Consider the following 288,358-nt stretch of genomic DNA (forward strand, 5'->3'; position numbering starts at 1 on the left):
GACATAATCTCAATTACTTATTGCTTTTTTGTACTGAAATAAAGTGCTTTTCAAATCTGGTGGGTATTTTATTTTCTCATGATTATAAAATCAGCATCATTATAAGAGCTGATGTTTATAGATTCTGCTCATAACTGTCTTGTAATGCTTTCTCCCATTTATCAGGACATCATCATCACAGACCTGATGAAGAAACTGGACATTCTGGGGGATAACGCCGTAAGTGTATGTTCATTTCATACATAACTGTGTGTCTAAAGACGCTTAGAGAGAACACCCAACTGTTTGTTGTACAAATGGATCTTGTGTTTTAAATGACTCTTTATATCTGATTCATTCCCATAAGAATCTGAGCAATGAGGAGCAAGTGGCAATCATCCATGCCAGGACAGTATTGACGTTAGCAGAAAAGGTATTTTCTGTGCACTTAATCCATTCATATTTATTTCCTTTTCTTTCTTTTTTAATGTCATGACTTTCCTTTCAGTGGCTAGAACACATTGAGGTGACAAAATCAGCACTACAGCAGAAAATGCAAGACATCGAGAGTGAAAAGGTAAATTATCATAAATGACCAAAAATAATATTTATCTGCTAAGGTTATAGCAAGCTGGGATTTTTTTTTTTTTTTTTTTTTTTTTTAGATGAGCTGAAGTGAAATAAAGGTCTCTTGTTTTGCTTATTACTTCCATATATGGATCTAGGGTCAGTTCATATATTTGTGTTTTGATTTTCATTGTAGTTATTGATGCAAAGCAAAAATAATGCTTGGGGGCTGAAAAGTATATAATAGAATATCTAAATATAATAAATAAATAATAAGAATATGATGTTCTTTATAGAAACACACAAATCAATATAAAAATATATTTTAAAAAATAACGGTAAAGTAAAATAAATTATATATATTAAATGTATATTATATGAAATATATTTTTATATTAATATAAAAACTCTTAACAGGCTGACTTTGTCAACATTTCTAAGTGTTATATATATATATATATATATATATATATATATATATATATATATATATATATATATTTAAACACCACTATGGTTATTCCTTATTATATATTATATCGCTATATATATATATATATATATATATATATATATATATATATATATATATATATATATACGTATATATATATATATATATACGTATATATATATATATATATATATATATATATATATATATATATATATATATATACGTATATATATATATATATATACGTATATATATATATATATATATACGTATATATATAGTCATTTTTTACAATAATTCTGAAGCTGTAATAAGAAGTTTTTGAAATATTATGGATACTGATACGGCTGGTCTCAATTTTAAACATGTGATGTAGTGATATTATTTCCCCTTGTGTCTCTTCCTGTACAGAAACTCTTCAGCAAACAGAAAGGATATTTAGATGAAGAACTGGACTTCAGGAAACAGTCCATGGATCAGGCTAATAAGGTGAGCAGGATTACAGTTTATTCTGATTTTAGAAAATTATATTTAGGAAATGACATCATGTGTTAAAAATAGACAACAGTATTGTTTGTAATTAGAGGTACATTAATTCAGGTGTCCATTTTGTCTCTTTGTGCCCTCTGCTGGTCCTGTTTGTTCATCACTGGTCCAACCCCCCATCCACACACACCCCCTCCCCCCCCCCTCTCTCTCTTTCTATCGCTCCTCTTCTCTCCTCCTCTCCTCATGTGCCTGTCTTCTGTTGTCTCCATGTCTCTTTCTCTTTCTGTGCTCCTTCCATCTCTCTTTCTCTCCCTATCTTCATGTCTCTCTCTATATCTGTCCTCTCTCAGCGGATCCTGGAGCTGGAGGCCATGCTGTTCGATGCGCTTCAGCAGGAAGAGGCAGGTGCTAAAGTGTCTGAGCTGCTGACAGAGGAGGAACGTGATTCGCTGAGAAGAGCTGTTGATCAGTGGAAGAGACAGGTGCTCAGTGAATTACGGGAAAAGGATTCTCAGATACTCCGGGAGAGGATGGAGCTACTACAACACGCTCAACAGGTGATCACAGCAGGACATGCTGCATTTGAGGAGACCTGGGTCTTTCATTTTGCTCTCTGTAATAGCACATTCAGCAGGATTTCATTGTCCTCTGCTGAATGAGCTGTTTAAACCTGGGTTTTTTTTGAAGGACATCATTACCCATCAGCCACTGGAGGACAGAATTCACCTTGCCATGGGTGCATGCTTGCTTTTCATTGCTGAATGTGGTGCTGTTTCTGTCTCTGCAGTGTTTGGTAAATAGCTGACACTGTCATTTTCCTTTTTTTATGCTAAATTATATTTATATGAAGGGGGGCACGGTGGCTTAGTGGTTAGCACGTTCGCCTCACATCTCCAGGGTTGGGGGTTCGATTCCCGCCTCCGCCTTGTGTGTGGAGTTTGCATGTTCTCCCCGTGCCTCGGGGGTTTCCTCCGGGTACTCCGGTTTCCTCCCCCGGTCCAAAGACATGCATGGTAGGTTGATTGGCATCTCTGGAAAATTGTCCGTAGTGTGTGAGTGTGTGAGTGAATGAGAGTGTGTGTGTGCCCTGCGATGGGTTGGCACTCCGTCCAGGGTGTATCCTGCCTTGATGCCCCATGATGCCTGAGATAGGCACAGGCTCCCCGTGACCCGAGGTAGTTCGGATAAGTGGTAGAAAATGAATGAATGAATGAATGAATATTTATATGATTCCTTACCATTTATTTCTTACTAACAATTTATTTGTTTCTTACTCTTACTTCTTGCCAACAAAAAAAATCATAATCATTTAGTAAAACCCAACATGTTTCTGCATTATTGTTATGATCCCAGAAGGTGTTTAGGGGTATGGATGGGATGCAACAACATGAAATGATAAGGTTGGATTTTCTTTGGTGTGTATGTGGCAATCAACAACCAGGACAACAAAATAGAGGGCAAAACCTGTGTGTAATAATATACAAGTGGTTGTGCCAAGTGAAAGAACATCTAATATTTACAATACTTACAAAAACCAGGTAACAAAAGACACAAAGGGGGAAAGGGACACGAGCTGTGCCAAAACAAAGAAATAAGCAAAACAAAACCACTCTACCTTGAAATTAACCCTCTAACCTAAACTACAAAGGAAAAGTAATGAGACAGATCTTCAGCGTCGAACAACGCTCTAACTAACCTACACTACCTACCCAAACAAAACGTACAGAGGGTGGCACACGCTCCTAACCTAATGTGTCTAATACAGGAATGATTACCTACGTGTTGCACAATGTATGTCACGTATGTCAATTATTCACATGACCATTTTCTTTCTTGCGTCTTTCTGAAATTTAGCAATGGTGCCACACTCTACACAATCATTTCATCTTATACAGCATTGAAAATCAGACTCCTGTAGATTCAAGCTAGAATATCCGTCTATTTCCATTTTCTTTTTTTCTTATACATTTCACTTATAAATATGGAAAGGTTTTTTGTTTGGTTGTTTTTTAACATATTTTCAAATCCTTTATTTCAGTTTTGTTTCATTGTCATGCCATTTTTCCCCTACATTCTGAACTATACTAGATTTAGACTATCTAGATTTAGTACATTTGGATCCCCGTCCAGACAGATTTTAATGCAGAATGTTAATAACTCTTGTGAAACATTTTTGTGTGTGTTTTAATCCAAACATAGAGAGTAAAAGAGCTGGAAGAGTGGATTGAAGGACAGAAACGACAGATTAAGGAACTGGAAGAAAAGGTTTGATATACTTAGTGTGTGTGTGTGTGTGTGTGTGTGTGTGTGTGTGTGTGTGTGTCAGTAATTTAGACTGGTCTTGACTATAGTCTATGTGATTATTTCTTTCCTGAATGACTTTCCCAATCTCTTTCTCTTGTCTGTTCTGTTATTTCATTTTTTCCATTTCCATGTTCAGTTTTTATTTTTATTTTTGTTCTTTTCTTTAGCCTTCATTCTTTGGTCATAATTCTTCCAACAGATCCGAAATGGTAAGTACCCAGTACAACTAACACATAGACCACAAAGAAAACATACAGAAACTTTGTTGTTAGTAATTCACATGATTAATCATCTGATTAGTAATTCCTACCATCTCATTTTGCAAGATTGATCACTAACAGTCTGTGCCTTAACTCCGCCTAATACTTTGTCATTCATCTGACATTAAACAGCTCTGAAAAACTGTCTGAGAAAAAAGACCTTTCTTTTTTATTTTTTGAGGTTAACAGTATATTTATATTTACATTTATGCATTTGGCAAACAACCAAGGGAATTGCTCCAGAGCCCAAAAGTGGCAACTCAGTGGACTTTGGTTTTGAACTCACAACCTTCAAATCAGTAGGCCAACACCTTAACCATTAAGCTACTACATCTCATCTTAAATGTATCCCATCCCATATACAACCGTCTTAAATGTGTTTCAGGGTGAACTTTCCTTTTTTTTCATTCAAAATAAAATTCAGCATCATGATATCATGTTATGTTTGTTATGTAGTTCACAGGATTCCAGTTTGCTTTCTGCCTTCTGTAATAGAGGGCAACTGACAGACCCCGGAGCAGCTGGTGTGATCTGGAAGGCCAGTGATCATCTAAGACTTAAGACTAAGCTGATCTCACAGCTTCGACACAAGCGTCTCATTTGGGACCTACAACTAGAGGAATATGGTGCTCTCTTTCTCTCTGTCTCTTTGTCTTTCTCTAATGGAGTTTTTAATTCTGCTGTTCTTTGGACTCTGCTCTGTGTGACTTCTTGTGCGTGGAATTCAAGGAGTCTTAAACTGAAGCGTGCTCTCCTTTCCCTGCTAAGCAGGTGGTGCTGGAAGCTGCTTCCCTTTGGAAGCCTGTTGGAATGGAGGTGTTTTATTCAAATCCGTCTCCCTCACTGTTTACACTCACTCTACTTTGGTTCCTTCTGGCACACATACCAGTGCCTGCTGGTGGAGCTCCACATCCCTGATTCTCTCCCTTGCTCACACACACGTACAAAGACACACACGAACACACACATGCATACACACCCTTCGTAATGGAACTGAAAGCCAAAACCCTTGGGTTATATTTTATTTTATTTTTTTTTTATGTAAAGGAACTGTGTTTCAAATAAACTTATCAAAAGAGAACTGCAAAAAGGATGTGCATTATTTAATCTTTACACTTATACACAAGTCATTTCATTTGTATTAATAGATTAATAGTTTATCTGTGTTGAAAGGTGGCTTTGCTTTGCTGTAGATGGAAGTGAATTGCTTTGTGATGTTGAAACAGCTCCAGAAAAATTCAGCATCCAAAGGAAATAAAGAAAAAAGCTAAACAAGGATGGTGCAAAAGTGCAAAGGTGATTTTGGTGCACAGCATTAACACAGGAGGGATAAATGAAAATCTCTGCTTTAGGAAAACTGGGCATACGGTGAGAATGTACCCTGGACATCTTGTGCAGGGCATCATTCGTACACAATCACACACTCGTTCACATTTCGGGCTGTTTAGTCATACCAATCCACCTCTTTGAATGTTTTTGTAATGTGGGAGGAAACCAAAGAACCTGGGGAACCCAAAAGCATGAAATTCACACAGACAGCAGCTGGCGCTCAGAATCGAACCAGGGAGCTGTGCGTATTTGATCATTTCAGCATTTAAATGCCTAACAACACTTTACATTAACACTGCAATATTCTTTTAAACCTATATTTCTCTGCAATGGTAAACAGTTGAGTCACCAACATTGTCTGATTCATGATTCCCAAACAGTTTAGTTCTGTGCTTTTCTTTTCGGAAATAGTTTCTAAAAGCATATCACAATGCTTCTGTAATATGTGCAGAAATGGAATTGTCAGTTTTTCTAATAACACAATTATCAGCAATTGTTTTTTAAAGCTTTCTTTGTCTTCCCAACATACAAATATACCATGATGAAATTTTAAAACATTGTCCAGATTATGTAATGCAATCATGAAATTAACTGGAAATACATTTAAGAGATGGTTATTAGAATGAGGTCTATAAGGCTGACACCGCATAGGGTTTGGTTTGCTTGTACAGTAGGTGCAGTTTGATCCTAAACTTTTTTCTTTTTCTTGTTGCAGTAATAATGGTGGTCACCAGGGGGCATCACGTCGCTTTATAACACATTCTTTGGATTTAAAATTTACAGACGTTTTACTGTCTCCTGACCACCAGGGGGCAAAATCATCCTCCTTAAATCAGCGTATTACAATATATTTTTGTTATAGATCATAAATTTAAATATCTACGCTTGAAAATGCTGAAAACTGGTTTTGTTGTTAGTACATATTGTAAAAATGAATTTAGAAACTAAGACTTATGATAAAGTCAAATGAGTTAAATTGGGTATTTTTCAATTATTTTTCTTTTATATATATATATATATAATTCATTAATTATATTTGATACATTATTATTATTAATTAATATATCATTCCATTCATTTTATTAATTTCATTTTTTTTATTAGCATTTTATAAGACCACACAACGTTTTATGTCATATAAATAAGATGACGGCACAAGAGACCGAGGGGGTAGATTTAGTCTGGTGAAATGTAGGGCTTTGTGTCTGGCCTTCAGGCCCTCAAAACTGTGTCAGTGGCTTCAAACTGTGAGTGAGTTCAGTCAGGCGGACTGACTGCCACTGAAATAAAAGATTAAAACGGACAGAAAATCCACCAATATTAAATTCATGCCTTAACTCTGTAATGGGGAATGAAATAAAAACATACCCTGGGATATTACTGGACTTTTACAAAGTGCAAAGTACAGAGAAATCTGATATTAATATTAACTAATATTGAAGATTAGTATGTTCTTATTATGAGTTTGAATTTTGGATGTTTTAATCTACAGTAAGTAAAAGGATTTGCAGTGTTCATATGGCATGTTTATTATGGCGTACGGCACCTCTACTCGAGTACATATACAGTACTATATTAGCAATAATTCACTTGAATAAATGTACAAGTAGCAATCAAGAGAATCACTCATGTAGGAGTAAGAGTTATCTGGTTGAAACAACTTAATGAACCTTTTATTTTGTATGCGTACAACGTACACAAAAAAAAAAAACCCTAAGTGAGCTATTCTAAAGTGAGCACTTCCTTTATCAGCATTATATACAGTAAGGTAACATTAGCCAACTTAGCCAAATGTTGTTGGTTATCTAAAGTGTGCCTACTAAGTGATGGTGCTCCAGGGGACACATGGATAAAACTGTAAACTTGCTGATATAGAATCATCGCTTTGCCAAATGGCTACTCACTGTATGTCAAGAGAGATTAAAGTAACTATTTGGGCTGGCTGTGTGTGTGTGTGTGTGTGTGTGTGTGTGTGTGTGTGTGTGTGTGTGCATGTGTATGTCTGCACGCATGTGTGTCTTCATTCCTCAGGGGTTGTGCTGATTTCAGAAGAGCAGCATCTTCACCTATACTACAGAGAGACCCAGCTTTTGGGTAACCATCTTTGGGACGGCCTTCCGGATTTTTTGAGTAAAATAGCTTTATTTAATTCCACTAGCCACTATTTTGGAATTTAATCTTGCATTTTTACAAATAGTGATGGCTGAGAGGAAAATATCTGATGAGGATAATGAGCAGCAGTCTCTGCTCTGCGGGCTGGGCTCTAGCAGTCCCAAACCACGGGTCATGTTAGGTGGCATGTTCTGTAGTGTTGAAGGTGCTTTTGAAAATAAAACTCTCAATTTCGAGTCGTTCAACCCGAGCTCTACCAGAAGACACAATGGGAACAGTCGTTACTCACGCACCCTCTGTGAGCGCAGCACCCAAACACCATCGTCCGCATCTAAGGTAACAGAGTCCCCTGGTTTACAGGAGCAAACCACACATACACCAGAGGACCAGCAGCAGTGTGAGAAGGTAAGACCAAGATTTATTAGGAGAAAAAAGATGTAATATTATATACTATGTATATCAGTTGCTGCAACCTTATATGCAGCACATAAAATGATCCTTTTTTATTATCAATACTCTCTCATTCTCTCTCTCTCTCTCTCTCTCTCTCGCTCTCTCTCTCTTACATATGGTAAAGCTTTAAAGAAAATTAAATTCATGCCTGGGGGGCACGGTGGCTTAGTGGTTAGCACGTTCGCCTCACACCTCCAGGGTTGGGGGTTCGATTCCCTCCTCCGCCTTGTGTGTGTGGAGTTTGCATGTTCTCCCTGTGCCTCGGGGGTTTCCTCCGGGTACTCCAGTTTCCTCCCCCGGTCCAAAGGCATGCATGGTAGGTTGATTGGAATCTCTGGAAAATTGTCCGTAATGTGTGATTGCGTGAGTGAATGAGAGTGTGTGTGTGCCCTGCGATGGGTTGGCACTCCGTCCAGGGTGTATCCTGCCTTGATGCCCGATGACGCCTGAGATAGGCACAGGCTCCCCGTGACCCGAGGTAGTTCGGATAAGCGGTAGAAAATGAATGAAAATGAATGAAATTCATGCCTCCAGCTTTTGTTGAGTTTTGCATGTTTGCTTTGGCAGTTTCTTCCAAATACATGGTTTCCTTCCTAATCCAAAGATAACTTGTAGAGATTTGTGTCTCTAAATTGTCCGTAGTGTGGTCCGAGTCTGTGTGAAATTGTGCCATGCATTGGATTGGAGCGACCAACTTTTGCCCCAAGTCCCTTGGGATAGACTTAAGGCTTCTGTGTCCCTGTGTATGATAAGCAGTATAGAAAATAAATGAAAGGATAGAGAAGAAGAAGAAGAAGAAGAAGAAGAAGAAGAAGAAGAAGAAGAAGAAGAAAAGAAAAGAAAAGAAAAGACAAGAAAAGACTCTAAGGTTTCTAGGCACCTTTAACTGGTCTCCCGGAGGTCCGGTATCAGGGTGCGGTACTCAGTAAGCAGATGGTGTTCGGCTGGAGAAGGATGTTTAAAGGGAGGAGGGGTATAGGAAATGTGTGTGTGTGTGTGTGTGTGTGTGTGTGTGTGTGTGTGTGTGTGTGTGTGTGTGTGTGTGTGTTAGAAGAGGGAGGACTCTGGTCGCATTGTTTAGCTCACATCCCACATTACACCGCGCTGCACCCGGTACTGAAAGTGACAGCACCCTTCCCCTGCTTTACTGCCCTGTGACCACACACACAAACTCATCTCATCTCCAGGACCTCTTCGGCTATGTCTTTCCAAGGCAAGAAGAACGTTTCCCGTGCTACGGTAAGCAGCAGCGGTGCGGCGGCGAGGAGAGATTTACCGGAAAAGGCGATGGCGAACGGAGACGCGTTTTATTATCCGCGTGCAGCGATGGCGCCGGTTACAGTCTAGCATCTAACAGCTTGTCTAGACAACCTTAACCCTAATCTGACCAGTGGTGTGTTTTCGCCTGATATAAAACCTTAATGATATTTTAAATGCTATTTACTGGATGAGTCTGTGCGCCACGCCGATTTCACTCCTATTCATGAAATCTAACCAGTTCATTGTGTCACAGCTCCGCTTTAAACATGCATTTCAGCTTTATTGTTGTTCTTATTAGTAGTAGTAGTATTTAAAATCAACATAAACATCTGGGATGTGTTGTTCATGACGCGCAAACGTCCTATTTTCTATCTCCAAAATGTAAAGAATCCAGTGTGTGGCCTAGAAGACTGGCTTTCCAGGTTTTCCAGATAAACGATTCATTTATTAATGTCGGAAAAAGAAACGATTTTTTTTCTTTTAACACACACGTATATATATAGCATATATAGCCAGGTATTAACTCATCATAGAAAGGCCTTAGTTCATTTCATTAGTCAATGGTGTGTGAATATCTTTCTGGTCTGTTGTCACTTGTGCGCTTGGAGCGTGAAGGCCTGCGTACATCATGGACACAGCTGCAGGAGGGTGATGGAGATGTGCTCATGGTTGTGTTACAATTGTGTTACACTGCTTTACCAGCATGAAATGTTTTCTGAAGCACCCATTATCCTTTCTAAAGAATAATTAAGATATTTGTGCAAAACACAGGCAGTCAAATGCATTTACTAATGGCATGAGTTGAAATCCAAGCACTGAAGCATGCTGGAAATAAATCTTCTTCAGTTCAGCAGCTGTCTTCATGGTTAATTTGTCTAATGCGTTCATTTGGAGAAAGGAGTGTAGAGAGAAAAGTCGGGTGTGTGCCGATGGATGGCACCGTGTGCAGCAAAGATTCCTAGTGGATTAGGAATGGGATGGAGAGAGAGCTTTGTTAGATTTTGTTCTTATGTGGTAAGATAAACCTGATCATCAGAGAGTCAGTCAGGAACTGTGGATAAGCTTTGCTTGTTGATGTGTTTCTCAATGTGCAGAGTGACAAGATCATCATCAAAGGAGGGAAAATTGTGAATGATGACCAGTCCTTCTATGCTGACATTTTTATCGAGGATGGAACCATTAAGTATGTCTTTCTGATAGACTTTACATGCAAAAATGAATGTCATGTGTGTTTAAGTGCACCAAAACCTGTTTGAAAAGTTATGTTGTATGTTTAAATATAAAATTGCTTGATGTAGTGCTTCTACACAATGTGCCATTAAACAACAGGTTCGGTGCATTTAACCCCAATTTAGCCAGATTACAATAGTGTTATTAAAATATTAGAACCTTATTGCTGTCAAGTTTAAAACTTTTTTTTTCTGTTAAAAGCATAATATCCAGCAGTCTTAAATTGAGTCTATATATAGATATGTATATATACATATATACATATATACATTTATATATACATTTGTCCTTTGTGAAACTGGAAATGAAAATCTAACAACAAAACACACGCAGGGCCATGTTAATTGTTAAAAAAAAATATTTGCTCTTTGTTTCATTTTCAATACATTAGAAATTAGAAACAGTTCACTTTTCTTATAATTCTTGTTTACCCACCTCACGTACTGATGTAACCAGTTTAATATGTCATTCAGCTAATTTAAGGGAATTTAACCCATTACTGGTAACATCATTAATGAAATCTGCTCATTTTTCACTGTTTTTGTAAAATTTTAATCTTAATTATGCACTTAATCCAGCTCTGACAAAAAAAACCTTGATTTGTAGTGCTGCTGTATTAACTCATAGTTAAAGTTTTTGATTGAATGTATTTCAGGGCCATGTCTGTTAACTCACTCTGGATGAGGTTGTCGTTCATTTGCTGTAATTGTAAATGTCAATCTTCCTTCCTGTGTCATTCAGGCAGATTGGGGAGAACCTCATTGTGCCCAGTGGGGTGAAGACTGTGGATGCCTATGGGCACATTGTCATTCCAGGGGGCATTGATGTGAACACCAGCTTTCTGGCACCTCACTTGGGAATGATGCCTGCTGATGACTTTTACCATGGCACATGCGCTGCCCTGGCAGGAGGCACCACCATGATCAGTAAGTTAAAACTGGATGAATAACATAGTTAAGTGAATAGAAAAATATATGCTGGTTTCCCAATAAATATCAGGATTATAAGAGAGAAAAAAAAGAGACAGGAGATAATAGGATGCAAAGTAGTCATGTCTGAAGAAATGGATGATGAAACTGCAGTGTAAAAGGAAAAGAAGGGAATCATGGGGAGATTAAAAGGGTAATAACGATAAGATTTGACAGCACTTGTTAAATAGGTTAAAGTTATTTACCAGTAAGAAAAGAGAGGATTTGACTGGTCACTGGAACAGAACTGAGTGTGTGTATGAATGTGAAAGCTTGCCCTTTCTAATTAAAATCATGAGATTCGGGACCACAGTGCTGTCACAAAGTGTAATCTTTTTCTACTCCTCACCTGCCACAATCACTCAATTCACCCTCCATTTGTAGTATGCTTTAGGGAACTATCCTATCCTCTGGAAGGACAGAGACACTAAAATATCTCTTGGTCTATATAGTCTACAAACTAATTAAATTGTAAATGCTGTTATATTATTATAATAATAATAATAATAATAATAATAATAATAATAATAATAATAATAATAATACATACTGTACATGCATTCATACATACATAATGATGCACACAATACTTAGTATATCCCCTTAGCATAGCAGTTAATATCAGTGCACACCTGTCAGATATGTTTCATGTGTTTCTCTCTGTAGTTGACCATGTTGTTCCTGAGCCTGGCATCAGTTTACTGACTGCTTATGACCAGTGGAGGGATACAGCAGATAAGCGATCATGCTGTGACTACTCACTGCACATGGACATCACCCGCTGGCACGAGGGAATGTTCGAGGAGCTTGAAACTTTGGTCAAAGACAAAGGTATTTTTTGTCATATTCGGTATCATTATATATGCATGTTTTGTATGAGATTATGAGATTATATAATGTGAAATAATTCATGGGTTAATTTGCAAATTTCCATAGTGATTTTTGTGATTTTCATTTTTAGTGATTCTAATTTGTAGGTTTGTTTTCACATCTTGTCTAATAGGAATTGTGTTTTAGGTGTGAACTCCTTCCTGGTTTTTATGGCGTATAAGGACAGGTATCAAAGCTCAGATTCACAGGTATGTTTGAGAGTCTACACTAATGTGTCTTGAGTCACTCTCCCACATATTATGTACACAATGATTGTTAAAGTGAGTGTCATGTAAATATTAAAACTAAGATCTGCCTTTATTGTAGATATATGAGATATTCTCCATTTTGAGAGATTTGGGGGCAATCGCTCAAGTTCATGCTGAAAACGGGGACATTATTGAAGAGGTAATTGAAAACATAATTGCTGGAATCTGAAATAAAGCCTCCTTACATACTCTGTATTTGATAAAAGGGATGTATTTGGTGATTTTTCTGGTCTCAGGAGCAGAAGAGGTTGTTGGATCTGGGGATCACCGGCCCTGAGGGACATGTGCTGAGCCATCCAGAGGAAGTATGAGCATTTAATGAGTACTTGGTTACAACTCATATCCTAGCAGTGTATATATTATTCATGTCATTTCCTCACTGCACACCAATATACACTTGTAAAATCCACTCAACATGAATAGCAGTAAAGACAGAGTTTAAAGGTTTGGAGACCATATATAGGGGGGCACGGTGGCTTAGTGGTTAGCACGTTCGCCTCACACCTCCAGGGTTGGGGGTTCGATTCCCTCCTCCGCCTTGTGTGTGTGGAGTTTGCATGTTCTCCCCGTGCCTCGGGGGTTTCCTCCGGGTACTCCGGTTTCCTCCCCCGGTCCAAAGACATGCATGGTAGGTTGATTGGCATCTCTGGAAAATTGTCCGTAGTTTGCTTGATTTTGCATTAATTTTTAAAATCTTAAACTTGTAAATTGTTATTTTATTCATATTTATAAACACCATCCTTTTTAAAACTTTTATATCGCCTACAAGGTGAATAAAGTTGAACTAACATAAACATAACCTCTGTAATAAATTTCTGTCATTTTCAGTAGACAATCTGAACTCTGCCAGATGTAACATGTTGAGAAATAATCATCAGTGAAGAAACTACTCATTGTGAGTGTTTTCTGTTCACTAGGTGGAGACGGAGGCTGTGTATAGGGCCATCACCATCGCTAAACAGGCCAACTGCCCCCTCTACATCACCAAGGTGATGAGTAAAGCTGCCGCTGATATCATTGCCAAGGCCAGGAAAAAGGGTAAAAATATTAATAATAATAATTAGACATATAGGAAAGTGTGAATCCTGATGAAGAGTCATGCAGTAACACTGATTAAATCACCTGCTCTCCAATACTAGGCATGGTTGTTTATGGAGAGCCAATTTCAGCTAGTCTTGGAACAGATGGGTCACACTACTGGAGCAAAAACTGGGCCAAAGCTGCTGCCTTTGTCATGTCACCACCTCTCAATCCAGATGTGGGAACCCCAGACTACCTCAATTCCATGCTGTCCTGGTAAGTCACTCAACAGGGCTACTGAGTGACAACAGAAATACGGTCATGTGTGAGTATGAATCCTGTCTGGAAGTCCAAGAGGGCAAAAATTAGCTGTGTTTTCTGGGTAGTATGGATTGCATTACTTTCTCCACTGTCAGTGAGAGCAGTACTACCCAATCATAGGTACTGTATCAGTGGGTTCATGCTTACAGAACAATGTAAATAGCACATTTCTTTGAGTGTTGAACTGCCCTGTGATTGTGATTGTGTGCTTGTTGAACACTGCATTCCATATTAAGTCACTCCTTTGCATTTGTAATAACTTTCAATCTTCTGGAATGGATTTCTACTAGATTTTGGAGATTTGTGTTCATAAGAACATTAATGAGATCAGGCATTGAGGATGCATGTGAACGCCTGGCATGCAATCAGTGTTCATCATAAGAGGTTTCAGCAGGGTTGAGGTCAGGGCTCTGTGCAGGACAATTGAGGCCTTCCATTCCAACCTTGGCAAACCAGTAAAGGAAAATATTAATTTCTACAGCACACAAAGACCTTTTATATAATCGTGTGCTTCCAAATTTGTGGCAATGGGTTTTGGGAAGAACCACCTATGGGTGTTAAGGTAAGGTGTCCACAAACCTGATTGAGTGTGTTAGGCTTCATTGTCCCTATTTGATAGGTATAGTGTGAGCTTGCTATTCATTTATGACATTTGGCAGACACCTGATTCCAGAGGGATTACAATTTATCTCATTGTATACAACTGAGCAATTGAGGGTTGAGGGTCTTGATCAGGGGCCCAGCAGTAGCAGCTTGGTGGACTTGGGATTTGAACTCACAACATTTCGATTGGTATACCAATCCTTAACCACTAGGCTAGCACACCCCATACTAGTGGCTAGGAATTAGCAATGACCAGTTTGGTAGAAAGATTCCAAAATCTTTAATAATGAGTAAACTGCATCAGCAGTGTTTTAAACATGTCTCAAATGTAATGACAATTGCTGTATTTTACTGAAATTGAATTATGTATTTAATAATTTAAAAAATCTGTTGCAGTGGAGACCTTCAGGTGGCAGCCAGCGCCCACTGCACATTCTCTACAGCTCAGAAAGCTGTAGGGAAAGACAACTTTACCCTCATTCCTGAAGGAACCAACGGAATAGAGGAACGCATGAGTATCATCTGGGACAAGGCTGTTGTATGTCACCTTCTATCTTTTCCTTTCTTTCTTTTTCTGCTTTTCGCTAACCCCCATATGTGTGTGAATGACATTTAACAATGTAATTTTATGGCAGGAATTAATTATAACTGTTGTTATTATGACATAGTTTGTCATTTTTTATCATCTGAGGTATTGTGCTGCTTATGTACAGTACTGTATGTATTGTGCTGTTTCGCAAAAGAAGTCTTTGTGTTTTTAATATACAAGTAAATATAGCGTTAATAATATGTTTTCACAAAGTAGATGTTTTCTGATCTTCAGGCAACAGGTAAAATGGATGAGAATGAGTTTGTTGCAGTGACGAGCACAAATGCGGCCAAAATTTTCAACGTTTACCCTCGCAAGGGCAGAATCGCTGTGGGCTCTGATGCTGATCTTGTCATCTGGAACACCAAAGAGACTAAAACCTTCTCAGCTAAAACTCACAATCTGGTAAATCATCTGGTTTACTTACAAATGGAGATATTCTGAATTGATAATCACACTTCCAAATCCAGTTACCTCAGTGTACATAAAATCACTAAGCCTGTAGTTTTATTATTTCCATTATTTCCCATTATCCTATATCTTTATCCAATAATATTCTTTTTTTTTTTTTTTTTTGCAGAATATAGAGATGAATATCTTTGAGGGCATGGAATGCAAGGGCTTTCCTGTGGTTGTCATCAGCCAAGGCAATATCGTTCTGGAGGACGGCAAGTTGGATGTGCTGGAGGGTTCAGGTCGATTTGTCCCCAGGAAAGCCTTTCCAGACTACGTGTACAAGAGGATCAAAGCACGGAGCAGGGTACAAGACCCTGAGACAGAGTTCATAGTCTTAAATGAGTAGAGATTCTTTACATTGTGTAAGAGTAGTATTGGCACCGGGGGAGTAAAACCAAACAGTGCCCTCTCATGAACACTATATACAGGAAAAAAATGCGTAGAAAAAAACATGACTAAATTTAAATGATTTCTAAATATTTTACGTGTGCTGTAATTATTTTAACTGTGTTGCAGATGGCAGAGGCTCGTGGTGTTCCTCGAGGTAATTATGATGGTCCAGTCCATGATGTAATCAGCATGACCAAGTCTGTACCTCCAACTCCAACCGGCCGAGGGTCATCCTGTTCAGGGAAGAGTGTGCTGGGACCAGCTAGAAACCTGCACCAGTCAGGATTCAGCCTGTCTGGTAATCACTGCTCAATATTGTTTGTCTTCTGTGATTACTCTGTAGTGGTATTTTTATATAGTTGTGTGATTTTGCACATAAGAACACACAAAGATCTTAACAATACAAAAGGGATTTTTGGGCCGAGCTTAGCAAAGTTAACCTTGAAAAGTGAAATATGGGATGTGGTGTCTCAGTGGAGGGTTTTGGAGGATTGTGAGTTCAAATCCCAGGAACACAAAACTTCCTCTGCTTAATCCACAAGTGCTCAGGTGTGTAAATGTAAATGGCTTTGAATAAGGGCATCTAGAATGCTAGAGAAGTGATTTTTAAGGTTTTTGAAACTTGACTTGCCTCATGACATACCAGTTGACTTTTTTTCCAAAATGTATAAAATGTATACATTTGTTTGTGTCATGAATTCCATTAGAGATTTTATACCAAAATATTTCTTAATTGGTACAAATGGAGGGGGGCACGGTGGCTTAGTGGTTAGCACGTTCGCCTCACACCTCCAGGGTTGGGGGTTCGATTCCCGCCTCCGCCTTGTGTGTGTGGAGTTTGCATGTTCTCCCCGTGCCTCAGGGGTTTCCTCCGGGTACTCCGGTTTCCTCCCCCGGTCCAAAGACATGCATGGTAGGTTGATTGGCATCTCTGGAAAATTGTCTGTAGTTTATGATTGCGTGAGTGAATGAGAGTGTGTGTGCCCTGCGATGGGTTGGCACTCGGTCCGGGGTGTATCCTGCCTTGATGCCCGATGACGCCTGAGATGACGCCTCCCCGTGACCCGAGGTAGTTCGGATAAGCGGTACAAATGGGCTAACATGACTGAGCTCATGCTATCTTAAAAGGACACAGAAGTCATTTTAGATATATACTGTTAAAGCGGATTCTGTTGGACTTTTGTTGAACCAATCAAGTGCAACAGCAAAATACACAGCATGGTATAAAGATGTGAGGCTGGGGCTGATTTCTTTCCACCCCAGTTTGTAGATTCAATCAGCCTTCCAAAGACTGTCATGTCACTGGGATCACTGTGAGAACTGAGCAATTAAAGATATTCAACTGGAGGTCTTAAACAAACAACCTCTGGTGCTTTAACTAACTTTGTCTGTCTATTAAAGGAACTCAGATGGATGACCACATCCCCAGGCGTACGGCACAGCGGATTGTAGCGCCACCTGGAGGCAAATCCAACATCACATCCCTCTCATGAGGTGCATCCACTGAAGGAAAACATGCAAATATCAACAATTGGCTTCCACTTTATTATATCAACAATAATACCATGCAAGCGACATTTTATTCACAACCTTTCCACAATTTCTCTTCTTCCCAACTGAAAAAGCCCTTTGTGTAGCATGAACCATTTTCCAAAACGTGCAGAGTCCATAACCTATCTATCTATTCTGCTTTTACATACAAGTAGCATTCATAACGTGATGGAGATAAATAGTCAGTGATTGTAACGAATTAAACTGAATGGATGACATCCTGCGTTGCCTTTGAACCAGTGCTTTTCCTGTCTGATGTGTTCTGGTTGGAGACTGGATTTTTTTCACAAGGAGCTCTGTGTCCGTGTCTGTTCTTTAAACAAGCTACCTATAGATTGTCTTAGCTTTGTAATAAAAATAGAGTTGGTGTAGTTAGGTGTGTATGTTAGTAGAGTAATAAAGAGCCAATAATGGTGTGGTTGAGTGTTAAATATCCAAGGAAAGGAACATGTAAGAAACAACAGACTGTAATTTGTTACAGGTGGAAAGTCATTGCCTTCCGTCCATTGGCATCAGTTTGGTCATTTTAGTGTTTCTAATGTGAAACATTTGGTGCTCTTTAACATGCTACTGTGAAGAACAGGACACTTTCTAGCCCTTACTGTCTAGACTCCTTTAATGTAAAGCTCTCATTTTTTATTTTTCAATTACAAGGGCCTTAATTACAGATGGCCATTTTTTATATCGGAAATAGAAAACAGACCTTACTAGCCAGAAACGTTTGTCTTTTTTTTAACATGGTAAAATTGAAAGGTTATCATGCTCTGATGAAAGGAAGCCAGTTAATAAATTATTCTTTTTCTACCTTTTTTCTGTGTTCAGTCTGTAAATATGTTTTATGTGCATGTCAACATGTTTAACATTCAATAAACAGGTTTTTAGGGGGAAAGGTTTTCACTTCCTTTTTTTTAACAGGTAATATATACAAATGCTGGAGTGCTTTGAGGTTAAATCAAATATAAAGTATGCCATGCAGCTTTCAATTATGTGGCTGATGGTTTCATCTAAAACAACAGCTAAATAAGCAAGACAGAATTGAATCCAAGCACAGATGTGTTAAAGGAGATGGCAGTGATGGAAGGATTAAAAGTGAATTTTCATTAATTGACCGGAAACGTGTGTGTGTGTGTGTGTGTGTGTGTGAGACAGAGAGAGAGAGAGGAAGAGAAAGTACTCTTGAAATATAATACAATTGTCTTCAGAAAATTGACCTAAAAAAACAAACAGCAAGAACACAACAAGGTATCACACTTCAAACTTGAAAATTAACAATACACACAATACAAGAGATATTTTGTATGAGAAGCCGTGATTAAAAATCTAAGCCTAGATTTGGAACATGGTCAACATTTGTGAATTTACCCTCATTCATATGCACAAAATCCATATTTAATCTTCATTGAAAACATTCCTTCAAATGCAAAAAATCTGTGGCGTCAATAACAGTAGCACACATGAACACCTCTGAGCCCTAGTGTTCAAATAAAACTAAAAGACTCGCATGATGACAATAACCATATATTAATACACTTAACGTCTATTTTGCTCATATGCAGTTTTTTTTTCTAATGATTCAAGGATACTTCATAGACTTTAAAGTTTTTTTTATTTAGTTACAGACTTAATTGTGTACATGCTTACAGTGTTACACGGCTCTGTTTGGGGACAGCTCTACTTTTTATTACAAATTGCTTAACTCTGTGTTGCTTAACTGGGGTGTTTGGGTTTTTTTTTTTTAGAATTAATATTAATTTTTATTTTTACATTTTCTTGTTCAGCAACTAATAATATAAATGACACCTCTTCCCACTAATAAACACTATATAACGTTGCAAAAACAACACTTTTTTATTTTTAAATTCTATAACTGTAGTGCAAATCCAAATCCAACCACCTGTTGCACTGCTAATGTTTATTTTTACCATGTGGATTCATTAGCATGCACTGATAACAGAAACTTTTTAAATCATCAGGATGATCAGTAACACACTCGTATGTGGGAAAACGAAACAAAACTGAGCAAAACAAACGTTATGCAAAACTTTCGTGGAATTCTCCTTTTAGCACAACTATCTTGCAGTTAAACAAAAAAGACCAGATTTGAATAAATAGCATTTAATTTCAGTGAAAAGGGAGAAAACATTTAGTTAAATCCAACTATATGCTATAGATAGATAGATAGATAGATAGATAGATAGATAGATAGATAGATAGATAGATAGATAGATAGATAGATAGATAGATAGATAGATAGATAGCTCTTAATACATTATTACATTACATTAGCTACCACTTTTTGTCCCCAGGAAAAAAATGCATGTGACTTGGCATGCACACTGGAGCTTTGCACAATTTATAATTAACACAGAAAGTTTTGTCACTTGCTTTATCACTATTTAATAGCTGACATGGGCAGCTCTGCTATGATTAATACGAACAAGTAAAAACGCATATGTGTGCTAAAGTTTCTTGGAAAGGGTGAGACAGATTACAGAAGGGTTTGTGCTGATGAGAAGAGACAGGTGCATATGTGAGGATATACTCGTCTTAAGAGTCCGTTCAGCTCAGCGTAAACACGGGCCATTTCATCACTGTATGTTCATGCTAAGGTCAAGCCAGGAGCATTCGTTTTAATATACAGGCATTAGTCAGAATTAGGGCTTGTAAAATGTGTGCACAAATAATACTATAAGAAAGATGTATGTACATTTCTTGTCATTTTTAGATATTTGTCATAACGTACTGTAACAATAGAACTAGCTATTTTGCCACATCACATATACACATTTCAGTCTGTTTTTTTTTTTCATTGTGCAAAATGAAAATTAATCAAGCAAATATGTCCTTTCTTCATGCCCAAACATAATAGTGCTTTGCTGTAGTATTTATATATCCAGTATTTACCTGTTTTGTGCATAGCTGACATCACAAATGCAAGAGGCCTTCATCGTTAATACTTTTGTAGAACATAATAGCTTTCAGTTACCTTTGTTAAATGTTTCAGATTAGCATCCACAACAACTGTATGTATTATATTGAGAATAAGGTGAGCAGGTTCGATCTAAAAAAAGAGATATATTTGTGCAGACACTTCAATCATTTTCATTACAATTTTCGTTCTATTCATATATTTGTATATACATGGTGCAATTAGTATTTCTAAATAACACCTAAACGTATAGCTCTCTATTGTATTGCATCTCTAAAATTTTCTGTTTTCATGGTTTCAGCATATTCTAAACTGCATATCTAATGATTTCATTTTAGGTAAGGATATATCTAATTTGTTAATGAAGTATGAACATAATGTACTTACAAATGACTGGTAACAAAATACTTGTAATGACATTATTGATTTTAGCGTAATAAACCTAGTTCATTAGAATATTGCTCACTCTTAGTAAAGGATTAAAACCAGCTGTTTAGATCATGATTTCTTTCTTTTTTTTATGATAAAGGCCATAATTTAAGATTAATATTGAAGGATTATTAAGCCTTAAATATATATTCTAAAGTAATGTAGAAATACAGTTTTACCTTGCTGTGAATACATACATGAACTATTCTGTATACACGGACACTTTCTCAGGTAGGATCCGCAGTGGATGCCTTTTGCACGTATTAGAGAAAAACGGATATAGCTTCTCAGTGAATTTGGCTTTAAACTTGTAGATTAGTGTGTTATCTGTAGCATCTGAAAACATGACCCTCCCCACATCCCAATCCAGCTGAACTCGCACTCTTTGTGGTTTCTTCTTAACTGGGATCGGCTGGCTGGTAGAGTTCGGTGCCCGATAGTGACCTCCGTGCAGGCACATGGTCCACATGCCGTGTTCAGGACTGGGTGGGAACCACTCCTTCTTTTGCACACTGCCGTACACCACCCCGAGTGCCCACTCGGTGCTGTCGCCTACCTCTACGTCCCAGCTGTGGCGACCTGTACCCAAGGCCTCGGACCCGATCACGCAGTCGTAGTAGCAGAACCGCTCTGGGTTATCGGGTATCTGCTGCTCTTCATCTGTGTAGCGCAGGACAGTGAGGTCATCAGATAAAGAGAGGCACGCATCTGCTGTGTTGGGGTCAAGGGTCACTGGAGCTGGCGGTGAAAAGGTGTGAAGTTATTATGCACATAATACCTTTTAAAGAGGATTTTCTTTAAAAAACACATTTTGTCCCTGCCACATTTCATGAATAGATTTTTTTTTTGTTTAATTGTTGCCTGAACAAGTTGCATGTGTTTTTCTTTTCCTTTTTATTTTTTTCTCATAAAAAATCAGGGTGCTATACAAATATTGGATGTACAAACCAGTATAGTATAAATATATATATACTATATAAATATATATATATACTATTGTATATACATATATACAAAAACATACATCAGAATATTTTGTTTGCTGTAATCTACTAACAAACTAGAGGAGACATGATATATCAGCAAATTGTCCAACACTGATGAAAATGTCTATGTTTCTGTTAATGTTGTACAAACATAAACTATTATAATAATGAGACAGTGGAATTATAATTGATTTATATACATGACTGTATGTTCTATCAAGCTACTGCAAGTTTTTTCATTATAATTCAACAATATGGCAATTTTATTTGTATATTCTGACCATTACAGATCACGCTATCATATCCTTATCCAAGTTAAAAGCATTAACCAAGGTTTTATGTTCGTACTTTGGAACCTTTGGTACTGTTTTGCTCAAATTAAACCAGGACATTATTGGGGTTTTAAAAGCATTCCAAAAATTAAAAAGAAAAATCTTTCTATGTATTGTCTTATTCCATCCATCCATCCATCCATCTTCTACCGCTTATCCGGGGCCGGGTCGCGGGGGCAGCAGTCTGAGCAGGGACACCCAGACTTCCCTCTCCCCAGACACTTCCTCCAGCACCTCCAGGGGAATACCGAGGCGTTCCCAGGCCAGCCGAGAGACATAGTCCCTCCAGCGTGTCCTAGGTCTTCCCCGGGACCTCCTCCCGGTTGGACATGCCCGGAACACCTCCCCAGGGAGGCGTCCAGGAGGCATCCGGAACAGATGCCCGAGCCACCTCAGCTGACTCCTCTCGATGTGGAGGAGCAGCGGCTCTACTCTGAGCTCCTCCCGAGTGACCGAGCTCCTCACCCTATCCCTATGGGAGCGCCCAGCCACCCTGCGGGAGCGCTTGTCTTATTAAAATAAATATATTGTTTATCTCAATCCCAAACAATACAGATAACATTTTTGATTATATTTTGCAATTTTTGGATAAAATTTAACAATGAATGTGTCATTAATTTTTGTGATAAAGTTTTGTTAAAAAAAAAATATATATATATATATATATATATATATATATATATATATATATATATATATATTATCATTATAGTATGTTATGATTTATCAATTTCAGGTGAAGAACAACAAAAGCACTAAATAGTTGTTTGTCAAGTTCTGACCTTCTGTGTACGTGAATAGAAGACTGAGACTGTTTGTGTAAAATATTAGAGGGTCTGAATGAGCCGGAGACAAGATGGCGATTCTAAAGGCTCAAAATCAGCTTCGGCAGACCTTGGTAAGTGTTCTCCATATCCGGAGATGTTCAGGTGTTAAAATGTAGCCAGTGACTAATGGAGATTATCTTTTCTTTTTGTTTCTGTGTTTGATTCATGTTTATAAAATATCAATATAACAAGTGATCGAGTCCCTTCCTCTCTCATGCTACATGAGGAGCGTTGGGTCCTATTGCACAGCAGCAAAAATAAACCATGAAACTTCTTACTCTTGCCCGTGCCTACCAGTATCCTATTTTATCAAAAACTTCTGCAACACCACACAAGACTAAACACACAGTATACTATTATTATTTGTGTTTAATTTGTGTATTGTTTGGCAGTATTTGTTTAAAGTATTTTTAATTGTAATTGTATGTGTATGTTTAACTCTCAGTAATAACTCAAATCCAATATTCACATGCATTCAGGAATAAAACCAGAAGCTAAAAAAAAATGCTTAATTTTTTTTTCCTATCTGATACTTACTGTATGTGACAACAGTTTGCATTTTCTCCCAGACTCTGAATTTGAGGCTGCTCAGGTGTTTGGACACATCAATCAGAGCTCCACTCATCTCTTTAAGGTCCTGTGCTGTGCATTCCACTCTGTAACTGAACACAAATCCTTTATTAAATCCTGTCTCTTATGTAATATCTGTAAAAGGGAAAATTAAAATATCATGGGAAATCTTGTTTGCTTACCAATCGGATGCTTTCTTATAATTCTGCAATACAACAAAATATCTTAAATGAATTCCTGGTCTACTTTTTGTTATCTTTGCAGAAATAACAGAAACTTTAGCATTTGGAAGAAGGTTGTTTATCTAAGTCTTGTATGGAGTAGTGAAGATTTACATCACATCTCATCATCTTTACCTTTAGAAATTCAAAGTCTTTAAAATCAATGGCCTCCTCGGTGGTGTGAATGGTTTCAGTCAGAGACGTAATCTCCTCTGTTAGCCTGTCTATCTTCTCCTTCATTCTGCGACTCTTCTGCTCCTCTTCCTCCTTCAAAGCTGTGAGCATGGATGCCTCCTCATCCTGGAGGAACTGTTGCAGCTTCTCAAAATCTTCCTTTATCAGTCGCACTGTATGCTGGGTCTGCCTCTGCTCAGAAGGATGACTTAGATTATTGCTATGATCGTCTATTAGTATAATTAACATGTTTACCAATAATTACATAAAACATGTTTTTATCTGTTGTAATTGAGATTTGTTCAGTTTAATGTAAATTAAACTTTGGACCTGAACATTGATTTTGCTTCATTAACAAAATCTTATGTATACAAATGTCTACTGCATATATTGTATGTTCTAGTATTATTCTACTATGTGAAAATAGATAGATACACTACACAGCCAGACGTATGTGCACACCTGACCAATCACACACATTGTTGTTGTTTTTCCAGAATCAGAATCAGGTTTATTGCCAGGTACTGTAGGGTTTACATGTACAGGAATTTCGATTTCCAACATCTCATTCCAGGTTTAGTTTGCTCTTTGCTGTTAAAATAAACTCCAAAGTTCTTCACTCCAACCCTGGTAAATAATGTATTTGAAGAGCTGAATTTGTGCACAGGTGCATTACAATGCTGGACCAGTTTTTGGCCTCTTTGATCCAATTATGGGAAACATTAATGCTATACAGTAGTATAGAAAGGCATTTTATTGAATTGTGTGCTTCCTATTCTTTTGGCAACAGTTAGGAAGAACCACATATGGGAATGTTGGTCAGGTGTCCACATATTGGCCAGACAAAAAGATGGACTTTTTACTAATGTATTTTATTACATTACATTAGCTACCTCTTCTTAGCCTCCATGGGACTGGGCAAACACAATTTATACTTAACACAGAAACTCTTGTCATTTTCTTTATCGCTATTTAATAGCTTTAGTAGTATTTAATAGTAAGACAGTGCACTACAAGACTTACTACAAAATAATAAGACTGAACTACTCATATTTAGTGTGTCTGTGGGATGTGAGGTAATGGGTTTAGTGTGAAGGAACATTCATGTCTGTGATAAACTTTCATGTGTGCAATTTTGTGCAAAACAATTGGGTTTTGAATGATGAGATTCTGGCTGGTGATATTCTTATTTCACAATATTCAGTCAATGAAAATAGTTACAAATAATGAAATGTTTTCTCACACTACACTGCAAAGCATACATGATATCTTAGTACCTGTAGTTATATTTAACTCAAATTTAAGATCATTGTTTTTCAAGCCTGAAATCATCTTATTCTATTGTCAGATTTTTTTTTTTTTTGCTTCTATCTAATAATAGTAAATACTTGAAATCTGCTGCTAAATTGAGATCCACATGCATGAATTAATCACTCATATTCAAGATCTCTTTATACTAGCTATGATATCATTTTTTGCAAAAAATAATTACATCTTAACAAGTAGAAATACCTTGAATATAGTGAAATATAATGAAGTATAGAAATTATTGTGAAATTTCTTAATATAACCAAACAAAATATAAGCCAATTGAGCCTATTTCTAGTCATTTTTATTCATCTCTTTTCAAGCTTAAAATAGAATTGTTCTACTTTGCAGGTAATTCATCTAAGTTTTATCATTTATTTATCGAAAGAAGGAAAATTATTTGCCAATACAATGTGATATTTAAAGCTTACCATGTCTGAAAATAGGATAAACAATCTTGGTTTATTTTAATATTTATTCTAGCAGATACTAGAAAGGTTTGACTATATTCAAAATATTTGTTCTTGCAAAGCTGACTTTTTATGCAGAGGATTTTTGTAACCCATGAACAGCTATTTGTTTACTCTAAACAGGCCTGATTATAATTGTGCAATACAGTTATGTTTTTTAAATACGCAGTTGGATTATTTGGCCTTATTATTTGGATTAGATTCAGATTGCAGAACAGGACTGGAGTTTGTACTGAATATCTTTTTTGGCTTTTAAGAAACAAAACCTTAATGCAGCTTAAAAAATAAAAGAGTAATAATAGAGTTGTTTTTCTCGTGAAGAGCCACTAATGAAAACAATATCATTAACCTTTAAATCAGAGGTCTAAACCTGTAACCCTGTACAGTAATGCTATGTAGGAATGAAAGGCAGTGTGTCTCATAGACAGGTTAATAAACTTACCCTTATGTGGTCTGCTGTCTCTTGGCAGATTTGTTTGGCTGTGTTTAGGCTTTCCAGCTTCTCTTGTAAAGGCCTCAATGCAAACCTCAGTTCTCTCTTTAAAGACAGTTTAGAAAAATAACTTATTTATTAGCATTAATATTTGTTTGAGAATCTTTTCAACAGACACACAGGAATTTTTCTCTCTGTCTGTCTCTCACCTTGCACTCCTGTGCGGCCTCCTCTGTACCATTACATTCATGCCCTTTGTGGTCTTCTATCTGGCACTGATCACAGATCAGCTCCTCATCCTCCATGCAGAACAGAGTCAGTCTGTCACCATGTCTAGCACATGTATTATCACTTTCACCCTCTGCATTGTCTTCCCCAATCAAGCCCAGCCCCAGCTCGGATTGGGTTTTGTCCCGTCGAGGTTGACCTTGAAATATGGTGTCAAATAAGCCCTTGAGGACATTGTCAAACAGCTCTCGTCCATAACACTCTGTACATATTTCCTGCTCATGTCCGAGTTCGAGCTGGCACATCTGTAAACAAGACTGACATAAGCTGTGTCCACAGGGTAGAAGAAGAGACCCCTCGACCTGACAACCTGGGCAAATAGGGTCACCTGGAGGTAAAGAAGACTGATTAGATGCCATACCGATGTGCTGGGTTTGCTGTTACGGTTCTTCACTGCTCACAGTTGTTGACTTCTACAAGTTCTACTTTGTTTACTCTTTCTTGCTCTGGGTTTAACGTTCTCTCTTTACTTGTGGAAGTCCCCTTGTGGCTGGTCGATAGGCTATTTATAGAGTTGTTATTTTGGAAAGTGTCTTCTGTGTGTGTTTGTGTGTCTGTTTGTGTGTTAGTGTGTGTGTGTTTGTGTAGTAGGTCAGGTCAAACAGAGGAAAGTTTATTTAGGTACAATATGCAGAGTAGTGATGTGGAAAGGGACATATCTCTCTGTGTGTTTTAGTGTGTGCCCATTTTAAATGTAAAGTGCAATTAGTCCGCATCCTGACGTGGTCCATTTAAACTAATTCAATTTTTTTTCATTTTATTTTATTTGTTTGTTTGTTTTCTTTGGATCAGGTGTTGATTTCCAGTATTATAGTCATCATACATGTACAGGGGTGTACAGTATAAAGAAATGTAATTCACAGGTTAGAGTAAAATAAGTACATTTATGAATAGCATACACAAAGTAATAGAAATAGTTTTAACATTTTAAACAGTTAATGCAGTACAAGAAACAGTCAATCATTGTAAACAAAAATAATGATAACACTAAAAAATAAAAACACATGCAGACATGAAACAATTTATGGGATTTTTTTGTTTTTTGTTTTGTTTGGTGTATTTTGGTTGTGGTTTGGTTGGATTTTACATACATAATATTCTTCTTTTTCTGACTTTGATGATTGAAGAAACTAATAACAATTTTAATGGTCCAATGAAAAGAGGTGAAATAAAATATTTTTAAAAAAATTGTCCAACATTATTATTATAAAATATACAACAACAACAACAACAATTATTATTATTATTATTATTATTATTATTATCATTATTATTATTATTATTATTATTATTATTATTATTATTATTACAGTGCAGGCCTACTCTCCTGATGTGCATAGTTTATGCTAGTTTTGTAACTATTGAAATATTTTTCATAGCAAACACAGTCCATGAAAAAAATAAAAATATATACATTTGGTGTAAAACATTTCATATATTGAATCTTGAGGAAAAAACAGGGAATACACAGAAGTGAATATGAATAACACCAGGGTCTTATTTTAAAATATATTTCCATGACTAAAAGTTTAAAGAAATAGTTAAACACTGCTTTTCTACTTCTTTACTATTTCTAAACTTTCTTTAACTTGTTTGTTGGGTCTAAATCCAGTCAGAAATTTAACGTGTCTGAGACTTTTCATGTGAAATGAAAGCTCAGGCAGAACCGTGATTATAAACGGTTATGGCCGCCGCCTTAGCATTGCTAATGCATTAAAACTAGCATTAAACTGAGTAAAAATATGACTTTGATCCTTTAATAATTGATAAAGCCTTGGAGTCTGTAGAGACAGTGCGGGATGCTGCATCGTAATGGGAAATCTTTTTGGCAAAAAGAAACGAAGTCGAGTCACAGAACACGACAGAGCTGTTTTGGTGAGCAACGCTAGCTAACATGCTAACATGCTAGTCTCATAACACTGAGCTCATCACAGGTTTTATATATATATATACATATCGTTTTATTTGCAAAATCATATTGTAGAATTGTTATAGTACCGAGGGGAATCTTTACATAACTACTGACTGGCTTTAATTTAGCTAATAATTTGCATTGGCTTTGTGGGTATCTGATGTAGCTAGTAAACTGGGAGTGGTTTGAATAAAAGGAAAATAACTAAGTAAAAATAAATAATAATGTTACTGGTTAGTCATTTAGTTGTGGTGGTGTATATTTATAAACATAAGTATATTTACAAGCGAGGTTATCATCTTGGGTGTTGTTTCTAAGAGCTTTAATTTAGTTTTCTTTCTTTTACATTCTTTAAGTAGCTAGTCAGGGAAAGCTAGCTCCTTAAGTTTCGTTTTGATTAGCTTTGTTAGTAAATAACCTATTATTATTAGTGTTATTATTATTATATTATTATTGTTTTATTATTTGTATTAATATTTAATAATGATAGACGTATTAATGTTACTAGTATTGTTTTTATTAATATATTTTTATTCATTCATTTTATTACATATTACACAGTATGACTAATAACCTCTCAGGTCAGTAGCTCTGATTGTTATTCCCTCTTCAAGACAGATCACAGGTTAATATACATTTTTTTAAATACATTATTTTACATGTCATATCAGGCAATTTCAAGCTAACAATAAACTGTGGACAGGGATGGGCTACAGTGATCCGATGCTTATTTACAGAGTGCATTTATATGCTAGGATTATGGCATATATGGCAGATGACTGAAAGCACACGTTAGGATTATCTCAAGTCAAGTCAAAAAGCTTTTATTGTCATTTCAACCATATATAGCTGTTGCAGTACACAGTGAAATGAGACGACAATTCTTCAGGACAATGGTGCTACATAGAACAAAGACAGAGCTAAGGACTTAGTAAGTAAGTCCTAGCCACATAAAGTGCAACCTGGTGCAAACAGTGCAAGACAAGACAAACAGGACAGTGCAGGACAAAAGACAGTGCAAACAAAAAATTACAAGACAACTTAACCCTCAATTGCTCAGGTGTATAAACAGAAATTTAAAAAAATGTAAGTCACTCTGGATAAGAGTGTCTGATAAATGCTGTAAATGTAAATAATTTAAAGAATTGTGCAAAACAGCAAATGACTGAAATGTTAGACAGTATGTGCAAAAAGCAAAAAAGTGTGCAAAAACAGCATGTAAACAGGTTGATGGATGTATATTGGAAGTGTGTGTATTTGGTGTTGGTCTGTGCAGTCCATACAGGTGATGTGCGTGTGTTTGTTGTGCTCAGAACAGTTTAGTTTCAGTTGTTAAGGAGTCTGATGGCTTGTGGGAAGAAATTGTTACACAGTCTGGTCGTGAGGGCCCGAATGCTTCTAACAATCTAACCACTGTGTGTTAATGTCTATAATTATGTACGTTTAAAATATTTTTTCATGTTCACTGCAGCAACTGAAGCAGCAGAGAGATAAACTGAAGCAGTATCAGAAAAAGATCACACTGCAGCTAGAGAAGGAGAGACAGCTAGCCAAGCAGCTGTTGAAAGATGGCAAGAAGCAGTGAGTATATACATGTTTTTTGTCATTTTAATGCTTTGGCAATATTACTGCACAACAGAAAAGCGTTTGTCTTATCAACTAGGGATTACAAGTTCAAATCCCTGTGATGCCACTGCTATCCATAACCTGGCAGCCCAGTATAGTAAAATTCACCCCTGTTAATCACAGCAACATAAACCAATAAATAATCACAATCACAAACATACATAAACCATAAATGTGTGAGCTCATGCATGTGGAAATGAGTGGATAGTGCTCTGATTTTGCATGAGCAGCAGTTTGGAAACTTCGTTACAGTTGGATTCACATACCTCATAGTAAGCACCTGATAGTCTTCACTATCCCAGATTCGTAGATGTTACATTATGGGAAATAGATTCCTGGTGGGTGGGAATTGGCCACGACTACATTAGGGAAATAATCAGGGGAAAAAATATTAAGTGCTTCAACGGTCATGCCACTATTGATTTTTAAATTGAATTGTGAGCGTTCTACTTTCAGCAGTCTTGTTTGTCATGTTTCACATCATTCTTAGATGTACTGTGCTGATCTACAGAAATCCAGCCGAACAAGTGTCATCGTATGGCTAATGTATTTAAGATGGAAATAAATATGACTTTTGAATGATGGTCATCAGTGGTATGTGATTAGTCCCTTCAGTGATGGATATACCGTGGCTCTGCCTCCATTGTAGGTGTGCTTAGGTACGAATGCCAATCATTTTAAAGAAAGAAAATATTTTGCGTTTTTCAGGAAGGCTGTCCTGTTGCTTAAGAAGAAACGCTTCCAGGAACAACTTCTGGACAAGACTGAGAACCAGATAAGCAACCTTGAGCGTATGGTAAATCAGTTTAATCACTATGATGGTGGATGAAAGGATCTATAAAAATATTTCCATTGCAGCTGAACGTGATCTTGATCACCAGCACCTATTTTGTCTTTGGCAAATGTATTACTTAGAAATAAGGAACATAGTTTATAGCCAAAGCATATGTTGAATATCAAATCAAGTTTGTCCTTTTAGAGGTATTCTAGCCTCTAGTGATTCCTCATTAGCTTTTAAAATAGGATTTACTCCATCATCAAGAGATCACAAGTACAAATCCTGACGAAGGACCAGCCATCTGTGGCTGGGAGCAAGCCTAGAGAGCAAAATTGGCCCTACTCTCTGGGTGGGAGGGATGACATATTTAACATTAGGCGATTTTTGGCTGTGTGTGTTCCTGTGTCTGCTTCCCTGTGACGCAGCATGAGTAGCAGTTCGAAACGATGCAGTTGGCTGGCTTCATCTGTCACAGAGGAAGCACTTTTTAGCCTTCACTCTCTCTCATCAGTAGGTGTCATATGTTTGTGAAGAGCTGGCTGGTGGGTGGGCAGATAAATTGGGGGGAAAATGTGAGACAAAAGACAAACTCAAGAGTTCTTCAGTGCCGAAGCAAAGATTCTATATATTTTCCTGTGTACACAACCCTAAATATTGCCTCTTTCTAAATGAGTGTTTGAGGAAGAAGATACCTCAACTTAATCTATTAACCAACCTATTCTACTGTATTTATTTTAGTTGTAACATTAAATCATACTATGCTTCTACTATATAAGCTGTAGTGGCTTGTGTGAAAGCAACAAAAATGTAGATTATAAAGTTACAAAGCCGTGTTACGCATCCCTGTTAAATGGTGATGTCTTTATTTTACAGACAAACATGTCCATGCTGCCATTAATTTATGTATAATTATGTATAATTGATCTGAGTCTATATAACAGTATATATAATTTATATATCATTATACAGAAAATTATAGGATCCATTGTCCTCCTTTCCTCAGGTTCAAGACATTGAGTTTGCACAGATAGAGATGAAGGTGATCGAAGGACTGAAGGTTGGCAATGACTGCCTAAAGAAAATGCATGAGGTATGTCTTGGTTCATTTGTTCTTATTTTGTTGTGCTAGTGGGGTTCAGTCTTCTTTTATTGCTTTGGGATTTATTACTCTTATTGTATTTATCTACAATGCAGCCCATGTTTCATTTGAGGGATTGTTTGTTGGCTGACTTGAACAGAATTACCTTTAAGAATGCACTTAAATTGGCCAGTGATAAGTTGTATTCTCTGTTTTCTTCATCTTTGTCTTGTTAATGCAGATGATGTCTATAGAAGAAGTGGAGAGGATCATGGATGAGACCCAGGAATCCATTGAGTACCAAAGGGTGAGTGTCTAAATTCTGCAGTCAGGTTACTCAGATTGTAAATGAAGTGAGATGTCTGACCAGACTTGTTCACCAAATGTTGCTGTGGACTCAAGCTGGTCAGTTATCTCTGCTGTGATTTTGTGGGGCTTGGTTATACATAACATCTAAATCTCAGTAAATATATGTGAGTCACATAGTTAGTGTAAGTGTTCATGTTTGTGTGTAACTGCTGGATTTGTTTCTGCGTGCAGCAAATCGATGACATTCTGGCAGGGTCTCTGACTCAAGAAGATGAGGATGCTGTATTAGCAGAGCTTGAGGCTATCACTCAGGTGTGTGTTTGTGTCTGTTCAACAAATTGATATGTTTTCTTATTGTCATCTGCATTGTCTGACTTTATCTTCACTGTGTGTCAACGTGCAGGGAGATGTTGAGCTTCCTGAGGTGCCTGATGAGCAGTTACCAGAGATTCCAGATCAAGAGCCAGGTATGAATTCTCATTCTATAATTTACACATACATAATGTAAGGGAAAATACACAAAAGGATATTGTGCAACGTGTCCCAGTTATTAGTTTCAAGTTGCATGTGATACAGAATATCGTGTGTGTGTGTGTGTGTGTGTGTGTGTGTGTGTATAAAGTTCTTGTTATCATATCGTTATAAACAGATGTTCCCTCGGCAGCTTGTCATGTCCTCTGATCAGTTGCAAAAACATATAGAGTCAGCTCAAAGCCATGATGTGGCATATAATCGACTAACTCCAATACCATCGCAGTCAATACTTTTTTTCACCTCGTAATGTTAAGAGCATTTTTGCCTCTCATTATTTGTCATTATTTGTTAGACACACGCTGTGAAAAACAACCAAAATTGGTGTCAGTCTTCAAACTAGTTTGTAAATTTGTAGGAATGTAAATAAGGACTGTTTCTTTTGTCAGTGCTTTAAAACCCACAGGTGTATCAACCCGGGCTGGTGTGTATATAAGAGACTTACTCTTAAAAAATAGACTTGGATGTCTACTCAAGACTCGAAGATCTTTTTAAAAGCAGAAAGTAAAAATGTGTTATTAAAGTTCTCGGAGAAACAAGAGTAGGAGTTATCCGTAGCAGGAAACCTTAAGCATGAAGTAAAATATTTCCAGTGATAAGCAAACTAAGCGGCTCATTTCCCAACTATGTGCTGATGTACAATAGAGTTTTCAAGTAACTGATCCATTTTTACATTCCATTTATGGCATATGGCAGATGTCCTTATCCAGCGTGACTTACATTTCATCTTTTTTTTTATACAACTGAGCAATTGAAGGTTAAGTGCCTTGTTCTGGGGCCTGCGTGGGACTTGAAGGATCTGGGATTCAAACTCTTAACCTTCCAATTGTCCAACACCTTAACTACTGGGCTACCACATCTTCACTCTAAATTCTATGTTCAGGATTCATGCTGTTTAACTGATTGTCACCAGGATGAATAACTAAAAAGCCCCTTTAAGAAAAAGAAAATACCACATTAAGAGGAAATTTGAGTGGAAACTGATCAGTTAGGACAAGAAACTGATTTTCCAGGAAATGGTAGAGGAGATTAGATTAATACTTGATATTTAGCCATTCTATGCACTAGTGAAAAGAGTCCGAAGAGACACTGTGCACTATAAAAATGGCAAGAAGCCACAGAAGAGTAAAAGAGTCAGTGCTCTGGACTGCACAAAAGTTTCTATACATTTCTCAGCTGTGTTTAAAAGCTTTCTTGAGATCTTAAATGCATTTATTTTAAAGCATTTTCTTTTAAAGAATTTTGTACTTGAAGTGACTCTCAAGGAACAAGCCACACGTTTATGCTAAACTGTTACAAATATTCTAACATTAATCCTTTTGAATTGTTTCAGAGCGGGAGAAAGAAAGGGTGAAGAAGAAGCCAGAGAGAGAGCTGTTGGCTTTGTAGAGCCTCATCAATGCACTTTTATATTGTTCCTGTAACTCCCAGGTGTAGAAGAAAAGAGACTTGTCAGGACCCCCCCCGCCATACCACAGTGTCCAATGGAAAAGCGTTCGATTCTCTTTTGTGTATTTGTCCGATATGAAAGGTTTTTTTTTTCCCTACTATTACTTACCATTACTTTCTTAACTTAATACATCACTGTTAACCTTAAACTCTTCGGCTGATACTTTTTAATCTTAACTTTGCGGTCTATTATAATCTAACCCTATATGGAAACCTTCTTGGTAGGTATAAGGCACTTTGTTCCCTTTCAGATCAATAGGGAAGCATTTCATGTATTTAATTATGTTTCTGACTTGTAATAAATTACATATGAGACATTATCTTGTCAGGTTTCTAGGCTGATAAATGTTCTGTAAAAGCTCCTTCACTTTATTACCTTTGTAAACAGGTCCTTAGAATACTCTCCTGCTTTAGGAGCATTGTGTCTTGGATTAGGTGGTTGTATTCCTGTTCAGAGTAATCTCCCCATTTTAATGTTCTTAACATCACCAACGAATGCTGACATACTTCAATTTTTTTTTCTTTTTTTTTCTTTCTGATTTACTTGAGCCTTTTTCCCGGGCGCAAAATGTATTTTTTAAGAAACTGCAATCATATCAAAGTGAGTCCTTCCCCAGCGTACACAAGCGAATAAATAGACTTTTTTTTTCTCTGTGATGTATCTCTATTTTGTTGGACTGTATTCAGCTGCTTTGCTCTCAGTGCTGCCCAGCATAGTCTTAAAGGTCTGATTCTACAATTTAATTTTAATATTTTGCAACAATAAAATTATTTTTAATCATTTTGTATTGTTCTGTGGGTTTCATTGTAGACATATGTTATGGACCACTAGAGGGCAGAGCAGTCATTGATACTTTGGAGACTTTTTACATCATGAGTAGCTGTTTGAGGGTGTTAGTATATCTTTCTTTCTTCATGTCCAGCATGTGCTTGTTAGTGAATATTTCTGGAAATATATAGGTTTTGGCTGATGTAGAGGCAGAGAGCAAACTGTGAGTGAGGTTGGTCCTGAATGCTTCCTCCTTGGTTTAGCTCATTGCTTCACTGTTCACAGCAGACAAATAAAGTTTAGGCAAATAAACATGAACATGTATGTGTGCTTTAAAGAAGAAAATTTTCTAATTATTACTATGATTATAACATTAGGATTTACTCGTATACACTACTTTTATAAATTATATATATATATATATATATAAGTATACTCGGTCAGTCTCCCTTGTGAGAAATAGGATTCAAACAGAATTAAAATGTTTGAGAATGTTTAGTAAATCTCTCCATGGGTTCATGGGAAATTCATGTTGCAGAGGAATCAATGCATAGGCATTTAATGGACCTCATATATAACACCTTTCACACGTTCTACATAATTGTTAACAGGGTGTAAGCCTGCACGTGATGCTGAACCTGCACCACTGGCTGTTTATATGGCTAATCACAAGGTATTAGTGTCATCCATAGCAGTTCAGATTCAACACTGCCTCTGACTTAATCCGATTTCACTACTGTGTAATGATGCTGAACAACCTTTAATCCTGGCTACTGAGCCCTCATCATTATGCAGCTAGGTTATTTACACTGCGCCTTTGTGTTAACAGACTCCAGATAGGACAGCCACAGTGATGTAGAATCAATTCATTCATACGGTAGCCTGAAGTTTCCTTGACCTTTAAAATATGTGCCCTCCTTTTAAATTTGGAAACATTGGGAACATTCTTAAAGGCCAGCATGTGTAAGTAAGATAGAGAGGTAGAGAAGGAGAAAGAAGTTACGTCTGTGAGTGCAATACCCACAATTAAACCCCGCAACGTGTTCTGCGTGGGTTTCATCCGTCATGATGTGAAGAAGTACGGAGGGATCCCTCGCCTACATCACACACACACTCCACCACCTCCGCCAGGAATCCGCAGTGCTGTGAGTGTTGCGTGTACAGCATCGCTTTTCGCCCACACACACACACACACACACACACACACACACACACACGCACACTCACACACACACACACAAACTAAGGATTAGAGTTAGGCTTTATTATGCCACACAGACATCATCCCTGCATCTAAATCCACATAGTACTTCACTAAACATGCTACACTATTAAAACAATAGCCCACATCTATTCTCGGCTCTTTTTATATAATACTGTAGAATGCTGTTTCAGTGCCCACGTGTCTAAAATGGGTGGGATGGATTATATATGCAGTATATACTATTGTACAATAGCTTAGCTTTGTCATTATACCAAAATAAGTCACATTATTTGGCACGTCTGTATATAAATGCTCATCTAGTGGTTAAGGTGTTGGACTACTGACCGGAAGGTCATGAGTTCGAATCCCAAGTCCACCAAGATACCACTGCTGGGCTCCTGTGCAGGGCCCTTAACCCTCAGTTGTATAAATTAAAATAAAATTGTAAGTCTAAACTCTGGATAATGATGTCTGCTAAATGACAGAAATGGAAATGTAAAATCTATTAACTATGTTAAAAACATGTAAGTAAACTGTCTCTTTGCAAAGTTTGTACAGTCATGAATGGAAAGATGCATCCATCCAGTGACGAGGTATGTTTTGAGTGATAATATATATAGGATTATTATTATTATTATTATTATTTATGTTTTTTGTATTATTATTATTATTGTTATTATTATTATATTATATTATTATATATTATTATTATATATATTATAGATGATAAAGTTTATATTAAATTATTTGTATAATATGAACTTTGTATAAAGGGAAAAACAGAAAAAAGGAAAATGAGAAGATTTGGCCTTTGTATGTATGTATGTATGAATCTATTTAGATAGTTAATAATTAAATATTTCCGCTCGTGCCTAAGAGCAATTCCGCATGAATGGTTTGCTTCCCGCTGGTGGGCGGAGCTTTGGGCGGGGCCTCTGACGGAGAGAGAGAGCATCCCTTAGTGACGAAGTGATCTGTCTCGCACCGGCTCTCCTCCGCGCGTGGGCACGAAGAGAGAGAGAGAGAGAGAGAGAGAGAGAGAGAGAGAGAGAGAGAGAGAGAGAGAGAGAATTCCGTATAAATAAGGACTGCCGGTGCTCTCTCTGGCTCAGTGTCTCTGTCAGACTGCAGTGCTTCTCTTCTCTTCTCCTCTTTTCTCTTCTCTTCTCACTGCTGAAGTTTTCACCGTCACGCCGTCGTTTGTCTCAGAGTGGGAACTAAATTCCTGTCCATGGTTGTGACTGGAACCTCCAAAATGTCCCGAGCCGACGAGGTGCACCGCATAACGGAGAATGTCTACAAGGTGAGTGTGTGTGTGTGTGTGTGTGTGTGTGTGTGTGTGTGTGTGTGCCTGAGAGTGAGAGAGAGAGAGTAAGTGTAAGAGAGAGAGAGAGAGAGAGAGAGAGTACCATTGAGCTCTGCCCGGAGCTCTGACACCCCCCCCCCCCCCCCCCCCATGTTGAGCGTTGTGTTTTGTGTAAACAGTACCTGTGACTTTTGGTGTAAGTCTTTATCTCTTTATCTCTAAGTCTTCTTTTGTCAACTCACTTGTTCCCTGACACTTGGTGACTTGATATAACGCAGCATACCTCTATTCCATAAACTGTATAGAGCGGTACTGTGCTGTTAATACGACTAATCGAATCCTCTTCGACTAATCTTACACACCACATGCCGGTGTTTCTGTAGGGATCCGGACGTCTTGGAGCTTCGCTGTTTCAGTGTAGTATTAGAAGTGCACTGTTGGACATAGGAAATGCTGGCTGTTTTATAGAAACACACTGGCCAAGCACCTTTAAAATCCTGCTTCTCACCTAATGAGGCATGTTAGTGGGATCCTGTGGACATCTGGGTAGGGACTTAAGTGTCAGGGCTATTAAATCCTGTACATGAGGCTTATTTCATCTGAGAGGGTTGGACATGTGGAGATTCAATAAGGTTCACGTTCCTGGTGGTCAGATGGAATGAAGCGTTAATGAGTTTGTTCTGGACTCAATTTTGTAACAATAACAATAAACAGAAGAGCTGTACTCTTCTGCTCAAGATGCACTTGGCTGATATGCCAGAATAGGTTAAAGGTGCAGTTTGTAATTTTTAAAATTGTTTCTATGTCTATATAATTTTAATGACAGGTTTACATAAGTGAGATGTGCATCACTGCAGTGCAGTAGTTTTTGCTAGCTTGTTGTTTTTCAGGCTTCTTCAAGCTGTTAGTGTTGAAATGATCTCCGCCCTCATGTGAGACATGGCTGATCGGCACTGCTTCTCCTCCTTAACACAGCTCACACAGAATACAGAATACAGCGGAATACAGCGGTGTTTAACAGATTTTGTGGGGCTAGGGTGGTAGGAAAGGGAAAAGCAGTCAATGTATTTGTCTTGGATTTGCAATTTGCTTCATAATCAGCAGGGGGCTCTAAAATCATATACAGCCTCTTTAAGATACTTAGAAAAATAAGTTGCATTAGCACATTTTATGTCAGCTGTGCTTTTAATCTTCAGAGAAAAAAGTCACATTAGTTTAGATTTTGTGCCTAGAAGTGGAAGTTAAAGTGCTTGTGGAAAACAGAGGAGAGAAATAAATGATGGAAAGCTTTTATTTCCCTTTGAACACAATGACAACTTTTTTGCAGACTCAAAAGATATAGTTAGGCTCTATTGAAACTGGGATGTCTATTTCTGCTACTACTGCCAAGAAAGACTGGTGTAATCAATCAGGGTGAAGCAACCATAACTAACCAGGAAGGATCTCAGTGCACCTAAAGCTATTTTCCCTGTCAGATTTGATTAAGGGTCTTTTACAAATAGAATATCATCGTAGATCTTAAACACGGTGCTCCCTGTGGTCACTGCTGACTGACACCTACAGTGCGCTACTGTAACGACTGATCAGCGGCAGTGGGGGAACGATTCAACTGTGCAGGATGTAACTCAGTATTGTTATTTCGGCAGCCTGTGGCGAACTCTAGAGATTATTGGAAGGAAGGAGTGCCAGCTGAGCTAATGAGTCAGTGCTAAAGGAACGACTGTGTGTCGTGTGGACTGGAGGTGTTTAGGGGATTGTTTTATTTGTGTTTATTGCCTGTCACTCTCAGCTTTGCAGCTCTGTAGCAAGGATACAGTGTAGATCTTTTTAGAAGTGAAGGGCTGCTGCCTTGACCCTTGGTACAGTGCCAGATTTGGACGAGACAGACTCTGGTAGTGCCAGTTGGAGCAATGAGATAATTGATGCCACATGACCTGAGGATGGAGACAGAATGCTTCATTTGCTCCCTTGAGGTTGCCAGTCTGAATAAACTGGCACAAAGGGAGTGAATTTGATGTGGATTTTTTTTTTGTATTTGTGTATTACAGCACCATTTGTGTACAATCTGTTGCTGAACCAAATACAGACTGAACAATATCATGCGGTCATTGTGTCTTGTGTGGTACATTTTGTGATCCCGGGTAGGAGAATTATATTAAGATTTGTGCAACGTATGTGTGTTTGTGTGTATGCGAGAGTGAGAGGTTTGGCCTGGCAGATGCTTAGTAATCTCACAGTTCCCCCTGAGCGTTAAGCCTCCTGTCTGTGCTCACGAGTGACTCAGCCTGCATCTGCCAGCGTGAGTTGGTGGAGTCTTGTGGTGCATGTGTGTATGGATCTTATCTAATGTCCCACATCATGTAGGCAGTACCTTGATCTCTCATGGACATGAGTGGGGGTGTATAATCGTATATGTATTTTCTCATTTGTGTCATAATGTCCAACACTCTGTTAAATTAGCAGAGGCACTGTTCTTGACATGATTGATGAAGGGCAGTACAAATGCTAAGCACCACGTTCAAGGACGTTAGGCATGAATTAGCGCATTAGTGCGTGTAACGTAAGCAATGACAAAATAGTAGGACACGTCAACTGGCTGAAAAAATACTACAATAAATATGCCGCTGATGTACCGTGACGTAAACTTTGGAGGTCTGTACATGTTCTAGTTCCAAAGTAAACATTATCTGCCTCTGACACCAGTTCAGTATTTTTCTTTCGTTCTGTTCAGGATGTTAAGGATGACTTGTATCGGTAGAGCTGGTTTGGGGACTGTTTTAACATTAAGTGTGAAAGATTCTGAAGAATTTCTGTGTTTCTGTCAGAGTTGTGCATAGGCTTGATCATTCTGAGTTTAGGTGATAAACAGAACATTACAGTCAATTTAGGTTTTGCGGTTAATCAAATTTTCATAGAATTTCTAGGAAAATCATTGAGTTTAGACAAAACTCAGGTCTGATGAGGAGGAGGATACTGTGGGTGACAATATACCTAACTTTCCACAGATTTATGGAATCACACGTGGCCTGACCGTAATTTGTGTTCCCTAGCACACTTTAGATATGATCTCATCAAGATTGAGCTGTGGTAGTGATCTGGCATAAGCTAGATGAGCTGATCGTTGTTGTTCCACAGGTGTATATACGGGCCAACAGAATGTGGTACGCTTTGGATGTTATTTACTTTGCTATCTGGGAACATGACAGATAAAGTCACACATAAATAAGTATCACGAGGCATTTGATGTTTTAGTATTCTTATGCTTGCTCATTGGTTTGATAGGAACATCGAGTACAGGGTCACAGAAAGTGGCCTTTAAAACCTTCCTTAGAGAAGAGAGCTAAATCAGGCACCATGCTAGCCCACTTTACTGCAAAGCCTGCTACTAACAGATGGTAGCGTTGTGATTTTGGCACTGGTAATGTGTGTTGTTTATTTGTTCTGGCTGTTGCAGGATTTAGTCATATATACTCATAGTAGACTATATGCCCTATCTGTCCCAGTATATGTGTGTATACTCTAGTTGTTCTCCAATGCCAAACTTTCCACTCAAACACGTTCAGTCAGTCAGTCAGTCATTTATTGCAAAATAAAAAGTTTATATAGTGGTTATCTTATTGATCAAAAACTCTGAAACTCCTCTAGCGTCTACAGCACGTCCTGTTGGTATAAAATCTCACCACGCCTAGAGATACTCTCTAACCAGACACGCCACATTTTCCTCATCTTTTACATGCTTGAAATCATTCACATCATTCGCTATTTGCATATAAACTTACTAAATATGTCCATTTCGTTTCACAGTGTATGTGGTCTGAAACATATTTATACACTATAGATATCGCAGTCTTTCATATCTAAGTAGCTAATGCCTAGTTAGCAGCTAGGGCAATAGTATCATTTGTGTTTTTTAATCAGTTTAAAAGCTTTTGCAGCTTGAGACCACTTCATAAACATAGAAAATTTAACAGACCCTAATTGTAGAGATTTTAAAAAATATATATTTTATAAAAATAATGAATAATCATTGCAATATCAGGTGTTATTTAAATGTTTACAATATTTTCTCTTTTTTGTCATCATAGAACAGTTTATTCCTGAACTTTTAACTCAAAGAATAGACTTAAAGTATTTTATTTAATAATATATAATTTAATTAACTTATATAATAACAATAATTTGCAATGATGGGTTGTGTTTTTGGTGCGTAAATGTAAAAGTGTGGATGTTTCATGTGTCACTTTTTTTTTCCCCAATGAGTAGTCACATTATTCATGGATTATATAAATGAATGTAAAACATTATTATTAGAAGTTTGGTACAAAAGTGGAATTTGTGCAAATGATGCAGCTGTCAGTAGTCTATGCTTTATATTACGATTTTTATTGAGACCAGCTATATTTGTGAAAATTTGCAATTCTGTGTAATGTCTGAATGTGTGTTTGTATATCATTGTCATTGTATACTTTGTGTGGAATTAAAAAACGAACTGGCTGTGAGTTCTTCTCATATCCCTGTATCTTTAATAAAAAAAATTGTAGTGACCGAGGTTTAAGTTTAAGGGGAAAAAACAAGTAAATTATGTGACGTCCTTTAAAAAACCTGCTTTATGCACTAAATGTCCTGTCCATGTTTTGGGGGTGAGGCTTTGTAGGAGACACGTGTAAAGAAAAACTGTGTTTGTTCTATTTAAGATTCATCTTAGCTAGCTACCACTAAAATCCCAGCGTTCACGCTTTACAGTAGCTCGTTTTGCATCCGCTTAATGCTAATCTGTCTCTAGGATCAGATTTAGAACAGTGTAACCTTTGTCTTAAGTCAAAGCTTTTCAGTTGTCTTTGTGGTGACATTTTGGCTCAAATGTTTCTAGTCTGGGAACTAATGTGCTCCTTTGGCAGCCATATTGGAACTAATTTGGTGCAAAGAGGGAATGGTGATGAGATTAATCTCTCTACTGCTGTGCTGTTTAAAATTGCAGATTGGCAGGACAAGCTGCCAGGGCAATCAAGGTCAGAGAGGAGGGATGTGAGAGATGAGACTGGCAGTGGATGAGAGAAAGTTATTGTGGCTAGTGTCAGATGGAGGGTTGAACTAAGGGAATTAGAGGGATGGAGGGGAAAATATCCATTTTCTCTCTGCGTCCTTTTCCAGATTCCAGCAGGAGAGCAGTGCATGATATTTTTACTGATGGTGAGAGTAGGAAGATGTTAGGTTTGATGGATTTGCATGCAGTGTGCAGGAGGCTATGCAAAGGCATTTAGTCTTTGATCTTGCAGCAGGATAACAGCACACACGACTCAATTTGTCCCATATCGCATAAGCGCACACACACAAGCACTTGTGTGTCAAAAAAGCTTGTCAAAAGCTTTACTGCTTCATTGTTATCATGCAAATTAAACATGTGCATGCGTGTGTGTGTGCCTCCTCACTCAGATTGATTCACACAAAATGCTGTTGCTTTTCTCTGAATGGATCACTGTGTTCCTCCGGATGGGGTTCCTATGCTGCCTCACATTCTGATAAGGAACAGTCGTTCCTAATGGCTCCATCCGAACACCCCTCCGGCTGGGCCGAGTTGGTTCAGCCTGAACGTGCCGAGAATGCGAATAAACCGCAGCAGAGAAAGAAAGGACTGCGGGGGAATTCCGACACGACCAAATATGGGCATGGAAGTCTTCTTCTTCACCTCAGTGAGGTGGGAGTCATGCTGGCGCAGTTGTGCGGAGGCGGCACACGCTCTCACAGCAGATACAAACTGGACATGGAAATGTAAATGGACATCTTTTGTGCCTTATGGAACAAAAATGTACCAATATATTACCTAAAGTAGTACATTAGCTAAAGAATCATTCATCTGAAAAATAATAACACATGAAAGTACGGTGACCCATACTCAGAATTTGTTCTCTGCGTTTAACCCATCCAAAGTGCACACACACAGCAGTGAACACACACACACACACCGTGAACACACACCCGGAGCAGTGGGCAGCCATTTATGCCGCGGCGCCCAGGGAGCAGTTGGGGGGTTCGGTGCCTTGCTCAAGGGCACCTCAGTCGTGACCGGCCCAAGACTCGAACCCACAACCTTAGGGTTAGGAGTCAGACTCTCTAACCATTAGGCCACAACTTCCCCCCTACACATAGGTTAATGTACACATATGTTAATGTAAACAAATAATAATACAATATTATATTACATCAACTTTTTCAATATTCAAGCCAGCAGTCAGACCTAATCTACATTCTATGACTAAACGTAAGGATGCACCAAACCATCACAATCATATCCAGCCCTGATTCTCAGCTTCCTTGCAGTGACCAGATTCGACAACTTCTAGTACATTCCGTAGGCATAAAAGATCCGTGTTGTGTCAGTCAACATCACACATATGATGTGAGACATATAAATAGATATTTTTAAAAAAAAAATCAAAATTAGACTTTACCCTCTCTGTTTGCTAACTCTGGTGTGATGGGCAGAGCAAGATTGTGGGTTGGAATTGACAGGTGGCCAAATTGGGGAGAAAAACAGAGTGAAAAAAAAAGATGTGATTCCAGTGCAGTTGAGGGCTAACGATCCTTTTACAAGGGCTTAAAAGCTAGATCGATAGTTGGACATTTGACCTTTAAAGCACCATTGAGTTAATTGTAATTTAATGTATTGAAATATTTGATAAAGGTTTATGGTGGAAGCTTATTTCATTTTACTTATTGCGTTATGGAATTGGCTTATGAATAGTTTTCCCGAATGACTGTCATTCAATGTTATCAGACACTCGCATACAAAAGGCAAGAGTAGCCGTGATCCGATCTGATCTTTGAGAGCGTGTTCCTTTTTGTATGAATTTCAGATCATTTTTCTTCACGTCAGTCATGCAAGAAGGTAACACACGACGTGCTGCTTGACTCCAGTTCTCCCTGGAGTACGATTTGTCATCAGCCGTGCATCTGTCAAGCCAAATCCTGGATTTTTTGCACTTTAGCTCTTCACGCTTCTGTGTGCTTTGCAGATTATTTTTTGGCTTTCTCCGTCTTTTAGGTGCGCACGCTTCATCAGTCGGCTGCCAGCAGCCAGTGTTGTCAGGCTGATTATCACAGCTGGGAAAAAAGGCTCAGTTGAGCTTCTTTTCTGGAATGGCCTATAGATTACTTTACCAATGAGAAGCAGAGATGAGGTGGGTTTGTCTGAGTGGAATTTCTCATGGGTTTCCTCTCACATCTAGCTACATTCATTTTCTCTCTCGGCAGAATGTGCAGTTCTTTAAAACCTTCTTGGAACATGAATATACCTGTGTAAAGGTGTGTGTGTGTGTGTGTGTGTGTGTGTGTGAGGTTACATCATCGGTTATATAAAAACAAAAAGATTTTTTTTTTGTTAAATTATATTTCACAAAATAACTTTTTTATTGCAGCTTTAAAAAAGAATTTTATATTGATTACAGAAATGGGTTGCAAACAGGATATTTCGATATTTAAATTTAAATTTTCTTTACTTTGAAAGGATTTTGGAATATTAAGATGTTGAGATGAGTAAAACTGGGGAAAAAAAACACAGGATAAAAGTCAATGGTAATGAACTATACGTGTTTGTATATTTTATGAACATATTGCTGAATTTGCACAGTCTAAACACCACACACTTTCGTAGGAGGCGCTCTTTCATCCGTTTTTTTTTTTTTTTTTTTGGTTGTGTGTTTTGTTTTGTTTTCTCAGAATTGCAATAGCAGGTGGGATTGAACCATTTTAGTTCACCAACAGCTTCGCTTCACTTCACATAACATCTGAAGTGGAGCATTTGATGTTCACACACTCATGCTCTCATTAACAGTTGGTGCTACACTTGTGGCAAGTAAAGCATTGTTATACCCTGCTGCTTTATTGGAATTGTTTCCGTCTCCTTTGCTTTGGTCCAGAATTCCTCTGATTTAAAGTGCCTTGTAGTGTCTTTTTATGATGAGCATATTTGTCCGCTATTTGTGGCTATTTGATCCTGCCAAGCCACAGAAAAGACTGTGAAATGAGGACAAGACCACTTGTAAGGGGAAAAGCTCAGACTTTATTCTGTGAGCGGCAGATGTTCAAGAGCTAGATTATTCTGATTATTCAGTCATTTCTAATGGTATGCGGAGGGGTTTTCTTTAGAAGGAACAAACAGACTCGAAAGGGCAGCTGTGAACGTGGGATCGGGTGAGTCAGCGTAGGAACGTGGTTCACCACACATCTTGGTGCCTCTTCTCTCCATCCTTAGCAGCCCCTCTGTGTGTGAGTGCCCACCTCTGAATGTGAGTGTGTATGTGAATCATCAGGGACTTCTGTGGCCTCAATCAGAGACTGCAGGGATCTTGGGTACAAACTGTATTCTGTGCATGAGACACATTTGGATTAAGGTACTGGGAATAACTGATGATATTAATTGAAGCAAATGCATTTTTAATGATGAGGTGAAATCTGAAAAGTACTTTGTGCTATAAGGGCTTAGGTGGTAAACAAACTCATATCCCTTTCATAACCTTAACATGACTTGAGATCATTTGAATAAAGTCGAGTATTTAGTATACTTAAAAATCCGTGCATAATTCTAAAACTTCTATCACTTGACAGCTCTCAAGGATGCTTGGACATGCCTAGCGTAACAAGTATATTTAAATCGTATACTTTTAAATTTTTTTCCAGTAAACTCTTAAATTAGCTTAACTCATTCACTCACTCATCTTCTACCACTTATCCGAACTACCTCGGGTCACGGGGAGCCTGTGCCTATCTCAGGCGTCATCCGGCATCGAGGCAGGATACACCCTGGACGGAGTGCCAACCCATCGCAGGGCACGCACACACTCTCATTCACTCGCACACTACGGACAATTTTCCAGAGATGCCAATCAACCTACCATGCATGTCTTTGGACTGGGGGAGGAAACCGGAGTACCCGGAGGAAACCCCCGAGGCACGGGGAGAACATGCAAACTCCACACACACAAGGCGGAGGCGGGAATCGAACCCCCAACCCTGGAGGTGTGAGGTGAACGTGCTAACCACTAAGCCACCGTGCTCCCCTAGCTTAACTAAAACTAAAAATATATTTGTAAGTGGCAAATTGTTATTCACAATGGCAGCAGGGAAAGCAGCAAAGAGAAATTTTGAAAAATTGAAGTGGAAACACTTGAAGGTAAAAGATGAAGAGGAAAAATAACAATGCATCATCAGTCTAGTTGATTCTGTTTGGGTAAAGAGCTTTCACAGTGTTTCTATAATGAACAGTCACCACATTATAACAGAATGCTTGGATTTGTTATTTTGTCCAGGGATCCCATTGTATTCTCTGTTTTAGTGATTGATTGTGAGAGTGACTTTTCCTCTCTGTTGACGGTTCTGTATGTGTGGTGAAGGAATGTGTGTTTAAATGAAGAACCCTGTTTATCTGTTTCAGTCCATCATGGAGCAGTTTAACCCCTGCTTGAGGAACTTCGTAGCCATGGGGAAGACGTACGAGAAGGCTCTTTCCAGTGAGTACACAGACGCCAAATTTATAATATCCAGTTACGTGTTTTCTCTCTCAGGAATATATCCAGCTTACTTGCTTCCCCAGTTGCAAGTGTATAAGCTGAAACCATAAAGGGAAAGGTGAGCATATAAAGTACACACTCTTTGTTTGCTGAATTCTTGATAAGCTTCAAGCCTAGCAGGTGAGGCTGTAATCATGGAGCATCATCACAAGAAATGATTTTTCTAGAGCTTTATTTTTGGACATAAGAACACTGTTTACATGTTTTGAATGTACTGTATGTTTACATATGTGTTATTGTGTGTGGGGACCTTTGGCTTCCTCTGTGGTACTGATATTGTCATGAAATGTTCCACGTCAAAATCCATCTGCACCCCCTGGCATCCCTCTCACCCATGCATGGCTTCATTAACCATAGTGTTAGTTTGTCTGATGGACTCGTGTTTTTGTTTTGGGTTTGTATGAATGGCCGTCAGTTTGCGCGTGGATGAGACACCGTCATTGCAAAGCAGGCATTGCCACGTTGCGTGCTGGGAAACAGGGAAGGCAAAGTGGAACATGGAGCAGGCAGAAGTAGGCCAGGCTGAGATGTGAGAGTTAGCATGGTCTCATAGAAGGGAAGGAAAAACGGAACAGTGCACTTGAGTATCCAGGACAAGCATAGCTGAAATCTGCAAAAAGTACAAGGACAAGCAGGTTTTTTCCCACCCCTTCCTTAATCAGGTCATGTCAGGTGCATTTCTTGTTAGTGATACAAGGGATATCATATAAATCGTAGCATAATCACATCTGTCATAATTGCTAAATAATTATTACATGTTTTAAAAGCATTTAATAGTATAAAATTTTCCCCGTGACCCGAGGTAGTTCGGATAAGCGGTAGAAAATGAGTGAGAGTGAGTGAGAGTATAAAAGTTTAACTAATGGAAAGACAATTTGATTGTTCAGCATGTATAGTATTTACTTCAGACCCCATGGACTCCCAGTAGTTCTAATAAAGATTTAAATGAAAAGTTCTGCATTATGTACCATTTTATTTAAAATCTAGTTTGTGGAAATGCACTACACTTCACCCGGCAGCTGCAGAAGATAACTGTGTGTGTGCGCGCGCGCGTGTGTGTGTGTACCCATGCAGCCTGATGAGTTAAAAATAGTCCAAAAGCCCAGAGTGGGAATTGCTTTCCATCATGCCAGCCCTGCCTGGGCCAGTGCCACTGTGGGTTGAAGGATCTCTTCACTGGAATAGTAAATATAGCAAATCTCCCAGACTGAGAACAGAAATCCTGTACCAATACACCAGCACAGATGGGCTTTCTTAAAGTATTTTTAAAAGACTAAAAAAAAAGGTTGTTATGTGGCTCAGCTTCTCCATGGGTTCAAATGGGATTATCAGAAACTTAAGGGTTTTCAGTATTTTCCTGCTTTTTACACCTGATCCATCTCATCTGCTAATTTTCTGAGTTTTCTTTTAATCAGATTGACATGTAAAGTAGAGGGTTTTCAAGGTGGTAGATGAGCCGCTTTGAAGACCAGAGCTGAGTGAAGTATTGTTGCTGGTTGCTTTGATTTGAGCAGCTGCCATTAACCCTTTGTGCTTCTGCATCTGGCATTCTGATTGAGGGAAATGGTAGAAGTGGCATACAGTATACCATTGGACATAGTGTGGCTAAAATAATATCGGGGACTGAAGAAGTCCTGGCTGTCGCTTTAACCTTTTTTTAAGCCAATTCATTTGCTTTTGGCGAACATCTCTCTACTGTAAGCTCTGTTCATAATCCACTTTTTTGTTTTCAGAGCCCTCTACCTAGCACGCCCTATACCAAAAAGGTTCTCCACTTGGAGTAATGGAGCAAAAAAAAAGGCCCCTTCCACCTTGTTTTCAGCCACTAATCTTCCCTGAACCAGGACACACTTGTCATGGCCTTGCATCAGCGGTGGATGATGAGTCTTTGCAGTCATACCTGGCTGAAGCAGGAGCCTGCGTACGCTACATCCGATTCTTCTACTCGCCATTTTATATTGCACTGCAGCTTATGCTGCACTGCAGAATATTTCATTAGTGTCAAAAAGACACTTTGAAGACTGAGTATTTTTTTCATGATTTCCTGAACCAATTAGGTCCGAGTATATCTTCTAAGACGTTTGCATTTGCTAACCTCCAGAATCTTTTGGGCTCACCTAAAATATTCACCTTCTTATGAGTTCAGACAGTATGTCTGTTAAGCCACTGCACTTTTCTGGCTGTGTTTTACAGGTGAGACTTAAATTTATGTGGCAGGACAAATAAAGCTGGTGCACAGATTGGCGTTTCATATTCCTGCATTTTTTGTGTTTTGCAGCACAATCCCAAGCCGCTCCTCTCCATCATGGAATATAGATCCTTACGTTTTCCCCACACCTGTCCTAATAGGTTAAGGAAGCCATTACGGGTGTAGGGATGCCCGAGGGTCATAGAGATATAGAACATTCCCGTTTCTGATGTCCCAAATGCTTCCATGTTTTCAGGTGTGACATTTGCAGCAAAAGGCTACTTCGACGCCCTGGTTCGGATGGGTGAACTGGCCAGCGAGAGTCACGGCTCTAAGGACCTTGGTGAGTTATAGACCATAGCTCAAGTGCCCCATGCAACGCCCAGGACTTTGCAAAAGACTCTAGCAACGTTTATTCTGGGGAATGTGTGAAAATGTCTGGTTTATAACTCATAGTGCGGCCAGCCTAAAGCTCAAACACAGCCACAGTAAACCTTACATATATGTGCTTTTTCAGCACTTACATCCTTTTCACTCTGTCTGCTGTTCTTTTTTATCCAGAAGGCATCTATGTAAGCTATTACCTATAGACTCCTACCATTCTTGCATAAAGTTTACATGAGATTAGTGAGAACATCCTTATCTTTCTTGACTGATATCTCAACATTGGTCAATTTTGTATTGTTTTGAAATTAGGTGTATTTGATATGAGTGCAATATTTTCATGTCCATAGCCCTATACTTCACACAGGCAAGCCAAAGGCCTATGCAAGAATAGGATTAGTCCTGTCTGCACTTAATACCAGTAATATTGTAAATAATGTGCGTTTATTGAAGAAAGAGGCCTTTGCTGCCTGTCAAGCAATTTGCAAAGGCATTAACAAAAATAAAATCCTTCTTCTGCACTACCCCAGGCATAGTGCTGGGGCAATGGTGCAACTCACAGCTTTATAATATAATATATTGTATTAAACTATATATTTTGTAGGTGTATGAACGCTAAAATAAACATATTGGCATCCTTTAACGTTTGACTCTAATACATTGGTCCATAATGTAATTTGTAATATTGGCATTTGTCTCATTTTTATGTCTCCAGTATAATTTACCGAGACGAAACATGGAGAATGGAGACGTACTGGATCCTATAAGCTTTGAGTTTTATAAATGAACTGAGATAAAACTTGCATTAGGTTGGCTCAAGATCCAATAGCTTGTGGTCACTGAGTAAATTGGCTTTAGGTGGCTTTCAGGACAGTATCTGTTGATATCAGGGCAAAGACTCACATGGTGTGAGGGAGTTGTGTGGAAGCTCAGCAGTACCATCTCTTCTCACCCTGCTTCTTAAAGCAAATCTAATTCTGATACCAACCTTCACTGAAAAAAAAAGGGGGAGTTGGAGCTCCTTTCCGTCTGTATTATTCAGTGCACAGGCTTTTATCAGACCTCTTACAGGTCATAGCAGCTCCACTTTCATTTTCTTTCTGCTTGCCTTTCTATTAAAGCTCATTTTAAATTGTAATTGGAAATTCATCATTACTTTCAGTGATGACACTTGCTGATATGTATTTTTTGAATAATGGAGTGAGGCAGGTGTTTTTCCCCCCTTTAAAATCTCCAGAGAAAATTGTTTTTCCTTAGTATATAGATTCAGAAAAGACTCACCCATGTTTTGTTCAATAGAATTGATTCAGTGTAGATTCACGTATGTTTTTCAGTAGTATAGATTCAGTATATATTCAGTATATATTCCTACTGTAGGCACGCAAACGTTTGCTAAAGTTTGTTGTTCAGTAGCATAGCTTCAGTACAGGTCTGCAATAATGTTTTGTTCAGTAAAATAGTTTCAACATACAACAGGGTTGTTTTTTTTTCAGTGGTATATGTTCAGTATAGCCTACCAACATTGTATTTTTCAGTAGTACAGGTATACAAAAATGTTAAAAAATAACTAACATAATATATGCATTTCCTGTAGTATGTGTTCAGTATTAGTTCCAATTTGTGTGTTTTTTTTAAATGATTAGTAAAGTAAAAAAAAAAGTCAAATGTATGGATTGTATTGTATTCTACACTAACCATACTTATATAGTTACTGGTGTTACTAGCATAGTAAAAGGAAAAGTATGCATTTTTGTGAATTTGTGTAGTTCCCTATTCTCCTATAAGTAGAATATGTATAATTTGTGAAATGGATTTGCTGTTAATGTTAATGCTGTTTTAGTTCCTTCACATCTGTAGTAGTAATAGAGCAGATTTGTGTGATGCTATAAAAACATTTCTCTTTTAAAAATGCTGACATGCATGGATAATCTAAGTGATACTGATGCAGCAAAACAGAATAGACTGCAGTTTATAATAATAAACTGTGTGTGTGTGTGTGTGTGTGTGTGTGTGTGTGTGTGTGTGTGTGTATGCGTGTGTGTGTGGGTGTATCACCTTCCATCTTTTAAAGGCAGCTGCTCTTTTTTGCACTTTCTAAGAATATGTCTCTACTGGCCACACCCTTCTCTCTTTGTTTCTTGCAGATCAGTTGTCTTGTTTGCTGTTTTGCTCTAGGGTCAATATCTTTATATACTAACTGCAATAACGTCTTTTTTGGAAAAAAATCTATTCTTCTTTCCTGATCCAGTAAGATGAAGAAACTGAAGAACTCTAAGTTAAAAGACAATCCCAGAGTATGATCAGCAATGAACGCATTTAAGCTTTTTAATAAGATAAGATAAGATAAGATAAGATAAGATAAGATAAGATAAGATAAGATAAGATAAGGGGGGCACGATGGCTTAGTGGTTAGCACGTTCGCCTCACACCTCCAGGGTTGGGGTTCGATTCCCGCCTCCACCTTGTGTGTGTGGAGTTTGCATGTTCTCCCCGTGCCTCGGGGGTTTCCTCCGGGTACTCCGGTTTCCTCCCCCAGTCCAAAGACATGCATGGTAGGTTGATTGGCATCTCTGGAAAAATTGTCCCTAGTGTGTGCGTGAGTGAATGAGAGTGTGTGTGTGTGCCCTGCGATGGGTTGGCACTCCGTCCAGGGTGTATCCTGCCTTGATGCCCGAAGACGCCTGAGATAGGCACAGGCTCCCCGTGACCCGAGGTAGTTCGGATAAGCGGTAGAAGATGAATGAATGAAGATAAGATAAGATAAGATAAGATATACCTTTATAAGATAAGAATATATGAAGAATTCCACCTTGATCCTGAAGGTGTAAATTTAGAATTTTAAGTAAAATGTCTGACTTGGCATGCAAAAGCCTGAAAAGTGTTTTCCACCTGCTAAATTTAAGATATTTTCCATTTTGTCCATTGGTTTTTTCTAGTATTTCTGCATCCATAGTGTGTGCGTATGTGCATATGTGTGTGTGTGTATGTGCGTGTACGCAAGTGTACAGTATTAGTTTCTATGTGTGTAATCTTGCATAACCAGATTTTTAGACACCTGGCAGAATGTAGGGAATCTAAAGCATATATTAGCCAAGGACCACCTGACTGACAGGTAAAGCAATTAATCAGTTTGTTTTGTTCAGTGTCATCTTTAGAGGCATGAAAGTTGTAAAGTTGATGCTCCTACAAAAATTTACCCCTGCACAATCCCAGATAGTTCATTTAGGAAAGTCATGCAAATTACTGTCTTTACCCTGAACTTCACTTCATTTGGAAAATCCAGCATTTGGCCTCATAAGCGCTCTCTGTCACAGTTGTAAACATGACGGCTTCCTTCTTCCATGAGGGAAGTCGAGCCTCACCACGGCTTTGTTTCCAGGCAGACCGATTAAAAACGTGACACACACGTCTCCCAAGAATTCCTGTAGAATCCGACCAATCAAATGATGACTTTAAAACTGTTAGTTTTATGTGACACATGCATCAGGCATTCAGCCAACAGTGTGTGGGCGTGACGTCTGAGGCTGGGACTACTGAGTGTGTGACTCTGCATTAATCAGTAAATTAATTACAGTTATGGAGAACAAATGACAATGAGCGCTAGGTGTCACATTACTGATGAATCTTGTCAACTTCTAAGCCATACGCTATAAATCTCAGTCATCATTTTCTCCATCTTCACATTGTGGGATGTGTCATGCCACTCCCTACAAACACACCTTCTTTTTTTAGCTTTGCTGCTATATAAAGCCAGATATGGTATAAGATGGAGGCGTTGATTAATTCTTTATAACAGTGCTTTTATAGCACCATCTGCAAGGCAAATCGCAGGTTCATATATTCAATTCAATTCAAGTTTATTTGTATAGCACTTTTTACAATTGACATTGTCTCAAAGCAGCTTTACAAAACATAAACATAGAACAAAAGGTTAATATAAAGAATAATATAAAGATTAATAGAATACAAAATTCATGATTAATACTAGATATATTTAGTTCACAATGTGTATGTATTTATCCCCTATGAGCAAGTCTGAGGTGACTCAGGCAGCAGTGGCAAGGAAAAACTCCCTTAGATGGTAAATGAGCTCATCCTCATATATATTATTGTTTCTATAGTACCAGGTTATAGAGGCCAAATTCATAATAAACAAATTGAGAATGTGTAATTGTGATATGCTGAAAATGCTTGTTTAGCTATTTTTGGAAGGAGTCTCCAGTAACAGTCAGTGTTACTCAGTACAAAGGTCTCAGTACAGGTTTCTCTGTTACATGACAAGTTGTCAAGTGTTTTTTGTTTTGTTTTGTTTTTTTCTTTTTATATTTTTATTAATATAACAAGAGGATAAGAGAGAAGCTGCTTTGTGACAATGTCTACTGTTTAAAGAGCTGCATTAATAAAATATCCTCATGTGAGTCAGATAGGGAACTGATTACTATGGAGCGATGGTGAGACTGCAGTGAGAGGTATGGCAGATCGAGGAGTACTTGAGAGCGATGTGAAAAAAGGACCAAAATACACAATGGTGTAGATTTCGCTAGCAAGACGACATGAAAATGCGGTGCCCTCACCATGCTTGGTGGCTCTGACAAGTCGTCAAGTTCCTGCACAATGCTGACAAATCCATTACTCTTGTTAATGTGTGCTGCATCAGCTGTATGGATCAAGAGGTTGCTGTGAATGACTGTGGATTCTTCAGGATAACAATGCATCATTAATCTTTGAAAAAAAAAACACCATTATATGTGTCAAGAGTCCCTTACATAAGTAGTATATAAGAAGAGAAACCTTGACTGCTAAATCTGCCAGTCTCTCATTAGTTAGTAATCTTCCTGTCCCTTGTGTAACCTCGCTGTGTGAAAGGAGAAGCGTGCAGCTCCAGCAAGAGCGTAGTGCAAGAACGTAGCCTTCCTGAGGAGAAAACTGCTCTAAAAATAGAGCATGCACACATACACGACAAAGTACACTCTGTTCTGCCGCAGAGAAAGGCAAAATGGGGAAAGAGAGTGAAAGAGCGAGCAATATCTGTGTCCTAAAATGGCTTTGGTGATGTCAGTGATGCCAGAACCAGCCTGCACTGTCTGCCTCCTGCACGCCACACGAGTGTGTGGGATACTAAGCAGCTTCCGGTTTCCTCCTGCCCAAATATGGGCAACATCCTGGGTAGTGACTGTGCTTTATAGAGTCTGAGCTCTGAATGCAGCACAACCACAGCCTCCTCTGAATTACAGAAAATATGGTGATTTTTCTGTGCAAACATTTCAACTCCAAGCTGATATTAATCCCACCTCAGAATAGACTAATAGCGTAATAGTGTGAGTAGTGTAACACAGTATATTATATTATAAAGATGTGTGTTGCCTTATTGCCCCAGCACTATGCCTGGGGTAGTTCAGAAGAAGGATTTTATAATGACTTTGCAACATAATGTGCTTCTGCTGTCAACTCGAGAGACTCCAGCTAATAAATGGCTGCAAAATAAAGGTCTAATTAAAAACCCTTAATCAGCAGTTTATATACAATAACAAGATTAAACTGCAGTCCATAGACAGTCTAAATTTAAACCTTCAGCAACACAAACCTTTTTTTAACAGTCGCATTAACATGTCCTAGTAGTTATTACCTTTGTCTTTGTCATCGTCTCTTTTAGCCATTAATAGCTGAGACGTCCACCAGCTTGGAGAATGTCCATTAAACGCTCCATCCTAAAATCTCTACTAATTAAATAGCTTCCAGGCAAGAAGAATTTTTTTTATGTGAGTAATCTGAATTTCATTCCACTTATTTTCCTCTGGCTAAGTTTCACGCATCGCAGCTGGCCATGTTTTGAAGCACCAGCTTCCTCATCACATGAAAGCAGCTTATTCTAACGGACAGTTGGTTTGAGTCATACAGAGAGTTTGAAACAATTCAAGTTTCCAGATCAGAAAGAAACTATACACACAAGCACACTTGTGAAGAATTTATTTATTATCCTGCGCTCAGTTTTTTTGTCCGCATGTCATTTTTCTGCACGTTCTTTCTGGATTTGTCTGGGTCTCACACCCTTACATTAACTCTACTGTAGATGTGAATAAGTGTGTAAATTTGTGTGAATGATGCCATGGCATCGCATCCAGAGTTTACCCCGCCTTACTCTCCCAGGAGTGTTCCCAGGATAGGATCTTGGTCTGTTGCCACAATGACAAAGCACTTAGTGAATATAGATTAATGAATAATTTGTATCTTATGTAAGGAACTTATCCTTGTTGCCCTTATATTTTGTACATTTTGACTAAAGCTTTAAATGTACACTCCATACAGTAAGTCTTCAAGGTCAAAGATTTATACCTATAACTGAATAACACTATACACTACCCTCAGTAAGCGAAAAGGAAAGCTCATGGCCCTTCTTTTTTTAATAATAATGAATGTTTGTAATTTAATTTTTTTTGGTTAGAGTTTTTTTTCTTTGGAAAGTATTTCAATAAATGTAAAAGTTAAATGTTAATTCTTTAAAGCAGCTGTTCATGCAATAGAACTTTAACAAAGACTTTTACTACTATTGTACTCCATTTACATCCACCATCATATATAGAGTCCCATGTGTAACTTGGAACCAGGGCAGAATAGCTAATCTAAGTGCACACATTGTACAGCTTGTACTTTGCTTTTATATGAAGCCATTTTGCACACGCCACCTTTAATTAAATAGGTATCTCTGTGATAAAGTGAAGATTTAAAAAAAAAAAAATACTATAAACCACTAAACAGAAAAATGACACTTATCTCTAAAGAAACAATACATGGAAGAACAATCTCCATAATATCCTACTATTGCACATATATAAATGAAGTCATTCAGAAATGCTGGTTTCCAGCCTGCAAAAATTAATTGGCTGAAATTAAGTTTTAAAGCTTGGCTATATTCAAGGAGCAGGCAAGTTTGTGTTAGGGGAATTTTCCAGATAATAATATGATGTTATAATCTCAGCTTTCTGAATAGAGGTACTGTACTGCTGAAGATCTTTTCACCTCAAAAGGAATGAAGTGGATGTGCAAAACAGTATTCACACAAGGCTGCCACTTTTATTAGCTTACATACATGTATGGACAGATGCTCTGTAGTTTTCTCCTCACTCTGAGGAACAGGGAAGCTTAGAGCCATGATGTAGTGTTTTTTTTTTGTTTTGTTTTTTTTTTTTATTTAATTTAATTTAATTTTTTTACACTTCTGTAGTTTGTCTACCCCCCTCAGGATTTAGACCTAAAAGGATGATAATGCATCCTATCAGTGTTATCTGTCAAAATAAGATATATAACTTTAAAAAAAAAGGATAACTTTAACATAGTGGCAATTTGATTTTTTTTTAATATTAGATTATTGTTTTATTAGTTTCTAGCAACATTTGGCTAAGAGGCTTTTCAGAAATCCAGACTCAGGACCTGTAATAAGGAAGCTGAGTGTCAGTATGAGAAACAAAACTTTTCCTCAGATAGTTAAAAGTAGATTTGTAAGTATCTAAGGTAGATAAGGTCTATCAAATCCGAAAGGTCTAGAAGGCCTAAGGGACTACTTATCTTTTTAGACTGTTAAAAAAATGATGCATTCCAGAAATGTCAATGTAAAAGTCAAAGCCCAAAAATAAGTATATGCCTAACTATTCACCAGTTTTCATTGTCATACCTTCTTACCAGTTATCATGAGTGCTACCCGATCTCTGTTGTGGCTTTAATAGCTGCTTGCTCATGATAAACCCCTTTTCTGTCCGCTTATATTAGTTCTCAAATATGATTGGCTGCAATGAAATCCCAGCATCATACTGTATGTATCCAATCATTATAATATATAATACGTTACAATTATCTATATAACAGATTATTTAAAGGGACTGTGATAAACACTCCACATAATCTAAGAGAAATAATAAACAGATTTTTAAAAATGTGCTCAATAATCTCGTACAAAATGTTCTGTAAGAAGACATATCTGTGTCATTAGTAGAAAGAGTCTCCAGTGTCAGCACTTTGTAACAGTGAGTATGTTTTCTGCCACTGGGGGAAAGATGATAAGCTGCATTTCTTTTTCTTTTAAACATCAAGAAAGAGAAAAAAAGAGAGTCCGGTAAGGTTTGCTGTAACACGAGTGATAACAGGAACTAAATTGTCTCACAGAAGGCATTAGAGAATAAAATGTAATTATAAACTTATAACCACAGTAAACATAATATATTGTCACAGTATAAGAGGAATATACCAATTCAAATAGTTTCAAAACAGCTCATTCTTCACGGGTTAAATTGCGATCATATGTAACCTTAATATGCATTAATATGCAAGGTTACACATTACAAGCATCACAAATTTGAAGAAAATAAACATAAGAATATACTGAATTGCTCCATGTGATGCCATTGATTGCTTGCAACCATCTCCCTTTATGAAAGATAAAGAATGAAAAGAAAAGAATATTAAACCTGAACAATTGTATTGTTTTGTACATGCTTTAAGAAATCAGGCAGAAATACTTGTTTTGTTAAAACGAGATGCCAGCATTCAGCAAGCAAATCCACACCTGTCCCACTATGCAGCTTTAAAAAAGAATATGAATGAGATTATAGCCCAAGCTTTGTAATAATAATAGGAAGCCTTTGAGAGGGTTAAGAGGCTTGCTCAGTTACCCAACAGTGGCAGTACTGGGGGTTGAACCACAACCATCCGATCAACAACCCAGTCCTTTAACCACTTGAGCAACTACTGCCCCATAAGGTGCTTATGCTTGTCACTAGCATCTGTGTGCTGCATCATTCTTATTCTGTCGACTTTTATTACCTCCACCAAGGTCAGGGGTGTCGAGGAAGGATGCAAAGTAGTGAATTTTAGTGGGATAATACAGGGAAAAAAGAAGGGGGAATCAAGATGGAGCCAAAATATCAGCAAGTGGATAGAATGATAAGAGGAAAACTAAGAGTGAGGTAGAAAATCTAGAAGAAAGGGCAGGAAATAGATTATAGACATTATACAGCAGTGAAACACTAAATACCTGTGTGAGAGATTGTGGAGAATTAAAGCAGACACATTATTCATCAGATGGAAACCTCACTCTCTCTCTCTCTCTCTCTCTCTCTCTCCATCAGTAATAAGTGATAGTCAGTAATAAGGCTCTCAATCTTTTTCTTCCAACTCATCGCAGAAAGTCATAGGTCAGTTTGACTCCCTCTAATTCCGCCTCCACTATCTTCCTTCTCTCATATTAATGATGCAGTACTAAAGGTTAGATTACATGACCTGCTAATCAACACTAGTTATTTTATGAGATAACATTTTATTTAACCAGAGCTTTTGAGTAATAGTGTGTCTGTAGCTATCATCAGGCAGCATCTTGAATGTTTCAGGGTGGAGTTTTTTCTGTTCTTCTATTTTAAGGAGCTTGCATGTTTAAATCTTAGTCACTGAGTTTTATTTCTTGTCTGTCCTGAAAGCCCCAATATCACACTGGTATTTGTTAACATAGGTACACTTTGACATAGCTTAGAAAAAGAAAGCAAGCATTAGCCTTCATTCTCAGGTTAGTGGCTGTTGTGTAATGGAGATAAAAAAAATTTTTTAAATTCATAAGAGTTACTTGCAAATCTTACAATTTTGACACTGCTCCATATTTTCACAGTTTATCTCAGTCCAAATGAGAAACTTTTTAACCATGACTCTCTTATACTGTAGAACCCTGACGTAATGATTTCTAAAACTTAGTCGTTTTTTTTTTTACAGTTTTCTGGATATTTATCCACATTTACAAGTGAATAAAAATAAACGTTTTTTTTAATCATCTAGAACTACAGTTCTCAAAGTGGGGTCTGCAAAGCATAGACAAGTGTTCAAGGATTTTTATGTTTGTTATCTTAGTAGAAAATACTGCTATTCCTACTGTTATTATATTTTTGAATAGGTTTCATGAAGTAAATCTGTTTTGACATGCTCCAAGAAATGTTTTCACAGTTAAAGTGGTCTCTGGCTGAAAAAAGATCTCTCAGCACTCCTGACCTGGAACATTCTCGTTCAGTCATTCTTCTGTTTCACTTTTCTTTTACTGGGTCTTTTTCTTTCTTTATCCTTACAAACTCTCTAAAAGGAACAGACAGTCTGAATAGCAGAATTCTCTTGCAGGCCCCAAAAAAGCCCAATCCACATTCTTTCACTGCAGAATGAAGGACCTGCAGCCATCGATCGCTGGCTGAACGCCCGACCGCTGCTATTGGCTTTAATTGCTCAGATTTTTAATTGCCCAAACCCTTTAAGCTAGAACAACAATATGCTGAAGGCCCAATAAGCCTTGGCTGTGTGATCAGTGCTGCTTATCAGTAAGCGGATTAGAGCACAAGTGGATGGAGTGAAGGAGGAGCAGGTGGAGTGGAATTAGATCACAGTGTTGCTGACCAAAAACAGGATATTGGAATGTGCTACATTAGAGATGAAGGCAGCAAGGGCAAGGTCACTGAATAAAGGTACACAATGGTTCATACCTTCTGTCCATCTGTTTTTAAAGATGTGTGTGTCTGCATGTGTGCGTGTGTGTGTGCAAGAAATGGAAGCCTCATCACACACTACGCACTCTATGAATGGTGTCACTCATAAGTATAGTAAGTCACAAGCACACACATGATAATAAAGTCTTGAGCTTTTCTTATTCCTGCTTCACCCAAGCCACTCCGGTGCATTAGCCTTAATCCAACAGGATTAATTTGAGTCTCAGAGGTCCATGAGGTGATCAATACACTTCGGGGAATTGCAATAGGTGACTGAGTAAAGAACCTGTTGCATGCACAGTTTTTTAGGCACCATCTAATTGTACAAAGGACACGTTTGTGTTTGAAGAATGGTTTACATAACAACATTACTGTATTGCCTGTATAATAATCATTCAATAACCATCATCAAATAATCATTTCTAGACAAGTGAAGCACAGATTTAGGGTTCATTTATGTGCCTGTGAGGCAGATGACTAGAAAACCTTTGGGTTTCTCATATCCAGCAATGAACACTAAGCTATACCTCATCTGTGACCACACACACACACACACACACACACACACACACACACACACACACACACACACATACATGTGCACACATGCACTGCCAAAGATTTATTCTGAGCTTTAGAGCTGATTAGATGTGTAGTACAATGAAGCTCGGATCAGGATTTGACCTGGCGTAAATAATAAGACGATCCACAGGGCCATGCTTTATGAAACCCATTATGTAGTGTAGCTTGCATCTATGAACTCAACATACAGAAAGATTTAGACCTTAGTCCAAGCCTATGATTGATTTATGTGTTAGGAGACCCGAGTAAATAGAAAGAGGCAGACAGACAGAAAGCTGTGCAAGTGTGCAACCTCAAGCATATCAGCCTACTCTCATTTTACATTAGTCAGTAGCACGGCTGTCTCATTGATCTGTATGGTGGAGTGAGTTTGGAAATGGACCAAACAGGTGGCAGTAGGTAGAGGTGCATTAATCTATATTGCTATGTGACATATCTACTGCATTAGCACTAAGACAGCACACACACAGACACAAATACACAACAAACACTGTGACTCAATCTAGAACTGGAGGTAGAGAGATATGAAGTCCATGTTCATGCTGTACATTGGTGTGAATGGGAGTGTACTGTATGTGTGTGAGAGAGAGAGAGAGAGAGAGAGAGTATGTTTGTTCATGTAAACCATCAGTGCCCATATATGTGAGCACCTTTCCCTGTAAAGAAATCGGTGTGTCTACTATTGGTCGTTTTCTTAAAAAAAAACAGTGTTGGACTGGCCAAAACCAGGTTAATACAGACTCACTTCAGGGAAGATGACTCAACACTGCTTAATGCCATTTCTCTAGCATGATGATGTGATCTGTATCCTACTGTATACGTACTCACTATTGATATTTAGTGTAGTTAGTGATGGCTGTAACAGTGCTCTGGACAACTGCACCTTAAAATTTTTGTACATGTTATTGCCCAAGATTTAGGCATACACCCTTAAAAAACGGTTCTCATTGTTCCATTTGTGGATTTAGGTTTTCAGAATAGGTTCCAAGCAGAGCTTTATACAATTAATACAATTTGAATTGATTGTTTATAAGATTGTATATGTGTGGTGACCTGGGAAATCCCTTTACATGGAGACATTTTGTTTTTTTGTGGTGTGCACATACATATCTATATATTTCTGAAAACTACAGGCCTGAACTGAAGTATGTTGCCTTTTTCTATGTTTCTCAACCACATGTTAAGTCGTAGCATTTTAAAATCTGAAACATTCCATTCTGACTGTCTCACAGGAGCATCGCGGGCATTTTAACTTCCAGTATAAACCATATTCTAAACTAAATTGATTGTTTAATTCTGTCACATAGCTGTCCAACAGCTTGATCTGTAGGCAGACCTCATTTGTTAAACTAACTTTTTACACAATATGATCTCTGCTGGAAGACAGCATCAACAAGATTACATTAAATTTAGTCATTAAATATAAACAGTTCCATGTTGCATTGGTGAACTATATTTATTGTTTCATAAAGCTAAATATATTTATCTAAAAATGTTCTAGATAAAGAAGTCATAATTGGCATCTGATGGATTTTCCCTGACCACCTGGCATATATAAGTTATTTGTCACGTATTTACGGCAATAATCTGATATGAAGTTTGATTATATATTAATAAATCGTATGTACACTCGGCTAACCAAAGGCTAACCTTGTGACTTTTCATACATTTTTGCAAGTTTTTCTTGCATGTCCAATGGATAAAAAAAATAAATAAATAAAATAAAATAAAATTTTAGGAGGGTACAATATCTATGGTAGATCCCACTCTGGTCCATATTAATGCAGATTTGGCTGTGTTTATGAGGGAAACAGCTAGAGGAGACTCATGTCTGTATTCAGTGTGTATGTTGTATTCTCCCTGGGAAATGTTTTATCTTCTTCATAGTGTCCCCAGGTGTAGTGCTATACTGTACTTTTTTTCTCAAACCAGCTCTTTTGTTCTTTTTTTTTTTTTACAATGCTCTGCGTAATCAGAAGAAGCTGCGTGTAGGTACCATGCATACCTCACACACCGAGACCACACATCTCCTGGCTGCATGAATTACTGTTGTATAACTGTGTTGCTTTGTGACTAATGATCACATTATGCAAACAATGCGCTGGTGATATTAATGTGCTGCACCTGCTTTGTTTTTTTTATTTGTTCCAGCTACTGCAATAAACATTTGTTGCTATGATTATTATATATGTTCTGATACCATAGTCTGGTATGTGCTTAATGAAAGACCTGTACGCTGCTGCTTGTCTTGTATTTTACATCTATAATTTCCAGCTTCATCAGTCAGTCTCTCTCTACCTCCTTTTCTCCTCTTTCTTTTTTATCTTTTAATATTTGTGTCACACAGCTTATATTGTTTATGTGGATCCGCATGAGTTTACTGCATGTAAATAGTGGAGCATGTGTACATGTACATCAGGGTGTTAACGTATTCTCTCTCTCTCTCTCTCTCTCTCTCTCTCTCTCTCTCTCTCTCTCTCTCTCTCTCTCTCTCTCTCTCTCTCTCTCTCTCTCTCTCTCTCTCTCTCTCTCTCTCTCTCTCTCTCTCTCTCTCTCTCTCTCTCTCTCTCTCTCTCTCTCTCTCTCTCTCTCTCTCTCTCTCTCTCTCTCTCTCTCTCTCTCTCTCTCTCCGTGTGTATGTGTGTGCGTGTGTGTGTGTGTGTTTAGGGGATGTACTCTTTCAGATGGCTGAAGTCCACAGACAGATTCAGATGCAGCTGGAAGACATGGTGTGTATCAAACTGGAAATTAACTAAATGGAGTGAGGTCTATCAAGCTATGCTTCTTCTTCTTCTTCTTCTTCTTCTTCTTCTTTTTCTCTGTCTTCTTCTTTTTCTCTGTTTTCTCTGTTTTATTACTGAATATTTTGTACTTTCTATCTATTTTTCTTTGCATTTAATGTTATGAAATGTCATTATAACCAGTTCCAGTTATCTCTTGCAGTAGCTACAAATAATCATCACATCACCAGCCTGTTTGTCTGATTTTTATAAGGCAAATAAATGTTACAGAGAAAACAGAAACCCTTCTATTCTGAGAAGGTGGAATAGTTACTGACACATTGAACCCCTTCCAAAAATGCAGAATAAACACCTCTGCACTGAAAACATTGTATATTAAGTTAATATTATTAATAGAATCATGAATCTTGCAACCAGAACTACATCTTCTGACCAGTCAGATTTGTGAATCCAAGGGCACTGTGGTGTAAACGCCATTAAATACCCCAAGCAGTTTTTATTTCTGTCCTTTTATTTTGACCTTATCTGGAACTTTCATCTCTTTCAGTAGTGCTGAAAGAAAAGGGTGTGACAACTCAAGATGTCACATGAACAATGGTGCCTGTCTGTAGTATTATCCACCATCAGGCTAAAAGATATTAGGGGCTTCTCTGATCAGTGTCACACATTGACACCAGTTAGACAAACACCACAGTGCTTAACTAAAATGATAACATTATGTGGGTGGGTGAGTGAGTGACTGGGTGAGTGACTGGATGATTGAGTGAGTGGGTGAGTGATTTAGCGAGTGACTGGTTGAGTGGGTGACTAGATGATTGAGTGAGTGGGTGAGTGCGTGAGTGAGTGACTGGGTGAGTGAGTGACTGGGTGAGTGAGTGACTGGGTGAGTGGGTGGGTGAGTGAGTGAGCGAGTGAATGAGTGACTGGGTGAGTGAGTGATTGGGTGAGTGGGTGGGTGAGTGAGTGACTGGGTGAGCGAGCGAGTGAGTGAGTGACTGGGTGAGCGAGTGAGTGAGTGACTGGATGAGTGAGTGAGTGAGTGAGTGAGTGAGCGAGTGAGTAAGCGAGTGAATGAGTGACTGGGTGAGTGAGTGACTGGGTGAGTGGGTGGGTGAGTGAGTGAGTGAGTGAGTGAGTGACTGGGTGAGTGGGTGGGTGAGTGAGTGACTGGGTGAGCGAGTGAGCGATTGAGTGAGCGAGTGAGTGAGCGAGTGAGTGAGTGAGTGAGTGAGTGAGTGAGCGAGTGAGTGAGTGAGTGAGTGACTGGGTGAGTGGGTGGGTGGGTGAGTGAGTGACTGGGTGAGCGAGTGAGCGAGTGAGTGAGTGAACGAGTGAGTGAGTGAGCGAGTGAGTGAGTGAGCGAGTGAGTGAGTGACTGGGTGAGTGGGTGGGTGAGTGAGTGACTGGGTGAGCGAGTGAGTGAGCGAGTGAGTGAGTGAGTGAGTGAGTGAGTGAGTGACTGGGTGAGTGGGTGGGTGAGTGAGTGACTGGGTGAGCGAGTGAGTGAGTGAGTGAGCGAGTGAGTGAGTGAGTGAGTGAGTGAGCGAGTGAGCAAGTGAGCGAGTGAGTGAGTGACTGGGTGAGCGAGTGAGTGAGTGAGTGATAATGTCATTACATCACTTACGTATGCTTTTGTCTCTTAGCTGAAATCCTTCCACAATGAGCTCCTCACAGAACTGGAGAAGAAGGTCGAGCTGGATGCACGCTACCTAAACGTATGTTACAATCCCAGACAAATTGTTAAATTTGTTGGAACTAATTCCAAAGTTGCAAAAAACTCCACAACATTATTTGACTTTTTACCAGAAAAACAGATACACTTTACCACACTTTAGTTATTTACATAGCTTTCAGACAGAAAATGTATTTTTACACCTTCCCCCACTTCTTTATAATCATTATATCCCAGTGTGTTGAAGTATGTAGATTTATGTGGTTTTGTCCAGTATGATTTTTTTGTACTTACTTTTAAAGTCATCATGAATTAGCTGATATCTGGTGTGTGTTTTTAAAAAGGTAACACAAACTTGATTTCACCATGTTGTAACAGCCCTCCTGTGTATATCTCCTCATTCTATTTTATTTTATTGCAGTTTATTTTCCATGGCACAGTATTAGTTTTCCATGGTATTCTCCTGGATATAAGATCTCCTAACTTACTTATTTAATCAAATATTCACAGTCCAAATTTAAAGTCCAATTTACACCATACAGAAGTTAAGATATTATTAAACCATGCATAAACATCTTTCTAAAGCTATTGCTTTATCTTATTATCCTCAGCAGTTTAGGCAGAATTATACATCTAATGGAAAAAGGTAATCATGTGAAGTCTGCAGAGATTTACATTTCTGGCTCTTTCCCATAAAACCCTTATGTAGTGTGGGATAATCTGTTATGTGGAGTATTGCCGAGTCTAAATTAATGTAAATCAGTGGTGGGGCATCTTTTCTAAGGTCTTAATGATTTTAATGACCTTATACTTTAATGAACATTCTGAGCTTGGTTCTTGTTCCCATGTGACCCGAGATTACTGGCCTACATATACATATGTTGTGTAATAATCTAAATATAGTGAGAAGTACCAGAAGAGTACTTCTCAAAAAATACAAATGCTGTCTAAACCAATGACATTTTGGTTGTAAGATAGAGGACAATTGTGAAGATAGACTTAAAGCTCTTCAAATAAAAACTTCAGAGAAAATCCCATGCTTTTTGCTCTAAAATGATAGTAAAAGTTTAGAATCAGAGAATTTTACTGGCCAAGTCAGACTTTTCTATTCTTTTTGAAAGAATTTCACATCGACATTTCTTCTTTAACAAAGACTAGATATAAATAAAGCAGAATTAGCCTTGTACATGAATGAATTGGTTAAAAATTGGGCAAAAAGTGTGAAAAAGTGAGCAAGGTGAGCGGATATTGACACGTTGCTGTTTCTTTTTATTGTGGATACACAAAAGGCTTGTTAGGACCTTAAAATAGAGTGTTTTAATACTTTTTGTCGGTTGTGGTTTTGTCCCTCAGGCCGCTTTAAAGAAATACCAGATGGAGCACCGGAGCAAAGGAGAAAGTCTGGAGAAGTGCCAGGCAGAGCTGAAGAAATTGCGTCGGAAAAGCCAGCAAGGCAGCAAGAACGCATCCAAGTATAGAGATAATGAGATGCAGGTAAAGATGCCATGCCCACTCAAAATAGTCAATCCAGCTTTAAAGGGCTTTTCCAAAAACGCTGAATGGGAGAATTTTTTAAGTTTGGCCTCTATGGGCTTCTCAGCTGGATTTGCTCTTACAGCATGGATGCGGTTTTCCTCATATGGCCAGTTTATACCATATGTCAGTATTTAATTTAATGAATTTCTCATTAATTCTCAGGCGCTGCTTACACAAAACGTGTTAGGGTTGAAAGACACCTCACCTACTGTCGAAAATTGAAAGTTTAAAAGTTTATAAAGTTTTATCTCTTTGATTATCACCATCATCCACATCAATCGCTGTCTCATCACCTAGGTAAAAGTCATTCTTGGCATTTAGACAAGCCTCACCATCATCTCTTCACACGACTGATACAGACCTCTCCGAAAGTATTGACAGCAACTGCAAGGCCAATTCTGCTGTTTTTGTGATACACTGGAGACATTTAGTTTTGAGATTGAAAGATAACTGGGAGACAGATAAGCGATAGATTCGAATTTAAGCCTTCCTTTCTGATACAGTTAGTCATGTTAACCAAACTAGAACCGGGCACCAAGAACCGTTAAGACAAAATAATTTTAAGAAAAACCTGTTTTTATTTCTTTTTTCTCAATGTTATACTAGACGTCTACTGTACAACACGAGTGCGCACACACACACACACACACACACACACACACACACACACACACACACACACACGCATGCACGCACAGGCACACGAACTTACAATTTAATTAAAATTAAAAATATATTAATGTATTTATTTAAAGCATTAGCACACAAACAAGAATGCTGTTATACTAAATATCAGTGCACTTGAATGCCTGTTGTCCACCCAAATTAGTGGACTATAGCTAACTCACTCACTCACTCACTCATTTTCTACCACTTATCCGAACTACCTCGGGTCACGGGGAGCCTGTGCCTATCTCAGGCGTCATCGGGCATCAAGGCAGGATACACCCTGGATGGCGTGCCAACCCATCGCAGGGCACACACACACACTCTCATTCACTCACGCAATCACACACTACGGACAATTTTCCAGAGATGCAAATCAACCTACCATGCATGTCTTTGGACCGGGGGAGGAAACCGGAGTACCCGGAGGAAACCCCCCGAGACACGGGGAAAACATGCAAACTCCACACACACAAGGTGGAGGCAGGAATCAAACCCCGACCCTGGAGGTGTGAGGCGAACGTGCTAACCACTAAGCCACCGTGCCCCCCACTATAGCTAACTGTTGTATAAATACTGTATATATTCCAGCCCACTCTCAAAGTGTTTTGTTAAAGAGACCCACTCTGCCTATGTAGGTTTGTGGCTTTGTCTCAGAGTTGTTGGACACAAACGCCTCTCACCAGACCAGATTGTGTTGAGATGTAGCTTACACTTACCTGGGGTCTGTTCTGCCCTTACAGTGGGTGGGCTACTAATGATACAGTGGAGGCGCAACACTTTTTTTCATGTCGAAGTGTGACATGTGAATGGTGTGGGCTGTTTGGGCTTGTTGAAACACTCCACAGGTGTCATGTTATAAAAGAATGCAGGTTAAAGGAGGAGGTGTTTTGATGTGGTTTGCCAAGTAGCCCTCAGGTTTATATGTACTGCGATTTCAGGGGAATCAAATCTGCCGATTTTTGCATCCTCAGTAGAAACTGAATTAAAGAGAGACATAATGTGTGTATAAACTGTACACATTTATGTAGACAGAGGCACAGATGGTTTTAGCATTGTTGGTTTTCGAGCTCAGCTCCTCCTAAAGGCAGAAAAAATACTGTGCCACTCTGTTGTGCCACATGGTTTGTCCCCGCACGTTAGGGGGCCTTCGTAACACGTTTGTAATTTGCGAGAACAGATGCTGCCTATAGCAAGAATCAAACCCGGATCTCCACCGTAACCTCGATCGCATGCAATAGCAGATCAGACTACAACTATTCCCATTAACATGATTGCACATCTTGTATAGTATAAGCACAGACGTGATTACTAGTTTGGATCGCTGCTGAGGGCTTAACAGCTGGCAAAAGTTTCTGATATCAGGAGTTTGTGTCGTGTGTATAAAGTAATTACTAAGTGATCTTTGGACTTGACTCCAACAGCAGTATCTGCTATCTGCAATGTGGAGCCTTAGCAAATCAATATCTGAAGCTGCCAGGTCTTTGCAACAGTTCCTGGGTCTTCAGAAAACTCAGCTATTTTTAGCTGATTAGCAGTTGAGGTCTATCCTCTGGGAGAACCCTTGAGAGATTGTGTGTTTGTGTGTGTGTATGTGTGTGTGTTATGGACAGACCTTTACTCTGGTCACCCTGATTCATGTTTCCTTTCAGTTTGTTGTGTGTCACTTGCAGATGATTGACAGTGCTTACATCTGCACTGAATAATTTGTGTGTGAGTGTGTGTGTATGTGTGTGTGTGTGTATGTGTGTGTGTGTTCCGGTCACTGCTCAGTGTGAAATCAGCGTATAAATTTTACATGCCAATGCTGCTAGTTCCCGCTGTGCGTCATGCGGCAGATGAGATCAGCTGGCCACATGTAAGGCACCCCCCCCCCCCCACACACACACACACACACACACACACACACACTAGGTAGTTGCATGATCTGAAACTCAAATCTGAATCTAATGCTATTTTTTATTTTTTTTTTTGTCAAATTAATCTCAGAAAATGATTGCAGATTTATTCTAGGGTTCTAGGAAGCAGTTTTTTTTGTTTTTTGTTTTAAGGATAAATGTAGGTGCATTATAGCATTACAAGGTCCTCACAAGCATAACAAGACAAAGCATAATGTTTGCGGTTTGCTTGCAGCAGTGGATCTGATGATGAGGTCACATGGTGAAGGATAAGAGGGACTCGAATGGTTCTCATTGTGAAAAGAAATAATGACACAACAATGCTTACGGCTCTCTGTGTGTGCGGGGGTGAGCATATATCTCTTTTATAATGACTGAATGACACTGCTATGAGACCCAGAGTCTCTCTTCCCAGCTCAGTTATCTGTAAGAAATGAGCTTGAGGCACATTAATCAAAATGTTTTTTAGTAGAAGCGCATGTATATTACCATCACACTATAACACAACAGACCTAGATTCAGAGCCCAAGGATTAGATTTTGCAGAGGATTTAAATCCTTTATAGTTGCTGTGTACTTGCTTTAAACAATAAATAAAAAATCACATCTGCACACTAAAATTGATCATGCTTGTCAGAGGTCTAGGATCATCATCCACATAACTGTGTATATTAAAATCTAACTATGAGTGAAGAGCTTAAAAATCTACATCAGCATTCATTAGTGTGTAAAATATTTGTTGAGTTGCACTTTATCATCCAATATACTTTCTGAAAGTGTGTCTCTCAGAATGATCTGTGATGCTTCTTATTTCAAGGTACAGTAGAAACAGAGCCTTTTTTTAAATAATCTTTCATTTTTTTACTCGTTTATAAGAATACATTATTCAAGACTGTCATATTAAAATATTATATCTTAATATAAAAAAAAAATTAATATCTTTCAAAAGTGTGGAAATTGTGGTTGTAGTGAGTTAGATGTAGTTAAACTGGATAAAAACCTTAAAACCAATCCCACTTGCTTAAGACCAGTTTTAATAACTGCCTGTAAATGAAGCCGACTCTTTCTGTGCAAGAATGACTAAAGTCTTGATGTTAAGCTTTTAATGGTGGCTTTTAACATGCTCTATGTTACAGTCAGTTGGGGGACAGAATGTTGACCCAGTATAACCCTGATTATTGCTTTTTTTTTAACCTTTTTTCACCTTCTTGACTCTTCCCATTTTTGGTCTTCTTGCCCTGGTTATGCCTCATCGCTATGATTGTTGTACTGTACTAGTTAGATTCTTGCTCTTATTTTGATTGGATCCTCTGCAGTAATGGAGATGTGTATGTATGTATATATATATATATATATATATATATATATATATATATATATATATATATATATATATATATATATATATACAGAGAGAGAGAGACAGAGAGAGAGAGAGAGAGAGAGAGAGACAGAGAGAGAGAGAGTCACTGGTGTGTGGATATCAGCCAGTCTGACTCGAGTTCTACTGTCTAGACTTACATGCTCATACAGCTGCACTGACAAGGTGTAATATAATTAAATTCATGTACTTTAACATACCAACTTGAAACAAGAAATGTAATTCCTTATGTCTCCACAATGTTTTGAGCTATCGTCCTAACCAAATGTTAGATTGAGCAGTGGAATGAGCATCACTTACAGTACAGTACTACATTGGAGGTTAATGATTTGCAGTGTACACGGGAACATCAGTATTTGGTTATTATTTGCTAGTCATAACTTATAGCTGTTTGCACTAAATAACTGCCCTTATTGCTTTTGTTGACTTCTCTGACTGTGCCTACTTATTACTGACTTATTTTAAAAATGGGCTTGGTTTATTTTAAACATGTACAAAACATCAGGATGAAATAGTATACTGTTTGGCATATGCATGCTCTATTGTGTAAATACGTACCATGACTCCTTCCCCTTTGTGTCACAGTCATGCGTGGAAATCCTATGACCTCAATATCTCATCCCAGAGCTCCTTAACATCACCGACAAGCCACAGTTGTATTAGAGTTTACCCCAGTCTTTTTTGCTGTTTCACCACTACTACCAAAATTGCCTCCTTCCTGTTTGTTTTTTTATTTTTTGTATATTTGTCACACTTAAATAAATCAGATCATCAAAAAAATGTAAGATTTCACAAAGATAACCAGAGTAAATACAAAATGCAATTTCTAAGTGATTATTTCAAGGATTAAGGGAAAAAAGCTGTCTAAACCTCCATGGGTATGAAAATATAATTGCCCCTAAACCAAATAACTGGTTGTGCCAACTGCAAACAAGCATTTGCAATAACTTGCAATGAGTCTTCCACATCAATGTGGAGGTATTTTGGCCCACTGTTCTTTGCAGAATTGTTTTAATTCAGCCTCATCGGAGGGTTTTTGAGCATGAACAGTAAGCCACAGCAGCTTAATCTGATTTAAATCCAGACTTTGACTAGGCCACTCCAAAACGTTCATTTTTCTTTTTGAGCCATTCAGATGTGGTCTTGCTGGTGTGTTTCAGATCATTGTCCTGCTGCATAACCCAAGTGTGAATGAGCTTGAGGTCATGAACGTGGACATTCTTCTTCAGGATTTTCTGGTAGAGTGCACAATTCATGGTTTTATCAATTATAGCAAATCGTCCAGGTTCTGAAACTGCAAAGCAGCCCCAGACCGTCACACTACCACCACCATGTTTGACTGTTAGTATGATGTTCATTTTATAAAATGCTTTTTTACACCAGATGTAACAGACACAAACCTTCCAAAAAAGTTTCACTTTTGCTCCATCAGTCCACAGAATATTTGCTCAAAAGTCTTGGGGATATTTTACCAAATATCAGACAAGCTTTTGTGTTGTTTTTTGGTCACCAGTGGCATTTGCTGTGGAACTCTCCCATGAATGCCATGAGGCATGTGAGGCCTACAGTTCTTTAAATGTTGTTCTGGGTTCTTTTATGAGCTCCTATGTGAGTTGTCATTGTGCTCTTGGACTAATTTACCACTGTTCCAATTTTTCTCTATTTGTGAATAATGGCTCTCACTTTGATTCACTGGAGTCCCAAAGCCTTAGAAATAGTCAATTTCTTTGTTTCTCATCTGTTCTTGAATCTCTATAGATTGTGCATGATGTGTTGTTTTTCGAGCTCTTTGGGCAATTACATTTGCACCTAGGGCCAGGTAGGTTTGGACAGCTTTCTCTTAAAAATCATGGAATGGAATTTGCATTTATTTGAGTTATCTTTGTGTAATATTGAAATTTCATGAGTCATGTAAGTATAAATGATTGGATTTAATATTTCTTAGCACTTAGCGAGTGTAATAGTAATGATAATGACCTTGGAATATTTTTAGTGAGCTCAGCTATGTTCATTAACACTTTGCAGGGGGGAATCACAAAATATTCCCCCACACATGTACCTTTACTCAGTGTAACCCTTATTCTGGATCAAGTTAGGTGTCTGTGTGTGTGTGTGTGTGTGTGTGTGTGTGTGTGTGTGTGTGTGTGTGTGTGTGTGTGTGTGTGTGTGTGTGTGTGTTGATGTGTTGTTGGAAAACATTGACGTCTGTACCGCTGTGTCCTTGTTGAAGGGCATAGGGGCATTGGCCAACAGAGTAGCAGGGAGCTTGGCATTACATCAGACAGCCATTTTTTTGTTTACTTAAAACACAAGACAACGTGACACTACACTGTAGCTTAATAGTGAGTTTGCGTAATCGTGCATACTTAGTTATAACAATTAACAGTCAAATACTTAGTAGTAACATTCATATAATAACAGGCCAAGGCCATATAATTCATAACTCATCTGATAAATCAGCCAAGCTCATTGAATGCATCCATTGCCAGCTTTGCAGTTCATTTAGCTTCAGAAATCTGTATGCTGCACGTTCACATTGCCTTGTATCATCATGCTTATATGAATGTTGTTCAAAGTCTGAGCTTTCTCTCAGCCTGTCTTGAGAGAAGGCTTCAGGGCAGGCTTGGCTGTCTTGTTTCGGCCTCACACCCCTTCCCTGTCATTCAGTATGTGGAGGCCATCAGTAGCAGGCAGAGTGAGCTGGACAGCCACATCGCCGAGGGCTACAAAAACGCCCTGACTGAGGAGAGGAGGAGGTACTGCTTCCTGGTGGATCGCCAGTGTGCCTTAGCCAAGAGCACCAACACCTACCACACCAAGGTGAGGTTTGTTCAGTCATTCCATCTGCTTTCATCCATCATGCTTCTGCTGTATGACTCTGAGAGGAGGCGACCCAGCAATCATTGAGCCTTAAAATTTAGGTTGCTTGAAAATATACGGCAGGGTCCACTACCAAGACTGATAGGGAAAACTTTTTTATTCTTTACAATTGTAGAGAATTTCTATACATGTTGCTTAGTAAACAGGGTAGTTACTAAATAATTGAAGTATAGTTGATGATAATGAATCAATTAATGATCAAATAAACCAGTTCTTGGTAGTAGACACTACTGGACATGTTAAAAGCACGTTAATATACATACTTCACAATATTCCTCACCAGGTTGAAAGCTTAATAATGAACATGTGGTGGTCTGAGAAAACTTATTGGACGGTGCTGTGGCTGAATTCTGCAATACAGCATTCCCTGGCCACCACACATATAATTTACTGTAAATGTCCTCTATTGTATCCATGTCGTACTGTATATCTGACTCTTTAATTCAATCTGCACAATACTGTTTTGCTTACTAACATAATCATACTTTCTATATTCACTGATTAGCTGTTTCAGCCCTTGAAATTTCCTCTCTTTACAATTTTATAAAGTAACATGCTGCTAATTATGTGAAAATGTCTGCTTTACAATGATCGGCATACGTGAAGATTTCTTTGCAGATAAAATGTTGACAGATGGCTACATTATCACAATGAAACTAGTTTTCTTGAGTTTTTCAGTAGATCCTTGTTTCCATTTGTGGATTTGCGTATCTTGAGCATGAGATTTAATTAAACACTCGGTAGAGCAGATGAGTAGACATCGGCCAGTGCCAATGTGCTGTGAGCAATATGCATTGTGTAATGCAGACCGTATGGGAAATAGAGGTGAGTGTGCACTGATGTGTTGTGTGTATGTGTGCATGTGCGTGTGAGAGCCGGGAGACACCAGTGTTGTATGGGTGAATGAGCTTCTATCCTCTGTTCTGTATGTGTATGATGGTGTGGGAGGGAAGTTGTCTGGTAGAGGAAAAGAGAGGAGACAGAGAGGGAGTGTAAACCCTATTTGAGAGAGTTGAAAAAGTGCACATGAATGTGTAGGAATACACACTGAGAGACTGAGTTGTGTGATGGAGGTTGTACTTGTGTTTGACTGAGATGAGGTTGAACATAATGGTGGTTTAGGAGGATAAGAAGTTGAGGCAGATCCTAACCTCTTTATTCAATTCATAGATAGAGAGTAATTAAAAAAGGGTAAAAGAGAGAGAATATTTATGTCTATGAGTCTATTGATGAAAAATGGATTAAATACCTTTGAAATAAAGTTCAGGAAAGTCTCAGGAACAAAGTAATGATAAAGGAACAGACCTTCTTCCCACAGAGACACCATCATCTCTGGATCTCCACAACGTCGCCCACGGCTAACACACTGAGACTACTGTGTGGTTAATCACCGTCTGCCACCAAGGCCGACGAAGCAAATAAAGGGTACATCACGAAGGTTTTCTCCTTCTGAGACATGACAGAGAAGTGTGTTTGAGACACAGCTCTTTTTTTTCGCAATGCAGATAAACCTTTAAAGTGACATTTCTTATTAGGAAAGAGCAGATTCATATCTAGAGAATGATATGTAAATTAGTAAACTGTCTAAATAATTCCTAAATAAACTTGTTTAAACTCTTATCTACATCTACATACAAACATTTGGCACAATCTCAATTAAGGGGGACTTTTTAAAAGGTCATATACATAACAGACATAAACACTAGATGTTATGTGAATATTGGATACACAGTAAAGTTGAATAGAGCCATGTCTTATGTGATTGACTTTACTGTCCACAAAAAAAGGTTTAATCAGCGACATTATGGACATCTTGATAAGCAAATATATTTAACATATGAAAAATAACATATTAAACATTATGAAATTATGCAGTATACTTTCTTGATGTGTGCTTAAGCGGAACAGATAAATACTTAAGCAGCTTGTTTTCTTTAAAGGAGAGGTATCACATTAACCAAACCACTGGCATTATTTTATTCCTTAATCAACTCAAAATAGTAACGAATGAATTAAATGAACGATATAACAGTCCACATCCCTATGTGATCTTGATTTAATATCTTGTGGTTACATTAATACAATTAACTGTCAGTCACTATATTTAAAAAAGCAAAATAATAGGATGTGTTGGATCCAGTGCAATTTTTTAAGCTGCTGTTTAATGAGGGTGGAAGCCATATTGTTAAATTAAACCAAATGGACAGTGATTAATGTGCTAATTACAACCAGAACCGTTCATATCACAATCTGGCAGCCCTGGAGCCATAAGCTACATGATAATGATATGAATAATCCGAATAAGGAGGAAAGAAAATTGACCTGTCTAACCCATCTCTAAATGGACATAATTTTCCCAGTGTAAATATTTCAGCGCTCCGGTGTAACTCAGACCATCTCTTACAGGTAGACTCAGGTTCAGAACTACAGTGTAATTCCGGATCCGAATTACAGCTTTCACATTACCAATTCTTCATTCAAACTGCTCTGATTTGTTTTAAACTAAGAGTGTGAAAGCCCCCTAAGTCACTCTGGATAAGGATATGGGCTAAATGTCTTATACGCAAATGTAAACGTTATCATCACCAAGTCGTACTTATTCCTGCTTGTCCTTGCACATATGTCCTCAAAACACACACAAGTGGCCATTAGTGCCCTAGTGAGGTTAGTCACGATGCCCTCTGCAGGTGCCCGTGTGGGTGCAAGGCTAGCAGCGTGGGTGATAATTGCCTCAGCAGGGGGAACTTTCGAATGTGACTCAGAGAAGGAGTATGTAGGTGGTCTCCCTCTGTTTCTCTGTCTGTCTGTCTGTCTGTTTTTCTCTCTGTCTGTCTGTCTAGCTGTCAATATTTCTTTCACCTTCTTTCTCTGTAGGTCTCAATACTTTATTTTATTTTTTTTGCTCCCTGTCTCGTTTTATTTCCTCAAGGAACTGAAGAACTAAATATACTGTAAATGAATCAATAGATGTATTGAGATATAGATCAGCAGTGTAAATAAGACCATACAAGGGAAAGGATCGGTGTATATTCTATGTATTCTATATCTATATATCTTTATATTTATTTCTGTATTTAGATCCATTTAACTCATTTCTGTTTATTTAGAATAAACTGTTCATATTCTGTTTCATCACTAATGTGTAGTACAGACCAAGAGGGTGAGACTGGTTTGTAGGTCAGAAAAGCTTTAGTAGCAGAGGACAGAAAATAGTAAAGAAAAAATAAAAAAAATCATAAAAAAATTTTAAGGAGACGGCATATGATGCCACTGCTCTTACAGTAGATACTGTACCATTTCACTGGACAGATGTTATTATTCCAATCTTTGCTCTGTACACAACGACAACGTTAATTAAATGATCTTGCTCTATGAGCAACCTGTAAAACATCCAGTTTTGCTCCCTTTCTGCAGTGTAGGCAAGTTTGTGCTCCTGAGATCTGAGTTTCTTGTCTCAATGCCCAGCTGGGACCTAGAGCCAAGAATAGTGTGGGGTAATGCGGTGATATCTGGCCCAGTGAGTGTGTGTGTGTGTGCTGAGAAGGTGGAGTGGGAACAGACAAAGCAGGTCTTAAGGTGTAAGATTGATGTTTCGTTGCTTTAATGTAGCACAGCAGAGAGCAAAGCCTCCGTGTTTTAGAGGCATATAATAGAGACAGATGTCTGTGCTTTTGTAATTGAGAGTGGTGAAGAGGGATCACTCTATCACTCTCTCTATCAGAGACTCTAATCAATGGTGGAGTTAAGCGCACTTGCACTTTACTGTGTGGATGTGTGTGTGTGTGGTTGTGTGAAGACTTTGTAGAAAGTTTTCCTTGCTGAAACTGCACTTTCTTTGAAATTGGGTGTATATTATGTGACTATACCCAGCCATCTGTATGTATGTTTCCATAATTCCTTTAGACTCATGTCACCCACTAGTTCATAGCACTGTTAAAACTGTTGAAAATATTTATATGTGTGTGTGCTCAGGGTAAAGACCTGCTGATGCAGAAGATCCCGATGTGGCAGCATGCATGTTCTGACCCTCATAAACTCCCAGACCGAGCTGCTCTCCTTGCACAGCAGATGAGCTCGGGGGGAACACTTGGTACCGGACAACAGCATGCCTCTAAATCTAAACTGGTGATCTCAGATCCCATACCAGGAGCCAAAACTTTACCTGTTTCACCTGAACTGGCTGCTCTCATGGGCAACCAACAGGTGAGTGAAGGATGTGGCTCCAATTGGATATAGAAATCTAAACTCCAATACACATGTTTTTTTTAGAGCCTTTAAGGTTTTTTTTATGCATTTTGTCTAATTTAATAACACATATCAGGTTAACCAAATTTCCCATTGGGATTAATAAAGTACTTTCTCTTGCTCTTTGACCAATGGTCCTCAGTTTGACATTGTGGACCATTTCTTCTATCATTATATTGTTGCATACAATTTTCGAAAGTACATTTAATATCCTTCTGCCAGGTGCAATGGTCACTTTATGGTTTTGTATACTAAAAGGTTTCCACGCATCTTAGTTTTTGATTTTTGGAGAGACAGTTGCCAATTATGTTTACTAAATTATTGTATATTGTGTAATCGGCAAGTCATTGTGTCTTACTTTCAGGAATATAATCATAAGAATTATTTATTCAAATGAAGATAAATTCTCAAATATTGAGAACTCTGTCAGTTTGATGATATAGTCTGTGTCTGTTTTCTCATATAATCATCAAATTCATTCAGTCATTTGTTTATTTGTTCATTTGTTCATTCATCTGCAGTAAGTGCTTTAACCTGGTCAAGGTTGTGTTGGATTCAGAGCCTATGCCTGAAATACCGGGTGTAAGGCTGGAATGTATTTTGGACGAGATACACCCACACACGCATTTACACTTTACACCCAGAGGCAATTTACAGTATCCAATGAACCTGACAACATGTTTTGGGGAGGTGGGAGAAGACCAGGGGACCCAGAGGAAATGTTATCTGCTGCTCCTGCACAAAACTTTAGAGGCCTTTATGTGTAGCTTAAGTGGTTTAGACGTAACTTAATTAAATAGGGAAATCGTACCTTTTACCTATTTTAACTTGAAGCAGCCATGGGGATCCATTCTGTCTCTTTCCTTCTTTTTTCTCAATAATAGTGATATTAAAAGACTAACCCTGGAGCTTCATTTATAATGAGTTATTATAAAAGAGAAAATGTACTTCCTATTTACTGTAATATGCACTATGCTTGCATCTGACAATTGACTTCAGCCTACAGCAGTTTCCCTGCATAAATTAGGAACACAATTTGTTTTGTAATTATTTTATCTGTACTGTATGTCTTTTATACAAGATACTGTATGCCTATGTTGGAGAAACTGTAAAAAGTGGTTTATAGCTACTAATCAGTTGTACATGAGAAGTCTATACAGATGTTTGGGTTATGTCATAGTATGGCATTTTAACAGAAAGAACAAAACACAGGACTGTTTGAATAGTCTAACATTTCTGGAGAAATGTACTATTTCAGAGAATGCTGAATGTTTATTTGCTAATGACAGCGGACCTGAACCCAAGCGGAAGCTTTTGAATAAGAATAATGCTGATGGTAATTAAGGGCTCAATAATGAACTGCAATATTTCTGCTGCCTCTCCCAGAGGATGATGGGAATGGAAAGTGTTCCAATGTTAAATGGAACGGCTGGGGCACATGGAGGAGAGGATTACCAGCACTGGATGGATAGCCAAGCTGCACAGGCCAAATCAGCCTCAACACAGGTCCACCGGAACAGCAGTGAAATCTATTCCAATACACTGCCTGTCCGCAAAGTGGCACCCACCAAGAGCAAGAGCACTCTGGGTAAGCATATGTAGCATTTTAATGAATCAAACAGTGATTTCTCTGGGAAATTGATAATCTTTGTTATGCACACGCTAAAGGGGTGGCCTTTAGCTAACTTCAGCTACAGGGAATACCTTTAACTAGATGGGATATGTAAAGAAAAATGTCGTTTCCAGATAATTGTAGGAGACTTGCTCCAGCATTTCTACCTTTTTCCTCCCTCTCTCTACATTAGAAGACAGTTTCTCTTGCACTCTGGCAATATTAGACCAAACATGCTTAATGAAAACAGGCCAGAGCTGGAGGGAATAGAAAGGACAGGCTTTAAAAAGCCAGGAAAATGGGTGAAGGACACAGCTGGTGTCTGATGGTATTTTCAGGTGCTTTTAAAGCAAAGTTCTGGAGGAAAACAGATGAAATTGATATTAAAGGTTTGTTAACAGATGTATATTAATATTGTAAGCCCTGTTTGTTCCTACAGCTGTATTAAATATAGAATGACATATATTATTCTATGACATAGCTAAATAGCATAGTGGACATTTGCATCATTATACGTCATGTTTTTGACGGTTTCTGGACATCTAACTCTTTTACCTTTGAACACAGCAGAGACACAGACACTGCCTAGGTCGAGCTCAGTGGCGGCTGGCCTTGAGAGGAATGGGCGGACCCGTGTCCAGGCAATCTTTTCACACTCAGCCGGAGACAACAACACACTGCTCAGCTTCACTGAAGGCGACATTATCACACTGCTGGTGCCTGAGGCCCGGGACGGGTGGCACTATGGAGAGAGTGAGAAGACGAGGATGTGCGTAGCACATATATAAAATCATTTAGACACATCACTGTGAACAAAAAACTGTGTACTCAAACAAAAACATGTTTACTGTTACTGTTTACTGATTACTCGAACAGAATCAATGTTTACTCTGTTTACTTGGCTAAAGCTGTGATTTAGAAAGTTTTATTCAGCTAATTCACATTACAGTCATTAAATCAAAAACTAAAATGATGAACCTCTATATACACGAATGGTGCTTGATGTAGAATTTGTATTTGTGTACACCAGGCGAGGATGGTTCCCCTTCTCCTACACCAGAGTGATCCCTGAAACAGACGGCAGCCGACTCGGTGTCAGGTAAAACAAAATAGTTTAGACCTGCCTAACCTAGACTTTTTTTTAAGTTTATTGATTTGACGTGTTTTTAAGCAAAGCAGATCTATGTGGGGGAACATGACAAATTCTTTAGAATCAAATTAAATGGGTATAAAGTAAAAGTGCAGTTAACTTTGCATTTACTTAGTATCACTGATTTTACATTTTAGAGGTTGATGTGTGCATGTTTTATTGATAGTTGACTAATATAAAATTTGTGTGTGTGTGTGTGTGTGTGTGTGTGTGTGTGTGTGTGTGTGTGTGCATGTAGTTTTCAGCATGGTAGGAGTAGCAGCACAGGAAATCTTCTAGAGAGGGACCCGGTCATTATGCCGTCTCCTGATTACGGCTCTACCTCTCGGCAAATGGCACAAAATGCCTCACTGGGCAGACATCATAGAACATACAGTGTGGCCACACCAGGATTCTCACAGGTACACACACACACACACACACATATATATGTTTTGTCAATCCATTAGTCAATTATTAAATGACTTTGTCACAAACAGTTTGTAGCCAGAACCCTTTTAATTTCAGTGTACATACAGGTTGTTTACATGTGTACACTCAATGTTTGTAGCATATGAGAAATGAAACAAAAAAGAAATGAAGTGAGATGCAGCTGGTCTGCACATGCTTAACAGCCCAGTGGGGAAGAGCTCCATCAGAGCCACCAGCATAAAGGACGTTTCAGAACATTACTCCCTGCTGTGTGTGTGTGTGTGTGTGTGTGTGTGTGTGTGTGTGTGTGAGGATGAGAGGGTGAGGTGCTGCTAGATGATTTGACTAATGGAGTATAGGCTTTCAGTGTGCAAGCAACTACTGTACATTATTACATTCAGTAAATAATTGACGAATATTTTAATGAACATGGACCAGTGCTTGACTTAACAGAGTAAAGATAAACTGCAGCAATACAAGTAAATACCAGTAATTCTTGACTATTTTGGCTTAAACATTACATTCATCAAAGCCTTACCGTTTGGCTTTAGTATATGGAACATTTTATTATATGGATTGAACTAAATGAGTTAAATAAGTTTGCAAATAATTCGAAACTTTTTAGCACAAGTTATATACAGGTGTGTGCGGTCCAAATATAATGGATTAGAGAAAATGTTTTTGTTTTTTTTGTTTTTTTATTGAAAATGATTCTTCCATATGTTTGACATGTAGTGTTTGTGTAACAAACTGACCGAGGTGTGATGCTTAAATGTATTACACCCTGTAGCTTACCACAGACTGTCCCCTGTGCCCTGTAAACTAAGCTTCAGCTAAATTCATCTGCCCTGAGTTCACTTGTAATGCACAGTACCTCACTTTGTAGTGCTAATTTAACGCGCTGCTACTGCCACCTAGTGGCAATTTAACAAAGGTTCAGGATTTGAAATTCAGACTTGCCTGCTATTACACATTAATCACAGAGTGTTTTTATTCCCACAGCCAGGGCTTGACAGCTACGAGGCTCGTTTCCCAACAAGGTAAGACTTTCAAATATTACTCTTTTTAAGAGTTTAATCACAAATCTCTTAGAGTTATTGTTGTATTGATCAGTCAGTAAATAATATCATGCATCAGGGAGGTTTTAAATTCTGTTTAAGTCTTTTCTAATTTTCATTTTCCCATTTTTTATTATGTATTGAATTTTTTAGTTTGATTTTACTAAATTATCACATAAATAAAGAAATTATTCCAAACCATTATGGATTTGGCAAGAAACAGCTTCTGTCTGCTTGACCTGCAGCCGGAGTGGGCATCTGTAATAGAAGGTTGTGGAGCTCTTGGCTAAAACTTGATCAGGTGGGCCGGGTGACCAATCAGTGCACCCAAACCCATGACGGACAGATGGAGGTGAACCCTCCTGTTGTTTGAATGGGTTTGAAAATCCTTAGAAGTACCCCGTATAGTTATTTACCATAGTGGTTTCCAAAAAGAAACTCCCATAGATGACAAGCATCATATTATTAGGTTTATTTATTTATGACAATGGTGACACACAACTTTGTTGGAACACTACTGCACCAGTAAAGATCACAGTTGTGCAAAACTTTTATTTTGCCTGCTGAAAAAAAAATGCACAACATATCACAGCAGAGTTGTTTACCAGCATTACCAGTATTATGCATACTGGATACATGCAAGCAGCCAGCAAGACCTGCTTTAGCTGTAGTGTTGTGCTAGTCAACCTGCACTAGACCAGCTAATGCTGTATTCATGACGAACTGAACTGAACTAACCCTGGGTGTGTCTGACATCTGAACAGGAAAAATCTGTTTTGGTAGCACAGTTCATAATTTCTAATACCTCAACTTGTGACTTTTCACCGCACTCTCTTTTAACAAGACTCATGTCTGTCATTACATGTTACAGAGAAGGTGTTACAGCGCTGATGCTAAAGGCTCATTCTATAAACATTTTAATTAAAAGTCTCTTCTTAGGCTTTTTATTACTTTTTTCATTTGTCTATCTGGAGCTTTAAATATACAAGTCCCCATGTTTAACTTCAGTGAAGAGCTGAAGGTGCTAATCAAATGTGAAACCTTTTATATTCACATAAAAAGTGCAGGTTTTTTTTTCCTATTTTAGTGACAGTTAAGTGTTAAACTGTTTGTGAATGTCATACTGAGAAGCTGGGGGTTTAGAGTTATCATGAATGCAGCATATGTCTAAGGATTTTTTTTTCAGCAGAGTAGAAATTACTTTGTTCATCTATGGGGAATTTTCCCTGTCCTTTGTGGTAACATACAGGATTTAAATTCATGTCCCATTCTATGGATTCTATATTTCTTTGCTTTATCATTTGTTTCGTTATCCCATTCCATTTTGTGTTTGTTTTTGACCCTTGCTTTTGCTTATTCCATGTTGGTCTTTGTACTTTAATCCTTATGTATCTTTTAGCTTTTGAGTTCTGTGAAGGGACAAGAATTAAGCAAAAGCCAGGAAAAGAGGCTAAACGTATCGTAACCTCCATGTCCTGCCAGATATCACAAGGAGCTGTATAATCATTCTGTTTGGGTTTATTGGTGTTTTTATAGCACAGTTACAGCAGCATACACAGGTTAATTCAACATTTATGGATACCTGTCAGTGCTTTATCTGGTTATTTCATTGGAAATGCTAAAACATGCCTCATGAACTTTTAAACAATGTAGCTGTATTGCAAAAATACCACCTCAGACAGGATCATATTGCGCTACCATTAGCTTAAGAAGAAAAACATTAAACAATGCTAATGATGAGTAAAAGCCACTGGCCACCAATTAGCATTATGCAAATGATGCCACGCTAAATGCTGGCTAGCTGCTTTTATTCACAGCCTGCAGCATTAGCATTCTTAGTTTAACTATGCCTTAATTATATCCCCATTTAACACAGACGGCTTTATGTGGCATAATTAGTCATAGCTTAGTCGTAGTCGTAGTTGTAGTCGTGTCGGTCACTAAGCTCCTTGTGCTAATCCTGCAGTGTTGCATTGCTGTTGCTGTTGCTGCTGTTTGTTTTTGTGTGAGTGTGTGAGTGTGTGTGTGTGTGAGAGAGATGTGGGCATGTGTGTGTATCTGTGTGTGTCTCAACCCAACCTGGCAGCCTCTCCCTCTTTTTGTTCCACAGTTCGGAGGTCAAATTGATTTCGACAGTGTGAAAGGACAGACATACAGACACCATCCGTCCTTCTCCCCTCACTCCCTCACTCGTCCATCCACCTTTTCACCCACCAAAGAAGAGGAGAAACACCTATCTTCCCTTTCCCTCCTATTACCCTACTTATTAGTTTCAATAAATGTCCACGGAACAGAAATGCAGAATTCTCTGGCTTGATTGTTCTCACAACTCTTCAGTTTTGAGGACTTCTGGTCTATTCTTAATGAGCTCAATGAAATGGACTCAGAAAAACAGTGTGTATGTAACTCTTGCTTTTCTTTCATGCATAATTCAAGTGCACATTTTTTTGGGTTATAGAAATGGGTCCAAAATCTATAAATGGAGGGCAGATGAGGCTGCAGTAATGAATGACTGATTGATGATATACATTTTTACATATTAAGTGAAAGAAGAGCTCTTTTATCTTTGTCAGACAAATGGGCTTGTCTACTTTAGGTCCAAAGTCTGTTCTTTTTTATAGCACTTAACATCTAGGATGTTCTAGAAGAAGACAGCTCATTTTTTATTTGTTCTCCCATCAGTTCACTAAACCCCTGAAGAATAAATGACAGAAATTTGTAGCACATTGTGCCTTTATGGCTATGTCTGTATCCATATGGCTGTTTTTGAAACAACAAGTAGAATCTCCAAGAGTCTGAACCTGACAGCATCTAAATTTATCAGTCCCCAAAATCCCATTACAGACACATCACAGAAATAAAAGTACAGATCTTTCTGTGTAGCTGTCCAGCTTCACACATCTAACCAACACTAAACATCTCCATCACTATCCAAGCTGCACTCCAAAGGCCTGAATGGAAGCATGGAGGTTTTTATTAAATTACATGAAAACCTTGATTTTCCAAGTCAGAGCTGTAATTTCCTGGGAGGCTGTGTCTCGTACTTATTTAAATTAAATGTGTAGACACGAGAAGATGGTAGGGTGGTGGCACAGTGGTAGTGCTGATCTCTCATTTCTTCAATGTCCCTGGGTTGATCCTGAGCTATGTCTTTCATGTCTGTGAGAGTTATCTGGTTTCCTCAAACATCCCAGATCATGCTAACAGGTTTTTAATAGGTGCTAACATGCTGCAGTGGACTGGTGAGGGCTAGCATGGGATAAACCTGAATGTGGTTCCTAAAGATAAATAAATAAGATCATCTGCTAATGGTGCTTACTGGTGCTCACAGTCTGTTATATTTTATTTTTTCATTAATACAAACATGTATTTGTCCATCAGTGCTGAAAATAATCTGTGTTAAATACAAATAACAGCAATTGCTAAGTCAAATGATAGCTAGAACTTGATGATCTTCTGTTTCCTTAATACTGGAACATGAATTCAGTTAAATTTAGCCTTCTAGTAGGTGCTCATCATTCTAAAAACCGGATGAAAAAAGATTTTAGGTATGTTTTGTTCTTCGTTGTACCAAGTAGCCAAGTGATAAGCCTAATGCACTGTTCTGATCATTAGCACGTGTGCGTCTTTAAAGTCCCGCCCTTGTCCCCGTTGATAACAGTCACTTGCAGTTGTTTCTGAGATCCCACACTCACCCTGACTACACTTACTGGTTCAAGGTTTAATTTAATGCTTGAAAACATCTAATGATTGTACCTAGCCCCCGGTGGATAATGATGTAGAAGTGTTTCACATTAGAAAAGTGACTGTATCTGAAAAATTCCACCCGAGACTTTTTTTTTTCGGTGGCTGCATCTGTTTCTCTCCTCCCTGTTGTCCTCTCACCTCTCCATTTGTCTTTCTTTGTGTGTAACAAATCTAAGCTCTTTCTTTCCTTTTTTGCCAACCCTGTCCATCTGTGTTTTGGTAAATTTAGACACAAAAGCAGTAAGGGGTCAACGTCTGGAAGCTGCCAGTGCTTCTTCTTTCTGCATTAGAATAAAGCCGAGGCATGACTGCCACGTTCTCCTCAGTCCTGGTGCCCAAATGGAAACACTCGATCTACTCAGTCTGTATTTGTGCTTTGGAATGCTAACACTTGGATGTAAAAAAAATTATTAATTTATAAAATAAATATCTAAATAAATCCTCAATATTATATAGAGGGAATATACTGTATAAATACATGCATGCATTTTGGGGAACACCAAAACCAGTGTAATGTTGCAGCATAACCTCAAATGTATGGTGACTTTCTACTTCAAAAACCTGAATAAAACTCTGTAATGAGATGAGAGCATGGAGTCATTCCTCAAGCTGTCTTTGATAAACTCACATCTGAACTCATGTCTTCGTTATTTGTTTTGTTTGTTTTGTTTTTGTTTTTTTGCTATAGAAATTAACACGTGTAATAAAGTTTAGCAAAGATTTCTCTAGAAGTAACGAGTATACGAGTTCACAACTTAACTATACTGTAAGACTGGCAGTTTGGGAAAACCTGAGTGATTATAACCATAATTTAATGGATTTAGGCCAATTTTTTAACAAATTTACTTAAAGAATCATAAATACACTTAAATATACTTCACCAAAGCAACATCTGATTTTTTTTAATAATCATCTTTTATCTTCTGGCAAATATCATGTTAGTTAAAGATCCAGTTGAACAAACTCAGTGGTGATTTTGAGTCTGTGATTTTCTCACACATTGAATGTCACACTTTAAATGCAATTTATTTTAATAAATTGCAATTTAAGTTTAAATGTAAGTATTCTCCTTTTTCTCTTTTAGTGATAATCCGACAATGTTGTATGTTTACTCCTAGTTGAGATACATGCAACATATTGTAGTTCAGAAGCATATTTGTAGTACAGGCTTGTAGTTTTTAGAAATCTATAAAATAGACATCTTACCATCAGACAGGTTTTCCCAGGCAGCCAAACATATCAGATTCATTTTTTGGCATGATCACTACAGATTAAGTTAAGTGTAACACTGTGATTTTGTAATTACTGTATACAGTACATGGCACACGTTCTAAAAAAAAAAAATGTTAACAAATTCTATATTCAATAATATGAGAAAAGCAGCGCTTCCAGTTTCCTCAGCTGGTTTTCTTACCTACACATTTGAAGTGTTGTGAATGTGTCTGGAGGGTTTTAGAGAATGAGAGAGAGTCTGTGGTGAGTGAAGTATGTTTTGAGCTTTAATATTCTGTTTTTACTTCACCGTCATATGTCCGTCTCCCTTACACATGAGACTCTCTTTGATGTATCTTGTGTCTTGTTTTTTTTGTTTGTTTGTTCATCTCTTTGCTAGTTTACCCCTTAAGCCCTAGTTTCCATTGTTTTTGCTCATTAACACACTTATTAATCCTTATATTACATATTAATTATAACTATTGATAAGATTATTGACATTTTACCCTAGGAGCTGTTGGCAGGTCCAGTTTTTTATTCTTTGTTCACTGTAATTATTGAATAATTCATACTAGTTTCTAAATAACATCCTTTAAGATGAATAACTAAGAGTTTCTGAAAATTTGCTTTTCTATCACAAAGGCAGCAAGAGAAGAAGAACTTTAATAATCATGCAGATACATTATATGTGATGCACATTCCATATATGGCAAAATGTAAACTTTATGTGGATATGAACTGTGTGAGTCTGCTGAAAGTGAACGCATTTTGCTAATTCAGACAAGCTTACAACATGAGGTTTCTGTTTATTCTTTCAGCATGGGCCCTGAATTTGCCCGATTTTGAATGAGCAATAATGACGTAAGTGACATATTGCCTTTTGCATTCAGCCATACTGTAAAAAGCTAAGATTTGATTTTCTTCATGGACCATTACTCATGGCGTTAATTGGCTTTATTTTACGCTCAACTCACCTAAAGATTTTATTAATTTGTTGGAATTTCTTGATGTCTCTTGGTTCATTTTAGGAATGAACTTGTGCAACTTGAATAATCTATCATTAATCTATCAATAATCTATCAAAAGTTTGATTTAGTTTAAGAAATTGTTGCACAATTGTATTCCTTGTAATGCTGATAATTTTCATTGCAAGTGCTTGCAAGCTAGGAATTTCACTGCCAAAATATTATACATATCAGTTTTCATTTTAATAAGTGAAATAGCAGTTTTAGCAATTTTAATCATTTTATGGAAAACCTATTTTGTAATACCTTTGCATGTCAAACAACACAGTTTTGGCAACTGTGGATCCGCTTTTAGCATGGAAACACACAGCAGGCTTTTTGATCATCTCCACATGTTATATTCCTCTATAGAGTGAATAGTCAGTGTTGTGGTTTGTGTTTGTATACATCCAGATCCTTTCAGTACCTTCAGGTCCTGACAGTGCCACAACAGCTCCATCCACGTGCGGAGATGTAAGCTGGTCACGCCTGAGGACCTCAAATCTACAGCCCTTCTTTATAAACATTACAGCTCTAATAAAGACACCTCCAAGTAAAGCTGCTACAGCTTTATCCAGACGGTGCCATATTTACAACACTGAAACATGGCACAGACATAGTTTCTACTTTTACCTGCAAACAGAATTAATTGTACATTATTTTTATTATTATTTTTATTATTATTATTATTAGTAGTAGTAGTAGTGGCAGTAGAACTAGTAGTAATTGTAGCATTAGTAATGGTAATAATAATAAGAAGAATAATAAGCACTGGGATTGCATGGCAGCATGACAGCAAAATCGTTCAAGGAATGAAAAACCCTTCTGTAATTTCATTAAGCATATTTTACCATCAAACATCTAATAGGACACACATTTTTTCCAATGCTCTACTCAAGTCTCTTTTTTGTATCATAACACTTATTCTTTACAATAGTAGTTGCAATAATAATTTAATGCAAGCACATATTCAAGACAGCCATTAAATAATAACTCGGTGCTCTTTAGACCTTAGCTTTAACTAATCTATCAGAATGCAATAAATTCAATTATATTATCTATCTATCTATCTATCTATCTATCTATCTATCTATCTATCTATCTATCTATCTATCTATCTATCTATCTATCTATCTATCTATCTAACTATACTGTATCTAATCAAGGTTATGGCAGGTTGAGCTCAGACACACAAGAGGCAGAGTTAGTAAAAAAAAAGAAGCCTTTTTTAATGTTAAGTTTCTTTGGGAAAAAGAAAGTGGGGGGTGAAGTGGAGGTCAGCAGTACTGTCTTCGGAGACATCTCTGTGAAGGTGACCTCCATAACCACAGGGCAGGACCCAGGGTGCTCTGCAGGACATTTGGATTTGGGGAGTTTCATCTTCACTGTCTACTGAGTACTCTGAAGGAAGCATGTGTCCGTGATAGTCTCTGGAGAAAGTGCCCACCTGTATGTATGTGCTGGAGGGTGAGCAATTTCTCCTATTTCATTGGCTGCCACTCATGTGTGCTTCTGCCGTACCTCCCTTACAGCCATATTAGGTGTTATATGTACAGTATATATGTATATGTACACCTAACATAGAAAAAAAAATACACACACACACACACTGTTTAAAATCCAGCTTTGCTTAATATTACAAATATTGTTAAGATGAATATGTACAGATGACCATCATCATTTATAATTGAAACTGTATAAGCAATATGTTTAGCACATACTGTATTCATTGCACAATTTCAAATTGTACCGTTTGAGTGTACTGCCACTCAAACGTTTTTGAACACTAGAAGTTTCATGTTTTATAAATGATTAGTCATTAGACACAGGCCAAACAAAATGGAAAATAAGAGACCAATAATTCCATGTGGAACTTAACTAGTCACTGATATAAAGGAGTCCTTTATTAAAAGCTGACATGCTTGAAGGGTAAATATATTAAGACACTGCCAGCATTAATTGTAAAATATGGTGTAACTGGAAATATGTGGTGTGCTGCAAGTGCCTATTTACATTGATTTGGCCTAATCCGATTATGTCAAGGTTGTTTCAAATACCTTTATAACATTCTGTAATTCTCTCATATCTTTTCTTTTATCAAATTTCATCAAAATAAAAATATGTACTAAAACGTCAGACTGGCAGTGCATGTGTGCATCTTTGTAAGTTAGAAACAGGGCAAATGGGAACTAATAGAGCTGAACTAAAAGACACTGAATTGCTTTGTTATCATTGTTTTTGTCATGTTTCTTTACTGGTCTTTCTTTTTGAATGTATTTCTGTATTTGTCTTTATGTAACTTTTTTTTTTCCAAAAAGATCAATTAGAATGTATTCTACAAGTTCTTGAACTTTGTAAATTTCTATATGTCAGACAAGCACATTATTTCAAGACCATAATGTAATGAAATTATATAAATAAATACATTATAAATAAATATTTCCAGAATTTTTTCTACTCCCTGGCAACCCGGGTGTGTGCTTTGCAAAATATAAATAACAACATTGTCACTTTGTGTGACCATGTGTGGGTACCTTGTAAAGTAGGTCACTTGTGTCCTCATTCCCACTTTTGTCTTGCTTGTCTACGTGAGCAAATGGGTTCAAATATGCTAAAATATAGTGGCCTTATTTTTGGTTTTATTTCCAATTTTCTTATTGTTGAGCAAAGTGCTCGAAGGATTTTGAGATTTCAGGGTAAGTTCTGTTTACTCTATATGTTCTATATGGTCCTGATGGAAGTGGATGGATTTGGTGATCATATTTGGGACCTCAGAATTTTTAATGGGCAGTTATCAAACTATTTCCCGATTTTGCTATTTTCTATATAAATGCTGGTAGTGATGTGTTAAGTGTGACTGGCAGGCTATGAGAATGCTGCTGTCAAAGGCCAGACAACACTGAGCGGTCTAATAAGAAAAAGGGCAACTCCTTTGCTGCATTGTGGCAGCAAAAACATTAGTGGACAGAAATCTCAGCCACTGAGTCCCTTTGCTGGTTTTCATAGCTAAGATGGCAAGTTTGGCTGGTAGAGATGGTACAAATTACTGGTACAGAGCACCAGACAGGTCTTTGGGAAAGCACTAAATAACTGCCTCATTCCCTCACAAGACAGTTTGATGCTTGTCTGCCATGCACAGGACAGGTATTGCTTCTGGCTCTACCTTCCAGGTATTTGTTTGATTTTTTTTATTCGTTTGTTTTCTTCTTCAGTTGTTGTGTCTGCGGTTTTAAAATGAACTTTAGTTTTCTTTTGTTTTATTGCACAGTGTTTTGCCTGGTGGTTTACGTAAGACTGGATTGTTGTGTCTAGTACAGTAGCTGAGGTTGGTGCATGTTGAGTTCTAATAGCTAGACACCAAAGAGAGATAAAGATGTCAAACAGTTAATTTATTCTTTTTTTGTTTGTGTACAGTCACTAATCATGTGACATCCATGAGGGACAGATATTTATGGGAACCTTCACATAACATTTATCTCTAACCAATATATATCTTTATGGATTCATACTCCATAGAATCATTTAACCACTTCTTTGCTCACTACACTCAAATACAAGATTTCCTTCACCATAAATCACCAGAATCTCACACAGATCAGGGTATTCTATTGACTCAGACCCTTTTGCTGGATTTCTTATGAAGACAGTCACACAATACAATCAAGAACATTTTCCATTAGCCCATGATTATCAAGTCATGTTAGTGTCCAGCAATTCCAGCCAACATCCCCATTTTTACCAATAGAATGCATCTCTTTGGCAGAAAACATATTATGATAAACTCTTTACAGTCCAGCAACATTATAATACAGTTTAGGATTTTAAATCTGTTTCAAAGAATACAAAAATAGTACAGATTGCTGTCTAGTTCAATCTAGGCTACCCTATTTAGAACAGTGATGCTGTAAGAGGCAAACATTAAACGTGAGAGGATGTGATTTTTCTTTTCTTCCCAAATTCAGGGGATCCAAAATACAGATATCTCAGAGTGTTTTAAATTCCTATTTATCTTGTCAAACATTTTCTTACTAAGAAATGACTTTTTCCCCCCAACAGTGTTCACAAGACTATTCAACTTATATTGGACAGTTATTCTCCAACGTAAGAAACGTAAGGTAAATTTTGTTCAGTAGTTTTTGTCTATTCTAATAAATAATTATAATAATACATTGTCCATAAACTGTGCACTAAATGCCATTAGTATATGTCTTTCTTCCTTCTATTTCGTTATAAATTTCTCAAAAGTGACAAGACAGGCATCATGTATTAAATAAAAAAGTTATAAACACCTTAAACATAACACATCCCAGCTCTGGTCCTCATAAGGTAGCAGACATGTACAGTATCATTTATACATGCTAACTAGAAAATGCATACATAGACTAAAGGACTAAAGGGTCCAGTACCAAGAACTTTGTTAAGTTCTCAAGCATTTGAAATTATCATGTGTTTTTCCCATTTTGGGTTTCTTTAGCAGTTCTTATTCAAGGGCCAAAATGAAACCAGTAAAACATGAGTTCAAAAATTTATGCATGATACTGACAATAATATACATTAAATTTATAAGTAAATACTGAAACAAGTAGTTCTTAGAACTGTTTTCATCAACCAGGCAATGGTTGCCTCTCCAAAAATCTAAGACAATAAAAAAAGATATGAATTTCATTCGAGATATCATTTGTAATAACATGACAGAGCTGGTCTAAGTCTCATGATGTTTTATGACCCTGTATAATCTGCTACTTACAAGTAGATGGCTGACTCAAGGCAGCTATGTGTTTCCTCTCTCCCAAACATTTTTAAAACAGCTTTCAAAAGTCCACAACTTTTCGTTATGTGACACAGGCACAACCCTGTTGCTCTGATGCCCAATAAAAAAAAAATAGAAGGTGAAAAGTAGATGAGTTTTGCCTTCTCACAAATAAAATAACAAGACCTTAATCAGCCATTGACAAATAGTAGTCTCACTTAATTTCTCTTCCTATAGCAACATAACTCATCGTTAGCAATATGTTCATTAGTTCATCATTACTTCACAGTCAAAGTCAATGTCCTTGAAAAAGGTTTCTTGATTTAGTTTACAATTAGCTTCTGGAAAAATGTTCATGTTATCCTTCATTTCAAGATCATACCAATCATTCATGAAAATATGTGGAATCCTTTATAAATTCCATGTCTTCACAGTTCATATTCTTTAGTTATTTCGAAATTGTCACTAGTTTAAAATATGATTTTAACAAATATGGTATTACTTGGAAATTTTGCTATTTATAATATTCTTCTTAAAAAGCATGTGGCCACAGATATGTTCATTTCTGTTTGGTTCAATAAAGACCGTTGTATAACTAGTTGAAAACAATATTAGGCACTGTCCTTGATGGCATCCCAAACATATTTGAAAGAGTATAATTTTCATTCCAAATGACCAGTACATGTGAAGAAAAGAGTTTCATGCAGAACACTCCACATAGATGGCAGTGGTGTGCAGTGCTCATTCTTTATCGCCATCCTCACTGCTTCCTGTTTGGCACACAGAGGACAGAGGATGATACATTTATGATGCAATTTTACTTGATAAGCATCTAAAATTAAACTTTTTCAGGAAACAAAACCTTTGCAAACTCAGCTTGAAAGCTATCTATTATAGAACTATAATATTTGTACAGGGTCTATATAGTGAAGCTATATGATAGGTGGAAATCTACATATTAATAAATCGATGATATGTATTTATAAGCATTTTACCTCCTGCCGAATCCACATCTGAGTCAGAAACATGGGTGATGGAGAATCGTGAAATTGGGGATGGAGAAACTGTGAAGCGTGAGAATTGCACAACAGGCTTGTTAATTGTAGCACTGGGTGGAAGGCTTGTTTTAGCCTTGATGTCCGAGGGTGATTCCATTGATGACGTTGGTAGTGGCAGCAAAGAGAAATCATCATCCCACTCAAACCCTGTACCTGCTCACAAAAAGATATAAGGAAAATACATATATTAAAAGGAATATAAATGATATCTCTTTATTAAAATCAGTATGTTTAAACGTGATTTCTTACTCTCTTCTGAAACATTTCCATCTGAAGAGTCATCAGTTGAATTGGCCTTTTCCTGTTGGTTTGACACTGTGCACCTTGCACCCTGTGAGCTTGTCTCACCTCCCAGGGGATAGGCATGTTCTGATAGTTCTCCAGTTGGACTTTCCTAGAGAAGTTGAATTTTTCTTATTACTTTTTTGTCCTTATCAGTGAGGACAAAATCTGAAATAAAAAAATGACCCTTCCAGCAAAGCATTACCAAAACATTACTAAATGTATTGGGAAATCAAGCAATGGATTGAAGCAGAGTTACATTTTGACCAATATGTCATTGTATGCATTTATGTTAATAGAGAATTGTGAAAAAAGCTTCCACAACACTGTAGTAGAAAAGGTATATATGCAATAAACTGTTTCCCAAAACATTTTTATATAGGCTAGTGTGTACAATTTAAGTATTCATAGCAAAACTACAGTAAAAGCTCAAATGTTGCTTACTTGGTCAAACAAGTAGACAGTAACATCATCAAAGAAGGACACCACCTTCTTTTTGGACTCATCACCAAGGTTATCCATACAAAGACTGGGCATCTTGAGGAGGCTTCTGAGTTTGTGTGCATCACTGCAGTCACTTACAATAATGGGCACAGGTAGTATTTCATCCTCACTTTCCTCACTCTGTTCCTGGATACTGTAGGTGCGCAGCTCCTCATCTGATTCATCACTGTCCTCTGAATCTCTGTCCTCATCATCAGCTTCTCCTCTCTCCACTGGGGACACTCGACCCTCAAGTAATGGGCGAGGAGGAGGAGGAGAATAAGGACGAGTGGAGCTCTTGTGTAACTGAACTCCAGTTTTTGCATTACTATCTTGAGTGTCAGGATTTTCTGTTATATTATCTGCTGAAACATTCTTGGCTGAGTCAGATATGAGCATTTCCACACTGTTGTCATTGTTGTCCTGAATTGATTGTTCTTCTAAACTTGTGCTGGATGTTGTTACTTCAGTAATTTGCTCTTTCTGGTTAATTTCATTTTCACCGATAAAGCTGTCAGGACCGATCTCAACATTACTGTCCTCAACTAAACTGTTATCTGCTGATGGGTCAAAGGAAAGTGTGGTGTCTGTCACCTCACTTTTGTGATTTTCTTGTTTGACATCAGAAACAGTCAAGTATGTAAAATTCAATAATTGATTCTCAGACAGCACTTCTTGAGGGTCATCTGAAGTCAGGTCAAAGTTTTCATCCTGGACAGTATTATTTACAGGGCGTTCACATATATCAGGAGAAACAGAAGAAATAATAGTTAGTTCAATGGAACTGGAGGAAATCTTTTCATCTTCATCTGTGAGTAGAGTTGCTTGGGTCCCTTCCTGAATATCATTGTAGAAATTGTCACCGTTTTCTTTTGTCTCCAGATCATTTGGTTTTTCATTGTCTTGTTCTACCACTGGTGTTGGTAGCGTTTTTTGGTCTATTGCTTGCATTTCTTCCTCTTCCTTCCTCTCATGATCATAAGTACCTTTCTCTCTATCTTCATCACTCTCTTTCTCTTTCCCTGCATCAGTATCAGAAAAGTAAGCTGAATCTCTGTATGGGGTTTTCTCACTTAGTACAGTCAGCTTTTCTGTGCTCTGAGATATTTTCATGGTGACTCCTTCCTCCACATCCTCCACAACCTCTTGCTGGATGATAGCTCCACCTCCCTCTGTTGCTTCCATGATTTGGATTGAGTCAGCAACTGAAAGCCCCAATGGCTGTATAAAGGTTTTGGTATCTTGTGGTTCATGGGGTTCCTTGGGGACAAATTCAGGAGACTCGTTGTTCTCTGTGTCATAGCCACTATCCACAGCTCTAGAGGAATTTGATGGATGGAGAGAAGTTGGACTCAGAGTCTCACTGGAGCCTGTAGTGGATGGTAGATCTATGGAGTCCATGGAGTCAGGTGTACCTACTTGTTTCTGCAATGACTTGAATGAAGGTGAGGCATAGTCTGCTGTCTCAGCATAATCTCCAGGGAAGTCACCAAAAATCCCAGAGGTGACATCTGTAATGTCATCGTCACTACAATTGTCAATTTCCACCAGGCTGGTGCAGGAATTTCCATGTTCTACACCACTGTCTGCCGTCTTGCTTCTGTCTGATTCAGACTCTTTGGAAGAGATCTCAAGAAGGGGTTTGTCCACTTCTTGAGTTATGGTTAAAATCTCTGTTTTCATGTCAATTTGTCTAGTATCTTGTTGTCCAGTACTGTCTTGATTGTAAATCTCCTCTCTGACACCAGTGTCAACATATTCTGGGTGTTCTGTCTGTTTTATGTTGTTTTTTGCTGCCTCTGATTTTGAAATTAATTGTCCAGTAGGTAAAGTAGCTTGGCCGACTTGTGGGTTTCTGCTAGGTATGCCTGTGTTTTTGTCTGAAATATTGTCATTCATGAAACAATTTCTAACTAATGACCCTGTAAGAGGATCTACAAAATGGGAATTGCTTAAAGCCTGACAACAAGGTACAGGGTACACCTCTGCTTCTCGAGGTTCATTACAGAGATGAATATAGGAGCTGCAGTCTGCTGAGGATAGTGATGCTTGTCTGCCATGCACTGGGCAGGTATTGCTTTTGGCTCTGCCTTCCAAGTATTTAATTGTTTTGGTAGAGCGGTATGGGAGACTGTGGTTCTCTGGCCATGCATCCTCAATATCAGTCATTGGCATAGTGTAATGAAAGTCTGCATATACATCTTGCTTTGACGAACGTCTTTGAGACAAGCTCAAATGGCTTTTTGTTGAGTGGTTGGTAGACCAGCCCATTGCCTGCCTTTCAGTGAATAGATCCTCCTCCTCTTCAGAGTCACTCTCATCTTGCCCCACAAACACAGCTCCCCCCGATTCCATGTCAATACACACTGAGTGGTTCCCTGGCATGATCTTTCTCAAAGAACCCATCATGTCATAGTATCCTCCAGTTACATTCTTCCCAAGTACTGACCCATGGCTTCTCTCTAGATAAGGTTCAGCATAGCCCTGTGGGGAGCTGCTGATCGAGTGTGAGATCCCCAAGGGTTCCTCAATCTCACCCAATGCTTGTCTCAGGCTTCGGGACCCCCAACTCTCCCTCATGGGTTCTGATAGGCCTCCAATCAGGTAGCGATCCATACCCAGTGATGGTGAGTTTTCATAGTAATAGCCTCCATCCCTGTCCTTGTATGATACATAATGTCCTGACTCCCATGGCCTAAGTGGGCTGGAATCAGATACCTGACCTAGAAGTGGCTCCATAGTTAGAGACATGGTTGGACTGCAGTCTGAATCATAGGCACTGCTTTTATGGATTTCAGCTGACCAGTATGTTTCAATTGGCTTGCCTTTAGAAGGACAATTCATACAATCCCCTGAGTCTCCACTACCAGTGAGAAAGCTACCATTGCTGCCCCCAAATTCAGGGCTGTATGCACACATTGTGTATTCCATGTCAATATTGCATTCTACTGGCTCTTCAATACGAATGTAATACTCACTATTCACTGATGGACTATGTGCACTGAGAACTGGAACAACACCTGGAGTGTGTAATTGCTTGGGGTCATAGTATTGGGGAGAGAACCCTAAAGTAAGGCGATTAATCCCACATTCACCTTCCATACCTCCAGGAGGGTAATAGACATCCTGACAATGGTGATTCCCTTGATCTAATGTTGCACTGGTGGATGAGGAGGGATAGGGCTGTTTAGCTCTTGCTTGCTCCCATTTGTACTCAAAGTTCAGACCATGACTGGTTTCAGTAACTGTGAGAATGTCATCTCCTGACTCTGATTGGTAGCCATCACCAGCTGAAAATTGCTCCAGTAAAGGGAATGAAGATGAGGTGGTCAAAGACGGTGGCAACTCCAAGGTCAGGGGACCAGCCCCGTGCAGAGTCATGTTGGGTCTCATTGAATTCCAGCGCCTCTCAAAATCTTCTTCTGCCTCACTGGCACTTTTGGCACACAGGTAACTGAGCAGTAGGTGAACTTCCTCAGCATTAGGCCTTAGGTCTGATTGAAGCCAACAGAACTGCATCACTTCGTACCTAAGGTTACATAAACACCATGCTACTTAAGACAAGACAAGAAACTACAGAGTGTGCATATATAACAAATTAAGTGTTGTGAACTATATGTGTGATAAACTTATTTGTATTCTTATTACATCTTTTTGGGGAATATTCAAAAATATTAAACTTTCTAAAATATTATATTTGTAACACTCACCAACGGTCAGAAAGAGGAAAGTGAATCATTGGCTTTGGTAGTTTAAGTTGTTGATCCTTCACAGCAAAGTTGAGGACCTGCCGGTCAGAGTAGTGTCTATAAGGCTGGTTCCCCAACTCAAACAACTCCCACATAGTTACCCCAAGAGACCTGTGATGCAGAAACACACATTAAATGACTACTGAAAAAAAGGCCATACACATCTGTGCCCAGTGTTCTAAGAGAACATAATTAGTGCAGTCAAACAGGGAGACATTTGCCTATTGCAAGTACCTGGGAGCTTGTGTATAGGGTAATTATTGCTCTCCTCTCAGCACATTAAGCTGTACTGCAATGAGCAGCTCAGATGAGCCTGGTAGATTTAGGTATAATACAAACATATCACATTGGCCCTCTAAGGCTTATACATGTCTTGCCATGGGTCTCAACACCCCACCTCCTTTTCCAATATTTAAATAATGTTCAAATGCAGTGCTCATATTTACTATAAAGAAAAAAAATATATGTTCTTATTTTTAATGCTTATTTTTGTGCATGTGATCAATATAAAATAATATAAAATAAATTAAAACACATACAAAAAAGATGCCACAATGTAGAATGAGACTCATGAGTTAAGTCTTACCAAATGTTGCTTTGTTTTGTTTGGTCTGCCATCAGTATGTTGCCATGAACTTCATCCACCAGTTCTGGGGCAATCCAGCGTAACGGTACCCAGGACTGATCTGATGTCACAAAGTAATCATCCTGTGGTATAGAGATATATCCAAATACAAAAAGATAATTTAGAATTAACTGATGATATGTTATAAACAGATCCAATGGGGTGGACGGTCTTCAGATGTAAAGATTGTGGAAGAAACAAAAACAGTGCTGTGTTATGCCTGGTCAGAGCCAAGGTGGTTTGAAGCAGGCTATTAATTTCCTGTTCTATCTTGAAAAATCTAGAAAAATATAACTAAATTAATACATTCGAAAATATTGTGGGCAGATGCATATAAGGGGGGACTAAAATAAAACTCTACTCCATACACAACTCTGTTGAATCCGAGACTGAGCAATTGTCAGAGCCAGAATTGGTAACAATACTGTACTTTCTTTAATACGTTTCCAGGGGCACAGAGGTAGGGATTGTGTAATAGACCAAAACCTCCGGTTTAGGGAATAATTACTTATGGTAAAAATCTAGACATATATACAGATATTTTGGACCACAACAGTTAGACCTACAGATAGTGGTATTATGTTACACCCATAGTGTGGAGGAACATAGTAGAGGTGAGCTCATTGATTAAGAAAGAATCAATACATTCATTTTAACATCTGTAATACCTATCAAGTGCTTGCTAAAATTTTAACCACACTTTTAATATTGGACATTTTAAGGTTCCTCGAAATGTTTATAATGAAATCTCACGATAGTTAAGGAAGCAAATCAGTGATACACGTGCCTTATACTTGCTGTGTGACAGGCCATAATCTCCAATCTTGACAGTAACATCTGACGTGAGAAGGCAGTTTCTCAAAGCCAGATCACTGTTAAAAAAAATCCAGATATAAAATTATGATACCAGTAATTATAATATTAACTGTCAAAGTAATATAGATTTTAACAGAATAAAATAACCATGTCTTCATGAAGATAAATGGTGACCCCCAGCAACAAAATCACTGATGCTGGAGTAGCAGAGGCACACTCAGGCAGCATCAGGATATTGTTACAGGATGTAACCAGGTAAGTGTCACATTGAAATCGGGGAAATAGAAGCATAGCCATAATCCCTCCCCTCAGTCTTCTTCTACACTTTACTCTAAAATCGCTGTAAACTGTTTGGTGAAAAAATTTAACAGACATTCTGACCTTTGTTGTTGTTTTTACATATGTGAACATATATTTGTGTTTACACTATTTAAACCTTTGTCTGAGTTTAAAATTTAAACCAAAATTTAACTGAGCCACTCAGTAGTATAAATCAGGTTTAGACTCACCTGTGTCTGTAGTCATGTTTGTGGAGATGCAGAAGGCCAGAAGCAATCTGACAAGCCATTCTTTGAAGGAGCAATGGATCAGGAGTCACAGAATCTGCCGCTCTGCAGCTGCGCAAATAACCTTTCACATCACCCTGTTACCATGGAGAGTAGACACAGAGAAAATGATATGAACAAAGAGATATAAATTATAGGAAAGTGAAAAGCATAATCAGGCATTTATATGCATATAAAAAATTACAGACATAATATGTAATGATGTCAGTCCGTTGTGTTTCATTCAGCCACTAGAGGGCAATAACCATTAACCATTCAATAACCATTTTATCCTGGTCAGTGTCACAGCTTTCTAATATGTTTGTTTCTTGTTTGTTTAATTCTTTTCAATTTTTCATTAATCATGCATATATCTTCTCACTTATTGTTCTACTAGACTTCTAATATGTATATTGGAAAGCTATGTCTAAAGTAAGTAACCTTTTTTAAAGCATTGCATCTTACGGTTGATAAATTAGCTGTCTGTCTATAGTTCAGAATATCATGTACATGAGACTGCTGGATCTCAAGTACCCACCAAAGGACAGAACTCCATGATCAGCAGGTAGGGTGTGACCTCAGTGCATTGAGCCAAACACTGCACTAGAGCAGGATGCTGCAGAGATCTGAGACATGAGAGAACATAAGTACTAGTGTAAAAACACTATTTGAAAAGTAATGACATTGTAATATTTACAAACCTGATCTCAAACAAAAAATTTTGAGACACATTTTTAAACAGAAAGAGGTATAGGGCAATAGTGCAGTGAGGAACCTTTGCTTATTGTCTACCTGTAAGGTTGTGCTTGCTCCAGGAAATGCATTTGGTCCTGAATACTGGCACTTGTCTTGAGCTCCTTCACCACCACCTGAGTACTGCTGAGGCCAGAGGTTACCTCCCCCAACAACACCTGTGGACGTACGGTACACACACGCAACATAGACCCACACACAAAGATGCCCACACACAAGAAACAGACAATACATATAACAACAGATACAAACAGAGAAGACAAACACATGCATACATACATAAAGCACGCACACATACACACAAACATTTGAATGAACAAGAGGGGAAAGAAACAAAAACTTTTTTTTTTTTTTTAAATAAATGATGCTTTTGCAAATTACCTTAATATGGACAGAAAAGAAGGATTTGTGAAAGCACAAACGTACATATACACAAGACGTAGGACATGAACATTCATGCAGACAAGACAAGGACACACACACATGAACATACCCAGTCAATGGAACAAATTGAGGGAGTGTATATGTATATGCATTTGTGTGTATAGAAAGACAGAAACAGAGAAAGAAAGAGCATGAGAATGAAATCATTAGGCACACGGTATATGCAAGACTATTATTCCAATTTTGCACATTACATAAGTTCTTCATAACACATTAATAAGCATTGCATGCTGGAGAGATTATAATATTCTCCAAAATGTGACTTTCTCTTTATATAAAAGAGAGAAGAAGAAAAGAATAAAGAATTATTTGTATCTTATATTTTCAGTATGGTTTTATATACAGTTTAGCACATTCATTCCACATTCATAGCACATTCCAGGTTTCAGAAAAATTTCAAAAACCACACAAAAGGATGTAAACCAAGTCTAAAAGGTTTTATTTGTTTCTTTTCTCAGCCTTTGAGTGGGAAACAAGGTCACTGTGATGCACAGACATTTTTGATTTGATCTTTCCAATTTATCTTACAACAGAAATTGTTCTATACATTGTATGATATAAAATTATCTACGCTTCTATTTGTTTGCCCTAGCCTATGTTTGTTGAAATTGATCAGATTTAAATCTGATTATTCGCTTTAACACAGATCACAAAGCTAAACCAGACCAAAAAATAGCCTTCCAAATATTTGTCTTTCCACCAAGAAACTTGCTCCAAAACTTGCTCACATAGGATTGCCCTGGCAACCCTGTTCTAAATGCAAAGTTGATTACCACTTTCAAAAGATCAAAATTATCAATGCTAGAACATAGGTCAATGTTATCAATGCTTTGTAAATATAAATAGTTTATTGGAGTGGTGCTTCATAACCTCCTGGTGGTCCAGTGGAGGATCACCGTGCAGGGAGCTAACCCAGCTACTGAAGAGCTAACTCTCAGTGCCTATTCCAGGCCTGGATAAAATAGGAGGATTGCGTAGGGAATCCTGTTCCAAAATCAAATATGCGGACCAGATGAGCTGCTATGGTGACCAGGAGCAGCCAAAAGAACATTAGAGTGGTGTTTCATAATAGTGTTTAAATGTAAATGTGAAATCTAACAATCCTATACGAAGCAGATGAAGAAAAAGCAGCCAGAAGCAGAGATGACAGATGGGCACCAAAAAATCTCTTCAATACTTCATGAATGTTTGCTTATGAATACAAAATAACTTCACAAATAACATTAAAATAGAACAGCATTTTCAATCAGATGACCCAAAACAATAACTGAGGCTTCTTCTTTCTTCTTTCTTTCATATAAAGACAGTATACTTCATTGCAGTGCTTATGAATGTCTTATAAAGGTCCAGTATAGCTACTCTTCATATAAAATGCCACCATAGATTTTCAGTCACAAACATAGCTTAAACAATTCTTTAAGAGGCCCTTAAAAAGTCTATAAAAGTGAACATTAAAGGTAGTAAATCTGTATTTGTCCCTGCTTGGTCATACCAGTCAGAAACCTCATCAGTGTGCAGCCATAAACCATAACCTACAGCGGTCTCTTAAGCTTAGTTCATTTATATCGATTTCTTCCTTTAAATATTCAATTCAGTCACTAACTCACAATCACTGTACTTGTTTTTAGTTTTTTGCTTGTTTTTACATGTAATTGTTTATAGCTGTGTTTGTGTATTGTATTTGGTTTTTTTTTGTTGCCTCTTTGTCAGGTCGTCATTGTAAATGAGAACTGGTTCTCAATTGACTCATCTGGTTAAATAAAGAAGGGATAATGCAGAAGGGCACTAAACATTTGATTTATGCTAACATGTGCCTACAGCACAGCAGGCAGACAATTAAACTAATAATCAGTAAATAAGGCTTACCTTGCCAAACCATCCATGCCCAATCTCTTTAATGTAGAGCAAACTGTGGTGAGATGCATCTGCTGACTTCTGGAGTTGGACTGGAGATCCGACAACAAACAGAAAAACAGCCATGAATATGCAATTGAATATTAGCAAATATTTAACTGGGACCTTTAGCAGTAAAATGTGAGGAAGTGAGAAACATAAGTAGGTTTCTAGGTAGGAAATTACCAAGTTTCTGTCTCTAGCGATGTTCACAATCCTGGGTGTCTAAAAGAAACCCCTTTCCTTAAAGCACCATCATCCTCCGAAAGTCTGACCCAAACAAGCAATTCTTTGGATTTCTAATACTTCTGAGCTATAAATTACAGAGCTGAAGAGAGTACAGATGTAAGAAATGCCCCCTGTTAAGTCGAGCTGATTAAATGCCATGGCTCCAAAATGCTGATACTCTTTTCAACTAGAAGCAAAAGTCCCAAAAACTTGCAAAATGCAAACAAAATTTTCAGATCAATCATAAAACAAACTGCTTTTTTACTATAACGATTACAGTCATTCACCTTCAATCACTACTCTAATTTAAAAAAATAAAGATAGGAACTGCAGCATTTTGTAGAAAATGCACTCAGCTTCGTGGAACTGCGACTGACCACTTCCTGCTCTGCCGACTCAATGCACATCTTTATCCTGCCCAATCACCAGCACTATCTAATTCAGCGGCTCTAACCCTAGTAACATAACAACACCTCTGTCTCTCCCTCACTTTTACTAGACAGATGGATCTTTGTGAAAGTGTGACGTGTTGTCTTTGTGACATCCATATTTTACGCCCATGTCATGTTCCAGTGAGCAGTCATCAGTCATTCTTTTTCTCTGTGGAGAATTGGGGTCTTTGTCCAGCCTCTGCCACCGCTTGGTACCCTCGAGAGCAGGGGAGACACTCAGAGTATTGTTTTCAATCTTTTTAGGCTGAGATGGCTTCAGCATTCTTGATGAGGGCGGGGCAATGTTGCCCTTGTGCCCTCTGGCATGTCTGGATAAGGGCATGAAGAAGTGGCTCTACTGCAGAAGAGTGACTTGTATAACTTCTATAACATAAAAAAATGATGATAAAAGCTTTAATCATCACAGGTGAGCCTAAAACATGGTTAGGAAATGATGGCAACACTTTCATTTGGGTACAATTATGTAAATGTTTAGCATTGTTGCAGAGATTTGTGTTTTTCTGCTACTGTAAATTGGACTACAACCGCTGACGTTTTCTGAACGTTTTTTGAATGTTTTATTGTGTGTTTTGATGTGTTGAGTCTCAGTGACTTAGTCAACTTTCCACATTTATAACCACATGAATGTGGTAGCTTCCACATGCTGAATGTTTGACTCTATAATCCAAGCAAAATGGATTAAGGCCAAAATCCTGATTTGTCATTTTATATGGTTTTGCTTATGAAAATTACAAAAGTAATCATATAACACCTTTTAAGACCTTGGTAAAAGAAGCATTTAAGATTAATGCATGATCATGAAATGGTTGTGAAGTGATTTTGGTATGCAGACCTGGCAACCCTGGACCACAGTGATGACAATTTATGAATATTCTTTAGATTAGGTATATAAATAATTTACAACATTAAATATTTATAAAAACATGTTCAGTAACTAATCTGGGAGTTAATTCCAGTTTTCAATGGTTTTAATAACATTATTCTGTTGTAATTATGGTGGAAAATATATTATCTTCTATCTCTTTCAACGTGTATTTTTAACAATGCAGTCAGAATAACACGGTATGTTGATTTTGAGAAGTTCACACCCATATGTTGTGTAACATCACATGGGTCTATTAAAAAATGATAAGCCTTACACAACAGCATGTGTTATTAATATTAATGTATTGGTGGGAAGATCTTTCTGCTTGGAGTGAGCCTGTGAGTGTGTGTAACCACAAATGAGTGTGACTCTTCATGTATATATGGATGACAATGAAATGCTTTAACCTGCACTAGACTGTTGTGAATAACACACACACACACACACACACACACACACACACACACTGATGCTGTGTGTGTTATCTAGGAGTTCATCTGAAAATGTGCTTGTGTTACGTGAAGGCTGCAGTATCTGTGTTTCACACAATATGGGAGTGTCATTTTGGTACTGTAGTTTCTACACATACACGTGTGTGTGCATCATGTTCCCTAAAGTATACAGCTGTGTTAGGGCGTGTTCTTAATCGAATGCATTTCCAGAAGCTAGGGTGTGAAACACACCCACACACAGACACACTTCTGTGTTCTGTTTTTCAGTAATCTAACTCACTCACTCTCTCACTCATTTTCTACCGCTTATCCGAACTACCTCGGGTCACGGGGAGCCTGTGTATCTCAGGCGTCATTGGGCATCAAGGCAGGATACACCCTGGATGGAGTGCCAACCCATCGCAGGGCACACACACACTCTCATTCACTCACGCAATCACACACTAGGGACAACTACCATGCATGTCTTTGGACCGGGGGAGGAAACCGGAGTACCCGGAGGAAACCCCCGAGGCACGGAGAGAACATGCAAACTCCACACACACAAGGCAGTGCTCATAAAAAACAACAAATTCCATATGTTCTAGATATTAATAAAAAAAAAAGGTCTTGGGAGCTCACAGGAAATAATGTGCCTAAGATGCAACCATTCAAATACACTTTATACACATTGCATAATTCCATCCATGTGTTCTTATGTGAATATTATAATATTATTATATTATTATGATATCGCAGTAAGAGGGAAACTGGAACAAGCACATGCTTGGTCAACATTTAATTTAAAAGTCTGTTTCCATCAACAACTTCTGTTCATCAGTACATCAGGCCTTTTTGTTATGTTCACAGTAATCTTATGTCTCACAAAAAAATGTAGACAGAAGACCCACATATATACTCTCACTTTTTTTCTAATAGTAGTCAATCAGATTTGATGTTAAAAATGACCCATAATTGAACCATTTTATATTTATAAAAAACGTTCGCTGTGACATAAATCTATGAAACAACATTTGATGCCTGTGATGAACCGTTACACCAAAAGAACGAGAACAGAAATGACAAGTTAAAATCTTCTGAACAATTTAAGTTTAGATACACTATAGCCATCATGGCCTATGATGTTTTTGCCTACAGGATGTTTTACACTCTTATGCTATCTCTCTGATACGGATCACACCATTGAGAGGGAGAAAAAAAAATAGATAGATATTTTCTATGGAACTGATTTTACAAATGCTCTTTTGAATGCCGAAGATTCCAAGGAGAATTTATGTAGGCCTGCAGGGGCGGTATTATGTAATAGGCAGATGTTTTATTTGAAAGAATGTGTGTGAATGAGTGTGTGTATGTGTGTGTGTGAGAGAGCGAGAGAGAGAGAGAGAGAGAGAGAGAGAGAGTAGTAAAGTTACAAGGGATTCCAGAATAAACAAGCTTGAGAGTGAGAGCCATAAACATAAGCTCTCTCACACTTTTCTGCTCTGGAAACCAAATGCTTTACTGAAGATATTTATGCCAAAAATATGAACACTGAGGCTGAGGAAACAGTGACTGAGCCTTCGATGAAGACATTGTATTTAGGGATAAAAAACGAGGGCAGTAACTATGTCATCTGGATGAACCAGACTTGAGTTTATTGTACCGTATATGATTGTGTATGTATGATTTTCTTTTGGCTTAAACATCTCTGATCACTGAGCAAGAGATATAATCCACTTAATGTACAAACTATCTGTACAAAGATCTTATACTTCTTCAAACTCTCTCCATCACAGAACAGACATTTTACACATATACAGTATCTAACCTATTTTACCTATTATGAAATGATTTTAAACAAAGTTGAATATATACATAACTGCACAAAATCCCTTCACTAGGAAATAAAACATGACTATGTAATCATCCATAAATATCCCAGAACAGAAACATTCATTTCAAATCACCGTGTCTGGTTGACTTTTCATCTAGCATTTTTTAATCTATCCCACTAGCTCATTATTTCTGTTTTACTTCCAAAATACCCAAAAATGTTTCTCTATCAACATCATGCCTCATGTGATTTCAATCAGTGCATTATTTTTTACTTGCTTTGTAGAGCTTCAAATCATAAAACAAGGTACATTTTTAAAGATTTTTTAGTATTAGATTTTGTCAAGGTAAAGTATTCATTAGACAGAAAACTGAGCCTGTGGTTGTTGTTACTACAGAAAGAAAATAGCAGCGCTAAAGCAGACTAGAGATGGGCATTTAGCCATTTAAAATGTCTATTCATTTGTAAACATTGGAATGATAGTGATAATGTGTAATAATGTATTGTTGGAATTATTCATTCATTCATCTTCTACCGCTTATCCGAACTACCTCGGGTCACGGGGAGCCCGTGCCTATCTCAGGCGTCATCGGGCATCAAGGCAGGATACACCCTGGATGGAGTGCCAACCCATCGCAGGGCACACACACATTCACTCATGCAATCACACACTACAGACAATTTTTCCAGAGATGCCAATCAACCTACCATGCATGTCTTTGGACCGGGGGAGGAAACCGGAGTAACCGGAGGAAACCCCCGAGGCACGGGGAGAACATGCAAATTCCACACACACAAGGTGGAGGAGGGAATCGAACCCCGACCCTGGAGGTGGAGGTGTGACCCCACCGTGCCCCCCTGTTGGAATTATAGCATTTGAAATAATTTTATCATATCAACAATCTCTGCTTATTTAACAGATACTTTTTCATCGCTATATGTTGGAGTACAATCAGTAAAATTCACATTGCATGCGAGTGTGTGTGTGTGTGTGTGTGTGTGTGTGTGTGTGTGTGTGTGTGTGCGCATGCGTGCGTGTGTGCGTGAGTGTGTGTGGGTGGGCATGAAACATTTATATGATTATGTACAGTTTATATAAAATGAAACTTTAAAGATTATTCTTTATATTTTTAAGTTAACCTTAAAATAATGATTCTTCTCAGAACAAACTGATTGATTGTTCTAGTACTTGTTTTGCATTTGAATACACATTACCCAAGTCAAATCCCAACAAAAGAAAACATAAAAACAATGCTGGCTCAAGGCTATTTAATCAAAATTTTCTTTATTTTGTTCTTTCTTTATTATAATCAGTGATCACAAAAGATGGCATTAGAAGCAGAATATCGGTGACTCACCTGAGCGGCTGGGTTGTTGGGCGACAGGCAGAGAGACTTCACTTAGAGGTAAGACGTAGACATCAGGACTGCCGGCAGAGGCTGGTGATGCCAGCGTTGACATGTCGGCCTGGTATTCATCTCCCTCTGCATTCTCAAACGCCTACACCAGCAGCATACACAGAGGGCAGAGAACTGAGGTCAAACACAAGGAGCAGGGTGAGGCAGTACAGTATGATGGATTTGTGAGGCTGGATGGCATATAATAAAAATGTACTGAATAAAAACAAATTGTATATCAAAGGTTTCCTCTGCAATACGCAGTATTGTAATATTTTGTCTAGCTTACTCAGTGCAGGATAATTCTGACCCAAATAAAAAAAAGGATATTTTCAATTTAGCATTGGCTTATTTCCAATTAACCTGAGTAGCATACAGTGTAATCTGTAACTTGAACGTAGACACTTTTTATTGTTGTTGTTGCTGTTATGTTAGCATGTTATATAATAGGAAAATAAAAACAATGAATTCTGATGTTAATTCTACATGTACAACTTTAATTGAAGTTTTTTAAGGATAAGAGCAAAGGAGACAATAGACTTAGCAAAGAGTTTAATATACTTTATATGATTTATTATGTATTTGAGAGTTTAAGTGTATTTGGAGTGGTCCTGTTGATGAGCGTTCCCCACTGGATGGAGAATTAATTCACCTGATCTTCAAAATATCTGTATAACATAACAAGGATTTTCCATTTCCAAAAATCTTATTACACAAACTAATGAAAAATAATGTAAAATGAATTGAATATTCATTAGAATATCACTCCACATTCCAACTACTAATATAATCATTATATATGTAGAATGTAAAACCTAAATAAATTAATCATCCTTAAATCGTCTGAAAAAGAAATGCTCATTTACAACACACACACACACACACACACACACACACACACACACACACACACACACACACACACCCCATTGTCCAGTTAGTCTGACAGTTGATTCATACTTTTAACCAAAACTTATGTATCTCAGTCTCTATTAAAAAATATTTAATTTCAACAGCCTTGTCTCAAATACAAAAGGACTAAATCTGCCTAGAGTTATATAATAAGGACCAGCACTGAAAAAAAAATACAGTTTACTAAAAATCATCTGCTTTCTCCAGCTGCTCTTAAAGAGCCATCATCCATAGGACTGAAAAGACTGTTGTGTTTTCGGATAAAAGAAATGGAAAACAGTGACCTAGAGAGGCTTATATACTTTACTATACACACACAGAGACATGCAGTCCTCTTTGGGACACCATGGTTCTCATATTCACACGACCCTTCAGTGTTCCATGTAATTCCCAGCTTTTCCTGTTTCCCCTAGAGGGAATTAGCAAAATTTCTTTCTCTTTCTTTCGTTCGTTCGTTCTTTCTTTCTTTCTTTCTTACATTGAATGAAGTGAAATTAGTTACATTTGAATACAATGAAGTGAAATGAATGCATGTCACCAGACAACATGATTCATATCAAATGCTCATTTAATCAAATTTCCTTTAATTTGAAATGAATGAAAAGCTACTTGGAGTCTCCTAAGTCCCATGGTGAGCAACACAGGAAATCTCTGACACAAGAAATCTTTCTGCTACTGAGAGTCAGACATTGTGAGGCATAATGAAAAAGCTCGAGGGATTCTTAGGCTAATTATGTGCATATGGGTCAAAACTGAGACATGTCTTTTTAATGCCTGGGAGCTGTTCTCTTTACTTAAACCTATTATTATACACAGATATTATTCATCTCTTACTTCTCTGGCTTATTACAGTATTTGGGGGGGGGGGGGGGGGTGAATCTAACATTAAGATTGGGCTAGATTTCTGATTGGCTGACTTCCTGTAAAATCTTTCCCACATTTATACCTGTAGCCGTGTCACAATAACTAAATTCTATGTTAATGCTAAAGGTTTCAAAGCAGTTACAAACCCTTATACTTCAGTCATTGTTTTGTCCACAAAATGTCTTTGTCTGCTATGTAGCTTAGCAACCAAATCTTTGTGTTAACATACTACGTACCATAGCAGATAAATTGTTTAGATAGATAGATAGATAGATAGATAGATAGATAGATAGATAGATAGATAGATAGATAGATAGATAGATAGATAGATAGATAGATTTAAAATCAGATGAAGAATTGTAAATCATAAGCCAGATCTGACTGATGTTTATGTATTATAATCTGTTGTTTCAATGATATAGTCAATTAAATAGTAAACATAATGAATGCATGTGCAAAGTGTGTATTTTAGATGAAATCAACCATGAAGTCTTGCAATGAACAAAGACAATTTTACATTCAAAAGTAAGCTTAAATTTATGGTACTGTATTCAGAAGTGTTTGTTATGTTGGCTTTGTAGAAGCCAACATTCTGTTTTTCTAAGCTTAAATAGGAAAACTCCTCCTAGGGCTTTCGAGCCACATGCACCAAATTCGGATATGTTGTAGACCGTGGTCTGAAGTTTGTTGCTATTACTTTTCTAAGCGAGCCGAGTTCCGGTACTTCCGGTACCGGGTCTCAAAATGGCCTTTTTTCCCCTAGAGTCCCATTCTAAACTTTTGAGGTTTATAACTCTGCAAACTATCTACACCAAACTCGGCCAGCTCCTTTAGGGTGATACTCTAAACAAAGTTTTAAATCGGTGTACCGACTGGCCTATCGGTTGTCCCGCAGCCCCGCCCCCAAAATATGCAAAATCAAAAAACCTTTTACAACATTGACATTGTGACATATCAAAACACTCAGAACAACAGTGACATATCAAAACACTCAGAACAATGAGGGGAACTCCATCACAGGTATTCTGATGATGTCACTTGATGTCACCTGATGTCACGTGAAAATAAAAAATTAGCACAACATGGACATGTGACATATCAAAACACTCAGCACAATGTGGGGAACTTCCTCAAGAGTATTCTGATGACATCACATGCTCGTCTCCACTTGCCTCCAAATGTTTTGGCGCCCTAGTTTTCTGTCCACTTGCCTCCAAACGTCACACTGATCCTTATGTCCACTCACCTCCAAAAAACACCGGCCTTTGTGAATACTTGCTTTGTCAAAGCCAATATCAAGTTTGTCATGACGAACTTTACAAATCTAGTTATGCATTAAGTCTTGATTAGTTAGTTATCTGCGTTGTGGCTGTGATCAGTGGCAATAACTGTTATCTCAAAATTCAAATGTTTTCAACAAAATACAAATCTTATAAGCCAATATCATGGTGTAATATATTTGCATATATGCAGCACATGTTTGTTTTTCTGTGTAAAGTCAGTTTATTATAAAGATTCCCAGCTGCTGTGATTTTCAAATGCTCTCTCAGACAGGAAGTACAGCAAAGCTGAGACAAAAAAAAAAAACTGAAATTCCACAAGAACATCTGGTTGCCAGAAAATTAGGTATAGTTCTGCTTGGTTGATTGTAATCACATATCTGTCAGCAGCCATTTTATCTAATCTATCAAATAATATTTATACATAAGTTATTAATGCCTTTTTAAAACCTGTCTTGACCAAATCATGACCATATAAATGATGGTTAATTCCACAGAAACGCTCTAAATTCAAGGCTTAAATTTAATTGCTAGTCAGATTATATAGCTAAATGCATGTGAAATATTATTATTATTATTATTATTATTATTATTATTATTATTATTATTATTATTATTATTATTAAGTCTAATAAAATGTCTGCTTGTAGAATCTGAATCAGTGAACTGAATTTTTAAGTTCTATTATTAAGTAGGCTTTTCATCTCACTGTTATTAGAATAATTTAATTCAGGACTAAAAGCAGTACATATTCTTAAAATTAGTACAAAACCGTACATAATCTTAAGACTTTCTGGTTTGATCTTTTGCTAAATATGGATTTTGTTCAGGCCTGTATTTTTCTCCCACATTTACATTTACAATGGCAAAATATCTGATACAGGAATACTTCATAAAATGTTTAATCCACACAGGTATTTAACTTGCTATGCTGGTAATCACAGTGATAAAATGCTGTGATCATGAGAATGAACAATAAAAGCGTACTTGCCCAATATATTTTCTAACATATCACGCATAATGAATTTCGTGCTGTGCTTACTGTATTTTTTAAACTAAACAGGGATTAAATTATTTCCTCCCTAGGCATGAAGAAAGCAATGTAGCATTCATGTGTCTCTTGCATAATTCATTGGGAACGGAACGACATATGGTGCAAAAATAGAGAAAAAAGAGCCACGTCCATGAATACACAATGTTAAATTCTAATATCTTATTGCCATGGTTAAAAACATCTCAGTACAGATATAGTAATAATAAATTACCACCAAACTATCACCTGTTTAGAGAGCAGCATCTGTATTCTTTACAAAACGTTAGTGAATAACATAAATCTTACAATAAGAAATAATTAAAATTAAAAGCCTACCTTGTCCCATTAGTCAAAGCCCCCATATTGGACCTGAGTTCCTTATGCAGTGCCAATAATATTGTAATAACCCATTAGGGTACATGTACTTTTTTCTTAAGCCTCACTTAATAACCTCTGAATTAAATGCTCTAGTTGAAGCTCTCTCAGTGTCACATGTATGGCACTGGAAAATCATGCATTTCAGATCACGTAGCAGAGAGACATACATAGCTGTACCTCTAAAGGACCAGTAACCATGTGAATGATATTGTGCAGCTGACTTATAGGGAATACAAAGTAAGGAGGGATAGAAGAGCAGGAAATGTGGGAGGGAAAAATAAAATGAGAGGCAGACAGACAGATTAAGAGGCAGATAAATGGTTGAAGGCATGGACGGATGAATGGATGAATGGATGAAAGGAGGGGCAAAGTCCAGAGAGAAAAGAGACAGCAGCAGCTGAGAACTCTAGCCAAAATGAGAGGGGGAGGAATAAAGTTTTACATTCTGAGCTCATGACATCATTCTCTTTTTCTCCAGCCTTCCTTTCTCACTCTTTTTTCACATCTGTAGAACAGACGCTTTCCACGCACACACATACACACATGTAAACTTTTGACTTTGGAGTGTGTCTTATTGAAGAGGAAAGAGGCACTTCAACAAAAAGGAGTCTCGTCTGTATTTCTCTCCCACCCTCTCCTTACTGCTTTATCCCCACGGTTACACTTCCACTTTCTGTCACACCCAGTATGTGGGTGGTGAAAGCTCTATGTGTAAGCCAGGAGTCACACACAGCACACTGTTCTATGCATCACATTATGTACATGTCCTTTAGACCCTGTGACAGACTGTGGGTTTGTAAAGTGTAAAGTTTTCACCTCTCCATGGTTCATCAATGGAAATAACCACTTTACAAATGATTTATAAAGCATTTAGCAAAGACATATCAGTTACAGTATATCAAGAAGAAGCTCCAGTTTGTCCATAATGCAGCAGTCTGAGTTCTTATTCGAACCAGAATCTTTCACCATATATTATTGCTTTCTTCACCATATCAACCTCTATCTTATCTTAAATTGTGTGTTCCTATAAATGCTGTTTTTTTTTCTTTCTTAAATTTGTCTTAAAGACCTTATGAGTGTGAGCATACATATGTGTGTATGCACGTGCGAGTCTGTATTCATTCTCCAGTCAGTCAGATTTGACCACTGTGCATAATCACGTTTTCATTAATCAGCCTGCCATGACCAAGGAACAACTGCAGAGGTTTCCCTGGGCCCACTTACAGTATATAGGTGGAATTTGATGACTTGAAAATCTAAATATTAGGCATGAGGGAAGAGCTGTATTTTTTTTTTTTTTAGCTGTGTTAACTGCATTTCCCCTAAAAGTATTTACTGATGACAAGCTGCTGTTTCTCTCTGCCCTAGTTTCAGCTCTTGTTCAGCATGTTCTTGTACTCTTGTAGAATCCACATTTTGATAAATTCACATGCCAGGAGTTCATCTATATTTTCTGATTTATTACCTTACAACAATACTCACCTTAAAGCCAATCTCTCCTTTCTTGCAGCACAGGCAAGCCAGCATGAGGAAGATGAAGGTAAAGAGGCCAGAGAAAGACACAGCCACGACAGCCAGAGAGGACGACCAGGAGAGCTCACTCAAAGGAACACCATCTGCGGGAGATTGACAGTAATACGCATAAACACCCAGGCAATTATTTCTTAAAGCGGAAATAATAGCTGCCACAACATGCTGCTGCTCATATTGCTCACAGAGGCAAGCCAATATACAAAAAAGTCTGAACCCATTGATCCTAAATAGCATATAGACATAAAGCGTGTGCAGATTAGTAGATCATTGGAACTGCATTAAATCAAACCTGCGACACTGATAGATAGATTAGAAATTTGGGATTTTTTCTTTTTATCAGTGAAAAGCAAAATAAGTTCATGTGTCTTTTAGATAACAACAAACTATGACAATTGAGCAATATTTGTCTAAGATTTAATTATTTTATTCCATCAGCTGACATAGGGAGGCATAGTATTGCCCATGATATTGATCAAATGCTAAGTATAATTCATTCATGGAAACTGATTTTAAAGAGTCCTATGTTTTTGTTTGATATATGCAGTGACAGTAATTGTCTCACAAGCTAAAAGTCTTTTAGCTATTCTATTCTCACTATTATCTTCTCTAGAGTGCCTGAGGCTGCAACTAGGGTGCCTTGAAATGTACTTCAATCCACTGATTATATATTGTTCAAAAGAGTTCATTGTTTGTACCCCTGGTTGTAGTTGGAATAGGAACTAATATACATATAGTAATATAAATAATGAAAGAATATTTAATATCATGTAAATCTAATTTTTAGGCATGATTTCCTCACTTTTTACACATACACATGACACATTTCATACACACGACAACACCAGTTCACATCTTGTTCAGTACAAAGTAATAAACAGAATACATTATTTAAAAAAAATGTTTAAAACCAGCTCCATGTACACATCACAAACAATATGCTCCAGAAAACCACATGCACACGTACACACTCTTTAAACATTTTGGCAACTAATAATTGGCAAGTCTCTAGCCAATTATCCCTCCTGCTGCACCTCCACCCCATCACTTTTCTAGAAAAATCAGCAGAGAACGTCTTACAACCCTAATGATTGCCAAGGAAACTACAGAAAAGAAATCAAAGGATACCATCTTTCCCTGAGATACACATAACACACAAACGCTCAGATGCACAAGCTAGCAAGTATGCAAAAATCAATATGAATGCTGCTCCCTTTTTCAACACTGTTGCTAAATTTTAGCAGCTAAAATCATGACATGAAATGACATAAATTCACATGTACTGTAAACTATCAAACAATAAAAACAATGAAAAAAACTGCAAAATCGATGGCTCTTCCATTTAAACCCACTTTAAGTAGAAAAAAATTAACAAGTGATGAACAAGTGCAGATGTGCTGTATTATTAAATGGCAATCGCTGCAGGAAGAGCATTCTGCTGAAAGCTATAAATATGGGATGAAACAGCAGTAAGTGCTTCTCAACAAACCTGAACTCTGTGGTTTTAACAGCAGTTGCTGTGGAAACAGATGGGATGGACAGAAGCTACATAAGACCTGGAGTAAGCTGCAAATCTCCCCTTATTTTTCCTCTGTACTTTCTTCGTCATCCCTCCCTACCCTCTCTCATTCATCCATGCTTTTACTTATCCATCCAGCTGATGCCTGTCTGATTAGTGACAGCTGTTCCATGTGCAGAATCCATCCATCTAAATTTTAATGTCATCAGTGCAGAAGCATGGGATAAGTAGATTCTCAAAAAATTCTAAGTGATCATGACCTTGAAATTTTATGGCCGTGTGTGTGTGTGTGTGTGTGTGTGTGTGTGTGTGTGATCTATTCTGAATTCTGCCAGAAGGCTCAGGCTACTAAAAAATGCACTGCTACTGCAATCTTTTTATAAGCCTGCTCTCACATCTGCTGGTATATTTGCATAATGGCGTTGCAAATATTTCCAGAGAATTAATTTTGTTTTGGATTTTAAATATAACAAAAACACAGCACAATAGCATTAGCATGTGCTTGAAAAATCAACAATTAATTAAAAAAAAAATCAATACATCAAAATCAATATCAATATATATTAATATACAGTAACAGTCCTATCTAGTATTGACTAAGTAGCTTAGATTGATAAGTAGTTTTGATTTTTCTATTAGTAATAAAGGTTAAATAAAAAATCTTCTAATGACATTGCCTCAGAAACTCTCGTTCTGGCTACATGAACTCGGCACTTTCCGTGTCTCGAACATGTTTCCGAAGATACCCGAACTAATAAAGACTGTGTTGATTGTTTAGTTCTCTTTATTTTTGATTACCTGGGGAAAGCGGCTTATGTTTAAGGCGACTAATTTAATCACGTGGTTCAAAAGACACAATTGTTATTGGTCACTCCAAGTATAATGGCTTCCTTTAAGTGGTTCGATTCCAACAGTGAAGCAGAAAATAACAAAACATAAAAATTAAAATAAATTAAGAACTGATTTAAAATACTGTCATGGACGACTGTTGAAAACAATGGCCATCAAACGTATAAGTACTACAACTGTCTTTGCCGTTAATTGGTCATGTAGCCGAATCAGTTTCATATAGTAATGTTATTTATTTTATTATATATTTATAATTTATAGGTTTATTTAAATCAAAGCTCTAAACAATACTAGTGGGTGCAGTCATGTGTGTGAATTAATGACTTTTAGGATGCTGAGCAGGGTTTGTTATTTAGGGTTTGTTACGGGGTTTGTTTGGGTTTTTTTTTGTTTTTTGTTTTTTTAAAGGAAAATGCTGATGAAACTACTTTCTCCAAAAAAAAAGTAGTTTGATTAAAGCCCAGGCTCAGTTTGACAATGTTCAGTCATCATTTGTCTTAATATGCTTCCTATTTATTGACGACATTCAAATAGGTAGAGGAAATGTGGGCGTAGTTAAAATAAAGAGCACAAAATGTAGTCTTTTAGCTCTTCTTCCTACTAGGATTAACAAAATTATTTTAATTATGTGCTGGTTACAGGTATATCAGTCCTATTACATTTAGCCAGTTTAGTTTCTTGCAATCAGTGTAGTTTCAAGCTGTTTTTCGTCCTCAATTTGCCTTTAGTGATAACTGCATTTGCCTCCATTAGTGTGTGTTTGTGTACAAGTATTTGTCTAAGAACCTGTTGACCCATACAAAGATATATTAAATTGAGCTTTTTACAGTTAGCTTTCAAGATGATACTATTTAAACTAGTAAATACAGTATACAGACACAAAGGTCAGCCTAAAATGCATCAGTGATGCTGACTGTTCTGTGGTTTACTAAAATTGATACTGTACTTAAACCACTATAAAGGTCTGATATTTAATCAAACCTCACACAAATAGATGTGTCAACACACAATAATTCATAACTTCTGAAATGTCATGCAAAATTACAGCTTTTATTATGAACAAGGTATAAAATAACTGCAACAAGGAACAACACAGGCAGTCACTGGATAAATATGTGATTTCAGATGAGTCAAAATGCATTGGGTTGAATCTGGGCAGACAATCCAGACAGGAGATGCATAAAACCATCATGTAAATGGAGGCAGAGTAATTTAATTCCAACGCAAATGTAAAAAGGCACAAGAGACATAATGTGGAAAGCAGAAAGACGCATGCATATAGTGCAGAGACAGAGAGAGAGCTCTGGACCTGGGCCAGTGGCAGACGGTATGAGTCTCCACACAAACGACAGAGGGATTGCTCTTTCTCTCCGTCACTGTCCCCACCAGCCCAACCCCAATTATCCTCATTTTAGCTGGGACCAGAGGAAAATTACATCCTAATCTGCATGAACTGTTGCATTTTCCTTCACTGTTTACCATATTATATAAAATGGTCATTATTTTCAGTTTTCACACTGATGCTTCACTTGTGTCACATGATTTATATAACCAGCTTCAATGTGCAGATTAATAATAAAGCCAGGTTTAGGGTGCTGAATATCTCTGGGTGCTCGTTCCAGACATGCACACAATTTAAATGCACTAATTAGATTCATTGTCTTTAAAGAATGAGCTCAACAAAACAGCGCTAATGTGAGTAGAATAATATGATGTAGTGTTTGTCATCATTAAAGCAGGTACCGGAAGCAATGTTAGAGAGAAATACCTGTTGACTGTATGTACCTACCCTACTGAGTATTGAAAGCCAACCTTTGAGTTTTAAAATGTCCTTTCCAAACACACACTGTGTCAAACTAAGAAAAAAAACCCTCGATCAGCTCAGCATGTACTGTTAATGTCTACATTTAGAATCAACCACATGCTGCCTCGTTGCCATAGTGAGACAAGGAAAGTGATTTTCTTAGCCAAGAGGAAGGATGCTCTGCAGACACATTGAAGGGCAAAGCATTTACACACATGCACACAGAAGTCCCCCAGGAATACATTGTACACTTTAAAGGGAAAAAAGAGTTATTTAAGGGTTAATGTGGAAGTCCTCACAAGGTTCTATATAGAGGTTTTATGGGCTCTCCAGAGAATAATAGGTCAAAACTAGCACTGCTGTAGGAGTCTACATATAGTAGCACCTTTAAGGGTTTCCCCAGTAGCCAATACATCAACAGTCTGTTGTAGGGTTGGGGCAACTAATGTACCGTAAGGGATCTAAATGTAAGCGTATTGTAGCTTCAATAACTGTATGGACATAATATCAGAAGGAATGTACATGTTTTTACAAACAACAGATATTTCATAAGATATTAGTGCAGGAATACCAGAAAAGGAAACGCCAGGACTGAGAGAGTTGTTATATGAAAATAATCAGCAATGGCATTGTGTTATTCAGGCTGTGGATTAGAAATGGATTAGTTTAGTGTAACAGCCAAATTTATATGTTTTATTCCTTTTAAAACCGCAGCGATTTGCTAACAATTTTTAATTGATTGATGAATGACACCTTGCAAATTTACTATTGTGGGAGGAAATTTAATCCTTTATAGTTAACTAGTTATTTGTACACATGGATCTTTTATATTGTAGATAGAGTTAATGTAAGAAATACAACTAAGCAAAACAAAAAAACAACAATCTTAGTGTGTGCCTGAAAATCCAGAAAGCCTACAAACAGAAGACTTTTCATGAAGTCCATTTATCAATACCTTATCAGTACATTGGAGCATCTGCCAACATATTAGAATGAATGCATTAATATAAACCCATCATACTGTTGAAAGTTGAAAATTAAAGGATATAGCCTGACTTTTGAGGATTCTGCTCTGTGTTATAAAATGAAATAAATTAGTGCAAAATTCTGGGCAAAGACCAGAAGGAGAGTCAGTGGGCCATGAAGTACAGTATAATCCTACAGTATAATAAACACATGTACACATACATATATGCATAGACCGCAGATTTGAACAGGATGTAAACAGTGAGTCAGCACAGACAGTCTTTCTCCTTTTTGTCACATATTGGAGCAGCATAGAGCAGTGGCTGTATGAAGCAGTGCTCCTTTTGTGGTCCCTGACACAGGGATTGTGTAACTCCTCCACAAACTTTAGACATCATCCTCAGAGACTAGACTGTGCTTTCTGTCTAGCTGAAAATCATTTCACCAGCTTAATGGCTGTCCTGCACTGTCTTTGTGATTTTTAATGTACACCTGAGCTTCACTGCTTAATTATGCTCTGTTTATTAGAAGTTAATGAGAAACATAATCACACAACAGGTACAGATTCTACATTAATAGTAAAAAAAAACTTTTTTTTGCCTCTAAGCAATATTTTTATATGTTGTATATAGTATAACAATGTAGGTTTCAGCATTTTTGCAATTCTGATTTCAGACTTAGATTTGCAGGCTTTGCAGGATTTTTCTTGCTTCTTCACTGCAAAAGAGGTCATGAAACACCTTAAGTACCAATGGCACATACAGTAGCTGGAAGTAAATCTGTTGTAAATGAGATACTTTATTAAAACAAACACAATAATATTAATCTTGATGTTGAAACTGTTGTCAGAGATGCAGTTAATGATAATTTCACCCTATGACCTTCTGGCCAATCAAATCTGAGAATTCAACAACACTGTGGTGAAAAAGTATTACTTTTGAATGAAGATATTTGTAAGGGATTTTGTTATTTGCTCTAAGAAACAGTTCATTCCTTAAACAGTTTTCAAATCTCACTTGACCTCTACAGCATTTCTTTCATCCAGTCTGCAATTGTTTGCATACTCTTTCAGAACCATCATCGAGGAGCAGATTGCTAAAAAATAAGTATTGAACTGCAAGCAAAAATGTAGAAATGTATAGTTGTTATGGAGTTGATTGTATGGTCATGAATAGGACCTAGGTCAATACATGTACAACAATATCATCAAATGAATGCCTGGAAACAAATAGAAATAGCCCCAATCCCCAACCACCCAAACAAATCCGAGTAGGTAGCATGACGAAGATAAATTGCCCATAGTAGTGTTTGAATGTCCTATCTCAGGTGTGTTTCTAACTCATGCTCAGTATTTCTAGCATCAGCTCTGGATCCACTGAAACCCTGACCAGGATAAAACACTTAATGAAAGTAAGAGTGAATGTTTTTGTATTTCTACTACTATAACCATTTCCTTTCCACAATTTTTAACTGGTAATCATTTGTTCTGGTGCAACATAATCATCATTGTCTTTGTAATGGAAAGATAAACAGTATTTAGGCCTGTAATTACCATGCACTGCTAGTTTTGATTCTCACACAAACACATTCAGGTGATTACTAACAAAGTGTTCTTGGCAGAAAAATAGTGCCCGTGTAATCCTTATAGTTATAGAGGAGTTATAGGGAATTCTTGAGTGGAACTGGACATTTGGACCAAGCTGTTTGTGTGTACAATGAGATTTATGAAGAGTTTTGTTTAATGGACTTTACTGCCTGTAGATCTAGTCCTAAAAACTCTCCTCTTCTCAGACCTAAGAGATAACAGCTCAGAATGAATAACACAAGAGATGAGCAGTCTACTCTGGCATTGCTGTAGGTGAATGAGTCAACAGGAACCGCAGAGGAACTATGTTGGTTTAGCTTAGCTGTATTTGTAAAAGGTCACACAAACACACTCTTAAATAAATGTCAGACTCCTCTTGGTACCTCAATGCTACATGAGCATGAATCACAGTGAAGGCAATGTTTTGGATGTTACAATCCTGGCTGTTTGTTGCTCTATCCTCTAGCTGGAGGTCCAAAGAACTGAGCTGGAACTTCTGTAGCATTGAAAACACTGCCTCATGTTTTCAGTAGCTGTTTCCAGTTCTAAAGTGCTCAGGACATCGAGAATTGATGTGATATTCAGGCTTTTATTCAGATCTCTAGTATGGATTAATTTATTATGGATTTTAATCATATTTATTTAAAATGATTTCAGATGCAAAATCCTCTGTTGTAAACTACTTTTATCTCATAATGTGGAGGATGGATGATTTTTGTGAAGAAAGAAAGAAAGAAAGAAAGAAAGAAAGAAAGAAAGAAAGAAAGAAAGAAAGAAAGAAAAAGAAAAACCCTTATAACCAGATTAACTAGGTTTACATTATCCATTTTATTTTACTGAGAAAATATTGTGTGTTTAAATTAATTAACTAACGAAAGGTACTTACATAGTATAACAGCTATGTCTGTCAAATATTTGTTGTTTCTTTCAATAAACACACACAAAAACCTGTAAACACACCTTCTTGACATTTCCGTGATACACCATATGTATCATGACATTTTTTTCGAGCAATTTCTCAGCAATACAGTGAAGCTGCATTAAAATTTTCATTTATAATTAAGAAAATAAAACATTAACACTGAAAATAACAAAATAAAAATCTATTAGAACATTTTTCCAACTTTTCTACTTTACATCACATCAGCTGCTTCCAGTCAGTTTTCTAATGATTAATAAAGTAAATTTAATTAAAAAAGAAAATTAGAAAAGCATATTGACAGAATGTTTTAGTATTAAACTGTCATATCTTCCAGCCCCCCACCACCACCACCACCACCACCACACACATTCACGCACACACAAACTCTACTGGATCATCTCACACAGATGGAGTGCATTTTAATCAATAAAGTCTACATTACATCCAGTCTTAATACTCAATGCTAGACACAGGAATACCTCCTCTGCGTCATCCCCCTATCTGCTTGCTGCTATTATGACTTACTCCCATCTTCAGACACAGAGCATCTCTCATGGAAAGTCATGGAAATGGAAAGTGTAAATCAATAGAGAAAGAGCAGGTCTGTCTCCAACATATCCTATATAATATGTCTTTCTCAAAATATCTATTTATATGACTTTAATTTTTTTGACTAAGTCTGTTCCTGTCTTCCAGTGTGCATCTCATACTAGGATCTTCCTTATTTTTAGATAAAGATAATGTACATATTATGAACTAAAGGTGGAAAAGAATAAGGACAAGGATGTCATGAGTATGTAACGCTACAAATAATATACCATGTATGTTAATTGTATTTATACTGCATATATAATTCTTTAATTCTATCCATTCACTTTTTTATAACTGCATAATATCTTTATTTCTGGTTTTAATATATACAAAAGGTTTGTATTAATGGGTTAGTTCTAATACATCATTGTTTAGATCATTTACATAGGCTTGTCTGACAGGTATGTCACCAAAATCTGTGCCAATATAAGGGCGAATAATGATTCTATTAAACCCAGATGCTTAACAAAGGAAAACAAAAATGAAAAATCAATTTTTTTCCGTTAGGAGACCTTTATGCAATGTTTGTTAAAGAAGTCTTGAGTGTCATTGCTTTGGAACAGTCAGTAAGTTTCCTGAGAGGGGAAAGTTTTCAGTAGAGATGTGTTTGTACTTTCTTGTATATCAGTCACATAACATGCCACATTTTCTTGTTGTAACGCTCAAGAGAAAAGACAACTAGGAAGTGAAAGAGTACTATAATGTAAGCAATGTCTTCTCACATTGAGTGTTAGTAAACGGTTAAACAGTGTGTTGTGCTATTCACTAATAATTCAAAACTGATCATTGTGGACAAATCACTGTTATGAAGCAGAATTTTCATCACCCCAGCATGGATTATATAATGGCTTCCTTACTTTGAAGCACTATATTTTAATATTTCGAACGTCCATATTTATAGTAAATTATACAAATTTATTTTGATTCTTATTTTTTTTAAGATAATATACATATGAAATCACTACAGATAATAAACAGATGTAATGCTAGTCAGCTGTATGTGCTGGCGTCGATACGTGTACGGACCTTTAAAAAGGGAGATGGATCAACATCCCTACAGTTATACAATACTGCAGCTGCTTATGGCATAAATATTGAGTTTATTTAAATATTCATGTGATCTGTTGGAGGTTGGTAAAAATGGTGCTTCTTATCGGTACACATACAGCACACATACAGGAGAGCAAATGATCCGTCAGCAAATAGCGTTTTAAAAGCAGGAAAGTGCTGCCTCTAGATTAAATCTTAATAATCTTTCACTTTTTATTGTGTGCCTGTTGTTCACATTTTCACATAACAAGGTTTCTTGCTAGAAATTTTACACATGCAAGATATTTTTGCATCAAACAAGCAGCTGACACTTCAGATTTTAAAATAAATGCTGCTAGACTCATGGTCATGAACGTCTGTCTTTAAGAGCTCGGCCTAAAGGCCCTGCTGTTCCAGCCTGAGTCACAGTCGCCCCTGTTTCCATGGTTATTGATGAGAGCAAGGTGATTATGAATGTGGAGTCGAGTGCTTCAGTACGAACACACAGAGACACGGATACCAAGCAGTTACCATGGAAACATGCAGGATTTTATAAATATGATGTTATTTATAGGAAACGCCTCATGCTTTCGGAAGGGTCAGGGCTGTTCAAGCAATTGTGGGTCCATTAGTAGTGCCTAAAAGGCTTGGAAAGGTTTCTGTACAATTTTTAGATCAACAACAAAGGTGCGGCAGAATGTTTGCAGGACAGAGATGAAACTGCAGTAAGCTGGAACTGCACAGTGCACAGATTTTGTGCATTTTTGTGTGCCTGTGTGTTGCCTGGTTCAATTGGTGGGACTAAATTGTTCTTTCTAATTACATCTGATCGATGCATCTCATTTTTTTAATATAGTTCTTTAAATTTACTGCTTGATTGCATTTGATTATTAAACTTGGCTAGGATTGATTTTTATAAATCATGCAATTTTTACAGAATTACAATTTAAATACTTGGGTTATTATCTCTGTCATATGTTTTTATCCCTTATTATCAAAAACAGTAGCACTGCTAGCAGCTTTAATCCAGGTTTTCCATTTAACATAGACTAGTCAGTGTTTAGGATGAAAGGAGAAAAATGCTCAGTTTTTTTATCTGTCAAAGAGTACAGGGCCAGAATATGTTTCCTTGTCATGACTGTTGGGCAGTTTATCCATGGGTGCAGGTGTGGCGGATCCCCAAAATGTATATCAGCTCTACAATGAATGTTAATCGTTCATATAAAGACAACATTCACAACTATGTACATCTTAAATTCTAGTGAAATACTTTTTACCTCTTTGAGTGCCCAGCGATTATCAAAGAAATGTTTCTACTTGACAGATATAAGCCGATGTTCACTGTATCACGTGATGATAGAAGACTATTGGGGGAATTGTGTATTATTGGCTCAGTGCTCGCTGCAACCCTGACCAAGACTTGTGAATGACGATTGAATGAATGAGTGATGGGGTTTTTTGGAGCATGCATATACTGTAGGAAGCTAAAATATCTGCACAATAAAGATTCATAATATTGCAAATTTCAAGGAAAAATGAAATGTTTTTTTAGGTGCTGCAGGAAAGTGAAGTTCCAGGGAAAGGATTATGCAACCTGACACTTGTGTTTTTATTCTGTTTTAGTCTGTAGCACTGTTTCTGTTTCTAGCTCTCCATGCCCCTGGCTCTACTGCATATACAAATGTTCACTGTGTTCTTATCCATATATTATTTAAAACCTGTGCCACATCCTGATTTATATTGTATTATATTAAGTTGATGCTGATTCAGTGAGGTGGTGTTACATGAGATATGTATGCATCAGCAAAAACCTTTACAAGGTAGGACTGTTTCTATGGATGCAGTTCAACCAGCTGTGCTGTGCGATCACAATGACACTATTTCAGTTTCACACCTTTTAATAACACACACAACAGTATCAAATATAATATCATGGTTCCTGTAAAAAAGTCTATTCACACTATCTCTCCTTTTCTGCTCAACCCACCAGCCCCCCACTACCAGGCACAGACTCACCTTGCCAGTTCTTATTTAACCTGCGTTCACCTGCCAAGCACTTGCAGTTAGTCTGACAGGTTCATTTGGCTTGTCTGCTCAGTGTGGATTGCTGGGCTTCAAGGCAAAGCTGTTTTGTGTGGTCAGTGATTCATTCACTTGCTTTACATTGGCAAGGCCAAACCAAAGCATCATCAAGATTCACTTTTTCTACACTAATGTTTAATTAAGTAAATGACTGACCCCTTCAGCAGGCAGGAATCAGCCATTTAAAACCCTGATTATTCTTTTTGTTCTGTAGCCACTGAATTTCACCTTACATTAAGTAGACTTTGATTAATTACCCTTTCTCTGTTTTGTCTAAACGAGGGAGACAAAGAGCCGAGCCCATAAATGAAGTCTGTATATTCATTTTATTCAGACGGTTTTAGTTGGCCATGCTTTAAGGCTATTCATTTAATGCCTGTGATGCTTTTAATTAACAATAAAGATGTATTGTTTCACAGATTCGAGTAGAGTGGCACAGTGATGCAGTGTTTAGTATTGCTGACTCAATGCTTCAAGGACCCTGGTGTGATGCCGAGTGGGGTTTTTGTCGCAGGATTTTTGGTTTTGTATGACCTGCTCAAAACATTGGCTTATTAGAAAGATGAAACATTGATCTCTGGTACAAAATCTGCTTGTAATAAGGTTACGGAATTCATCCTAGAATTTGATGATTGCTTACCTCATTTAGTAAAATATACAGCTAGGACAATAGTGTACTGACTGCCCTATTATTTTTGTATATATAAAATCTCAAGTGAAGTCAAGTGGGATTTGTTTTTGTCATTCTTCTGTATAATTTGTCTGAACAAATGTCGTTTCTCTTCAGGACCATGGTGCAACACGTAACTGTACATAAGACTACATAAAGTGCAGATACATAGCTGTGTGAGATGGGTGCAGGACACAGAATGAAAAATACACAGAACAGTGATCACCCAGGAAAGCTATGTCTGGTGAGGCAGCAAAGGTTCTATATTGTGTTTGTTAAAAGAAAATGCTTTTATAACATCTATATAATATGATCTCTGCAGCCTGCATCACTATAAATAAAGTCAAATCATATTAACCGAGTCTTATTTTATTTACACTGGCAGACTATTCAGTTACACACTAAATGTAAAGTACTTCCTAAGACATATAAAGCTCTAAATAATTCCGAGAGCAACAACTCCCACATATCTGACTGATCTGTAGAAACGGAATATCCCATCCTGATTACGTCACCAATCTGAGGCAGACCTACTGTTTGTCCCGAGACTCATTCCCGGCTAAGTGTTTTGGTTTTTTTTTGCATTCCCGGTAAACACTGCAGTAGTCTTCCATTACTAATGCTCTACAGCTCTGAGGGTTTCTTAAATTAGGTTGAAGGTGGATTTGTTAAACCTGATCTTTTTACAGTTATTGAGTCTTGGGTCAGATCTCATGATTTGTCATTATCATAGATTTGTAGGTAAAAGTTATTTTATTTACTTCGTTTAAGCATTTTGTCAGGAAGACTTAAATCCTAGGTTTTACACCATTATACTAATATTGGATTTTTCTTGCACACCAAGGCTCTATGTTTATAAAATGGCAGCAGCACAGGAGCCGTGAAGTAAAATGGCAAGTCCTTATTGGACATGAAATTCTACAAAGACACCTCTGTGGCTTGCAGTGTAGCCAGATGGCACACAATAAGTATGCATTTGAACAGATTTAGTGTTATGGGCATCTATTATAGCTCAAGCCAAACTCCCCTTGTATTTTCAATCTGTTCTCTCAGCATCTTTAAAGTGTGTGTGTGTGTGTGTGTGTGTGTGTGTGTGTGTGTGTGCATGTGTGTATGTGAAGGGTGTGTGTGTGTGTGTGTACAAGGGGATGGGACTTGTTTTTTGGATTTCTGTTACATTTATTTATTAGTATTGATTAGCAGAGGAGACGTCTCCCTAACTCAATAAGAATAAATAAAAAATAAAAATAAAAAAATAAAAAAGATATATTAAGCATGTACACACAGCAAGTTTCAAAATAATCAGGTATTTGTCATGAGATCTGAACTATTTTTGCATTAGATACACTTAGGTTCAGTGCAAGAGCTATGACTCAGGGGTTTTGTGGAGCTGAAATGGATAACATACTGACTGGGAGAAAAGAGTCAAATATCGTCAGACAAACTTTATCATTAGCACAGATATGCTTCAGAATAGTGCATGAGCCATAGTAGAAGGATGTAATGGTAAGCTAAAGCACGCACTGAAATCTTGATTTTCCTATATGAAATGACAAAAAGCCAAAAAGTGAGAATTGTTGCTTACTGTTTGTAACATTGAACACTGAACATTGCCATTTAGCTAAAATGAGTTACTATAGTGAGAGATGGTCCTTGCACTTCCGTATTAGAAACACAATATGGGAAAGAAGAGCTATTTTAACGATTCAATACATGAATTTTAAAATAGACATTATTTTAAGCAGAGGGCTTTGTATGCGTTGGATATAGCATGCAGTAATAGCACCAAACCGATTTTTTTTCTGGCTCTGATTGCAAAATAGAAACTACATCAATAATGGTTCCTCACATAACTGTAGCTCAATGAAACCTACTTTATGGTGATGAGCACTGATCATTTCCTAAACACACACACAAACACACACAGGCCACATAGGCAAATAGAGATTCCCTTTGAAAAGAACTGTTTCTCATGTTTCATTGTTTCTTCACTTTATTTACATAGATCCCCATGATTAAGATTTCATCATCAAAAGCATGAGTTTTTTGAATATTCATTACAGATTTGATGGGTGGAAGATATAAATACTGAAATATTCATGCTTAAATATGAGTAGGACACATAAGGAGATGTAACTGGCATGTTTTATTTCTCCAGCCGCTCTCTTCTTGTCTTATGAAATGATTATCCTTTACTATCCTCTGTACACTCCCACACACACTGTCACTTTCACTCTGTGCTCACACAAAATAGCTTCACAACAAGCATGTAGGCCTGCAAAGTAGCTTGATACATTTCAATCCTTAATAGCAATAACTTTAAAGACATGATATCAGCATGGAAACAAGCTGCATTAACTTTAATTGAACTATATATTTTAATTTAACTTGAAATTTTAACTCTTCATAACGTAGTAAAGCAGGACGCATTAGCATGGATGTGTATTATGGCTCAGTGAGCTTCTTAAACAAGCAACATAGAAAATTAAGCATTAAGAGATGCTGGTTGCAGTTAGTCATTTTAAAATGGTTAAATATAATTAGACAAATATTACAAAGAAAAGCTACTATTCAAGTCTAATCTAGTATGCTGGTTTCTTTACTCTGTAATCCCACACATGAATATCCTCTGGCCTTTTTTGCCTTTTCTCCAACCCTCCAGGCCCAATTTATTAGTACTGCTCTATTGCTGTCTTCTTTTTCTATGCCCTGATCCACCCTTATCTTAGGTCTCAGAAAAGTGTCCTTGTCGAACATGACACTGTATACTGTACACAATTAGAAACCTTCTCTTACCCAGTAAAACCGATCCCACATCCAGTGATTTCTTTCAAACTAAATCCATAAGCAGTCAGTCAGTTTGAGTAACGCAGAAGTTGAAACCATTACATTCCAGAAGTACGCCAAATATGTGCTGTGTTAATAGCATGGTCAGTCTAACGGGTTGGCAAAAACAGAGTCAAACATACTGATTTATGCTCACGCAGATCCACTGGGTAAGCTCCTCCTACACGAGGGGAGGCCAGATGCTATCTGAACAATTGGCCAGAAAGAAATGTGAGCTTAGAAAGCTGAAACAGGAGCTTGCTAAGCATGCCAGTAAGTACCCATTAGTCCCTTCTCTTGAGCAGTGATGTAATGAGTATTATCATCAATCACGCACAATCAAACTGAGTTAACAATATGCCACAAGACACTCTCTCTGACACAAATCCCTGTGATTTCTACATAAAACAGATTCAATTAAAGAGGTAATAAGTGAACAATTCTCATTTGTAAATGAACCACTGAAATGGTTCGTTATGTAGTGATCTTTAAAAATGAAACTTGGGCTGTTTGTCTCTGAGAATCAGTTGCAACGATATACTGGTTTCAAAATTCCTTCTGCTGCTCAAAAAGAGGCATACCTTGGATGAATTGATCATGAGTCTAGACTAATCTGTCTATAACTGGCAGAATGCAGCCTGGCCTATGTTGGTTTGTCCTTGAACAGGTTACAGCAGGTATCTTGCAACATGTCATAACTGATCCCTTTTATTCATACCCTTGTATGTAGTGACTGTGGAAAATATCAGTCCCCTACTATTGACTCTAAATAAATAAATGCAATTTAAAAAAAAAACAAGAAGAAAATGGGAAGAGAAGGGAGTCACGAAGGCCTTTTTATTCGACAGATTCCTTAGCTAGTAAGCTTACTAACAATAAGTCCTAACCTGAGCAACAATGAAGAGGAAGTGAGGTTGTTCATCCACAGGTACAAAAAGAAAAAGTGATCATAAAGAATAATAAATAAAAGAGAAGTTGAACAAAAGATAATCTTTTGTGCCTTTTGGATGACAACCAAATGGGTTTTTTGGTTTGTTTATTTGTTTTTTTAAGGCTACACTCTGTGATTGAGAAACTTCAGTGACTATGACCTGTATCTCTCCTCCATCAATCCTCAGACTAATCATATTCATGTCATGCTCCAGATTGAAAGTCCAGTGTGATTTGCCATCATCTCTGACACATCATGATTAAAACAGCAGGAAGGGGAAGAAAGGTTCTGCCTTTTACCTTCATACATTCGTTTCTTGGTATTGTGTCTGCAGGGGTCCAAAACTAAATTACTTGCCATCACTTTCACTTAGTATTCCCCTCATAAACCCAGCAAGACACTTGTGTTACTGTGTTGAACCATAAAATAGCAAAGAATAAGCGATTGTGGTCTGTAATGGTCTGACATACAGAGAGTTTCTGGAGATTATGCTTTGCCCCAAAAATCGAGCTGCGCTGCTTTCACTATTCAAGAAGATTTTGGAGGCCTGTGTAAGCATTTGATTAGTCTGGATTTCTCTGAAATTCTCTGAAACATCCTGATAGAGACAACTTTAATGGTCTGATTTGACAGATTAATTATAGTCCTCAGCTAAAAGGTTTTTCCCTTGATAGTCAAAAAGAACAGGATTATTCATGTTTTATCTGGAAATTGAATGTGGGAGGAGAGGTTAAAAGTAGGTTTGTAACTGTGTAGGTAACATCAGATAACATTAAATGTCCATACATTCCTATCTACCCATTCATTTGATTACTTCCAATCACGTTGGATCTAACTTCTTATGTGTCCAGCTGTAACTACCTAAAGTTTTCACACACCTTCTTCTGGATGCATACTATAGCAGCCTCAGTTTCTCTCCCCAGCTGGCATGGCTGTACTGAAAACCTTTTGGCCGTGTAAACTAATACTGTCTTAAATATGTTCCTTTCCTACCTGTGCTGTCATGCCTAGCAAGTTCATCACTTCATAATTCATAATGGCTACAAAATGCACAAAAAAGACTGTGCTAAACACTATTACACTAATCATTATTTTGTTGTTCAGAATGTCACCTTCTCTCATAGCCTTTTTCTTTAAGGCAGCATGAAAAATATTCAAGGAAAAAAATTCTAAAAAAAATCAATCAAAAATCAATCTCCAAAACATCTCTGAATTGTTAAGGTATGGACTTCTGAAGACAAGACCTCTGATGGTGTACTGTGGTATCTCAGTCTGAGACATTAGCAGCAGATCCAAGTCATATACAGTAAGATGTGACATCCAACAGATTGAGATTTGGGGAATTTGAAGGCCAATTCAAAAACATGCATTTTGTCATGTTACTCAACCTGTTACTGAACAATTTTTGCAATGTGACAGGCCACATTTCCTTGTGAAAGAGGCAACTGTCAATTCTGTTGCCATGAAAGGGTGTACTTGGTCGGCAGCAAAGTCTAGGTAGGTGGTATGTCTTCGAGTATTAACCAAATAAATGCCAGAACCCAAGGTTTCCCAGCAGACCATTGCCCAGAGCACCACATTGCATCCAGAAGAAGTAATTTGCTGTGTGTTCTGAACCTTACAGTTATAGCCAGAATTTACTTTTTTGGTAATTTGATCTGACAATTTGTCCCTTGTTAGAGTCTCTCCTGTCCTTGCACTTGCTCATTTTTGCAATTGTAACAAGATTTATTAAGTCTTATTAACTTCACCTGTCAATGGTTTTAATGTTACGGCTGATTAGTTTATGTCAGTATAATTACTTATTTTATTTACTGGCACATTACCTAATCGTTCAATTGGCCCATAAAATAACCAATTAACGCTAATGAAGCATTAATATTGGCAGTATTACCAATTATTTACGTGTCAATCAGTTATTCCTGTATTGTCAGGCTATGAGTGTTTACATACAGTACAGTATGTGACCAAAGACAGCTCTGAATCTTTGACTGTTCTTGATAAAGAGGTATTCTCCCCCTCTTTTTCATTCTCAAATGACCAACTGTACAGGTGGAAAAATTGCAGAGCATTTCGAATATAGTCTATCTTAATATGGTGGACTATCTTAATATGACTAATATAATCAGCAGCGTTGCAAATCCCGTAGTAATAAACCAGTCGGGTTTTTTTTTTCTTGTTTAAGCTCCGCATTCCCTGCAGCTAAAGCGCATTTTGATTTGAGTACAGATGTAGTGATGCAACATTAAAAGGCTGTTATCCGTAAGAGCAAGTCACAACATGTTGTGTATGTTGAATGTCGACAGAGATAAATAAGACTAACCTGAATCAAAATGCGAACCTAGAGCAAAGCCGGGGTTGAAATACGACGCGGACATGATCAGGAGTACAAGAGTAGCGGACATCCTCTCGATCCCGAAAATGCAGCTGGGTTTTGCATTAAAACGGATGTGTCCCAGATAAATTAGAGCAGCGTTGCAGGAATTAGTGCTGTTTTCTTTGGTGCTGAAATGTTCTCTTTACATCCCCACATGTTAGAAGCGTACAAACGACCAGATGTGCTTGGACGATTTCCGCCACCTCGGAGCGGCTCATCAGTGCGTGGTGTGAATGCTCATCACGGCAGGCCGCTGATTTTTCTTCCCATTGCTCCACATTAGCCTAGATGTGAATATTTTTGCTGCACCAAACGAAGAGCAAAGCCGATGAACCATTTCCTTCCTACAACATACGCAGGGAATCACTCCAATTCAAATATCTAAAAATGACAGCAACCACTATCCGAGTAGCTGCATAGAGAAAGGAACAAAATGTAAGCAGACCACATCCAGGTCAGAAAGTGTGTGTGTGTGTATGTATATATACACCACGTAGTTAATCTAATCTATTCACGATTTAGTTTGTGGTGTTTGGATGGAGCTGATGGAACGAACTAATTAAGCTGTAAAATGGAGCTATCCAGTGCTGAAACAGACCTCCATCCTGCTCTGCCGCTGCTTTGCGCTGGAATGAAGCTGATGGGGGAGGGGACGATGCACCACAAACCCTGCTGGAAGAAGCTTTCAGCCACAGAAATTATGCTAACATTTCACACACACACACACACACACACACACACACACACACACACACACACACACACACACACACACACAAGTCATAAAGCATACGTGCAGGGCAGAATGTTTTCTTTCACACCGGTTCAGTCTGATGCTTTACAGACAGGACCTGTTTAAATGACATTCATCTAATGATTCTGAGCCACCTCTTTAAGGCTTTGGGTATTTTTTTAAGTAGTAGTGGTATAACGCACTTTGAATTCGTCAGGATTCACATAACTATATAGTCTGCAGTACCACAGAGACCTAAACACTTGATCTCAACTGATTTTATATGATTTTGTATCCACTTAGTAATGAATACTTGCCCAGTACTGCAACAAGTAGTGTTGCCAAAACAGCTACAGGTCTACTTTAAGGATAAGCTCAGTTTACTGTTTGCTTGGAGTTTGCATGTTTTTCTTCAGGTTCTCTGGGTTTCAATCTCCTGTCAAAAACATGTCAGTAGGCGTGAGACTGGTGTGAATGAGTGTGTGAATCGTGCCCTGCAATGGACTGGTATCCCACCTGGGATGAATTCTGCATCATCTTGCACCTAATATTTCCAGGATAGGTTTGCTTTCCATATAAAGATAAAGTGGTTGCTGAAGATGAATGAATGAAGGAAAACTTTTCCTAAAAAGTTTCTAATGGGAACTAGATCTCAAACACTCTGTAGTAGTTCAACATAGAACTTCTAAAGGTTCCCTAAAGGCATATGTGGTAAGTGGAGCAATGTTGCTGGGCATTTAAATATGTCAGTATTATTGCTGGATTAAGAATCATTGACCAAGCTGATGCTTAAAAGACAAAATGGGCTACTAACATCCATCAATCCATTCATCCATCAATCAGACTGTGGGAGAAAACCAGAAAACCATGAGGAAGCCCACACAAACATGAAAAGAACATGCAAAACTTTGTACAAACAGGAACTCAGGCACTCAGGATCAAACACAAGTTGCAATGCTTCCCACTGTACCTCCATATTGAGCTACAGTATAGTCTCTAGTTCTACATAATAAGAATGTACAGCTTACTAAGTCATGCTAGTGTTCAAATATTATTTGTGAGTATAATCTGTAAATTTGTAATCCAGCAATTTGCCTCACTCTTTTAAGTCACATCTGGCTTTTATACTAAAATGTGAATGGCTGGAAAAAACTCCCAAAAAATGGGAATTTGAAACTAAAACTGTTGTAATAACCGATGCAAACCATTACACAGAATAGCTTAATTGCATTTTAACTAGTTTGCAGCAACAAACAACATGTTTGGCATAATGTTACATTTATTGTAACACTGCTGGTTTCATCTCGTATTATGAAGAAATATTCACACACATCCCACAAGAACATGATCTGTTATCCCTCCTGAGCTCTATTGATCTCTGGGGATCATCAGCAGAGGTTTTATTAGCCCAGCACTTGGCCCCCTGTGTGACATTATTTCAGAGATAGAGCTAAAATGTCAAGTATTCTGTTTCTCTGATTCACCATGTCATGCGTTTAGGGTTGCCGTGGAAACACTTTAAGAGGCTTGAATGTGTACGTGGTACTCCGAGCTCAGCTGTCGTTCTATCTCTCGTTTTCCCTGTGTTACAGCTATCACTCTTTTTGCCTCACACACATACACACAGAATTCTCATGCTATTTGCATTTAAATAGCTGCAGGTGGCACGCTGAGATGGACTGAAATGACTAGTGACCTTCATTTATCCCAAATGCCAAATGTCAGTTCAATTTAGAGTTTCAGCTTTATGAAAATAATAAAATTGTAATCTAATGTCAGCACTGCTTATGTCTTTGCTGAAAAAAATTGTTTATGAACAAATAACAAATCCCTTTTTAAATGCTTTTTTGTACCAGTCACTCGTGTCTAAATCATTTCCACAGCATGTGAAATGTATCTACATAAACAGTGATGTAATAAACCAACTACACTTTACCAGCCCTTAGACTTGTTAACAGAAAAACACCTACTAATATTAGACTATCGTGTTTATGGAGCTATCCCAACCAGAATTCTTTTTTTTTTTTTTCAGGGCCATTTTTTATGTGACTGGGATTAAATGTAATTGTATCTGGTGAAGTGAGTTTTCATTAACAGCTGTAACTGACCCATTTCTATTATAAAATATGGGTTGCTTGGAGGTTATAATTCTTCCATGGTTAGACATTTGCATTATATAAATTTCAATAAGTTATGAAGGCACTAAATTTCCAGGTAGGTGAACAGTAGTTCAGGCATCAATCCCAGCATTTTAATCTGCACTTGTTTCTTCTATGAAGCTTGGATATGTAAGGGTAATTATTGTGCACACCAAAGATTGTCCTGCTCTGTTAAAGGCAGTTTGGAAATTTGCTTCAATGGCCTTAATACATACATACACACAAACAAGCACACAGATAGATGGATGGATGGCTGGATGGCTGGGTGGATGGACGGCTGGTCGGCTGGATGGATGAACAGATGGATGGAAGAATAAATAAATGGATGCATAGATGGATGGCTACATAGGCAGAGTGATGGATAGATAAGAGATGAATGGATAGATTTATAGAGATTGATAGATAGATATTGATAGATGGACAAAAAACAAATGGATGGATAGATTGAGTTAATTTAAACAGATGGAAACATAGATGGAAAGACAGACATGCAGGCAGAAGATAGATAGATAGATAGATAGATGGATAGATGGATAGATAGATAGATAGATAGATAGATAGATAGATAGATAGATAGATAGATAGATAGATAGATAGATAGATAGATAGATGGGTGGACGGACGGACGGACGGACAGATGGACGGATAGCTAAACAGGCAGAGTGATGGATAAATAGCAAATGGATGGATAGGTATTGATAGATGGACAAGTAAAAAAAAGTAAACAGAGCCCAATTTCCCCTGAGTTTACATGTGGTGCTAAAAATATCAATAGTGCACTGCACAACCAATCTAATGTTTTCAGCCAGGCCAAGTGAAGCATCCACCAGGGAGCAGTTAACAGGGAATTGTGCTGACACCAAATAATTAGACAGGATCAAACAATTAAGCACTTTAAATCTCTAGAGTAATCTCCAGGCAACCCTAACCGCAAGCCACACTGTCCGTTGCGGAGCTGTGTGCTGCAGCTTCCTTAAGGTATACACGGCTCTAAAGGTTCTTAAACCCAACAGCTTCATATTGTTTGTTAGAGCCAATATTTTGATATAATTGTAAAACTAAAAAACATTTTTTTAATTTCCACAAAGAAGTCTATCTGGCAATAAATCTATCAAAAAAAAAACAAAAAACAGGTGTTTTTCAGGTATGAGTGGAAGGACGTGTGTATTATGTTTGCAATACTGAACATTAGTGACAATTTATTGCATTTTATTGCATAGTAATTTATTGTGTGATCAAATGTCTATGATTGTTACATTTCAGAGAAATATCCATGTCTGACAAGAGTTAAAAACATACATGGCATTCTGTTCTTGAGTGTGCGTGTGTGTGCGTGTGCGTGTGTGTGTGTGTGCAAAATAATTAATTTTAATATCCAGAGACTCTTAGTAGTGGATTTATTTATGCATGTATGTATGTATTTAAATATTTACTTGCATATTTATTAACCTATAAAAAGACTTTTCATCTGAAGTAATTCTTCCAATACTTTACTATATTTCTATAAATACTATACTATACTTCCAATACTATAGATGCATAAACTAGTTCATGTGTAAACCTCTTCCCAGTGAACTCTGCCATACCTGTATTAAGAGCACAGTGTACACAGACAATAAGTAGAGTGGATGACTTTTACTATTTACAAGCTATTTATTCATTTGACTTGTTTATTCTTTTTAACTTAGATTGTTAGGTAATGCTAAACATAAAGCCAAACCCTTTGTGGTGTAATTCAAATTGCAGTAATGGCTGAATAGAGCCAAATGTGTACAGACTTCATTACGAAATTCAGTTGATTAGCCATGACTTAAAAATATACTGTACAGCTTTGTCTCTGTTGGGTGGAAATGTCTTTGGCATTCATCATTCCTCGTGGCAAGAAGTTCAGAACCACCAGCCTTCCACAACTAAAGGATTTTACAATTTGTGTTCAATCCCGGGGGGCACGGTGGCTTAGTGGTTAGCACGTTCGCCTCACACCTCCAGGGTTGGGGGTTCGATTCCCACCTCCACCTTGTGTGTGTGGAGTTTGCATGTTCTCCCCGTGCCTCGGGGGTTTCCTCCGGGTACTCCGGTTTCCTCCCCCGGTCCAAAGACATGCATGGTAGGTTGATTGGCATCTCTGGAAAATTGTCCGTAATGTGTGATTGCGTGAGTGAATGAGAGTGTGTGTGTGTGTGCCCTGCGATGGGTTGGCACTCTGTCCAGGGTGTATCTTGCCTTGATGCCCGATGACGCCTGAGATAGGCACAGGGTCCCCGTGACCCGAGGTAGTTCGGATAAGCGGTAGAAAATGAGTGAGTGAGTGTTCAATCCCTACAACAGCTTTTTAAATGTTATTCAGCCAGATCCTTTTATGTTTTTATTTTATCTATTTTTATCCTTTTTTTATTATTGTGAAGCTACAAAGGCAGAGCAGAGCTCATGCTGAGAATGATAAGTGGCCGGTATTAAAGAGGCTTTGCAGAGAGAGACAGAGGGGAAGGAGAGAGAGAGACAGGGATAGGGAGAGACTTAAGCCTTCATTCTCCAGATATTATAACTACAGGAAGCTGTTATTGAAGAAATCTGTCTGAAATTGTATATAATAACAATACTGTACAGAGAACAATGGTTCATAATATTCACACTAGGGATTAAATACAACTGGTAAATATTGGTTTCTTTTTAAACTTTTTTTTTATGTGATGCATATGAGTCAGTGTGCATTGTTAAAAGCGCTGTGTTAAATTGAACTGTTAAATTATCATAAATTATCTGCAACTCCATTAAAAGGCTACGTAAATTAGCCTGCAATTGAGGGAAGTATGCACTTACATGAAACTGCCACAAGAGGGCAGAAACGTGCAAAATACTTAACATTTACAGCGTTCTGAGAATTATTTAATCTCGAGTAAACATGAAACATTTTATTTAACTTATACAGTATGAACCAAGTCGCTGCTGTGTAATCATAGAAAAGTATCAACCAATCTGCTGCATTCATAAAAATGTCATTGTATAATAGGTGTGACCTGTTTAACTGGGCAATTACGCAATCCTTTCATCCTTAACCACAGAATGAGCAAGTGGCAAATATGACAACCTTGAATTATTTTAAATCAATTGAGTGAAACAGAAGTCACGACAAGCCTTTAATTTAATAATGAATTTTATTTTAAATCTTTTTTTTTTTTCAAGAAAAGCAGAAGTCTCTTTGAATTGAAGCAATTAAACCTTGAAAATACATTCAAGACATTTTTATGTCTTTTTTTTCTGTCTTATTTGAAGTAACAATAATATTCCTAATTGTCCTGCCATCTTCATTGTCTTAAAAAGGTTACATTCAACAAATGGCATGGAATTATTAAAAATGTCCACAAATATATGAATGTATAAACTTTATATAAGATTATTTAGTTAGTAACACACACACACACACGAGTCACACATTGTAAACACACGTCACACACACACACACACGCAAACCTGTCACACACACGTCTCACACACACAAACACATCACACATACACGTGTCACAAACACGTGTCTCTCTCTCTCACACACACACACACACACACACACACACACACACCCTCTGTCTTTACCTCTACTCTTATGTTTAGGTGAGGTAGGCCAAATCCAGAAGCACTTAAATGTCACAGGATTATTATCTACAGCCTACTACACCTCAGATCTTGTAAGTGCTCAGACTCCATAGAGTCTAATTCAGTTCATTGCAGTTAGGGTCATGTTCGCATGTAGAGCTTTATCAGTCCTGCCTTGTGCAACTTCTGCCACAGTTTCAACTCCATTCGCAGATCATGGTTGGCGAAGAAACGCACCCGCTGAGGCGTTTTGTCGTAATAATGGTCTGAATATTTCCTGAAGTCTGGTGTCATAAATCCGTAGGCATTTACCTTTGTGCATTACAAACAACAATTAATTCATTTTGAAGCTAATAAAACTCATTCAAAAAGTTTAATGTAGTGGTAATCAAAAGAGAATCATCATTAAAAAAATCTTTAAGAATGTCTCTAAAATAAAATGATGCTGAAAATAGAGCACTTTTAAGTAACTTTGAAAGAATGAAATCTACCTCATCGCAATTATGAAGCGCGGCCAGCAGCATGACGGCTCCTGTAGACGGCCTGTAAATGTTTTTAAGTCTGCCATTGAGTCTGCTTGAATGCAGAAACCTACAGCATGACAAAGAGAAATGTCATTGTAGCCTTAAGACTCTAGAGACTAGATATTTACATTTCTACACTGTTTATACAGACAGTAATGAGGTGAACAAACAAGAATACTCAAATAATAAATAAATATTAGAAAAGTAAGTAGGATTCTAACTAATAACAATGGTACATGATCTACTGATGTTTGAGGACAGAAAATCTGAATTAACAAACTGATTTTATGTCTATTGTTGAAATGACTGAACACTTCCATGCTTCAGTTTTGGTTTCTGGCAAATCTTTGTCCGTTGAAAAGTAAATTCCAACTACGAAAAACCTCAGGTGAGTGTGTTCATGCTTCATAAGGCATTAAAGGTAACTTAACACCAACACAGCTGAACCATTGATTCTGATCTCATTTTTGTTCTTTTTATTTTCAGCAAATAAATCACTGGTGCTTGACAGGTTACAGTAGGATGGTAACCTGATTTTTGTACAAGTAATATCAAATATTTGATGCATTGGTGAAGGCTTTTCACCAATGAACTAATTTTATGAATGTTCAACAACATTAAAGTGTCAAACTGATTGTGATCACAATTGAATAAACATTTCTTTCTTATCTATCTATCTATATGTTACAAAAACTCTTATTCATAACAACATGGGTGTTAAACATGAGCACTGTGTTTAACACCTAACCTCACCTGTTCCTGAGGTAACGGATGAAGTCAGGGTGGTACATTTTAATCTTCTCTACAGTTACATCAGATCCAAAATAATTGGGAGGCCTAAGAGGACCAAAAAACAAGGTATTTACCAGCTTGTGTCTCTAATATTAAGATAAGCATATTAAATTAGTAAGAATCTGCAGTATTTACGTAGAACTCCGGTCTTTCCCTTTTGGGATTGGTATTTGCAGGGATGCAGCTCTCATTAGAATATAGTCCCGGTCATGATCAGGCAGGAAAATGTACCTCGTCTCCTGGAAACGTGAAGTAAGAGAAAGATGGGGGGAAAAGTTAAAAAAATTGTGACAGTTTTTAAAAAAAGAGAGAGAAAACGGAAAACAAAATTTCTCTATCTTGTAAATTAGGTTCTCTCACTTTCATTCATTCATTCATCTTCTACCGCTTATCCGAACTACCTTGGGTCACGGGGAGCCTGTGCCTATCTCAGGCGTCATTGGGCATCAAGGCAGGATACACCCTGGACGGAGTGCCAACCCATCGTAGGGCACACACACACTCTCATTTCTCTCACTTTCATTTTTCAAATTAATTTTATTTTATTTCTATTTTATTATAAAATGGACTTGCAAGCTACTGTAGCACACAATAGCTGACAGTAGTTATATTCCCTAACAGTAATTTACAGAAGAAATCGTTAATGTTTCATATTCCATCTATTTAATTTTCCTTTTCAGCATATAAACATTCACCAGTTTAATATTAGCCAAGCTGCAATCTAGCTACCTACGTAATAACCCATAGCTTACTTAGCTTTTTATTTTAATATTCTTTTAGACATTTTTTTGTGAATGCTGTGTAGCCAGAGTTGAACTGTTCCTTACCATGGACTGTGGAGCACGTTTATAGCCAATATGTGCATAACTTCTCAGAGAGTTGCGTAAGGTGTTTGTGGAGAAGGTATAGAAAGAGGTACGTGAGCCGACATCCTCTTCGAAGCCTTTAATAACTGCACCATTTGTCCTGAAGGAAAGAGAGGGGTTCATTTTATTCATTCATTATAATATTGCATGTTGTTTTTGTACTTAAACTTATTAACCTTTTGCACCTTTGCTTTCATGCTAAAACATTTTGCACAGTGTAACGTCTTCTTCTACTTTCTTCTTTTCAGGTTAGGGGTCGCCACTTCGAATAATTAGTTTTCACCTAGCTATATCCTCTGCATCCTCTACTGTCGCACCAATTAACATTAATTAACACATCAATTAATTACCACAACATTAAATCTCCTCTTTGACATTCCTCTTGACCACTCACCTGGCTGCTCCATCTCCAACATCCTTTTACCAATATAACCAGCTTCCTCCTCTTTACATTTCCAAACCATCTCAAACTAACCTCTCTGTTCTTGTCCTCAAAACAGCCAAACTGAGCTGTCTGACTGATGTGCTCATTCCTAATCCTGTCCACTTCTAAAGAGAACCTCAACATCTTCATCTCTGCTATCTCCATATTTGTCACATGTCTTTTCCTCACTGCTACAGTCTCTAACCCATACAGCAGAGCTGGTACAATATAATGTATTGTAATGTAAGATAAATTTATTAATGTAAGATATTTTATTGATCCAAAATTCAAGATATGCTGTTAAATGAAATGTCTGTTGCCATCTAAGATAGATAAAGATGTCTTAAGATGTCCTAATTTACAAGGTTATGTGTCTGAAAAATCCATATATAGTTAAATGCATGAATGTGCATGTTTATTGTCATGTGCATAAAGAGTGCTTTAACTGTCTATACATAATAAAATTCGTGTTACAGCTAGGTGGACCTGGGAATCGAACTCACAACCTTCCCATCATTAGTCGAACATCTCTACCACTCCACTACATTTAAGTCATTTGGCAGACACCCTTATACAGAGTGACTTACAGTTATCTCATTTATACTATATGCATATTTAGCTGAGCAACTGAGGGTTAAGGGCCTTACTCAGGGACCCAGCATTGTCAGTTTGGTGGACCTGGGATTTGAGCTAACAACCTTCTGATTGGTGATTCTGTTTGGATTGGTCCAACACCTTAAACACTAGGCTACCACATCCCCCACTGCTTTGGTTACATTATATGCATATAAAAGTGTCATCGTTTTGAATATCGCACATGCAGGGTCAGCCTTAAGTTGGAGTCTTTACATTTGGAGATATTTACATTTACGGCATTTGTCAGACGCCCTTATGCAGAGTGACATACAAAAGTGCTTTTAAGACTCTATCGATGATATCAGTACAACCATCAGTGTAGCTAAATTAATGGATGATAAAAGGCAATGCATGTTAGAGTGGGTGAATATTTTATATATTGTTATATGGTTTGACTTATTTTCCTTAAAAAGACAGCCTAAATATAATCTCACCTGAACACATAGTCGTTCTGGTCAATCTCATGGCCTTTCTTTGACCCATTCAAGATTCCTGCATTTCCGACAACAGCACAGCGGATACATTGAGATTTGTTCTCTCTCTTCTCCCGGTCATCAAACATCAGGCGGTTCGCAGATGTATTTAAAATGGCCAAAGATTCATTCAAAACTGGAAATATAAAAATTTGCAGTAATAAAGACAGTTGTACAAAGTGCATGTCATTTGAGGCCCCTGCATAAAATTAAATAGATTAGCTCATCAGTTGAAACAAAATCAGAGCAAAACAGTACTTCTGATCAGCATTGCAATATCTCTACACAACGATCTGATCTCCCCTTCACAGCTCGCAACCTTGTGGTAACCATGGACAATAAACTGTCCTTTTCCTCGTCATTTTGTCCCCACAGGCTGCGAGGTCTACCTATGGATGTATTTGATCCTCTGCAAATGACCCAAAATGTAGCGGCACAACTTGTTTTCAGCCTGTCTAAGTTCTTACATACCACCCGCTGCTGCGATCCCTCCACTCACTTTCAGTAGCTGCATGCATCAGATTCAAAACACTGATGCTTGCCTACAAAGCCAAAAACCGAACCAGCTCTCTCTCTTACCTCAAAGCCCTCATCACTCATCACACTGCACCTCACACCCTCAGAGATACCAGCACTGCTACAGGTCCCACCATCTCTCAGAGGAAGAAATAGGTATACAACAAGACTCTTATCATTTCTGTAACTGAAGTGGTGCAATGAACTTCCCCTACATGTATGAACAGCTGAGTCACTGTCTATCTTTAAATGACGGGTGAATACCTAGCTCTTCCTGAAAACGCTTGAACTAGCACTTTTTCTCTGTTTGTTTGTGTATATTACAAAAAACAATTCCTGAACAGAGTTTTAGGTTGATGGTATCATAAGTCTGTAACCTAGTCAACCAGTGTATTCATTGATAGAGACTTAAAAGCACTTTTGTACGTAAATGTAAATAGGTTAATCCTATTTGCAGTTTATGTGAATAAGCAGATGTGGCACGCTTCAGCTACTGGGTCCAGTCTGGTCCATTAACCTAATGTCATTCTGTCACTGCTCTTTCTCTGACATACATAACAAATCCTAGCAGTACCAAAAGAACTCACCATCAGCACTGACACTACCCCATCCATGGGCACCGTGGTAGTGGGATAACCGCTCATATTCTGGCTTAGTGTAATGCTTCGCCCACTGCAAGACTGGCACACTAGGCAAGAATATCTTAGCAAAGTCAGTCCTGAACACCTTTTTCTGAATGCTGCTGGGACAGTTCTGATATGCAAAATGAAATAAACAGTCAGTTACTTCGGCAGGCTACATGTTTAAGCACATTTAAAGATGAAGTGCCACTAAAATGACATTAAAATTTGACCATGGCATGATTTCTAAAAGAAGGAGGAAGCCTCTTCTTTTTGGCCATTTGAAATGTACCAAACAAGCTAAAAAATTTTCAGTGAAAATATTCCTTAGACTTTAATTACAGGAAAGTGTAATTTTTATGCATATAAAAACATTTATATGCACTTACAAGTGATTTTCAATTTCTTTACAATCTTATTTAACACCCAGTAACTACCTACACTGTGAAAATGATAAAAAAAATCTTCTTGCTTGGCCATGCAGGTTTAATTTTAATTTATTTCATATGTATGCTCCAAGGTTGAATTTTGGAACATGGCTGTGGGGATTACTGTGGGGATTAGTGAGATCAGGCACTGGTGTGCATGGTGAGGAGACCAGACCAGTGAGGCATTCAGTGCAGGACACCAGAGTTCCTCCACATCATTCTTCCTTGACCTTACTTTGTGCACAGGAGCATTATCATGCTAGAACCGGTTTAAGCCTCTTAGTTCCAATGAAGTCAGCACATAATTCATGACACTCTATACAGTTGTGTGTTATTCATTTTGTGGAAGTGGTTTCAGGAAGCACCACAAATGTATGTGATGGTCAATGCCCTCAGAACAATATCATGTTCCTTACTTCATTAGTGATGAAAAACAATATTCAGCTCTATGTGTGATTAAGACTGAAGCTGTTTTGGACATATATACATATATATGCAATTTTTGCATGTTTATATACAAACAACACCACATGCCTGCTATCATGTGGGATTATTTGGTATATAATAAAAGTGTTTTTTGAAAGTCTGCACCGAATATCAACACCAACACACAAAGTCTACAAATAATGGAAGCTGAAATACTTACAGTTTGTGGCAGATCATCATTGATGGCATATTCATCACCAAAGAAGCCTAGTTCTGAGAGTTGGTCCGATTTAACAGGCTTCAATGGAGAATTTCCAGATTGTTCCACCATTTTGTCTTCATTTGAATAAACACGCACTATTGTGTCATTGTTTGTAAATTGGTCTTTTATTTGTATTATTTTCTTTCCCTTATTGAAGAGAGCAGGTTTGAAAGACCACATATCATTCCAACAATGGTAGTTTTCCCAGTATATCTTGATGACCTGTAATCTTTAAATTTAAAACAAACAACAACAAAAAACGTTAGCTATAACTATGAACAAACATTGTTGTCAGCAATGAACACTACAAACACTACGTTGTATCTTTAACAAAAAACTACTTCTAACCCTAGAACTACAAAACACCAAATGACATCAAACCATAATCAGATCCTTTTAAACCCTTGGTTCCCAAATATTTTCTCACGGCCCATGCAAAGCAGAACAAATGCTCGAAAGGAACATTTATTTAATTCTTATTAATATGTAATTAAATTTTTAATATTCATATAATATTTAATATTCATATAATATTTAATATTAGAATTTTAATAATATCTAGAACTGTAAACAGTCCTTCCACTAGACGTGCCATGTTCTAAGTGAGAAAAAGTAAAGAAACGGGGTTAGGGCTAGGCTTAGGTTTGATACTACTTCAAACAACTATCGTGCTTGACTGAGCTTGTACAGTATGTTTTGGATCATAGGCAGATCATTTCTTTCTCCACACATTGGCCTTTTCATCACTTTTATAGAAGCTAATTTTGTTACCAGAACTTTTATGGATCCTCTCTGGAATTCACACAAAAATACAATCAGTTCTTTTGAATCTTACTGTTGAAGAGTGATTTGATCTCTATATTTTTGCGATCGCTTTCAAAAAATGCGTTGGTTGTGATACATTCAACTCTGCCCTATGGAAGCTTTTGGTAATATCACTGGCTGTGTTCTTGATGTTTTTCGTCACATGTTTCTGTTATCAGTTGTATGTCATCAATGTTTCTTTTTCAGGACATTTTACATCAGCTGCTATCATTTTCCTTGGCCGACCTGTTCTGTGTTTGTCTGATTGTTAAGATAGCAGTGGTTTCTTTTTCAGGACATTTTACATTGTTGTATTGGCTATGCCCAATGATTGTGCAATGGCTTTGATTTTATTTTCTCTTTTCTCAGCTTCAAAATTGCTTGCATTTCTCCAGTAGGCAGCTCTCTTATCTATCTTATAAACACCTGCAGTTTTTACAGGTGAAACCAAACATCAAAAGGTATTTATTGTTTAAACAATAAACTTGACTGGTGTTTCTTGTTGCCTAGGTATGCCCTGTTATTCTCGTTTCATTATTTTGGATCACATGAAAAATGGGTGAGTTCGAAAGGTGTCCAAGGTCATGAGTCCAACACATGTAGACTATGTGTTATGTGTCAAGAGCTGCAGTTAAAGTTCACAAATATAGCCAGCAACAGTTTCTGTGAGCTGAAATGCCTTGTTGGCTTGAGAGATCAGACGAAAAAGGTCTGATTGTTTTGAGCTGCCAGCAAAGATATATTAACACCACTCTTTACAACTGTAGTGAGCAGAACGCACAGAACCGTCGCAACATACACAAAAAAAACAATAAGGGTGGGTTTCAACAGTATAAGACCTCCATTGAGTTCTACTCCTGTCAGCAAAAAACAGGAATTTTTGGTATTATAAGAAAATATAAATAGAACTTGATGTGGTCTTCTGCTGTTGTAGCTCATCCATCTCAAGATTTGATGTGCATTCTGGGATACTTTTCTGCTCACCAGAGTTGTAAAGACTGATTATTGAGTTTGAACTATAGACTATGCTGAATCCATTCTGACTTTTCCACTAAGAGAATTGTTGCTTAATTTGTTCTTCTATTTTGTGAAAAATGTGACTATGTAAATGTGAGTATGTAAATCTCAGATAAGCAGTTTCTGAAATAACCAGCCTATCTGGCACCAACATCCATGCCATTCTTAAAGTCACAGAGATCATAACTTCCCCTCTTCTGATATGTGATCTGTATCTGTGTTCTGGCTTCACATGATTGAATGCTCGGATTACTGCTGTACAGGTGTTCCTCTTAAAGTGGAGCTTGTGGTGAATTTTAACATATCAGAAAATCAAAGCTAAAATTCCAATTTATTGGTTTCATATTCTTGCAATCTCAAACCTGTAAATCTTATATAGCGTACAGCAAAAACTAAAGAATTGACCTTGCCTTTCCAATACTTTGAGGATCCTATTTCATACATAACACAGATTAAATCAGCACTGTGAAGCCTCGCCATACCTTCTCTGATCAATATTCAAGTCCAGTAGGTAGATCCCAACCATGAAGCACAAAATCAAGATGATCAGCACCAACTGCTGAGATTTCTTCCGCAAAAATATCATTTTGTAAATGATGTAACGACTGTCATGGGCACAAAAATAGCCTCACACTTTAGGGTTTTGTGAAGTGAAGCAGGAAGGTGTAGTGCGGTCTTCATTAATCCCAAAGGCACCTCTCTGCAATACAGAAGGTGAAATTCTATATGCATGTTAACGCCCAGTTGCTTCTTTTTTATTCTCTGAATTAAATTGGGGAACATGAAGAGAACACCTTTATTCAACACCACGCATACTTTTAAAAATGTATCTGTGGCAGTTTAACAAATAACAAAAGAATGCGAAACACGCTTCACAAGATGCCCAAGCTGATCCAAGAGATATGATAAAATGTTGTCTAGGATAAACAATAACTACCTTCATAACTAGTAAAAAAAATACGCTTACGTATAAAAACAATCACAATATTTATAAAATAGGTGTACAAAACAAACTGTCTCTCTTTTGGCAGAACTATCAGGTAGTGCAGGAGTGCACAGAAGCAACTTCACAGAATAAGACAACTTTAAAGACACAAATGTTCCTTTCATTATTAAAACTCACTAGACTAACAGAAACTCTGTAGCGTCACCAAATAAAAAAAAAAAAAGAAAGAGCATTTTCTTTACACAAAGAAAAATTCATTGGATAGAGAGAAGCTTGTTGGTCCTAAAGCCCCTAGCCGCAGGTCATCCCAAAAAACATACAGGGACAATGTTATTTAATAAATATTAACAATGGTATAGTCAATATATATATATTCTTTATTTTAATTCTAACAAAAAGCTACCATATAACAATAGCATTGGTGTGTCAGAGCACAAACTGAACTCACAAACCCTGTTCTCTAGAAAGGTGTAAGTCAGTTTATGTTCTGTTTTGCTGCTGAAAATGTATACAAAATATGCACCAAGATTGTCATTTGTGCATTCTCATGCTACTAGCCTCCAACTACTCATAAAAAAGATGCAGCATTGCAATTTGCATAGATTAATAAAGTTAATTAAATCAAGCTCTCCTCTCATTTAACTGCCTGCTATCACGTTATGGATTAATGATCATTCATTCTGATATTTTGTCATTTTTTCCATTTATTACATTGCCACAATTTTTTCATACAAAAGAAATATATATTTTTTTAAATAAGTATAAATAAGGAATATTACAAAAAAATAAAAAACAACTGGCTGTTTACAGTACACCGATAAATCATCTACAATATGTACAAGTGCCACAAATTCTACATGTCGAGTGAAAAGGAAAAAGGTCACTTTCTTTTCAGTTGGATTAAATTAAGAGATAGATAATAGAGATATATAACCTGGTAAGATTCACCTGTCAGTTCACCAATTACAGTCTAAATAAAGAAATCTTTGTAGTTGATACACTAGTCACTATAATGAACAGTTTAAAGCTAATTATGAAATAAATACATTTTTTCAGCAACACAAGGGTTGGACTAACAGAAAAATAAAAAATAAAATAATTAATCTTACCTCAAGTTTTGTGCCAGATGCAGCCTGGTAGACAGTTAAGTAGCGTGTTCTAAAAACGAATCCGAATTGTACTGCGAGCACCACACACATGCATGCACTCACCCATACACACTGTACAAGAGGGACGACGGCCACTGTGTGGAAACTGAGCAACAGTTAATCCTGGTAATCCTGCCTCCATTACAAGTAAAAGGCAGGGAAAAGTGAATGGGGGAAGGGCTTACAGAGGAAGAAAAATCTCTGGTGATGAACAAGGAAAGGTGTTTTGATTGTTTTTTTTTTTTTTACTTTTTTATAATTTAGACAGACATTTAACAAAGATGGTGTCGCATAGAACCGAAACAAAACATTAAATCCATTTGATGCATCATTTCAGATTCTAAGAAGAGAAGAATGGTGACATTCCTTTATTTTTCAGGAAATAAAGGGTATTTTAATAAGCAGTGTGCTCTTGCAATTTCCACAAAATTTATACATTAGGCAGCTATCATATATATATATATATATATATATATATATATATATATATATATATATATATATATATATATATATATAATTTTATTTTTTATTTTTAAAAAGAGACACATACAACAAACAGGGGAGAAAGTGCTAGTTCAAGTATTTCATGAAGTAGGTCTTCAACCGTCATTTGAAAACAGCCAGTGACTCAGCTGTCCTCACCCCTAGAGGAAGTTCATTCCACCACCTCGGTGCCAGAACAGAAACGAGTCTTGCTGTATTCCTACCCCTTACCTGGAGAGATGGTGGGACCAGTTGAGCAGTGCTAGTAACTCTGAGGGAGAGAGGTGCAGTGCGAGAAGTGATGAGGGCTTTGAGGTAAGAGGGAGCTGGTCCATTTTTGACTTTGTAGGCAATCATCAGTGTTTTGTATCTGATGCATGCAGCTTCCGGAAGTAATGGGTTCAATAGTGAGTTCAATTTCACCCAGGCCTGATTACTGCCACACTTGTTTGCAATCAAGAAATCACTTAAATAAGACCTGAATGATGAAGTGAGGTAGACCAAATGATCCTCAAAAGCTACACATCATGCTGAGATCCAAAGAAATTCAGGAACAAATGAAAAAGAAAGTAATTGAGATTGATCAGTCTGGAAAAGGTTATAAAGCCATTTCTAAAGCTTTGGGACTCCAGCGAACAACAGTGAGAGCCATTATCCACAAATGGCCAAAACATGGAACAGTGGTGAACCTTCCCAGGAGTGGCAGGCTGACTAAAATTACCCCAAGAGCGCATCGACGACTCATCCAAGATGTCACAAAAGACCCCACAACAACATCCAAAGAACTGCAGGCCTCACTTGCTTCAGTCAGTGTAAGGTCAGTGTTCATGACTCCACCATAAAAAAGAGGCTGAGCAAAAATCGCCTGCATGGCAGAGTTCCAAGACGAAAACTGCTGCTGAGCAAAAAGTACATAAAGGTTCTTCTCAGATTTGCTGGAAAACCTCTTGATGATCCCCCAACACTTGGGAAAATACTCTGTGGACTGACGAGACAAAAGTTGAACATTTTGGAAGGTGTTTGTCCCATTACATCTGGCATAAAAGTAACACTAAATTTCAGAAAAAGGACATCATACCAACAGTAAAATACAGTGGTGGTAGTGTGATGGTCTGGGGCTGTTTTGCTGCTTCAGGACCTGGAAGACTTGCTGTGATAAATGGACAGAACCATGAATTGTGCTGTCTGCCAAAAAATCCTGAAGGGCAATGTGCGGCTATCTGTCCGTGACCTCAAGCTGAAACGAACTTGTGTTCTGCAGCTGGACAATGATCCAAAACACACCAGCAAGTCCACCTCTGAATGGCTGAAGAAAAACAAAATGAAGACTTTATAGTGGTCTAGTCAAAGTCCTGACCTGAATCCTACTGAGATGCTGTCATGACCTTAAAAAGGCGGTTTATGCTCAAAAGCCCTCCAATGTGGCCGAATTACAACTGCAAAGAAGAGTGGACCAAAATTTCTCCACATCGCTGTAATCATTGCAAGTTATCGCAAACACTTGATTGCAGTTCTTGCTGCTAAGGGTGGCCCAACCAGTTATTAGCTTTAGGGGCAAGCACCTTTTCACACAGGGCCATGTAGGTTTGGATTTTGTTTTTCCTTAGTAATAAAAACCTTCATTTATAAACTGCATGTTTTGTTTACTTGTTATCTTTGACTAATATTTACATTTGTTTGATCTGAAACAGGGGGGCACGGTGGCTTAGTGGTTAGCACGTTTGCCTCACACCTCCAGGGTCGGGGTTCGAATCCCGCCTCCACCTTGTGTGTGTGGAGTTTGCATGTTCTCCCCGTGCCTCGGGGGTTTCCTCCGGGTACTCCGGTTTCCTCCCCCGGTCCAAAGACATGCATGGTAGGTTGATTGGCATCTCTGGAAAATTGTCCCTAGTGTGTGATTGGTGAGTGAATGAGTGTGTGTGTGTGTGTGTGTGTGTGTGTGTGTGTGTGCCCTGCGATGGGTTGGCACTCCGTCCAGGGTGTATCCTGCCTTGATGCCCAATGACGCCTGAGATAGGCACAGGCTCCCCGTGACCCGAGGTAGTTCGGATAAGCGGTAGAAAATTAATGAATGAATGAATGAATGATCTGAAACATTTAAAGCGTAACCAACATGCAAAAAAAAAAAAAAAACAGGAAGTGGGCAAACACTTTCACCCCTTCATACAATACATTCCTTCATTCATTCATTCATTTTCTACCGCTTATCCGAACTACCTCGGATCACGGGGAGCCTATCTCAGGCGTCATCGGGCATCAAGGCAGGATACACCCTGGACGGAGTGCCAACTCATCGCAGGGCACACACACTCATTCACTCACGCAATCACACACTAGGGACAATTTTCCAGAGATGACAATCAACCTACCATGCATGTCTTTGGACCGGGGGAGGAAACCAGAGTACCCAGAGGAAACCCCCGAGGCACGGGGAGAACATGCAAACTCCACACACACAAGGTGGAGGCGGGAATCGAACCCCGACCCTGGAGGTGTGAGGCAAACGTGCTAACCACTAAGCCACCGTGCCCCCTCATACAATTTTTTTTTTAACACATAATAATCGTTTTATTTCAAAAAACAAATGTGTTGGATCAGTTTCACACTTTCAACAGCACTGTGTGAGTGACACCCAGTGTTCAACTAAAATAAAGTAGGCTAAATTATAAAATGAAAAACAGTTCCAAGGCAGTTCAAATCACCCATTCTTTGCTTAAAAACAAAGTTTATAATAGAATTTTTTGTGTATACAAGAGGCACAGCACCAGGTTTAATAATAGTAATGAGAGTCTGTAATAATAGTCCATAATTTGAGTAGCATAGTCTATGCTATGATCTGTACATTGTTGTTTAGATGCTGTTCCAGGGGCCAAACACTGTTTATACTGGGTTAACTATCTAGAAATGTATACAATATGAACCTACACAGCAAACCGAGGTCCTAAGGCTGAGAGTTGATCTTTATGAAAGTCTAATCAGCAGCATGCTTGTGCATTCAGACTTAGAATCTTTATGCGCTTGAGGAAGCTACTTCTGAATAATTAATGGAACTTGTACATGAAATAAATGATAGAAAAGTTTTCATTTCTTTATTTAAAAGAAAAAAACAAATTCCAACAGGGTCAATTAGAATTTCAACAGGGTCACGTTCAACGCAAGATATTTACTTGGCTGCCTACTAAGTGACCCACATTTTAAAGTTTTTTGCTTTGTTTTAATGGCTGAAATAGCAAAATACATGACTAATGTACTACTTACAAAAACTGAATCATGTGCCAGGATAAACCTGGTATCTTAGTCATTTATAAAATACCGCTTTAGCTGGTTTTTCCACATAGAACATTGGTATCATTTTACATTAACTTCATTAACCGCTGGCATATATCAGAGAGAATCTACTTCAAAGCATTAGTTCTGTTTTCCTAGAGGTAGCAAAAGTATCCTTCATAGTCCACAATGGTTTTTCGGTTATTGTGTAAAGTTACATTGCAATTGACACATTGCAAGTGTTGTAAATGTTTCTCAACATAAATGGCTGGTCTTCAGTGACCGAATTGATATTAAAACTTTGTGGGCTATATTACAAGCCATCATTGCACATTGCTCTGTTCAACCCACCCACCCACTCACCCACCCACTCACTCACTCACTCACTCAATAGGCCAACAAACTGCTTTGCATTAAGGCATCTTCTATTATGATTATTGCCTCTGCAACTCCAATGCTGTCCCAATTCATGAAGAGATTTACAAGTAAAAAAAAAAAGGACATTTCTCCTTCATTAACACTCTTTAGTTGAGCAAGGCCAAATCCAGAGGCCATAAACAGCACAACATTTTGTCAGCATATAACACCTCAGTTCATGTGTTCATTTCGGTCCGAGTGAGTGCTGCATTCACGTTCGCATGTAGAGCTTTATCAGTCCACCCTGGTGCAGCTCCAGCCACAGTTTCAACTCCAGTTGCAGGTCATGGTTGGCATAGAATTTCACTGGATGAAAGCTTATGTCATAGTAATGGTCTGAATATTTTTGGTAGTCCAGTGTCATAAATCCATACGCATTTACCTTTTGACAAAAAAAACAACAGAGTTAGTTTTCCCAAAGTTGTTTGCATAGCTATTAATTTGTGACAATGGCCAGTACAATCAATAAAAAAAAAAAATTTATCCCACAGGACTGTACAAATATTTATCTTTAAACCTTTTCTATACAAAGCACATTTCCTCATCTCTCTATAGAGATTAATAATAAAATGCATTATAATAATAGCAAGGCCAGATGCCTGTTTTATAATACTGATGGTTGTCTTGGCTTTTCCAAAAAATAGAATAAATCCCAAACAGATTTAAATGGATTAAGGAAAAGAGCTCCTACCTCATCACATGTATGAAAAGCAGCCAGCAGCATCACTGCTCCGGTGGACGGCCGGTAGATGTTTTTATATTTGGTATTGAGAGTGTGTGAATGCAGAAACCTACAGGAGGACAAAGAAAACTAGATTAAAGCTTACGGACACAGCTGAAGATTCCCATTTGAATGAATGAATGAATGAATGAAACACTCTAAACCCATTTAGCCCAACTCAGATGAAAGATGGACAAACCAGGAACTTTGATTATAGTTCCTGTAGCTCTGTCTGTAACTTAAGATACTCATTATTTATTCAATTCAAGTTTATTTGTATAGCGCTTTTTACAATTGACATCGTCTCAAAGCAGCTTTACAGAACATAAATATAGAACAAAAGGTTAATATAAAGATTAATTGAATACAAAATTCAAGATTAATATTAGATGGATTTAGTTCACAGTGTGTATGTATTTATCCCCAATGAGCAAATCTGAATTGACTCAGAATCAGAATCAGAATCAGAAAGGTCTTTATTGCCAAGTATGTTTCCACATACAAGGAATTTTTTCTAGTACAGGAGCTCCACAGTGTAAACATGTAGCAATGGTAAGACATGAACATATAAATAATAGACAGTTGTATGTGCAAATTGTAATATAAGTGTGCAAATTGAAGTAAAGATGTGCAAATTCAAATATAGATGTGCAAAATAAAATATAAATGCGTAACTCAGGCAGCAGTGGCAAGGAAAAACCCCCTTAGATGGTTAAGGAAGAAACCTTGAGAGGAACCAGACTTCATTATGTTACATGTGTGATTTTCCAGTATATACACAAATCACCTTTTTATGCACATAAAAAAACATGTACACTCACCTGTTTCGGAGGTAACGGATGAAATCAGGGTGGTACATTTTAAACTTCTCTACAGTCACGTCATCTCCAAAATACTGCTTTGTACTAAGACCAAAGAACATGAAAACACAAAACTATCAAGAAGAACCAAGAAAACATCACATTTGCCAAGGATCACACGGTCATTTAGGAAACCAATCACTACCCTACTTACTCAACACTCTGAAAATTCTCAGTTGGTGGTGTGTGCAGGGCTGCAGCCTTCATAAGAATATAGTCCTTGTCATGATCAGGAAGGAAAATGTACTTGGTTTCCTGGAAGTTAAATAAAAGTGATAATGACAAACATGACAGTAAGCATGAAAATGTGTGTTTAAGCCATAACTCAATAAACACTAATCATCATAGTAAAATACAATTTTTGACTATTCAGTTAGATTAGAATTCAGTTAGACTGTGTCCTGTAGGTAGTTTAATCAAAATACGGAGATAAAGACTTTTCTAGTTTTAAGCAGGATTTTCAGATCCTTGCATGCTCCGGACTTTGAGAAGTCAGTCAGGGAAACAGGAAATTATAGGTCTCCAACTGTGAAAGACAAAGCAATAAACAAGATTCTTTGGGAGGCCCCAGATAATCTGGCAAGTCTGAGATAAGGATGAAGATGTGCAGAGGTAGACTGAAACCCTTATTCCAAGAGAAAACTAGGCTTGGAAATCAACAAAAATGTCATAATTCAGTCCCTGAATCAAAATCAGCTTGACTATCCACCAAATGATGATCATGAATCTTGAGCCATCCCTTCCAATGTTTTGCATAAATAAGTCCATAGAGATTTAAATAACAAAATGTCTAATAATGACTATACAGAGTGTAATAGAATAACCTTATTACGATTTGTAATCACCAAATGCCCATGTCTATAATCAATAAAGTTTATTATTAACATTATTACTATAATAACTAAAACATCATATATTGTGTGTACAGTAAGAGTTGGATTTTGTGTTTTCCAGAATGCTGGATTATAGGAAATTTCGATAATTGCCATTATATTTTTATTATAGAAATCATGACTGTTATGCTGATAAAGGGCAGGAACTGCTGAACCATGTGTCCATTTTGACTGGTGTGATGGGAGGATAACAGTTAAAGTTTATTCTGTTTGAGTACAACCTCACTGGGGTTTGGTCACTCAAAGTGTTGAAACCACATGACACATTTGGCTCCACCTGGGCTAGCCTCATCTTTCTTTACAATTACTTACTTGTAAAACATGATCCTTTACCAACATCTGATACCACATGATGCTACCTAACAGATGACACCAAATGACAGGGATCTGGATGTACGTCATGAATAATGACTGCAATGTAGACTGCAGTCTGTTTTGAGGAAATATTAAGAGAAGCTACTACAGCATCTTCCTACAATACAAGTACCATGATACAAGCAAATACTTTGCAGTTAAACATTATCATTAGTAGAGTGTGATGTTGGCTGACCTTTGCTCACACAGCAGGAGGAATGAGCGAAGTCATTCAAAATGAGAAACTGCCAAAAACTACGCTCAAACAAAAGGCATTTTTGAGATGTGTGAGCCTTGTGCAGTGAAGTAGGCATACAGAGAAGCTGTACTTAAGTCCCATGAGTCACATGATTTGGGTCCATACTTTTCCCCCAGAGTCAAAGTGTGAAGTGCTTTTTCTCTCCATTAAAGATACTGCTTACACACCATAAACAGCCAGCTCAGCACAAGGCTGCAACCAACTTAAAGAAACTCAATAAAATGTCAGAAGATACCCATATTTGCTTCATATACAGTATGTTACTTATTAAACCATCAGGATGGAGTACCAAATAGAACATATACTCACACTTGGTCTGATGCAGCACTAGTTCTGATAATATATATGTATTGTAGATTGATTTTAATAATAATAATAATAATAATAATAATAATAATAATAATAATAATAATAATAATAATAATAAAGCATGTGGTTTATTTAGTAAGCATTATTTAGGAAATAATAGCATTTTCAGCTCTAACCAAAATCTTTCTTAAACATAATGCAACTGAAATTCTTCTTACTGGTACCAAATCTACACCCACCAAAATTTCTAGCCCCAACTTTAACACTATCTACCTTATAGTTGCGTTCCACATCACTTTGGTCACTCATCAACCTGCACAATAGACCGAGACTGATCGAGGCTTGTTCTATTTACTTATGGTGCTGCATTTCAAGCCAGTCTGTGCTAGATTATTTAAAAAAGCCTCCAAGATGGACTGTTCATTACCTTGCCCTTGGGTGGGGCTTTAAATCCTAAGCCTGCATAATGTCTCAAAGAGTTGCGCAAGGTGTTAGTGGAGAAGGTATAGAAAGAGGTACGTGAGCCAACATCCTCCTCAAAGCCTTGAATAATGGCACCATTTGTCCTAAATGGGGAGAGAGAGAAAGCGGAATTACTTTCCATCACTTTGCACACTGTTTTTTTAAATTACTTTAGTAAAAGTTTGCTTTTACTGCCAGTCTAAAAGATATTATTTTTCTTTTATTGAAAGTTCTAGCTGGGCCACAGTTAGAATTTAGCAGCCATGTACAAAAAATAGGCAACAATCTTTGACACATCAGTGTAGTGCTGACTTCAAAAATTGATGGTTGTCAGTAACTTCAGAATGGGGTGAAAAAAGTTTCTTGGGTTAATGTGATGTCTTTTTATAATCCTTTAATTTTCTTAATGATTGAAAGTTCTGGAAGCAGCTCACAAAGTTTAAAATGTAAACAATTTTAAGATGAAAAAAAAAAACCTACAGAATATTTTCCATGTTAAATATTTTATTTAGTAGAATCTTCCAAAACAAAAAAAAAACTGTTTCGGTGGCAGTTTCTTAGCAAAACTATAATATTGTGATCATGAGTATTAGAAAGGTCTTCAAAAGTTGATAATTCTTCAAGCGTGACATTTCTGCAAAGCTCTAATCTATTACCGACGGAGATCATCTGCTTTTCTACTCTCTTCCTCAGGTTCAACACAACAAATTACTAAGCCTTTTGTTGTCAGATATAATTGGACCGTGTTAATCAATATATAGTCAATGGTTTGTCCAATATTAAGGCTGCACTGTGTCCTCCCAAAAAAATAAGAGCTCCAATATTGCCTCACCTGAAAACGTAGTCATTCTGGTCAATCTCCTGACCTTTCTTTGACCCGTTTAGGATTCCCCCATTTCCTATCACAGCACACCGGATACACTGGGACCTCTTCGGTCTTCTCTCCCAGTCGTCAAACATCAGCCGATTAGCGGAGGTGTTTAATATGGCCAGTGAACTCTGAAGAACTGTAAACAGATTAGATGTGCCATTTAGTAGAAAAAACATCGAATAAATAGTGGTTTCATATTACGTACATAGTATCTGCTATCACGTGGTACTGAGCAAATGACAGAATTGGATATATACCATAATTAACGACAGCAAGCAAAGCAGACAGTGCACTGTGCTATATAGGTGAGAAAATGTCAATAGTGAAAACTGCAGCATGTTCGTACAATACAAGTAATGTTAAAACACATCTAAAAAGATAAAACTCAGCACAAGTTTTCAGTGCAAGCAGCAAGAGCTGGAGAGGTGAGGAATACCTACAGAAAATACTCCCTTGGTGAAAATAACATGCATACCCAGTATTTGGATTCTTAATCAGCCACTACTGATTCTGAGTGATTCTGGTGCAATGAAAATAAAAAGTACTTGCAGCTGAAGTATGATTACCGAAGCACTTTTCCAACCTTTTACAATGCAGGTAATGTAAAAATCAGTCAAAATAAAGAAAAAAAATCTACGCGTCACATTTATGGTCACTGTATAATTCAGGGAAAGTCTATTATCTCCATATACAGTATGTAGTGTGTTGACTATTCTATAGCTTTATTCACTGCCAGATTCAGTCAACAGGTTGTTTTTTTTTTTTAACTCAAGTTATTATGCCCCTGAAAAGGTTCCTGAAGGTTTTACAAATGGGTTCTTCTTTAAACCTTCAGAGTCAGTACATTATAAATTTGTTCTCTGCATTGTGAATGTAGACTGAAATGCAATGTGAAATATTTACAACGGCATACTCATGACTTTTTCAGATTTACCCGTTTTATTACAGGTATCATGTGTTTGTTGTAAAAGCACTGTAGCAGGAACTGTGTTGAGAATGTTGAACAATAAACCTTCAGCTTTTAACCGGTTGTTGACGTCGTAGGTTGTACAACATATTTATTCCCCCAGTGCTGAAGTTGTAAACTAGGCTCAGTTACCCATGAGATAAAAGAGACAAAATGGTCAGTCTAAACATTAATAGATAAACATGCATTAGATGGATAATCTTAATTAGAATTTGATTTTACATAAGAAAACAAACGCATTTTAGGTCTGTGTTGTGTGCTGGTATTTACAGACTGTCTTCAATTCATCAAATCATTCTGACAAAAAAAAAAAAAAAAAAAAAAGTGTCAGGTTTGTGAGTGGTTAACCTTAACCACTCACCCTTAGCCCTAGACGAGTGTTTATGTAGCTTAGTCTTGTAGATCAGTTAAGCCTACATGTTTACAAACATGCTAATTCATGCAAAATGAAAGTATGTTTTAAATTTGAAGATTTAAACCAACCATTACACTACAACATACGAATACCCGGTCCCTCAAACTTATTTGATAATGTATAAATCTATACAGAGTAAATACACTCACTTTTCGAATCAACGCTACCCCACCCATGAGCTCCGTAATAGTGCCGTAACCTCTCGTATTCTGGCTCGGAGAAATGCTTCGCCCACTGCAGAACTGGCACGTTGGCCAAGTACCTCTCAGCAAAGTCAGTCTGCAGTAGCTTTTTCCGAATACTGCTTGGGCAATTCTGAAATAAATAAAAGAAAATACATTAAAATACATATTTTGTTACTTAAATCTGACTACTTGTGTATGCACTATCAAAGGATTTATTTAGATAAAGCTTTTTAATTTAAATAAGCTCTCAAACTGATGATTTTTTAATATTACACCATGGTGCTTTAGAACATTCATGTACATTTATGTAAAATTTGGAAATGTCTTAAATTGTGAAAATTAAAAAGAAATTTATGGTAGGAATGTTTGGTAAATAAAAAGGAAATGTTTTGTTTACCAAATAAAAATTGAGTTTTTCCATCAGTTCTCCAAAGTATAAACATTCACACCCAGCAGTTTGTACAACAAACACCAACAAAAAAAGCTACAATACTTACAGTTGGTGGTAGATCATCAGTGGTGTATTTGTCTCCAAAGAAGTCTGGTTGTGTTGGTTCGGCTGGTTCGATTTTGGACTTGGCTGGTTTAGTTGGGGGTTCGGGTTCCTCTAGAGATTTGACTGTGTGATGCACACTTTTAGTCTCAGTGCTGCCAAAATAAACGAGAAACACATTATAGAAATGGACATGTTTTACATAGTAGGGCAGCAAGCAAGGAATTACAGTACAAAAGCATTATTTAAACAGGAATTTCTAACATTTTTGCCCACATGGAGCAAACTACAGACAACAGCATTTCTGATGGACTGGTGTGTGGCCAGAGAAGGTGTACTGTTCATACAGTAAATACACTGAATATAAAGATAAATATACTTAATGAAAAGTTAAAACTGAAAACACTGCTGCTGCCTTAAACTCAAAGTTTAGTAGTTTCTTGCTTCAATTTTAAAATGTACTGGATAAAATGTTAAATATATATTTATGATTTGTAATACCTACATTTTTCCTAGGTTGGACATGATGAAGTTTAATAAGGATGTATGCTGTCTATAGCTTCAGTGTATACTGAATCACAAAACATCATGGAATGAACTTCCCCTAGAGGTCCGGACAGCTGAGTCACTGGATATTTTCAAGCGGCGGTTGAAGACCTACTTATTCAGGAAACACTTCAACTAGCACTTCTTTCCTTATCTTTCGCATTTTTAAAAAAAAAAAAAAAAAAAAAAAAAAAAACCTTTGACACTTATTAATTGTAACTTTGAACAAATGTTTTAAACTCATGGTATCTTAAGTATGTAACTTAGTGAGCCAGCATTAATGTGTTCAATGTTAGAGATTTAAGCACTTATGTATGTCGCTCTGGATAAGGGCGTCTGCCAAATGCTGTAAATGTAAATGATACAATATGCAGACGTCACACCAACAGCCTAAACTCAGAAAGCAGCCTATACAATGAAGTGTGATCAGATGGCATCCTACACAATGAAGTATGATCAGAAGTGTGTGAAACGCACAAAGGCCCAACAACAGTGCCTACTGCACAACCTGCTTGTTAACACTAGCTCTATGGAAAGAATCCCTGACTTTTTGTTTGAAAGGATTTGCAGTTTACTACCTGACCTGTTGCTGACCAAAGAGACCAGCAGGGGGTGGTGTAGACAGCCCACTATATTGTCAGTATGAAAGTCCCAGAGACCATGAGGAAATCTACACTGGCCGATGCTACCAGCAAGTCCTCAGCATTGTCAGGGGACCCATTCCCTCCTGGGCACTGCCTGATCAACTCCTTACAAATGGGAAACCATACCTGCACAACAAGTCTGTGGGACAGCTTCTTCGGCACAGTTGTCGCCAGACTGTCTGGCCCCTGGTCAAATGAATGCCCCCTTTCCCTCAACAGCCCAGTCTCTGCCCCTGAAATCTAAGGCCTCTCAGAGCTAAGACTCAAGGTGACAAGACACCATGGTCCCAGTCTCTGTGTTCACATGACATTTCACACTAAATTCACAACATGAACACGTTCACTGATCAAACTACAATATCATCGCTGTCGGGCGGAAACCTCGTATGTCCAAATTTTGTCAATTTCATATATCGATGCTATTGGTCAGTCCCCACGTGGGTCTGTTATTTTTACAAGTTATTAACCAATCTAAAGTCTTGAAAATAGCTTGAGCGCAAATCTCTTAACTCTATTGGACACTTCAACTGTCCACCTCTTCTTCACTCCACGGGAGAGCTTCGCGGTATATCCTCAAGATTAAGAGTCGCAACGAATCAACACGTCTTCTGAGGTAAATGTCTTCAAAACACTGGGCTCAAAAGAAAAAAAAAAAAATCTTGACCCCCGCTAGTTCTGGTGCTCGTCTGAGGACAGGAATTTAGCGCAAGACAATCCACTGCAACGCGGACTAAACCCTGTGCATTGCAGATAACATTTTTTTAATTTCCTGAAAAATAATGGTTTTGGAGATACGAGGATTCCGCCCGACAGCGACGATATACAATGTGTGTACCATTCAATGCTTAAGTACCTAAACCTTGAAGGTATATTATAATAAAATGAAATAAAATAATATCCTTTCTTGTCTCAATTTATGGCCGGAGATTTTATAATAAATGGTTGGAGTTTTTCTCGTGATATGGGATTCATCCTGTCCTGAAGTATGTGGTCTGAACACTATCCGCTACTGACACATAAAATGTTTTAAAATATGGAGTAAAACATTCAAGTTTATTAGACTACATGATTCAATTAGTTTTTAAACTGTTGAAATTGTTGCAAAGCAGCTTTATAGGAATATATAAATACAGGTTATCAATTGTTTATTTTAAATAAGCCAGAAGTGACAGTGGCAAGCAAAAACTCTGAGATGATATGAGGAAATAACCTTGCTAATGATTTTTAGCACTCAGCCCACATGATGAACTGGTTTCAGACTAGTGTACTTGTTATAAGACTTGAAATCAAATGTTCCTGAGACACAGCAGAAATGACTCAATAGCTGAATGGAGCTTAGTTTGGTTTGTAGAACTGGGAAAAATGAACAAAGAACTTCTGAACATACCAAAATATGGAAAGATACACAAGCAAACAAACAAAACCCAACAATGCTAATATAAACATTTAAAAGAAATACTAAAGCATTAAAAAAACATTCAAAAAATGAATAAATTGTATAGAATTATATGATTTTAGTAAATAAATGTATTAGATTTGCTCTATTTATTTTTCGTTTTGGTCATTTGTTTACAGAGCACCTAAAGAAAAGAAAAAAAAAAAAAAATACAGAACACTTATAGAGTAGAGAATAGCTAGCGTAAAAAAAATGCAGTGTTAACATAAATAAATGTATTCATTGCATGTAATAGCTGTATTCTATATATAACTGTGTACATGATGACTAAAACTTCTTTTGCAGAACTTATGGCAAATGGTGACAAAGACTTTAAACGTTCTGTTACAGGAAAGAAATAAAAACTGAGAAACCATAAAAGGTCATGCGTTAAGGCCATCCTTAAAAATATTTTGGTTTGAAGTAACAGTAAAAAAAAAAAAAAGGGTCGGTAGGTAGGTCTATATTTTTTTTCCCAAGTTTCAATGTAAAAAAAAAAAAAAAAAGTACAATTTTGGTGATGGTGATTACATAGGTATGAATTTAAACAAATTAGCATATCGTGACTGGATCTTCAACCCGTGCCTTCGGGCACATCATTGCAAACCTCATTTTGATGCAGGCTATATAGACCACAAACAAATTTGATTGAACGGTGACCGCGAACATTTTGTTTACTGCAGACGCAGCCATCATTACCAAGCGCAAACTGTTGACTCTGACAGTGAATGAGAGGATGAGACGAAGCGAAGCACAGGCCATAGTGTGACATCCGTTAACCAATAGTGTAAACATAGATGATGCCACGGGTTTTTATTTAAAAGAAAGAACGTAGCCTTCGTTTGTATGTAGGCCTAGGCAATTTATATATTTACACTACTTACTAAAATATAATTAATATTATTTTATTGCTTTTGTATTAGTTGTTTGAAGAGTAAAAAAAAAAAAAAAAAAAATTGGTCGGTCTTAATGCAAATTTAAAACCGGCAAGTCGGTCGGACTTAAAGCAAAAAAAAAAAAAAAAAAAAAAAAATTGAGTCGGTCCTAAATTGACAGGGTCGGTCGGGTTACGGCAAACAAATATTTTTAAGGATGGCCTAATGTTATTCCAATACAATTCCTACATCCTACTAAATCTCTCAAGCAATATCATTTGCACTTCACTTCAAGTATGTGCCTTGCTTCTCCCAAAACAGCACAGAATTATTATAATGTGTTTTTTGATCAGTGCACAACGACAGAGCTGAATTCTGTAAAAGATCAGGGAGCATTTGAGTTCAGAGTCAGTACTAGTTTGGTACTAAAAACAGACCTTTGGACCACTTTACATTTTTGCACATTTGGATCAAATGCCACTGTAATGACTAAGCGAGTGTTAGCGCTATACACACACACACACACACACACAAGCTAAGAAAAACAAAATGAAGCCTTGAAGATCTTCCCATGACTAGATATTTAAGAGGGTGATTTAAAAGAAAAAAGGAAAAAAAAAACCATAATGGGAATCATTTGTTTTTCCACAGTTCAGCAAAAGCAAGGTTGTCTTTTATTTTGCTAACACAAGACCATGAGCTGGTCTTTAACAGGGCAGAAAACATGGTTATCTCTGGGGAGCACATGCTCATGTGGCTATTAGCCAATTTTCATGCACCACTTGGGTACGTGGTTATCAATTTCTCATACAAACAAATAAAAGAAATCAAACTTCATCAAATTAAATGCCTGGAACTTGAGCATTTTTTTAACTATAAAGTGTTCCCAACTATGCAATAGATAACCACAACATTTCCCTGTTTCTTATGCAAGATCTAAAGTGCAATAATTAAATTATATTTGTATAGAACTTTTAACAATAGACATTGTCTGAAAAAAGCAGCTTTACGGGAATTCTGAATAAACTAAATTTTAAAATTAAAATTTACATTTATGTGTAACGATCAAACCAGAGGAAACGGTGGTGAAAAAAAAAAAAACCTTTGAGGCAACTTGAAGAAACCTCGAGAGAAACCAGATTCAAAATGAAACCAACCCTCATCTGGGTGACAACAGCGAGTGTAAATATTATAAACATTTTCTTCTCTACAACTTTATATAGTCAAATGGAGTTGTGTAACCAGGATTTTAGAGTGTGTGGATGAATGAATAGATAAAAAACTTGGCTGAGTTCACAGTATAATAAAGCAATGCCATACCTGGGATTGTCGATGATAATCTTTTGGTCTTTTGGCCACAGCATAATTTTCATGTTCGAACGCATCATGTAGGACCCAAGCAGGATGAACAAAAACAGGAAGCAGAAAACTAACTTTTTCTGATGCAGCAAACACATCATCTTTGCTCCTGACCTCCTGAAAAGGTCATGGGGACCTTTCTGGAGGAAACAATTCAGCCTACGGCTTCAGGATTGTGTGGATCGAAGCAGAAAAGCACAGTGCCGCCTTCTCCTCATTTATCCCAGCGGTCTGACAGCACTCCAGTGAACCATGTGCTGCCCTATAATGAAAAAAGTGAAAATTGTATGCATAGTACTGTTTAGTGTGCCGCTCTGTAATCTGGATTTAATTAAAGGCCTTAAAGAGGAGAGCAGACACAGCATGAAAACATCCACCGTTTCATTGTTTTTTTCCCCCTAGTTCAAGTTATAGGGTAGCTGGAAGCGGGATCTGACTGATTACAAGGTAAGCAAGACCACTTCTGAGAAAGAAGAACAAGTTGGAGAGCAACAGAAAGTGTTAAGAAGCGAGATGAAAAGGGGGAACTGGCATATACACAGACAGACAGATACACAGACACAGACAGACACAGACAGACAGACAGACAGATACACAGACAGACAGATACACAGACAGACAGACACACACACAGACAGACACACACACACAGACAGACAGATACACAGACACAGACAGACAGATACACAGACACAGACAGATACACAGACACAGACAGATACACAGACACAGACAGATACACAGACACATAGACAGATACACAGACACATAGACAGACAGACAGACAGACACACACAGACACAGACAGACACACAGAGACAGACAGACACACAGACACATAGACAGATACACATACACAGACACATAGACAGACACATAGACAGACAGACAGACACACACAGACACAGACAGATACACAGACACATAGACAGACAGACAGACACACAGACAGACAGATACACAGACACAGACACAGACAGATACACAGACAGATACACAGACACAGACAGATACACAGACAGATACACAGACAGATACACAGACAGATACACAGACACAGACAGATACACAGACAGACACACAGACAGACAGACACACAGACAGACACACAGACAGACAGACACACAGACAGACACACAGACACAGACAGATACACAGACACAGACAGATACACAGACAGATACACAGACAGACAGACACACAGATAGATAGATAGATAGATAGATAGATAGATAGATAGATAGATAGATAGATAGATAAAATAATTATGCCTCAGAAAACAAGGTCTGCTTTGATCTTTGTTTAAAAAACCCACAACTGACCTGTCTCCATAGGAGAAGAGCACAGAGGGAACTTCCACTATGTTCTCACTTCACCAAAACTAAGCCTCTCCGACATCACGGATTTAAACACAAGAAACACTCTCCTAACATTGCAACAAAGAAGTCTGTAGATCATCAATAAAGCCGAAGCTGAATCCAAAGGCGAGGGCACGTAGAAAACCCTCTGTTCTAACTACACAAAGTTTGTTCTAACAAACGAGACAGGAAAGTAAAGGAAAGGAACGGAAAGGAAAGGAACGGAAAGGAACGGAAAGGAAAGGAGGAACATAAAAATCTCTCTTACTCTGGGATGAAATTCCTGCCAGACCCAAACTTGAAGATTAATGTTTGTAAACTTGTTCGCAACGGATTCTACAGTCTCTCTCTCACATACACGCACAAACGCGCCCACGCACGCACACGCACACACTCACACTCGCACACACTCAATGCTCAAGAGGGATGGACGCTGTGTGAAATGAGCAACAGCTGCTAGCAATCGGTCAACGCCTTCCTCACATCCTGCCCTGTAATAAGGGAGGGTGTAAAGGGGGAAAGGAGGAGGGCTCTGGTGAGGACATTAACACAGAAGTTGGATAGTGAGTAGAAACAAAAAGAAGAGGAACATTGTTAGTGATTAGTGGCGCGCGCTCACAAAAGTCCACGCAGATGAAAGGCCACTTTGTTTAAAACATTTGCATCATTTGAGTTCATTTGCATGTTATCTCCACACAAATCACGCACATATATTACAGACAATAAAAAAAAAGGTTGGCAAGGAAAGTGCATTTAAACCGTTTTTTTAAAGGTGTGTTTTTATGTCATTTTAATTTGTTTTTTTTTTTTTTTTGAATGGTGAGAACTGATTTTTTTTTTATCGTTGTTGCGTTTTTTTATCGTTGTAGCGTTTCCTTCGGTTCTGACTAACGGGTTGCATTAAAATCGTCCTCTTCCGGTTTTAGAAAGACTTTCGACGCCCTCGTGTGTATTTTATCTGACGAGAACAAGTACAAAGTAGTGATTATTTAGCGAAAGTGTTCCTCACACCGGTTTATTTAGGTTCAGTGCTCGAAGGGGATGTTTTCCTTGCTGTGTCAAACCTTATATAAACGTCCAGTGTGTTTAAAAAAAAAAGCTTTAACTAACATTCGCCCAAGATTATTTTTAATAAACATACCTAGTCAGAGTTTGCTAGTGATAGATGCTGTTCCTGGACAACCTTTATTCTACTGTGAAGTTGTGAAGCTGGCTAAATGTAGCTGAGATATAGATATCAGCATGTTAACCATACAGACAGCATGTTCTACATACAGTAACCATACATACAGCTGTTTTACATACAGTAACCACACATATAGCTGTTCTACATACAGTAACCATACATACAGTTGTTTTACATACAGTAACCACACATACAGTTGTTCTACATACAGTAACCATACATACAGTTGTTTTACATACAGTAACCACACATACAGTTGTTCTACATACAGTAACCATACATACAGTTGTTTTACATACAGTAACCATACATACAGTTGTTTTACATACAGTAACCATACATACAGCTGTTTTACATACAGTAACATACATACAGTTGTTTTACATACAGTAACATAGTTGTTTTACATACAGTAACCACACATACAGTTGTTTTACATACAGTAACCACACATACAGTTGTTTTACATACAGTAACCACACATACAGTTGTTTTACATACAGTAACCATACATACAGTTGTTTTACATACAGTAACCATACATACAGCTGTTTTACATACAGTAACCACACATACAGTTGTTTTACATACAGTAACCACACATACAGTTGTTTTACATACAGTAACCATACATACAGTTGTTTTACATACAGTAACCATACATACAGCTGTTTTACATACAGTTGTTTTACATACAGTAGCATACATAGTTGTTTTACATACAGTAACCACACATATAGCTGTTTTACATACAGTAACCATACATACAATTGTTTTACATACAGTAACATACATAGTTGTTTTACATACAGTAACCATAAATACGGTTGTTTTACATACAGTAACCATACATACAGCTGTTTTACATACAGTAACCATACATACAGTTGTTTTACATACAGTAACCATACATACAGCTGTTTTACATACAGTTGTTTTACATACAGTAACATACATAGTTGTTTTACATACAGTAACCATACATACAGTTGTTTTACATACAGTAACCATACATACAGTTGTTTTACATACAGTAACCATAAATATAGTTGTTTTACATACAGTAACCATACATACGGTTGTTTTACATACAGTAACCATACATACAGTTGTTTTAAATACAGCAACATACATATAGTCATTTTACATACAGTAACTGTAACCCACTCGAATAATTGAATTGATAGATCAGATATATCTGTCACTATCTCTCATACTTGAGAATAATCGTTTCTTATTAACACATATATTTTTCTTTTTCTTCCTAATGAATAGCATGTTTAGTCATGTAAAATACGTGTGTGTGTGTGTGTGTGTGTGTGCGTGTGTGTGTGTGTATTTTTTTTGGGTGTGAAATGGATTATTAGAGAAGTTGAGTCGAGTGTTGCTGACGTGGTAAAAGACTCGCGCTGCAAGTTTTTGAAGAAATGCTTGAAGAAATTACAAATACTTTATCAGAACTCAAAATAGTTTATCCTACAGACTTTATTTTAATAGGAGGTGACTGGAATATGACACCTGACGAATGGGAGGATAGATGGCCCACTAAATTTGACACCTACCACATGAACCATACAGTAGGGGAATTTATGAATAAAAATCACCTGATAGATATTTGGAGAAGCCTAAATCCAGGTGTAAAACAATATTCCTTGTTTAAACCAAATAATACCTGTAAATCTAGGATTGACTACTGGCTCATGGATTACTTGGAGAACTTGCCTCAGATATCTCGATTTCTAAAGCCCCATTAACAGATCATTGTATTGTAGAAATGAAATTAAATCCAGTTTATAGAATAAGGAAAAATAAAGGCTACTGGAAATTTAATGCTAGTCTGTTAAAAAATGAAGAATATTGCACAAAGATAAAAGAAATAATAATTGAAAATAATGAAAATAATGAGACTATAAATTGTTTTTGCTGTAAATTGGAATTTGTAAAATATAGAATTAGGGAAAGTTCCATAAAGGAGATTACCTTGAGAAAAAGAAGAGAAGAATGTAACTTGTTCCAAGAAATTAGTAAATACTGTGATAAGGCAGAATTAAACAGTGTAGATAAAGACAAACTGTTAATATTGCAGTCCAAATTAGATGATATGTATTGCAAAAGAGCTCAAGGTGCGTTTGTGAGATCGCGAGCGAAGTGGATAGAGCAAGGAGAAAAGAACACCTCGTACTTCAGCAATTTAGAGAAGAGAAGACAGGAAAATAAGGCAATATCAAGCCTACTGATAAATGGATCAGAGTGTAAGGATAATAAAACCGTTGAGAAGACAGTCTTTGCATTTTATAATAATCTCTACACTTCTGCATATTCCCAGAAACATTCCTCAAATTTTCTAAATAAAATTAAAGACTTCATACCCAAGATTGATGATTCATTCAAAGAACTTTGTGAGTCATAATTAAAAATTGAAGACCTGGATGACGTGAGCTTAAGATTATCATTGAATAAATCCCCGGGTACGGATGGGCTCACAGCCGAATTTTATAGATTCTTTTGGAAAGATATCAGACAAATGTTATTTAAGGCAATTCAAGAATGCATAGCTAAGAACGAATTAATGACAACCATGAAGCAAGGCTTAATAATACTTATTCCCAAACATGGCAAAGACAAAAGACTGCTAGATAATTTAAGACCCATTACGCTTTTGAATACTGATTATAAATTATTATTGGGAATTATTGCAGCTAGAATGAAAAAAGGCTTGCCCCAGATAATAAATGAAACACAATCTGGCTTACGATTGGTATTAGACTTAATCGATTACAGTCATACGTTTGTAGATCAGGGTTTCATTGTTTTTTTAGATTTCTACAAAGCTTTTGATTCGGTAGAACATCCCTTTATTTTAGAAACTTTAAATCTTTTTGGTTTTGGACTGAAATTTACTAATTTAATTAGTCTGCTTTACAACGATATAAACAGCTGTGTATCTCTGGAACATGGCACATGTTCACGGTTCAGAGTTAAGAGGGGCATTAGACAGGGCTGCAACAATCCTTTATTATTTATATTGGTTGCTGAACTACTGTCTATTATGATTAACATTAATAAATCTGATGGCTTAAACATCATGGGAAAACACATTGTCATAAGTCAGTTTGCAGACGATACAACTCTATTTCTAAAAGATGAAAGGCAGATCTCCACAGCGTTGGATTCAATCAGTCAGTTCTCAAAAGCATCAGGTGTTACATTGAACATTAAAAAATGTGAAATTCTTGCTTTACACAATCATCCAGCTCGCGTAATTGAGAATATACAGGTTAAAACAGAAGTCAGATATTTGGGCATCACGGTCACCAGACATAAAGAGATAAGGGAAAGAGAAAACATTCTTAGAAATATTGATAAATGTAAAGCAATATTGAATTCCTGGCTACAAAGGGATATAACAATTTTCGGTAGGGTTTTATTATCCAAGATGGAGAGTATATCCAGAGCTATTTACCCTGCCTTCTCTTTAGAAATATCGGATAATATGATCCCCTCCTCGAACCGCCACCTTACTGTGGTGGAGGGGTTTGCGTGCCTGAATGATCCTAGGAGCTATGTTGTCTGGGGCTTTTTGCCCCTGGTAGGGTCTCCCAAGGCAAACAGGTCCTGGGTGACGGGCCAGACAAAGAGCGGTTCAAATACCCCTTATGAAAAATTCAATATCAAGGTCCGTGACGTCGCCCGGTATGGCGCAATCAGCCGATCTCCTGTGGGCCCACCACCTGCAGGAGGAACCATAAGGGGTTGGTGCAATGTGGATTGGGTGGCAGTCGAAGCGGGGGCCTCGGTGGCCCAATCCCCGGATACTGAATCTGGCTCTAGGGACATGGAATGTCACCTCGCTGGGGGGGAAGGAGCCTGAGCTGGAGCGGGAGGTTGAGAGATACCGACTAGAGATAGTTGGGCTTGCCTCCACGCACAGCTTGGGCTCTGGAACCCAACTCCTTGAGAGAGGCTGGACTCTCTACTACTCTGGAGTTGCCCGTGGTGAGAGGAGGCGGGCTGGTGTGGGCTTGCTCGTAGCCCCCCAGCTCAGCAACCATGTGTTGGAGTTCATCCCGGTGAACGAGAGGGTCATTTCCCTGCGCCTTCGGGTCGGGATAGGTCTCTCACTGTTATTTGTGCTTACGGGCCAAATGGCAGTGTAGAGTACCTGACCTTCTTGGCGTCTCTGGAAGGTGTGCTGGAAAGTGATCCGACCGGGGACTCCGTTGTTCTACTGGGGGACTTCAACGCTCACATGGGCAGCGACAGTGACACCTGGAGAGGCGTGATTGGGAGGAACGGCCCCCCCGACCTGAACCCGAGTGGTGTTCTGTTATTGGACTTCTGTGCTAGTCACAGTTTGTCCATAACGAACACCATGTTCAAGCATAAGGGTGTCCATCAGTACACATGGCACCAGGACACCCTAGGTCGGAGGTCGATGATCGACTTTGTGGTTGTTTCATCTGACCTCCGGCCGTATGTCTTGGACACTCGGGTAAAGAGAGGGGCGGAGCTGTCAACTGATCACCACCTGGTGGTGAGTTGGATCCGATGGCGGGGGAGGAAGTTGGACAGACTTGGCAGACCCAAACGTACTGTGAGGGTCTGCTGGGAACGTCTGACAGAGTCTTCGGTCAGAGAGATCTTCAACTCCCACCACCGGCAGAGCTTCAACCAGATCCCGAGGGAGGTTTGAGACATTGAGTCCGAGTGGACCATGTTCTCCACCTCCATTGTCGACGCAGCCACTCGGTGCTGTGGCCGTAAGGTCTCTGGTGCCTGTCGTGGCAGCAATCCCCGAACCCGGTGGTGGACCCCGGAAGTAAGGGATGCTGTCAAGCTGAAGAAGGAGTCCTATCGAGCCTGGTTGGCTCGGGGGACTCCGGAGGTAGCTGATAGGTACCGGAGGGCCAAGCGAGCTTCAGCCCGGGTGGTTGCGGAGGCAAAAACTCGGATCTGGGAGGAGTTCGGTGAGGCCATGGAGAAGGACTATCATTTTGCCTCGAAGAAATTCTGCCAAACCGTCCGGCGCCTCAGGAGGGGGAAGCAGTGCCCTGTGCACACTGTTTACAGTGGGAGTGGGAATCTGCTGACTTCGACTGGGGACATCCTCGGACGGTGGAAGGAGTACTTCGAGGTTCTCCTCAACCCCACCTACATGTCTTCCACTGAGGAAGCAGAGACCAAGGGCTCAGTTGTGGACTCGTCGATCCCCCAAGCTGAGGTCACTTAGGTAGTTGAGAAGCTTCTCAGTGGCAAGGCACCGGGGGTGGATGAGATCCGCCCTGAGTACCTCAAGCCTCTGGATGTTGTGGGGCTGTCTTGGTTGACACGCCTCTGCAACATTGCGTGGCGGCTGGGGACAGTGCCTCTGGACTGCCAGACTGGGGTGGTGGTCCCTCTGTTTAAGAAGGGGGACCGGAGGGTGTGTTCCAACTACAGGGGGATCACACTCCTCAGCCTCCCCGGAAAAGTCTATGCCAGGGTACTGGAGAGGAGGATTCGGCCAATAGTCGAACCTCGGATTCAGGAGGAACAATGCGGGTTTCGTCCCGGTCGTGGAACACTGGACCATCTCTATACCCTCGCCAGGTTGCTGGAGGGTTCATGGGAGTTTGCCCAACCAGTCCACATGTGCTTTGTGGATCTGGAGAAGGCATTCGACTGTGTCCATCGTGGTGACCTGTGGGGGGTGCTCTGGGAGTATGGGGTCCGGGGCCCTCTGCTAAGGGCTGTCCGGTCCCTATATGACCGGAGCAGGAGTTTGGTTCGCATTGCTGGCAGTAAGTCAGACTTGTTCCCGGTGCATGTTGGACTCCGGCAGGGCTGCCCTTTGTCACCGGTCCTGTTCATTATCTATATGGACGCACCTCCAAATCTGAGGCCATGGTTCTCAACCGGAAAAGGGTGGCTTGCTCCCTTCAGGTTGGTGGAGAGCTCCTGCCTCAAGTGGAGGAGTTTAAGTATCTTGGGGTTTTGTTCACGAGTGAGGGAAGGATGGAGCGGGAGATCGACAGCTGGATCGGTGTATCTTCTGCAGTGATGCGGTCGATATACCGGTCTGTTGTGGTGAAGAAGGAGCTGAGCCGCAAGGTGAAGCTCTCTATTTACCAGTCGATCTACGTTCCTACCCTCACCTATGGTCATGAGCTTTGGGTCATGACCGAAAGGACAAGATCCCGGATACAGGTGGCCGAAATGAGTTTCCTCCGCAGGGTGGCTGGGCGCTCCCTTAGGGATAGGGTGAGGAGCTCGGCCACTCGGGAGGAGCTCAGAGTAGAGCCGCTGCTCCTCCACATTGAGAGGAGTCAGCTGAGGTGGCTCGGGCATCTGTTCCGGATGCCTCCTGGATGCCTCCCTGGGGAGGTGTTCCGGGCATGTCCAACCGGGAGGAGGCCCCGGGGAAGACCTAGGACACGCTGGAGGGACTATGTCTCTCGGCTCTCCTGGGAACGCCTCGGTATTCTCCCAGAAGAGCTGGAGGAAGTGTCTGGGGAGAGGGAAGTATGGGCATCCCTGCTTAGACTGCTGCCCCCGTGACCCGGACCCGGATAAGCGGTAGAAAATGGATGGATGGATGGATGGATGGATGGATGGATGGATGGATGGATGGATGGATGGATGGATGGATAATATGATCAATTTATTAAACAAGATAAATTTCCAATTTATTTGGAAGGATAAATGCCATTACATTAGAAAAGCTAACATGATTAAGAGTATTGAAGAGGGTGGCATGAATGTCATAGATTTTTCTGTGATGAATGGTGTACTAAAATTTAAATGGTTGAAGTTTGTCACAAAGATGCTTTTTGGTTTACTATCCCAAATGCTATTTTTCAAAAGATGGGTGGAATTGATTTTCTTTTGCATTGTGACTATGATGTATACAAATTACCTGTAAAATTATCTGATTTCCACCAACAAGTTCTTCTGTACTGGAAACTAATGTTTAAACACAACTTTACACCACACAATACACCTTTGTGGAACAACAGATATATTCTGAGTAATAGGAAATCATTGTTTTTCGGTACTTGGATGGAAAAAGGTATATGGGCAGTAAGTCATTTGATGGATAATTTTGGTAATTTGCTATATTACAGTGACTTTTGTGATAAATTTAGTTTCAAGTGCCCAATTAGAGAATACAATAGAGTGATAAAGGCCATCCCAGCACCCCTGAAAACAATGATTCAACAGTTTGTAATATATTCTAACTCTCAATCAGAAAGGTGATCACTTTGCATTGAAGGTATTAATTTAAATAGCAAACAGTTTACAAATAAGTTTATTAGAAATATCTTATCTAAACAGTATTATAAGAAATCAACTGAAAAGAAAATATGTTCTGCAAGACTTTAGTGTGGAAAAAGCGAAAAAAATAAGGAAACAATATTTATCATACCCAATTTTTCCCAAGTCTAAAGAAGTGCAGTTAATGGTTGACTCAGGATTTGGAGCAAATAATGTAAAAGAGCAAGACTGGTGCCGTGTACAGTTGATCACCTGCAAATATGCCTAAGAAGAAAAGAGGCAAAGAAGGAAAACTATCACACACTTTGCCGCAAATATAAAGTAAGTCACTGTCTACTAGTGGGTTTTGATACCGTTGTGGTGAAGACTCTCACTATTTGCAACAGTGTCCTAATCCAGTGAACGCAGCTTTGGTCCAGAAAAAGTTAGTGCAGAGGCATGAGCAAAGAAGTCATCTAAATAGAATGCCCAATGCACATTTAAACAAGGAGTAGCATCTGTCGTGGAACAAACAGAGGCTGGAATTTTAAAAAGTTCCATTGAAAATACCAACCCGGTCCTTAAGGGGTTAATTAGAGAGCCTTGGGAAAGTAGGGCCTGGCTAGATGGTATTGAATGTCAGTGTCTAATTGACACTGGGTCACAGGTAACGTGTGTATCTGAATCTTTCTACAATCAATATTTACAAAGGGCTATTACTCAAATTAGAAATTTACTCAGAGTAGAAGGAGCTGCGGGACAAATCGTTCCCTATCTGGGGTTCATTGAAATAGAAGTTCATTGAAATTGCTTGTGGGACAGATGTAGTGGTAAGTGCATTAGCACTTGTCTGCTATAGGCTCATGAAGGTACTCCAGCAGATTTCAGCTTTTGGACTGAAGTTAGCACATTCCAAGTGCAAATTCTTCCAAACCTCTGTAAAGTATCTAGGGCATGTTATTTCTGCTCAAGGCATACACCTTTTCTTTATATTATAGTCATTGGTGTTTAAATACTTGTGAAATTGTATTGAAATTGTATTGTATATGTCTATATAATGTTTAAGTTGAAAGTTGTCAATGTTATGTAAATGAAGTGGATGATTGTTGACGTCATTTGCTGCACAACTTAATCCATCCTCACAAATCTTTGTTTAAATACATGTCTGAACTTTTTCATTGCGTTAGGTTTGCAACATGTGTTCTATCAGCTGGGACTGTTTCATCGCAGTGTGATTTTCACAGTGATTTATTCGGGTTGATAAGGATGCGATACGGTGGAATTCATACGGATGGACTGCGCCCTCACAGGATTACCTCAATTGGGAACTTTGGTACTTTTACATTTGGTTATAGACTGTTTGGGATATATATATATATATATATATATATATATATATATATATATACATATATATATATATATATATATATATATATATATATATATATATATATATATATATATATATATATAGTTATATATATAAGTATATATATATATATATATATATATATATATATATATATATATATATATATATATATATATATACACACACACACACACACACACACATATATATATATATATATATATATATATATATATATATATAACTATATAAATATATATATATATATATATATATATATATACGCTCACCGGCCACTTTATTAGGTACACCTGTCCAACTGCTCGTTAACGCAAATTTCTAATCAGCCAATCACATGGCAGCAACTCAATGGATTTAGGCATGTAGACATGGTCAAGACGATCTGCTGCAGTTCAAACCGAGCGTCAGAATGGGGAAGAAAAGTGATTTAAGTGGCTTTGAATGTGGCATAGTTGTTGGTGCCAGACGGGCTGGTCTGAGTATTTCAGAAACTGCTGATCTACTGGGATTTTCATGCACAACCATCTCTAGGCTTTACAGAGAATGGTCCGAAAAAGAGAAAATATGAGTGAGCGGCAGTTCTGTGGGTGCAAATGCCTTGTTGATGCCAGAGGTCAGAGGAGAATGGCCAGACTGGTTCAAGCTGATAGAAAGGCAACAGTAACTCAAATAACCACTCGTTACAACCGAGGTATGCAGAAGAGCATCTCTGAATGCACAACACGTCGAACCATGAGGCGGATGGGCTACAGCAGCAGAAGACCACACCAGTACTAGTAAGGTGTACCTAATAAAGTGGCCGGTGAGAGTATATATATATATATATATATATATATATATATATATATATATATATATATATATATATGTATATGTATGTGTGTGTGTGTGTAAATATGTCTATTTTTTGTTGTTACTGTGACTGTTGAATAACATCTGTTATTGTTCAATGGGTAAATTGTGCTCAATTAAAAATGTTTCTCATTGTTAAATGTGAACAGAAAAAGAAAGTTGCATAAACTTGCAGTACAGTTTAAAAGTAAAAAAGAAAGAGTTAGTAAATACATTATTCACTCAGGTTAATTTCTGTGTTGGTGCCTTCATTCTAAAGCAGTTATACTAAATAAGATTTGATTTCATATAAGTGCAGACCCACTATTTTTAAACATTTTTTTTGGTGTGAGACCCCGAACCCGGGACTCCAGACATTAAGATAAATTGTTATTTTAAGTGTTTGGTGATTTCATACCTAGCAGATTTCCTCCTTTTCTTTAATGTGAATCCAACGTATGGGTTACACATACAGTTGTTTTAAATACAGTAACCGTACATACAGTTGTTTTAAATACAGTAACCGTACATACAGTTGTTTTAAATACAGTAACCATACATACAGCAGTTTTACATACTGTAACCATACATACAGTTGTTTTAAATACAGTAACCATACATACAGCAGTTTTACATACTGTAACCATACATACAGTTGTTTTACATACTGTAACCATACATACAGTTGTTTTACATACAGTTGTTTTACATACAGTAACATACATAGTTGTTTTACATACAGTAACCATACATACAGTTGTTTTACATACAGTAACCATACATACAGTTGTTTTACATACAGTAACCATACATAGTTTTTACATACAGTAACCATACATACAGTTGTTTTACATACAGAAACCATACATAGTTTTTACATACAGTAACCATACATGCAGCATGTTATAAACTCCAACCAGTGGAAATATAAAATTCATTCACTTTGGGGAAATAATGGTAATTGTTACTTAGAAGACTTTAGTCATGAATGAAATTGATAGGGTTTTCCACCTTACCACAAATATACCAGATCGGCTTGGTGACATTATTTGTAAGCAATACCAATTTTACATAGTTTTATAAAATAGCATAATACATCTGGGTTTAAAAATAGCAGTAAATTTAATCAGAACTATATTATCATTTATGTCACTTCTGTCATGCAACTCAATCTTTGAACCGATGCACCTGTTTAACAAAAAGGAGATGATATGCAGGCTTTCACTGACCTGCAGTATGTGATTGTGTATGAAAGTGTTACTTCATTTCTTCTTTTTCAGACTATTTTAAATTTACACTTTTAAGCGATGAGTCATATCTTTTGTTTTCACCGTTATGGTCCTTAATAACCACCAGCATGTGTGTATTTGAGATGGCTAACAAAATATTTTTTTTTACTTCACCACTTTTAAAAAAAAAAGGGATGTGGACAATAGAGAAACAAATAAGATAAGGTGCTTTACTGATGGCGTATTGGGTAACTTTTTACAGTTGCTGTGATGAACACTGCACATATTATAGGGTCTTATGTTATGTTCTATTTAAGGAAAATGAAAATAAAAAACAAACTAGGTTAGACACAGAGACCTGCCTACGTTTCGATTCTGCTGCCATGGAATAGGAGACAGAAGTGGAGCAAGCAGTATAATTGCAAGACAGAGAGAAGAGAAAACCAAGGGCTTCAGGCAGCCATCAGAGGTTTTCCAATGGGAATAAAGCCAGGATAATGCTCAGGACTGAGCTCACATTATTGAGCAGCACAAAGTTGTGAGGCAAAGGGAGGTCATGCTAATTAACATGAATTCCATGGAGACAGTTATGCTAGGTAGCAAGCACAAACACAACATTGTATGGTTTCATGGGCACAAGAAGGACGATGCCAACAGTCATCTTAATAAGATTTATTGTACAGGTACAGTCAAAGTCTTCACATTTTAAAATCACCATAATTGATCATAATGACAAAAGAACTACATTTGTGATTAAATTATTAGTTAAGAGCTACAAAAAGGGCACATGTATAGAACCCATAATGACAAGTTTTAGATACAGGAAATATCATTCACTGTCATAGCACAAAAATAAACTCCAACCAGTGGAAATATAAAATTCATTCACTTTGGGGAAATAATGGTAATTGTTACTTAGAAGACTTTAGTCATGAATGAAATTGATAGGGTTTTTCCACCTTACCACAAATATACCAGATCGGCTTGGTGACATTATTTGTAAGCAATACCGATTTTACATACAATTTTTTAAAATAGCATAATACATCTGGGTTTAAAAATAGCAGTAAATTTAATCAGAACTATATTATCATTTATGTCACTTCTGTCATGCAACTCAATCTTTGAACCGATGCACCTGTTTAACAAAAAGGAGATGATATGCAGGCTTTCACTGACCTGCAGAATGTGATTGTGTATGAAAGTGTTACTTCATTTCTTCTGTTTCAGACTATTTTAAATTTACACTTTTAAGCGATGAGTCATATCTTTTGTTTTCACCGTCATGGTCCTTAATTAAACATTGACCAGGACACTGATGGTTTTGTTTGTATTCATTTTTGGAATCAGACCAGAATCCTTACAGATGGTGTGCACCAACAATGTCAACCATTCTGCAAACCCAAATAAACACAAAGGCCATGGACCTAAACACACAGCTCTTCTCCTCTGCTCTCTAAACTTTATAAAACATTCACCGGACCATTCCTCTATTTGTCCTTCTAGATGAACCTTTATCTAGGGTTCAAATTACATGCTCAGTTAATCTTAAGCACACACACACGTTATTTGTATGTGTAGAGAAGGGTGGAATGGTATGAATCTGCACGCTATAAAAAACACATCTGAAATAGATCTCAGTGTCTGCGTTACCTGCTAATGCTACTGGAGTCTGGCTTGCTATAAGGGAATGGAGATTTTGAATGTTGGAAATGTGATAAGGAAATAAATTGTGCTTTATCCTAGACCTCAAGGTACCAGGGTGACACCTTTCACTAAACATTGTATAAAATATTATTTAACATCAGAATAATCTGATTTACTAAAACCCATCAAAAAAATGGTACAAATGGACAGTACTATCTATACAACATTCAGAATGGTCAAACATAAGGCCTTTTCATCAAATGGAAGGCATAAAGAGTTATGAATTGCTTAAATTCATCAAAACTGAGCTGTCTCCATTTAGGGGAGCACTGAACCAGTCAAGGGCATTTACTTGTTAAAGGTTAATATAAAATCACAACTAATATTGATATTGGACTGTGACTTGGGGCCCAAATTTCCACCAGTAAAAGGTGGTTTCCACTCGGTCATGCTCTGTGACCTTTCAAGAACAGCAGCTTAAGAGCTCAAACAAGAGGCTACAGTATATTTCTCTGTTCCAAATGTTCTACACCAAAAAGCAGGAGTTCTGAAGATTGGAAAAGATCAACAGGGCTACAAAAGATTGCATTCCATAAAATGCAGCCAATTTAAGTAACCATATTACTTTCAATACCAAGATGGATCAGTCAATCCCATTGGTGTAATTGGAGAAGAGAATGCAAAGGGGAGTGTTTTCTGGGGGAACAGAACAAGGGAGAAGTGTGTTTGAACCTCCTAGTCCTTTTTCAACGTATTAATGCATTTTGTCTCAGGCCTCTGCAAGGCTCAGAGGAATACATTACCTGGTGAAGCTTTAGTGTTAAATGCACAGAAACCCGCTGCACTGTATTCTGAATCTGTCCTTTAAATTCTAGCTTTACTTTCCTTAATGCTCTTAAAAAAAAAAGTATTTTTTACATTGCTTTGTCTATCCATCTTCTTTTCACATCCTGAAGCCTTCTTACTATTACTAACCTTAGAATTCCAAAGATTTACTTTGGTACTTTCTCATATTAAACACTACTCATATATCCACCATTCTTCTATCCTAAAACATACCTAAATGTTCACAATTCGAATCCTTTAACATTTTCTTTCTATTTCCATCTACATATCAAGTTTCTAGAATATTTTCTGTCTGAAACCTAACTATAACAACTCTGATTAGACCTCTTTAAATACAGGGCTTGGCTGGTCATGAGGCCTGCATGTTTCAGTGAACATGTTGTGATCCCACTACTTAGGATGAGCCCTGGGGAGACCTGAGACAAAAGGCATCTGTATTTGACACAAAGGAGAAGGGGTGAGCTTTTGCCCTCCCTCTTCCTGTAATACTGTGTAAAAGCTGAAGGTCTGTAGCAGGGCAACGGCTTTGAAACAGCCACAGGGTTGCAAACTGTGTGGATGACACATCTATTTATTTTTGTTTTGTTCATTTCCCATTTCTATGTAGTGTCTCTCCTTCACTCTGCCTCTCTCTCACTCCTTTTTTAACACAATGATTTGCTCCAGGGAAAGGGCAGCACAGTGTTTTTTTTAGAATGTCTAAAAGTGATTATTGTGAAGGCTTGTGTACCCAGTACTTTTCCCACCCCCACCCTACTCACATGGAGAAAATGTCTCTGGCAGAAAAATTCCCCCCACCACTTCTCACACACCCTCCGCCTGCTGCTTTTTCTCTTCCTCCGCTTGTGTGTCAGGAGAAGTTTGTGGTCTAGTCCAAGGCGAGACAAAGGCCTCTTAGCTCTAATTTGTGCTGAGAAAAGTGTTCTCTTGGATCATGGAAAAGACAACATTGTCAATCCAAACAGGGTAATGTAGTGGAACCATCTTTTCTTCCCTCCTCCTTATCAATCTCTCCTTGTGATAAGGAAAATGGGAGAAGAATATGAATCATTTCCCTAACAGCTGTTTTCTCTGCTGCTCCAACAGGGCCTCCAGGTGATCTGCCCTCTTCAGTGCAGCCTAGGACAGAAATTGGGGAGTGTCAGAGATGTCTTTAATTATAGGCTAAGTTTACATACCCCAAAGGGTAGAATAGATGTTTTTTTAAGGCATTTTTGCAAGATGGCATCCACACCTCGTGCTGCTTTCGCAAGGTGTTCACAGTGTCTTCCTTTTTCAAAATAGCTGATTTCACCCTAAAAAAAATAGAAAGTACAAATCCATGTGACTGCTTATCTACAGTATAACATCTGTGGCACATCTGCACGTTCATGCAGTAAACATCATGAATAACTGCCAAGTTAGAAAGATTAGCATCTGCTCTTTGTCTCTGCCTCTTTTCTCCTTACCGCTGGTGAACCTCAGCCAGTTCTTCTTCTTTCTCTCTGCTGAGTCGCTCCACCTCCAGCCTGAGTCTGGCACGTACCTCTGCCACCTCTACCCTCATCCTCCTGTTCTCTTCCTCCATTACAACCAGTCTCTCTGCAAACTCCTCTCTGATTACCTCTGCGAGGCTACGCCTCTCTTCTGACAACTTATCACGGATCTGCAAACACACACAGGAACACACTATGGATTTGTGGGTGTGACATAGAAACAGGGAAAAATGTCACGATTACTGACACATTACTCAAGCAGTTGTTTGAATACGAGGCTTACCCTCAGCCCTAATAATCCTATTATAGCTTCTAGGTACCAATTAGAATAACCAGTGAAATAAGTTTTGCGTTTACAGAGAAATGTATCAGCATTATGCTATGCAGACGTGCAAGTATGTTGATCCTGTGATTTGTGTCTATAATTCTACTACTTGTGTATTTAATTCTGCACTACACCTGAAACTACTGTATGTTTGTGAGTGTTTTTAATTATATTTTATACTTTATTTTAATTACAAAGCATGACTGAGTCTTGTGCCCATGATAACACTGACACCTTTTACGTCAGCAATGTTTTACAGTAATTGCAGAACACTGGCTTACGAGACAAAAACATGCTTTGTTTTTTTTTTTTTTGGTCACTGGATATCCTCCAGTAGTGCAAATGATCATGTAATAGAATTCTTTTGTTTTATTGGTTATACCAGAGTGTTGCTGGCATTTTCCATGAAATAAGCTTGGGATAACATTTGCTGACAAATGCTACTAGAAATGTTAAGAAGAACATGAGTGTGTTCATTCTCAATACCCTGGTTTGTGTGCATTGTGGACTGTTACTTTATCTTGCATCATTTACCTGTGTGACATCAGTGATTTCTTGCTCTCGTTGTTTGAGAAGGGACTGCAAGCGAAGATTCTCTCCTTCCAGCTCACTCTGTCTTTTTCTCATCTCCTGATGTTTCTCCAGAGCCACCTTCTCTGAGCGCTCCAGCTCTTGAAGCTCGGATTCATACTTTTCCCTCACACGCTTTACACTGAACACAAACAATGTACTGAAATTAAGTGATCTGTAAACCCAGTGGAATTTTTCCGTTCATTTCTTGCTATTTGTATTTGGTGCATTTAAGGTCACAGCACAGTAATATCCTCTTCCTCTTCAGCTATTTGATATTCATGTCAGAGTTTCACATCATGATATCCATTTTCATTTGACTTGGAGGATTTCATGATGTGTCAAACCCAAATAAAGCAATTGTCTGGAAATCTGTTCTGATATGTAAATCTAGGGGTTGGGGGGAAAGTGATTTCAAGTACAGTTTGGTGTCACTTCATTAGGAACACGGGCCTAAAAAATATGGCTGAAGACAAATACTTTTTTATGCTCACCGGTTCTCAGCAGCTCTCTCACATTCTTCTCTGGCACTGCTTGTCTCTGCTTCTAGCCTCTGAATGACCAACTCGATCTCTTTGTCACGAGCACGACGCACTTCCTCTTTCAGCTCTCGCTCTCGAGTAAGCAGCCATACTTCCTGTGGAAACATTGCACTTTCTGTCACACAGATGTATGTGTGGAAGCTCATGATTTCGGTTTTGCAAAGCAGGCTGATGACAATAATACTGTGAAGGTTGATATATGTAACAAAAAGTAATAAAAGGTGAATGGAAACTTTTGTCACTCCAACCCTTGCAGATAAGATTAAAGACCCCTGCCCTACTTTACAAACTCTACATTACTTTACTCAGTTGGGCTGGTAACAGTTTACTGTACCTTTTAAAAGTAGGCCAAATGCTTGCAGCATTTCTCAACATGGTGATTTACAACATATTAAGAAGAAACAGTGTGGTGGAAGAAATTCTTTTGTGGTTTATGGGGATAAAAAAAATTACACTACAGAACATTGTGTGCGAGTGCTAGGTTTGGAGGCACTGTATCAAGTGCAAAAATGCTTTTGTAAACAACTATTATCACCATACTGGACTTGGCAATTTAAGGCCTGTCCATATTTTCAGTCATGTGACCACCTATTGCGAGGCAATAACAGCAATGCATGCTACCATTTTATTTAAAGGGACACGGAATAGCCAAAGGCTACTAAAAACATACAGTGGCAATCGGAATTTGAAGAAACATCTCCCAATCAACTTACAATTTTCGTGCCTTGCCACACTGCAATGCAGGTAAAGCAGTTCATTGATGCTAAGAACACTGAAATAATGTAAGTCCTGATTTAAAGCTGATCAGAAACCTCTAGAAAATCATTAGAAACATAGTTATTGTTAAAAAAAAAAAAATCCCCACTACAGTTACCGAACTGTGGAAGAGACCAGAAAAAGTTTTCCAAGATCACACCAAAGCAGCGTGAGAAACTTGGCCACAGATGTCCTGCAATCATTTTAAGCACTTCCTACTAACTTGTGAAAGCTGAAACCCTTAAAAATATTAGTTGTAGTCTCATGTGCTACAATGGTTACTGTTCTTAGAGTTTTATCACTGTGTTTTCCAGTTTTCCAAGATTTTTTTGGCTTGGTTATTTTGTAAAACATGCTAATAGAAGACTGATATATATACACAGCTAAATTTGCTTCAAAGTTTGAGTGATGAAGATTAACAATATTTCAGAAGAAATCCAATGTTTATGAATTGTTCTATAATTTAGATCGTCATAGTATTTATGGGGTCAAAACAAGGTAATGTCATTGTCATTAATACTTTAAAGCTTCGGGTATCTGATGCAGACTATTACACAGATTACACAGACCTTCATATACAGACGTTGACACGGATGCACTAAAATGTCTGTTTCTATATTCGGGACTAACACCAAAAGGTCTGTGACACAGCTTGTGCCAAGTCTGATTATATCTATTTTTCTGCAAACCGTTCCAGATCATGTTACAGTGTTTGAGTATGCAAATAGTAAAATAATTATATAAAAATTGTATTATAATATATGTAATCAGAAAACAAGTATTTGCAGATATCACTATTGCATTAAAAGTACTGATAAAAAATCTTAATGTCATCACTGGTCTAACCTTAAATAGTTAATTTTAAGTAGATGATAATAATTAAGCAACATTGTACAAAAAAGTGTGCCGTTATACTGTAGATCAGTTGAGCCCTGAGGTACGGGGTAATCCCAGCCACGCTGATATTCAATTAGTCGTTAAGCTTTCATTTAAATACCCATTGAGTTTGTGGGTTTGTTGTTTTACAGTATATCCAGGTCACATCTCATTCAATTAAACACAAGCAGACTGTAGGTGACTTAGTGTCCTCAATGGATAGAGCATAGACTCACTGACAGCCCATTGTTACAGTAGGAGTTGTCCTAATGCGACAAACTGTTGGTGAATTTGGAATTTTATATATCGAACACATATAAATGTAGTAATACAAACACTAAAATGTCCCAGTGTTAACTAAATATTAACCATTCTTGAAACACTGTCTCTATTCAAATTAGTGGACCAGAATAAACTGTTGTATAACTGCTACTATTTTAGGTGGACAGTCTCCCCCTATTTTTTTCTTAAAAGCAGAACAGAACTCTGTTTACTGGCATTTTCTAGACTGCTAGGAGAAATTTTAATGCAACAGGCACCAGCTTTGGCTTCAGAAGCTCTTTTACATACAAGATTTCTGATGTCTTGTGTGGTAACCATCGCTCAATCGACTTATAAAACAGCTTAGAATTCATCTTTTGTTTAAAATCATTTGTTTATTTTAATACTCAGTAAAGCTCTGTTGAAATATGTATTATCAACGTCAATGTCTTTTACTTTGCTTTTAACTGTTTCTCAGTTCTTGTTAGTGTTTATTTTAAATCTTTGAGCAGCATTGTGGGAAACTGGGTGAAATATGAGTGGAACAGATCATCTGTGAGAACATTCTCTACTACCGAAATGAAATGGTTCACACACAAACACACAAAAACAAACCTCCTTTTTCATGTAATTTTCTTCCCATGTCTGTTTCTCAATTTCCATGCGTTCCAGCAGAGCCTTCATTTCCACCTAAAAACACAACACAACACAAGACAAGTGTTATTTTGTTACCAGGAATGCACTACGGCTAACAAGTCAAGAATCAATACAGCATTCAGCAAATAATTCCTGAATGCTGCTACTGCACAAGTGTTATAACTGATAACTGGTGTGAAAGTTGACAGCTGTCATGTCTGCCATCGTATCTCTCTCTCTCTCTCTCTCTCACACACACACACATGCACACGTTTATATTGAATACTAAGTAATAAAAAGGATCTAAAGGATCTATATATAGGGATGTAGTAGCTCAGTGGTTAAGGTGTTGATCTAGGTCATGAGTTTGAATCTCAGGTCCACCAAGCTGCCTCGCCTAGCAAGTTACATGCATCACGATTCAGTTTCATTTCCTAATGAACCATTTGAGTCTAAAATTGTGCTTTCGAGTTTTTACCTGGTGCCGTCTCTCCTGCTCCTCTCTGCTCTTTTCCATCTCTTCCTTTAAAGCACGATTAGCCAGAGAGCTGTTGTTCTCCAACTGAGTCTTCAACTCCTCCAACTCAGTATGCTGCCTGTACCACAAACACCACACACACTTTTAGGTGAACTTAAGAATGCATGTCAGTAGTAGAGTGACTAATATACATAAAGTTCACCTGATTATTTCATTTTACCATGAATTGACATGATTATATAACTTTTAATGTAAAAACAAAATTGTATATATCCTGACCTAGCAGCTTGTTGGGTAAGTCGCTCTTTCTCATCAGCAACCTCCTTGTAGAGTCGTCTGCTCTGCTGCTGTAAGGCATTCTGTTCTTCCTGTAGCTGCTTCTCAAACCTAACACACACATATACAGTTACACACAGCCCGATCCTGTACACTAATTATGAAGAAGCATGTTCCCTGCATGTATACCTTACAAATTACATGATACAGCATTGACATCCTAAAGCTAATATCTCAGATCTGATCAACTGACAGTAAAGGTTCAAGCTCTTTTATTTAATAAGCTTTAATAGTGGGTTGAAAGGACAATCCTGACATAAGCATCTTTCAAGGTTATTCGAAACAATGAAAAAAATCACTAATGTTAATAACTGACAGTATTTTGTGAGGGCCAGTGTGTGTACAGCAGACACTCTTTCTTTTAGGTGCTAATAATGACTTTGCGCTGTATACCTTTGCTTGGCGAGCTCCCTCTCACGCTGGCACTGTTCGTCTCGCTCCTTCTCCAGCTGCTCTCGGAGCTCTTCGATTTGTCGGACGTATCGCTGTGCTGCTCTCTCATCTGCTTGCAGCAACTCTGCATCGTGCAGCAACTTCAGCTTCTTCAGCTCCTGCTTGTGCTTGGAGATCAGCTTTTGGATCTCTGGCTCAAGGCCTGAACATGCAGATATGAATATACATTATACAAAGTGTCATGTCAAAAGATTTTGGTTGTGAGTTACACATACACGATTACACATTATAAAAAGTGACATTTCATAAGATTTTCAAAATTAATTAAACTACCCTAGTAGTCAGATTTACAAGTTAGTCTAGTCTGGTCTAGTGTTAATTTTGTCAGACAAGATGAGACGAAATATGTTCGTCAACAACCTTTTTTTTTTCATGACTAAGACGAGACGATGAGAAGACTGCACCACTGTCCAAAAACGCTGACTAAGACTAAATTAACATGCATTATTGTTGACGAAAAAAGACGAGGCGAAAATGTTTTGTGTAAAATAAAAACTAAGATAAAATCTCTCTTCATTTTCGTCTACAATTGTCTCTGCTTTTTCATCAGCTGTTACGCCTTTAAAATATTTTGAACGAGTTCGTGGCTTCGCGCTGTTGCTCAAGAAAGAATTCCACACGCCGCTCAAAAAAAATAAATAAAAAAAAATCCTGAGCACAAGTCCACGGTCTAGGCAGGCTTTTTGTGTTAAGTTATATTTCCTGTCGCTGCGCAGGCTCTTTTATTGTACATGACTTTGTACACAGGACTTGTAAAGTAGGCCTATTCTTTTCAGTTTTTCTGAGTATATTTATTTTATTTCTGATTTGAAAAGAAACATGAGACACAAGGCAACCAAAACAGTTTTAAAAACCATTGTAACTTAAGTTGTCAGTCAGAGTCTGTTGGGCCCCAACTTTTGAATTGTGTTGGTTAAAATAAAATACTCTTCAGAACAGGTAGATCATTTGTGAATGTGTCTCCTAAATCAGAAATTGAAAACCAGACACGTTTAAAATTTGAACAAAAATCATTCAACAAGTGTATTTTGTCAGGTAATTATGACATTTAACCAATGTTTGAGATGTGAAACACTTTTTTTTTTACTGAAATGTTTATCAGTAATAATCTCAGTAATAATGTGTTATTTTAAAAAAAGACTACAATTTTTTGACTAAAACTAGACTAAAATTAAAAGACTTTTAGTCGACTAAAACTTGACTAAGATGCCTTGAGTTTTCTTTTGACTAAAACTAGACTAAAATGATGAGACTTTTAGTCGACTAAAACTTGACTAACAAAAAAAAAGATATGTGAATGACTAAATATGACTAAAACTAACAAGGACATTTGGCACAAGACTAAGACTAAGACTAAATTAAAAATAGGTGACAAAATTAACACTAGTCTGGTCTACAAATAAAATGTTGACATGCTGCAATGTCCTTGTTTGACTTTATTTTTGCAAATTGAGTGTGTCTGAGAGAATTTTGTGGCTTTTTTCACTGTACTTTATGCACTGCATGGTCACTGACAAGATTTACCTGCTGTCTTATTCTGTAGGTCAAATGATAGCATGCAAATTTTACATGGCAGTTTGGACAGCTGATAGACAACCGAGAAGAAGCAACCTTTTTACCCTTTAATGTCACTCAGGACTTAGTAGTGCATGTGCCTTTTTACTTCTTTGACAGCTCAGTTGAGTGGAGACTGGAAGAAGAGATGGAAGCATAATTGGTTTATACCAGCTCACCTTTGACAGTGATCTCCTTGATCTTCTTGGTCTTCTCATCAATCCACTTCTCTCGCCTGATCTTTTCTGAGGCACTCATTAATTCTTTTATTTTTTTTATCTCCTGAGGTTGCAGAGAAGAGAAAAAGAGTAAAAGAAATTAAAATCACCTCACTGTGACTAGCTAAAGGGTACATTTTGGTCCCTTTAAATATGTTGTCTGGACATATGGCTAAAAGTATATAAACTCCTTCCCATCTCTGTATGCTGTAGCAATAAGATTTCACTGAAACAAAGGGGCCAAACATGTTCTAGCATGAGAATATCCCTGTGCACAAAGTGAGATAAGGTCATGGATGGAGTGGAAGCACCTAAGTGTCTTGCTCCACTGAACAACTTTAGGGATGAACTAGAACACTGGCTGAACTACAGGCTTCCTCACTAACCATCAGTGTCTGACCTCATTAATGCTCTTGTTGGAAGGCTTATAATATAACAGCAAATAGGGAACCAACTCTGAAATAAGAGATTTGAAATACAGATATGGGTGTAAGAGTCAGCTGTGCACATACATTTGCCCATATAATATATTAATTGAGTGCTATACTAAAAAAAAAAAAAAAAAAAAGAAAGATGATGACAGTGCAATGTAATTCACTTTTTATTGTAATTCAGTATTATGTCCAGTAAAAAAATGTACCAACTGTAACTAAAAGCTGACACTGGAGACTGTGCTGTTTTGTACAATATCTTATATTGTACACAACTGCTGCAATTACATTAAGTGTTCATTCCCGTATTTTTTGCTATAGAATATACTACAAGTACTGTAGAATATACAGTATGTACTCTGGTTGGTGCTGCTTTTGTACACTCTCTTTTGTGTTTTGTTTGCACTGTCTTTTGTCTTGCACTGTTAGCACAGATGCACTTTATGTGGCTAATACTAACTTACGTAAGTCCTTAGCACTGTGTTGTTCTATGTAGCTCTGTCTTTGTTCTATGTTGCACCATGGTCCTGTAGAAACATTGACTCATTTCACCATGTACTGCATCAGCTATATCTGGTTGAAATTACAATAAAAGCTTCTTGACTTGACTTGAAATGTTAAATAAACTCCTTAATTTTGCTGACTCGTGTTTGAAATGGCTCAAACCATCTGTGTGTTTACTTTAGATGTACAAATCCATGCAGTTAACATGCAGTGTTAAGTCTGTGAAATGAAGCATGTGCTTGAGTCATCATAGAAACTCACATTGTTTTCCAGCATTCTATATTTAATTTCCCCAGAAAAAAAAATCTAAAACGTTAGTAGGAAGAAACTTTTCAGCCACCAAAATGTGAACAGTGGGGTGGCCACGACTCGGTGGAAAAAATCCAAATGTTTTGATAGGTTGTCAGAGGTGCCTGCAAATCTACCCTGAAATGTTCCATTTTATTTTAAAAGGTAAAAAGAGTAGATACACACAAATAGTGAACATCTAAAATTGAACTGTTCTGGTCAGAGTAAACATTCCATATACCAGCCTGGTTTATTATAGGGTGTGTCTAGTACTGATCTACAAGTCTACATGTCTGACTTTATTACAGGCTTCTCACAGCAGGGTGTAATGATGCTGTTTGTCAGTGGTTCCAAAAACTGTTCGCACTTGTTTGTTAAGCATTAACATTGCATAGGCCACTTTATTATGCATGTTTAAGACTTTCAAGAGACAGCAAAGCTCTTGTGGAAAAAAAGCAATGAGATGATTAAAGGTGTGGAGGTTAGAAATGGAAACACAAGCATTACCTCACACAAGGGACCCAGAATTTGCCACACCTACAGCCAGAAGAACAAAAATAAGCAGAGGGCCAGAGAAACAGACAAGGTAAGAAAGAGAGAACAGTTAAGGAAAGCAAAAGCAATGTTGCAATCAAGCACATGCATCCCATACACACACACCTCTACATGAAAGGTGTTTTGTGTTAGAGAAATAAATTTCAGAGGTTATTATTAAAAGACAAACAATGACTGAGGAATTTATGCTTGCTAAAAAAATAACTAAGATCTAAAGATCTACAGCTGAAAACTGATTTAAATCAACCCAGAAGTCTTGAAAACAGCACACATGTAGAGCAAGCAAGCAGGTAAGCCCCTAGAGTCACATAACACTAATGCAGGAAGAAATAAAAGCATTTGTTACAAACACCAGGGATTTCGTTTACTAAAGCATGTGAAACAGGGGTGTCCACTCTTTTCTGCAAAGGGCTGCTGTGGGTGCAGGATTTCATTCCAACCCAGCAGTAGCCATACCGCATACCATCTGATTAATCAGTTGATCCTGGCTTTTAATTGACTCTGGTGCGGCTTCTGCATGGTTGGAATGAAAACCGATTCCAGCCCTTTCCGGATACGAGTGGACACTCCAGGTTAAATATGTACTGGTAGTTATCATGTATGTACACACAGATGTATGCAGTAGGCATCAATAAACAGCACCCATTCAAAATTGATGTCCTCATGCATATTCCCAAAAGGTTTAAGAAGATAAACTTCACAGACAATGACAAAGATATTGCTGCACGAAGTACAACACTTGTAGGGTACTTGTAGTTCTTTGCTGCCTTTTCTTCTGCTGGTTTTAAAAGTGTAAGTAAGTAGGAAATGTCATTATTCATCTAGTAGCTGGTAGTGAGATGCTAATTTCTCTTTGAAATGTACCTGAAATTTGAAATTTACAGCTCTAAATTCGAGATCAACTAAAATTGCAATGGCAAAAAAAAAAATCTGACAAAAACCAAATGATCCAATCCTCACTCGCAGACATTTCCAGTGGTGCTAAAAACACATTCCCTCAGGAAAGCTGAAAACAATGCATAACCCCAATTCACCTTTAGTTTCTTTCAGCCTATTTTAATTTACTGTGAGTACTGAAATAAGTAATTAATTAGTAATACATTTTTAAATAATGCTGATATGATGTACGTGATATAATAATCAGTTTACTTGCTGTTACATGTGTATACCACTGGGGGTATACCACGGTCAGGCATGTGGGGACATTTGCATACACCTGGTTCATGCACAAAACTGTGTGTACACATGGTTATGCACAAAACTACATGTAGACACATCTGACAAAAGAGGCCCCAGGTCTGACTACCAGCCTCATGATAAAAGATACAACTCACCAGTTCATGCTGCTCCTGCATCTGGTTGATCTTTTTTGTGTATTTCTGGTCAACCTGTTTGAGCTCAGTCACCACACACTCACAGTGCTCATTCAGGGACTTCTTGTCATCGATCAGCTGAGAACAAGAGATAGATTACTTTCATACTTTCTACTGTATAAGCTGTGTGGTCTCACGAAATTTTAAGGATGTGGGTGAGTGGTTAAACACATTGGGTTACTAAATATAAGAGCTGTGAGTTCAAATCTCATGACTGGATCCTTGAGAAAAATACTTAACTCTCACGGTCGTAATTGTAAATAGCTTTGGATAAAAGTGTCAGGCAAATGTAAATCTTTTGGAACTGTTCCTTCTTGATCTAAATATTAGCACATTTCCAGACTATTATATCTGAACAGAGGTCATATAATTAGCCAATAAAACAATTATTCTATTGATAATCTATAATCTGTAACAGGCCTCCTCTAATCCATCCAGTTCAAACATGTTTTGGTTTGTTAATTAGCTGATGAATAGATCTAGTGAACAAATACTTCCACTTAATGCTAATTCACTACACTCACAGCAGACTTTTTCAGTTAGTGTCTGTCTCCCAAAGATGAACATTAGCATGAAGCTATGAAAATAATTATACTTTATATATATTTGTATATAGCTTCACCACCCACTTTAATAAGAACACATCTACACACGCACATTCAAGCAGTGACCTAATCAGCCAATCAAGTGCAAAATAAATCATGCTAACTCAACAGAAATCAACTGAACAGCTGATGAGTTTACAACTGAGCAGGTTCATGAAAATTTAAATATTAAAATAGAAACACACACACACATATATATATATATGTATGTATATATATATATAAAATTTTATCTAGAACTTCAGTTAGCGTCACAGGTACCTGGTCGATGAAAGCCAGGTGTCTTTGGATTGTAGCCTCGTATTGCTGTTTCTGCATCTGGAAGTTGTTGTTGAGTTCCTTCTCTGTCTCCTTCACATTATGGAGCATCAGCTCTCTCTGCTGGGTCTGCAACCAGATATCCGTTTGTTCTCACCAGCTGTACTCAATATCTTTATGTATTTTAAACATCCATGTAGCAAGACATGCAAACAGGCATTTGTTTTCATATAAAGTGCCTATAAAGTTTTAATATAATGTGCATATATTAATTTACCAGTGCGGTCTGTAGCATCGTGACAGCGCGTTGCTTTTCCTTCAGCTCCAGTTTGAGTCTCATTGTAGAGCTGGCAACCTCAGCAGCAGTAGCAGAAGCCTGATCCACTGCAGCCAGCTCCTCCTCAGATAGCAGCACCTATAGATAAACACAGCAAATCTATAGTTATAGAAATTAAAAATATATAGCTTTTCAATTTGAAAAATAAAGAATATGGACAGTGGGCAGAAAAAAAAAGTAGCTCAAATCAAAGTTGACTCAGATCCTAGCAGTACCTCTCTGTGTGATCCTGAGGTTACTGAACGTGGCCTCTCCTGCTCAGACTTCTCCATCTCATCCAGGAAGCTCATGATGCTCTGCAGCTTGGCCTCAGAGAGTAAAGCTACGCCATCTGACAGGGCAGGGCTCTGGCTCAGCTGCCCATGTCTCTCCAAATTATCTGTGGTTAGGGTGATGGACCCTCCATCCTGAAGGGGCGAGTAGGATGTTAGAAATAAGTAGTGTTCTCAAAGTATGATCAGACTGTATATCAGTTATTTTGTTCCAAATAAGACAGTAATTCTTTTTTGGAGGTTCGAGCATAAGTAGATCAACCAAGTACAGTAACTTAAAGTGGTTTTACTTATGTGTTCCCTAAAAGTTGTTTTTTTTCGGAATAGTACAAACTATACGTATATGTTAATAGCATCATTAAATATGGGAATATTACCTAATATTTTAATATTTTTGTTATGTCCATAATGCTGAATTCAATATTATGAGTTCATGATGTTGATTGATCTCACAATCACATTTACGTTATATTATTTTGTACACTATACGGGGTATTGGATGACAAATGTTTGAGCTCAAAACTGTGTCATTAAAGTGCATTTAGACCAAGGGTTCTCAATTCTTCCCAAGACAGGAAGTCTATAATACAGTCAAGTTAAAAACTACCACAAAGCCATAAAAACTGCTGGTGGACCAGAACAGACGCACCTCATCAATCCAGGAGTATTTCTCCTTCCGGTAGCTCTTAGCCCCTGAGAGTCTCTCTGGTCCCTCTTCTAGGAGTTTGAGGGAATCAAGGAGGTCATTAAGTGTTGTTTTAGAATGAGCTCTGCTCGATGGTGCCCCCTGTCGCTGGTCTTCTACACTCACAGACCGCTGCAGAATCTCCTGAGCAACAACATCTCAGTTAGCATCAACTTATTTTAAGTGCATTGTGGAATTTCTCAAAGAAAATCTCAAAATCAATATATGTATATTTCTTGGAGAGAATATACATTCAGAAACACTCTCATCTGTTTACTATTTCTCCAATGAAGTCTTGTCCCTTAAAAAGTTTAAATAATTACCTGAGAACACTGAGAGCCTCTTCGTGTTGACACCACCGTGGGTGATGCTGCCCTCTGATTGGCAACATCTTCAAGCTCACTCTCCAAATCCACATTAGAATCTGTGTGCAGCAGTTCAACATATTCAACAAAGACATCAGAGGTATAATACTTAGAATATCCTCAAATACCATCACCAATAACAGTTTGGGTTTTTAGCTCAAACAAACAAAACCACTGAAAGGGGAAGCTGCTGAGCTCCAGATACCTGTGTTCTTAGCCTTGTTGGCTGTAGGGGAGGTAGGCAAACTCTGAGTGAGTTTCATATGCCCCACTTTCCCAGCCTGTTGCAGGGCTTCTACTTCCTGTTCTGCTATTCGTTGTACCTCCTCAGCTCGCTGTTCCCTCTTCTGCTGCAGTTCCTGTGTGTGTGAGAGACACATACAATACAACATTGTTATTACACATATGAAATTTGTTACTGTGCACAATCTAAGACTAACAGTACAATTTATTTGATAAAGATATCCAGCATGCGGTTGTAAAACGGTCTACAACTTTAGGCTTGGGCGTAACTGATTTATTCTAACACAGCAAAAAAACAGCACAGCCTTTTATCTATCTGAAATGGATATGCATGTGGCAAACAAGACAGACCTGGATAGCAGTGAGGCGGGCCAGACGGGCCTTCTCCTCTCTGATGCGTTTCCTGTCCTCCTCTTTCTTTTTCTGTGATATCACAGCTTTTTCCTGTTGTTGCTCTCTTTCCTGCTTAAGCATATGTCTTATTTGTGATATTTAGACTTGAACATTATTTTAAAAGAAACATTTTAAAAGATGACACACCCTTACCAATAAAATTATCCTACACAGGGCAAATAATAATAATAATCATCATAATCATAATAATAATAATAATAATCATATTTATATTATTATTATAAAATTATAATCATTTTGAACTAAGTTAAAAAGAAAAACTCCAGAAATCCTTCATCTTATTCTTGATCTCAAAAAGCTTCAGTATTCAGACATGAGGATCAAATGGATCAGGACACTACAGAGTTTAAGGAAATCCAGCTCAGTACCTTTCTTTTGGAAGTAAGCAGTTGCTTGAGGGCAGTTTCATTTGTGTTCCTCCTGGTGACATAGCGGCGGTACCAGCGCTGGATTGTGACTGCTGCATGGCTGACCTGCTGGATAAACCTGTTGAAAAAAGATTAAATCGGTTTTTATTCAAATTTAAATTTTATTAGTTCACATACATAAACAAATAATGTCCAAATAAAAATGTAATTTAAAAGTAAAATAATTATGTAGTTATGGTATATACAGTATTATTGATTATGAAGATGTTGCATATGTGTGCAGTTTGTGCGCTGTTTTAGTGCAGATATGATAAGTGTGCTGGCAAAAATTCCAGTTGAAGTAGTGGGTGTCACACGCAGCTTCAAACAGCAATATCTTAACAAATATGATCCGACATTGGAATCTTAGAAGAATTTTGTATTTAATGTTGTTCAGAATATAAGCAGACACAGAATGACAGTGAGGAAGCTCAGGCCTCACCTCTCTGCCTCCTCCTCCGTGACCTCTCTACTACGAGGGCTGCGAGGGCTTCGGGAGCTGGAGACGTTGTTATTGGAGCCTGAAGAAGCCGTGAAGTTCTTCTGAGACTTTGTGAGGGAGCTGCTCTCTAATGTGCCCTCATCGTTCACTGTGGCTTTGATGATGTTACTGTACAGACACGAACCAACAAAAATATCTGGTCATTGACAAAGCTACAGCGCCACCTGCTGGACAAAACTCACTTAGTGTAAGTATGAGCTTTTATATGATGTATTTATACTTGAAGCAGGGTTTCTGATTGGAGCTCTTGGGTGTGAGAGGCTTGTCTGAGTGGTTGTTGTGCAGCATAGTTGTCACTGAGTTCCCCACAGCTGCTTTACTGCTCCTGCAAAACATTAAACACAATGAACTTGAGCTGAACACAGTGGGAGGATCAAGAAATTCCGAAGTACAATTTTAACATCAGTTGTTTTAAAGATGTCTGAAGAACTTAATATTCACTTAGGTCAGTGCTAAGTACTGCATCACACACACACACACACACACACACACACACACACACACACACACACACACACACACACTACTTTTTCACACCACTGTATATATTAATTATTCTAAAATCTGATGGTCAGATTGATTGATTTTCATTCACAGCAGCTTTGACAATAGTCCAATTCACAAGGATTGGGACAATGTGTCTGGGAAGTGAATGATGCTAACTAACCCACCTGTTGTTGGCAGTAAAGTTATCAGCCAATGAAACACCAGAATCTCTTTTCCTTATGCCAGTGGGTGAATCTGTACTGCAGGTGCTGCGAGAGCTGGAGGGCAACGGGAATGCTCGTGGCTGGTCGTCCTTAAACACACACACACACACACACACACAAACACAAAAACTATTTTCATTTTCTTCACAAAAGGCATACAACCACAGCATTACAGTCTCATCTCAGGTTACTCTGCAGAATTGTTCTGCAAATTTCTTAACAGTCGGTCACACAGCACTGCCACAGTAAGAGGGCTTACTTATCATCACCACTAAAGTGGGTAAGAATTGCAGTTTATCCAATTTCATGTACTCCTTTTTAATGCTTTTACTTCATTGAATTTCAAAGCAAGTTTGTCAAAAATGACCCAAATAGAACCCTACACTAAGCCCAAGCTGCTACTGTACATTACACAGTAATGACATTAATGCAGATTAATTTCCTCTAGCTGCAACTATCCCAGCAGGATACTTCTTTTTACCTTATTACTACTTTTCTGGAACTATACAGTCTGAAGTATATTATAAGTACTATAACTATGAAGTCTTGTACAAAAATAAAAAAACCTAAAGTTTATAAATTTTCCTAAAGCACTGAAACTTCAACAGCAGGACAGTCAGAGGTAAATAATAGCACAGGCAGAGAAGTACCAGAATGTTCCATGTTGTGTGGTCTGTAGAAGCCTTAGTGAGGCTGGATAGTTTTCGACGACCATCAGTGCTGCTGTCAAACAGAGCCAAGAAATCCTCTGTATGGCCCTCACTGAGAGAGAGAGAGAGAGAGAGAGAGGTGAGGTGAGAATTTAATGAACGTCAGTAAAAACAAGTCAATGAATCATGATTCACATTAAATAAACTTAAAGTGAATCATTGTGCACATTCTAAAGAGGGTGCATCCTCAGACTTAATAATCCACCATTATTATTATTATTACTATCTTTCATATCAGACATTCCCAGAGACATTATTCGAATACTCAAAATAGATATAAAATCAAAATGGATGGAAACTTCAGTCCAAGTCTACGTTGACCAATTAGACCAAAGTAGACATTTGCAATTCGCAGGGTTTTGGTTCCACAATGCAAAACACACAAACATCATAAAAAGACATTAACATCACTGATACACCTTCACCGCTTCACCTAAACCTATTGAAAGAAAAAAAGGTGTGATGAGTGATATACCCACAGGAGCTGTCTCAACAAAAACAGAAAGTCGACCTGAGCATGGTGAACCATATCAGATGAACCCGTTTCAAACAAAAAAATGCCTTTTTTGTGGTGACAGCTTTGTGAGGACAGCTGCAGTAGGCCTTTGCTAAGGAATGCAATGAGAGGGCAGCCGTTAAGAGACACAGATGCCTTCGCTAACCACAGAGAACACAAACTAGCATATGGCTATCACCTCTATCCAGACATTTAAATGCCTTGGACTATCCAGAATGTGCAACGCGGGCAGATGCTGCTCATCTTGACACCTAACCATGGCCTTACATGCACAACGCCAGCTGGCCAAATGAAAATGGATGCAACACTGATTTTAAAAAGCACATTCCATCACGACATGGGGAGGGGAGGTCAGGGAATGACAGCTATTGATGAGCAGAACGACGAGGGAACAGCGCAAGGTTGTTCTTTATTCTGCTTCTCTATAGGATAAGCAGGCAGACTGAGGGGAGGGTGACGGCAGCTGCCGGACAATAAGCTCCTGGTGTGTGCACACTTCTCCTTTCACTGCAGCCTCATTCGAGAGAGAAACCCGAGAGAGTTCCCTCTTACCCCCCTCCCTGTTTGGGACAAAGCTGCAAACAGTGCCCTCCTCCACATTGCTGCTGCAGCAGCCAACAAACAATAGCCATTGTCTGCAGAAAAAAAGATAAATCTTCCAAACCCCAGCTGTTGCTCCTCCACGCAGTTCAGAAGCCCAAAAGTTTAGGAGCCATCACCCAAGCATGACGATGCCTGGAGCATACACGCTCCATACAGGCAACAAGCTGGGGCACCTCTCTGATCACTCACATCAGTGAAAGCAATGTTCAGAATGTTGTGAAATAACGTATACAATGCCTAAGAATGTATAAGAACGTATGAAGTTACTAAGCAAGATAAGCACAACTGCTGTAATTCGAAACCTGCCTTCCTGGGTTTTATTAGAAAATAGGACACCAGTGGAATAGAACGTCTCTGCACATCGGTCATTCCCCGTGGCAAATCTGCAATTTTTTCCCCAAAGGAATAAAATTCCACCTTAATAAAGGACTAGCAGACTTAATGCTGTATTTTTAATGTTCCACTTCTGCGCATCTACACAATAAGACGTTCTACTTTTTTTTTTTTTAGCAATTCAGTATCACTTGCACAGTTCGGTAACTGGGCTCCTAAGCATACTATAAAATAATGACACTAAAAGAGAACGGGTGTGACGTTTTATACCTGAGTCTAGAGTTGACCTGCTGGTTCACCTGTGTGGTGCTGTTTGATCGCCGCAGATTCTTAATGGCACGGGAACTCCCAAACCCACCATCAACCTGCCATCAACAGGGAGGAATAGCACTTCAATTAAAGAGTCATCACTGTGGCAAAATGTGTTAGAATTGCTGCGGACACTGAAATATTAGGATACACTGTCTGGATTTGAGTTGCATCACATACAACAATGCAGAAAACCCACATGAGGATTTTCCCTATAAATAGTGACGGGTACTAATGAAATGACAGTTTTGCTTCAAAGATGTTTCACAATATTAAATATAAAATTTTTTTTTTTTTAATGCAGTTGGCAAATTGCTGCAGTGTAAGATGAATTAAATAGTTCAGCATATGCTGTAATTAAGAATACATTTATTGTTATTTTGTTATCCCTTTGTGACATGTTTAGGAAGGTGCAGGCTAACCAGAGTGTTGCGTTTGCCACGTCCATCACCGGACACGGACACAGATATGGAGCGGGAGAAGTGTTTTCCCGGTGAGGCGCTGCTGGGTCTGCGGCCCATGGAAAGCTGCGATCCGCTCAAGCTTAGATCCAGCCCGTCTCCAGCCATTCCAGGCTGGATGGACATTGGACTGCGAGTAGTGTGCATCCTCTCTCAGCCTGAGATGAACGGAAAAAATGTCAAACAGAAAGAAAGAATAAGAAAGACATAAGGAAGAATAAGAAATTCAGTGGGATTTACCTGAACTGGAACAGTATTCCACTGTTCACATTTACATTTAAAAGGATTTAAGGAGGATTCTGTGATATAGCCAAAGAGGATTTAATGATAAAGCCTTAAAAGGTTGACTGCTAAAGAAGAGGCAATAGCTATTTCAAATCCTAACACAAAGCCACTTAGGAAATTGTGCAGTTCTTTAAAGTCTGCTGCAAATCTGGTTGGCACCAAAACTAATTATTCAATAATAAGGTAAGAGCCTCACAATAAGCCATTATGAGCAATGTAGCCTTTTACATTACATTGCCACGGTTGTGTAGGAAACCACAGAGATTACACTACATAGGACGGTAACATTTTCACAGGTCTTACGGATAGAGATCCCCATTTATTCAATTCACATCACTTTAACGGAGAATATCAGTTCCCTGATGTTCCCCTGTTGAAAAACTGGACTATAGTTTCACTTTCTAATAAAATTTGGCCTAGCATCGGTCAAGCATTTTTCCACACCATGATCAAATCAATGTCATGCTTTCCAAAACCCCACTCCATTCTGGTGTAATTTGGTGTGTATCTCCAACACTTGATGGAATATCTACCACGTCTATCTAGATACTAGCGAATGCTATATCGTATTGTTACTCGTGCATCACAGAAATTAATTAAATCAATTATATCAATGTTTATCATCCACCTACAGAGACCATCAGATTTCAACTTTAGAAATTTTTGTAAACCATTCAACACATCTGTGAGGCACAGGGCATCGGTGTAAACTGTAAACTCTTTACAATGTGGTATTAAATTATATGAATAACACAAAATACAAAGGACTGTAAACCACATATATTGCTGCATTGTTAATATATAGCCGGTGTAGCTTACATACAACAGGTATCATTTTCCCAACCACCCTGAAGGTTAATTTTAGCTACGATTACTTACCAAATTAAATGAAAGCCAAGATAGATGATTCATTTATCTGGAACATTTGAGTCTATGTGTATGCAACGTGTGTGTAGATCTGTCTGAAAAGAAAAAGAAACCTAAAAAAATACTGTTTTTGGATACTGTGTTTAGGTCTGGTGTTTAATAAATAAATGGACAATTAATTCATTAAGGTCAGTGGAAGGTCCTCAGTAAGACCCTGCGCGTGCGTGTTTGTGTGTGTTAACAGTAGCTGTGGGATGCTACAGTAGCTGCGTAACCAAGACGACGCCAAGCGTTGCTACAGGTGACGTGACCGTTATTGCCAGCTATTATGCTGAACCGAGCAACAAATTTTTAGTATCGACTCCTAAACGACTCCTAGATATTTTGACTCCTAAATATTATATACTGGATGTTATAAAACTAGTTTACATACTTATTATTGTAAATAAAACTGGTTAGTGAATGTACAGCTGTCTCAGGTTGGTCTTGACTCGTTAGCATAACAAACAGAGTGCTAAAATCATTACTCGGCACTCACCTAAAACCTGAATCAAATTGGCCACATCCGCTGTTTCCACTGTAAAATACTGCTCTATATTCCCGTTTGTCGAGATCCCGAGAATTAAATATCCCTCACTGCGATATCACACTTCCACTGTAGAAAAACAGCTTTCGTATCTAACAATAAATACAGCACTATCCCATATCTTAGCGACGAGCCTATCAAATCGCCTAAACGACCATGGCTGTCCAAACTGACCAATCAGAGTGCTGAGTGGGTGGAGCTTCACCGAAAAAAAACGGACGACAGATCCACCTATGTGAATCTTTTATTGGTGGTTGCTCGGATACTCGGGATCGTTCTTGGCGATTTGATTGGTTGCTTTGATTAGCGTTAAGGGGCGGGGGAGAGACTGAGCCAATGTTTGGTTGAAGCTCAGAGATATTTTGGAGAATACTTGCAAGAAACAAATAATAATAATAAATAAAAAAATTATTATTATTATTATTATTTATATTATTATTATTTATATATATATATATATATATATATATATATATATATATATATATATATATAAAATTATAATAATAATAATAATAATAATAAATCACTAATAATGACTTTTTTTATTGTCTTACTTAAAATATGTGATTTGTAAAATATTTGTATAAACCAAAATATGATCAGAATCAGAATCAGAATCAGGTTTATTGGGTTTGTTTACACACACAAGGAATAAGGTTCCAGCTGTTGGTAATAAAACAACTTAAAAGGAGGAAAGGCATGTTTATGGGGAAAGAATCTGAACTTTATTTCCGCTACAATTAGGACAGAATTAAGAAAGTGGAAATTACAGAAAGATTTAGAATTTATTAACGACAAGCTTCTCGTTATTTGGCAGCTACTAATGGCTTTGACATCAACTGTGTTACTGTCACAATAATTGTAGGCACATAAAATGAAGCAGGTGCTTGACTGAGAGAAAATATCAAAAATGAAACAAGTTCCTCAAAATGTCTTCTCTCTCTGATTGTGTCTGTGCGAGATCAATTTTCATCATTAATCTGAACATACAAACATATTCGAATGCATAATTGTAAAACAATAAATGGTACTGAGTCATTCAAGAAGTGCTCTGGAATGAATTCACATTCAGACCCTGAGACTATTTACATGAGAAAGTCAGTGGGTAAAGAGAGAGGGAACATAAAACCTTAGGGTTTGTCGTTTACAGTAGATCTATGCATAACAATGGGATGGATTTTGAGGGACACAATCATCTCTTGAACTTTACTGCAAGCCTCCAGACCTCTGCACTTTTGCTCAGACAGATCTCATCTGAAAGATTGTCTAGTCCAGGCATGACAGGGGCTCCTTTTTCTTCCAAATGTAATTCCAGGGTGTATTTGATGCTGGAAAAAAGGACAGAATTGGGGGAGGATCAACAGTTAGCATTGCAATCCATTGTTCATGGCACACGCATTCCCTTTTTTTCTGTCTGGCCAGCTGCCTACTTGGGAGGTGTCTCAGGGAGGCACGGACTGACAGATGGAAGCCTGGAGGGGTCATAGTGTGGCTCTGTGTAGTCAAAAGGCCTCTGATTCCCAAGGGACCACAAGGTGGTGAAGCCTTCTTAGCTCTAAGCAGGAACAAAAGCTTAAAGGCACTTTTTACTCTGTTGTGAAGTTCCAGTTATTGTTAAGAAAAGTTCTTAAAATTTGGTGGCACACTCCGGCAATAAATGCAATGAGAATGCTTTCTCTCTTTAAGCGCCACCTCTGTTTACCAGATCAGAGTGCCTTTAATGTTTTTAATACTTTATATACACATAAGGTGTAAACATATATATCAATCTCTCATTGTGTTTAGATTGTAAGCTGTGTTAAACCTGATTGTCATTCAATATTGGTTTTGAATCAGAAAACAATGGCTGTTATTCAACTCTGCCTACAGTATGTAAGTAGAACCCCTTAGCTGATGCCAGATGTGAATGGCATATAAACAGTGAACATAACCATATGTGGCCAATAAATACTTTATGGTTCACTTACCCAAATGGTGTCAGGGTTTTATGCTAAGAAAGAAGACAGACAAGTGAGTTGAAGAGCAGATAGACAAAAAATAAATACTCACTCCCAATTAGAACCGTATCTGTTCTCTGAGTTGATGTCCGTCTTCAAAAGCATGATCTCATGAAGCTCCAGGGTGAAATGTTCAACATTAGTGACGTTCAGGAACTCGTTCAATTCTTTCTGCATATCGGCAGAAAGTGTCTCTCTATACTCTTGAGAAAGTCTTGGGATAGGGTCCTATAGAGTGCCCCAGTTAAAGCAAAAATGTTTCAAAAATATTAGATAGATGTTAGAGTATTACTTGCATAGATTATTGTACATACATGGATTTATACATGGCAAGGCAAGTTTATTTGTATAGCACATTTCATACACAGAGGTCATTCAAAGTGCTTTACATAGAAATTAGAAAACAGTTTATAAGAGAGAAAAATATATATATATATAGTCTGATTGGTTTATATTCAATTAGCATATCTGTAATGTATTTCGGTCCTAAGCCACGAAGTGATTTATAAACGAGTAACAATACTTTAAAATCTATTCTAAATGTAACTGGAAACCAGTGTAAGGACCTGAGGACTGGAGTGATGTGCTCAGATTTTTTTGGTTATTAGAGAAATTAGAGAACATTTGAGAACATTAGAGAAATGTTCCCCTGAAGACTAATGATATTCACTTGATGACACAACAACCAAAATACCACTACAGTCCTCATTCCAGCAGGCTAAAACCCGAGGTCAAATGGCTTAACTCTGCAGACTGGGACACATGTTTTAAACAAAAGCCTGGCACACTCTGGCGAACACTTTCTCTGGATTTACGACACACAGCTTGTGTCTCTATTCCCAATTCAGGGTCAGCTTAGGTCAAAAGTCAGCGAGTGAAATTTGGGACGACCTTAAATGGATGAGCAGAAGGTAGCTTAAATAGGGTTTTCAAATTCAAATATGATTTTGGTCTGAATACCAATACACACAATTCACCCAAGCTGCAATGTGTTGTTTTACACATATTTAAATTGTTTCAGCTATTAATGTAAGTAATAGATAGAAGTGCATATATAATCTTATGTACTTTTAGGATATTCTATTCAAGATGGAGAACAGCACAATGAGAAATCGTACTAGGGTGATGCAGGAAAAATGCAGAAAGAAGAAGAAATCCCCTGAAGCTTTTTTTTCTAGATAAAATAGTTGATTATGCTTCGCAATACTTTACACAATGCTACATTGCTCATGTGCACTTATAAAGAGGAAGCTTTTACTAAGAAAAAAAAACCTGAATATAGCATGCCTCAATCATCTTTCAGTCATTTCTCTATGTGAATTTATTTCTTGATGAATTACCTTTTATATGTTATTAATCCAATTCACTCCTAGTAGTGCAGCATCCATTTTTTTAATGCTGAGCATGTTATGAATATGAAGCACATGAACTAAACTGTTATATCTGTAGCACACTGCAAAATGCATTCCATCCTCAACAATATAATATATAACTGTTTCGACCTGGGTGTGTTTATCAGTGTGGATGTAGGAGTGGGAGTGGTGTTGGAGGAATATACCTGTCCACTCCTCAGCTTCAGCTCACTCTTCCAACAGGTCAGCAGCTGCCATGTGGCTGTACATTGATCCAGTCTAATATCTGCCAGAGCCTAAGAACACAAACACATACACAAGAGTGACATTTTATTTGTGCACACTAAAAAATCATTGAAACAAAATTGAAACTTGGCCAAATCAACCAAAACGTCTTTACAGATTCTAAGGCTGCAGTACAGGTTTTGCACATTCACTGGGCACTTTTTTAGGAACACCTGTACACCTGCCCTTCACACAATTATTATGATTAGCCAATCATGTAACAGCAGTGCAAAGTGTGAAATCATGAAGATTGACACGTTTTCAGAGAAACACCGCTAATAGGCCCCAAACCCACAATAACATTCCTTTCTTTAATTCACACTTAAGACAAAGTAAGCTGATCACAATACGAAGTAAACCAAACATGAATATGTGGAAAAAAATATGCAGCAATGACTTGACCAAGACGAATACAAAAGGGAAGGTATAAATAGAGATAATGAGAAACAGGTGACACTTGTGGCTACATGGCACGGCATTAAAGAAACTGTATCAATACACCTGCCCCCCTCTGGTGGTCTGGCAGGGAATTGTCCCAGTAGTTCCTGACACAAATTTTAGTCAAGAGCTTCAATTTATATTCTGATCTCCGTGATTTGCTGCAAAATGGACTGGTCTGAGTATTTCAGAAACTGCTGATCTCTTGGGATTTTCATGCAAGACAGACTCTATAGTCTACACAGAGTGGTGAATAAACCAAAAACACATCCAGTAAGTTCAGTTGGAGGTGGAAATGCCTTGTGAAGGAGAGGGGTCAAATAAACAGTCAGAATAATGTGAACTCACAGGAAGGCTACAGTAAAGTACATTACATAATGTAAACACATTACATATGGTGAGTAGAAAAGCATCCCAGAATGTACAACATATCAAATCATGAGAGGGCTACTACAGTACAAGGCCACATCAGGATTCACATCTGTCAGCCAAGAACAGGAATCAGAAAGTGGGCAGGAAGTGGGCACAGACTCACAATATGTGACAGCTCAACAGGTAAATGCCCTTTAACTCCATCTTTAACTCCAGCTTAGAACACAAATACAAATTTCAGTCAAATTTCAGTTAATATATTTTTTTATCACTTTAGCTTTAAAATTCTTTTCTGGAACGATGCCATATATAAAAAAGTGTCTCTACAAAGAAAGTGACTAAATGCAGCCTGTTTCCTGTTTAAACGAACATGAAGGAATTTATTTTAATAGTCTTTACTGCTACTTAAATTCAACATTTTGGAGGATTTTAAGCATTATAATTTGTATTATATGTATTAAATGTATTATATTGTATAATATTAACCAATAACAATGTCATAAGGATTTTAAACCAGTGAGACTTAAGATTTTAAGTACACTATTACAAGGTAGATGTTTTAATATTATTAAAATCATTTAAACGTGAATCATTTAATTTTTTTATATCAAGTTTTTTAACAAGAAATAAATGTAATTACATTATTGATTAATTGATTGATTGATCAATTGGTTGTTTTATTTACTGATCGATTGATTGGTTGAATTATTGATTGTTTGAATTATTGATTGATTGATTGATTGATTGATTGGTTGGTTGGTTGATTGATTGGTTTATTGATTGATTTAATTATTGATTGGTTGATTGGTTGATTGATTGAAAAGGAAGCATTGCAAGTAAGAGTTTGAAACTGTGAACGCATTATCAGCAGCGTAATCCTGACCTTGGCTACACTGCTGGAAATGTGTTGCTTCATCTTGAGAGAGTCATGAAGATAGGACAGTAGTTGGGATTTTGGAAGTCCTCCAGTTTTACCCAGGAAACGCAGGCCAATCTCCAGAGCATATACAGCGTCACACACATCAGTGAAGGAGCGCAGCACTGTTCTTATCGAGCTGCATACTGAGCTCTTCAGCGGTTCCTGATAAGGCGAAAAGGAGATATACTGTAACATTCGATATGTCTACAAATTGTTTCAGCAGTTGTAGAAGTAATTTGGAACAAACTAAATTCAGTCAGTTTATCTAAGCTTAAGATAGAAATGTGAAATACTCAGTGATTAGTTGTAGTAAGTGGTAGTAAGTGTTCACCTGGGGTATCTTGCATCTGACGTCTTTCAAAACTGTTGAAAAATCCTGATGATATCTCTTCAGATACTTTTCAGTTTCCTGCTATAGTTAAACAAATACTATTAACAAATCAACAGCATTCATTTTAAATTAAATCATTTAAATTTGTTGAAGTTTGTACAATATAAGCATTGGCATTTAGTCAACACTATATGGCAAAAACTATGCTCTAGCCATCATTGCACCTTTTTAAAATGAACAACAATTTAATCTTCCTCAAATAATTTAATATATTTGACTACAACTCTGATGTGGCGTGCGAAAGTTGGAAAAAGTAAATCATAAGCTCCAGTTTAAATGGATTAACTCTAGGCATATAGAATTATATGTTTATATTTAGCTTTTAGAGGATCATTTAGTGTGGGTATTTATTTTACCTGAATCATTTATACATAATCTAAAATGATAACATAAAACGTGAAACAAAATCTGCTTTTTGTTCATTTATAACAAAATAAAATGGAAAACAAAATCCTAAATGGACTGACAGTCTAATTTTGATAAATATTTGTGCTCTCAATATTGATCAAAATCAAAATAATCAATGAACAGGATTTTAAGCCATTATTTTAATCTGTGATTTAATGTTAATAAGGCATTAAAAGCATGCTGTAACAGATTAGTATATAGTTTAGTTTACTAACTGTTTGGATGCGTGGCTTTCCAGCTAAGAAACGTCTGTGAAGTTGTTTCTGAATAGCCTGCAGGTCGTAGTTACTGGCAGTTTGTTTACCCTTCACCAGTGTGTAGTGGCAGTGAGCTAACACCAGGGGCAGAAACTCCTTCTCTGGGTGGCACAGTGCCAGCTGGCTCTCAGATAATTCCCCAACAGGAACACTGTAGTCACTGCAGGACACAAGTACAGGTCTTTATCAACAAGCAGAGTGAAATTTAGGTCATAACAAGACTTTAATCTTTACACCCAGACACACCTGTCTTCCTTATGACTGAGTTTCTGAGCTTCTCGAACCAGGCTGTTGTGAGTTTCTGACAGCTGGTCGATAAGAGCTTGGAGACAAGAGCCAGGTCCATGATGGCTCAGGCAGAGAAACTGACTAGGACTGTCCATGGTTATGTCCTTCGCACACAGTTCGGGATCCACACCTGCAGCCGCTAACACACACCAAACATATGCAAGCTTAGCACACTCCATCACAAGTCCAACAACAACAAAGTCATTTGGCTTAATTCAAGATATGGAGCATATCCCAAGAAATACACACACACACACACACACACACACACAAAACAGTGCTGACCGTTCAGTGTTAAGTGGCTAACACTTACTGTTATTAGCTAGCTCCATTCTGAGATGGTTCCACACCCTAAAGAAGATCTGTAGCCTTTTTTTGAGTGTATTGCTCCGGAGTCCTATTAACACGTGATTATAAAAGATAATTTTTGGTACTTACAAAAACTGTATCAAATTAATTTATATAGATTTAGAATTGTTATAATATTCTTATAACAAGAATAGAACCTGCAGGAATGTTGTTAAGCAGTTCTTTGATGGATGTGGAGTGTGTCTCAGCGTCTGTCTGCACTATTCGTATCAGATCTGACAACAGGGCTGCCAGGTCAGGCAGACAAGCCAGGTGTCTTATGTACTGCACCTGTCACACAAACACAAAAACTGCTAAATTAAAACAACATTAACCCTAAACCCTGAGTTTATATTAAAGGTCATACCTCTAGAATTAATTGAATCCAAATCCTTCATATTTTAATCCTAAATATTCAGACACTACTTACTTTTATGAGAAACAGCGAAAGGAGAGAAACTTGTTTCTCTGCCTGCTTTTGAGCAATAAGCTGGGAAAGATGTTCCACAGTCAGGATGTCTGGAGGTGTCCAGAAAGACGCATGATGGGTAGCACATTCAGATGGGAGAGAAAGGAGGGAACGGGGGTCTCCTTTTAACATCTTCATCAGGGCGTTACTGGACAGCTTATCATCAGCTGCAACCTGCTCCTGAGCTTCCTGTAAATGCCTGTTCAAATCCTAAAAACAGAAAGAAAACAGAGAGCATGCCTTAGATATGCAGAGCGAGAGACAGATCATAGATCTTCATTGTTCTTGTCATGATTTCATGAGCATGTCACTCATTTTTTCGTATGCAATTCAAATTTACCAAAAATATCTATTACCAGCAACCATAATCCAGCCATAATAATACAGCTAGAACAGATCTATGTGATCCCTGTGAACTGACCTGTAGAATCGGATTGATGACTGTATTGCAAACCTGCCTCTCCCACTGCTCTCGGGCATGTCGATCAGACCATTCTGCTGCCCCCTGCTGGCTATGAACTGGTAAAGATTAAAAACTGGTGTGAATGTACATAGAATTGAAATAACTTTCAAGCATCACATGCAGTATTTCCAAAGAAACCTACATGCGCATTTGCATTAACAGCATTCAGCAGACACCCATATCCAGAATAATTTACAGTGTGCTCTGTTGTTTTTATTAAAATCCTCCTAACGCTAATTCAACAAGTCAGGCCATACTGGGGTCAGTGCATCATTAAAACAAGATGCACACTACAGGGTTGTTCTGGCTAATATGATGTATTGCTCTATAATCTGTGTTTCGGGGTTATTCGCAAAGAATAACTGTATTAATAACTTTACATTCAAAGGAGGTAAAGGCAATTATATGATTTCTGCATGTGATAATTGTTATTTATCGCTGTGGTAAGTCATGCAAGAGTATACCTAAAACTGAAACTTAAGCAGAAGCACATTAAAATGCTCAAAAACTGTCCTTTATGATATAAAGTGTAAAATTTTAGAGATTGTTCAAACTACAGACATCTGCTGTATATGTTCCATAATCTAACTTCACAGCTAAAAAACTCTTTTGAGAAACATTACTTTAATTCAATTTTCTTAAAATTCTGTTCCAAAAATAATGCTTGCTCAAACTGGTGAAACTAACCTAATGCAAACTATTGCCATATATATATATATATACAGTATATATATACTCCTCCATATATACTCCTACTCCCACAAATATGGTCATATTTGTTGTTCTGTTCAGTTCTTTCCAGAGTTCAGTAAATCACACTACGGACACAAAATTATCTATGTGCATAAAAACCCGTTGTTGTTGTTGCTGTTCTTTTGGCTGCTCCCTGTTTGGGGTCGCCACAGTGGATCACTGGGTCCGCATATTTAGTTTGGCACGTTTTGGGCCAGATGCAATTCCTGATGCAACCCTCCTATTTTTATCCGGGTTTGGGTCCGGCACTGAGAGTTAACTCATAAGTGGCTGGGTTAGCTCTCTGCCTGGGAATCACACCCATTCCGCAATGAGAGCATGGGATATTCTGTGATATTCTGCATCTTTAAACAGAAACTATCACCCATTTACATCCCTTGATTTGGGATTGGGTAATTATGGACATTTGGGCCTCTCCAGGTTAGTGTATATAAGCCATGCTAGTCACAGACATCACAACACAAAGCCTCGCTATTGACTTTGCCATTGACTGTTTATCATTCCTTACCTGTCTATAGCCTCTGTCCTCCACCATTCTTCATACTTGAGATACTAATTACTGTGTGATTGGGGATTCTTCAGTAAGCATATGAAACTACCTTGCATTTGTGACAAGTAAAGTGGCAGTTAACATTTCTGGAATGTTCTTTTCAGTTTGCATATGATGACCAGAGTGGCATTTCATTTACTATTTTATATGTACTATGGATTTTCTCACAGACCTGTGGGGGGCTGTACTGAGTTGTTGAGGATCAGATGAACCACGATAGCTACATCATCCCAGTTCAGATTCAGAGTCTTCCCCAGATTCTCCATGTCCTTTTCAAGATGGCGCCATAGAAACTCTTGGACATCGTGTACAGTGGGGTGAATCATTGCTCTGATATCCTGCAAAGATTTATAAAAATTGTATATGAATATTGCGGTGATTATTTTTCAGCATGTACAGACTACACAATTTATTATTGTTGCAAAGGTGTCCATAAACATTTTTGGGTTCTTTTTCTTGTATCATGTTTAAACTCTTTATAGCTTGAACTAATGATGCTCATTAAATACACATTTGCACTCAATAAACCATTTGGGATCTGATGAAATCACAAGTTCATTTCATTAAATGTTTTGATTTACACATGTAATTAATGGTGCTTGCAAAGCAACATTCTTACTATTGTGCATACTCTTCCGGACAAAACTTTGGCGCGTTACTTATCCCACATCTTTTGTCCTAGACCCATGAATGAGGTGTCAAATTGACCGGCTCATTGAGGAGAGGTGTGCAATGACTTTTATAAGCGATCCGAGTACCGGTACAACCGGTACCGGGTCTCAAAGTGGCCTTTTTTCCCCATAGACTCCCATTATAAACTTTGGAGGTTTATAACTCGGCAAGCTTTCAAACTATCTATACCAAACACGGCCAGCTCCTTTAGGGTGATACTCTGAACAAAGTTTTAAATTGGTGTACCGACTGGCCTTCCGGTTGTGCCGCAGCCCCACCCCCAAAATATGCAAAATCAAAAAACCTTTTTACAACATGGACATGTAACATATCAAAACACTCAGAACAATGAGGGGAACTTCCTCACGTGTAATTTGATGAAGTCATGTGACGTCACGTGATTTCACGTGAAAATAAAAAATTTGCACAACATGGACATGTGACATATCAAAACACTCAGCACAATGCAAGCACCATTCACATTTTCTTCAGGAAATGTACGTTCTAGTTTAACCCTAAAATTCGCAATTCTGCAGTGGGCAATGTTGACTGCTGAATCATATCGGACTGTAACTGCAAAACAATTCTGAAATTCATTTCCAAATTAACCCAGATATGCTTTTTTTTTTTTTAGCAAATTACATGTAATTAAAAAATGGGCATACAGTCCCTACCTATGCAAGATTATTGAATAATGTATGTTTATTTATATATAATTTATCCAAGGTGACTCATTACAATGTGAAATAAAACTGAGTTCAAATCAGGAGATCAGAATCACCTTGCTTATATTACCTTAGATAAAAGTAACCTGAATATAGTAACTAGCATAAATATTATGTAAGTATAATATTTTTCAAAATTAGCATAATAACATTGATCAGTGTAATTGAGCTGGAGCTACATTTATTAAAGTATTTTAAAAGTTGAAAGAATGTGTATTAAACCTCAGTGTACCTGGTGATTGAGAGAGGATCCATGCAGCATGGCCAGATGAAGAAAGAGACGCAGTAAACTGGACTGGGCCATGGGAAGGTCTCTGTTTGGAGCTTCGGATCTGTGGGCAGCATCATTCAGAATATGGCCTGGCTGGGTGCGATCACCCAGAATGCCTTGGACTGGAGTGAATCCAGCTTCTGCTTTGTGGTTCTTACCACCAATAGGTACTCCACATGTGTCACACTTTCCTACAGTTGTTGGCTTCCCACACTAACAGAAGAAAAAATTATGTCTTTAGTACATTTTAAATGCTGTTTAATTCATAACTCACCTAAACTTTCCTTACAGAAAAATTTTAATTGACAGTTTATTTTTCTTTTTAAATAAATGTATATCATAAATCCTGTAGGCAATGATGGACAAAGTGCAGCTCACCTCACCAACCAAAGACAGGTGACCGTTTTTACAATCTGTAATTTTAAAGGAAAAAAAAAGACAGCATGTCACGACATATCTCCAAATCAACTACAAGTGATATTCACAATCAAAACTTTGGACATGCCTGACTGATCATATATTATCATAGTGATCATAATGGATTAATGCACATATGCACATATCAGAATCACATTCAAAATGTATTTATAATAAGCAATTTTACATAAACTTGTTTAAATTTCGTTCTTAAATTTTTTTCTTCAACAAATAATTTTCATTTAGAATGTAGGAGTGAGGAAAGTGGCTTATTTGGGAACTTTTCATAAATGAAGCATAGATTATGTTCCAATTAAGATGCATAAAAATAATAAACTAGTTTTGATTAAATTTGACAAAACAATTTATTACTGATGCGAATGTGTGCAGAAATATGGACTTTTTTTTCAATGTTTAGGTTCATGTTTGAACTCTTGAAAACACAAGTTCATTTCATTAAGTGTTTAGCTGGGCCATACTAACTGCTGAATCATGTCAGGCTGTCTCGTTTTATTAACTGCCAAACAATTCTGATTTTTATTTCTAAATTAACCCATATATGTGCATAGTCATTTATATTTTGAGCTAAATACATGTAATTTTAAAAAAGGGCATACAATCCCTACAATGCAAGATTCTTGAATAGCATGTTTATTTATATATCATTTATCCAAAGTGATCATTAATATGTGATATTAATAGTATTTATGTCTTCATAAATATTCTAAAACAATAGAATTTAGAATAGAATAGAATAGAAATAGAATAGAAAACAATAAACTTTTTTAAGTGTAGCAGTGCCCAAACTTTTCACTAGTGTGTGGACAAATGAACATCAATTTCAAGTGATGCAGATTTGAGCTGTTGTTCTATAACTCTTGGTTCCATTAAAAAACTTACAGTACTGCTTCAGGTTTCTTTCATTTAAACTCTTAATGACCATACTGGTGTTGTCATCTGGCATGGTGGGAAGAAAGGTTTCCTGGATGAAGAAAGATTTTCTGTGACTATTTCAGTAAATTTTTAGTTGTCGAAAAGTGAATTGTGTTTTGATGTAATAATATACTGTATATCATTGTAACAAGGATCTGTTTAAACATTACAACAATACAATACAATCAGTTCACTTTAATACAATATACACACTTATATATTTCATTTTTTATTTTTTTTTACAAACTTACTATGAAGACCTCCTGTAATGTTTCTTGGTTTTTGTTCATTTCAATTATTTCATTCTATCAGTGATTTTGTAATAAAAGTAACAACAACCTTCTTTGCACACAATATTTAAATCTTTTACATACAGTATCTGTGTTTAATAATTGGTGAAATTGAAAATCTAAATGTGTGCTGATTCAGAGGATAAAAATTAAATTTAATAACATATGTAAAGGAGGCTATATCTCAACTTATAGGTTATGTTGGACTATCAACTGCATGAACAGACAGCATTAGTATGTGACAGCATGACAGCATTAGTAGCATTACCAAGAAAATAAAAAAGTTTCATAATGACGATCTTATAAATTTAAATATTAGTTAGTTACTTACTTTCATATTGTTACATATTGTTCCCCATTGATTGATTAACATTTCTTACCCTCATAGTCTGTGGCCTAGAGGCAATGAGGTGGAGAGGATAGAAAATTCGACTTCCACTATGGAACACAGCGATGGCATGAACCAGGAGCTCCAGAAGAAGACGTCTCTTTGCTGATTCGTTTGCACGAACATGCATGCAAGACATGAGACCTCCGGATGGATTTGATAAAAGGCTGGTGCAGAGTTCACGCAGGTACCCTGACCCTGCTGTACTCTCCCTCACAATGTCCTTCAGCAGCTCTAACTCCTGTTGAGGAATCCAGAAAGTAAGAAAGCAGAATAAGACGTGCCTAGCAGTTTACAAATGGTGTCCTTTTATGTTTGTAATTTTATATGGTGAACTGTTTAAACCATCTGCAGTGTCATAAACATGTTATTATACTCTGTTATTATACTGTGTACAGCTGCTATACAGTGTAAACAAATGACTATTAGGACTAGCCTATCATACTTAATAAATTATTATGATGATGATCATGAGAATGTCACTGACAATAATGATTGTTACTATTATCTTTTTTTCTTTTAATATTTTTACCTCTGCTCCAGGGTGCATGGCTGGGACAGGTGACCCTATACGGCAGGTCACTTGTCTGAACAAGGCCAAAGCCAGAAGAACACTCTTCACAGACTCGGAATTGCTTACATTCTAGAGAAAAACACACACGTATAAATGTGTTAGGATTCAGAAAGCTTTGGTTTGTCCCAAACAAATCCCACTCACATAATGTGTTTAGAATGACAGGGTTGTAAAGCATTTCAGTATCTGGATCAAGCATGAAGACTAGAGGTCACTTAGCAATTTGTTGGAAGTTAACTTAAGCTGGAAAAAAATTCCAGTACAGCACATTCCTTTAGTATTCCTTCTAATGCCATGCCTACAGAACATGTGTGTGTTAGTCCTTAGTCTCAGCCTCAGATGTTATGTCTGTTTATGGCATAAAGTGCATCAGATGTATTTGGTACACTTTTCTGGCCAGAAGTTTCAGATTTTTAAAACCATGAGATACTGTACTACCATACATTCTAGTGAAGATACCATACATTCTAGTGAAGGTACCATACATTCTAGTGAAGGTACCATACATTCTAGTGAAGGTACCATACATTCTAGTGAAGGTACCATACATTCTAGTGAAGATACCATACATTCTAGTGAAGGTACCATACATTCTAGTGAAGGTACCATACATTCTAGTGAAGGTACCATACATTCTAGTGAAGATACCATACATTCTAGTGAAGGTACCATACATTCTAGTAAAGATACCATACACTATAGTAAAGATACCATACATTCTAGTGAGGGAACGATGCTCTCTGTTGAAGGTACGATGCATTCTAGTGAAGATACCATACATTCTAGTAAAGACACTATACATTCTATTGACACTACACATCTGAATTGTGAGGCTAGTATAAATAAATGCTTGTGCAAGATGGGATGTTTTCTGAATTGGTAGGCAATATGATTGACATTTTAACTGGTTAGATATTGGTGGCCATTTTTTTTACTTCTATCATTTATAAAAAATCCTCTGTGCCAGTATTTGACTAAATATGCAAACTATGTCCTGACCTAATAATGAACAAACCACAATAACAAATTGTTCATGAATGAAGCTGTTCATCAGCTAATCTACAGCCCCATTGACTATGTAAGTGCAATGATGAAATTAACAGTTGGATGCGTCAAAACTTCCTCCAGTTAAACACAAAACAGAAGTCATTGTATTCGGAAATAAAGATGAAACTCTCAAGGTTAACACACACCTTGACTCTAGGGGTCTAAAAACACAAAATAAAGTCAGAAATCTTGGTGTAATTTTAGAGTCTGAACTTAATTTCAGTGGCCATGTGAAAGCGATAAGCAAATCAGCTTACTACCATCTCAGAAATATAGCCAGAATTAGATGTTTTGTCTCAAGACAGGACTTAGAGAAACTTGTCCATGCTTTCATCACCAGCAGGGTGGATTATTGCAATGGACTCCTTACTGGGATCCCCAAAAAGACCATTAGACAGCTGCAGCTCATACAGAACGCTGCTGCCAAAATTCTGACCAGAACCAAAAAATCTGAGCACATCACTCCAGTCCTCAGGTCCTTACACTGGCTTCCAGTTACATTTAGAATAGATTTTAAAGTATGCTAATTGAATATAAACCAATCAGACTACTCGGATCATTAGGATCAGGTCAGTTAGAGATACCAAGGGTTCACTCAAAACAAGGTGCGTCAGCATTTAGTTATTATGCCACCTATAGCTGGAATCAGCTTCCAGAAGAGATCAGATGTGCTTCAACAGTAGACACTTTTAAATCAAGATTAAAAACACATCTGTTTAACTCTGCATTTACTAAATGAGCACTGTGCTGCTTCACACTGACTGCACTTTTTATCCAAATCACTTTTACTCCTGTTTTATTCTTTTTAACATATTTTAAACTGTTTTTATTGAAATCACATTTATTTTCTTTAATTGTTCTTTGTTTTTATTATGATTTTATCGTATGTCTCTTATTTTTACATATATTTTTTTTTCTCTCTTATAAACTGTTTTCTAATTTCTATGTAAAGCACTTTGAATGACCTCTGTGTATGAAATGTGCTATACAAATAAACGTGCCTTGCCTTGCCTAATCTCATAGAGCAACTTTATTTTCTGGTATAAAACCACAGAAAGTCATCCCACAACAGTATACACACATGTACCTGTATGTGATGGCAGTAAAAATGTCTTGATTTAACTAAAAAAAAAATGTGTGCAGTGCTTTGGACTATAGATGAAGTTATGAGACTGCATTTATGCATATAGTGACCTGCAGAGCGGCTTTAAGTGCGTCTGCTTTGGATTCCAGTAGCACTTGGCCCACCGCATTTCTGACAGTGCGATACTGCTCTCCGCAGCACAGAAATCGATCCACCTCCACAGGAATCAACCTCTTTAAAGAGGAAACATGCAGAATGTAAAGTATTACAGAATAATGTGCTATTCATAAAAAACGGTATGGCTCCAGATTGGATCACACTTACCTGTAGTCGCAGGAGCTCAGCAGGGAAGACCCATTCATATGGGGCGATGCTCATCATGGCCTGTACACAGTCTATGCCTGCATGCCTGTTAAGCGTTCTGAGCAGGTAGACTCTATACCAGTCATTATTAGCATACTCACAGACTGCCTTCACCTGTTCTAACATTTTTTGTTCCCAGTCAGCACATTCTCCTGGGGAACCAACAAACATTTCAGACTTCAGAATATCAGAATTAATATTATATAAAAGTACTAAGCCAATTTATCATATCAGAATAAGCACAATGTGTACTTAAATGCAAAAACAAAAAAGATCGATAATACCATGAATTACTTTGCAGCATATCCAAAGATGTAAATCGTCTAGCTGGCATCACATACTGTATTATACATACTTCCAAACATTATCACATCAGTGTTAAGCAATCTGACTCAGTGTAATAGTCTGTATACTACGCTATGCATACTTTACATATGTTTCAGAAAATATTCTCAGCCTCACCACTCTGATGGCCGACAGCCCTGGGCAGTATACGAGCAGCAGTGTCCAGACACATCCGGAGACGGGCCATGGACAGAAGAAACTCAGCTGGCTGCTGTTCTCTGGATGGCATCTGTTTGCGAGCCAGTCGACTGAGAAATTTTATGTCTTCCTTCTGATGTCGCTGAAGTTCTTTAGCTTCCGGAGTTCCACTTAAATCCACACAAAGCAAAGAATCCTAGACAAAACACACACAGGAAATTTATTTGTCATACAGTATATCAGAAACAAATGCGCTTACGGCAGGAGGATATAAATGCACGTCAATAAAGTTACAAAAAGGTGTGGTCTGAAAATGTATTAAAAAGTCTATACATACAATATTATAATCATTATTATCAAAGCTTTATTAGAAATCTACAGAATTCTGGTCAGAGCGAGAGTATGGAAAGTGTTTAGTTGATTGTGGAAAGGTGAGCTTGATTAAGGTGAGATATTCAATATGTACTGTGTTTTATGTATGTATTGTATGTATGTTTTATGTCTATACTGCCAGGGGAAAAGCAACTCACGGGAAGTCCGTATGGCAGAAGATTAAACCAAAAAGAAATTGCTCTTTTTAGATCTCATTTTGCAATTCTGGTTCTAGCTTGGACTAGAATTAGAGCAACACAGTTTGAAAATGCACTAAAAGAAATACATACCTGAAAACAGTTGACAAAAAGTCTGTAAAGTTCCATTTTGTCCTCATAATCCAGGAGTTTGTCTTCCAGGTTTTTCAGATATGTCTGAATGTGTCCCTTTACCTGGTCAAAACTAAAAAAACAAATAGTCTGTTTGTGCAAAGTTTGTTCAGTCATGCTGCATTATATGTATGTGTGTGTATGAGTGTGTGAGAGAGTTTGCAAAGCCATTAATACAGTACCTGTATTGCAGTAAAAGTTTAGGCAACACAGACCGTACCACAGGACTGTGGTCAACACATTCCAGGAATGGAGTTAGCTCTCTTGTCTTATAAACGTCTCCTACAAGACAAAAAATAATCTCAAAAAGATATTCAGTAAAACATGCACCTCTTTAGTCAGCAAATATATTTTGGGCAACTAGCAAAAATTTAACAAATGCACAGTTGGTCTAGCTTCTCTCAGAATGGCTACAAGCTATGTAGCATTAATAAAAAGTACTTACCCTGTGCTGAGATAAGTAGAGAGAACAGCAGCTCCACCAGGTCCTCTTGTGGGTGCTGTCGCTTGGAAAAGCAGAAACGAGAGACTACCTCCAAAAAGAAGGAGTTACAGCATCTCCTTAATTCTCTATGTTGTTTCAGGGCCAAACTGAAAAAGACACATGTTTTTAATCAGTAATAAAATACAATATTTTCAAGAACCGCAAAGACATTGCTAAATCTGACTGGCCAGTAGAATAAATTTATATAACCGCAAATGTATAATAATTCTAAGTCTAGTTAAAAAACAAGGTATTATAATTCATACTTAATTTATTTTAATATTAATGTATACATATTTTATTATACTATTACTATGTTTTATTCAGACATTGTTTCTAAAGTTAACCACTCTTTCATGACTTGGATTACACTTGTGTTCTTGGGGGACTTACTCTATGCTAGATGAGACAGCTGGCTGATAATTGGGAGGAAGCTGTGTCCTGCACTTAGGGCATTTTGCTTCCATTCCTTGCATACATCTCTTCATACAGGACAGGCAGAAGACATGCTCACACTGTAAGACACAGGGCTCAGCCAGGTCCTCCAGACAAACAGGACACATCAGACCAAACCTAAGGTAAGAAACAGCCCAGGAATTAATGCAAATGTATATTTAATGGGAGGCATTAAAATTGAAACTTTGACCTACAATTAATCAAAGCATAGAAACCATCCATAATCTCGAAAAAGATAACAAAACAAATAGGCACTGTGGAGGGTGGGCAATACCGTAACTCTCTGCTTATAGATTCCTCATTGTACTCGTTGAGGATGCGGATGAGCTGCTGTAGACAGGCTTTCCTCTGCAGGTCAGAACACTCCTCCATCAGCTAATAATTGGGAGGAAATAATATTAATTGATTTGACAAATAAATGAAATTAATAACTAAATGCAAGCATACAACATTTTGCTGTGTTTTTGCCTTCACTGACCCGCTGTAGCTGGCTGCAGTGTTTAAGTGTCAGGGCCACCAGCTTCTCATCACTTGAATTTACTTTCACTACAACTTGCTCGATAAAAGCAGCTACCACCAGGATCCCCTGCCATACCAACCTGAAAAACATACAAATCTTGTTAGAGAAAGAATTATTGATAATTTGGGAGACATATACTTCTAATACAATTCTTTCTATTTTACCCTACAAGGCTTACTTTATAGCATCCAGATGTTTGAGACAGCCAGGTCTGCAGAGGGAGCAGTATGTGGGACTGAACACTCTCTGCAAGCAGGGTTGCAGTAATTCAACTCTGCCCAGAAAGACTGAGCACTGAGATAAAGATGTAATAGACTGAAGTTTAGCCTTCTCCACACATATCCCAAGAGCCAGAATGTCGTCATGCTGTGATAAATAAAAATTCTCTCACCACTTTTTAAATTCATTTTCTTTGAAATTCTTTACTTTTTGCTAATCATCTCTGAGAGGTAAGCAGTAGTTAAGTCTCTGATGTTCTCTAACGTATCTCTGATGTTCTCACCATGTCTGGTTGGTCTTTCTGTGATGACTGTTTTAAAATGAGAGGAGCTAAGTCAGGCTGGACCTGCAAAATGTGTAAGAGTGCATCAAGTCGTGGACTGAAGTGTTGGGCTGCTGCCATGATCCAGGCTGGAGAAAGATCAGGGGTCACTCCCATGTCCTGCTGGAGTGATGCCACACAACCTAACACTGCTGCGCTAAACACCTACAGCAAAAGCACACACATAAATGTGCAAGCACAAACACAGAAAACTTCATCAGTAAATATTTGATATATAGTTGGGATATACCAAAGGTCTGAGACCACACTGAAAATCTGGCACTTTAAACTATGAATGCAAATGTTAGCAAATTCACTTAAAGGAAGTGCTCCAATGTCAATCTGATAAATTTGATCTACTGTAATATATTTCCTAATTCTTCTTACACAAACTTGTTAAACCTGTGTCAGTTGAAGTCCAAAATAATTTTTATATATGAAATCTTAGTGTTAAATTGAAAAATAACTAACTACAGAACTAACTAAGAATAGTGGGCTTGATTTTTGACCCCACTGTATGTTTAATGGGCTGATTCGAAGGACAGGGAGGTCACTCACCCTCACTTCTTCTTCAGTCTTGATTTTGAATGAGAGAATCACAAAATCAGTGAGATATCTCTGGCACAGTTCTATGCGTTCTGTCTTCGAGAGTTTTTCCATGTAGCCACCCAACTGACTGCCAGTCACGGCACTTACAAACTGCTGGATGCACTCATAGCTGCTCTGTTCAATACCTGGAACAGAAAATAGCAAAGCAGCTTTTTAGTGAAGTATGACAGCATCTATAGGAGTTAATCTATAAATTGTTGTTTTTTTAAGTTTTATACACTTTAAACGGTTTTCATAAGTTTTATACATTTTTATACGCTATCAAACAGGTCAAATGACTTTCAGATCTAAAAGTTCACCATAAATAATAACTACTCTATTACAGTCATTATATTCACTGTGTCAGAAACACTGTAAATATCTTTGTCTTCTCACCCTGCACAAACTGAGCCTCCTCCCATAGGTTATGACAATACAGGTTGATAAGCCAACTAAAAGGAGCAGTGCAGTTGCGAGTCTTTCTTCCCACCACCAGATTGTACTGCACATCAATCTCTTGTTCTAAGGAGCTAAGAGAATAAAAACAATAGGCATTTAGTTTTCATGTGCATGTGACATGGCAATATAAAATCTAAGTACAGTAATCATGATTTTATTCAAACTTGTACCCGGAGTTCATTGCCACTGACAAGTCTAAAATCTGCCCATCATCAAAGATGTCCAGCCAGAACTGGACAAGCCCCTCACTGAGTCCTGCACCATACACCAGGTCCAGATTACAGTCTCTGTCCAACACCTCTAACATACGGGCCAGAATTGGGGTCAGAACTCCCTGTAGACATCGCCACAGTGTGTGCCTGTTTAGAAACATCATAAGACAGCAGATAATGTTGTGTAAGTAAAACTACTGAGGGTTGATATTGGTAGAGAACAGAGAAATACTATATTTGTGAGTTGAGAGTGAGTTAATATTAGTCCTATGGTCTAAAGCCATGTGCATTTTTAAATGATTAGAGTAGCCCGAATCATCTTACAGTACACTCACATTCTCATAAGTCTCTTACAAACGACTAACAAGTCAAGTCTCAAGTTACAGATAAGTCAAGCTCAACACAAATATTATCAAGACCTTTATTAGCCACCCCTATGTACAGACAAAATTTAAACTGTCATTGAGGGCTAATTAAGCCTCCATCAGTGAACAACTAGCAACTTTAATAAGATAGACTTCAAATTAAACTAGAATGAATATCCTGATTATGCAATTGCACCAAATAAATCTGAATTGAAAATGAATTGAATTGAAATCAAACATTTAATCAATGTCCCTATTCCACTACAGTACCTGAGAGTGCCGCCTTCTTGCAAGGCTTCCCGTTTCATTATTTGTCTGTTCACCCAGTCCGCTGATTTTTCCATATTCTCCTCTCTCTGTGCCAGGGCAACCACCAAGCGCTTCAGCAATACTTCCTGAAAACGTGCTAATGCACAACACGATATTAAATGGTAGACTTTTATGTATTTCTATGTCAGTATTTCTCAATATTTCAGGATTTAAATAAGCAGTCAATCAACTGACCTCCATGATGCCCCAGGTCGTTTTCCAAAAGGCCAAGAAGAGTGTCCATGCGCTCCATACTCCTAGAAGCTTTATTATCAAAATCTCTAAGTAGTGAAACAGCTTTCTGAGTGCATGATTTCACCAAAGACAAACTGTGCAGGTATGCAGATTCTTCCTGTTGGCCAAATATAAGGGTTTTTATTATACATCTCATGATGCTCTTGGCCACATTATAAGCCATGTAACCTGGGGTCAATAAGAGTTTCTGGAATACATTTACTCTTATAAATAACAGAAGGTTTTATGCTTAAACTTACAGATTGGCTTTTGACTGTAGTTTCTTCTTCCTCTTCTAATTCCATGGCATCTACAAATGCAAAATATGTCAGCAGGCACATTTATGAAATAATTTTTAATTGAAATAAAAAGGGTGATTTAATCCAGGATATTATTCTCTGTCATTTTAACTAAAATGAATAGTGCATATATAATATATTAATTTATACTTAGGAGATAGTAACAAACCAGGTTGTGCCGATTCAGAGAGTAGCTTGCTTATGGGTCTTCCACAAAAAACAGAGAGATCCAAGCTCATGTCTTTGGTGTCTCTGAGATCATCAATATGTGTAGAAATCCATGCACCTATTATAGAAAATAAAATAGAGCAAATCCAGGAAACATGGCATAATGAAACGGCTTATATGAGAAAGCAGTTTCACTCACCTCCCTGGAATCCAATATAATTATTGCCGCTTGCAAACCTTGATAGTTTTGTGATAAACACAATACAGCAGTTGGGATCTTCTGACTGAGAAGCTACAAGTTCATTCATGGTGCAGTACCTGAAAACGCATTAAAAGAATATTGGAAATTGCATTACATAGAATCCTTCATTATACTGTACACTTCCAAAGGAAAAAGGACGGTATAAAACACTCACTTTGCGGAAGCAATGAGCCCATTTTTGCAGAGTGATTCCTCAATATCTATCTGAACCAACAGGATGTGCAGAGACAGTTGTGCAGTCTTCATGAAGTCTCTGAATATGAAAAAAGTGAAAAAAAAAAATATTTGCCTTATATTAATGTAAAAACAGTGAAATACATATAAATGTGATATGGGTGTGATATAGAATTAGTGTAGTTTTACAATAAATGATTATGTCCTATACCGAATTTTGCTGCAGAAAGAAGCTTCTGTGTCAAACTGATGCAGGGAGAGCAAAAGGAGTCGCTCCATGGACAGACCCAAAGCTTGAGCTAGAATTCGCACATCTGCTTTAGTTAGCAAACTAGAAAAGGTAGTTACCTAGAAAAAAATGCAAGATTTAAATGTATATAAATAAATAAATAAATAAATGCCACTTATTTATTAACCAATTATCTGATACATAATACAGATACCAATATTCAGTTATACAGATACAAATTTTTAATTTTGTTTCTACAGTATGTTCACTAACATTCCTCACCTCTATAAATCTCTTCTTATCCTTGTCACTCTTCTTCAAATGACTGTACATAAATGCTCTGAGGGAATGGTGGTCTTGCTGATGAAAATACAGTCTCTGAAGCCTTTCTACTGCATGGTTTCCCAGCCTTGAATTTTTTAGCCTCAGTACAGAATCTGGTGTTGCACAGTTCACCAAGAAGTGTTTTGCATATTCATAAACCTCTTCCTCCTCATCTTTGGATTCTTTTGGTTCATTTAATCCTATTTCATTAAGGCCTTCTGGATATATATCCATATCCACAGACATGGGAATTTCCCCAAGAGCATCTTGTTCTTGTTCAGCTTCAATGTTACCCTCATTGACATCTACATCCATCAAGACAATTCCCTCATTGTTTTCATCGAGGAGAGTCTTTCCTGTATCACTGCCTGTCAAATCACTCTCCTTGTCATCAATGGGTGCAGTATCATGAGACCTAACTCCTTCTTCTTGATGGTAGATCTGTTCCTCATGTTCATTTAGGTCATCCTCTGTGGACGTCCTCCTGCTGGGCATGTTACTCTCAACTTGACGTTCCCCCATATCCTGATGATCCTGTTTTTCTCTTTGTTCTAATGCCTGTAGGAGAGCACTGGCACAAGCATCTCCATGAAAACCAACAAATGCATCGGATGAGCTAAAATCTGATGCTGATGCCTCAGGATACTGAGAAAACTCATTCACCCAGTTCTTGAGTTTTTTCAGAACTCTGTGCTGCCATGGTGTCAAATCTGTACTCCTGTCTACTCTGTGCTTCTCCAGCCTGTTTTTCAGTGGGATAGGAAACTTGTCATAGACCTTTTCCTGGTCCTCTATCACAACCAGTCTGAAATCTTTGTGAACTCGACACTTAACTCTGTGTGACCCTAATCCCAGGTCAACATACTGCTGCCCACTAAAATAAACATAGTACTGGTTTAATGCATCGTACAGACTCTCATAAAGGTTAAGCAGATTCAAGAGGATGACTGTCCGGCCAGTTTCCATACATGACTTCACTCGACTGACATTGCGGCAGATTTGAGCATACTCCTGATCTTTGGGAAATCCCGAACCGAACACAATTTCAGGGCAGGTGTAGCCATCGTTTGAAAAAATACACTGCTGAATTATGTATAGGGCAGCATTGTTTGCTGTGAGCAGAAGAAGATAGCGACATTCTTCTTCACTTTTGTGATCAAGATTTTGTTTAACCATTTCCAGTGTGTTTATCATAGGGACTTCATGAGGGTTTGAGAAGAGATCTTGGAAGTGACAGACAGGGTCAAAGTTGTCTTTTTGTCCACTGAAATTTCGCAGTATAGCCTGTGCTAAGTCTCTGTCACTGAGTTCACTGTCTGTGTTTTTCACTACAGCAAAAATCATTTTCACCAAACTGTAAAAATCCCTAAGTCCAAAAAATTGATCGCTGTCACTTTTACAAATGCTTAAAAAGCCTTTTGCCAGTTTAGGCAGGAGATGACTGATTTTGTGACGAACTGACTCGGATGATGAGCAGATACCTTTGGCTGTCTCCACTAACTCGTTTTCACTCGGATCCCAGCGAGAAACAAAAATACCTCTGTTCATCTTAGCAGGATCAAGAGCCCAGTTTGAGATTCCAACAAAGCCCACTTTCATATGTGGATCTGGCCTGTCATTATCAATGCAGCCATCCTCCAAAAGGGGGTGTAGGGTTTTCAATGGCATCTGTGGAGAATCTTCTGCCAATCCTATCTCATCCAGCACTACCACTGATACATTTTCATCTAAGTTCTTGTCTTTTTGAAAACGAGCACAATTCCTGAAAGTTCCAATGATCCCTTCTGAACTCGAGTGAGGGCTACACTGAAAAGATACCATGTGCACCTCTTTTAACTTCTGGAACAATTCACTGGAAGAGGCTTGACCTTGCATGGCATAAGCTACAACAGTCTTTGCAAGAGATTTGGAGCTCCCTGGCTTGCCTACCAGGAAGAGTGGGATCTTCAGCTCAATGCAGACAACCATAAGAAAGACATTTTCTTTCAATGCTAAATTTTTAGCAATTGTCTCTCTTGTTTGAATGGTCTGGAGGAAGAAGTCTTGGCAAGAGGAAATCTCAAGCTCCAATGCTTGTTTTGAGTTGAGTGGTTGTGGAAAGTACTGGCTAATATTCTGCAGATAGTTGTCTCTAAACTCAAGTGATGGATAATAGCAAATACCCAAAGCAAGAGCCAAACATTTATAGGTCATTTGTGCAACGTCAGTTTCTTGAGATTTTGGAAAAAGGTACTGTCTGTGTTTGTAGAACCACACTAGCACCCTCATTGATCTCTCTACATCCCTAAGACTTACAAAACTGCACTCATCCACTTGATGACGCATATGTCTTTGAGATGCTGCTAATGCTCTGGTGATAATGCTCTGGCATTGAATTGGCAAGCCATGTTCTTCAATTTGTTTACATACAATTTGTTGAATATAAGTATATTCTGCTGAATCACTCAACTGCCCAAAGTCCCAAACAAGGGGGATCATACTTGGGGGCAACTGATGAACTCGATATACAAGCTGGCGCATGGGAACTTTACCAAGTCGATCGTGTGTTTCCCCAGCCTTTACTCTGTAGCCCAAGCCAGCTCTTTCCAAGCGTTCAATCATTTTGGGAGTGTGCCTCCTGTAGGGATTGCAAGCAGCAATAATTTTCAGTCCAGAATTTTGCTTCAATGGAACTCCTTGCACAGTCTTGTCACAGAGTACCTCTTTTATAGCAAAAATGGACTCTGTTGTGTTGGCCTCATCGAAAAACAAAATGGTGTCTAGTTTGTATTTTTTACTGTTTCTCTGTGCAAGTTCTTCAGCCTCCCTCACCTTCTTGTATATAGTATCAGCATTAGTTCCTCCATGAACTTTAACCAGTTTCATGTTTTCAACATCTCTACCTTCTCTTTGCAGATCACAAAGAAATTTCACTAGTCTGGTCTTCCCACAACCAGTTTCGCCCATTATAATCACTGGGATTTCACACCGGAATCTCATATGGATTGCCAGCATCTTCATTACATTGTCAGAAGTGAGCTCATATGTGGGATCAGGGTCAAATTGTTCCCTTATGTCAGCACCAACAACAAAGGAAATCTTTTTTATCTTGGTCTTTCTTGGCAGCTTGTCAAAGTCTTCGGAAAAAGAGATTCCTTGATTCGTAAGTCCTGTGAACAGGTCTAATGACATCACATCTCCCATCAAAACTTTATCAGTTTGTGGGTCAACAACATTAACAGAGTGTCTGGTGGAACTTTGCTTTACATGAAAACCAAGGAAGGTCATGGTCAAGTGATCTGCATTAAAGAAGATGTATGGATGAGATTCATTCTCCCATCGCTTCCTAATGGATAACCTAGCTAACAGATCATCTTCATTGTCTCTCTCTGGGAGAAGTGAAGGGCTTTGGTCAGAGATGTTCAGGGAAGGAGATGCAAAGTCCCTGGCCATGTGAATCATGAATTTGACTATGAAGCTCTTGAAGCCAGTTAAAATGCTTCCAAAAAAGTTTGGATCACAGAATCCAGAATTCTCACAATCTCTGAGCTGCAGGTTTAGGAACCAAGTAAAGTGCTTCAGTTCAGCCCATGAAGGGTCCTCCAGTCCACAGTTTGACAAAAGATGATGAAGACAATCCACTTTATTGCCCTCTACAGATCCAGCTTTATATTTGAAATTATCCAAATTCTCATTTCTGTTGAATCTTATTAAATATTGGTAAGGTCTTTGAACACCTTCACTTTTAAACTCTTGTATGTCCATCAGTGGGTTTAAGGATTCATATATCTCATGACTTCTGATTTTGAGCTCCAGATATTTTACTTCTTTTGGTGGTTTACAGTGAATGGATGGCAGTAAGCTGAGAAGCCCTTGGTTTGACTAAAAGGAAACCAAATAGTAGTACAAAGTTACGTATTTATTTAAAGAATGCCCAAATTAAAATTATATATATTTTTATTAACTATTACCATTGTTTTACAAACAACATCAATTCCCATGTACCGTATTTTCCGCACTATAAGGCGCACAAAGCCTTAAATTTTCTCAAAAATCGGCTGTGCGCCTAATAATCCGGTGCGCCTTATGTGTGCACTGAGTTCCAAAAATCTGTAAAAATGTTGTTGTGCGACTTTGGTAAGCGCTCCGCTTGATTGACTGTCAGACCATTTCCCGCTGACACAGGGACGTAATACATACATTACGTAAGATGTACGTAATACATACATTACGTAAGATGTACATATTACGTAATATGTACAGTACGTACGCTTACCTCCGCCACGCCTCCGGTAGGTATACTACTGGTATGTTGCAAAACAACATTTGTTTCTTCCTAACCATTATACGCTCCACACTCCAGTCCAGTAGGTGGTGGTAAATGCACCTTAAGTTGGTTTGCCATCCGCCAATAAAAATCAGAAGAAGAAGAAGACGACAACATTTGTTTGTGTATGGACCCCCGAAAATGGCACCAGTGAAGAGACATGCTTACGAGGCACAATTCAAACTACAGGCTATCAGTTACGCGGTTGTAAATGGGAACAGAGCAGCTGCGAAAGAATTCAACATCAATGAATCTATAGTTCGGAATTGGAAGAAGCAAGAAAATGAACTGCGCCAAGTTAAGAAGGCACAGTAGATGAGGACTTTGATGGATTTGTGGGAGAAGACTGATTAAAAAATAATGTGTGTGTATTGATAAATAGTAGAATAAAGTTCAACTAAACTCACTGTTTTGCTTCCGTTAGTTGTAGACCGTATGTTTTAGCATGCGCCTTATAATACGGTGCGCCTTATGTACGGGTTAAGTACAGAAATAGACCCCGTAATTGAGACTGCGTCTTATAATTCGGTGCGCTTTATAGTGCGGAAAATACGGTACTACATAACAAGTCAATGCTGAATAACACAACAGAATAACCTGGGCAATAACTGAGAAGAAAATAAGATGTAAGAAGTCAAAGTAATGACTCCATCTTGGTTTTGATTGACAGCAGGAAAAGACACACCTCTTTATGGGTTTGTTTATGATGAGCTGAATCTGGTAGAAACGCTTCAACTGCAATCAAGTGGGCTGAGTTTCTTCTCCATAGTTTTCCTTCGCTGTCACTCAGACATCCTAGAATGAGCAATTTGAACAGGAACTGCTCCAAACCACAACGAACCTGTTAAGACAAATATCTCCAATTAGCATCAAATTAATTAAAAAATTTAAATTACTCCAATGATAAATTTTGCAAAATAGTTAAACTAACAGCTGCAGTGTCAATGTGCAGGAGAACGGGATCTTGTTCTTTAAGTGATGACTGCTTGTTGCAAAGTGTTTGAACTAAGCAATCAATATCAACGTTGGGTTCTATCAGACGAACTGTCAGATAAGTGGCGTTTGGAAAAGTTGTCTTGAAATTCTGGAACATTCTTGTAACATAGAGTGATTTTCCTGCAAAGGGATAAAAGCAGTACGTAAGGTGGAGAGTAGAAATATTCAACACTTTATAGTAACATTTTAATCATTTTATTACTTTATTAATTGATATCAAATGTATGTCATATGCTTATATACACACCAACAGCTGCACGTGTAGACGTAATCAACCAGGAAGAAATACCATCTGGAGTGGTTAAGTGATGCCAGAGGTATTGCTTGACACTTTCTAAAGAAACATTTAATCCTGCTTGCACCTTGTAGTTGCTAAAGAAAGATGGGATATATCTGTCTTGGTTCACAGGACAAACTATAACCATGCGAAAACTAGACCCAGAATTCCGCTCCATTGCCTCAAAATGCTCTGCCAAAGCCACACTCACATCATAGGTCAGTAAACCTGGATTAACCAGTGTATAGATTTTCTGATGGTGGCTTGGAGCACTTTGGCCTAAGCACCGCCGAAGAAAGATCTCAACCTCTTCTTCACTTGTGTCCTCTTGGCACATTAGAACCTCGTCAATTGAAGGAAAACCTTGTTCTGGGCTCTTCATGTACAAAGCAAGTGTGGTGGTTATTATTTCTGTATCAGGGCAAAGAATGAGATTGGGCTTTCCATCTTGAAGAATAGAAGGCATGATGCGCTTGATGTTTAGCGTGTTCAAAGCAGAGAAACAGGAAAGAAATTGAGCAAGGGACTTAATATCCATGTATTGTGTAAGGTATTTGGGCATATTATTTCTGTAGTCCTGCCACAAATTCTCAAGTGTTGTCTTAACTGTGTTTGTAACTTTTAATTTATGGGCCTGTGTGAAAGAGACAGAAATATTCATATCGTCTTCTGAGCCACTTTCACTGCTGCCATCATGTAACTCATCTTGATCCCCTTCAGTGAAGTTTTCTCCCTCTTCAGCACTTTCTTCAGAATATACTTCAGAGCTAGATGAAAGTTCTTCTAGCATATTCTCAGTGAAAATATCTCCCTCTTCATCAATATTAGAGTTTTCCCTGTGCTGTATGGTTCTGCTAATATCCATAGACTGTTCAGAAGTGACTGAGTCAGCACTGAAGTGACTTTGAAGCTCAGACCGAAGACTCTCTTTTGCCTTTGCAAAGGCAAGTTTGATATCACTCAGTGTACCGTCTGGCTTAAGTGGGGTGAGCAAGTGCCACATTTGCTGTGGCACAGGCATTCCTTTTTCACAAACTTTGTTGATCCAGTGGCAAAGATAGACCACTTGTTCTGAGGTGTAATAATTGAGAGCATAGAATTGAGAGCGCAGCTCAGACATAAAACTACGCCAATTTTCATGGCAGTCTTCCATAGTACGGCATACTTTCTGAAGCTCCTCTGCAACATGCCCATGATACACAATGTGTTGCCCAAGCAAAGGAAAGTTTAGGTTAATGCAGGGATCCATTTTAGGATTGCAATTTATAAGTGCAAACAAGTCCCGGAAGAATAAGTTGCCAGATAGACATAGCTGCATGAGGATAGATCCCATTCTCTGTACTCCCTCAAATATCTAGAATAGAGAGATATAATTTTAAAAACTCTTTATAATGTCTTCCATTTACCTCATATACCAACCTCATACAATATATATTCTTTATTCTGATAAACTGACCTCAGTGAACTTGTTTACTTGCTCCTTGCTATGCTCTCCCTTGGATGACATCAGCATCAGTTTGTTTTGTAAGTCCAGTAATTCATCAAGACTGAATGTCTTTTCCATTGTGCTGTTTTTTACTTTCACACATAAAACACTGCCCAGGGATTTCTACAAAATAGCAAGAGAAAAGAAAAGCCCAACAGTCTTCAGCACTCAAAAAGAAAGATCAATTCATGACTTCTTATGTTGGCCTACATTTATAAAAGCTTATTCCAAAAAAAAATAAAAATCAGTTACCATAAAGGCTTTTTTTCATTGTCATGACACTTTAAAATATCAAATTAATAGTGTAAACAAATAGCTTATATCTCATCCACACATCACAATTACATTAGCAATGTGGTATCCTGTGGCCTGCCCAAAGAAAGTCTTTTTGTATATAAATATGAGCCTAAAATATCTCTGTAAATTCTTTGACACTGTATTAATTAAATTCAATTAATTAAACTATTAATAAATTGTTATAAACTATCTTATGTCTTACTTATGTTCTATAAAGCTGCTTTGAGACAATGTGCATTTTTACAGTGGTGATATATAAACAAAATTTGAATTGAACTGAAACATCCTTTGACTAATATATGTAATGACACAATGCAATGAGTCTGGAATTGAGGTTTGTCATGTCACATCAAAAGATTAGAAATTCACTAAGCTACAGTGTGATGACAATGATGTCATTCTAAAGTAAGTCAGCCTAGAAATTGACATAACACCAACGTATGCAACATACCCATTCATGCTTATATTTAAATCTAACACTTAGATCTGTTTATGGGTGAACATCTGCCAAACTATCCCTGTGTAACATGTTATTAGAAAATAAAAACTGTCTACTTACCTTTCCAGAAAAAATAGCTGGCCAGCCAACATGGTACACACCATGGGTATTGATGGCAGAGGCCAAAGATATAGAAGACTTTTCCACAGATCCATGAGTCTCACTCAGTCCTTTCAGCCATTCTAACCAACAAGAGGAGTGAATCTAAAGACAGGATGCACACTTTGTTACAAAATGACTAAGCTAATTTTGCTTCTAACCTATATATTTGTATAAAGTCTCAATATTCTCAATGTCTAACATTTAGTATGTGAGCAGAAAGAGATCTATATAACTTATCTTAAAAAAAAAAAGTACCAGTTTTTCTGTCAGTTTTTCATCCTTTTGGAGAGCATCCCAGACCTCCTGAGCAAGGGCAAGAAACTCTTCAAAACCTGCTGTCTCATGCAAAGAGTATAACAATGGACTGTAACCTATGACAGCATCTTGAAAATTTCTTAGTCTGTCAATCTCAAGGTCATTCTCTCCAGCCGAAATGGAAGCCAAATCTGTAAACACCTTCAGCTCACTTCGATCTGTAGAAAAGTACAAATGGGTAGTTACTGAAAGAAGCAAAAACACTTAAGTAGAAAAGAGGTCAAAGACTTTACAATACTGCTTAATAACATACATTTAAATATGCAGGGACTAAGCAGGAACTAATGAGCTATATTAATGAACTATAGACAAACCTAACAAACTTATAAACTTAATACCTACAGTAAGTCACAACTATTAACGATTACTGGGTAATTATTAATTAAGCTAAAATAAAGTGAAGATTTGGTCATTAATTATGAATTAAGCAGTAGTTACAGAGTCTTATAATTCCCCTGGAGAACTACTAGCTTACTATGGATTAATACTAATCACATCAACTCTTCAAATTCTGACTCACCTAACTATTAAAGAACTATTATCTTATAAAAGGTATAAAACTATTATCTTATATAATGTTCAGTAACTTCACCATACTATTTATTATAAAAAACATAAAATACATGCTAATTAGTCATAAGAATATATATATATATATATATATATATATATATATATATATATATATATATATATATACACACACACATATATGTATACATATATATATATATATATACACGTATACATGTATGTGTGTGTGTATATATATATATATATATATATATATATATATATATATATATATATATATATATATATATATATATATATATATGAATATATTTATATGAATATATTTGAGACATAATGAACTTACTCTCGATCGTGGCCTTAACCCAGCCAACAAGTTTTTCACTGTTCAGGAACGCCACCAAACAAGCTGTATGCTGATGGTTGATGTGAGAAAGCTTTTGCTTGGCACTAATGAGATCTCTGCTCAGCGATACTAGCGGCATCTTTTTGAATGAATCTTCTCTCTGCACAGCACAATCTTATTGTAACTTACACTGTTAAGATTTTACTGTAAAATTTCTAATGATTTTCAATTTCAACATGAAACTAAATAATTAAGTAAATAATAATGAAACATATTTACAAAATGTATCAATATAAAACCTAATCACATATTTAGGTAATTGTTATTGTTGTTTTACAGAACATATAATGATAATGATAAACTATAATGCTAATCTGGCTGAACAGTGAAATGTTCTATTTGCATAATCGTTTACAGTATCATTCTGCAAATGAATATAAAATATTTTGCTAAAAAATAAATGCTATACATTTACAGCACCGTTTTACAGTGTATACTGTATAAACAGACATTTAAAAAATTGTGATAAGGATTGTGATTAAATTCCTTTTACCAGCTGAGTTAGACTGCATATATGGCTGAAGTCTCCTTTCAGATTAAATCTGGCTTTTATCTTCAGTATTGCACTGGCAGACTCCACTGCATGATGAAGCTGTCTATACTCCTGGATCTGACTGAACCTACGGTCCAGCCAGTTCTTCTCCAGACCTGGATATGTCTCAAGATTAGTGGCCATAAAACTCATCTCCTTCTTGAGCCGAGCACCATCACCTTTGTCTCCACACCCTTCGACAGCCTTGTCCACTTCCTCAAAAGTCACATGTCCATGTGCAATCCTTGTACCTAGCTGGAAAAAGTCACGAAGAGAAGGCTGCAAGATTTCAGAAAGAACTTCTTCCAGACTCAGCGATAGACGTTGAGAGCCAGTGATCCAATTTGCTTTGTCCATCCATGATTTAAGAATCAGATTGCTGTCTTGAAAGAGGTGCATCTCTCTTGCTGCATCGAGCACTGTAGGTAAGATGGCTCTGTAGTATAGAACCTTCCCTGTGGAAATATCTTTTAGATCTTCATTGGAGAAACATGACTGAACTCCCACCAGCTCATTTAATCCCACTGGCTGCATATCAGTCTTGTGCTCTTTCTCAAGTTGTGAGATCTCAGGTACTGACAGAGCATGAACAGAAAAAAGTAATTAAATTAAGAACCCAGATGAACGTACAGTCTCACTTACTATAGAGTAGCAAACTCACCATGAATCATCTCTGAGATTTTCCCAATCATTTTTATGAGGACATCTATATGTTTCCACTGTTCCAGCAGGGCTTGGTAATCTTTCTCTCTTTGATTAAGTAGTTTGTCTGCATCAATAGTGATTATATCTGATTTGATGTGTTTTTTACCTAAAAATAAAGACATAATAGATTACACACTTAAAATATTGTGGTTAATGATAAAATGCAACAGATGTAAAGTGGCAAATCTTATGGAGAAATCACATATATTTTATATGTGACTATGTAAAAAAACATGTGTATATTCACTATGTAATGTCCTGAAACATTCAATTAAACGTGAAAATTAAACATGTTAAAATATTAAACATTAATTAATATAAAAACAAAATATTAAAAACGTGAAAAATAAAACCATGTTGCCTACATGTGAAAAACTACCATGGGAAGAAAGGCATTATGTGAAATCATGTCAAAATAAATTAATCATGAGTTAGAAAATTCAAACAATTATACAAAATTAAGAGAATTGTCTGTAAATAAAAATTTAAATAAATGAGTTATATGAAACACTGACAATTGAAACATGTAAAAAAGTATAAACTTGGAGGAGGCGTGGAATAAGTGGCTAAATATTTGAATGTTTAGTGACTAGTGTTTATCAAGGGCTATTTGGATAGGCATAAAAACATCATATGGCACTTACATTTTTTGTACAGCTCTTGAAATTGTTTCTGATGTTTCAGGATAACTTGCAGGTGACCAAAAGCAATATTTCCCTGGCAAAGAGAATTGACCAAATCACCCAAAGTGGCCTGGCACATGCTCATCACATGGCTGGCCTCTTCGTTTAACTTGCATTGACTCCAGTCTCCTAAAGAAAGAGAAATTACAGGCTGTGAGCTATACTAAATGATGTTAGGTCTGTTGGTGTCAGTGTATGTTTAACTACAGAGAAAAGGTTATAATCTGAAATTTCCCAGGTGATATTCATGCAAATATCAAATTAATCTGTGATTTACATTTTGTTATTATTTCTACTTCTAAGTGAGCCATACTACCAGTGCTTTTTTAAAAACCTTTTTCACTTAGTTACTGTGGATGCTAGAAGTAATATACACCAATCTAAAGACAATTGACACAATATAAAATTAAACGTTTTCGATACTTAAAAAATTCTGAACTTCTCAACACCATAAATAAGCCTTCCATAAATCCTTCTATAGTCCAAATTTTAAATGTTTTATCCTTCATTGTTTTTGCTTATCTAAAATAGTTCATAGATTGCCATTTAAGGTTCCTCTACAGAAACCGGACAAAGTTATGTCTTGTGATATATATCATATAAACTGTTCCTTTACTTCTACTTATCACAGAATCAGTGGTATTCCTAAAAACATACTGTGAAAAACCAGATGAGTATGACCCTGCCCTAATGCATGTGCCAAAGTGATACTGACAGATGATGTGAATGCTGTATCGATGTCATAGGAGAGAAATATTTGTGCCTATAACCAATAAGGCTTAAGATTTGTAATGTACCTTGTGTTAAGAGGACACTGACGGCAGACTGATCATTTAGTAGCTGCATCACTCTGTCTTCTCCAAAACGAGCTGTTGACTCGGTAATCAATAAGGACAAGATGGATGATGAAATGTCTTTCAGGTGCGGCTGTAGAGTCTTCAGAAGATTCCCTTCTTTACCTGCCTACATGTGACATGAATATTCATTCATTCATTCAGTATTACTAATCACTTTTTCCTGGCCAGGTTTCACAGGGAAACAGGTACACATTCTCATTCACATCTAAGGGCAATTTCGTGTGGATTCGCCTACCGACATATAGATTTTAGATTTTTTTTTTTAAAGATCAATCAAACAAGTGAACATGCAAACACATGGAAAATATGCAAAGACTGCAAATACTAAAAACAGATTAAAATGTACACAACCCACTGTTCATGGAATTAAGTACCCTGCCACATACCTGGCATAACCTTGTAATAGCAGAGAAGCACAAATCCTGAAAACATGTCTGAAGTCTGGTGTGGCTTTTCTCTATAGCTTCTGCTGATGTTTTCAGACAGCAGATCTGGACCTGCTGTATGTCATTAACCTGTAGAGTAAAAGACAGCAAAGTATGATATCATTTCCTTGCATTGTTAGTTAACAGTCAACCATGAAAAAGCCCTTTTGAGGGTTTACCTCAGAGATCCTCTTTCTCAAACTTTTCTCTAAGTTGCACAACCATTGCTCTGTAACCGAGGGAACTGAACACTCCAGCCCAAAGAAAGCATTCCAGAGCTATAGGAGGAGAAGAAACTGCAGTGTTTAGTCTTCTGAAAACATGCATACAGTAAAGTTATTTATTTATTTATTTATTTATTTATTTATTGCTGTACCTCTATTTCTTTGGGGTACGTGAGCCTAGAAGTATGAAACAGAGGCTCCCGCAGTAGACTGTCTTTCCACTTACTGAACTCCTCCTGAGTAGCTTCAATCTGTTTCAAAAGGCTAATTTTCTCTGACTCTTTCTCCTCTCCATGCTAAAAGAAAATCATTAAGTTGTAAAAATTGCTTTAGAACAAAGTTAGATACTGTGTGGAAGTGATATGTGATACCTTCGAAAGACATTCAAACCGAATTTCAGCCATTTTGAGCACCAGTTGAAAGGACAACACCGTTGCCTTATACGCTGGAACGAGTCGAGTCATTGTGCAAGTGCTCTTATGGATATTTCTGCAGCACTGACAAATGGACTCCAACCATTTAGAGCTCATGAGTCTGAAATAAAATCATATTAAATAAAATATGCAATGACAAAAACAAAACTGCTGTTAGAGAAAATGAATCAACTCCTTCCTATAAAAAATAGCAGTACTGTGTGTACAATATGGTACAGTATTGTACTAGAAGCACCCTTAATAGCAACAATCTAGAATCATACCTTTCTTTATCCTTATCAACACAGTTCAACAGATATGTCAAAATCATTTCTGTGACCTGCAAAATAAAAAAGTATTCATTTATCAACTGTTTGCTATGGTGCAGAAAAAGAACGTTTTTAGGGGCAGCTATCTGTGTACTACTCACCTCCAGATTTTGTTTTGTATGTTCAGAATTTGTAATTCGGTATGATTGAAAGTCTCTCAATCTGTACATCAGGCTCTGAATCACCTGTTCAGGTACAACGTCTGTTGACTTGGCAAACATGGATAAATCATCAAATGCCATCATGGACAGCCAGGCACGCAAAACATGAGGCTTGTCCTTGGCCAAAGGCTTGTGTTTTTCAACCAGCTCTAGGATCATCCTTGAAAAATTAACAAGAGTTGCAAATCCACAAAGATATTCATCTTCGTTATACAGTATTTACTATTTAATCAATTTATATCCCAATTATGGATGTTTTAAGAATATATTTGCTGGCAAAATAAACAAATAATTACATAGAAATAATTGTAATTTATTCTTTGATCCTTCTGCTATAATCTTACCATTAATGTTTGTTTTTAAAACATTATTCATACATAGATGCATTGATTTACAGAAACTCCTTCAGTTTCTGTAAATCAATACATCTATGTATGAATAATGTTTTAAAAACAACTTTTAAAAAAACTTTTTTTCTTATGTAGACTTTTTGTTATTATTTTAAAAATAACACAAAATGCAAACCTTCTCTTATCAGAATATCCTCTTATTTTCTCTCTGTATAAACGGAACTCCACATATTGTAGTCCTGTCCAGTCTGCTTCCTCCACAATCGGCCTGAATTGACCTGAGTCTGCACCAGGCTGCCTTACAGAAAGGAGTAGAGGAACGAGCAGAACCGTCTCTGAGAGCAGAAGCCGAGCACACTGGTTCATCAGCCCTATCACTGTGCTGCATTAAATAATGTACACAAACAAAAATGATTAATAACAACAACAACAATAACAACAGCAATAATAATAATAATAATAAGAATAAGAATAATAAAAGAATAATAATAACAACTGCAGGCCTTAATAACACACTCATAAGCATCACTTTAATAGTTTAAAAAAAACTACTAACTAATTTATATAATTTTTAAATAATCAAATCTTATAAATGAAAAACATGTTCCTGCAGTATCTATGAAGAAATTAGAAACATAGAAGAAATGGAAAAGATGCTTATTTATTACTATTTGGTGTTTATAATCTATATTCTTATCTTTGAAGTTTGGTTTTATCTTTACTAATAGTGCATTCATGAAATATTGAAAAGTCTATTGTGTGGTGTATTTACTGTCTATTTCCACTAGGAGTAAAATTTAATCTTAGTCTAAATTTAATGTTAATCTGCAGTACTGATGGATTTATTATAAAAAATAAAGGGGACTAATTGTAGAATGTGTTCAACAAGCACATGTATCCACAGTATCCACACACGACTGGCCATACAGTGTAGGTATTTAATTAAATGTATCACCTGCCTGTATATACCACATGCATGCTAATATTTAATCAAACATATTTTATTAAATAACATCATACATTTACCATGATATATAAATAATTTAAACTATATGAATTGCTGATTTTATACTTACAACTGAAGTGTTGGAAAAGAATTTTGAATTTCCTGTACTTGTCTAAGCGCTGGGGCAGATGAGACCAGTTTACAGAGCAAACTCCAGTCTTTAATCCCAAGGCAGACATTACATCCACGTGCTACCTGGAATACTGAGAGGCCTACTGCAAGAGGGCTGACATTTACTGAGGGCTTTCCCTCCGTTTCACCATTCAGTATCTTAACCAGCTTTGCTGCTATCAGATCAAACACCTAAAGCAGAGAATCGAGAGCTGATGATGGGTAGCAATTTTTCAAAGCTGTAATTATGTTTATTAGATTTAAAAGCTTTCACTGACCTCTATCAAAGGAGTAGACAGATTATAATTGTAAGAAACACGTTCTCTGGCACTAAGAAAACACAGCAGAAATTGGTTTAACAGCTGTGTAAATGCTTTCATGGCCTCTTGGTTTGATGGGTCCCATTTCTCAAACAATCTGTTAAGTAGTAAAAATGCAGAATTGTGCCAGGCCTCTGATATGAATTCACTTGCAGATTTGAAAACTCTCTGCAGCCATGATGGAATTGAGTGAGTCACATGGACCTCAAAAATGTGCAATTCTAGAAAGGAAAAGAAAAGGATCCAGACCTCAAATAGTGACCAATTATGTATTAATAAAGAAAAATAAAAAACGAAAAAGGACATTTTCCTACCTTTATCTACGTGATTAAAGGGGATCTGAAATTGTCTTGTGGCAATTTCCACTCTTTCTTTCCCTTGTTGCTGCACTGCATAGCTATAACTGAATACGCTGCCTCTCTCCACATAACACTCATCAACAGAGAAGTTTGCCTCAATCAAAAAGCCATCCTTTTTCATGGGCCTTTAATAAAGCAGAAACAAAAAACAAGCAAAAAAGAAACAAAATGTATGAAAATAATGCTCCAAGACCATTTCCATTTAAGAATTCAGATTATATTTAAATACAGTATGTAGTATATATTTGGTGTGCGGTCTGCTTTCTGCTTGGTAATAGCTACATCATAAACATCATAAAATTGTGCTCCTACAATTAACACAATTTTACAGTAATATTATTTTCTCTGCCATGACATCCAGAGTGTATGTAAGAGTAAAAAAAAGAATATTAAAACACAGCAAAGCAAAATATAAACTGGACTAACTGAAAAATTAATATATAACCATAAGACAATATAAAAGTGAACTCACCTGAACAGAGTTATCTGCAATTCATAAGAACCATTTTCAAAACAGATCAGAAGCTTGTCCTTATCTTTGTTAAACTTGAAGCTTTTTTCCAGTAGTAAGTAGACATAAAATGTGAACATTGGTTTCCCTGTTGGTCCTCTCACTGGGGACGTTTTTCTAATAGAATACAAAGTGATAGATAATTGTCACTTTCTATTATTGAAAGTTTTAAAGTGTACTAATAAGCCAAAATGATAAAATGAAGTCTACCTCTGTGGTACATTGTCGTGGGTTTTACCCTTCTGCCCTGCTGATGTCTGATTCTTTTTGTCTTTCGAGTCTTTGCTTGATGCTGCTTCAGCATATGACTTGGTTTTTATGTCGGTAGACTTAGGAGCATCTTGTGAATCATCTCCTACCTGTTCTCCCTTCTTGATATTGATGTCATCCTCCTGCATTTCTTCATCACAGATTGATGTTGTACCTTTCTTCTTGTCTCCTCCAGGATCAGCAGGTGCTGCCACGGAATCATCAGCAGCCTTTTCTTCATTCGTCTTGTGTGAATCATTTTCTGCATTTTCTTGACCTTGAATTGTGGCTTCACTAATTGGGTCTGATTCAGTTTGTGTGTGACATGATCTGTGACTGATGGACTCAGTCTGGGTCACTTTGTTTTTTATACTGCGTCTTGTTTGGGTTTGAGCATTCACTTTTCCTGTCGCAGGTGATGGTACACTGGGACAATCCTGACCAGGCTGGAGTTCACTCTGGTTCCCTGATGCTGTAACAGTGTCTTCATTTTGACTCTGAATCTGGGATGCTGATGAGGTTCTGTCACCACTTGCTGATTTTTTGGTCCTCTTTTTTTGTTCTTTCCTGGATTTGTTGCTCCAGCTTGCTTTGTTAAATACTTTCTTTTTGTCATTCTTTGTCTTTTTATTCTTCATTTTTAAATCCTTTCAAGCATGTTTCTGTAACATTTGCGATGCAAAAGAATGAATCAGTGATTCATACCACAACTACATCATCTCACTAACCTGTACAATCTGTGCATCCCCTTTTAGAGAGAGAGAGAGAGAGAGAGAGAGAGAGAGACAGACAGACAGAGAGGGGGCAGAGTGAGAGAGAAAGAGAGAGAGAGAGAAAGAGAGAGAGAGAGAGAGACAGGGAGGGGGGGGGCAGAGAGAGAGAGAGAGAGAGAGAGAGAGAGAGAGAGAGAGAGAGAGAGAGACGGACAGACAGACAGACAGACAGACAGAGGGGGGGCAGAGTGAGGGGGGGCAGAGAGAAAGGGGGGGGCAGAGAGAGAGAGGGGGGGAGAGAGAGAGAGAGAGAGAGAGAGAGAGAGAGAGAGAGAGAGAGAGAGAGAGAGAGAGAAGAGAGAGATAGTGAGAGGGAGAGAGGGAGAGAGAGAAAAAGAGAGACAGTGAGAGGGAGAGGGAGAGAGAGAGAGAGAGAGAGAGAGAGAGAGAGAGAGAGAGAGAGAGAGAGAGAGAAAAGAGAGAGCGAGACAGTGAGAGAGAGAGAGAGAGAGAGAGAGAGAGAGAGAGAGAGAGAGAGAGAGAGAGAGAGAGAGAAAAGAGAGAGAGAGACAGAGAGAGAGAGAGAGAGAGAGAGAGAGAGAGAGAGAGAGAGAGAGAGAGAGAGAGAGATGGCGTTAATAAATCGCCTTCCTTTAAGTTTCGTTTCAGTGACTTAATCTTAAAACCAGTTTTGTTGGATAAACTTCTCACATAAATACGTGTTTAGTACCATCGCTGATTTAAACTGATAATGTACACAACACTGGTACATCCTGATTTACACAATTTCCCATTGTTTACTCAGTGAACGAACTAATTCTGATAATAAATCTGCCCTTTAACAAAGCATGCACTAAGATAAGGGTTAAGAACAAAATAAGCTCACAGTAAACTAAACAAAAGCACACGTACCTTTACGAGTATGAGTACAAACTACATGAGTAACAAACTGTGTCTCATACGGATCTGTCCAGTGAGCATTAGGAAACATACAGAAACTCACAATCAACACTTTCGGTTTCGTTTCCTTCCACTGATGACTCGCTCTCTCTCTCTCTCTCTCTCTCTCTCTCTCTCTCTCTCTCTATTCAGCTCTAATGGCTGTCCTGTTTGTGGTTTTGTTATTTTGTTGTTCAATTTTCACATAGTAATTGTGTACAATCACAACCAATCTCAAGCACATAATTGATTAAGCTTATGACACTGATCATAAGCTTAATCAATGTTGTAATAAAAAAGTAAGTTAATTAATGTAGTCAAGTCAATAGTCAAGAAGCTTTTATTGTCATTTTAACCATATATAGCTGTTACAGTACACAATGAAATGAGACAACGTTTCTCCAGGATCTCCAGGATGTGCTCAGTACAGTTCAGTTCAGTTATTAAGTAAGATGGCTGTAAACAACATGACCAAATGTATGTGAACACCTGACCAAGTGATTTTCAAACATCCCACTCTAAAGCTGGGCGTCTGTTTGCTGTTATAATAACTTCCAATCTTTTGGGAAGGCTTTACAATACTGGATTTGTGTTTGTTTACCCTCAAGAGCCTTGGAGAGGTCAGGCATTGATGCCAGGTGAAAGGTTCTGGCACACAATTTGCGTTTCAGTTTATCCACTGCGGTTGAGGTCAGAGCTCTGTGTAAAACACTCAAGATCTTCCACACTAACTTTGGAAACAATGTCTTCAAGGGAGCACAGCATGCTGAACAGGAGCACTGTCATGCTGGAGCATGTTAGGGCCTCCTTTATTTACAGTGGAAAAACATGCAAAACATTTTCTGCCCCAGTTTGAGGAAGGCCCGTGAATCAGTTTAGTAGTTGTGTAATGTCGACATTTGGACATACAGTGTATACCATAGGTCACTAACAGGCGAACTGCGGTCCGGATCCGGACCCAGAAGCTGTCCAATCCGGACCCGGACCTACAGCCAAAACAAAAGGTTCTGATGTAAAACTTGACGAAGTGCGAGTTAAACCATCCCACGTGATACCATTCAGCCAATCAAGTCTGTGCATTACTGAAGTAAACACTGCGACTCAACAGCGCAAGACAGATGAGAGAGAATTAGAGTAAAGTTACACATGGAAGAAAGATAGCGATACATGTAGAAAACAAAGGGAGAGAAACAGACGAGTGAGACGGAGAAATATATAATGTCCATAATAGTCAAGTTATTGATTTTTTTATATTATGAAAAATCATAAAAATTAAACAAAAAGAGATTTCCCCCAAATAAGTCCGCGTTCACACTGCAAGTCTTAATGCTCAATTCGGATTTTTTTTTTGTTTGGCTGTTCACATTACCTTTAAAATGTGGCCTATATCAGATACCAGTATGAACTGTTTGCTGTTTCGAACTGACCCGCATGCGCAAACGAACAATAACAATGACGTCACACGCAGCACGCCGTTGCGCTAAAAAGTTTTCGAGGTTATGGAGGAAGTATTGTATCATCTGGTGCAAGCAAACATATCATGTAATGCTATAATGTGATGTATTCAATGCAAACATTATGAGCTGGTTCACGTAACCACTTTATATGACACTCTTAACACACACGTTACCAGTCACGTTTGTGTCACGTTTTCGCCGGAGCGTAATTGTGACGAATGTCGATGTAGATTGACGTAAAAGTCGCATCAAATCCGCCTTGGCTGTTCACACTGTGGCCACATTGGAAAAGATCAGATTTGGGTCTGATTCAGGACCACATATGGAAGTGGTCCAGATCTGATTTGAAAAAATCCGATCTGGGCCAGATTTGAGTGTTCACACTACTCCTGAAGAAGTCTGACATGGTCACTTGACCCCAAAAAAATTTGGGCCACTTTTACCTGCAGTGTGAACGTGGCCTAAGTGTTGTAGTATAACTATCAGGACATAAGTGATGTGTGATCTGAGTTTGGTGACAGTACAGTGTCCATCCATCCATCCATCCATTTTCTACCGCTTATCCGGGGCCGGGTCGCGGGGGACAGTACAGTGTATTACAGTGAAGTTATTTACTGTTTTTTAGTATTCGCTTTTCGGGTTTTGCACTTTGCAGACGGTCCCTTGGAATCTGCCTCTCAGCCGTCTGCACAGCTTTCCCATGTCTGAGGAAAGAAGCCCTATACGTCCTGACCATGTTTGGCTCTACATACAACTGCGAGGCAGCTTTCTCTACAATGAACATAATCAAAACTAAATATGGTTCCAGGGTCACTAATGAGCACCTCCACATGTGTATCATGTGAGAACGGCCCTGACTCCATTCAAGCCCAGGTTTAACATCCTGCCAAGCTGGAGCTCAGTTCCCTCACTGAGATATAAAAGGGAAAGTTAAGCACTTTATTTAAACATACAAAATTTTCACATTTTATTTATTTTCTCTTACTTTGAAATGTAGCCTTTCTTTTATTTATTTAATGAGAGAACGTTATACATATCTACAATCATACATACTGTACATCACAAGAAATATTGTCAAAAAGTTTTTGAATTGTACTGAATTTATTTGATTTGACAGTCAGGTATTGATTGCTTGTAGATGTTGATACAACTACTAGGCTACTTAAATATATATCACACTAACTAGTTAGACATTATGATCTTCCGGACCTTTGCTTCAAGAAATTTTCTCTTACTGGACCTCTTTAAATTTTAGTTGAATACCTCTGGTGTATACAGTACAGTATATTGTACAAAAATCATGTTAGCAACCATTCCCTCTAGAGATGAAAAAAGGCAGCATTTTATTTTATGATGTTTCTTCATACTTAATATCACTCAAACAAAATAAACTAAATTCATATGTGAATAATCACAGAATTTAAATGTAAATGTTATGTTTCACACATATTGCTTTATGCATCAATACATACATGGTTTCAGAGAAATACATGATGAAAATGCAGCTTTTTGTGCATATTACATAATCACATTTAGAAATGATCACATGAGAAATGTATGCCATTTTTCTGTATGAACAGAACACGGGATTGAGTCTAAATATATATTTAAGTGTAGAACAATTGTAGGACAAAAAAAGCCCAAAATAACTAAAATTAATGCTACATTGGAAACAACTGAGATGAATATATCCACCCAGACATTTTCTGTACAATTTATCCCACACATTGATCACAGGGAACTTGAAGCCTATCCTAGGGGACTTAGGGCACAAGGAGGAGGGGACACTGTGGATGGTGTGCCAACCATCACAGGATCACTTACTCACTCACTCCAGACAATTTAGAGATGCCAATCAACCTACAGTACATGTACAGTAGGAGGAAACTGGAGTCCTGGAGGAAACCCCTGAAGCCTGGAGTGAGCATGCAAGCTCCATACACAGAGGACAGAGTTGGGACTTAAACCCCCAATGTACTGACCACTAAGTCACCGTACCCACCTAAGAGTAATATATTTTAGTATAATAACATCTCATACTAAATAGAATATCATAAACTGTGTAATAATAAAACTCAATAACTGTATACCATAAAATAGGCAAAAAATATTCCTTCTAAACTGATCACATTTCAGTAAAACGGATCATGGCTTTACTACAGAATACATTTTCTAATTTTATTCTAGTAGATGCCGTCTTCACTGATTCTAATCAGTGTAGAATTTAGTCATTTTTACTGGTATATAATGTAATGATTATAGTCCATTTTTAAAAATACTTTCTCCGAGTTTGACAAGTGAAGAAATAAAATCACCAATAAGGACTTTCTGCTTTCATCACTCTTCGAATCACAACTCTGGTTTTTCGTCTTGGCTTGGTGTCAGTTTCAGTGGTCACTACATTTCCTTCTGTTCTCGATCTTCCCTCTCGACCTGATCGAAGCTCATCAGCAAAAGACTCCACTCCATCAAACCTGGCTGTGAGCTCACCCAGTCGCTCCTTTAAATAGTTGAACTCTTTATACAGATCACTGAGAGCTTCAGACAGAGATCCAATCCTGGAGAGATGTTATTACAATATTAAGTGTCTGAGAAAATGCAGCCTCATATTACATCAATTAAAAAGAAACTATTGATGTAGGATGTATCACACAACTGACCTTCCGTAGTCCGGTAGCACAATGTTGTGGTCATTGAGAAGCAGATCTTTCACCTGAGTCATAATGGCATATTTCCAGTTGTCCAGGACTAAAGTGAGATTAGCGCATCCTCTGGCATTTACCTTCACAGCTGGAGTAAAGCAAAGGGTTTCATTTATCCAGACGGTTTTTAATCATTTATGCTAAGACATATAGCAGGGTGCTTAATAATACTTTATTGATACTTTCATACTAGTAAGTTTAGTAGTTGGACTTGTATTAGGGCATTAGGTTCTCCATCCAAGAGGTTCAGACTATAAATGTATCCACAGTAGCTTGCATGAATATTCATCCCTGACCATTTCTGTATTATGCTGTGTTATAACCTGGAACTGAAATGTCATGAATGTATACGAAATAGGCTGTAATATTAAAAGAAAAGATTGAGGGGAAAATTCCCCTAATTTTGAAGAAAAAAAAAAAATGTTTTATTGTAAAAACAAAACAAAAAAAAGATTATTGTACACATATTTGGCCATATGTGAGAACTCTTATAAGCATAACCTGTTATGTTGAATGGAGTTCAACTGTGTGCGAATAAAGTGGCACATAACCTTACTATAATTATACATATTAATGGAAAGACTCAAAGTTTGTATGAGAATAAACAGCATTATAACAAACAAAGAGCTATCAGAACAGTTCAAGGCAATGTTCAGGAAAAATATGATTCAGTATCATTTCCACAAAGCAAATTCATTATTTAAAACATCTTGACGAAATCAAGAGTCTGTTTAAGTTCCAGGTTGTAACACTAAAAAACTGAAAAAGGGGTGAAAACAATAGCTCAAGATATAAAACGATCGTCTCTCTCAGCCTATGAATAAAAACATATAAACAGACATGCTTCTGATTCTGAAAACCATTTTCTTACACAAATAAAGTTATACCTTCAGCTCTGTAGTCCCACTCCATGTGTTTTTGTGCAGCTCCCAGAGAGAGCATAAAATACAAGAACGGCAAAATCTGCATTTTCTAGACACACACACCTAAATTAAGCACATCAGACTTTCATGACGTGACCCTATAGTAACAAATAACTGTAACCACTTTTAAGATAAAAAAAACTGTTATGGAAAAATGATAAATAATTATACATCTTTTTTATTAAATAACAATATGAAAGACACTTCCAAATACAACTAATTAAAATTCACACTTTTACAATTACTTACCTCCAAAAAAGTTAATCAAAAACCTATCGCTCAACCCTGAACCTTGTAAATTGAACCTAATAAGAAGTATCGTAATTTCTCAAATGACTCAAGCACAATCCTCCTGCCCTTTATACCTGTGTCAAGCCTGTAATCCCACCCCTTCATTGGTGTCTTCATGAACAAAGATGTGGAAGCATGTTTCTGTGAATCCTAAAGGCCAGACACATAAATCCAAAATCTGCCCTCAATTCAGTGTCATTGTGTAAAATCAGTAAACTGCTTAAACATAGAGATGCACATGCGATACCGATCCAGCACCTGCACCTCACTGAGCAAAGTAAAACACAATCTATAATAAGTCTACTGTTGACTATTGCTTAATATTATATAAAGTTTAGTCAGATGAACAAATAAAAACAGACCTCAACAGTAAGAAACATGTGCAGTCCAACATCAAGGCTATAGATGATGCCTCTGCTCTGCAGGTTGTGTTTCATCTTGACATCCTACCTCCAAAGCAGCATTCCAGGACATCATCTGCAACACATCTGGAGTCCAAAGGAACCGATGGAAAAACCTGGTCTGCATCAGAGATGAACGAAGAGGCTCATCTCAGCAGGTAAAACAGTCGAAAGCAATACATTTGTAAATACAAGTAAATATGTAGCCATGCTTGTACATCTCACACATTTGGTGATGGATTACTGCCTTACAACAATGACCTCCAATGGCCCTCATGACCAGACTGTGTAACAGTTTGTGTTCCACAAGCCAGCAGACTCCTCAATAACTGAACTGAACCGAGCACAACACACACACACACACATTCAACTGTATGGACTGCACTGACCTACACCAAATACACACTCTTCCAGTATACATCCATGTCTACAGCACCACCGTATCAAACTGTTTACATGCGTTTTTTATGCACGCTGTTTTTGCTCTTTGCACATGCTGTCTTTCACATTTTAGTCTATTGCTGTTTTGCACAATACATTACAATAATTCATGTAACTGCTATATTATACTAATGTGTTCATTCCAGTATTTCTGCACATGCAATATTGAACATACAGTATTTACACAGGTCGGCGCTGCTTTTGTGCGGTCTTTTGTGTAACGTCCTGCACTGTTTGCACAGATGCATTTTATGTGGCTAGGACTACTTACATAAGTCCTTAGGTCTGTGTTGTTCCATGCATCTCTGTTTTTGTTCTGTTACACCATGGTCCTAGAGAAACGCTCTCATTTCACTGTGTACTGCATCTGCTATATGTGGTTGAAATGACAATAAAAGCTTCTTGACTTGGGTTTAAATCATAGTGTGTGAACGGAGAATGATCAACAAAACAATGTTGTGATGATGTCTTCACAATTAACACACCTTGTTAAGAGCTGACTTTAATTACACATAAATTTAATACTAACACTGTTCACATGTCGTCACTCTCCAAGTGCATGTGCCTTTAATACAGCTTGAAGATCTACATTTGCCAGTTATTAATAAATCCTTCACTGAAAAAGATAGGTATTTAGTAGATTGTTTTGCCTGTGTTTGTTTTATTTTTTTTTTCTATTACTGGAAAAATGCCTATTTTTGTATGTATTCCTCTTTCAAAATTAAATCCACGAGATATATTTGAAGCCGAAATGAAATGAATGTAAAATGAAAAAAAAAAAAAAATTATTGTTCTTGCGTGTGACAGCATAATACCTACAAATAATATTTGGACATTTTTGTGCTGTTTAGAAAAGGTACAAGCATGAAGTAATGAGAAGACCAGCCCAGATAAAGTCAACCTTTAAACCCATTATACAGGGAACATTTTCTGTTCACTACATTAGGAGACTCCTTTTGGTGTCAGCTAGTGCTTTGCAATCTCACAAAAAATCTTTCCTACAACAAAATTTTCTAATACATTCAGCTTGATTCTTTTTTCCAAACAGGAGCCTAATTTAAATCAGCACAACCCTGACCAGGTAGTTATTTGGGTTGATTAAATCAACGCTGTAAACGCACTGCAGAGCGACATACATTGAAGAATCTGATGTTTCTGTGCCTACATAAACAAAATAAAAACTCTTTATGTACTCTTTATGTAAAGCTTATGTAACCATCTCAATCCCTTGTAGTACACCTTTAATCTCAACCAGATGCCCTGTGATACCTTTCTGGCAAATGTTCAATCAAAAAAAAAAACATTTAAATATAAATATTAGAATGTTATTGGCATCATAGCTACATTTGCATCCATTTAGGACACATTATCAGTTCATTCTGAATAACGCATTCATACTTTTTTTTACATCGCCTATAAACATTGCCTTAGATGTCTTAGGAGTTGCAAGGAGGCTTTCTTTTTGGTGCTGGTCAGTAAAACTAGAGCTGCTTTCAACACAATTTATAAAGAAACAAGAGGAAAAACAAATAAAAAGCTATTTTGATTAATGACTAATTAACCCCTACACTTTCTTTTGCTACTTCTCTGTTCTTTATCCTTCTTCTTTTCCTTGTACAGGTGTGGCACACATTTATTTAAACCTGAAGTGTGTGCAACGATTCCTGCTGCATGGTTTTGACGACTAAAATGATACTGTGCTTTCTGCACACTTACGCTGCAGCCAACGAGTGAGACAGAAAAGAGAAAGGAGAAAAAAAAAGGGGGTAAAGAAGGCAAGCAGTAAATGAAGAAATTCAAAACACGGTAATCTCATATGTTGTGCACTGTATCAAAAGTTAAATTCAATACTCTGACAGCAAAGAATCCAGTCACTGGTTTATGGAGTGCTGAAAAAGTTCAAACTGTAATTCAAACTACCATAAAGAAGTCAGACAAAAGTGACTACAACCCTCAAATGTAGCTAGTAAAAGCACACAAAAAAGAAAAAAAGAGCATGTAATGACTGAGAAAAAGGCCTGTGCAACCTTTAATAGGGAGTCTCAATTAAAACTCAAGGACAAGCTGTTACGGTGCGTAGAAGGTCTAATGACGTGGACAGTCATATGTGCTGCGGTGTGCATTTTGTTTTCGTGTAAATCCATCAAGTGCTTTTTCAGCTCAATAGTTTTTTTTTTGTTATTTTTTTGGAAAACTGGATCGTATTAAATTCAATCAATATACATATAACCATGGTTCAAAAAAAAAAAAAAAAAAGCCTCACTGAAATTAAATAACAGTATCGGTATCAATCTGCATATTATTTACACAACACATTTCCAGGCTGTGAGAATTAAGGGGTTGAGACATAAATCTAATTCCAATAACAAATTCATCAACGCCCATGATGCAACGATGCTGTGGCTCGTTTTGGACCGCAGAGAGAAAGAAACCTTGAACAAGTGCGTTACCTAAATCAATCCCAGCATGCCTTGTGGCCACTGCAAAGAGGCTACAGGAAAACAATCTTTGTTAGCTTTGGACACGTAGCCTAGCACACCACTGGTATTCGCATAGAAACCCAGGACAGGCTGTGATGAAGTGGGCGGAGTTCTGACGAGGGGGGGTGGGGCGAGTGTGTAAGAGGGAAGGGCCATGAGAACAGGTTGAAGCTCACTCCTGCTGCTGTCTACCAGGGTGGTGGTGTTTTATTTTTAACTACGGGGCAGGCTACACATCTCGCAGTGCTCCGTGCCTGGCTGGTTCATAAAGGTGCAGTGGAGGCAGGACCACATGGCAGACGATGACGCTGGGATAGACGGGCCTCCCATAGCGTAGTCGAGAGATCCACCCTGCTGCCCTCCCACTGTGCCTGTGACAGAAAGGAGAAAATACAGGGAATAGCAACATGAAACAAATATAAGTGCATTATCTTAAAAGAAAAGGCAATGCTTATTGAATGACATCAAAAATGATGATCATTAATGAGTAACATCAGTAACATTCATGATTTATTTCATAATGATGACTTTTCTAGTTTCAACATCTTTTTATCAATAGGCAGGTCGTTCGTTTTGGTTAATGGTTTCCTACAGTACCCACAATCCCATTCAACTACATACACACTGACAAGAAATGAGAGCATTTTTGAACTTCTGGTTCCATCATCCTGAAGTCAGTGGCTTCTTTGAATGGGTTTTTGCTTCCTTAATAAGTCTGTGTTTAACACAAGCTCGAGATATTTTCACATTTTATTTTACAACAAAATACATCATAATACTCCACTCATAATGTTCAACCTTTTTTGTGTCTTGAAAAAGATGGTTGCTAATTAGAGGCCAAATTATATGACGGAGTTTATCGTGCACGTTAAACATCATGCTGAACAGGAGAACTGTTTTGTAGGTCGTTTATACGTTATACATCTAGCTTAATGTTAGCTTTTCACTTCTTGTGAATGCATTTAGGGTTTAAAATTCATAAAAAAAATGAAGATTTTTTTGTTTTTGTGAAGATTATCCTGATGAAATAACAATCATAAGATCTTGGTCACAGAGCTTATTTTCTGAAATAATCCATCTTCTATATTGGTTTACAAAAATACATCGTCCCTGCAAACATTCTATTGCACCAGTGGGAATTAGCCTTTCATATCAGAATCAGAATCAGGTTTATTGGCCAAGTGTGTTGACACACACACGGAATTTGGTTCCAGCTGTTTGTGACTCTCAAAAGTACAGACATAAATAACACTATATATTTTTATCTTAGCATTATATCTACCCAAAGTCCGTCTCTCTCCCATCCTCTGTATCTGTAAACTCTACTCAAACAGATCAGGTTAGAAAAAGCTCAATCAAAGCCATTGTGTTCGGTGGCTCAAAGTTTGCTTCATCAAACTGAGGCTCTGCTGTAAATTACAACTGTCATATAGCTGCACTGCACTCTGAACTATCGAGTACAGCGTTTCTTGTCTCCACGACTTTGCTAGGGTTCTTATTAATATTTATTAAAAAAAAACAAACACTGTACTGCACTAATAATTGGCCTCCTATAATAAGCTGGATACAAGAAATCTAGTACGCACACACACACACACACACACACACACGTGCAAGCACGAACTAAACCAGCATTTCTAAATCTTGAGATTTTTAAATAATAAAAAAAAAAAAAACATTAAAAGTTAATTATTAAGCAGTGAAACTATTAAAAACTCTCCAAATGTCAAAAATGAATTGGAGATTTACTTACTACAGAGTTGCTCGATTGTAGCCCACTGCTCAGATTTCTTCCAGGTTTGAGCCAACTCTTCATTCGAAGTTTTCACAGCATCCAGTAACAACCCAATACTGTCCTGTAAACAGGAAAGCAATATAATATAATCCTTAATGATATCCAGTAGAGTTGTGGTCCATAAACTAAGCTGTTTATTGATGTGTAGATTCATCACCACTAAAAACAGTATGTGATACCTGAACACAGGCCTCTTTAAATTACCAACACTCAGACCTCGGTACTATGGTACCATCTGCTGGACAGAGTGTGTAATAACCGGCCAATTCCTGCTGTTAATATGGATTCTCAAGCTCACTACTGGTATAACAATGCAACAAAACCCAGTGAACATAAATTAGATTGTGTAACTAACAAAAAATAAGCATTTAACAACCTAACCTAGTGTATGTTAAAAAATATAAGCGTGTAAGTTGTAAGTTGTGATACTTACTCCCAAAGGCATGACCTCGTTAGTGACAAGGAAGATGAGCAGGTGGAAGTCAGACACGAAGTCCAGAAAAGATGAGGAGGAGCTCTGGGAGAGATAGGTAGCTAAACTGTGGAAGTCCTGAACACACAAATAAACCCTGACATCAGTATATGGAAAATTGTTCATGTATTAAAACGTTATGTAAACATAGTTTATGCGAACATTATTGTGCTTGTGTGGGTGCAGGTTTTCATTTAAACTACACCCAAAGCCACACGCAAGTCTAATGAAGACCAAGATCGATTGATTAAACAGGTTTGGGGCTTTGGGTGTAGTTGGAATGAAAACTAATCCCACACCAGCCTTTGTGGCTAAGATTTTACCCCCCTGGGATTAGGTTGTGCAAGGCTACCTGTGTTTCTCCCAGTGCATCTCTGTTTTCGAAGGGGAAACGGAGCGTGGAGGAAAAGGTGAAGACAGGGTCCTTGGGGAAAGTGGTGGTGATCTGGTGAAAGACAGAACACATTTTAAAGTAATTTCATACAAAAGCAAACATAGAGAATACACATATAGATACCGGAGAGTTTATGACGGAGTTACCGATGTACGGAAAGTAGTTTAAACATCGTAGCAGATTCAGAAAAGGAAAAATGTTACTCACATCAATAATTAGGAACTCCACTGGTAGAGGCCGGGCCAAGTACGTGATCTCGTTGCCAAATTTGTCTGTATCCTATAGAAAATAAATGTAGAATTAGAATAATTGAAAGACCTGAAAAAAATGTGAGCATAAATAAACTGATCAAGAAATTAAAGGTTGATGAAAGAAATATGATTCTTTAATGACCCCGAAGCTCAACCTCAACTCATTTGGAGACTGACAGGAATATTTCACGAAATAGAAAAAAACGAAAAGTTTGCTAAACTCCGTTGTTATCCTGCTTTGAGTGTTTCAGGATGCAAATGTTCAGCACAGTATTTAAAGGGCTCTAGTGTTCCATTCAAAACACAGTTATGATAAACTATATCTCTTGTGCCATGACCTATTACATTAACAATAAAAGTCAAATCATTTACAAGTCAAAGCACGTCAGGCTCCGACACGTTTCCTTCTGAATTCAATTACATCACACGTTGCAGAACAGTGGCACAACCACAGTCTTTGCACGTACCTTAAAGAAGACGTCAGGGACATACTGCTCACTGCTAGACTCCTTCGCATAGCCAAGCTCAGGGGCATCTTTGCAGGGCAGCAGGCAATCGTCCCTAACCAACGCCATGCACTGGTTAGACACTTGGTAGCCCTCAAAATGTACCTGGTTATCAGGACCACCTACACACACACACACACACACACACACACACACACACACACACACAAACGTTTTAGACCTCTGCATACATGAGTCACTTATATGACACTTTATATCCATGACTCATCTGACTCTTTTTACAACAACCAACAAAGGGATACAAAAAAAAAAACCTCAGAGGCCCTGCAAGCTGTTAGCATCTTAGGTTGATCAATAGACATGTTCGTATGTAGAATAATAGTATATCTGTAATTAAAAATATCCAATAAGGCTAGCTGTGTAGCTGAGCAGCTGCAGAATCTTGCATGAAATAAGAGCAGGAAGATACAACTTGTTAAACAAATAAAATGCACCAATCTTCATGCACACAAAGACTAACACATTACAGGTTAAATACAGTCTGCATTAGGATTCCTACATCAGGAAATGTGAGAAACCACATACCTGTCGCTACCACTGTGACAAATTTTGATCCAAAGTGGCCATCAGGAGAGAGTCGGCATGAATTGGCGTTCTGGTTCTGGAAATGTCCAGCCGTGATGCACTCCTCTGAACTCAAATAGTAGGAGTCCTGCACAGAAACACGTTTCACGCTTGAGTTGTTATATAAACACATAGAGGACATACAGTACCTGCTTGAATGGGTTAAAAACAAAGCATATTTTTACACACTTTACGTTTAGACAAGCAATTTGTCTTACCTTGTTTCTTGTGTAACGCACTGTGCCTATTCTTGTATCCTCCGAGAGGAGGTCTGTGAAAATCCACCCCACCTAAGAGCATAAGAACACAATATATGTTAATATATAAACTAAAAAAAAACAAGATCAGTAAACAAGCATGCTAACAGATTTGTTGAAATATGTAAAAAAAAAAAAAACTTTGCTGGCACACACACGGCGTGAAAAGGAGTGTTACCTTACGAAGACCCAGTTTAGCAGCGACCTCCTCTACTGCTGCAGCTCTGGGGTCATCGATGAGCTCCAGACTGTTCTGAGTACCGATCTGAAAGCAAACACATATAAGACACATTCACAACAAGCATCCAACAAGAAATAAGATGCGAAACCAAGAAAATTATGGCTGCAATTATCCATATATATGGCTCAAAGTATGTAAACACCTAACTATCATAGTTATATGCTTTCTGAATGTCCCATTCCAGATATACTTCCCTCTTTGCTGTTATAATAAACTCCACTCTTCTGGGAAGGCTTTTAACTACATATTGGAGCGTGGATGAGGGAATTTATGTTCATTCGGCCACAAGAGCATTAGTGAGGTCAGGTACTGGGGTCATGTCAGAAAACCTCAAAGGTGTTCAGTGGGGATGATGTCAGAGCTCCGTCAGGGCCACTTGATTTCTTCCACTCTTCAACCATGTCTTTATTAATTTTGCTTCGTAAACAGGGGCATTGTCATGCGGGAACAGGTTTGGGGCTCTTAGTTCCAGCAAAGGGAAATTGTAATCCCACATCATCCACACACATGTGTGCTTCCAGCTTTGTGGGAGCAGTTTGTAGAAGAAGCACATACTAGTGTAATAGTCAAGCGTCCACATACTTCTGGCCATACAGTGTATTACAAATTTTAATTTGTGCTATTTTGCTATTCTCCATCTTCTTCCTAGCACCAGTGCTGTTTTCCATTTATCATTGCTATCAATTCTTCAAACAATGACTGCTTATGTAACAAAGACCATGTCAGCAGCTTGAACAGTTTCTGGAATGCTGCATGACTCACTAGAAGTAGACGAATAAATATCAAACCAGATAAAAGCTATAACTCATCAAACACAGACGAATTATCTGCTTGCATCATGTTACCTGACTTAAAAGCTTTCACTCACTCACTCATCTTCTACCGCTTATCCGAACTACCTCGGGTCACGGGGAGCCTGTGCCTATCTCAGGCGTCATTGGGCATCAAGGCAGGATACACCCTGGACGGAGTGCCAACCCATCACAGGGCACACACACACTCTCATTCACTCACGCGATCACACACTATGGACAATTTTCCAGAGATGCCAATCAACCTACCATGCATGTCTTTGGACCGGGGGAGGAAACCGGAGTACCCGGAGGAAACCCCCGAGACACAGGGAGAACATGCAAACTCCACACACACAAGGCGGAGGCGGGAATCGAACCCGACCCTGGAGGTGTGAGGCGAACGTGCTAACCACTAAGCCACCGTGACCCCCACTTAAAAGCTTTGACCCAGTCATAAAACTCTCAGTTAAAAGTGGTCACCTGTGGTGGTTCGTAAATAGCAGCCACTTCGGCACGGATTCCCAGTGGAATGTCTTTATGCTCTGTGTAGCGGCCGTACAGATAGCCCATCCGCTGACTTCCTGTCTTTCTCCAGTAGTCCAAGAAACGATCTGCGATGGTGTGGTTCTCAAACATGATGTTGTCCACGTGTCTGTATTTCTGTAATGGAAACCCGTATTTGTTCAATATCCGTAGCTTTATACTTTATCAGATAGTCAAAATACATTACACTTCAAGGGGCACTCTCTAGGCTCATTCTCTAAACCACAGATAGATCAAGTTGCTGCAGTAGAAAAGGCAGGTTCATAAGTTTACTCAAAGACTGTACAATAGGTTCAAATGACAAAAGGTCATCTTAAAACAGCATTTCATATACAATACTACCCTAATTTTCTTTTCATAAAGTAATAGTTAATGTTATCATATACAAAATACCAAGTAAAGACACACACACTCATTTATACATAGAGGCTACTTATTATAATCATTGTGTGTGTATGTGTGTGTGTATATATATGTATATATATACATATATATAGTAATCCAAATAATACAGAGAACAGCGAGTGAACAGAGACTGAACAGTGACTGAACAGAGACTGAGCTCTGGCTGGAACTGGGATCTCTATATCATGAGGCTGTCCATTTCTATTTCCAGTTCTTACTATGATTAAAATAATTCGCCTTGTGATATATTTCAAATTCACAAATACTAGGTGCCACTATTACGAAGTGTTTTCAGTATTTTCAACTTTCATTTTTGTCTGTTTCAGCTGAAAACTTTTTGCTTGTTTAGTTAAAGTGCTGAAAGCCATGCGTGTATGACATGCCCTTCATAAATCTCACACCTTCTCAGTGTTATATAATGCAGCAGGTTTATGTTTACTTTTTGATTTTCTTAAACTGGTAGGATGTTATTTGAAGGATATTTTTAATCTGCATCTGTGAGTATAGACATACGATGGATGAGGTTATTTTCTTCATTTCATTTTATTCTGTTGGCATTTTCTGATGCAGAAAATAAGCTCTAGAGCCACTCAGACCATGATGGTTTTGAGTACCTGTCTGTTGAGGGTGATAGCACTAGGCTGGCACTTGGTGCAGATGCCCTCAGGCCAGGGCAAATGGCCCTCACAGCCGGACTTGATTTTACAGCTGATGTTCTCCAGTGCTGCAAACTTGCCCCTAAGAAGAAAGAGAGATTAAAGATGCAATAGATGCATAAGGTTAGTCGTCTTATGAAACACACCCATGTTATCAAATGACTGACAAGCTTTCTGAAACAGAGGTCAGTTTTCATAAAAAGGTTTTCTCAGCAACTTAATACACTTTTTACAGTATTGTACCCTTTAAAACAAAACCTCCAGAGGACCCTGAATTGTTTATTTCCCCCATACAGTAAAAATCTTGGAGGTAAACTCACTTGTCTGCTCCACCTGTCAGTTTGCGGATGTAGGCGTGGAACGACATGTGTTTAACAGGTGGGTCGAGATGATTCAAGTAGTCTTCATCAAAGGGCTGTTGAAAAAGGGGAAAAAAAAAAGATGAGAGATTTATGTGTATCATAACAAGAAAGATTTGTGTGTATGACATACAGCTTTAACACAATGGGAACATTCTCTGACACCTTTATATTATTTATAGGGCTATATCATTTTTTTCTCATTTTTATATCGGATTACTTCTCAGCAAGCAAGGAAAATACAAACTCTCGTATTCATGTTCTTACCTCTAATGGTACACAGTGAACACATTTTCCCATGGGACCATGCCGGCATCTAAAGAAAGCACACACACATCAAATTAGAGGGAGAGAGGGGGGGGAGAGAGAGAGAGAGAGAGAGAGAGAGAGAGAGAGAGAGAGAGAGAGAGAGAGAGAGAGAGAGAGAGAGAGAGAGAGAGAGAGAGAGAGAGAGAGAGAGAGAGACTCACAGCTGGGGATCTCGGTTTCTGTATATCTTGCCGTCCTGCTTGGCCAGGTACTGATCAATCTCATCCTCTTGGATCTGTGGCGCCGAGTGTGAACGAGACAAAGAGGATGATGAAGAAGAAGACAGAGAAGAGTGAGGCTGTGCTGTGTCCATGTTCTCACTGAAGGAACCAGCTGATGATGGGAAGAGAAAGAGCATGTCTCCATGCCTAGAGAGAAAGAGGGCATGAAATTTTAAAGAGAAGCAAGTAGACAGAATAAATATTTAATACAAGCAGTTTAGAGTTGTTTTAAGCACAGAAAAGCAGAATGGGGCAACAATGCCAGTGCAGTGGCAGAAGCTTTTACTTCTCTTGGTGCCAAATGTATTAAATTAATTAAACTAATTAAATTGTTCTGGGTGTGACAATATACTGATGGTTCCTGGTGTACATGTAGACTTACTTGATTTTAAGCAGACTGAGAGTCTTGTTCTGAGAGACAATCTCGCCTGTCTTATTGCGGTTCAGGTAGACAGAAAACCCATTCGAGTTGAAACCAAACTCTTTAGCAACCTTTGGGGGACAAAAGCAGAATGAGAAAATGTTGTCCATCGTGTTTTCTTCATGATAGAGACAATTTTAATAAAAACTGCTCTGTCTGGTTTATCAAAAGCACAATGCCAAATCGTCACTAGTTTAACTAAGGAATATAACAGGCTGTGTTGAAAGAAGAAAGAAGAAAGGAAGAAATAATATGCGCGAGTTTTGCTGACAGAGCTGCAGAGCAGGAATTATTTCCAAGCTACTGCAGATCAATCAGAAAACTCACGCCTTCTCTCTCTCATACACACACACACAGTCTCATACAAAAACACACACACACACACACACACACACACACAGTCGCACGCACTCTCACACAAGCGCACTCAATCTGAAGTTAGAATTAGTCTCTAAACAGTTTGAGAAACAATTTTACATTGAATTCATCAGTGGACAAAAATCAGATGCAAAATTAGCCATGCATTCATCATGTGGCCCAGCAGAACACTTAAAAGGACATTAAAGCCTCGATCATAACGCGACTGTCGTGGATCTCTAATGAGTTCTGAATCGACTACAGAATCTGATTCTGAATCGACTTAGCCAGAAATGGAAATGTTCTGCAAGAGCACGTGTAACTGAGGCCAATAAACTTGGCCAATAAACCTGATTCTGATCTGTTTAATAAAAAAATAACTGAAACTGCTGTTTAGGACATCTTTAGCTGAGACTTGATCATCATCCCGTCTTGACCTTTACTGAAATAACAAAACCTGATCTCTCTATTGATCTGCAGTTTCACTCCTCTCTCCACAGAAATGCATAAATCTTTCATTTGGCTCTGCTTCATCTTCAGAAGAGATGTGTTTTATTCATACAGAGACTCTAACCTAGCGATATTACTTTACATTACAAATGAGCTTTTGCTGTGGTGCGCTGTACTTAATGCCATCTTCAGCCATACAGATTGCATTGAACTAGAAGCGAGGAGAGAAATCAGAATGCACCGGGGTGTGTGGCTGTAAAATTCTCTCTGGTTTATCACAGCTGCTTGTTGTAACAATTTATACATCGGATATACTGTATGTTAAGATGAAGCTGCCAATAGATTGATAAAGAGTGTGGGACTATTCTGCTCCAGTGCTGCATTTCGTCTCACAATAGCTGCTCTGTAACATGAGAGAGGTGGTGAGCAAATCCTCTCGATTAGCCAGACTTGCTGGTAGTGTGTGGCCACAAAAGTCAAACATGAAGACGCCATGAAGTCAAACATGAGGTTTATGTTGTGCGTTTGTGTGTCTCAGCTACGCGCAGCTCAGAAAGCAGCATGCGTCATAGAAGCGTGCGGTCCGTCTCCGTTTTAATGTGTTGTCATTAATAAATTAACTCCTGTAATCAGACAGGGGCCGAGAGAAAAACTCAGTGAGGTGCTGGAAATGTCAAGAGTGCTGTTCTCACAAGACTAGAGTAATGTTGATGAGCAGTAAAAATACTAATAAAATTCAGTATAATGAAGCGATTGCTGTTTTCAGTGATATCTGGGTCGATTCAAGAAAAATCCACACGGTCATGAGTCATGAGGTTGATAAACCATGAATGTGCAGATGATAAGTGAACAGCCTAAGTGTTATTTTGGCATTAATTAACACTTGTTTTACTGCCTAATAAAGACCTATTGTGTTCAGGCTCAGTCTGTGAAAATTAACAACAAACATTTGTATAATTCAGTTATATTTATGACTGTAATTCACATGAAGCAAAAAAATTGTAATGTCAAATCAGCTATAACGTGTGTGTGTGTGTGTGTGTGTGTGTGTGTGTGTGTGTGGGCACATTCAAAACTCTAGTGTGCTTCAAACCTTCTTCAGAAAAGCTTCTGCAGTCTCACGCTTGGTTGAACTGATTTTTTTCATCCCATCGGGAGACTGGACACGAATGATCTAGGAGGAAATGAACATGTCACTTTATTAAATAAGTCGGCCGTTCAGGTTATTTCACGCTTATTTCAAATGACAGTTCTTATCACAACCTTGCAGCTAAACCTCTACCAGCTACAGGTGAAAAAGCACATGGTGGATAACAGATTAATGTATAAGCTCACAGTAACTGAAAGGTTACACTGACACGGGTGAATGTAACAAGGTTATCCTTGAATGATTTTATGTAGAACTGCCGTATTCCTACAAGGACATTCTCCAAACTTTCTTCATGCCAAGACAGACAAACAAGAGTGAGTGGCTGCCAAATACATAAATAAACTCATTCCTTATAATTCCTTAAACTGCTTGATTCATTTATATGAAGATACAAATCTTCCAGGTCTAACAGCACGTATTTGTATCATGGTTAACGCTGAACTGGGATCAGACTGGATTTGATACATTTGCACACGATATATATATATATATCATAGGTGTGAACATGATCAGCTTTTAAAACAATATTATATATATATATATATATATATATATATATATATATATATATATATATATATATATATATATATATATAATATATATATATTGTTTTAAAAGCTGATCATGTTCACACCTATGATCTATCAAAAACTGGAAACAATAAGGAGTTGTAAGGATGTGGATTTAGCTCAGTATCAGAAGATCCTCAGAGCTCTGAAAAAGGCACCAAATCTAGTTTGCAGTTTTCATGTCAAATGGCAGAAAATCGTTTGTTCCTTGTTGTGGTTTTAATTACGGGTTAAAATTTGAATGGTTGATTTGCTAATTTAAGCCGTGCAACACAAGCGGACTTAATAGGTTATAATCTCTCTTATTTAAACACTGCTGGTTAGCGTTTTATTGGTTTATTTTTCCCTGACATGTAGCATGAGGTGTAACTAAACAGATATCAGCCTAGAGATAAATAATGTTCATTAGAGGTGCAATAGGTAAGATTAATTGTTTTTTTTGTTTTTTTCCAAGAATATGTGTCCAATTTTTAAGTGAGTGGGTTAAACATATATAAATTATTGCGCACACCCACCAAATTTGTAAAAAGAATTTGTCTGAAGTTTGTGGTAACTAAAGGAAGCAGCACATTGCATAGAACCATATTGTTGAATGGAAGCATGTGTGGGGCTGCGAGCTAAACAAGACAGTGGTGACCCCAAAACACCAGCTAAAAAGCAGGTAAAAATAGCAGATACATTTTCCCACTGTATCCCATATGATAAGCAGTGGCCTCGATGGAAAGATATTACTGATGCTGGGGCGCGTTACATCGTTAAAGACATTCTGCTCATATACACAGTTGAAAAGCCTGGATTTATTCATATGCTCAAAATAATAGACCCTGATATGAGCTTCCAAGCCAAAAGTATTTTTCAGAAGTTGCCCTCCCTAAGGCTACACGTGAAAAGATCGAAAAGCAGCTGGAGAATATGTCGTTTTACTCCACCACAACAGACCTTTGGTCCAGTCGAACCATGCAGCCCTGTTTGAGTGGCACATTATATAACAGACGACTGGATTCTGCAAAGTTTCTGCCTCCAGACAGCTTATTTCCCAGTGACCACACTGTGGAAATAATCGCCCAAGGTCTGAAAGATGCGTTGGCTTCGTGGAAACTTGTGGAAGACAGGCATGTCTGCATGACAACAGACACGATTAAAGCTCTGAAACCAAACGAGTGGACCAACCTGCATAATCTTTTGTAGTTGTTTATATTCTCTTTAATTTGTCATAATTAAATACATTCACATTAATGCCTGATGCAGTGGACAGGCTTCTGTTCCTTGCTAAAAATGTGTAAAAAGCTTTCTGGCACCTGGTTGATTTATTTAGCGTGTAAGTTGCGTGTTGAACTGGTTTACAAAATTGTTTTTCTTCGGGGATGACACCCCCCCATGAGACAACTATTTATTTTATAAAAATATATACTTAAGTCTGCAGTTTGCACTTTACAAATCCTTCATATCTTTGCTAGAATAAACATAACTTGTAAAGACTGGTGAAAGTTTGCACTTTATTAATTCACAAAAAAAAGTTATGTTGTATTGATTATTGTTTTCCTAATAGAAAGTTTGCATTTTTAGTCCAAATAAGCAGTTCATATGTTTGGTTATATTGTTTTTTGCTCAAATAAAAACAGCTTATAGTTGTATTCATTTATTTTTTAATAATTCTTAAATCTAAAATTGAATTTTGTCTAAAAAAAAAAAAAAAACAGGAGATTAAATTCTAGTTCAATTCTAGTCCCAGTTCTACATCAACCCCGCCCACGGTCACGAAGCTCCGCCTCCAGGACGATGAAGGCCCGTTGACTGGTCTATTAAATAATGATTGACAGGAGAACGATCCAAACACAGACGAGCATTCCTAACCAGAAGTCAGTTTAACAAACGGGTTCTTTCAGCTACTTGAGACAATACTATTAAGACAAAGGGCCTCAAAACATTATTTTTATCTTGTTTTACCTCCTTTTTATATTATTTAAACAACGAAGACATGTTAAATAAAGAATCGACTATTGCACCTTTAAATTAATGTAAACTAAGCAGTGAACAGACCGGTTTATAAGGGAGACATCATTCGTGTAAACGAGCAGATTGACCGGCTACATAATCAGTACTTTTACATTTTTAAACCTGTTACTGAGCAACAACAGTGAGGTAAAGAGAGAGAGAGAGAGAGAGAGCTGTCTGTCTGTCTGTCAGTCAGTCAGAGCACTGAGTCTGAGCTCATAAACACAACATCCTCAGCCTTTTCCACACAGCTGTGTTTCCACTCACTAATACACGCTCTTGTTTCTTCTTCCCCTCCGATTCTTGTTGCTTATCTCACCCGGGCCCTGACTCTTCTGACCGTTAGCTTGCTAATCAGTTAGCATCACGCTAACAATTCTGCTGCCTCATCACCGGAATAAACTGCACATTTCACTTACTTATGCTATTCCCAAATAACCAGGAGCTAATGGAAACTGCACAGATGTATACTTACAATGTTTTCCGACATGTTTGCTCGGGTCTGTGATCCCGAAACCTGAAATCAAATAACAATATTAGCGTTTACAGTACCGGCTATGAATGTTACAGTCTGAGCGAAACTCAACTCCATAACTGTGAGTGTGAAAACGGCGATAGCGTAACAGGCACTTCCGGTGCCTAATTTGTTTTCCCACCTGCATTCAGAAAAAACCCGCCTTCTATGCAATGATTGGCTAATACGGCATATGTTAAAAGCAATCGTTTCTGATTTGACAGCGTACTTTAAGTGTGCCCTATCAACCAATCGTATTGCAAAAGGCGGGACACCACGAAAACGGGTGGGACAAATCGAGGTGTATCTGCGTTTGTTACCGGAAGTATGTTTGTTTTCAAAACTAAAGCATTCGTGCGCTCTATATACCAGCTAACGTGAAAAAGTCTAAAAATAATAAAAGCCGCCATTTATTGATGATATTGAAAATAAAGGTGCTTTATCTAGTTAACTTAACTCATTTTATAGTGCACTAAAAATATACAAAAAATAAAAGCTGTGGAAAAAATCCCTGCTGCTAGGTGAAGGGGAAAAAAAGAATTAAGTTAATTAATCAGTTAGGTAGCTAGTAATAAATTAAAAAGATTCTAAATTTAGATTTATTTTATAAACTATTTCATTTTTCATTTAAAACTAATCTGGATAAACACAATAAAATGTAGAAAAATAAAATCTAATAAAAAAATAAATAAATAAAATAAATAAATAAACAACATTCTTACCCACTGTTCACAGTTTATTCTAGTTTGTTATACAAATTAAATATATAGAATATAGACTGATAAAAAATATTTGATATTTATGTATGTAACTATTTAGCAAATTATGTAGAGAATAAAGAGGCAAATGGAGATTTATCAGTATTAACATGTGTGTTATGTGTATTAACATCAAGGAGAACTGGACTGACAACCAAGAAACAATTTTCCCCTTTTTATAAGCTTTATTTTGATCTCATCCTGTAGAGAAGCAACACTGTTACTTCAGTCACTGTTTACAGTCATGGTGTTGGGTGAAAGGTGAAAGTTTTGTCATCTATTGAGCAAACATACCAACAGAGACCAAGGGAGTAAAATACTGCAAAACCTCCCTAACAATCTTTCCATCATCCAAGTACACAGATGTCAGGAGGGAACTGGGTGAGAGTTGACGTAAATGTTAGAGAGTATGCAAAATGCATTGAGTCTTTTTACTGTAAAGGGTTCTGTAAGGGTTTGTGTGGAGGACAAGCAACGTGTCACTGGTAAATAAATATGAAATGAATAAATTAGGCTGAATATTTCACATGCAACTATACAACACAGCATCAACACACAGCATCCAGTAACAGATCAGATCAAGTAAAGACTGTATAATGTATAAGGAAAGCTAAAAAAAAAAAAAAAGGAACATGCAATTAACTTTACAGTGTGTAGATAGGAATCAGTTAATGTTGGTTTAAGATACACAAGAAATATTCAAAGATAATCAGTAAGAATTCAATGCAATTGAAATTAGGTTTGGGGTTTGAAACAGCACAAAAAGACAGCAGGCAGACACAATAAGAATAAATGACACCAGGACGAACAAGAAAGATGAATAATAAATAAGCCAATCCAGCATGCATTTAAATTAGACACAAAACAGATCAAGTGAATATTTCTTGATTGTAATTGCCTGAACCCTGCACTAAACTTTAATCAAAGCCGTGTCTATGGCTTGCCGTTTTGGCTTCTTTATTTTCTTTAAAATTGCTATAATAACCAGGCGATGAATTGGCGATGAACTTTTCTGTGAAGACTTAAGCTTAAAAATGTTTTATTTCTGAGTGCAGAAGTGTGTATTATACAATCAATAATAAAGTAGAAAAGGTCAAGTGGGATAATGCCTAAAGAGTCAGTACTGTATGTAAGCAAAAACTAAATCAGCAGGATTTCTTTTGGTTGGGTTTGGTTTTTAACGCAAGGTGTCACATTTATTCATTAACGGTCAGGCAGTCGATCAGTATCCTATGTCTACAGGAGTATGACCTTTTTTAATAATTAAAAAAAAAAATAGATAAACCTCTGCAATGTCACCAGAGAGGCCTGGACACATGAAATGAGAAGCCGATCATTTCACGGGTGCAACACTTAAACTCACTTTGAGGCTGTCTTGCTTGCTTAAGTTTGTAGTTCTGTTCCCAAACAAAGGACAATACAGATATGAAAGAGAGATCGCAGCGAAACGGAGAAAGGACAGAACGAGTACCTCTAATATAACTGAGTGCGATCTTACAGCCAATAAGTCAAACGCAGACATGTATGCTGATCTTGAGTTAACTGACGAGCATAGAAGAAAGAAACCATGAGGTGGACAGTTAGATAAGGTTTTTTTTTTTGTTAGTTTTTTTTTTCCTCTGATTTTTCCATTTTTTTATTGTTGTATGATGAGGTGTGCGTGCAAATTGACCCACAGGAGCCCATGGCCAGGGTGGAGGCAGAATGTAAGGGAAAAGTGAAAAGGATGGCGGGAAGATGGTGAACTCAGATGATGCCGTATTGAGCCAGCTCGTGCAGCTCCAAGTGGCTGAAGGCCTCCCAAGGGCAGATGACTGTGATGTCTGTGGGTATGGACATACAAAGGGTCAGTTAACAGACACTTAAATCTCTAAAGACATATAATATGACATTTCACACCAAGGACAGAGCTTTATAATCTGTTCTGTTCTCTAGTTAGCTCTGAAATATAATCGTGGCATAGAAGCTTTTATTGTCACTTTGTATACATTACAACACAATAGAATTCTTTTCTTCACATATCCCAACTGAAGAGGTTGGAGTCAGAGCACAGGGGCAGCTATGATTCGTCCCCCATAGAGCAGGGAGAGTTAAGGGCCTTGACAATTTGCCCAACAGCGGCAGCTTTGCAGTGCTGGGGCTTGAGCCACAACCATCCAATCAACAACCCAAAGCTTTAAGCATTTGAGCCACTACTGCCCCACTGGACGTCCCACGGTTCACTTGCATCTCTTTAGTACAACTGCATGTCTAGTTTCATCTCAGTTACAGCAATATAAACCAAAAGTATGGAAATATGCATAGAATTGTAAGGGTTAAGCTACATCCTGGACTAAATCTGCAGTATCCTTTTAACATACCTGCTGAAAAGCATTTCAGTGTCCTGCTGGTTATCTTAAGAAGCTTTACAGCAGAGCTACACTCAAGCCTTTATAATCTGACTTACAGCATTTATAATGAGTCATGATCAATGTGAACAGTCTGTCTGAGGTAAAATATAATTTGCTCTCAAGGACTCTGAATGAGAGCAGCCGCAAATAAACGGATGATGACGGTGAGATGATGTTAAAAGACACGTGAGAAGGCGATAAAGAAATGATTGCACTTACCAGTGCCTAAACCTTCCATACCAGGGATATCGTCTCCAAATCTGATGGAGCCAACAGAAGAGTTATTAATTCATAGTAAGTTATTTGCAATTATTCCACACTTACTGTATATAACAAAAACAAGGAAATGCACTATAATAAAGAAATTCATTAAAATGTAAATCTGTATAAAAAAGTAATTTCTTAATAATAATAATAATAATAATAATAATAATAATAATAAATGATACTAATAAAGTGGAATAACATTTTGATTTTAGACTTACCCCTGAATGCCCTTCTTTGGTGGTTTGCTCTTAAACTGGCGAGTCTGCCTCTGTTTAAATTTGGGTGGGCCTTTGCGTGGTGTGGCTGGGCCTCCAGTCACTCGGGTAGCTGACTTAAATTCAGGTTTAGGGGGCTCAAGATTCATAGCTGTTGTTTGTTTTGATGAAACCACTGATAGTTAGTGGCTGTTTCGTATTCAACCCCCTCTGTATTCTCTCTCCCTGATGTAGAGCTTCAGTCTGATTTTACTATAACGAGAAAGAGAGAGAGAGAGAGAGAGAGAGAGAGAGAGAGAGAGAGAGAGAGAGAGAGAGAGCACAAGGCATTTGTGACTTGCTGGTTATCATATTGATGTAACATTACTAATTTTGTTATATTTATCACAGTGGAAATTTCTTGAGTCCTGATTTTTGTGCAGAAGGAGATTCCATTCCTACTGCACATGGTGTGTACACTGTCCTATACTTGATCCAGAATCTGTTTACCGATGAACGACACGCGTCTATAGACAAATGAGTCTAGAGATGAATTCCTCATGAGGGCCATGATCCCATGGAGGTGCTGGGGACAGGAATACAGCCCAGGGTGACCCAATTTATCTAATCCATGGCTCAAGTTAATAAGATCCCTGTTCTACATGGACTAATCTTATTATACAAAGGGACAATGATGGATGTACTAAGCTATCAGAAAAGAGCTGAGTCAAATGAATTGTCCTGAGCTGATCTCCTTCAGTGATCTGAATGACAGACTGACTCTGCTATGGCTCCCCACAGGATATTAACTGCTACACATACCGTGGTGTGAACTAGGTTGATTTATTGTATAGAAAAAATTATAGTTGTACATTAATGTATCTTATATGTATTGATATATTGAACACTGATTTGTAATGATAATAATAATGATAATGATGATGATGATGATGATGATGATGATTTTTTATTAAAGCTTTTTTATTAAAAAATTATTTGGTAGAATGATTATTTTCAAATTCATTTCTTAGAAAAATTTGCTTTGTTATTTCTCCACAATTTTCAGACTGCAATTTGAACCAGAAATGCAATACTGACCCTTCGCACCCTGGACACAACCTCTTTCAGCTCCTCTCTTCTCTCAGGCGCTACAGAGCTTTGTTTAGCAAAACTTCCAGACACAGGAACAGTTTCTTTCCCCAGGCACCAGACAATCACCCTGATTAACAACTCACTATAATTATATTCCCTGCTTCATATCTATAAGTACTGCATTATCAGAGCTGTCAGTCATCACAACCTCCGTATGTTACACACACTACTGCTGCTGTATATTGTACAAAATCATAATATTGCACAATACTGTTATATGCACTAACATGCACTTCTCACACTTTATGTACATAACTGATCTGTCATATATTCTGTATTCATATTTAATACTCATACTGTATATATTGTCTCACTCATACTGTATATATTGTCTCACATCGTCTGCATTGTCTTGTATAGTCTGTTTTGTCTCGTCTTGTATAGTCCAAGCTAAATGTATTGTATAGTCTTATGTCTGTACTTTTGAGTCACAAACAGCTGGAACCAAATTCCTTGTGTGTGTCAACACACTTGTCCAATAAACCTGATTCGGATTCTGTATGTCGTGCTAGCTGAACACACACACACACACACATTCACACCCATGTGCAATAGCATAGCCAATATTCCTAATGTTCCTGCGAGATGAAAATAAACTTGGGGCCATGATCAACGCTACCCGATGCACCACTAATACAATTCAACTAAAGTTTAATTCCATTACAAGTGTTTTTCAACGTCACTACATAGAATTGAAAAGGATCTATTTGAGACAAGATTGCAAATCTATCCTCAACCTTAAATGTGTTCCAGAACTTTTCTCAGCAATACATCGTCCGCTGCTGATATCTAGAAACGTATTTATAATTTTATTATCATAAGTTCTAAAAATCTATTCAGGATTCCATTTTCCACAGGGTTCTAAAACTCTACTCACCACTGCAGGTGACTGGCAGTCTGCCACACCGCTCGTTGTATGTTTCTCCGTCTCTGCTGGAAGTGTGGGTGGCTACGCTGGGCTTTCTCAGGAGGAGACTACTGATGGGGCGGTTTTATCCTGACCCCTCAGCAGATTAGGAAAGGGACGCCTACCCACCTCTGATCTCATATCCATGTTCTAGATTATTTTGCTGTGTGTGTGTGTTTGTGTATGTATGCGCATGAGAGGGATCAATGTCCAATGAATGTAAAAAGTCTACACACCCCCTTTAAAATGGCAGAAAAGTAAAATCATGTCAGAATAACAAACAGAATCATACAATACAATAAAAAACTTACAGTAACTGAGTTGTTGACGGTGCACACTCCTAAACTCATGCTGTGTTGAAGCACCTGCTGATTTTATTAAACCACTTACTCTGTCTTTCTGGGTGAGTCACTCAGCATTACTAGCAGACACCAAAAGGTTTTGCACTAAAATCAGCCGGTATTTGTAGCTATTTATGATTCCCTCCACCTTGATAAAAGCCCTAGTTCTGAATGAACAAAAGCAGTCCTAAAGCCTGATGCTACCACCCCCCTGTTGCACCATACTGTAGGTATGGTGATCTTCTGATCTTTTGGTGGTCATTTTTTTTGCACCAAACATAGTGTTTTATTATAACTTTTGAAATTAGTCTCATTAGACTGTAATACATTTAGCACATGGCTTGAACACATGGCCTCGTGGTTATTTAGTTGAGCTGAGAAAGGGTTTCCCTCTAGTCGCCCTGCCCATTGCCCAGATATGTGAAGAATACGAGAGATTGTTGTCACATGCAGAGAGTAATCAATACTTTTTAGATGTTCCAACAGCTCCTTTAATGTTGATGTAGTGGTCTTGGTTGCCTACATGATACATTTTCGAGGGATGTCCTGTTCTTGGTAATGCCACTGTGGTGTTCCATTTTCTCTATTTGTTGAAGATGGTCTTTAGTGTTTCATGGTACAATTAATGTTTGAAAAAAATTACTTTTATGTAATTACTTTTATTACTTTTTAGGTTTATTTGGAACACAGCCACACTTCCAATAATAAATGGGTGTACACATTTATGCAACCAGGCTATTTTCATTCATTCACTCATTTTCTACCGCTTATCCGAACTACCTCGGGTCACGGGGAGCCTGTGCCTATCTCAGGCGTCATCGGGCATCAAGGCAGGATACACCCTGGACGGAGTGCCAACCCATCGCAGGGCACACACACACACTCTTATTCACTCATGCAATCACACACTACGGACAATTTTCCAGAGATGCCAATCAACCTACCATGCATGTCTTTGGACTGGGGGAGGAAACCGGAGTACCCGGAGGAAACCCCCGAGGCACGGGGAGAACATGCAAACTCCACACACACAAGGTGGAGGCGGGAATCGAACCCCCAACCCTGGAGGTGTGAGGCAAACGTGCTAACCACTAAGCCACCGTGCCCCTACCAGGCTATTTTAACCTTTTTAATTCATCCAATTTTTCCACTAAGATCTTTCATGTGCATTTCATATTGAGGGTGGAAAAAGTTCTGACATGACATAAGAAGTACCTGCCATTATAACGAGGGTGTGTAGACTTTTTATGCCCAATTGTAATTAACAAAATAACTAATAAATTAAAATGGAAATGTGATTGCATTAACATTTACCCCAAGTAATGTCACATGAGCTAACCAAAGTAGTGAATCCAGCCTGAAGCATCTAGTTTAATAGAACAATGTTATTAGATCAGGTGAGCTTTTGGTAAGAAATATTTTGTCACATTAAACAAAACCCTTGTTGTTTATTACAGCACTTTGCTTTCAGAATCACACAGTTACTTCAAACAATGTAGCATCTTTTAGAAAATAAATCTATATGTTTTGTACCTTTAATGTGCCAATAAGAAAACACAAAATAGTTAACAGGCAAAATATAGGCAACATTCAAGTTATATCATTCATTCATTCATTCATCTTCTACCGCTTATCCGAACTACCTCGGGTCACGGGGAGCCTGTGCCTATCTCAGGCGTCATCGGGCATCAAGGCAGGATACACCCTGGACGGAGTGCCAACCCATCGCAGGGCACACACACACTCTCATTCACTCACACAATCACACACTAGGGACAATTTTCCAGAGATGCCAATCAACCTACCATGCATGTCTTTGGACCGGGGGAGGAAACCGGAGTACCCGGAGGAAACCCCCGAGGCACGGGGAGAACATTGGAATCTATTGGAAAGTACTGTATGACGACCGCATGTGAAAAATCAATACATATGGTGCTGTGACGTGTATAACATTCGCCCTCATTCTCCTAAAAGCTGTGTCTCTTAATCTCACAACAAATCTGTACATATGCATTACTGTATGTTCATATAATCACGAACAATATTTAAAAGGCATGTTGGGAGTATGATTCAGATGATGTACTACATTTGGTGAACAAATGATACTTCTCACATCAGAGACAGAAAGGGAAGCCATGTAGCAGATAAACAGAAGCAGCTTTGCTCACCATGTCAGTTCTAAGGATTTGTCACACGTAGTTCTGGAAACATATGCTGAAGTTCTCAATCATCTTTAATCATCTACATGAAGAATAAAGTTAGAGGTCAGTCAGCTGTGCGCTTCTACATTTGATCTCTTTAAAAGTGGTAAAGAAAACACACTGTTATCATAGGGATAATTATAGATTTTTTCATTTCAATTAAGTACATTCACAATAAATAACCACCTAATCTGTACTTAAATACTTAATAATAATAGCAGGTAAAAATGAACAAAATAACAACAAAAACTGCAGTTGTTAAAAAACATTTTTTTACTTTAACTGTGTTAAAGAGTACTGGAAATTCCCAGCTTATGCACAGTTCAGTTCTTCACTCATAGAGTATCGAGTTATTATTTTATCAAAATATGCATAAACCTTTATACACATCCAGTTTTTTAAATAAAAGGATCCTTTATTTTTGACACATGCTTTACCGCAAAGTGGAATTATTTCTTTGAATATTTCATCTTTGGAAGTTAGGGTCAGAGCTTAGAGGCAGCCATGATACAGAGCCCCTGGAGAAGAAAGGGATTAAGGGCCTTGCTTAAGGGCCTAACAGTGGCAACTTGGCAGTGCTAGGCCTTGAACACCAACCTTCCACTCAACAACCCAGAGCCATAACTGCTTGAGCAACCACTGCCCCTGTATTATATGCCTATATATATTATACAGTGCAATGGAGGCTCAGTACTTGATGATTTATGCAAGTCTTTACTTTCAAGTGCTCATTGCATTAACACAAATGCAAACTGAATAATTTATTAAAAGTCCATTGAAATACACAGAACACACAAAAGTCATCCAAGGTATACACAGTATAAAAATCAGGATCTCTTCAGTAGCCTGATCTCCATTTTGAGGTAAGCCTTGAGGTTCTCGTCATGAACATGGTCTTCCATTGCAGCCAGTGCTTTTTCTCCACCATCACTGAAGTACTTCAGCATCTCTTCTGCATACTCAATCCACACGCAGTTATGGCAGCCGCTCATGCAGCAGCACGTTGGAGGAGTCGGAGGACCCGGATTTGCTGTGTCTGTACGACACTGTGTTACACCAGCTGGGAACTGGGAAGCGAATGGAGCCGGGTTTTTGCACTGAAAGTGACGAGGTGTACAGTGTAGATGATTGCTTTGGGGAAACATGGTACTGATGTAGAAGGGTTTCTTCCTGATCTGTGACAAGTGGAAGATAAACAGCTGTGCAAAAAAGACAGAATACATCAAAGTTTACTTTCAAATGTGTGTCAAAGGAATATATAAATATATACATATATATAAAATATTGAGTGTACAAATAAATAAATAAATGCATTGTACCATACTTTAAGTGGAGAAGTTTTTAACATCACAAACAGTTCTGTCTTTATATAGCTTTAGTTTATTTATATATATATATATATATATATATATATATATATATATATATATATATATATATATATATATATATATATATGGGGAAGAAAGGTGATTTAAGTGGCTTTGAATGTGGCATGGTTGTTGCTGCCAGACGGGCTGGTCTGAGTATTTCAGAAACTGCTGATCTACTGGGATTTTCACGCACAACCAACTCTAGGGTTTACAGAGAATGGTCCGAAAAAGAGAAAATATCCAGTGAGCGGCAGTTCTGTGGGCGCAAATGCCTTGTTGATGCCAGAGGTCAGAGGAGAATGGCCAGACTGGTTCAAGCTGATATAAAGGCAACAGTAACTCAAATAACCACTCATTACAACCGAGGTATGCAGAAGAGCATCTCTGAATGCACAACAAGTCGAACCTTGAGGCGAATGGGCTACAGCAGCAGAGGACCACACCAGTACTAGTAAGGTGTACCTAATAAAGTGGCCGGTGAGAGTGAGTGTGTGTGTGTGTATGTATATATATATATATATATATATATATATATATATATATATATATAAAATAATAATAATAATACATTTTATTTAAAGGCGCCTTTCTGAACACTCAAGGTCACCGTACAAAAAACAACAAAGACAATCTATATATATATATATAAAATATTGAAAACTAAAGCTATATAAAGACTAGAAAGACACATTATATGTGTGTGTATGTATGTATGTGTGTGTGTGTGTGTGTGTGTGTATATATACACACAGACACACGTGTGTGTATATATATATATATATATATATATATATATATATATATATATATATATATATATATATAATTACAATATATTATTATATAAAACGTATGGCCAATAAGTCAAATAAATGTAAAGTATGTATGTAACATGATGTATTATGTTATACATTTATATCTAGCTTTATATTATAGACTTGTATTAAGGCTTCTGTTGACGATTTGTTTAATGAAACGGTTAGTTTGTTTATTTCCGGTTATATAGTAAAGATACAGACCCTCAGCAAGCACGGTGAAGCGTTATTTAGAGACATCCCGTAAATAAAAAACATCAATAAACAAAAACTCGAAGACAAAAACAAGCTTATTTCAGTAGCAGCTAACCATTTTGTGCTACACAAGAAATGCTACTATTTTGGTATCACAAACATGACCTCTGCTGTGATTGGTGTAAAACTCTGTTGACCAATCAGAGTGAAGTAAATGAATGACACGCGTCTGGAGGGCGGGGCATGTACCCCGTTGTGATACCGCAGTTACTCACTAGAGGACATTAAAAGACTAGAAAGTCTTTGTTTAAAATTATTTATATTATATTATTTATTTATATTGTTTAATTTATAAATAATTACATTATTTAAACATTTACACCGAACAATATTCAACATTTACTAATCAGCAATTACAGTTTTTACAGAATTGTAGGTTTGTCTGAGTTAGCATATTTTTAATAATACATAAATAAACAAATAAACAAAAAATATATAATTAAATTAATTATGTTAGTTATTTCAAGTAAGTTAATGTAAAAAAATATATATACATTAACTATTTAAAATGGGGGGTGCGGTGGCTTAGTGGTTAGCACGTTCGCCTCACACCTACAGGGTTGGGGGTTCGATTCCCGCCTCCACCGTGTGTGTGTGGAGTTTGCATGTTCTCCCCCGGGTTTCCTCCGGGTACTCCGGTTTCCTCCCCCGTTCCAAAGACATGCATGGTAGGTTGATTGGCATCTCTGGAAAATTGTCCGTAGTGTGTGATTGCGTGAGTGAATGAGAGTGTGTGTGTGTGCCCTGTGATGGGTTGGCACTCCGTCCAGGGTGTATCCTGCCTTGATGCCCGATGACGCCTGAGATAGGCACAGGCTCCCCGTGACCCGAGGTAGTTCGGATAAGCGGTAGAAAATGAATGAATGAATGAACTATTTAAAATATGTTCATGTTAATAGCTTATAGTAAGGATACATAACCTTTATTGGTTAAAATGTTTAATTATAATTAATTAATTAATTAATTAATTAATTAAAAAAATATTATTAATTAATTAAATGTAATAATATACATTATTTTGACTTTGTACATTTTTAAGTAATTTTAAAACTCTTCTTTTATCTCTTATTTCTCTCTCCCCTTTATTAGTCATTATTCCTTTGCCCTTATTATAGCCAATTCTTAATAAATTGTGATTTTTACAAGGATATTAACTTAAACCAATCTGGTGTGTGGGAAAGTAAAACATTATCCACTTATTCAATAAGGAATAAGGATACAGGTCCTTTGAAGTGGCAGCCCTTTATTATACTGACAGCAGGTTTTTATGTTTAATCTTTCATTGAAGTATTGCAGTGTTTGTGTTTGTGTTTGTGTGTGTGTGTGTGTGTGTGTGTGTGTGTGTGTGTGTGGCAGTCATCTACTCCCACAGGCCTGTATGCTTGACAAGCTTTGCCATAGAAACAACTCACAAAATCTCCCGAGACCTATAGCCCGCTCATGCTGCTGCCTGCAATTTGTATTGCACTGTTGAACCAAGAACATTGCTCTCAGCTCATCCATGGGTACAGGAGACCAAAAGTTGAATAGCTACCATACAAGGGAAGGGATGGGAAGCATGTCCAGAATGAATCTGGAAGAATGATCCAGAAACCAACTGAACCAGAAACATGACCTAATTTTCTAAAACATACTGTGGAAAAATGGAAAATGGTTTATTTATAACACACCTACACACTTACAAGTAAATTTTGAATTCCTATAAAGCCTTGCTTGTTAAACCACACAACATATTGTAAAGAGTGTGATTTACATTAAGACTGACTGTAATATTTAACATGAACAAACCATTAAATTCCAGTATTAATCAATCATATGTAATGTTAATAATAATGAAAACATTATTATTGGGACTTTATGTTCATGCTAGTAAACATTCACAATGGTTATAGTATTAATTCAATCAATGGCTAAAAATAAGTCAACATAAATTATTTATTTATGCAATCACCTTCGGTGGTCTTTATTCTGGTCAGGGTTACAGTGGACCGGAGCCTAGTCCAGGAACACTGCAAGGAGAAAGGAGGATTCAATCCAGATGGGACATCAGGCCCTTGCCAGATTCCATGTGCACACATTCACACCTAGGGGCAATTTAGCATACCCAATCCTATATGCATGTGTTTAGGAAGTGGGAGCAAACCTGGAAAACCTACACGGACACTTAGAGAATATGTAAAGCTCCAAACAGACAATAACCAGCAAGCCAACCATGGTGATGCAACTTGTTACTAAATACTCTTGACAACTCTTGTCTTTTTTAATTTTCATTTACAACAGCAAATGATGAAAAGGTTTCTTCATACTGTTCTTTTTTGACTTTATTTTACTCATTGATGTCAGTCATCACATTATCCGTGTATTTTACACACACTACTACTGCTGTATATTGTACAAAAAGCATAATATTGCACAATATTGTTATTTGCACTTCCCACACTTTATGTACATAACTGATCAGTCATATATTATGTATTCATATTTAATACTCATAAGGTCTATTGTATCACATCTGCATTGTTTTGTATAGTCTGTATTATCTTGTATAGTGTTATTTATGTCTGTACTTTTGAGATTCACAAACAGCTGGAACCAAATTAATTGTGTGTGTCAACACACTTGGCCAATAAACCTGATTCCGATTCTGATTCTGATGTTCTCAGTTTTGGTGGTAATGATTAATTATTTGAAAAAACAAACAAACAAATAAACAAACACAATTACCATGTTCATAATACTTATGGAGTATTAATACTCAGGTTTATGTTTCGTTCAATTTAACTCATGTGTAAAGTAATTAGTTCATTATAAGGACCTTAAAGTGCATTGCTACAATTATGAGTCATAAGTTAGAAGGTTTTCATATGTATTAAAGCAATGCAACAATTTAATTTAAACAACATTTTGAATCTCTGTTTTTAGCCATAGTTATCTTTAAACATTCACAGAATCAGATATGGGACACTGATTAAAATGGGATGTTAACACCACATTGGTCAGGTTAATGTCTAGGTCCTATCAGTATGCTGATATCAGTGTGTTTCTGACTCCAGACTCTATCACCTGAGAGATGGGTGACAGGTGTGTCTCCATTTACGATAAGCATTTTCCAATAAAACGCTTCATGTTTGCCATTACATTTTATTGAAATAATTTGGTTCAGCACAAATAAAACCCGAATATTTCTATTTTGTTCCTTAGCATCTTTGATCTGTAGTAATATTTTTTCAACCAAACATACTTATATAATATAAATATAACTATAATATAAACTATAATACAAGTGTTATTAATGAATAATGTTATATTATTATATTAAATTATTATGTTAAAAAGTTAGTGGCTAATAAAAAAGTGATATTAATAGTTATATTATATTATTATATTTATATTATTATTAATTATAGTATTTTTTAAATAAGTTTTTCTATCCTTCAGAGCAATATCATCTGCTTGTTAAAGACACAAAGATAAGAGAGAGAGAGAGAGAGAGAGAGAGAGATGATACATTCCAGTGGTTTAAAATTGACCTTAAAAATAGAAGAAAGAAAAATAAAATTACATACATAATTATGGATTTAAAGTATATTTATCTGTAAATGAGTGCACAACATTCTTTGTAAAACTCTCTGGTAGAACACACTGAGACCCTCTCTGAGCCCTTGGGAAAGAGATTACATATGTGAATCAGTAACTATGCATGGCATGTGTGTGTGTGTGTGTGTGTGTGTGTGTGTGTCAACTCACTGCATACAAAGAATGCTCTGAAACAACATTCACACACAAATTCAGCAGATACAAAGCCCTCAGGGTTGGATTTCTCTTCCCAACTGTTGCCTTGGGAACCATGTTCAGTTTACCTGAGGCAGGTATTTCCCTAAGGGCCATGGGGCAGCCTGATTAGGTGTGAATCAGACAGGTTTAAATCAAGTCTAATGTAAAAACATGGCTTAGGTGCTTTAGTGATGGGTCACATATTTCAGAAACAAAAGCATGTCATCAGACATAGAGGAACAAGGTTCTTTTTTCAACATTAATCCCTGCTGTGAATGAAATTACTCTTTGGCTGGCACACTTTCTGACAGTCAGCACATTCCATTGACTGAATATTTCAACTCTCTATAGTGCTGCAACGCTGATGGCCTGAAATACATTTACACAGCCACGGACATTATAATAAATTAGCTGTGCCGTGCCAGCTTATTCACACACACCCACAGACAAATATATATATATATATATATATATATATATATATATATATATATATATATATATATATATATATATATATATATAGGGAGGTAGGTAGGTTGGCAGATAGATAGATAGATAGATAGATAGATAGATAGATAGATAGATAGATAGATAGATAGATAGATAGATAGATACTGTAGATAGATAGATGGATGGATAGATAGATAGATATAGTATATCTGATCTCATCATGATAAATTGTGGCAGCATTAAGAGGCTCTTTCTACATGCTCTTTATTTAAAGCTGCTTTGTGACAATATCTATTGTTAAAACATCCAAATAAAACTAAATAGGAATATGTTTGTTCTGTATCCATGGCAGCACATGACTAATCATATCATGATGGGAAAAGAACAGCCCTACCCAGTTTCACATAAAGGGCCAAGTCTTTCCCACTCAACTGAGTCAACAGGTTGGACAATTACACAGTGTACCACAAGATTAGAAATGTGCTATTTATAGTCATGCAAAATTATTACACTAGAGTATGCATCAGCCTTTTTTTTTTGGTAAAAACTGTTTATTCTGCTCCTGGTTTTATGTGTTTATTTGGATAAAGAAAAGATTAGTTCAGCTGATAAAGTGTTCATTGGTCAAATCACTTCAAACCCATTTGTGTAGTAGTTTTAACAAAGCAGCTTTACAGAAATAAGTATCAGTAAGCTCAATAAGATCATGCTCAAAGTGTTTATATATACAGTATGTTAAATTATTAATCTTAATTAGATCACTGTGGATCCAGAGTCTACCCCAGGAACATGAAGCATGGGGTGGGAATACACAGAGATCGAGGCAGCCATGAGGACACCAGAGAACCCAGATGAAACCCAGAGGAAATCATGGAGTAAAATAAACTGAGCTGACTGTTAAAAAAAAGCTATACTATATTACTTTGCATGATAATACATACACTTGTATTACTGAACAGACATATGGCCTGACTCAATGGGATATGTGAAAAACTAAACAAAACACAGCTCAGCCTGTGATACTTAAAGTTTCTACCCCACTGATCATTCACCACAACCTTGATTTCGTTTAAATACAACATGGTTTGGGTTGTATGGCTAAGAGATCAATATAGTTCAATGTGAAAGAGTCTGAGAGGTGAATGCGATGGCATTGCTCAGATGCCCTTGGCCTGCTTCAGGGACATTACTAGCTACACACAGGTCCGGCTTTGTGAGTCTCGCACAAAGGCCACACTGTTCATCTCCCCTAGTGAGGCTGGCTTCTCCAGAATAACACCTTTGTGACATGCAGAGCTGTACTCAAGAAACGAGTGAAAGACAGAGGAGAGAAGGTTCTCTACACACCTCTTGGATTCGTTCAGTTCTGCAAAATAACCTTTAGTGTTATATACAGTATATACCTTTAGTTAGGGTTAGTTAGGGTTATAACCTTTAGTTAGGGTTATATATTTATTAATGACAAAACTGGAAAAGTAGCTGTTGATTTATTACTCCGGTGTGTATCTAGTGACTGTGTTGATGTACGTGATGTGGTAATTGTTCTACAATTTCCTGTGGTGTGAGGTGGCCATAAATAATGATGAATTGCTAGGTACAACAAAGACTCTCCCTTCAGGGACACAATGTATCCTGGTCCCTATGGCAGCCTGGCAAACATGGACATGAAGACATGTGAACACACCAATTAAGAGCAAACACTAAGAGAAAAGGCGAGTCCTAATGGGAGTCAATTCTCTGGTTGGGTTAAATTGGATATGCATCTGTACAAACAGTCAAGGTTTGGTGTTAAAACAGAAAGATATACAATAATAATGACAATAAACTGTCGGATTGTATGTAGAAGTAGAACATCATGATTAAATGTGTAACATAACTGTATGTCATGTGTTTATCACATTAGCTATTTTTTATAATAGACAAAAGGGACGAAAGGTTGATTTTTTTTTTTTTTTTATGCAACGTCCACATAAATAGCCATATGTAGCCCATGCAGGTCAAATAAAGCTCCACAAAGCCAAAGTATCTGACACGTAAATTCACACATAGTGCACCTATTCACATTAACTAGATCCTGTTAACAACAAGCCCAGAGATTTGTAAATTAGGTCTCTTGGTGATGGATTGCTGAGTTGTGAGGTTAAGTAGAGTTCACTGAATAAGCCTCCTCAAGGCTTAATGGGCATGAAGGCTGGAAAAGTTCCCAAACATGAGCTAGTATTGGAGTGAAAGTCCCACAACTCTACCAACACAAGATGTCCGGTACTCAAACTAATTCAGTTAATATTGTATATGCTCTTTTATTTGAGAACAACCGGAGCTTATACACAGTTGAGTAAAAAAATTTGAATAACATTAGATATGCAAAAAATAAACTAAGGTAACTAACAAGTAAGACAGTTAGTACATTAGGTTAGATGTTTTTCAATTGCCAAAAGTAACCCAAATGATCGATATGTTTTTGTTAAGATATTGATTTCAATACAAATCACAAAATCAGCTAAAAATGTCTAATTATATCTGAGATCTGTGATATCTGCTATACAAATATATTTTTAATAACATGTAAAAGTTTTTTTTAAATAATTATATATTTTTTAATAATTCCATAATTTCATTTTATTTTATAAATAATTTAAAATATAAATATGTAAATATTTTATCATTATATTTTAGTACTTTTATTTTAGTTTCTTTTTTAATTAAAAAGTAAATTAATTTATTTGAATTGTGTTGCAGAGTAAAATTAATAATGCATTTAAACCCCATTTAAAATAGACATCTTAAATAATTCAGTTTAAGCCCTTAAGATCAAAATAAAGCAGATGCTTAGCAGCAGCAGCAACACCAATGTACACCACAGTGGAGACGGCTGAGCATCTCTGGTGAAATTGATAAGATATTTTAAATGCTTTATAGGAAACAGCAGGTTATAATCTGCAAATAATGTGAGCCAATACCCCTGGAGATATTGATATTTCACAGCTTAATATTCAACCTGAGGAAACATATACTGTACTGACAAGCCATTTGCTAGCAGAGTCAACTAGTTAGGTCTTTTTATTATTAAAGCTCTGTATTAAATGTTGTTGTGTTAGATATATCTATGTGCTAAATGTTATATTCTAAATGTAATGGTAATGGTGAAGATGTGTAAGGGACATCTTTGCTAAATAGCTATGTAGTTTAAAAAATGTTGGAATTAACGTTAGCTAGCTAGCTACAAACCTAGCATGCACAAATGTACGGAAGCCCAAACAGCATGAGGATAGATTTACCTTTATATACTGATTAATGTTGATCACTTGGGTAGGTAACATGATTGTATACAACTGTAGACATGTATTTTGTACAAGTAGTTTTTTTTTTTTCCATTTATTTTACCAGACTTTTATACTCTATTGTTTATGCACACTACTTTTATTCAAGTGAATTATTACAATATTATGTTAGCTCAAGTCTGTGTGTTCACTGGTGGTATTTCAGACAGCATATAAAGCTTACTTTAGATTAGGTCTACAGAGCAATCTATGCAACACAGGCAATAGAAAACCTTTTTGTTTTTAATTGAAATTTTGATTTGCATTTTCTGCATTGTTTCAGAATAAACCCACATGCATTTTTAACACTCAATCACAGATCCTCCCAGAATAATAATGTATATTTAGACAGAATACATAATTAGAAATGTACCAGAAAAAAAAAAAATTTGTTATAATCCTATAACAAAAAGGTTATAATCCTATCAAAGTTTTATCAATGTTTCTGTATATAGTAATAACAAACCCTTTTACATACACATGAAACACATAACAGCATGTGTTTTGATAAGAAACAAGATTTCACAGTGCTTCATTCATAGCACCTGCTAATAAACTGCTGTAAACACAGATTATTAGTTCTACCTGGTGTAAAAGTACCACTGTGTTTTGGAAAGTCAATGATGCAAATTGATGATGGGGAAATAAAACAGTATGTATTGGTCATAATGTTCTGACAACATGCTTATCCTCTCAGAATGACACAACATAACACTGAAGTCTTTGCGTGTATGTGTGTATATACAAAAAGTGCCCAAAAAACCAAACCATTGACTGATTTTACAATTTTACAATAAGGCAGATTGCTAACAAGCATCACAACACAACTTGTTTAATTAATGGCATATAGTTTTCCCAGATAGTAAATTTTAATGAAATCTTCCACTGTCATCAATATATGGTTAATTTTATATGAATTTATGATCAGGTTCTTTATTAGTAGAATTTCTATAACCTTTTATCCTCTTGCCTTTACTTTGAGCTGTATGATGATGTATGCAAGCTGCCAAATAAATAAAGCTAAATAATATATCATATGCAATATTTTTATTATATTATATGCAATTTCTCTTGAGGTATTGCATTGTGCTGTTAGTGGCCACTTAAATGATATAAATGCTTTGCTGCAGACTGCATTCAAGAACAGAAGTTTAGTTCTACCTCATTCAGTTGATTTGCATAGTGAAAGGGTGTTGTTATATTGAGGAAGTACAGCAAGGTTGTAAATATTTCTTTCATTTTGAACATGTAGGCTAACAGAAAGCAGTAGTTTTCTGGCTCTCGTTGCCTGTAACCAATATCCTATTTGCAACCTACAGTGAAACATGGGACATTCAAAAGCATCCTAATCTTGCCTTTTTGACAATATCAGTCTAGGAGGATTTTTATGCTATTTACTCCATCATCTTTTTTCCCTCCCAATATGCTTTTGGAGTAGAAACTAACATACACTGTCCAACAAATGACACTAAAGGACAGATCACAGAGCCACTGGTTTAGTGGAGTTTGTTTTTTAAATGAAAAGTTTACAGAAAACTTTTTCAGAGAATGTTACAGACTTGAATCTGTCTTTAAGTGTAGTTGTAATGGCATTAGCTCGACCCATTAGCAGTTGGCATTAACCAGTTGAGATGTATATGAAATGACCAAAATGACCAGATCACAACATGGAGGAAAAATTGCTGAAGAATTAATACAGTAGTAAACTTCAAACAATTGCTCCCCAAATCGCAAACGAGAACATTAACCTAATAGTATATATATATATATATATATATATATATATATATATATATATATATATATATATATTTTATTTATAATTGATTCTTTAGAGCAGGATATTACTTATGGATACATGTACACCTACAGATATTTAGTTATTTTACTGTATTGACTAAAACCACACACCTGATGCTTGTCCTTATTTTTATAAGTAATTATAAAGTGGTACATTTCTAAAGGGATTTAAATTGTTTCTTCTTCATAGATATTGATATAATGATACAGTTCTTTTACCAATATATTGAATGTGTACATAGTTAGAATGCATGCTATTTAAAAAGTCCTTAAAATAGTAAAGATCTCCACTATACTGCAGAAATGAAACACTGATCATGTATAGTTAGTTTTACTTGTTTTTTTTCTAATGACTTTAGAATTGTTTCTTTTGTAGCCTGAGCTTTTCTGCTATCTGTATTTGAAAGATGAAACAAATAGCTAGAACATATTTATAGGTTGTGGGTTGCTTTGTATAACTCCACAAAAGTAAGCAAAGTGGGTGGAGACAATTTCAGGGCTGAGCCCATAACAAATAGTGTCCTTCACGGAATGTTACTGCAACATGCGTCACAGCTTTGGGAACGGTGTCTGAAATAATATATCTGGGTTGTTTAACAAATGACACCTTTAATTTCTGAACATGTATATTAATAGCAACCAACGTAATAAGCTTTTACAATAATATATCTGTAACTGTTTTGTTTTTTGTTTCATTATCCACTATTTATCAAACAGGTTTACTGTCTTTTTACCGACAAATATATAAGCAAATGTCATGGCCTTGAGCCACCCTTTGATAGAGATGTACAGTAGAGATCTTACACGCCTGTTAGAGGGTGAGGTCATGTTTGGTTTATAGGAAATCAAATGCAGTGTAGATATTTTTGGCTGGTAAGAAGAAAAGGACGAACTAGTCTTCATATTGAATGTCAAATAAAAGTACTTTGTAAACACATCCTGAAATCGTGATGCTTTTCATTCTAGTCCATCCCTTCAGTTCTGTGGTTTATTACTGCCAAATATGCAGAACCTATTATGTTACCTACAGTTTCAGCTTCCTATTTTACCACAAGTGCTGAACATTCGATATGTAGACAGGACAGATAGACAGATAGAAAGAGAAGGGCAGGCTTATGCTGCTCAAGGTTATTAGAAAATAAAATTGAGGAACAATAAATAACAGGCTCAATCCAGACAGAGCCAGAACACAAAACAACAATGTCTGTTTAAAATACTTATGGAAGTGAATGTAGAATGACAAGCAAAATCTCTGGATTAGATATTATTGGTTTGCTCGTTTTATTTATTATTTATCTGTTCTCTGGATTTCCAATCATACAACTTGATGCAAATATTCAATTTCTAGCAAAAAACCAAACAAACTTTCTCACAAATTATCCTTGTGGTTAATTTCTTATGCATAGTCTAATACATTTTACTTAAGAAATGGCCCATAGTCTTTACAATTATTTTGAAAAGAACGTTCAGAGTTTAACATTTATACACAAAATATAATAATAAAATGAGTTTTATAATGATGGAAATCTGCACATGGCTTAAATCATTTAATGCATATAAAAATGCACACATTCCAGATAGTCATTAGACATGGCACCAAAGTTGACTGTATTATCATCAACTGCTACAAGAATGTCAAAAATTAAGATCTTACATTAATAATATGCAAATGTCTAGTAATAAAAAAAAATATTTTGCCTAGAAAAATAAGTCTAACTTACAGAAAAGGCCTTAAATATAAACGTATAATTAGTTGCCCTTAAAAAAACCCATGCCGCAATCTGCTTGATCAGACGTGTCTATTCCTGTAGGTAGGAAAGACTGTAGGTGAGACTTATCTGCTGTTGCTATGTAAATTTTGCAAGCACTGCTTATGACAGACAGGAACTTTTCCAGTTGATATATTTCTCTTTGGGATCTTATCTTTCAAGCACAGCCAGGACTTTGACTGTCTTCACGGAAATGAAGAACAAACCACTCACATGAACATACACACTCACACAAAAATACATCTCTTTATACACCTATTAATGAAATGTGAGACATCTTAATTTGTGTGTGTGTACGAGTGTGTGTGTACATATCTCACATATACGTGCATTTATTTATCTCCTGGAATTACTGGAGAAATCTTCTTTGAATAATGTGTTGCAATACTGAACACATTTTAGCTTTAAACCTTTAAAATACAACATTGATTCAATTACGCACTAATAAAATGAGAGTAATCACAACATACCTACTTCACAGAAATGATGCTGCAAGCTTCACTGCCGGAAAAAAAAGGTATGACAAAGGTACAAGGTAAATGCATTCTCGGCACACAATAGTAGTCCTTAAGGTCCAATCACTTACCTTATTTGAGCTTCACAAGAAGAAAAATACATACTAATATCACACTGAATTTATCTTCATGGATACAAAATATATACCTATAGATACCCATCATGTATACCATGAAATGTACCATTTAGAACCTTTTTTCTGAGTTTGTACCTTTAACTTAAAAGGATTGCATGCATACAGATGATCTCACTACCTACATTTTACTGTTTGAAGCAGAAGAATGAACAGTTTCAGACATACACTCTCAGAAAAAAGGTATTATAAACTGTACACTGGAGTGGTATGTTTATACCCAGGAACAAGCAACATTTCACATTATTAAAAAGAACCATTCATCAGCCATTCTTTCTCCTTTCTCTAAATGCATAGTATTGTAGAAGCAAAGACAACCACTGCGTAATACATGAACAGTCTCCATGAACATTCCTACATCCATCACTGCAGTCTCATCTCCTGGGCTGAATTTCTTATTCAGGTTCGCTGTGAACAAAATGCCCATAAATTGTCTTTAATGGGCAAACGGATACCTAGACATTCCGAGATGAAGCTTCTAAGTCCTTTGGCCTGAGAAAAGTTCCTTGGCCAAGGTGAAAACATAATGAAACGTTGTTGTAAGAAAAAGAACAGAGTAAGGCATCCAGAGCAGGAAGTCTTGGCTAGATTCACCACTGTGATTTCCAGTTCAGGCCGTTACCCTACACAGAAGAACAGGAAAGAAAGGTTATTAGTTGTGATAGCCATGAAGTATCTTACAGTTCTGTTTTCATACAAGTTTTTTTTTCTTCTTGTTCAATATACTGAACCTGATTGACTATTTATTTGATGATTAATCTACAGTTTGACATTTTAGTATTTTCAGACCCAGACTTCTACTTCTAAGGACTCCTAATCTCGGTCCTGTGCTCAGAGTAAGATTTGTTCTGTGTGACTGGAGGAGACACAACACCTCATTTATATCTGGAGTGTGAAAACAACTTACAAAAACTCATATGCATTATGCATGTAGGTGGCTGGCTACAGTTTAAAGGCTTCATTCAAACGGCCGATCGGTAGATAAATCCCTTTTGTATATCAGATTGGCTCCTTATTAGCAGGTTTTCATTTTGCAAATGTGCACAAGCCCAGATTGAGTAGTGATTCAAGTATTCCACTCCAGTGAGAAAACATACTTAGATGTACACTTAGTGTCCTTCACATTTATAATCCATGCAAACAAGAGGAAGAGGAAGTTCTGGAGTCCTGAACAATGCCAGTTCCATTTCCCAAAACAGTTAAAAATGTAGTTATACTCAGACATAATTATTTTCCTTTTTAAACACGCAGGAAGGAAAAACGTTTGAGTCAGGAAAGCACTGAAGATTAAGTGAGGGAAAAAAAGAATGCCACATGACAACACCCTCCAATCCTGTAGGACTGTTCAGTGTTTATGCCCTGACTTGATTAGTGTTCTCTAGCCCAGTTTGTGCCTTTCACAACACAAATCTGACTGCTGGAT

General features: G+C 37.5%; 14 protein-coding genes across 36 annotated transcripts in view; 4 read left to right on the forward strand and 10 right to left on the reverse strand.

Moving 5' to 3' along the window:
* The window catches only part of jakmip3 (Janus kinase and microtubule interacting protein 3), a 43,825-nt gene extending 38,793 nt beyond the window's left edge, over window positions 1-5,032 (forward strand). For 3 of the 9 annotated variants that reach the window (XM_060889789.1, XM_060889828.1, XM_060889819.1), the window contains 8 exons: window positions 166-219; window positions 347-412; window positions 488-556; window positions 1,415-1,492; window positions 1,843-2,049; window positions 3,692-3,757; window positions 3,933-4,005; window positions 4,513-5,032. In XM_060889789.1, the coding sequence (XP_060745772.1) occupies window positions 166-219; window positions 347-412; window positions 488-556; window positions 1,415-1,492; window positions 1,843-2,049; window positions 3,692-3,757; window positions 3,933-3,983 (591 nt within the window). In that variant the 3' untranslated portion in view covers window positions 3,984-4,005; window positions 4,513-5,032. Of the gene's footprint in view, window positions 1-165; window positions 226-346; window positions 413-487; window positions 557-1,414; window positions 1,493-1,842; window positions 2,050-3,691; window positions 3,758-3,932; window positions 4,006-4,512 lie in introns of all 9 variants that reach the window. The other 6 variants (XM_060889781.1, XM_060889807.1, XM_060889761.1 and 3 more) reach the window with 3 other exon arrangements.
* A 3,981-nt stretch (window positions 5,033-9,013) lies between these two features.
* On the forward strand, window positions 9,014-18,335 carry dpysl4 (dihydropyrimidinase like 4). Its single transcript, XM_060889842.1, has 14 exons — window positions 9,014-9,189; window positions 10,305-10,393; window positions 11,182-11,366; window positions 12,075-12,239; window positions 12,426-12,487; window positions 12,606-12,686; window positions 12,784-12,852; window positions 13,465-13,585; window positions 13,687-13,843; window positions 14,888-15,029; window positions 15,315-15,485; window positions 15,661-15,840; window positions 16,053-16,224; window positions 17,328-18,335. The coding sequence occupies exons 1-14, from the start codon at window positions 9,151-9,153 to the stop codon at window positions 17,417-17,419; spliced, it is 1,725 nt and encodes a 574-aa protein (XP_060745825.1). The 5' UTR covers window positions 9,014-9,150; the 3' UTR covers window positions 17,420-18,335.
* Window positions 18,336-19,572: 1,237 nt separating this feature from the next.
* On the reverse strand, window positions 19,573-26,922 carry LOC132863052 (E3 ubiquitin-protein ligase TRIM39). The gene is made up of 6 exons (XM_060895611.1): window positions 26,366-26,922; window positions 26,166-26,261; window positions 23,907-24,137; window positions 23,733-23,755; window positions 23,518-23,642; window positions 19,573-21,573 (listed from the first exon to the last, which is right to left on the reverse strand). Exons 1-6 carry the CDS (start codon window positions 26,801-26,803, stop codon window positions 21,038-21,040), a joined length of 1,449 nt encoding a protein of 482 aa, XP_060751594.1. The 5' UTR covers window positions 26,804-26,922; the 3' UTR covers window positions 19,573-21,037.
* A 1,159-nt stretch (window positions 26,923-28,081) lies between these two features.
* Window positions 28,082-34,908, forward strand: chmp6b (charged multivesicular body protein 6b). Its single transcript, XM_060895623.1, has 8 exons — window positions 28,082-28,319; window positions 29,828-29,937; window positions 30,691-30,778; window positions 31,764-31,850; window positions 32,080-32,145; window positions 32,379-32,459; window positions 32,551-32,614; window positions 34,012-34,908. Exons 1-8 carry the CDS (start codon window positions 28,257-28,259, stop codon window positions 34,065-34,067), a joined length of 615 nt encoding a protein of 204 aa, XP_060751606.1. The 5' UTR covers window positions 28,082-28,256; the 3' UTR covers window positions 34,068-34,908.
* A 2,223-nt stretch (window positions 34,909-37,131) lies between these two features.
* baiap2b (BAR/IMD domain containing adaptor protein 2b) lies at window positions 37,132-86,186 on the forward strand. 2 transcript variants are annotated; one of them, XM_060895920.1, is made up of 14 exons: window positions 37,132-37,403; window positions 46,837-46,912; window positions 49,417-49,503; window positions 63,299-63,360; window positions 65,016-65,087; window positions 66,398-66,538; window positions 73,192-73,344; window positions 77,377-77,607; window positions 79,036-79,237; window positions 79,829-80,030; window positions 80,292-80,360; window positions 80,650-80,812; window positions 81,825-81,862; window positions 83,991-86,186. In XM_060895920.1, the coding sequence occupies exons 1-14, from the start codon at window positions 37,332-37,334 to the stop codon at window positions 84,019-84,021; spliced, it is 1,599 nt and encodes a 532-aa protein (XP_060751903.1). In that variant the 5' UTR covers window positions 37,132-37,331; the 3' UTR covers window positions 84,022-86,186. The 2 variants fall into 2 exon arrangements, with proteins under 2 accessions (XP_060751903.1, XP_060751912.1); XM_060895929.1 differs by lacking the exon at window positions 49,417-49,503 and having other exon boundaries at window positions 85,857-86,186.
* A 5,065-nt stretch (window positions 86,187-91,251) lies between these two features.
* aatkb (apoptosis-associated tyrosine kinase b) lies at window positions 91,252-133,190 on the reverse strand. Of its 5 annotated transcripts, none has more exons than XM_060895635.1 (14): window positions 132,543-133,186; window positions 114,398-114,531; window positions 108,410-108,551; window positions 103,215-103,294; window positions 100,944-101,062; window positions 100,690-100,777; window positions 100,116-100,249; window positions 99,578-99,662; window positions 98,752-98,873; window positions 98,127-98,276; window positions 94,378-97,945; window positions 93,901-94,045; window positions 93,589-93,804; window positions 91,252-93,363 (listed from the first exon to the last, which is right to left on the reverse strand). In XM_060895635.1, exons 1-14 carry the CDS (start codon window positions 132,622-132,624, stop codon window positions 93,335-93,337), a joined length of 5,094 nt encoding a protein of 1,697 aa, XP_060751618.1. In that variant the 5' UTR covers window positions 132,625-133,186; the 3' UTR covers window positions 91,252-93,334. The 5 variants fall into 5 exon arrangements, with proteins under 5 accessions (XP_060751618.1, XP_060751628.1, XP_060751637.1 ...); XM_060895645.1 differs by lacking the exon at window positions 132,543-133,186 and adding an exon at window positions 129,259-129,396; XM_060895654.1 differs by lacking the exons at window positions 114,398-114,531; window positions 132,543-133,186 and adding an exon at window positions 112,874-113,114.
* Window positions 133,191-138,662: 5,472 nt separating this feature from the next.
* Window positions 138,663-149,105, reverse strand: LOC132863092 (alpha-N-acetylgalactosaminide alpha-2,6-sialyltransferase 2-like). 3 transcript variants are annotated; one of them, XM_060895685.1, is made up of 10 exons: window positions 148,923-149,105; window positions 147,350-147,567; window positions 145,005-145,275; window positions 143,898-144,063; window positions 142,756-142,930; window positions 141,223-141,361; window positions 140,531-140,634; window positions 140,357-140,440; window positions 139,571-139,670; window positions 138,663-139,391 (listed from the first exon to the last, which is right to left on the reverse strand). In XM_060895685.1, exons 2-10 carry the CDS (start codon window positions 147,451-147,453, stop codon window positions 139,221-139,223), a joined length of 1,314 nt encoding a protein of 437 aa, XP_060751668.1. In that variant the 5' UTR covers window positions 147,454-147,567; window positions 148,923-149,105; the 3' UTR covers window positions 138,663-139,220. The 3 variants fall into 3 exon arrangements, with proteins under 3 accessions (XP_060751668.1, XP_060751675.1, XP_060751682.1); XM_060895692.1 differs by having other exon boundaries at window positions 147,350-147,589; XM_060895699.1 differs by lacking the exon at window positions 147,350-147,567 and having other exon boundaries at window positions 148,923-149,094.
* Window positions 149,106-152,521: 3,416 nt separating this feature from the next.
* On the reverse strand, window positions 152,522-166,562 carry LOC132863111 (alpha-N-acetylgalactosaminide alpha-2,6-sialyltransferase 2-like). Of its 2 annotated transcripts, XM_060895712.1 has the most exons (10): window positions 166,406-166,562; window positions 164,741-165,041; window positions 159,925-160,075; window positions 159,392-159,557; window positions 157,822-157,996; window positions 156,955-157,093; window positions 154,867-154,967; window positions 154,674-154,757; window positions 153,823-153,922; window positions 152,522-153,513 (listed from the first exon to the last, which is right to left on the reverse strand). In XM_060895712.1, the coding sequence occupies exons 2-10, from the start codon at window positions 164,878-164,880 to the stop codon at window positions 153,343-153,345; spliced, it is 1,227 nt and encodes a 408-aa protein (XP_060751695.1). In that variant the 5' UTR covers window positions 164,881-165,041; window positions 166,406-166,562; the 3' UTR covers window positions 152,522-153,342. The 2 variants fall into 2 exon arrangements, with proteins under 2 accessions (XP_060751695.1, XP_060751701.1); XM_060895718.1 differs by lacking the exons at window positions 164,741-165,041; window positions 166,406-166,562 and adding an exon at window positions 160,426-160,537.
* Window positions 166,563-178,669: 12,107 nt separating this feature from the next.
* On the reverse strand, window positions 178,670-201,695 carry cep131 (centrosomal protein 131). 3 transcript variants are annotated; one of them, XM_060895741.1, is made up of 27 exons: window positions 201,558-201,695; window positions 201,032-201,114; window positions 199,829-200,025; window positions 199,368-199,462; window positions 197,585-197,696; window positions 196,896-197,023; window positions 196,445-196,549; window positions 196,165-196,332; window positions 195,684-195,801; window positions 195,253-195,366; window positions 194,864-195,017; window positions 194,617-194,717; window positions 194,258-194,437; window positions 193,552-193,743; window positions 193,277-193,414; window positions 193,003-193,128; window positions 192,098-192,214; window positions 188,947-189,049; window positions 187,154-187,355; window positions 186,704-186,811; window positions 186,425-186,542; window positions 185,926-186,000; window positions 183,370-183,512; window positions 182,840-183,017; window positions 181,954-182,150; window positions 181,740-181,800; window positions 178,670-181,624 (listed from the first exon to the last, which is right to left on the reverse strand). In XM_060895741.1, the coding sequence occupies exons 3-27, from the start codon at window positions 200,012-200,014 to the stop codon at window positions 181,553-181,555; spliced, it is 3,291 nt and encodes a 1,096-aa protein (XP_060751724.1). In that variant the 5' UTR covers window positions 200,015-200,025; window positions 201,032-201,114; window positions 201,558-201,695; the 3' UTR covers window positions 178,670-181,552. The 3 variants fall into 3 exon arrangements, with proteins under 3 accessions (XP_060751724.1, XP_060751732.1, XP_060751715.1); XM_060895749.1 differs by lacking the exon at window positions 201,032-201,114 and having other exon boundaries at window positions 195,253-195,363; XM_060895732.1 differs by lacking the exon at window positions 201,032-201,114.
* Window positions 201,696-202,213: 518 nt separating this feature from the next.
* On the reverse strand, window positions 202,214-242,646 carry rnf213b (ring finger protein 213b). 5 transcript variants are annotated; one of them, XM_060895761.1, is made up of 63 exons: window positions 242,549-242,646; window positions 240,885-241,585; window positions 240,636-240,791; window positions 240,119-240,288; window positions 239,763-240,025; window positions 239,444-239,676; window positions 238,543-238,749; window positions 237,958-238,177; window positions 237,812-237,867; window positions 237,486-237,648; window positions 237,267-237,410; window positions 237,070-237,168; window positions 236,852-236,980; window positions 236,406-236,571; window positions 235,570-235,737; window positions 234,882-235,031; window positions 234,182-234,795; window positions 233,629-233,788; window positions 232,689-232,906; window positions 232,392-232,535; window positions 231,506-231,658; window positions 230,020-231,403; window positions 229,708-229,892; window positions 229,462-229,617; window positions 224,429-228,331; window positions 224,129-224,265; window positions 223,898-223,996; window positions 223,681-223,799; window positions 223,483-223,599; window positions 223,275-223,324; window positions 222,976-223,135; window positions 222,742-222,877; window positions 222,065-222,253; window positions 221,832-221,965; window positions 221,406-221,581; window positions 220,809-221,012; window positions 220,485-220,672; window positions 220,265-220,385; window positions 220,061-220,161; window positions 219,724-219,903; window positions 219,292-219,437; window positions 219,029-219,128; window positions 218,808-218,919; window positions 218,125-218,341; window positions 217,624-217,814; window positions 217,410-217,532; window positions 215,127-215,237; window positions 214,587-214,835; window positions 213,884-213,965; window positions 212,945-212,979; window positions 212,528-212,779; window positions 211,071-211,236; window positions 209,554-209,651; window positions 209,094-209,342; window positions 208,822-208,954; window positions 208,629-208,712; window positions 208,274-208,454; window positions 207,986-208,187; window positions 207,303-207,383; window positions 206,936-207,133; window positions 205,164-205,253; window positions 203,658-203,833; window positions 202,214-202,936 (listed from the first exon to the last, which is right to left on the reverse strand). In XM_060895761.1, the coding sequence occupies exons 2-63, from the start codon at window positions 241,559-241,561 to the stop codon at window positions 202,801-202,803; spliced, it is 15,441 nt and encodes a 5,146-aa protein (XP_060751744.1). In that variant the 5' UTR covers window positions 241,562-241,585; window positions 242,549-242,646; the 3' UTR covers window positions 202,214-202,800. The 5 variants fall into 5 exon arrangements, with proteins under 5 accessions (XP_060751744.1, XP_060751752.1, XP_060751769.1 ...); XM_060895769.1 differs by lacking the exon at window positions 242,549-242,646 and having other exon boundaries at window positions 207,303-207,380; window positions 240,885-241,608; XM_060895786.1 differs by lacking the exon at window positions 242,549-242,646 and having other exon boundaries at window positions 207,303-207,380; window positions 222,976-223,132; window positions 240,885-241,607.
* An 8,146-nt stretch (window positions 242,647-250,792) lies between these two features.
* Window positions 250,793-264,636, reverse strand: nploc4 (NPL4 homolog, ubiquitin recognition factor). Its single transcript, XM_060895807.1, has 17 exons — window positions 264,479-264,636; window positions 261,380-261,460; window positions 259,441-259,550; window positions 258,999-259,205; window positions 258,796-258,844; window positions 258,490-258,584; window positions 258,128-258,251; window positions 257,046-257,225; window positions 255,709-255,795; window positions 255,492-255,563; window positions 255,235-255,361; window positions 254,650-254,810; window positions 254,139-254,210; window positions 253,890-253,982; window positions 253,499-253,615; window positions 253,024-253,126; window positions 250,793-251,641 (listed from the first exon to the last, which is right to left on the reverse strand). Exons 1-17 carry the CDS (start codon window positions 264,491-264,493, stop codon window positions 251,484-251,486), a joined length of 1,851 nt encoding a protein of 616 aa, XP_060751790.1. The 5' UTR covers window positions 264,494-264,636; the 3' UTR covers window positions 250,793-251,483.
* Window positions 264,637-265,429: 793 nt separating this feature from the next.
* On the reverse strand, window positions 265,430-270,360 carry pde6gb (phosphodiesterase 6G, cGMP-specific, rod, gamma, paralog b). Its single transcript, XM_060889853.1, has 4 exons — window positions 270,156-270,360; window positions 268,151-268,399; window positions 267,885-267,925; window positions 265,430-267,098 (listed from the first exon to the last, which is right to left on the reverse strand). Exons 2-4 carry the CDS (start codon window positions 268,294-268,296, stop codon window positions 267,022-267,024), a joined length of 264 nt encoding a protein of 87 aa, XP_060745836.1. The 5' UTR covers window positions 268,297-268,399; window positions 270,156-270,360; the 3' UTR covers window positions 265,430-267,021.
* A 2,381-nt stretch (window positions 270,361-272,741) lies between these two features.
* Window positions 272,742-275,264, reverse strand: oxld1 (oxidoreductase-like domain containing 1). The gene is made up of 2 exons (XM_060889864.1): window positions 275,120-275,264; window positions 272,742-273,926 (listed from the first exon to the last, which is right to left on the reverse strand). The coding sequence occupies exons 1-2, from the start codon at window positions 275,171-275,173 to the stop codon at window positions 273,555-273,557; spliced, it is 426 nt and encodes a 141-aa protein (XP_060745847.1). The 5' UTR covers window positions 275,174-275,264; the 3' UTR covers window positions 272,742-273,554.
* A 10,787-nt stretch (window positions 275,265-286,051) lies between these two features.
* gprc5c (G protein-coupled receptor, class C, group 5, member C) overlaps window positions 286,052-288,358 on the reverse strand; it is a 7,320-nt gene continuing 5,013 nt past the window's right edge. Inside the window, exon 5 of the mRNA XM_060895831.1 lies at window positions 286,052-287,558. Within this exon, the coding sequence (XP_060751814.1) occupies window positions 287,526-287,558 (33 nt within the window). The 3' untranslated portion in view covers window positions 286,052-287,525. The remainder of the gene's footprint in view (window positions 287,559-288,358) is intronic.

This window comes from Tachysurus vachellii, chromosome 2 (assembly GCF_030014155.1).
Source record: "Tachysurus vachellii isolate PV-2020 chromosome 2, HZAU_Pvac_v1, whole genome shotgun sequence".
In the NCBI taxonomy this organism is placed as follows: domain Eukaryota; kingdom Metazoa; phylum Chordata; class Actinopteri; order Siluriformes; family Bagridae; genus Tachysurus; species Tachysurus vachellii.

What these genes read in the sequence shown, in the direction of transcription:
- dpysl4 (XM_060889842.1), top strand. Translation starts at nt 9,151, where the DNA reads ATGTCTTTCCAAGGCAAGAAGAACGTTTCCCGTGCTACG. An exon ending in AGAACGTTTCCCGTGCTACG is followed by an intron (nt 9,190 to 10,304) that starts GTAAGCAGCAGC and finishes CTCAATGTGCAG; the next exon opens with AGTGACAAGATCATCATCAA. An exon ending in GTCAGGATTCAGCCTGTCTG is followed by an intron (nt 16,225 to 17,327) that starts GTAATCACTGCT and finishes TGTCTATTAAAG; the next exon opens with GAACTCAGATGGATGACCAC.
- LOC132863052 (XM_060895611.1), bottom strand. Translation starts at nt 26,803, where the DNA reads ATGGCATCTAATCAGTCTTCTTTACCTCCAGGTGACCCTATTTGCCCA. An exon ending in AAGACTTTGAATTTCTAAAG is followed by an intron (nt 23,756 to 23,906) that starts GTAAAGATGATG and finishes GTTGTATTGCAG; the next exon opens with AATTATAAGAAAGCATCCGA. An exon ending in TATAAGAAAGCATCCGATTG is followed by an intron (nt 23,643 to 23,732) that starts GTAAGCAAACAA and finishes ATTTGTGTTCAG; the next exon opens with TTACAGAGTGGAATGCACAG.
- chmp6b (XM_060895623.1), top strand. Translation starts at nt 28,257, where the DNA reads ATGGGAAATCTTTTTGGCAAAAAGAAACGAAGTCGAGTCACAGAACAC. An exon ending in TTGAAAGATGGCAAGAAGCA is followed by an intron (nt 29,938 to 30,690) that starts GTGAGTATATAC and finishes TGCGTTTTTCAG; the next exon opens with GAAGGCTGTCCTGTTGCTTA. An exon ending in GCCTAAAGAAAATGCATGAG is followed by an intron (nt 31,851 to 32,079) that starts GTATGTCTTGGT and finishes TTGTTAATGCAG; the next exon opens with ATGATGTCTATAGAAGAAGT.
- baiap2b (XM_060895920.1), top strand. Translation starts at nt 37,332, where the DNA reads ATGGTTGTGACTGGAACCTCCAAAATGTCCCGAGCCGACGAGGTGCAC. An exon ending in GTACGAGAAGGCTCTTTCCA is followed by an intron (nt 46,913 to 49,416) that starts GTGAGTACACAG and finishes CCATGTTTTCAG; the next exon opens with GTGTGACATTTGCAGCAAAA. An exon ending in ATAGAGATAATGAGATGCAG is followed by an intron (nt 66,539 to 73,191) that starts GTAAAGATGCCA and finishes CCTGTCATTCAG; the next exon opens with TATGTGGAGGCCATCAGTAG.
- aatkb (XM_060895635.1), bottom strand. Translation starts at nt 132,624, where the DNA reads ATGTCCGCTACTCTTGTACTCCTGATCATGTCCGCGTCGTATTTCAAC. An exon ending in AGGTTCGCATTTTGATTCAG is followed by an intron (nt 114,532 to 132,542) that starts GTTAGTCTTATT and finishes AATCTCCCGCAG; the next exon opens with ATGGTGTTCCTTTGAGTGAG. An exon ending in GAGCAAGCACAACCTTACAG is followed by an intron (nt 100,778 to 100,943) that starts GTAGACAATAAG and finishes CTCATGTCTCAG; the next exon opens with ATCTCTGCAGCATCCTGCTC.
- LOC132863092 (XM_060895685.1), bottom strand. Translation starts at nt 147,453, where the DNA reads ATGATATTTTTGCGGAAGAAATCTCAGCAGTTGGTGCTGATCATCTTG. An exon ending in TTGAATATTGATCAGAGAAG is followed by an intron (nt 145,276 to 147,349) that starts GTATGGCGAGGC and finishes TTAAATTTAAAG; the next exon opens with ATTACAGGTCATCAAGATAT. An exon ending in AACGTGCTCCACAGTCCATG is followed by an intron (nt 140,635 to 141,222) that starts GTAAGGAACAGT and finishes TCACGTTTCCAG; the next exon opens with GAGACGAGGTACATTTTCCT.
- LOC132863111 (XM_060895712.1), bottom strand. Translation starts at nt 164,880, where the DNA reads ATGATGTGTTTGCTGCATCAGAAAAAGTTAGTTTTCTGCTTCCTGTTT. An exon ending in CTGATGATCTACCACCAACT is followed by an intron (nt 159,558 to 159,924) that starts GTAAGTATTGTA and finishes TATTTATTTCAG; the next exon opens with AATTGCCCAAGCAGTATTCG. An exon ending in CAGAATGACTACGTTTTCAG is followed by an intron (nt 157,094 to 157,821) that starts GTGAGGCAATAT and finishes CTCCCCATTTAG; the next exon opens with GACAAATGGTGCCATTATTC.
- cep131 (XM_060895732.1), bottom strand. Translation starts at nt 200,014, where the DNA reads ATGCACACTACTCGCAGTCCAATGTCCATCCAGCCTGGAATGGCTGGA. An exon ending in CAACAAGGCTAAGAACACAG is followed by an intron (nt 194,718 to 194,863) that starts GTATCTGGAGCT and finishes TGCTGCACACAG; the next exon opens with ATTCTAATGTGGATTTGGAG. An exon ending in GAGGCTCTCAGTGTTCTCAG is followed by an intron (nt 194,438 to 194,616) that starts GTAATTATTTAA and finishes GTTGTTGCTCAG; the next exon opens with GAGATTCTGCAGCGGTCTGT.
- rnf213b (XM_060895761.1), bottom strand. Translation starts at nt 241,561, where the DNA reads ATGAAGAATAAAAAGACAAAGAATGACAAAAAGAAAGTATTTAACAAA. An exon ending in GTTGATAAGGATAAAGAAAG is followed by an intron (nt 237,649 to 237,811) that starts GTATGATTCTAG and finishes ATTTTATTTCAG; the next exon opens with ACTCATGAGCTCTAAATGGT. An exon ending in ACCTGTCTTTGGTTGGTGAG is followed by an intron (nt 212,780 to 212,944) that starts GTGAGCTGCACT and finishes TTCTTCTGTTAG; the next exon opens with TGTGGGAAGCCAACAACTGT.
- nploc4 (XM_060895807.1), bottom strand. An exon ending in CTATCACCCTCAACAGACAG is followed by an intron (nt 257,226 to 258,127) that starts GTACTCAAAACC and finishes TTTCCATTACAG; the next exon opens with AAATACAGACACGTGGACAA. An exon ending in ATGCACTGGGAGAAACACAG is followed by an intron (nt 253,616 to 253,889) that starts GTAGCCTTGCAC and finishes TTGTGTGTTCAG; the next exon opens with GACTTCCACAGTTTAGCTAC.
- pde6gb (XM_060889853.1), bottom strand. Translation starts at nt 268,296, where the DNA reads ATGAATCTTGAGCCCCCTAAACCTGAATTTAAGTCAGCTACCCGAGTG. An exon ending in CCAAAGAAGGGCATTCAGGG is followed by an intron (nt 267,926 to 268,150) that starts GTAAGTCTAAAA and finishes TGGCTCCATCAG; the next exon opens with ATTTGGAGACGATATCCCTG. An exon ending in TATGGAAGGTTTAGGCACTG is followed by an intron (nt 267,099 to 267,884) that starts GTAAGTGCAATC and finishes CCATACCCACAG; the next exon opens with ACATCACAGTCATCTGCCCT.
- oxld1 (XM_060889864.1), bottom strand. Translation starts at nt 275,173, where the DNA reads ATGTTTTTTATTTACGGGATGTCTCTAAATAACGCTTCACCGTGCTTG. An exon ending in CTTCACCGTGCTTGCTGAGG is followed by an intron (nt 273,927 to 275,119) that starts GTCTGTATCTTT and finishes TTTTTTGCACAG; the next exon opens with CTGTTTATCTTCCACTTGTC.